This window comes from Plectropomus leopardus, chromosome 14 (genome assembly GCF_008729295.1).
Source record: "Plectropomus leopardus isolate mb chromosome 14, YSFRI_Pleo_2.0, whole genome shotgun sequence".
NCBI lineage: Eukaryota > Metazoa > Chordata > Actinopteri > Perciformes > Serranidae > Plectropomus > Plectropomus leopardus.
Window position 1 is genome coordinate 3,242,044 of NC_056476.1, and position 205,631 is coordinate 3,447,674.

Genomic DNA, 205,631 nt, shown 5'->3' on the forward strand with positions numbered 1-205,631 from the left:
AACCTGTAGAGGAGAAAAGATTGTTTTTCTTGTTTGACGTTTACAGCCGTCAGACGAATAAACATGCTGTTGTTTATTATACGAATTCTCTGCATCTTCTGTGCAAATATTCAAGAGTGAAGTACGAGGAGACATCACAATATAATACAGTAAAGCCACATTAAGGCTTCCAAAATACTGATATATTAGGATTAATTATTTCATCTGGTCATCCTCAAGCTCATAAAAGCTTTATAAAGTGCAGAATCATAGTCCAAAATTACATTTTTGGCTCATCTGAAGAGGACTTGTTAACTGTTCAATTTGTGCCAACAATATCTTTTAGAACCAAAACACTCACAAACATGTTTTTTCTCTACAGAGATACTTTATATCAGTGTTTGCACAGGCTTGAAAAAAACTACCACGTTGTCCACAGACAGCCAGAGAGGAACCAACCAATCAGGATCCAGTTTAGGCCTGAGTCATTGTTTTGTTTTGATCTGATTGGCTCTCGGTCAGAGGGTGTACAGTGGCCTGCAGGGACCAAGTCCACAGACTGTACAATAGATAAAAGCAGTTATGTTGCTGTCCCAAGTACCCAGTGTACGGCATGTAAGATTGCATCATTTAATGTAAAAAATAAAGGGATGTTTTAAAAAATATGTTTGTAGTTTCAATTACTTCTTTAAATTAGCACATTATTTTTTACTAAAATGTTTATGTTTTTGATGTTTTTTTTCCTCCAAATATCCAATAAATAAAAAAATAAATACAACTTTGAATAAAAACATGACTAGAGCTGCAATGACTAGTGACTAAAAGGAAACTACAAAATGCATTTCCTAAAGAAAATGTGTGTGGACGCTGACGGCTGAAATGAATCTAAAAGCATTTCTGAAACAAGTTTTGGAGGTTTTGGCCACTTCTTGGAGAAAAGAAGAATTTTGAAGACGTCCCTTTGGGTTCTGGTAAATTGTGATGAGCATTTTAAAAATATATATATTTTTAAGAGTTTTTACATTCATTAACTAAACAGATAATCCATTAATCATGAAAATAACAAGCAGATTCATTGTTAATGAAAATAATTGTTAGTTGAAGTCCTTAACATGACAGCAGAGTAGAGGAACGACAACAAATGATGAACTAGTTTAGACGCACGTACCTCTGAGGGTTTCTGCCCAGTCCCTCTCCTCGGCTGTGATGAATGTTGGGACCAGCAGGTAGAATTACCTGGAGGAGAAACACAACAGGATGTTAAACGTCTCATTTTTTTCTCTGTCTGTTTCTGCTGCTTTAATGAACAACTTCATATGCCCAAAAACGCATGGATTTCCCCCCCAAGGGGAAATTTCAAACAATGTACGTGTGGCTCATTTGTACAGTCAAAATGGAGAAACTGCCATTTTCTGTTTTCAGTTTCATTTCTACACTATTTACTAAATTGTCTTTGGGCTTATTATAAAATGACTGAAAACAGGGGCGCTGGGTGGCATCCCCATTTTCCTGTTTTCTCTCAAAGTGGTCTTAAAGGCCGTAAAATCTTCCAAAATAAAAACAAATAAAATATAATATATATGTATTTAATATAATATAATAAACAAAATAAAAAAATATTGAAAGCAGCAGCAATAATTTTGCATGTAGAAATTACCTGTATGAGATGTGGGACCGCAAAGTCCAGAAGGATCATTTCAATAATTAACTGTTCACCTCACAAAACGCTGATTCAGACCTTAGCTAAATTTTCCAGTAAGAGCTCAGGTTTGTTTTTACACCAGATGGCACATTAGACAGATTGGATGTTAGCATTCACAGGGAAACATCAACGTATTTTTGGCTTTCTGTGATTAACAACTTACCTCATCATTTTATATGATGTGGTAAAACCACAGACCTCTGACAATTTGTAGAGAATAAAACACAATGAAGTGTTTCTGAAGTTGTTCACTGATGTCAGATTTGAGCCTGTCTGCCTGACCTGCAAGGATGTCTTTAAAGGTCCAAGTGTCCCTACTCTGTCTCCTGTCTCTCAGACTGTAGGCGTTCTTTTTCTTTTCCTTAATTTTTGTCCATCTGCTGCTCCCTTTTCTCTTTCTCAGTTTCCTTCCTGAACAGAGTATACGTTCACTGACAGCAAAACAAGGACAACTACTCTGACAAAGAATCTGTAAAGCCAAAAATAAATGGCTACGAAAATGCACTTGACTGTAAAAAAGGCAGACATTTACAGATAAAAAAAAAATGTGATGATTTAATTTGAGCCAAAATGTGTGATATTTAAGAATAAAACTTGGCATTTCTTCTGCAGTTTTACACTTTCACTTCTGAAAATTGAGGATAGTGGCAGAGTTTTGCTTGGCCTCATTCAGGTCTATATTTGGACTCGGTATGAGTGAGTCAGCAGAGACAATACTTTGCTTACTTCCATTGTCGGAGTCATCACTGCTGCTGAGGTGCCTGCTTCTCTTCATCATCGTCGTCGTTGTCTGTCTGCAGGGCTCCGACGTAGGGACACTTCACACAAACGAGACAGGAGGTTAGGTTACAGTATACAGCTGTGGTAAAGAAAACAGGTTGGGAATAAGACTGAAAAAAGTCTGGCTCAAAAAGTTACATTATTGTGCAAAACAGTGTTAGATTTTCAGTCTAAATCATCCCTGGCATAAGTGATATGTGATTCATCAACTTTATCCCTTTGTTTAAGAGGGTTTAAGTTTTTTATTTGATTGTTTTTTTGCTCATTTTGAGTAGGGGTTGACCAACATTGGCTTTTGGAGGCTGATACCATACTGATTTTTAGTAGTTAATGAGACCAATAATCGATATTTGGAACCGATATGCATTTACAATAAAAATTAAATCTTTCTGTCAAATTTTAGAATCTGAAATATAACAACTCCAACAAAAAAACTTTGTTTAAGAGCTTTTATAAAATGTTCAATCAAAACTGAAACTTTCAACATAGAAAGCAAGTTCCCAGCGACTTCTTTTTAATAAAGTTATGTGAAAATTTAAGTGAAAAATTAATAAATAAAAATGGCTCCCTGAGGTTTTACAAAGTAAAAATTACTTGTGTGCTGACACTTTCTTTGCACTTTTTAATTGATTAATTTTATCAGCGATCATTTAAATAAAACACCAATACAGATAATTTGCAAAATTCCAAATATTGACCCCAGACCATTAATCGGTCGCCCCTTGGATTTCAGGTAATTTCCTTTTTTTTTAATAAATCAAGATAATTTAGCCTATTTTTCAAAGGGTTGAAAGACACAAGGATGGTGCACAATAACATTATTAGACATCAAGTTAGTTACACAATGAGTAATTGCATGCCCATGACAGCCACTGCTGAAAACACCTCATGTTCCAGTTTAATTTCTGCACAAACATTCAGGAAACTCTCCCTGCAGCCCCTTGCCCATCCTTTGAAATATCTGCAACACCTCTTCTGTACTAACATGTAATTTCTTGCACATAAACAGGTAGATATCACAGCAAAACAGTAGTAAAAACTTGCCACCTGCAGATCTGACAGCACACCAACCCGGCAGCTAAACGATGTGTACATTCACTGTTCAGCGATGTCAACAAGAACAACACATGCAGCACAGACAGGAAACAACGCCTTACAAGTGCTATGAGTCAGCTCGCGGCGTGAACAAACATCAGCATGATCTCTAGAAACACCAGACAGGTGGAAATATCTCCGCTGCTGCCAGCGTGCAGAAGAGGAAAGGTGCTAACCCAAACTTGGCTGGCTAGGCTAACAGCAGGCTAGCCACGGTTTGTGTGACGCCCCTTTTCTAAGCGGCTAACTAACTAGCGGCTAACGTTAGCTAGCAAGCTAAACCAGCTGGTTTTTCACGGTTACCCCGGCAACATGGCAAAACACAGGCAATGCACGTTTGTGTTTTTACGATTTGATCACGGCTGATTTTAAGTCAAACTGCACGGCGTTGCATTTTTTTTTTTAATCAGACTACAAATGCTAGCTGGCTAACGTTAGCCGGCTAGCTAATCTCCCCCCTTCAGCCGTTATGCAACATGCGGGCCCACCCACACCCGGCGCCCCGGGTGGAAATGTGATAAGAAATTTCAAAATATTCCGCAACGCCCTTTAGCTTAATCATTTTTGCAAAACGAGAAACAGACACTGGATGTTTAAACGCCTCAATGTGCACGTTTTTCTACAGGCACGGCGCTGAATTTAGCTAACGCTGGTGGTTAGCAGGCTAGCTCGTTAGCTTGTTGCTACCCGTATGTAATATGGTTTAGCATTAGCATGTTGCTAAGATAACGTTCTATGGCGCCCCCTTATCAAACAACCCCCGACTAGCTAACTGTCAAAGGTTAAGGGTCATAATCGATTCAAACAAACTACCTGACACCAGCGTGAACACGTTAATAAACGCTGCGAAGTTATTAATAAAACATGGTTGTTGTGCTACCTGTGATGCTAACCAGCAGGGCACAGAGTGGCACAGTTACCACAGACCCACTGGCTGGGGTTAATCTTTGGCGCCATTTTAAATGACGATGTCGCGTTTTCCTAGCGGACTGCTGGTGCGACCATACTGGAAATATTAACTCAAATAGCCCGTTAAGAACATTCTGGACGATATGCACATGAATTTACACTAACGCAGAGTTGAGAGTAAGCTGGACGGTACGTACAGAGCACGTCAGGCCGATGAAAGCCGGTGTTTTGGGTCTGAAGTGAAGCGCAGTTTTGGCTGTGAGTTCCGCTTGACCCGCATTCCACATACACAAACACAGCGCGAGCGGCCGGGGAGGAGGGGACCCTGCCCGGCTGCAGCTGCGCCTCTGCGCCGCTGGAGGGCAGCAGACACCCCGGGAACAATAATGCAACGGCTCCTACAGGAATAATGCTGGAAAAAAGAAATATTTCCAGTGGCAACACATGCACATTTATTATTATTATTATTATTATTATTATTATTATTATTATTATTATTATTTCTTGCTATTTTTTGGGTCATGTCTTAAATTGTTCAGTGCCTTCTTACAATGTTTTTGAAAAAAAAAAGTTGATTAGGACTGAAAATATATGTTAAATAATAATGGTGATTATAATACTACTAATAATAACAATGATAACAATAATTATTATTTTATTTATTTATTTCGAACATGTAGAAAGGAAATAGAGAAATTATTATACAAAAACAGAAAAAAGTACTAATTACAGACAATGAAAAGATAAAGGAAATGGTCAAATACATAATGACAGTGAGAAGAAGAAAAAAATATATATATATATATATATATTATTTATTTATTTAGTTCTTCTTAGTCCTTATCAACTGATCAACTAATTTGCTATTTTTAAATTGTCTTTCAAAAACATCGGATGAAGTCATTGTGCAATTTAGGAAGACCCAAAATTAGCATGGAATTAGTCAAAGGTACAAGAAAATTACCTGAAAATTAGTAACAACAAAAACAAACCAAAAACAAAACGTAACTTAAAAAAGACTGAAGATGTTTTTGCCAAGCTTTTAGATATTCATTTTTATAAAAATAAACTACTAAGACGGAAAACAAATAAGATGTATGTGTTTGATTTAATCTGTAGGATGCATGCTGCCAACATGTGGAAAAAGAGCCGTGTGCTGATTCAAAAAAGACGGTTTTCTTGTGTTTCTATCAAACATGTTTATGTTTTGCATTCACACCGCGTCTATGACTTACATGCAAAACACAAAAAATGTTTCCTGCTCCTCTTATGCTGTCATGTAGAATATTTTCAGTATGTGAGTTTTTCAGTAAATATTTAGAAGTGAGATGATGTGAAGTTCTTTCTGAAAGGCAACAAATATACATAATTAAGTACAGGTTCTTTTAAACAGCACTACAGTGATTTTTCCTTCAACTCACACAACTAACAGACCAAAAATAAGAAAATGAGAACTTTTTAACACCAGTTAATGGAGGTAATCTGAAGGTTTGTCCTGCAGAGTCGGATCTACATGCAGGGAACCTGAACACACAGTCACACAACGTCACAACACACAGCTGTTTCTCCAGCTCGAGAAATCAGCGTTTTTTAAAAGTTTTTGGAATTATTTGCATCTCTGAGTGTTAAATTCTCAAAAACAGATAAACAAAAAGCATTAATATCCACTTACAGCACATACTTAACTTTAAATCATAAACGTGATCCATGAGATGAAAATACTGACTTTTCTACTAAGACTGAGGAATGATTTATGCTTTGCAAAATGGACAAATTTGATTATATATTGTTTCAAATAATAAACATGGCAGGTGTTTCTCTTTTTATGGATATTTACATGGTTCTTGACAACAGTGTTGTTGTTACTTTTGATATTATTGTCTTAAAAAAGATTTTAAAAAAATTAAAATAGGTAGGTATTCAAAAACTGAAAAAATGGAACTAATTATTTAATTTTCACAGTGCTCGCTTCCTGATGATTTTAAGTGGAGTTATATCACTCCATAAACTAAATGGAAATGTCGCACTTTAACTGCATGTTTTATTGGGCTCTTTTTCTGTATTTTTTTTAAATAAAATATTGAGGGATTTGTTGGTATTCTAAATATATATTTTTAAAAACTTTTCTTAAAAAGTAAAAATCATGAAAAAAACTCTACAATACCCAAGCCAGGATTATAAATATAAGATTACTCATAAAAAATATTTTGCAAATTTTTAGGACTACTCAGGGTTCCCGTGATCATGACATGAACACTGATGTCGTCGAAATAAGTTTTAAAGGAAGATTTTTTGAAGTATTGATCACAAATTCTGTCCAGCAGCATCTTCAGTCCAGAGAAAGTTTGATCCTTGAAAAAAGTTTTATCACAATATCTTAAAACATCACAAAGTTGACCACAACAAACACTAGAGATCCATGTGCACTCAGACTGTTAACCCTTTTTTTCCGAGCTTAAACATTTGTGTCCACCTATGAACCTTTTAAGTCCTTGAAGAGTCCAGCTGTCTCTGCTTCCCCAGACTTGGCCTGTCCCGCCTGTCCCGCCTGTCCGCCTGTCCCGCCTGTCCCGGGCTCATCTGATGGCCAGGATGGCGTCGTAGGACTTTCCGGTCCGGCACAGCTGGACGTTGTGGAAGCCGGTCTTGCTGAGGATGCGGGTGTACTCGGACGGCGGGCGCTCCCGGCCCTCCGCCTGCACCAGCATGTTGAGGGAGAAGATCTGAGCCATGACGGGCCCTCGTCTGTTCTCAAACAGCATGGCCTCCACCAGCAGGACGCCGCCGCCTGCCAGGACGAAAAAAAACATACTGAGTGCTCAAAGTGTGAAAGTAAACAGATGAAGAGTTGAAGAGCCTTAAAAAGTGCCACTGCAGGATGGTGAAGGACGCAAAACTGTGGCATTAAAACCGAGCCCGACATAATCTTCAAATTCTCTTCTTTCCTGCAGACAATAAATGTCTGTTTTCAAAATATTTTTTTCATTTTCTTTGTCAGATTTTCTAACCTCTTGCAAGATCTTGTGGGAAATCTCTGTTGTCCATTACTTTTTAAGCCATGTTTTAGCAAGGAATTAATCAAAAGATTCAAGAAAATTACCTGAAAATTAGCACACAAAAAAAGAAAATTGTAAAAAAAATAAATAAATAAAAAAAATTAAAACAAAGCAAAACAAAAAAATGCACATATATGATCAAATAATTACTTTCACACACACACACAAGTTGCCCATTACTTTTTGCCAAAGCCAAAACAAAAAAAACAAATCAAACCAATTTGCTCAAAGGTTTAAATGCTTGTGAAAGGCATCCGAATGTAACACAAGAAACTGATATCGATCCATGTTTTAAAGGGTTAACTGCAGCTTTTTTTTTTTTTGGTAGAGTTGTTACTTGGTTCCAGAAGTGAGGATGTAAACACAACGCAAAATTCAACCTTCCAAAACTGTTTTTACTCTTAATTTATTTCAGTCTAATAATTCTAATGAAACTGGCATAAAGTTATTTTCACACCAAATGCAAACAATTTGTGCAAATAAACCACACCTCAGTTTAAACATTTGAGTCCATCTTTCTCTAAGAGTCTGCAAACACTGAATCTGAAAGTTTTGTATATGCGGTGCATTTTTTTGTGCTCCTGCAGCTTTTTCGATTTCTGCAGTTTCATCGATAAAAACAAGTCAACCAACATCATTTTGCTCACACTATAAATCGATTTTCTTGAAAACCGTCATAACTCTTTTCCTACATTCACACAACAATATAGATATTAATCTCCAAAACAGTGTCCTCTTGTTACTTACGTACATATAAACAGCAAAGCAAGAGAAGAGTGTAATGAGTAAATACAGAGTGGATGAAGATTACGTCAGATTATAATCCCGTGCAGCTCAGGAGGAAAAAGAGGCCACAGATTTAGCAACTGTGCACAAACCAAAAGAACACACACTGTTTCACTCACCTGGCTGGCAGGTGTCATAGATCTTCTTCAGCAGCGTGAGGCACTTCTCTTCAGGCCAGTCGTGAATGATTCTGGCCAGAACGTACAGGTCGGCGTGAGGGATTTCATCGCCGAAGAAATCTCCTGAAAGATTTGATCACGACTTTTTAAATCCACACTCAGCTGCCGTTTTTTAGGAAAACTTAAAAAATGAAAACAGTGGTGCCACAAATCCTCCATGAAAGTTAAATGTTAATTTTTTTGTTTTTTCCTTTTTTTTTTGATCATTTTGGCTGTTCGGCATTTGGTATGCAGATTGGCAAGATTGTGTTTTATTGTTTAATTTTTGATTTCCAGCTAAGCTCCTACAGTAAGTCCAAAATACACCGTGGAAACTGTTCAGTGCAAAAAAAAAAAAAATTCAAACTGCAATTTTTGATCCCACAGCCATCAAAGCATAAAAAAAAAATTCACAACATCTAAAAAACGGTACAAGTGTGAGTATTGCACAAAAAATAATGTATGGATAAAAAATTAATGTTGCTGGAAATCATAATTATTTTTTTTAATCTAAAAACAAGGTGGCATCCTGACAAAAACCTGGCATTTTATGGGTTAAAATTCTGAAAATTAACAAATATTTGATATTTTTGATTGGCACTGATGTTGGTTAAAAATATAAACTCAATGAAAGTAAAAAATAATATTAATGTATAATATTTTTTAAAGCTTGATTTTGAAAAGTGCATTTTGTGCGCAGAGCGATACTAGTGTGTTGATATTAAAGCGGGCCCTAAAGGGTTAAGATCATTTTGGAGGCTGTAGCTTGTGCTGGTGTTGAATTGTATGTTATTATTCCAGAGTATGAGAAACACTTATCATCAACATTATCAAAAACATAATGTTGAATCCACATTAAAACAGAAAGTTCTTGTTGTGAAAAGAATCTCAGCAGAAGGACGATCCGCTGATTTGCTGGATTTTCTGGAGATTTGGTTGATTTTGAGAGATTTCACACAATAAATAAACAAATAATTGATTTCCTACCAAAAATATCACGAGACTCACCAGCTCGAAACACCACCATGTCGCTCTCCTGAGAGAAATGTTTCTGAGCCGTTTCTACGACCTGCGGGAGGTCGAACACCGTGACGGAGGAGGACGGGTACGCCTTCGCCATCTCTCGGGCCAGAGCACCGGTGCATCCTGGGAGATATTCAGAAGAATGATGTCAAGAGAAATTGCCTTTTTTCTTGGTGTGAAAAAACAGAGAAGGGAAACATTTTTGAAAAGTCTGTTTGGAGACTGAGTTTAAAGTGAGTTTTAACTGATTTGAAGTGTTTTTTAACTCATTTGAGACCCTTTTGCCTTAAATCTACTGAATTCATTTTATCTTAATTAATTCTTAAAAAAAAATTGTTAAAATTATTTAATATTATTAAATACATTTAAACTCTTTTACCATTTCAATCTGCTCAAAAACACAAAGTGTTAAATGAATAATGCAAACAAAAATGTCTGTCCATAAATAAATAATGTATAAAAAATAAATAAAAATTCATAAAGGGAGTTTACGAGATTTTCGAGTACCTTATCAATACCCATCGATCAAAAAGCCTCTGGACACCAGAATATGATGTTAATTTCACTACAGAAGAGATGATCACTAAAATTAGGTGGGAAAGACGTGGATGTATCAATATTGGTTTTGGCCAAGTAAGTTGTTATTAGGGTTGCAAATCGTAATTACTGTCATTATTGGTTATTGGTAAATTTAACTGTCAATTTATCGTTATTTGAAAAAAAATCATTAAAACATATTCTTATTTTACTTATTTCTTAGAATACCAAATGCGTTTTTTCCTCAATCAAAGCAAACAGCAAATATATTTCATATAATTCGACAGCATTGCATAGCATTATTGATCAAACTTCACAAATTCGATTAAATTCTTCATAACTGATTGATCGTCGATAAATTATCATCCTTAGTTATTATATATCTGCATCTTGGATTTCTGCAAAAATCATATATCAATCAATCACATCCTGCATCCCTAACTATGTTTTCTTTATTGTTTTATCACCTGAAAATAAGAATTGTTTTTGTTACCTTGGAATGAGACGTTTTTATCTACATACGGAGCGGGTCCTCTTCCACAGACTCCGCCATGTTGTTTCTACAGTAGCCCAGACAGGACAAACCGCTTAATGACTCCAGATAGAGACGTTCATATTTCTGTCATCCACAGTAGCTCTCCTACACACTTCACACACAGGAGAAGTTTCAGCTGGCTGTAATCTGCAACCTCGGCACTAGATGCCACTAAATCCTGCACACTCGACTTTTAAGTGCAAAAGCTCTGCGAGCTGTCAGCCAGTGTCTGAAACTGGCCCCACATCAGATAAACCGGTCGTCTGAAAAACTGTCTGAACGGGAGCGGGACCAGATGCATCTGCCAGAGCAAATAAAATACAGATTTATTTGGCTCCCGGGCTGTGAGTTTAACCTTTTACCTCCAAGATCAACGATGTTCTGAAAGCAGGAGAGGTTGAACGCCGTCACAATATCGTGTCCGTCTAGAACCCAGGAGGAGTTCATCAGACCCATGAACTTCAGCATCTCCTCTTCTGACCTGAGAGCAACAATTTACACATGAAGAAGCTCAAAATATTTCAGCGCTTCACAGTGAAGTTTCACATTTAAGCATCCGAAACTGCAAATCAGCACCAACCTGTAAATAGCCTGGAAAACGTCCTCCGGTGGAAGGCCGAAGGTCTTCTCGTTCTGGTTCCTCCCCTCCCTGCGTGATGGAAAATTTGAATTTTGTACATTTTGTACTTACACAAAAATTATGATAATTGAAATGTTTGCTCTTCATTTGCACAATTTGTTCTGCAAACATTTCTCAAAAGGCGCAGCAGCTCTGGAGGCTATTAGCAAACCTACTTCACTCTGCATGTTTGCACTGCGGTCTCTTCTTCTCACTGCTTTAAAAAAACGCTTTTCTCCTGCCAACACTTTTCACTGAGGAACTGACCGGTTTATTTCACTGTCAGTCAACATATGAGCAGCCCTGCTGCTGAGGAACAAAATGAACTTTCACCCTCGGTCGTAACCTCTCTGTGCGTGCCGTCATCACAATACAAGCCACATTTAGTTTAGTTTAGTTTTCTGCACTCAGTTAAAAACTGCATAAAATCCAGATCAGTTAAAAAAATGTATCAGGAAAGATCAAGAAGCCAGCAGCTTATGCAAACGCATCCATCCACCACTTGAAAAAAATACAAAAAAGAACCTAAATTAACATTTTACAGAAAAATTAAAAAGATAAATGACAACAAAGAGCAGAAAAAGTAACAATAATCCATAAAATCCATAAAAAAAAAACCAACCAAAATAAAGAAATGATAATTTTCTTTTCATTTTTTTAAATGAAAAAACAGAAGGTGAAAGCGATCGACCCGTCTGGTGTTATATCAATCTGTGAATTAAAAATAAAGAACTTGCCAAAGGATGACGGTACAGAAGATTATAAAAACACGTATTTACTTTATGGTCAACTCCTCACATTGTGTTGACCCTTGACCTCTATGAAGTCAGAGAGGTCGTAACCACCGACCTGACGGCGTCCACCATGTTGTTCCACAGCGGGTAGATGGTCTGGGATTGGTAGATGATCATGTCGTGGAGAGACTTGGCGCTGCCTTTGGCCAGGTAAAGATTCGCCACGTCTGTGCTGCTGTACAGAGCTGTGTGAACACACACACACACACACACACACACACACACACACACACACACACACACACACACACTTTCACACTTTAAATCAGGACGTTTAGTCCCAACGGGGACACTCACAGTGTCCACAGCAGCCATCCATGCAGACGAAGCGTCCAAGTGTTTTAGTGTCAGTTCACTGCAACTGAAACCGTCGACTCATTCAGCCTTTATTTTAACACAGATGCATTAAGACCTCATTTAAATTTATTATTTAATTTTTTATTATTTGTCATATCTAACAGAGTTCCCCTTCAACAATCTGCAATTATGTAAATTTAAGTGACATAACTGCAAAATGTTATCAGTAGAATTATCTGTAATTGGTTTGTTGTGCTTTTTTCCATTTTTTTCCTAATTTTTCTGTATTACATTAATATTACATTTTTTTAAAACTTTTTTTTTATATACCTTATAATACCTTGTCAAGCTCTGTACGTCAGCTCAATTCTTTTTTGTCCTTGTGTGTTGTTCTCATTTGTTTTGTACTTGTAAAGTCACAACTGTTTTAATTTTGCATAAATAAAATAAAAAAATAATGATACAATATATATAATATAATAATAATAATAATAATAATGATAAAATAAAAAATAAACAAAATGAAATAACAATAATAATAATAATAATAATAATAATAATAATAATAATCATAATGATTTAACAATTAGGGTCTATGACACATAAATAGCCTCAGGCTTGTTACATCACAATCTTCTTTAAAATCACTTTTTAAGACTTATTTTTAATCCAAAGGCATATCTTTAATTTCTCTTTTACTCCTGAAATCAAACTTCAGTCTTGCACTGATCCGTTTCTGTTTTTAAATTTAACGAATGTTTTTAAATGTTTGTTTTGTGTTTGTGTTTTAACATTTTTTCCCGTGTGTGCATTTTGTGATTGTAAGTGTGAAGCACTTTGTAACATTGGTTTGGATAACTGTTGTATAAATAAACTTTATTATTATTATTATTATTATTATTAAAGACATCAATTTATTGTTGTTTTTAGTCTTTTCTTTGGATTCACTGGCAATAAGAAAAAGCAGAAAGCCGTCAGGTTTTTACCTTTAAATCTACGCCTTGTCGATGTTATCAAGGAAGCTCCGACATCTGAGTTTTCGGCAGATGACCACAGAGAAAAATTGCATTCACAATACTCAGGTGTCCACATACTTTTGGCCACGTCATGCAAACTGACACACTGATACAGAGTTAATGCACCGTTCATCTCCTCGTCCTCCTCACCTGTCCCGTCTGCCGTCTCCACCTCGAGGATCTCGATGCCCACCAGCGCGTCCAGCAGCCTCTCCATCCCGTCCACACTGGTGTCCAGCTCCCGGGCCACATTTTGGGCGCTCAGGGGCTCCTGGGACTTCAGCAGCAGGTCAAACACTCCGAGCTCGCAGGCTGAAAAGATCACCTGCAGGGACCAAACACACATCGACACCTCTGCACCCGTGGATAGATTTTTATCATGTGAGCAGTGTAGCTCCACCAATTTAGTCCAAACTAAACTAATGTAATCTAAACTAACTAACTAGTGCAACTAATATAGAAAATTAGATTTTTATTTCTATATTAATTTATCCCTTCCCATATTTAATATGTAATCACATTTAACCCTTTGAAATCTAAGCAAATTGGCTTTTCTTTCAAAAATGTGAGGAGGAAGTCAATGATCAAGAAAAGACTAAATGACATGCAAAAATAGGAAGAAATGTACAAGATTTAAAAGGAAAAAAGTTTGAAAAAAAGATAGAAAAAAACAGAAAACAAACCAAAAAAAGTTTTTAAAAATTGTTTAAAAATTACAATAATTCTGTAAGTTCATGTTAAATAAGTAATATAATAATTAAAAATGTAGTTTTTCTCTAGCTTTTTTCTTTTAGGGATTTTGCCTTTTAAAAAAATCTAAATCTAGTAATTTCTTGCAATTAGTGAGGTTGCGCATTGACTTTTCCCCATTTTTTTGAAAGAAACTGCAACAATTTGTTCAATTAATTTTATATCAATCTTAAAATAAATTAAAGATTTTAAAATAATAATAATAATAATAATCTTTTGATTATTTATATATAATTTAAGATTTATAATTGTAAATTTCATCTAAAAAGTAAGATTTTTTTTCCTATACTAACTTGTCCCTTCCCTTCATTTTTTTCCATATTTAATTTATTTAATTCCCACATATAATTTTAAATATAAATTAGAAGGAATATTCATAAATATAATAATATTAATAATCCTTATTATTATGTATTATATTTTGCCCTTGTCTTGAAAAAATATTTTTCTAAACTTTATAATTTCTTGTAGTTTGAGGAATATTGAGTAACAGAAAAAAAGGTGTTGCAACCGTCCCCAGTCTCCCCTATATTTTTGTGTACAATCATGTTATTTTGGGCTTTTTAATGGATCAAATCGATCAGTAGCACACCCATATACGCCACTGCAGACTGACACTTTAATGTTTATGAAATTAGTGGATAAATAAAAGTTAAAATGTTACCTTAGAAACCCTGAATCCGTTGAAATACTCCAGAAGTTTGAAGGGATAGTCCAGCTCACTCTGAGAAAGATGCTCTGCCATTATTATCCTAAAAAATCACAACACAGCGACACAAAATCAGCTGCAGGAATTCATCCGACTTTTGGTTTGAATGAACCGGGACAAAACATCTCTGTCTCACCCGCGGATGTCGCCTGGAAAGCCGCCAAGATGGTCCGATCCCGGAGGGGAAGACACGGGTGATTTTTCGGGGGAGTTTTGTTTGTTTTTAGCCCAAATCAGCCAAAATGTCGGAGGAGTGCTGAGCTGCTGTCCGTCCCGAGAGACTCTGAGCTGATCGACGGATCCTCAGCGGGGGAGAGTCATCCTGCTCCGGGTCTGTCGGTGGTCCTGCTCCGGGTCTGTCGGTGGTCCTGCTCCGCTTTAACGCTGCTGTGATGATGGTGGCCGATAAGAAACAGTTTTTACCAAAACACACAAGACATCAGGGAACTGCAGTACCGGGATCATCCGGAGCAGCAGGGGGGGCAGTGTCGAGTTGTGCGGCTGAAGACAGAGCGGGTTATAACATAACATAACATAACATAACATAACATAACATAACATAACATAACATAACATAACATAACATAACATAACATAACATAACATAACATAACATAACATAACATAACATAACATAACATAACATAACATAACATAAACATAACATAACATAACAAAACACAAAAAACAAAATAACATAACATAACAAAAATAAAACAAAATAACATAACATAACATAACATAACAAACATAACATAACAAAAATAACATAACATAACATAACATAACACAAAATAACATAACATAACATAAAACAAAATAACATAACATAACATAACATAAACACAAAATAATATAACATAACATAACATAACATAACATAACACAAAAAAAACATAACATAACATAACATAACATAACACAACACAAAATAACATAACATAACACAACACAAAATAATATAACACAAAATAATATAACACAAAATAAAACAACATAACATAACATAACATAACACAAAATGACATAACATAACATAACATAACACAACACAAAAAAACATAACATAACATAACATAAACAAAAATAACATAACACAAAATAAAACAACATAATATAACATAACATAACATAACACAAAATAACATAACACAAAATAAAATAACAAAACAAAACAAAACAAAACAGAACATGAAATAAACACTTAAAAAATATAGACATTATTTAAAAAATTATAAAAAGAAGACTGAACATGTATATAACAAATATAAAATAAAATAGAACATTTCTATAAAAATATTAAATAAAACAGACTGAACATTTATAAAAGAAAATAAAACCGAACATTAATCTAAATAAATACTACTGAACATTTATTTAAATATTCAGATAGGAAATTTAAAAAAAAAAAACCAAAATAAAGAATGAACATTTATATAAAAATCTAAAATAAACCAGATTTAACATTTACAAAAGAAAATAAATAAGACTGAACATTAAAAATAAATAAATTAATTAAATAAATAAATCAATATTCTACTGAACATTCATTTTCACTGAGTCAACACGTAGACTGAACATTATTTTAAAAATTATAAAAAGATTAAACATTTATATAAAAATATAAAAGACTGAACATTTATAGAAAAAAAATTTAAATAAGACTGAACATTAATTAAAATTAATAAATAAATAATACTGAACATTTATTTAAAAAAATTAACTAGAAAATAAAAAAAGACTGGACATCTATAAAAGACAATAAATAAGTCTGAACATTAATTGAAATAAGTAATACTGAACATTTATTTTAAATATAAAATAAAAAAGACTGAGCACATGTAAAAGAAAATAAATAAGACTGAACATTAATTGAAATAATACTGAAAATGTATATTTAAAAATTAAATCAAAAAAAGAAATAATTTCTAATTTATATTTTTTCTTCTAATGTATTTATGTTTCAAATACATTATATATGACATTATTTTCTGCATTGATTTGTGTCAATAAATATAAATTACTAACACCATATATCGCTTTTATTTTCCACTATTTCTTTCTTTATAATAATGAAGGAGCATTGTCTTTTCTTTTTATTGGGCACAATCTTTAATTTAAGGAGAAAATTGCAATTATTCCAACTTATTCCTCCCTTCAGAAGCCACCTTACACGAGCTCAGTGACAGAGCATACAGACATAAGATATCATAGATTCACTTTACTATTTAAGTGAAAAATCCAGAAAGAAACTGTCCATTAATCGTCACATCTCTCTTTCAGTGCTCAGTTTTTGTTTTTTCCGCCTCTCATTTCTCTCTGCTTTTGTGGGTCTGAACATCTGGCGTTAATAATCGTTTGCGGAGGTTTGCCATGAAGCGCTCTGCATGTTGTACATTTTGTTCCTGATTTTTCGTCAAATTCACAGCACTGCTCTCTGCAGATGTGCAACATTATCTCACAGTAACTCAGCTCCGACTTTTCTGTCATCAGAATCTAATCTTTATCATTAACAAAGAGGATATTCATGTAAATACACTCACAAGTACTGTTCAGACAGAAATGAGTTTTATGTACTTATATCTCAAATATTAACTTTTCACACTTTCTATCTTTGTGTTTTCTTTAAGGTAAACAGTCCTGCGGCACAGACGCTTACGACTGAACGTCTTAATAAACTATAAAACGTCTTCCTGGTAGCGATCAAAGCACGTCGCCTCTAAGAGCAAATGAATTCCAGACATCTTCAATTATTAACCAAATCGATTTATTATGCATGAACAAATCCCTTCCTGCCTCTGTCACGCAGACACGCACACACACACACACCCAACATTTAAATACATGACGTGGTGGGAATTCGGCATAGCTCACTTTGTTGTTGCACATGCTTTAATAAAATGATAGATATATTTACAGGATAAGCAACGTCTCCGAACAAAAAAATTCGCAAGAACAGCTCCCGGTCCCGCCCTGCAGCACTTTGCAACACTCCTTTTTTTTTTTTGTATGTGTGTGTGTGTATTTTTTTTTTTTTGAAATTCACCCACGTTTAAAAAGAAGTCAGAACAAAAAAAAAAAAAAAAAAAAACACAAACCATGGGGGTTTTGGCCAATACGACATAGCATTATACATATATGGAGTTCATCAACTACATAAATATGGCAGTAACACTGAGTAATTCATACGGACTATTTACAAAGTTTGTGAAGTGGGGAAATATTACAGTCTGTGCGCGGACGACTGACAGAACGTATGCCTTCTTTTAAAGTCTGGGGGACCGAGTCTAGGGAAAAAACCGACACCTCCATCCCTCCGCTCGCCTCCTCTGTTACGGCCAGGACTGACACAACAAACAAAATAAGGCACAATTAATACTTGGACCATTTTTCAGGGGCATCTACAGACTTGCAGCTGGCTTGTGAGGCATGTAAACAATTGAGTCGATTGATTAGGACTGCCTATCACCTTCCCTTTGTATTCCCGATCAGTGATTCAGTCCGTCTGATGTGATTCAAAACAGGTTTTATATGGCAAGGACCTTAAAACCCCCCCAACCATCCCAAAAAAAAAAAAAAAAAAAATCCCGCCCGCCCTCTATGCTACTCAACAAATACAATCACATGGTGACAAACAAAGAAAACTAGTAGTGCATACACTACAAACACAACAGGAAAATGCGACGCCCCGCCTGTTCCCACAGCGCTGTTTTTTTAGGCTGCAGCACTGTCCTCTCCACAAGGGGGGGAATTATCTGGAAAAAAAAACAAACAAAAAAAAAACATTGATTGATTGATAAGCTGTCCGAAAGCTGAAGCAGTTTCAGTTGACTAAACCAAAGATTAAAAAGAAATCTGTTCCCCCAATCCCGATTCCACTGATCATCTTCGACCAATGTGTTTCTCTACCTCTGACCACCAGGCGCTCAGCGGCGACCACGATGACCACACGCCCCCCCTCAACCAGGATTAATGACTAAAATATTTTGTTTTGGATACATCTAATGGCGCTCCCCCCCAGACGTGTTTTCCGTCTTTTAAAAAATAAAAGCCCTCGTCGAATCCATCGCTCTCTGTTGGTGGTCGTCAAGAGGGAGGGAGGTCTGGGCGTTGAGACTTGAGTCCTGCCCTTCCAGAACAGCCACGGCGCCGGACCGATTCAGGAGGTGAGGAGATTCAGGGCGGGACAGAGGAGTGGAAGGTGGATGGATGGGGCAGGAGGAGGAGGAGGAGGAGGAGGAGGAGGAGGAGGAGGAGGTCTGGGGGGCTGGGGGCGGTCTGTCGCAGCTGTTTGGGGCTCCTGGCTTTGGTCGGTGTGATGGAACCGCTCAGTCGTGCTTCAGGTGGTCCTTGATGTCCTCCTCGTCCGTGTACTCCGACGGCTCGTCTCCCGGCTTCAGCAACCTCCCGACGTAATCGTATTTTTCTGGAAGATAACCAGAAAATCTCCGGTTAAAAAGGAAGATTACAAAGGACGTTACGGTCGACAGATTATCCGCCCGGATGATTATCGGGGTCGATATTTTGCAGATTATCTGTATCAGCATTCTATTTTAATAATCGCAGACAAAATTAATTAATTAAAAAGCTCCAAAAAAAGTGTCAGCATTGGAGGAAATTTTACTTTGTAAAAAACCTCAGGGGGCTATTTATTTATTTATTTATTTACTTATTTTACAGCAACTTTTAAATTTTCACTAAACTTTATGAAGAAAAGTTGCTGTATATGAAAGTCTCTGTTTTGATTAAATATTTTGCTAAAAGCATTCAAACAAAGTTTTATGTTGTTTTTTGTTTTTATTGTAAATGCATATCTGTTCCAAATATCGCAAATCAGTCGCATAAACTACGAATAATCGGTCTCGGTACTGAAAAAAACAATATCGGTCAACAGATTATCGGCCTGGCTGATTATAGAGGCCAATATTTGGCATTTTGCTGATTATCTGTATCAGTATTTATCTGTATTTTCATTTTTTCATTTAAATTTTCAGGTGACTTTACATAAAACGTTGGTGGGAACTTGCTGTATTTGATGTTGAAAGTTTCAGTTTTGATTAAACATTTGTCAAAAGCATTTAAACAGAGTTTTATGTTGGAGTTTGTTATTTCCCAAATTCTAAATATTGACAGAGATTTTCATTTTTATTGTAAATGCAAATCATTTTCAAATTTCTGTTATCAGTCTCATTAACTATTCATAATCTGCATCGGCCCTGAAAAACATATCGACCGACCCCTAATAGTGAATTATTATTTATATTATCAAAAAACAACTGAAAGATGAACAGAGAAAATACTTAAATATGGAAATAATTATTTAGTTCCCGACCAGAAAGTGACACTGAAATTATTTTTGTCGTACGAACAGCCCAAAGATAATTCACTTTTTAATAATGAAAAACTGGAAGAGTAAAAATGGACATTTTAGAAGCTGGAACCTGCAAATGTTTGACATTGGAGCAACAGTTAATCCATTCTCACAACAGTTTGTTGTTAATTTTCTGCTGACTGACAAATCGAGTTTCTTTCCTGAATATCTGGGAGAAGTCAGAGAGACTCAACAACGTGCTGCGAGGAATTTACCGACATCTTCTTACGTGATTTAATCAGACACCGTTTGGTGCGGCCAACTTCCAAAGCTGCCCGGTCCAGCTTTAAATGTGTTATCTGCATCAGGCCAACGCTGCGAGCGTTACAGACGTGTTATTTCAGTAAGCAGAGGCCGACGTGTTTCAGGCCAAAATTAGACACCCGGGAGTCGAAGAAAAAACAGCTTGTGTTTTATTTCCAAGTTAAAAAGGACATTTGACGTGGAAATAAAACACAGGTTTGGAGGAAAAGTACGTTTGAGGAAATTTAAAATGACAGACTATGATAAACAATGTTATATTTACACTTTAAGTAGAGAATAAACCACAGATTTGACGTGCTGACATATAAAAGTATCCAAAAAGAACTTCTTTTGTTTCCTTCCAGTTTCCGTGTTTCCTGTTTTAACTGTTTTTCAGCAGATGTGGCTGCAGAGGATATTTTTAGTTTGCTGCACGTTTCTCTCAACTTCTCTTCGGCTCAACTGTACATCTGAAGATTTTGTTTTAGCTGAAGAGATCGGTCGATTAAACAACTAGTTTGGATATTTTAACACAAAAAAATGCACAAAATTAACTGGTTTCAGGTTTTTAAATTAAAATATTTTCTGGTTTTCATAGCTTTATATGACAGTAAACAGAATTAAGGCTGCACATTATTTTCAGAATTAATTTTGATCAAAAATTGAAAAACCCAGAGTGACTTTTTAAATTGCTTGTTTTAGACGAAGTCTTAATATACTTAATATACTCAATAATAGTCTTATTAAGTCTTAATAGTCTTAATATCCTCAGTTAACTGACACATTAAGAGAAAAGCAGTAAATCCTCACAATGGAGAAGCTGCAACTAGAAACAGTTTGGCATTTTCTACATAAAGAATGACTAAAACAATTATTACCAAAATTGCTGGTTATTCAGTTTCTGTCGAGTGAACCAACCATCACATGATTAATAATTTCAGCTCAATATTTTTGAATTTTGTAATGTAAGATTGAATAAAATAAGCCCTCTGAATAATGTCAGCTTTGGCTTTAGAAAATCATGATGTATATTTTAAACTATTATCTGATATTTTACATGTTTATATTTTCACTGTTGATGAAAAAGACAAATTTCTGCTAATAATCATCAGAAAATAGTGAAAAATGACCACCATATATTCTCAGAGTTGTCAGTTAAGTCATACTCACAAACATAGAAGAAAATCAAACCACTGCCAGCATATTTGTTTTAAAAAATTACTTAATGATTTATTGATAAGGCTGCATGATACGCCACAAAATCATATCGTGAATATTTTAATAGATATTGCAATACGCGTCGGGATTTTTAATGGGAATTTTTTGCATTTCGTTTTCACTTTATAAAAAATAGAAAAATAATGATGTGTTTTTTCTGCATACTGTACCAAAGAAATATGTTCGCTAACGTTCATTAATAAAATTTGATAAAATGTTCTTTCAACAACATGAAAAAAAACAAACTGTATTTAAGGGTCATGGTTACTGAGAATACTCATAATAAGTCTGCGTGATACCATAAAACCGCAATATTTTCTGAGACAGTTATTCTACCGTGAAAATCTCATACTGTTGCAACCCAAATTTTTATTTTCAGATAGTTTTTCTGTTAAATGCAAAGTGAATCTGTGTCTTTATTCTCTGCAAGCTGAAGATTTCTTTGTGAATATATGAAGATTTTGTTTAAACTGAACTAAAAAACACGGAAAAGCAGTGAAAGCTGCTGCAGAAGTTGCCAAAAAAAAAAAAAAAAAAACCCTGAGTACAAACTCGTTTTTGCTCCTCAGTTTGACCCGTCTGAATGTCCAGAGGCCCTGAGGGACCGCCGCTGAACACGGTGGATCCATCTGTGACATCTGAGACAAATCGATATCCGAGGAGCGTTTTCTGTGGTGGGAACACGAGGAAACAAGCCTACCCATGAACTGCATCTCCCACTCCCTCACGCTCTCCATCTGTACAGCGTTGAGGTCTGACAAGTCGTCGTATTCGTCCCTCAGGGCGTCTTTCTCCAGGCAGAAGGTGGCCAGGCCTCTCGAAGCGTCCCGGCCTGCGAAAATGCCGTAAGGACCATCTGAGGGAGAAAAATAAAAGCCATGAGATTAAACATCATTGACTCACAGAGGCGAACCATCAGTCTTTACTGATCTTTTCTCTGACTGGACTGTGAAAGCTGCTGTGTTTCACAGGTTTCCTGCAGCTTTAACAAAGTTACATTTAAGACTTTTTGTTGCCATTCAAATTAAAATTAGGATTTACTTCCTCTTACTCCTTTTCGGACATGAAATACTTTTGTTTGTTTACTGAATATGTATGTTTATTTTATTTGCCAAATAAAATCTATCTAAAATTTAGGATCATTTTTACAAGAAACAAAATTTGAAAAAAACGAACCAACATCAATTACTTATTAGGAACAATTTTACCAAAATATTTTCTTTCAACATAAACCTTTATTTTTTAAAAATTGCAGAAAACAAGTGCACATTTTTATTTGCCTTAAAAAAGCTTGTTCTCTTTCTTTGATTGGAGGTCTCATATGCACGAGTGCTGTTCTTTATCCAAATCTGCACGTCAAATATGATAAATGATTTAAATAAAAAATCAAACAAACAAAAACATTACCAAGTATTTTGAGGTTTCGGGGTGCATCGTCAGAAACAAATATCCTCTTCCTAGTATATTAGCATTTTAAGACTTTTCAAAGATTGATTTTTAGACATTTTAATACACACTAAGGCCTTATTTTTGACTGATGAATTCAATGCCTTTTAAGACTTTTTAAGGATCCAAGGGAGCCCTGGCTTCAGACTGACCACAGAGAAAGAAAAGTGTAAAAAAAACAAACAAAAACACAAACAAAACAGTTCCTCTCCAGCACCAAGTTCATCCTTGGCGATCAGCTCAGTGGTGCGTCATGTGACTGCTGCTGCTTCACATTAAAAGCCCCGAGGACTGCCAATAAGTAAAGCACTCGAATGCTGCGCAGATACAGAGTTCACGAAGAGACTTGAGCTCCACAAAAACCCGACATGCTTCTGTTTTTCCCTGAAAGTCTGTCGAGAGTGACGCAGCAGAACTTCAGTGTGCTGCTGTTATTAGAGCTGAAGATGTATTCATTCGTAATGTTGTGATGTGATATTGTGGCGATCTTAAAAAGTTCCTTTAAATGGTCTTTAAAACCGTTAGAGTTAAATTACAGCTGCAGTGATAGCTCAGTAATCTGTTAGTGGAGAGTAAAAAATGAAAAGTTTTAAACATTTACTGGTTCCAGAGGCTCATATGTGGTGATTTTTTTTTTTGGCACTTTTAAGCGTCGGGGTCGACCCATATTGGTTTTTCAGGGCCGATTCTTATTATTATTAGTTACTGAGACTAATAACCTATATCTGGAACCAATATGCATTTACAATAACATGAAAATATTTGTCAAATTTTAGAATTTCGTACATAAACTCCAACACAAAACTTTGTTTAAATACCTTTTCTAAATTTTTAATCACAACTGAAAAGTTCAACATCAAATACAGCAAGTTCCTGGCAACTTTTTTTCTAAAGTCAACTCAATTTTTAAAAAAAAAAGAATAAATAAAAATAGCTCCCTGAAGTTTTACAAAGTAAAAGGTTGTCCCATGCTGATACTTTCTTTGCACTTTTTAATTAATTCATTTTATCTGCAATTGTTAAAATAAAATACCGATGCAGATAATCAGGAAAATGACAAATAATCTGTCCCAATAATCAGGCCAATAATCTGTCGACTTTTAGTTACGAGTCAAAATTTCAGTCAAATAAAACATAATAATCATACAATACTAATTAAAGGCTAATAGTAATAATTATAATAATAATGCCAGAGTGCTGGTGCTCTTCTTCTCTGTTTCTTCTCTTTGTCACTTATGCCAATAAACTCAATATTTTTGGATTAATAGGAAAAAAAGCAATTTAAATTATTTTCATCAACTGGCGGCTGCGTGAAATGAAAGCGTATATTTTTTCCCACTGTTTTTGGAAATTTTGCTCACTAACTGACTAATCTATGAATAAAGACAGTATGCATTTATATGCTGAGTAATATTACTTCTGAACATATACTTTTTTTAAGTTTAGTAAAACATTCCCATATTCTCAATTCGGTTTCAGGCCTCATTCATACGTGGAAATAAACCAGGAATGATTCGGATATCTGCAAATCAGTTGTAGGTTTTGAAAATGTGACGATGGCACATTTTATTGACGTAATTAAATGTGCTCGGAAAGCGGAAAATACAACAAAGGAGGGTGAAGGCTAAAGCCGGTGGCCGAATGCAGAGGTTACCTGTTTTTTAAGCCTTGGGGGCGAAGAAAATGCTCAGCTGAAAATACGGGGTTCATATCTAAACACATTTATGAGGACGCTTCAGGTTTTATCTGCACATTGTTCAAGCGAAAGCAAACACAGCTAATACAGGCTCACTTCAGCTGGTATATCAACACAGGTCTTTCAGAATAAAACGTCTTAAAGCCATCATGCTTTAACTAAAAGTTTCACCACATTATAATCCGGGAGAAACTGATCCGACACACCAAATTAATCTCAGCTTCTACACAAACGTCATTATAAAATACAGCTTTATTCTTGTTGTCGGTTACATTTATTTTGTCACAGCCGACTCTGTTTTTGCAGAGTAGACCGTTTTTAAATTTGGGGAAAAAGAGCGCTGGTATGAGGTCCGAATCTGGTATGAGGAAACAATCTGAAATGACTCCGTATGGAAGGAGAGTAAATCCCTAATTATCCAGAAAAATTCAGAAAAACTGTGATATTTGTTTCTGTCTAATACTGCCCAGCCTTTATTGTTGCCCTGTTGTGCAACTTCAATAACAATTCTGACATTTTAGTTAAAATTCCTTCACAGTTTCAGTGTTAACGGATATAACAAAGGCCACTGTGTTAAAATGTGTTAGAATCAGGCATTTCCAGTTATCAGATTGTTATTTAATGCGTTAAAAAGACACTTGTGATACTCAGCCTTTATAATAAATTTCTCAAACGGCACCTCGGGCCTTTTCATGACATTTTCTGTGTTTTTAATCTTTAGTTTCCTGGATAAGATCATCATCTGACCAGCATGTGAAAACTCTGAAGGCTCTCAGATTTTCCTACTTTATTGTGCAACACAAAAAAAAAAAACTCGGTCCAAGCTGCCGACCGTGAGGCAAAGACGTCTTATCACCTCAAAGATTAGATGTGCTCTACCTTGCATAACTACAAGAACGAGCACTTCAGAGATAAACCTGCTTGCCTGAGTGACGCTACGCAAACATGCTGATGTTTTACTTCCTAATATTAGAATAAAGTTGTTTATTTAAATGCCATGACTCACAAAAAGGAGGAATCGGTCAGATTTGGGCTTGAATAATGTAAAATGTACGAGTGTAGTAGTAACGCTGCCCAGTGAGGGGAAGTGGGTAATTTATTGTGCTCACATGTGAGGTGGTGACGCAAGATATGCAATTGGCTTGCAGCACCGTGTCTCATCTAAAATATGTCCTAAAAATCGTTGTTACGACCTGATAAGACCAGCGTCAAAGCGTGGTTACTGCAGCTTAAGGCAAGTGGTTTATAAGACGTTTCAAATTCCACTCTGAATTTTTTTTTTTTAAATATTGACAAAAAAAATAAAAAATAACCCCAATCAACTACTTACAGTTAGAGACAATTTTGCCCAAATATTTAATGTAACTAAAACATGACTCTCTGGGTGACGGTTATGTGAGAGACATTCTGCATTTCTATTTTTTTTTTTGTTTTAATGTTATCAATTATTTTAAAATTTTACAATGCAATGTCAACAAAAACGATTCATGAAATCTTACGTCCAATATGTGAGCATTTTAAGACTTTTGAAAGATTAATTTAACCTTTTTTAACACAAGCCAAGTTAACATGATTTCTTTGAAAAACATGGGAAGAAGGTGACAAGCAGCTTAACAATATATGGACCAAAAATTAGCAAGAAATTAGTTAAAAATTACAAGAAAATATAATATATATATTTTTTTCTGTCACATTACTTCATTATTTTAAATATATAAATAAGAAAATTATAAATGTAATCTTCTAGACATTTCTCCCTAGTTTTTTGATAATATTCAATAACACCTCCTCTTTTTTTTTTTTTTTTTTTTTTTGCAATTTTCAGGACATTTGTTGCCAGGTTGTTTATTATGTTTTCTTCCTTGTTTTCAGAAAATATCAAAGCAATTTTTTCAGGTTTCGCAGGTTTAAATGTCCGTGAAAGGTGAGTGACCGATTACAGCGCGGGAAACTAAATGTCTATCCATGTGTTTAGGAGTTAATACAAATAAGGGCCTAATTTTTGGATTGATGGATTTTATGCATTTTAAGAATTCTTTAAGGATTTGCAGGAAGCCTGTTAAAGGTCTTTTTTTTTTAATTTTTTTTTATTTTATTTTATTTTTTTGATTCTGTTCTGTTTGATTCATTATTTTGTTTGAAATGTTTAAGTTTTTATATATTTAAATCGTATGTGTTTTTGCTTGTCTTCTGTTGCTGTGTTTTTTATGTAATACTTTTCCTTTAGCATGACTTAAAAATAAAACAAAATAAAAAAAGCAGTCAGCTGTAATGACAGCTCGGGCTGGACTCTTGTCTCACCAGAAGAGCAAAGCTTCAGCTGACAATATTTTCAATTTTTTTAAATTAATCTCTAGGGGTCAAAAATAATGACAAATGTGTATGTTCAGATACTTATCATGCCTGAGCACAAAAAAACCCCAACCAATCCCAGTTTACAACGACACTAAACAGAGGTAAAATTTCACTGACTAGAAGCTGAACCCAGAAAATGTGATATTTTGTGTTCATAACTGACTTATTATAAAAAATCAGAAATTACTTCCATCTGATCTTGACACATGGGTTGATCAGCCATCATTCCCTGCATGAAGTCCACTGTGATTAACACAAACAAACAAACGATTTAAAACGACTCCAGCGCGTCTCTACTGTAAAACTGTGCGTCATAATTTGGTGAGCCTGATAGATTCAGGCCAACTCGGCTCGACGTTCGTGGTGTCAAATAGCAGAAGTGACACATGAGCGCGTTGGGAATGTTGGCTGAATAATTATAGTTTATTACGGAGTTGACGGTGGAGTCAGACAGGTCAGAGAAAACGCTGAGCAACAGGCCAGCAGTGCTTTGTAGGTAAAAAGAAATAAATGTAATATTTGGTTTTCATATTTGTTGGTCTTCCCTGAGCTATAATTAAGTTTCGCTTTGCACAGGATGAGGCCCGGGGGAGAACACGATGCTTCTGTAATACAATAAAACTCAACATTTTGCACAGAGCTCATATATAATGCTGACTTCTCTCCTCTGTGACTCCAGTGCAAAACAGAAACTTGTGGTCTTACCCATTTCCTGTGGTCCTGCTGGAAAGTACAGGAGCTTCTGCATCGTACAGGACAGGAAATTAATGCAATTTAGCCAAAAAACTTTTAAAAAAATAAATTAAAAAAAGTTATCCCATATGCATGCTGCTTTGGATGACAAATGGCTTTATTGCTGATAAATAGAAAAGAAAGTGACAATCCACGTGTTAATATGTAATCTGTACATGTAAAACAACTTCCACTAATACAAAAATATGCAATCTAACAAAACTATTTTGCAAATATAAAACCTGCAAATACACAAATTCCACAAGTTAAAATAATATCTGTGAATACATTCAATTAATTTACAAATGAATGGCAAGAATCCTATCATTTACAACTGTCTAATATGTAATTGAGATTTCAGTTTTAATTTGTCAATTATATGCTTGCAGATTTGCATTTTCTGCACACCAAGTCTTTATTTATTTTATTTAATTTTTAAATAATGTCTTTAATTTTGTTTGTGTACTTGCAAATCAGTGTTTATGTTTGCAAAATATTTCTGTGAGTGAATTTTTTGTATTTGTAGAAGCTGTTTATATCTTCAGATTACATGTTTACACACAGATTGCCACACAAATAACATGGAGGTAAATCTATCATAAAAGAGCATATGGTCAAATTTGAATATATTTCTTAAGGTTATGTGACAAGTCTGCTGCTTTCTAAAGACAAAGTATTTCATAAAAGATGGGAGTCTTTTATGTCCTATATTGGATTCAATATCAGCAGTACTTTTTGGATTTTTGTAGCATGGAAATTTTGGTTTGTTTATTTTACATTATGCAGATTTATAATATGCATTACTGTGTGCACTTAATTATATATACATTTTTATTTTCACTCTTACTACCAGATACATTTGCCTGCAACTACTCATCTTTATCGCTTACTGCATATTTCATTTGTTATATTTAATGTTTGTTTTTCTTACTTGCACTACTTTATATCAATATATCTAGAATATCCCTTTGTTTATACTTGTGTGATTTTATTATTTTTAAACATATTTAAATGAAACTATAGATAACCAATCTCTGGGTCTGTTTCCTGTATTGATGTTTGCATCTCTGATCAGAGTTGAACTGTTTTGCTTTGTGTGGGTTTGTCAGTTAAATACATTACTTTTGATACTTAAGTGCATTCAACATAATAAAATTATTTTTGGTACTTATATAGATTCAACATAATAATTTTTTTTTTGATATGTAAGTAAATGCAACATAAAATTATTTATGATACTTCAATACATTAAATATAATAAAATTGATTTTGATATTTTAGTACTTTCAGCATACTAAAATTATTTTTATACTTACATAAATGGAACAAAACATTATTTTTTAAGCTTAAGTACATTCATAAAAAAAGTATTTTTTGATATTTAAGTACATTCAACATAATAAAATATTTTTTGCTACTTAAGTAAACTCAACATAATACATTTATTTTTGATACTTGAGTGAATTCAACACTATAAAATTACTTTGGATAACAGTGATATTTTAATAGTGGACTTTAACTACTAGCAAAGTCATTTTCTGGTGAGAAGGTATTTCATCCACCACTGTTTATCTGTTGTGATGTTTTACCCTGAAAAATCAATAAATATGTCTATGAAAAAAATTAACTTTGCACGGCAGAACAGTCAGTGCAGCTAAAACCGTGTATTCTCTGCATGAAACGAGCATCTAAAACAGTAAATATGGTAAGATTTATATGTTTTAAGGTTAAAATACTAATGCAAAGTACCCAGTTTTGATGCATGTTGAGTCCCATCAGTGTAAACAAGCGGCGGCTCCAGACGCGACAGCAGACGGTGCAGTGTGTCTGTGCACGTCAACAAGCTAACAGGCTAACGTTAGCGGGCTAGCTGGTTAAAACCTCCAGCTTTCACATAAGTTTAACAAAAAAGTTAAACATGTTAAGCGGCCACAGACATAAAGTCCGGACGCTTCCAAGCTCCAACACGACAGTCACGACCCCTAAAAGAGCCGCGCTCCTCAGCTAACAGCTAGCATCCCATTCAATAACACAGACAAAGCCAACACAGCTAAAGCTAGCTAACCACAACCGTTTGCGCCCAAATTTTTTTGTCCGGGACAACTCACCAAAAAAAAAGAAACTCCCGCGGCTGTCAGTTCAGCATCTGCCCGCTGTTTGACTCACCTTTCCCGTAAAACTTTTTGCCGCTGGTCACGTCGAAAACTTTCATGTTGACGGCCATCAGGATGCGGGGGTTCTGGAGCCCGTCGTACTCCCGCAGCTGCTCCAGAGTGAAGTCCCGTCTCCGCATCTTGGGAAGCGCCGAGGCCTCGTCGCCCTGGGCCGCGTCCGACACCAGCCGCCTGCCCCACCGCCGGTACACCGCCAGACACACCGCCACCACAACGACCAAAATGCTCAAATTCAGCAACATCGCGCCGACGCCGAGCCCGTCCGACTCGTCCGCTGCCCCCTGCCCGCCGCTGGTGTCCACTGGTCCGCTCGAACTGTCTCCATCGTCCGCCATACTGCTCGGTTAGCGCCTACCCGCCCCTGGCCGCCGCTGCGTTCACGGCCCGTCGGAAACACCGCAGACACTAGTTGAGCCAGCGGGCCCTGCTGTTACATGGTGTTCCTCTGTGTGATGAGAAAAACTGTCATTATAAATAGCTTTCACTATCGATTTTTTTATCGATTGTTTTGTTTGATTTAATCCTCTGAAACTTGGATAGATATCATTGTTCTTGTGCTGCGTCCAGACTCCTTTCATAAGCTAGTTAACCCTTTGAAACCCAAGAAGAGCGGTACGGAAAAAATGAAATTACCAACTTAAATTTTTTAAAAAAAAATTTATAAAATTGATACCTCGAGAATGAGCTCAACATTAGTTGGTTGGAGCTTAAATAAATAAATATGAATTTTTATTTTATTTTATTTTTATTTTTTTTGCTTTTTTAAAATTGCTTTTGAGCAGACTGGTTTGATTTCTTGTGTGGGGGGGGGGGGGGGGGGGGGGGCAATGACCAACTTAAAAAAATTAAATTATTTTAAAATTATATTTACTATAATTTATCTAAAGTTATGTTAAAGACAATTATTACATTTGAAGAAAAAAAAACGTTTATTTTGTTATTTTGTTTTTATTTCTATTCTTTTTTTTTCATATTTTCAGGTAATTTTCTTGTAACATTTTTTATGAATTTCTTACTTATTTTTGTGCCATGTCTTGTTCAGCTGCTCACTGCCTCCTCCCCATGTTTCTGAAAGAAATCAAATCAACTGGCCCAAGTCTCTAAGGGTTAATCAATGAATCACTGTGTCTGCAGACTGTCAGCAAATAGAAAAATGCACATCACTAGTTCCCAGGAGCCAAAGTGACTTTTTTCATGTCATCAAGAGTCCAAAATCCAAAGATCACTCACTCACCGTCTAGCCTACTGTCTTACTGTTTACCAGGGGTGGACTCTGTGTACAGTTTATTATTATTATTATTATTATTATTATTAATTCATATTAATATTCTTTGTATTCTTGTTATATCTTTATCCTTATGTATACTCAGTCACTTAATTTTTTTTTTTTTTTTTTTTTTGCATTTTTGTGTTGTTTCTGACTCTTGAGCAGCAACTACTTAATTATTGCTGGTGTAGGATTAATTACATCTTGTATTATCTTACAAAGATTAATTTTATTTCAACATTTTTGTAGTTTAGTCACTCTTATTTTTATCTTTTAACTTTTCATGGTTGTACATTGTACTTTTTCATAAATCACTATATTATATATGTTACTATAAGGTTATCATCATTGTTGTGACAAAAATCAGTTTTAATAATATAAAATGACAAAGAGGAAGAAAATGGGAAGGCATGACATTGCAAACACTGATTTAAAAAAAATAATGCAAATTTATTATTTGAGGTGATTGCAGTTCATTGTGAGACACTTTAAAAACTTGTGTGGTGCTGCTCAGAGTTGAGATTCACGAGGAGCACTTAAACGCAGCAGCACTCACGCCTACCGCGGGTTTGGTTTAAGGATAGACTGTGATGCTTTTTGTCCCTCTGTAGGACCCGTAGTGCCACATATAGCCACTAACTTGTAATAAAAATAAAATAAACCAGCAATTTAAAGGATTTATTTTCTCAAACTCCTTTGAATATTTGCTGAATGTTTTGTATCTGATTCTTATAGGTGTAAAATTATGATCACATGGGCATTTTCAGGCCAAAATATGCACTTTTTAATTCTATAAATGTATTTTTCTTTCATTTTATGACCAAAAAAGGTGTAATTTGATGTTTTATTTTGGGTTTTTATCTTCACACTTTCTCCACAGTGTTGTCCCTTTTTATTCATTTGTTATCTGAATGCTATTTGCACACTTTATGTAAACACTTTTACCTCCAAAAAGCTTGTTTGCTCTGTTGAAAGTGATAAACTGGTGAAACGCACTCAGCTGAAACTACTATTTCACAGTCGACTCAGATCACGAGTCAGTTTTTTTTTTATTTAAAGCTGATATATTTCACCCTGAACTGTTGCTGGGAACTAAAACCTGCTTGTCAGGCTCCGTCAGTCGCCCTGAGCAACACACGATGGGAGCGGTGAGAGAAGTAGACAGATCACACAAACACGAGTCGGTACAATCAACTGTTATTTTATATTTTTTTGCATTTTACAATTCAAGACTGTGGCATTAACATGCATTGCTTTATCCTAAAACACACTCAAAACCACACTACCGATAAAACAAATCACTTCTTAAAATCAGGAAGAATAACTGAATAGCAAATGATTTTTTATAGTATTTACATTTTTTTTTTCTTTTAAATTCAACTCTGAAAAAACCTCTTTTTAAGTCCACTGATGGAGTAAAGGAAAGTTAATGATTTAAGTGCTCTAGAGCACCAAGCCTCAAACATAATATGAACTTCAAGCTAAAATATACTGTAGTTTTATGATGCTAGCTTCACACCCATAATTCCAGCAGAAACATTTCTTTTATCATATTCAATAGCAAAAGCCATTAAAAACTGCAATGATTACCTAAGACTATTCCATCAAATCAAGTAAAAATAAAAATAAAACAATAAATTATACTACCTCTGGGTGTAAAACAGAACTTAAAAGTAAAGCTTCCCACATTAATTTGTCATTAATCCTGCAGGTTTTAATTAAAAACCAGCGTGATGAGTTTTGAGGCCTGTCAGTCAAAGATGAGGGCACACCTGTTAGTGAGCACCAGCCTCGGGGGGGTCAGTCCTTCACAAATTCATGACTGCAGACTTGATTGTCGTGATAAAAAATGTTTGTCGAGAAAAAAAATAAAAACCCAAAATACTGAATTGGGAAGCGTTTAAAACGTGAAATTTGGACTATTTTGTCCCTGATCGCCCTCGTCGTCGTCCTCGTGAATCAGATTAAGGCACACATCTGCTTTGTCTTGGCAAACTAGAATCACAGCTCAACGGGCCGAGAGCTCCGTGCAGACCGGAGCTCTTTTACAGATTGCGGAGCTCAACAAAACGTGTCGCAGAGTTTTGGCATCTGAGAGAATAAAAAGGCAGAAAATGCAGGGAATGCATTTTTTTTTTCGTTGTTGTTTTGTAAACGTTACGAGCTGTCAGGCGCACAGATTCAAGCTCACTGCTTACGCTTGCTTGCTTTAAAATGAAATGCACAGATAAAAACAATCAAATTAAGTCAACCACGCTCAGTCTCTCTTCATACCCAAACGGTTTGCCGCTGAAAAGAGCGAGCGCTGATCTCAGAGCTGCCGCCATCATCGTCGCCGCCGCTGCTTCGCTCTACGTCTTCTTCTATCCAAACCCACACCTGCAGGAGGGAGCTTCATTTATTTGGTGCGACGCTTTCCTTCTTCCCAGCTCCGGACTCGCCTTTCTTCCCCTGGCTGGCAGCGGCGGCTGTTTTCTGGGCGTTGTCTTTGGGTGTGTTCTGCGCTGCAGCAGCCGCGGCGGCGGAGGCGGTGGAGGATTTGGAGGCCTGCGTCTGCTTTGAGGTAGTGTTGGAAGGATGTCGCCGACGTCTCCCTTCATCCCCGGCCGAGGATGAGTGACGTCTCCTCCTGCCTCCCTCGTCTCCCATCGGGGGCTGCGGACACAGAGGTCAGAGGTCACAACATGAATCAAGCAATTATTTAAAAAAAAAACAAAAACATGTAGACGCTCGATCTGCTGCCCAGATCTCAGATTTGTTCCCTGGAGATCTAACAAAGTAAAACAAAAACTATATGATATAGTTACCGATCTCACTGCAAACCTTTAAAAAAGCTCCTGTAAAGGTGCTGAATTTTTTATTATCATCATTTCACATCCTACATTACATTATTGCTCCACACGTCCCTGATCTGTGGTTCAATAAAAGCAAGTTTTATTATCCACCTTTTTAAATTACTTTTTAATTCTATTTTTTATCATTTACATATACACACATATATCATTCTTTACTTTTTTATATTTAATAAACCTATTTATTTAATTAGTTTATTATCAGCTTTACAATTATTTTCTTTATTTAATTAGTTTATTTATTATCATTATTACTATTATATTATTGTTATTATTTTACATATATACTTATTTTATTTGATTTATTTTGTATCAGTTGTATATCTATTCTCTGAACGTATACAAACTAATTAAATAATAAGCTATATAACTTCATTAATGTTGGGAGGTTTCCGGGACATGGTTTTGTTTTGTTGGTGTGAGACGTTGACACTCACCACCACCCTGAAGTCCTCCAGGTTCTTGAACTGGGAGAGATGTTCCTGCAGCTTTGGGTCGATGGGCTGGTTCTTCATCTTTGAGTATTTTAGGAAGGCCCAGAACTTCTCCAGTCCGTACAGCTGACCTGCGGCAAGACCAGCACACACGACAAGCGATTCAGAACAAATTCACTCTTTATTAAATGTCACATCGTGTTTATAATGTAAGCACACAGACGCAGATTATTTACAGCATAACTGGACCTTTGTTTACGGTAAACTCATTTGCAGGAGGACAACAATGTTAGCGCGTGTGTGGATGTAAAATGGAAGTTAAAATTATTTCAAAAATTTTGGGGGTGAAAACTGGTAAAATGCACAAATAAAGGTTGTCTGGAAAAAAAATATTTAAAATAATTAAATAAATTTTTTAAAAAATGCAAAAGTGTTCTCATTAGGCGGTATATTGCACAGAGAAAATATTATTTATCAGATAATATAATTTCCTTATGCTTAATAAGTATGAATATGCATGTGTGTGTATGTGTGTAAACTCTGGGGATATGTATGTTTAGATGTTTTTGTATACATGTATGTACATGGATGTGTGTGTGTATGTGTATAAATGTGTGTATGTAAGTGTGTATATGTTAGAAATAAAGCTCACAAATTAACTGATTAGCTGAAAGGGGAAGGAAATAACACGTTGATACTTCCTCCTTCCTCTTTTTGAACATGTAAGTTACAATTTCTTGTTGCTATTAGACGTTTTTTGTATAAGTTATCATCCATTTTTGCCATTTTGTTTAATGTTCTACCTTTTTTTGTTTGTTTTACATGTCCGAAATAAATATATCGATCTATTTTTAAGCTGAAATAATTACTTGGCGCTTAAAAATAAGAAAACAGCATATGTGAAGTTGGATAAAGCCACGAATCATCTTCATTAATTATCATATCAGGTAGCCGTGACTCATGACTGAAGTATCCGTCAGTGTTTAGTCTGCGGATAATAACTTCAGCTCCTCTGACAGAAGACGTTTGAACAGCAAACGTGCGACTGAACACAGAAATAACTGAGCTGGAAATAAAGTGGCTGCTGAAGTCTGAACTGGGATCCTCCATTCGGCTCCGCTGAGTCACTCGCTGTGTTGAAATCGTTTGAGAAATCGACTTTAATCCCTTTAACACGTTCAGCTCAGAGGGGGCAGGTCTGCACGGTGAACTTTTAAACCAGGTCAAGATGGTTTACAGGATCAAATTTGCAATTATTGAGCATTAACTAGATGTGTAAGCAGCATTAATAAATGGTTTGTAACACTGAACAGATATTGTCTTTTGTGTTTTTCATTTTATTTATTTTTTTGGTAATGACCAGACCTCACTTGTTATTTGCCTGTTTGGAAAAAATGATAAAAATAAAAGATAAAAAACTGCAGAGTTGTCTCACCTTTAAGCACATTTTTGGAGGTTTTTAAAACATTTCTGCATCATTGCAATTTAGTGGAGCTAAAACTAAATAGCGGATCATTTGGATTTGAATCTCTCAATCTTTCACTACTTCGTGTGCTGCTTTTATTTTATTTTTATTCCCTCCATGCCTGTAGTGTCTACTTATGTGACAACTGAGCACATATTTAAAGCCATAAAGTTAGGAATTACACAAAACAAACAATCATTTAATTTGAATAATAAAGCCTCATTGCTTCATTTGTTTGTATCCTTGAAACGTTTTTGTGACCAAAATAAAAAAAGCCAAATAGACAAAATGTAAGACGCATCATGAGAAAACCCCGTCTGTGTTTCCGTACTGTGACAGTGAGCAGTGATGTGATTTTATTTTGAAAAACCCAGTGCTGACAGGTGCAGTTTGGGCTCCTCGGTTACTTTCTGATGTTATTTACCTTTCTCAAAGTCCTTGAGGGTCTCTTCTTGAAAGTCCTTGAAGAGATCTAACCTGAATCTCTTCTCCAAACCGTAACTGTAGTATCTGAAGAGACACTCCAGTCCGTACCTGCGGGGAGAAACAAATATTTAGCTGCACTCTGACCACAGAGACGAGCACGCAGGTGATCACTCGAATCTAGACGTCAGCGTGTTTGCGTGCTTTATGACGTGACTGTGAGCTCATCTGCAGCAGCGATTTCTCCACATGTGCCTCCGACATGCTGCCTTCACATGCTCCTCGGAAATATCGTATTTAGCATTTTTATGAGTAAGAAGCACAAAAACGTCCCTCCAAAGTCGGAATAACGAGTGGGAAATTTCTATGATACCCGTGTTGCAGAGTTGTGACATTTGCGTGACGTTTTATGGCAGCAGAAATAGCTAAAAGCATGAAAACAGTCTCAGCAATTGCCAGAAAAAAAATGATATATTTTGTTATTTTGTTCCCAATAGCTATTTTTAGTAGTTGCACATTTTAATATATTAAATTATAGATTTATATATATATATATATATATAATCTATTAGCTGCAGCAAGCAAGCCAAACATTTAATTATAAAGCATGTCAGGCGAGTATACTGACAGTGATAACAATATTTTATATCACGAGTTGCCGACTTGACCTCCTAAATGCATAAACATGGCGGGCAGAAGTCAATGTTTGGTCAATGGAAGAAACTTTTTTAATGATTAAGTATTAAATATCAATGCATGATCACATGTAAATAATAATAAGGTATTAATGTTAACTGCTGTCCATGTAGAGTGACCTAGATTAAAATTAAAATGTATATAATGTATATAAAAAAAAGAGAATGATACATTTTCTTGTTTTTTTTATATTTTATTATTATTAGTTTTTTCTTTTTTTTTTATATTTATTTGTTTTTCATATCTTCCTTTCCCTCTTTTTTCTTTACTATGAATGATTTTGCAATATATTTTTTATTTATTTATTTTTTTTTTTTATCTCTCTCGAATTTTGTTGTCTAAAACAAAAAAAAGTATGAAAATGTCAGTATGCTGTGCTGTATGATGTGTACCAAGTGATTTCAATAAAAACTTAAAAAAAGAACCCATAAAGCACCCATAAATAAAATGTATTATTATTATTATTATTAAAAAATATAGAAATAAAGTGTAAAGAGCGGTGAACCTCTTGTTTAAACGCTCTCTCAGCGGTAAAACGCAGCCTTCTTCTTCTTTGCAGCTTCCACTTTATTCCCGCTTTACGACCTCAGAGCACATAAACACAACAGTCAGAGGAACGACCTCCAAACTCGGAAACTCCGGATTTTTACGAGGAGGAACCTGACGGACGAGTCCATCAGTGTGATGAAGAGGACGTGAGCTGCTACATAAACAGCTGATGTGTTTTGTTACTGTCGCTGCTCACACGCCCTCAAACACCCACTTCAACAGCCCACGCCACGACACAAGAATGTGGGTTTGGCAGGTGAGTGAAGAGAGCGCTTCTGGCAGAAACACAACACTGTTTCAGCGAGAGAGCCGCCCTGAGCCTCCACCGTTAACCCTCTAGTGTCCAGTGAGGGAGTTCAGACACTCATCGGGAGGCAGCAGTCAGTCAGTTTACACAGAAGAGATCTGTCATCTTTTTAGGGAGATATGCTTATCTCAAGATTTGATGCTTGTCTTGCCACTTATCAGCAAAAATGTTTCATGGTCATGTCCACATATCGCACAATATTACCCTTACCTTGTTTAAATACACATTCTTTTCTTTTTTAATTTTTTTTTTTTAATTTAGGGTATTTAAATGAATTTTTTACATTCTCTTATTCTTTTTTTTTTTTTTTATTGTTTTAAATTTAGGGTATTTAAATGAATTTTTTTACATTCTTTTATTCTTTTTTTTTTTTTTAATTAGGGTATTTAAATGATTTTTTTTTACATTCTTTTATTATTTTCATTTTTTTTAAATTTAGGCTATTTAAATTAATTTTTTTCCATTCTTTTTTTTTTTTTTATTTCTATTTTTTTTTAATTTAGGCTATTTAAATTAATTTTTTACATTCAATGTCTGGATTTGTCTGGGTGTCCACTGTGTCTGCAGCCAGGTGCCTCTCCTGATTTTGGGGATTACTGTGATACTTCGGATCTTTTGTACTTCTCCGTTCTCATGAATCTCCACCTAAGGAGGAAACTTTAGGGCCTCGAGTTGCAGCTTTTTTGCCAATATGTGACACCTGTCTTCAGGGCTCATTTGCAACACAATTTGTGTAAATTCCTTCGTAAAATATTTAGCATTTTCCCGAGGCACAGAAATGTTTGCAGTGCAGCTTAGCATTCAAACATCGTGCTGTCGTCCTCACCTGTAGTTTTCTTTGGCGTCTTCCAGCGCGCGCTGTTTGAACTCCTCGTACATCTTCCTGTTGAAGTTGTCCCTCAGGAAGAAGGACCAGAACCTGAACAGAGTGTTCATCTCCTGAGACTGGCCGATCCCCAACCGTTTCCTCTCTGAGAAACAATAATAACAAAAATCAGTCACCAAGAGAGCACAAAACAAACTTGTTCCTTAATGTGTAGAAAGATTACAAACACCTGAAGAGTCTACATCAATCTGACTGTGAGCATGCGTGAAAACTGGGCTGTTTTTTTTTGTCTCCGTACCGTTAAGGCAGCGTCGGTCGGGTACTTGTGGTATCCCTGCTGAGTGAAGCCGTTGTCCCTCAGCAGCTCGTGCGATGGATGCCAGAATTTGGGCAGCGACTGCGGGGTGCAGCCGTAACTTCCCGACAGCGGAGCTCCTTCTGACGGAGAGGCGTTGGAGCTGCTGCAGGAGGACGGAGGAGGAGAGAAGACGTCTCAGTGACACAGTTTCTTATGTTTAATCTTACTTCTTAAACCCGTTGTTCGGTACAGATGTCCCTGATTCCAGAGGTTTATTTATCGTTTACACGAAGCCTTTATTGCACCCTGAAGTCTGCAGCATCTGTCACCTGCTGCTGAAATCATCCATTAGATTACCAGCAGAAAATAATTTGCCATAACAAACTTAATGCAAAATATTCACAGATTTAAGTCTCTTAAACACAGAGATTTGCTGCCTTTCCCTCTTTTATATAATTATATTTAAATTATGTTTTTCATTAGGGATATTTAATCAAACACTACAAGACATTTAACAATGACATCCTAAGCTGATGAGCATTTTTTGTTTCATTTTAGATAAAATGATAAATCAATCAATCAGAAAAAGAACTAAGCGATCGATAATAAGCACCAGCAACAGTAACAGTCAACTCTCAACATGAAAAATATTACAAGAAACCACCATTACGAGTTAAATGTTTCCAACAGGTTTTTGTTTTGATCACAACGTCACTGAAATTTAGACCCGAAAATGATTATTTTAATTACAGAGTACTTGTTTGGTCTATAAAATGGCAGAAATTGGTCAAAAATAATAATTAAAAAAAATTAAAAATCAATCAGTGTCTCCCAAAGTTCGGTATGACATCCTCAAATGTTTGATTTGTCCACAACAACTCAAACATATTTGTTTTACTGTCAATAAACTACCGTGAATGTTGAGTGATTTTTGTCAAATGTAATTTTTTTTTTTAGAAACTGTGCATGTAACTTGTGCAGCTGCGTCAAGCAGGAAAATGTAGATTTATGATTGTCTTTACTCAATTATTTTGTTAAAAAATTGATGGACCAAAGTGAATAAAGGTCACCAACGTCGGGCAGAACGACTGAAACAGAACGACAGTGTGAAAGAAGGAAGTGAGCGGTTTGAGTTGTTCTTCCGCTTCTCTGTTTCGAACTGGAACATCAACATTTTTACAGTCGTGACGGAAAACGAGCGGTCGGACCTGATGGATGCAGATCGCGGCCGGTGCTCACGGGAGTCCATCACCCAGCCGATGTGGGCTTCCTGAGGAGGGTTCGAACTGTGGCGGGTCTTCTTCTTCCTCGGCGTCTGAGACAGGAAATCACAACAAAAGATTCACATTACAAACAGTGTTTGCACAACTGATATTTGTTAAAATTTGCACAAAAAAATTTTTTTCAGCACAAAAAAATAAATGTCGTTGTAGGTTTTAAAGGGTTCGGACACCTTTGAGTCCTCTCGTGTGTCTAAAACGAGAAAATGAGGCCTCAGAACTTTATTTGACACTCGTAAAAAAGTTTGCAAATGTTGTTCGACTCTAACCATTAAAACAAACAAATGCAAAACACAAGAGACAGGCAGCAGCTGTCTGTGCTGAGATGCAAAGAGAGATCTGTTACACACCTAATAACTACTAAAAACGAGAAAGAAACGGTTTTAAATAATTTTGCGTATTAGAAATATATTATTAAGAGCCGTGAAGACACGAGGCTGTTGATCACGATTATAAAAGAGCGTCGACACCCTGAGCTCACCTGTCCGTCGATGGTGCCGCTCTCCTTCATGACGGGGTAGAAGCGTGGCGTCTTGTTGGGGTCCTGGCGTCCGGGGGTGCGAGGCGTTCTGGGGGTTCGGGGCTGATGAGCGCTGGGCGACTCTGGGACCGTTGTGGGCAGAGAGCGCGCCAACTCTGCTCCGCTGTCCACTGAAGACACACACAGTTAAACACAGAACACATTATAAATATTTACTGATAACTGATTTTTATTCATCATTATATATTAATATTAAATCATTACTTAATTTTAAAGTGCTTATGAGTGCACATGGAGGTCATGCTGAAGAACAAGAAAATTCTAGTTTTGACAGTTCAAAAAGCACAAAATGCACTTTTCAAAGCTTTGAAAAAAAACTGTACATTATTATTATTTTCTATTTTCATTGAATTAAGTTTGAAACCAACATCAGTGCTAATCATAAATATTAAATATTGATTAATCTTCTGAATTCTGACCCTTTAATGCCAGGTTTCTGTTATGATGCCACTTTTTTCATGATGAAAAAAAGATTTATTTCCTATATAGTGAATGCAAACTTTTTTTTTTTTTTTAATCATCACAGTCATGCACATGAAAATGATTTGCAGCCGCATTGACGGTGACAGTGCACCTGGTGGAAATAACATGCATTTTCTCCATACGCCAAATGACATCACCAGGTGGAAAATAGTAAAAATGACAAATTCCAAGGCAAAAGCCCAAAATGACACCCAGAAATAACGTAATGCATGACGATTTATACTTCGTTGGTTGTAGGATTAGAAATTTCAGTTTGAATGGGTTTCAATGGAGCATTTCTTGCACTTAACAGTCTGAATGTAACTATTTAGTTTCCACAGTGTATTTTGGACTTATTGTAGGAGCTGAGCTGGAAATTCAAAGATTAAAGAAAAATACACAATTTTGCCAAACTTTATGCCATATGCATGAACACAGCCAAAATTATTAAAAAAAAGAAGAATGAAAAGTGCGTAAAATGCACCAAACAGTCACTAAGGGTTAAAATCAAAGTAAACAACAATCTAATGCACATTTTCTTCACAAAAGTTGTTGAATTATGGTTGCAAAAATGTCAGAAACTACAAACTGACATGACATAAAGAGATGTTTCCAAGAAGGTTCAAATGCAGCAAACAGGAAGTTCAGCTGGTGTGAAGCCGACTTCAGGGCGGCTCAACAAACACACCTGGCATGAGAGGAGGTGGGACTTCCTGGTTGGTGTCGACGGGCACTTTGGGTGTGAGAGTTTCAAACTCATCTTTACTGATGACGTTTAGCTTCTTGAAGTTTTCCTGGTCCTGCTGAGAAACACAAAGAAAACATTTCTTTATTAGTCCCTAAAGAGAAGTCCATTCTTTTACTCTGTTGTTATAATTCACATCATACACACACACACACACACACACACACACACACACACACACACACACACACACACACACACACACACACACACACGGCCAACTCTGCAGTGCAACCGCAAAACATGAACTGGCACGTCTCCAGCTACCAGTCCACACTGCGTATTTGGGTCACACTTGAACTGGTGACCTTCCGGTTCCTGAGCCGTCCCCAAAGACCGAGCCACCGCAGAAACATTATGTACAGTTAAAAAAAGAGTAAACACATTTTTGTTTTTTTGTCACACACATAACACTGCACAACCACTTCAGCAGAGGGTTCAGAAGTAAAAGCTGAAGCCCTGAAAAATGGGCATATCATGAATATATACTGATACTAAGTACTGCTAAATACATTTTAAATGTCTACATAACATTTCGATCTTGTATATATTTTATTTTTTCAAACTTAATCAGTTTATTTAACAGTTAAATTTAAGTTTACATTGCCTGGTTTAATCCTTTTTTCATTCTAATCATTTAATCAAACTTAAATAAAATTTTTCTGTAAAAGTACTTATTTTTAAGCATTTTTTTTTAACCCTTTGAAAACTGAGCAAACATAAGAAGAAGGCAATGGAAGAAGAAATTACCCAATAATTAGTTGTGAGTACAAGAAAAACACCTGAAAATTTGTAATAAATAAATAAATAACTTTAAAAGTAAAATAAAGTTGAAAAACAAAACAAAACAAGAAAATGGCCTGGAAAAGTGCTTTAAAATATAATAATTTTAATAATTATATAGTTTTTTTCCCTCGTAATTTTTCTATAGCTTTATTAAAATTGATTTTCTAAATCTCCTAATTTTTGAAACATTGATTAATACGTTGCTTATAGCCTTTTTTTCTCATGTTTTTGAAAGAAATCTCACCAATTTGCTCAGGGTTCAAAGGTTTAAAATATATATATATATATCTGACAGCAAAGACAGTGATGTTTCTCTGGATTTAACCTGTTTAAACTGATAACAGCAGCTTGGTGGTAAAAATATGCGATATGCCAGCGGCCGCAGCTTTTAAAGCTTGTGTGACTCGCAGCAGATGTGCAGCGTACTTCGAACTTTACACGTCAGCCACAGAAAAGAAAAAAAAAAAGTCCTATCGTCCTTCGTGTGTGTGTGTATTCAGGCGTGACTTTTCCCACATGTGGCGACATCACCGACAACCTTTGAACCCTGACAAATGAGCTGACGACGCCGAAAACTCGCTGTCAACAACGACTGTCATTCAGCTTTCAAACTCTTTGGGTCGTCAAACGTTTACAGTGTAAAAACACTTCTGAACCTTAATATATATACTTAATTTGTAGTTTTATTAACATTTTAATGTCACGTTTTTTTGAAGGCTGGAGTTAGTGTTACAATATTACAAGTGAAATGTGCAAAAAGCTGTTAAAATATCAAATATTGTTAATGACAGACTACTGTTTAAAAAGTAGAGTTAAGCAACACAGAAAAAAGAAAGTCAAATATAACTTGCATAAACACAGATTAAGAAGCATCGTAAACAAACAAAATCTTGCTTTTAATTATTTATTATTTAATTATTATTTATTTCATTATTTTGTGTTGCACTTCTTTTATTGTGAAGCACTTTGTATGAAAAGTGCTCTATAAATAAAGTTTGTCATTATTATTTTATCTGTTTTTTATCATGCATTTGGTGTGTTGTGTGTGTGTGTGTGTGTGTGTGTGTGTGTGTGTGTGTGTGTGTGTGTGTGTGTGTGTGTGTATTTGTCGACACGTAATCTCGCAGACCGATCAGCCAAATATTTTGTGTACACAAACTGCACATACATGCCTTTATGTGCAAGAAATCATGAAAGAAATAATAAAATGAGACGCGTCTTACTGACTGTTTTGAGTCTGATGCAGTCTGACACATTTTGGCTTTTGTTATGGCTGAAAAAGTGACACCAATTTGAAAGTTTGGTCTCATTTTTTAGCGATTAATTCCAAAATGTTAAGATCCATCAAAGTTTGACACATTACGGCATGAAACAGTCAACTTTTATTATCTCCACCTGCATGCAGGCGCAGTTTTGCAGCCCAATTTTGTAGACTTGCAGATTTGGCCATTTTTCTTTTACGTCTGTGCTTCTACCATAAGTAGGGTATATAGTTAAATGGTTTATTTTTTTTTTATCCGTTTTAATTGTTTTTATTGTAATTTCCTGCTTTGTTGAGTTTTGCAGCCTACAGACAGAATTACAGATGAAAGTGCATTTATGAACAGCATGCATCACAGATTTATGGCTGTGTTTCATCTATTTAAAATAACTAATCCTGATAATTATACTGCATCCTTATTAAACACACAGTGCCTGTTAGCAGGAGAACTTAATCAGCTCTGTGCAACACGCAAAGGCTTCTGGGACGCCTCTGAAACGCACGCCGCGTCACTTCTGCTGGAAATTTAAAACTGTCTTGAGTTCTGTTGACTTCCCTTTACCGTTTCTAAAAACACACTTTTATTTATGCACTGATTTAATGCCCTTTATATCTATATTTATGTATATGTACTCATTTTAAGTGTTTTTCTGTCTCTTGTCATCTCTTATCAACAGCAGATTATTGCTATCATCTGATCTTTTCCATGAAAAATACCTTGAATTTTAAATGTTATTTTCCTTTCAACTTTCACTTCACACTTCCTGAACTAATGTTGCACTTTCATTTCACTAAAAGCTGCGTTGAGAGGAGGGAAAATAAATCAGATTTTGTTTCATTTAAATCAATCACAAGTGATCAAAGTTTTCAATCTGCTGATGTAGTTTGTGATATTTTAATGAAGGATACGTGTGTGTGACTGTACCTGAATGATAAAGAGACACTATATAATAATGTAGCTGTTATAAAACTACACTGTGTATTGATCCTGCACCATAAAATATTGCTAAATAATTCTTTGATTAAATGAAGGTTGCATAACGCAGTGTAACCTATGGACAGTGTTACTACCATCGTGTTTCTGCAGACGAGGCGTCTTTCCAAGAAACAGGTCACTCAGTTCTGGAAGCAGCTGTGTGACACACATGTAGTCGTGCATGTGTGTAGTGTGCGATAAATAGTCGTTTATTTTTGTCCCCCTGTACAGCATGAGATTTAACAGCTCTGTCATAAAGACTTTATGTCAAAGTGCTCAGTAGCTGAGCTTTAAGGAGGCGACTGAAACCGAAAACTGGAGAGAAATCAGCCGGAGTGCTTTTTTGTGTGTGTGTGTGTGTGTGTTAAAAAAAGGTTTCAGTGTTTTTACAGACTGTGTCAAAGGGCACGATGCCAAAAAACCCTCTGACCTGCTCTGATCAAATGTCAGCCTGCTGCTTCAGTTAAGACTCCTGATTTTTACCTTAATAATTGAAAAGTATTTTTTTTTAAATCCATCTCTGTCAGACTGATGGCAGAAGGCTGCCAGATTTCCATTGGCAACCTTTTAGAGAAACTGGCAGCATTTTTTTGGCCTTTGGTTGTCGACCACTTTTAAACAAGAGCCGTTTTCACAGAGCGATCACGAAACTGAGCCGCTGTAAAGTCCCGTCTTTATACCTCTTTTGCTTTTTTACACATTTTAGGAGGGGATCCTCCTGAAAGACATTTCAGTCATTTTTGAAGCTCTAGTTGCATCACGACTGCACGACAGTCATAAAGTGATGTTTTCAGGAAATGTTTTGATCTCAGTCTGTACAATAAGAAATAAGAACATCATGTACGTGGAAAATAAAAGTTCCTACAACATCAGAGTGTGTAACTGTGCCCGGCGGCTCGGCTGTTTGTTTTTAACTGTGGACACAGTGACCCGTCAACCCACAGCAGCGAAAAACTGACAAAAAAATTCAGTGGCCAACAACATGGCTGCTAATTCAATAACAGGAAATGAATCATGTTTTGCAACGACCAGAACAATTCAGTTTACTGACTGCTGGACGCCAACATTTACAAAGCACCTCTGCTTTTATGTTAATTAGTCGCCTTTTTTTTTCCACAAAAAATGTTTATTTTGCTCTTCATAAGCAGCAAATTTAAACACTTATAAGCATTTTATTGTGGCAAATTTTTTATCATTCTTTAAACTTTAATTTTAAATGTCTTAATAAGAATCTTGCTCTGATATCACTTTTATATATTATGTATTTATTGTATTTTATTATATTTCGTGTGTAAGGTTGCAGCATATTTTATATATTTTTGTCATTAAATGTTTTATAAATGTAATTGTGTTTAATGCATCTGATGTTCCAGTCTGTTTCTCCTGAATGCAGCATGAATTTCTTTTCTGGGACAATAAAAGACACTGAAATCTGCTTATTTGCCATTTTAATTAGTTACACAATCTGCTAAAATAATATCTCTAAGATAATATGTTTCTTATTAATATGTTTCTGTATTTATAAAATTATTATTTTTATTAAATTTTTTACAATCTGCTTGCGTAAATTTCTGTAAAAGCAAAAAACAAGCCATTTTTCCCAAAATATATAATATTAATATACTTTTAAGGGCTGAGACCTAAAACTGAAAAATTGTTGTAATAAACATGAAACGTGAGCACGCTGTCTCGTGCTGGCAGCTGCCTGATCGTGACACTGTGTTTGTTTCATGTGTGCACAGAACAGCACTTCTAATGTTTTCACTGTTTTTTTAGTTTTTACTTTGTTTATGTTTCACGTTTAACTTTGTATTTTTATGCTGCTCTGCTTGAAAAACAACAAAAAATATAAAAATATTTTTTTCTCTGAATGGTGCAATACTGTGACGACCTGCTTGTTCAAACGTGACTGTGAAACACGTGTTTGGTGTTAATTTCAGTTCAGGTTGTCTCTTTTTTACTGACAGTGCTGTTTTTCAACTCGCTGTGACAAACCTGCTCAGACACGTTTGGCTCCTTTTTTCTTTAATTAACTGTCAATCCAAAGAGAGACAGACTCACTGAAATATAGTCCAAATATGCAGATATTTAGGAAAAAGTATGCTAATAATACTGGATCCAAGTTGTGTTTACGGACACGGAGAAGACGAGTCTGTCACTTTCACACGATCAAAAAACTGAATAAACATAATTCACAAATTTATAGTGAAGTATGACCTGAAATCATTTAGATGCAAAATTGTGGACGATGATTAAAATTTACAAAAAAAAAAAATGGATACCATCTTCTGCAAGTATCTTTATGATTGAGATGCTTTTATTTTATTGTTGTTTTTATTGTTGATTTAGTTTGTATCTGTTGTTTCTTTTCTGTAAGGAACTTTGTAACCTTCTTAAGAAAAGTGTTAAGAAAATAAAGGCATAAAAATAAAGTTTACAATAATAATGATGATAATTATTAATATTATTATTTCATGTGCAGGTGCTTTTCTGATTAAAAAAAAGGTCAAATTCAGGGATTTAAGGATTCTAAATGAGGACAAATCTAAATATAAAAACACATCTAATAGCTGCAGTTTAAACTTTGGTACTTTTCGAGAGTATTTCTCTCTTTTTCTTACCTTGCTGCACTCCACCTGCTCCGCTCCCTTCCACAGGTCCTGCTCGTAGTAGAACAGCCCGTCGTTGATGGCTTTGGCGAGGTCGGCGGTGAGCTTGGCGCGGGACTCGTGGTTGCCCGTGCGGTCGCCACCGGGGTGCTTACGTAGATACGGAGGGGTCTGGGTGACGATGAGGATCTTGTTGACGTCCTGGTCGTCCAGCTCGTAGTCCGAGTCGTCCTCGTCCGACCAGTCGGTGAACTTGTTTTTCCTGGGCGCCATCTGCTCCATTTCTTCGTCGAACAGGAAGTCCAGCTCCTCCTGGTCGGGCTCGGCCTGCGGTGGAGGCTGGCGGCTGCGTGGAGAAGCTTCGCTCCGCCCCTGGAACGACACAGTGACATAAATTAACGGAGGAACGGACAAGAGGAGCTTTAAACTGCAGCACAGCATGATGAGAGTTTGAAAAATGTGTGATTTAATAAATATTTAGGGATCAGAATCAGAATCCGGTGACATTGCCAAGAACATTTACACATACAGGGAGTCTGACTCTGTGTTTTCATGCAAAAAAAATTAACATAGACGAAGAATAAAAATATAGTAATTAAGTAACTTTAAGTAGAATAAGACATAAGACATAGAGACAATATAAAAATAAAGAACATAAAATGTTTGTAAAAAGGTGCAATGGAGGAATTGGACAGTTGTGCAAAAGTCAGAGCTGCAAAGATTATGATGATAATAATAATGATAACTGATCATGATCATTATTATAATTGGTACTTCATGTACAGTCATGATACCATGCTCAGAACATTATCATCTTTCCTTATTAATGAAGCCAAATATCTCTTTTTAATATCCATCTTAAATTTTACATTGATTCTTCAGTTAACTGGACTTTAGCGCATTTAGGCCACGTTTAGACGAGAACAGCCGTACTAAAAACTGCATTTTGCATTTTAACATTTGTAAACTTGTACTTCTTTTAATGTCTGGGCTCCAGTTTACAAGCTTTGAATAGCTTATCATTTCACACGTCTTATTTTACTTAAAATCGTGTTTGTATTTTTAACAACTCAGTGAATAAACAATAACAAAACAAAGTTAGATGGTGAAAAACAAATAAAAAGAAGTATTAAAAAGCAGTATTAAATGTGAAAAATAACATGAGACTCTGAGTGAATGAAAAGAGGAGGCGAGGCAGAGGAGGTGAAGTTTAAAAACAGCTAGTGAGAGCAGGAAGTACTCAACTGCAGAGGGGAGGTCGGGTTGGAGCGATGAGGGAGGAGAGTCGACGACACACACATCATCACTGACATGCTGCCGACCGAGAAGGTGAGGACACAAACAGAGACAGGGACAGGAGGAAACCACAGAGGACGGAGGACATGAAGAGGTTATGAGAGACAAAAAAGGGGGATGGTGGACAGGATGAAAAATGGAAATTAAAAGCCTGAAATATCTTCGGCTTTAACCCTTTTTAGACCTGAGCAAACTGGTGTGACGTAGCTCAAAAACAAGTAATGAGCAATAAGCAACATAAGGAGAAATGACCTAAAAATGACCAAACAAATTTGTAAAAAGTACAAAAAAATAACCTGCAAATTAGAAAAAAAGAAAAAATTAAAAAAAAAACAAACTGTAAAATGGCTTAAAAAATGGCTTAAAATAATAATTATTTATTTATTAAATTTTTTTTGATTGTTTCGTTTCATCTGAAAAAAATACTATTGGCGTCTGTATGAATGATGCAACATTCACTTCTAATTTATTTTGTATTTTATTTTTTCTCTCCCACTTTGGTGTTAAAAAAGAAACAGAAAATGATGAAGGTATGCTGTGCTGTATAATGTGCACTAATTTTCTTTACAATAAAAAGTTAAATAATTATGATAATAATAATAATAACTCTATATGAAACCAATTTGCTCAGATTTCAGAGGTTTAAATGCTTGTGAAGGCGTCTGAACGCAGCACAAGAAAAGTGATGTCGATCCAGGTTCCAAAGGGTTAATTTAAACTCCAGCTGTACCTTTCCGGAGGGCTGTCGGTGGCGTTTCTCCACCTGGATCCAGGCGTCGGGGTCGGGCTGGGGGTCGTTTTTGGCGGGGAGTGACTCCTGACTGGAGGAGCTGGGTTCAGCTGAGGAGTCCTGAGGCTCCGCAGACTCAGGAGGAGTCTTCTTCACAGGCGATGAAGCTGAAACATCACACACACACACGCACACACACACACGCACACACACACACACGCACACACACACCCTTCAGCACAGCTTTTAAAATCACACATCACACTGTCAGCTCACATTTAGCTGCAGGAGGTGCTGAAGATGAAAAAGACTCTGTGTCTTAAAACTTTGTCAACAATAAATGTGATTAAAGTTTACATGAATATTTGTATACTGACTAACAGCAGCTGTACTCGCTTGTATACTGTATTTATGTAACTGTATGTTTTATCTGAGGGAATATTGCACCTAAGTACTGAGGATGAACGAGTTGTGTGAGAGTTTATAAATGGATGTTTTGACATAGGTTTTTTTAAGTGGATTCTTCGTTCACTGTGGAGGCGAAAAAACAGATGACAAAAACAGTTTTCTTCACAAATTCAACGTCACACGCGGTGAGATACTCATATGTAAATCTAAATTTGGGGGGTGAAGTACTCCTTTAATAAAGTTCAGCAGGTATCAGAGGTAAAAACTTTGTTTTTCTGACAGTTATTGGCAGAATGTGAAGCTTTATTACACTAAAAAAAGGACAAAAATGCAAAAAAAAAACAAAACAAGTTGGGGGTTTTAGACTGTTAGTTGGACAGAATGAGACATCTGAGGAGGCCAAATTGCATTAATCAAGAGAAGAATTTGCAGAGAAGAAGAAGACGAAAGATGGTCAAAGAGGAGAAGAAGATTATGAAGAAGATCAGAGGAGGAGGAGAGGAGGAGAGGAGGAGCTGAATACTGACCGGAGTTTGTGGAGTTGAGGGTCTGTCGAGGAACGAACTCGGGACAGTTGATGAGCTGCGAGAAGTCGGTGCGAGGGGAACCCACGACGGTGGGGGTGGGGATGGGCCAGCGCTCCGGGTCGGTTTTACAGCGAACCTTATCGTCCACCAGCTCCACCTCTTTGCTGCTCTTCAGAGCCTGGAAATAAAATGATTCATCAAATTTAAAACAAAAACTAAGACAAACACAGTTTCCTGTCTCTGCATCCCAGAGTGAAGCCAGGACCAAACCATTATTTACAGAGCTTTTATTTTATATTATTTCAATTCATTAACCCTGTAAAACCTGGTTAGACATCAGTTCTCTTGTGCTGCGTTCAAACGCCTCTCACAACCTATTTTACCCTTTAAAACCTGAGCAGATTTGATTGATTTCTTTAAAAAAAAACCTGGGGAAAAAGGCAAAGAACAATGTGGTAAAAACTGTCCCACAAACTGCAAGAAATTAGCAAAAGGTGACTCAGAAAATGACCTGAAAATTAAATTTTCAAAGGAATTCTGAGGAAATTATTTGTTTTTAAAAAGGAGGAAAATGTCCACAAAAATACATTTATAATTATTATTTTTATATGATTAAATTGTCACAGAAAGAAAATGATACATGATTTTTTATTTTTTTTTTTTGCATTTCATTGGTAATTTTCTTTTTAACTTTTTACTTATTTCTTGCTATTTTTGGGCCATGTGTTTTTAAGTTGCTCTGCCTTTTTCCCATGTTTTTTTTTTTTTTTTTAAATAAAACCCATTTATTTAGGTTTCAAAGGGTTAAATATGCTACAATTTCTCACAGATTATCAGTGAGTTTCTATTTTTCTTCTCACGTGATTTTTCTAATTACGGGATTAAAAGCAAACACAGAACTGAAGGCGTCAGGTGTCGTGTGATCTTTGTGGACCAAAGAAACAACCTGGAAACAAGCGTATGATATGTGACTGACGATGAGGACATGACGATGGACATGATGATGAGGACGTGACGATGAGGACGTGACGATGAGGACGTACCTCCATGATGAGGCTGAGGTCCATGGTGAGGGCCTGCACTCTGTGGAAGCTGGCGATGAGGGAAATGGGGAGGAAACCCTGCGCGTCCATCTTTCTCCTCAGGAAGAAGTCTCGCTCCAGGTTGTGGAGGCTGAAGTAGTACTCACTGCAGGAGGACAACGTGATGCATTTAGTGATCAAATAAAAGCTCGTAAATTCGTTCAATCGGGACTTTAAGGGGACGTGCAGCAACTTTGACTCTTACGCCGTCTACCATTCAACCTGCAGACATCTGTGGCCCTCACACGGTTTTCCTAACTGAAAAGTGGGTTTGTCTGTTTTCATGAGAGGAGACCAGCATTTGTTCTTAATTGGGCTGTCAGTGTTAACCCCGAGGGCCCGCTTTAATATCACACACACTCATATCGCTCTGTGCACAAAATGCAGTTTTCAAAATATTATACATGAATATAGTTTTCTACTTTCATTTAGTTAATTTCTTTTAACCAACATCAGTCCTGATCATAAATATCAAATATTCATTAATTTTCAGAATTTTAAATGCCAGGTTTTTGTCATGATGCCACTATGTTTTTGGATGAAAAAAAAACAAACATTGAATTATTTTTTAAAATACTACATGCAAAGTAGATTTAAAAAAATAGCATCACAGCCTGGGATATGTCAGTCATTTGCAGTAACACTGATTTACAAAATCACATTGATTTTTAGTTTTTTGTGTAGTGTCAAATACTCACACAAAATTAGGCTATAAAAAATACTATACATTAACATGATTTTCTACTTTCTAGTTTGTTTTTTTTTTACAAACATCAGTCCTAATCATAAATATCAAATACTCAGTAATTTTCAGAATTTTAATCCTTTAAATGCCATAATTTTGCATTTTAGATAAAAAAACACAACAAATGTATTATTTTCAATATACTACATGCAAAATACATTTTTTAAAATTAATACAGCCTGGGACATGTCAATGATTAGCAGCAACATTGATTGTAACAGTGCACCTAGTGGAAATAGCAGCAAACAAAATACACAATCTTGACAAAATGTATGCCATATGCACTAACACAGCCAAAATTATTTTAAAAAATGAAGAATTAAAAGCGCTTAAAATGCACAAAACAATAAAAAAAATAAAAAAGGTTAAATAAAGATTTATATTTGATGCTACAGACATATTTTGGTATTGTATGTTGTATTAGTATTGCGGTTCGCTGGCCAGCTGTTGTTTATGACAGAGAGCAGCAGACGGTTTATGTGCTGATGTGAAACATCATTTTATTACTCCTCTAAATGTTCTTGTAACACACAATGATGTAGAATCTCCTGACCGGAAACCCAGATCTGTAGATGGAAAAGCTCTCTGTCTCGCCAAGTCACAGCACTTAAAAGTCACCACACACACACACACACACACACACACACACACGTCAGTGCGTGGAGCTCAGCCTGCAGGCGGTGGACAGTCCTTGATTCATGTGGAGAAACGCCGGCTGAGTGAGCAGCCTGAATAACGCTGAAGGAGACGAGAGAGGAGAAGACAAGAATGTCTCCCTCCTCCCTGAAACACAGTTTTTTTTTTTTTTTTTAACATTTCCTCGTGCAGTCCTGCATATAATTCATCCCCTGTCCCCTCCGAAGCACTCAGACTATTTTTAGGCGTCCCCCTCACCCTCCACTATTCTGAGTCTGCTGCTGCAATGAGGCCAGAGCTGTCAGTCACACACAGAGGACACGCTGCCCCCTGCAGGACGCAATCAACCCAGAGGACATCACTCTCCGCACACGCAGGGTTCACTTCTTATCAGTCACTCTGACTGACTCAGACCTGCTCCGTACCAACCAACCTTCACCTGTTTGACTTCGCCGAAGGTGGACGTTAAAACATAACTTTGACCTTTTGTCGTGTTTTGTCGTTAGATCGATAAATCACTTGGGTCAAAATGTCGTTACCTTTAACCCCCTGGATTGACATCAGTTCTCTTGTGATGCATTCAGACGTTTTTCAAGAGCATTTTAACCTCTGAAACCTGAGCAAACTGTCGTTTTGTGTTTTTTTTATACATGGGAAAAATTCTAATGAGCAACTTGAGGAGAAAAGTTTTAAAAATGTATAAACAAAAACAGCAAAAGGAGAAAAGAAATTGAAGTTGCCCTAAAATTTACAGATGGTAGGCAGGATTATTACATATTTTCCCCCCAAAAAAAAGGAAAAAAATGTCCAAAAAATAGATTAAATAAAATTACGTTTAAGAAAGAAAACAGAATTTTCTTTAAGTATTGTTTTCTTTTTTTATTTATATATTTTAATGTATTTTTCCTTTTTTGATTTTCTCTTTTTTGTTGCTTAGTTTAAGGTAATTTTCTTGCAACTTCTTAATAATATTTTAAAGAAATCAAGCCAATTTGTTCAGGTTTTAAAAGATTAAAGAGCCAGTTAAAACTACATGGCTCAGGCCTCTAATGCAGACCTCCAGAGCCCCATGAAGGGTTTCAAAGGGTTAAAAAAACTGAAAAAGAAAATACTCACATTTGGCGTTTGATGTATTCTTTAAGAAGCTTTTCATCCACTGTGTACATCTGGACCTTGTTGCCGTCGTCGTAGTAGTAAACCATGTTGGTGCCGAACTCTGAGGGGACCTGAACGGAGCCGTCGGACGACTGAGCGTCCCGGAAGCTCTGAGAATATTCATAACGTCCTGAAAGAGCGAGACAAAAAGACAAGACACATGAGATAAGACACATGAGACAACATCACTCAGCAGGAGTGAAGATCATTAATACGAGTGACGACAGAAATTTAGATTCCTATACCATTTTTTTGCTTGTTTTTGCTTTGTTTGTTGCTTTTTTTTTCCTGTTTTGTTAAGGTTTTTTATTAATGATTTGTCATACTTGTATATTTTTTGTGTTGTTGTATTTAGACTGTGAACGGCAACGTGGGACATAAAGGCCGAATTACTGAATGCTTTTTGGGAAACGGTATTACCATTAAATGGATTATAAGTAATGTATGTCCTGTCTTTATAAAAATATTAATAACAATAATAACTTTATTTATATAGCTGAGTTTACAAAGTGCTTTGACAAAGCAGAGGCAAATAACAGAAAGAGAAACAATTACAGAACAAAAATAACAACAATAACCCGCACCAATACAAGTAAATGCTATTCAGAGAATATTAGCCATAAACGCAGAAATAATAATAACCCTAATAAAAGAAATAAACACGATCTGGGCAGAATAAAAGAATAAATATATTAAAATATGAAAAGATGAGATAAAATACAGACTAAAGTAGATTAATCAAAACAAATTAAAATTAAAATAGAATTAAAATAGTAGAATAAGTAAACCTGAAGTAAATAGAAATATGTTAGATAAATAAAAAGTTTTTAAAAAGAAAAGAGAGAAGCACCAATATGTTGTTTTCTGGTATATTCAAGTAAAGAAAAAATTATTACAAAGGCACTGGAGACAAAGTAGGCGGGTTTCTGTAGGCAGGTGAAGCCAAAAAGCAATAAGGTGCTCTTTGGTTAAAAAATGTGAAAATAATTTTAAAAAGGGGCAAAACTAAGCCAATCTTCTTATTATAAAAAGCTTTATTTTTAAGGCTAGTTCATGGTTCAACAGATAAAATTAAGCTTCGGGGCCAGGACTTCAAAAGCAGACAAAGACACATTAAACAAACAGGGAGCGTCCAACAAAATTAATCTTTTACATTTAAAATGTTAACATGTTAACAATAAAAGCCGTACCTCTTCCACGACCTCTCCCGCGCCCGCGACCTTTCCCTCGGCCTCGTATTCCTCCACGAACGCTCCCGCTCTCACTTCGGACGCTGCCGGTATCGTCCCCAAAGTCCCGCGGCTCTCTCCTCCAACCTGACGACAAGAAAACATGAAAGCTGAGCGTCAGATTGTAAAGATGCGTCACGAAGGATTTTCCAACCGAGAAAGTCCCGACAGTTTCGGGAACATTTTCTGAAAATATTCTAAACTCAGACAGAGGAGATGAACTACCCAGAACTTAATACAAAAAAAATACTTTAAGAGGTTTAGTCAAGTAAATAATCTAAATGAATGAAATTAGAGGAAGCTTTTTTATTTACAACCTTGAGATTATAGTTTTATAATTTTGTTTGTCATTTCTACTGTTTGTAACTAAGGTTGCAGCACTATACTGGTTTCAGTGGAAACTGTGGTGTGAAAACTGACCTTTATCACATCATGTGCATTTGCTGCTTATCTACAATACTGAAATAAAAACACGACCAGACGGAGAATCTCACCTGCACGTTCACATCTAGTTTTTATCCCGATCGCCTCTCAAACTTTTTACACATCTGTCTATTAAAAGAGCTCTAAGTTTTATTATAATAAAGCATCTGATCAACCAGAAAGAAAAAAAACCTTGTGACTAATAATAATTGTGTAATATTGTATACTGTTGTTATGAAACCATATTTCCTGCCATTGTGATTTTAATTAAAACATTCGAAAATTAAATACTGTTCCAATAATCTGCAAATATTTATTTCTTACTGTGAATCAATTCATTGTTTGGGCCATAAAAATAGGGCAGAAAATGGTAAAAAAAAAAAAAAAAAAAAAAAATGCACAAATTATAACCTAATTACGACAAAGAAAAAAGTCAGAAAATCCTAATACTTGAGATTTTTTTAAAATGGCAGATTAATTGACTTAATTTTGAATTGAATTAAATTAACCATTAATTGAGAAAAACTGTGTTTGCTGAATTACAGCAGAGTACTGTGGATCAGAGGTGAAATGATCACAAAGTGTGTGTTCAGGTTTTCCTCCCGAAACGTAAGGTGTTATATATTTTTTTAAGTATTTTTTGTGTATTTGAGATTAAAGTAGAAAAAATAAGTAAAATAAGACATTTTTAATTTTTGATATTTTAAACAAATGCTAAAATTGGGTTTTATTTGAAACGTTTGACCATCTTACCACCTTTTTTTAAATAACTGCTGAGATGTGATTGTAAAAGTGTTCATAGATCTCATACGTTAAGTTAATGTGTCGAATGTTATCAGAAGTGAAGTGATGTGTTTACATTATATGCACTGTTCCCTATTGATGGCATAATAATGGAAAATGGTGAGTAATGAAAGCTGAGACATCAAACAGGCTTCAATCTGTCTGACGCAACAAAATTAAATGATTGTTTTGTTGATTTTTGTTTGAAAGAGCATTAAATTCGAACACAGCATGCTTTCATTGTGTCATGCATTAGTATGGAGGGAAAAGCTTGCAGAAACACAGATGTTGCAGGAAAATTGGTGAGCAAACATGAAGTGGAGGTCGAACAGCGAAGCAAAGAAGCAACAGACTGAAGGTGTGAACAGAAAACTGCGTGGCCACTTACTCCTGCTGCTATCATGCGCCCTGCTATTATGGAGTGTGTGATTGGGCGACACGGGGTCGGGTGAGTCGCTGTTGGGATCTGTGTCCGAGCGCGCCGAACCCCTGCCGTGCGTCTTGTCGCCATCGTCCCGGGACGCTTCCTCCAGCGGCAGAGAAACCCACTTACGTTTGTTACCTGGCGATGATTGCAGACCGAAAACAGAGCGTGAAGAGTTTTGTTCCAAAAAAATCCCACTGGAAATCCAGTTTGGAACAAATTCAATCATCAGTTTGTGGCTCTAAAATAAAGATCCAGCGTAATTCTGTCACTGAAGCAGCTTTAAAAGACTCATTTAAAGGAATAATTCGCCCGACAAGCGAACATTTGTGTGTCAATTTCTCGTTACGCTTAATTTGTGAAGGAAACTTTGTTTTTTTTGATGCCTCCACCGTGAACCAAAAATCCCAAAACACTGGCGGTCTATCACTGCCTCCATCAGTATTTAGTTTGTGTTATTGTGTGACTTATGACTTTAACCCTTTAATACCTGGATCGACATCATTGTTCTTGTGCTGCTTTATTGTACTTTTTTTCCACCATATTACAAATTTTAATTTCATTTTTTAAACATAAACAGATAAATCTACCTTTTATTTTTATTGTGATTTTTTTCTATTTTACAATTCAGTTCTTGAGTGTTGCAGTACTTTGCTTTATTATTTAATTAATTATTAATTATTATTAAAAATTATTATTTATTGTATGTTTAATGTTTGCACCAAAAAAAGAAAATTCCTTGTAAGTGAAAATCTACTTTGCAATAAATCTTTAATCATTTAATCTTTATATTGATCACCAACGTGCATGGAAAGGTTTGAATTCTTATCCAACTTGTCAGTTTTTTCACAGGTTTTTTTTGGCACAATACCTTAAAATATGTTTAAACAATAGATATTTATGCCATTTGTCTTATGCCATTTCTTGCAGAGAGTAAAATAAGATAAGATAAAACCTAATTTATCTCAAGGTAAATTTCTGTGCAGCAGTTTCAGTGCAAAGAGGGAGGAGTGCAAATATAAAAGTCTAAAAGAACAAAAACAATAAGATGCAAATCCAATATATATACTTTGCCAAAATTAAGTGACCAGTTAAAGTATGAAGCCACAGCCAGGAGGTGGTTAGCTTTTCTTAGCATTAAGACTGGAAACAGCCATCCTAGCTTTGTGCAAAAATTACAAAATCTGCCAACAAGCACCTTTAAAGCTGAACACGTTAAACAAACAGCATAAATATATTAATTAGTGAGCTTTAGAGGTGCTGGTAGGTGGATTTTGCCACTGATCAATGGAGTTAGGCTAGCTGTTTCCATTCGTTTCCAGTCTTTATGCTAAGCTAAGCTAACCAGGTGCCGGCTGTAATGCAACACTGTACCAGATAATTATATCAGTTGATAGTTTTATCAATCTGTGCAACATTTCAGCAGCTTACAGCACACCTGAGTGACATAGTCCACCACGCACTGTCTGCGACAGCCACCTCAGCTGACTGCAGCCACTCGAGACAATGGAGGACGTAAAAAACGTGAGAATGCGAAGCAATGGCACCACGTGGAAATCTCCCACGTGTCCAGACGGCACGTGTTTCCGACGTGTTTATCACTTACAAAAAAAACAAACTCATTTTAATCGATGCAACTTTCTGCACCACTTATGTGCAAGATTGCATCTCATGACTGTGACCCCAATCTGGAGTATTTATTCACGCTAAAAGTCTTTTTTTTTTCCACCAATATGTGCATAAAAGTAAGATTGACACCCAATAAAAAAAGCATTGAATAAAAATATTTATCTACATTTTGCAACCGACTTCAGACAGAACAGAGAGCACTGGAGTCAGAGAGCAGCGCACTCTGCTCCACTTACTGATGCAACAAACTCTCACCCCACTTTTGTTTAGGAGCTGGACGTCTGAACATATTTGTTACAACTGAAAAAAAATATTTATTTTTTTTGTTATAGAAAGCCTAAAGTACCAAAAACCGTAGGGTAACAGCACCAAGGTGTCGATACCATTTTAAATTTTGGAACAAAACTCTTCACCTCCTCTCTGGTTTAGACAGTCGGGAGCGGAGGAAGTGGTGTTTCTTATAAGCCTCCTTTATATTGTGTCTGTAATTTCTTGTTTAAATGCCTATTAACCCTTTGAAACCTAAGAAACTGGTTTGATTTCTTTCAGAAACACAGGGTAAAACATAATGAGCAACTTCTCAAGATCTGCAAACTGCAAAAAAAGTAAAAGGTGAATAGGAAATTATCTGAAAAATAGCTGGGAGGATGAATACATACTGTAAAAAAAGAGAAATATGTCAACCTTTATATACTGAAAAACACAAATATAATACAATTGCCCTTTAGGAATATATTTTATTAGAGAAGATATTCTTTTTTTTTTAAGTACTTTTTTTTTACATCTTATTGTTTTGCTTATTTTATGGTAATTTTCTTGTAACTTTTGACTCCTTTCTTGCTTTTTTTTTTTGCATTTTTGGACCATATCTTGTTAAGTTACTCGTCACCCTCCTCCCTTGTTTCTGGAAGACATCAAGCCAATTTGCTCAGGTTTCAAAGTGTTAAAAAAGTTAGGAGCAAATCAGATTAAATGCAACATGAGATTATCAGAGCAGAACATGCATCACTCCGCACCAATCACGATCAGCAGAGTTATTGACGTGCTCCGTCTGCGCAGCAATCAAGGAATCAAATCACCGCCGTCCAGAGAAAACACTCATCTTCAGATAAAGTTTGAGTGGATTTTTTTTAAGTTCGTGGTGACATTTAAAATCTCTTAAATCATCACATGGAAGCTGTTATTAAAGTTGTTTATGAAAAACATGCTGGAGATGAATCTTTTCAGAGAGGAAATCTGCGTCAGTCAACGTTTGATCTGCAGCTACGATCAGCTGATCAACATGCGTCACTCAGAGCGGAAAATAAAATCTCCTCACCCTCACCTCCCCTCTTCTTCAGGCCGGCGCTCTTGGCGTCCTGTCCCGCCTTCGACTCCCCGTCTTTGGGCAGCTCTCCAAGCGGGTCCAGCTGAGCCTCGTGGTTCTCTTTGCTCTCGCCGCCGTCGTGGCTGCTCTCTGACTTCCTCTCCGTCCGTTCCCTCCTCTTGTCCTTGTCTCGGCGCGAGGAGGGAGGCTTCTTCCCGTTGTTGTTGAGCACATTTTGTTGTTGCTAGGAGACGGAGAGAAAAGCTTATAATTATACTGTTGAAACATCATGTGGCATTTTTTATTCTTACACATTTCTATTCTTGTCCTTTGATGTTTTGAACAGAATCACGTTTTGTGTTTGAGTTTTTTCATTTATATGCTTTCTGTATAGTTTATGTTTATATATAATGTTCACATATAACAACAATGTAAATTAGGGGTCCACAGATTATCAGCCTGGACGATTATTGGGGACAATATTTAGCATTTTGCCGATTATCTGTATCAGTGTTTTATTTTAATGATCAATGATAAAATTAATATAAAAGAGCAAAGAAAGTGTCAGCATGGGAGGCTTTTTTTATTTATTCATTTTTTTCACTTGACTTTATTTAAAAAAAAATGTTTTGAACTTCCTGTATATGAATGTTTCGGTTTTGATTAAACATTTGCTAAAGGCATTTAAACAAAGCTTTGTATTGGAGTTTGTTATAGTCCAAATTGTACATATTGACAGAAATATTTTCATTTTTATTGTAAAAGCATATCCAAATGTCACTTATCGGTCTCATTAATTACTAATATTGGTATCAACATTGGACCTGAAAAAAAAAAAACAATATCAGTAAAAGGTTGAAAAGTAAATACATGGTCTGTGTGTATATATATATATATATATATATATATATATATAGTATATATATATATAGTTTAAAAATATTCAAATTATTAAAAAACGGAAACAGTAGTGGGATTCATTAAGTCTGCACTCCTTTTCGGACACGTCTGTATGTTTATGTATGTTTGCATGTTCATTCTTTCCTTTTCTTTGATTAAATAAATTTTAATTCAGTTCAATCCAATTCAGGTAAGACTGCTGATGCTCCCATTATCTTATTATGAATTGTCTTTTTATTATCTTGTCCTTTTTTGTTGCATTTTTATTGCGACGCCCTTTGAGCTGCATCACTTCAGCGATGTTTTTGGACCTCAGCACAAGCGCCTCGGTCCTGAGCGCATCACTGCAGGGCTCAAATGACATTAAAGCACACCGTCTCCTGTGATACACCACTGTAACCGATCCAACACAAAATGTAAAAAAAGACATATTTTCATTGTTGTCCTTGATGTTTTACAGACCTGAATGTGTCAAATAGTTTTGTTGAAAAGAAAATATTCTTCAGGCACTCCCATACAAGCAGACACAGTGAAGGAGGCGGCAAGAAAAACTGTTTCACATCTATACAAAAAATTGCTTGAATCTTACTTTTTCCTTCACAATTTTGCACCTTAAAGTTCCCTGAATTTAATGTGTGTGAAATCTATTGGGGTCTGAGCATCTCATTTTATTTTAGAGAAAAATTGGACACAAATTGTTTGGTTTTTTTTAAAATATTTTAACCAGGACCCTCAAACATTGCACCAAACCCTAAATGTTGCTTGATGCTTTTAGTGCTCCATCTAGTGAGCAGAAATCAGAAAAGCTCTTTGATAATCAAACAAGCACAAAACACTGAACTGAAAACTGAACAGTTTGTTGATTTAACTAACGTCACACACACACACACACACACACACACACACACACGTCAGTACCTCTTTGGCCAGTTCACCAGGTGTGGGCCAGTTTGTGATATCACTGAAATCACTTGACTGCAAAGAAAAAAGAGAGAAAGAAACAACGTGAAATCATCACTTCACAACAAGTCGCACTCTGTCACCTGGACTCATTTCGGTTATTTTAACATCGCTCGTGGGTCAGGTGGAGTCCGAGTGGACTTCTGGTAGAAACCAGCGTGGAGGAAAAAGAGGTCAGTGCTCCGTCTGTGGGCAAACAACAACGATAAACAGTTCCCACCTCTGCGAACGTTGTAAATTTGGACAGCCTGATATGAGATCAAGGTTAGACAGACGAGGGTTACAGCTGCACTCGGAGAAAGTATAAAAACTGCTGTACTGATATTTTAAAACTTCGTTTTACAACAGGTAGTGCCCAGAAATTAAATACAAGCGTGATGGAACAAAATTCATCTTTTATGCCTTTTCTCAAGATTATATTTGGGCATTTTTCATGTTTAAGTTAAAGTTAGTAGAAAGACATAAAATGAAAGAGAGAATGACGTGCAGCAAACGGCCCTCTGGACACTCTGCCGCAGTACATGTGCTTAAAGGGTCAGTTTATCCAAATCACAAAAAAATACTTCTTATTTTTAAACTATAATTAAAAGATGGCACAATGAAATATTACAACAACCTATGATCACTAAAAGCAGAACAGCAGCAGCTTAGAGTCAAATCTTTTCCTCATGAGGGGTGAAATTATGTCTCTTTTTTGGTCATATTTCTACATGTGTCAATGTTGTTGACAACCTTGTTTTCTTAAATAGAAATTATTTAGGTGTTTATTTAAAAAAAAAAGAAGAGAAAGAAACATTGGAAATAAGTGAAGGGTTTTTATTTTGCTTCTTTGTTTTATTTTTGGGGCTACATTGAGATTTTCATCTGCTCTTAAAAATATATGGAAGTATATGATGGAAAAAATGCATCAAAGACATTTAAAAAATGTAATTATTATAAGAGCCGGTCTTAAAAGTTAAAAAATCTCCCTTCTTGTCACCTGATGACATCTTAAAGTATAGATCAGCTTCAATGCTGATTTAAACTTATTATTAATGTATAAAACAGTATCAGAACACATAAATACTACAGATGCAGTTTTTTTGTGTCTGAATTTTATGTTTTGAAATGGGGATTCTGTTCAAACTTGGCAGGGAATTGAATTTGCCCTGTGGAGTTTACTTGTAAACAAACAAACAAACCTTCTGTTTACACTCAGTCTTTCTAACTGTAACAGCTTCAGTGTGTCCTTTATCTCTGTGGCACCTTTCCCAACAAAAAACCCACCAACATCTGACATTCTGGCACCCAAATTAATGAATTTGGATCTAAAACTAACCTAATTAGTTTGTAAAAATATCGTGTTAATGTTGTGGTAATGACTACAAAGATATGGGCCAGTCCGAACAGTGTGTGAGTACAGTGCAGCTTCGGTGTAACCCGTCACCTCTGACACGTGACTTTGACCATGTCAAAAATGTCGACGGGTTGCATTCTGGGTCAGCGGGTTATGATTTAAGTAAAACTCTACTTTCTGTGTTCACTGACAGCTGATAACACCTGTTTCACGTTTTTAAAATAACCATTACCTGTGTGAAGTCATTGAGACATGTTCATTCAAATTCTTACTTTTCATTAAATTCACTCCCAACCATTAATTTAAACCCCCTTCAGGGCAAAAACTGGTTGGAAAAGCAAACAAAACAGCCAACTTTAAGCAGCTAACGTTTGACTGGTGGCAGATGTTAATTTCACATCCTGCATGTCGCTGTCGCAGCCTGGCAGAAGTTACAGCGCTGAAATATGAAACACCAACAAGCATGTTGGTTTATTTACAGGTGAGACGCGGGAAACACAAACCAGCACTTACAACCTGGAATTAGTTTGCACTGAAAGCAAAATTAAAAACACATCAAATTCATACATAACATGGGGCATTAACATTTTGAAACCTGTGCAAAATGGCCCAAAAATTAGCAAAAAATTAGTAAAAAGAAAAAAATTACTGAAAAGTAAAAAAAAAAAGAAACTAAGTAAAGTAAAAAACAAACAACTGTAACGTTCTGTGACATAATTTTAAATACATAATTAAGAGACTTAAAAGATTTGTTTCAAAAGAAGCCGAATTATAAACACATCTAATTCATAAATAAGCAAAGACATTAACCCTTTAAAACCTGAACAAATTGGCTTGATTTCTTTCAAAAATATGGGAGGGCAATGAGCAATAAACGGCCAACAATTACCTGGAAATTAGTATAATGTTACAAAAAAGACCTTCAGGCTGATTTCTTTTTTCTGTAACACAATTTTAAACATAATGAGGAGAATTATAAATAGAAATTTCTGGAAAATTTGCAATAATTTTCCTCATCCTTGTCACCTTTTACTTGTTTTTTGTTGCCATTTGCGTGACACATCTCGCAAAGTTGCTTATTGTTTTTTCTTTCACTGATTCTCAGAGGATGAAATGATTGTGAAAGGAGTCTGAATGAAGCTCAAGAAAACTGATGTCAATCCAGGTGTTAAAGGGTTAAAAAAGTCAACCAAAAAAAGTGGCAACGCCTGCACCTGCCAGACAGTATTTCGACACTCAATGTTTGTGTCATCTAACAGACAAACTTTGGGGAAAAAAAACAACAAATAACACAACAGTAAAGAATATTTACCTTGCTGGATTTTCTCGTTCTGGGCTTGCTGGCACGGACCACTTTCAGAGCGTTTTGTTGATCTGCAGATACAGAATCAATAAGTGACATCATCATACTTGACAGGACAAGGTCTTTTTAATCCCTTTTTGGCAACAAGAATCAAACAACCCCAGCAAGCTGGTTGCTCAACACCGGAGTAAAGAGTTAGCACTCTTGCATGCTCTGCTGTGCAGCTTTGGGGATTTCTGTCAGAGCAGAATGAATAAATACCCTCCCCTACCCCGAGGGACCGAGCCACTGAACGAGTTGAAGGTGTTTTGTGTACAGCCAGCGGCGGTATGCGGCTGCTTCTCCGCAGGCAGCTGCACGCTGGGAGTGGCCCGCTGCAGCCTGACAGCGCCTATCGCTCTGCAGAGGACGGTGGGATTGATAAGAGGCGCGGGGCCGAGGCTCCGACATGAATGGGTGTATGCTCAGGCGAGCCTGCAGACGTCCACCCTCCTCGGAGCTGGTTGTACAGTAACACTTGTAAAATGATGCCTGTGCTCTCGTCAGAGTCGAATATAGCTCCCCCTGGACTCCCTGAGCTCTGACACACATTCACGGCTCAAACTTGGTCCGGCTCTGCCAGTTTAACAAAGCTGCTGTTTTATTTGGATCACGTTTAAACACACAAAGGTCACCGCGAGAATGAAGCGGCCGTCTTATGAACACTTTCTTACATGAGATGTCAGCTGGCTTGTTCCTTTCAACATGTAAAACAGCACTGAAATGGTTAATAAGTAAGCTGATCAGTTAATCAAATTCTGATATCCAATAGTCAATTATTAAAGGGGGAATCCACAAGTTTACTATTAAACTCAAGCTCAAGGGGGTCGCAAGACAGATGTAAAACAGATGTATTAAAATGTAAGTAGGGAGAAGTCTGCAAATCCTGAAAAATCCTACATTTCCCATAATGCAACAGTGTCTTCCATTACACCCGCCCTGCCTGATAAAGGTCCTCCAAACTCCACAACCCCGAAACTGAGACGCAGACTTTTTGTTTTAAATTAAAAGTCTCTTTTTGAAACCAAAATTAACGTGATGACATCACTATGACATGGTGTTGTCGCCGCAGTATTTCGGTTCTTGTGTTGTTGGTTTTTTCTTTGATTTCCATTTGGTTTATTTATTATTATTTTCTTACAGTGTAATTTGGCCTTGGACACCTTAGAAGTCACTCTAAATCCAAATTGTTATTATTAGTATGAGTAATAGTAATAGTAGTAGTAGTTGTAGTAGTAGTAGTAGTAGTAGTGATAGTACTACTCATGGCAAATGTGTGAGATTCATTATGTGCCCCTCATACTAATATTTACATACGAGCTTTAAATATCCAAAAAGTTGTCAATTGTTAAAAATCTGTTAGTCAGAATTGTGATAATTCATTAAGTGTTTTGTTTTTTATATTCTATGTAATTTTGATCACAAAGAGTAACCTACAAAAACAAATTTAAATACCAACACAACCCACACTCAAAAAGACAAAACAAAACCAAACAACAAAAACTACACGAAACTAAACTCAACAACAAACAGCCAAACTAGAAACATATAAATCCAACAATGTTAAGCCAATCATATTGACAGAAAGTAAATGTGGCTAACAATAGCCAAACGTGGGTTCATGCTGCAGGGAAACTAAGTTTTATATAATTGCAAAGTGAATATCTGGCACTTTCTAACTGTTGGTCGGACTAAGCAAGAGATTTGTAGACGCCACCTCGGTTTCTGAGAAAACTGAGACCGTCATTTTTCTATAAATCAAAATAAAATCAATAAATTGTCATGAGGGCTGAGTGAAATGGGAAAAATCAAATATTATGGTATTTTTGACCAAATACCTTCTTATAAATATTGTGACGATATTTCAGGGTTGACTGTTGGTGCTTTCAAAATATTTACACAATTAGATTTTTGATAAATAATCATCAGTAATGTGAATATAATGACTGAGTGAGTAAAAGGAAAATAACAGAACAGCTCGACAAAATCTGAGATGATACCGAGTGTCATATTATGATAAAAACTGTCATCAAACAAGAAAAAACTTATTTTAAAAAGTTTTAAAAAATTAAAAAAAGAAAATGCATGGCGCTCAAAGGCAAGAATCAAGCCAACTTATTGTACCAATTATAATAATATCTGGAAAATAATCTGCAGATTATATAAATCCGCTAATTAAAAAATACCTAGTTGCAACTATAAGAGATAATCAATCGTTTAAGCTGTACATTAAACAAAAATGCCAGAACTTGTGATTTTTCACAATTGTCATTTCACAAATTTAATAAACAAGTAATGAAATTATGATATGTTTAAAGTAATTACTTTAACTATTTAAATTATTTGATCTTTTCTGTTCTTTGGTTTTGTAAAGCACTTTGAGCTGCATCTCATTTATCAAATGAGCCATTATTAGTGTTATTATAACTGACTGACATAAAAGTTGTTACCCCACATGTTTCCTGTATTATATATCATTCTTAACTTTTAATGTGTGGATTTATTTTCACTATTTGTCATTATGGGTTTATTTAGGGTTAAAACATTAGTCAAGTTAAAAATAGGTAAGAAAAAGTAACAACAAATTAATAGGGCACCGCATCACCAGATAAGAAGAATATACATTTTTAAAAAAGAAGACCATATAAGACTGCATAGTGCTTAAGGGCAAGAATCATATTAATTTAATGCACCAATTATAATATTCATATCTAGAGAAAATCTGCAGAATATATAAATCTACTCATTAAAAAATAGCATTAGTTGCTGCCATAATTAATCATTTTCAAATGATTTATTAGAGCCATAAGTTAGGCAAATATGTCAGAACTTGTGATGGGCATTTTTGATTGTCATTTCAGAAATTTAAGTAATCAGTCGATTACTTCTTTTTTAAGAATAATTTTAATTACTTAAATTGTTTGATCTTGTCCTTTAGGGGGCTTTTGCTCTGCACACTGAGCTTAATTTCCTGTATCAAATGAGCCATTATGAGTGTTACTATAACTGACTGAAATAAAAGTCGTTACCCTATTTGTTTCCTGTATCACATATCATCCTTAGCTTTAAATGTGTGGATTTTTTTAATGTATTTTTTCACTTTTTGTCATTAAAAATGTGGCTGTGGAGTTCTTCTAAGGGCCTTTTTTTTTCATTTTCCACAATTATTAACTGATTCATCAAAAAAACGGTTATATTCACCCAAAGTTATTACATTCATTAGTTTACAACTCTAACCTACTTAAACTCCTCCACCTGTCCAACCACCTTGTTCACATACTTTCACTAGTGACAGTGGAGAGCAGGAGGCTGGTGGGAGGACCTGCAGGCAGGCAGGCCATTGGACATGCAAAACGTGTCTTTACGGCAGCAGCAGCAGCAGTTAGCCTGGCTGTCTTAGCTTTTTACACTGACACAGCACAAACATGAGGCTGGTTTTGGGCTCTGATTGTCCTTCTTTACGCGCTGCATTTCACCGACATTAGCTGTCCCCGGTGTATGGCAGAAGGAGCAGGCAGAGGGAGAGCTAGCAGGGGGAAGCTAAGTTAAAAAGAAGTAGCAGTTGTCAGCAATCAACACGTGGTGCTCGGGAGCAACCCGAGCACACAGGAGAGGGGGGGGATGGGGCAAATATGCCACCATCAACACCTCTTGACATTCAAGTTTTAAGCACTTCATTGAACATTTTTACAACGCATAAAAAGGGTATGAGAGAGGGTAAAGTGGGTTTTTGTGCAGGGAGGCTGTCAAAATGCTGCAACAACGTGCTGCTGCTGCATTTGGCTGCAACCATATTGTCACAGTTTAGTCACGACAATGATGGAAATTTACCAAAAAAAGAAGCATCTCACCTTTCTCATGGGAGCTGGAGTTGATGTTGCTGCTCGGCACCCTGCCCGTGGTCCTCTTGGTCCACGGGTTGACTTTCGGTGGAGGAGCTTCAACAACTTTCCTCTTCACCGCCTCGACAGCCGAGTCAGCGTTGCCGCTTTGGTCATTTTCTTTATCGTTTTCTTTGCATTTCTTGTGCGTGTCCGCGGGGCTTTTGTCCGCCTCGGAGCCGTGGCCGTCCGCTAGCTGCTTCTCGGAGCCTCTCTGCGGCTTCTCTTCGTGCTCTGGAGCCCCCTCGGACTTGTTTTGGTTGTTCTCCTCCGCTCCGCCGGAGCTGGCCGCCGCTGTCAAACCCGAGCCGACCTGACTGCACTCAACCTCTGTGGACATCCTGCTAGTTTCCTAACAGCGCGCGGTGTTAAATCCAGTGTGAATATTTGGTCCTTGCTCTCTTATCCCAGAGAAAGTACGCGAAAAGCTCGGGGGGAGACCACATCCACAACTTGGGGTAAACAACTTTTGGGCTGGACCTCGCTAGCAGCTAGCCAAGTAGCTCCCGAAGCTAACTGTTAGCTAGCTAGCGACCATGCAGGAGTCCGCGAGCTAAATGTTGCTGTTTTCCGCCCGGATCGATAGTTTCATATCAACAAGTAGTTACCTCAGAGTCTGTATGCTGTCACCATGTAACCGACACACGCTGAGCTGCTTCGCCTGCGAGTTTTTTCTGTAACTTTTCTTAAAAAACAAACTCGTACAGCGACCTCCTCCTCGCTGTCTGTCTCTGGTTTCAACTCCACGCTACCAGCTAGGAGCTCGTGCAGCCAGCTGCTGCTGTGTGCCTGTAAAAACAGTGACTCTGCTGCCCCCCGCGGCCACACGCCGGTACTGCAACGACAAATAATAAAACAGTAAAAGAAGCAGTACAACAGTGTAAAAGTACTCTGATACAAGTACAAGTCACGTATTCAAAATCTCACTCGAGCAAAAGTACAGAATACTTTTAAAAATAGTAAGTACTCATAATCTAGAGTTGGCTACTATTGTAGAGTAGTAATCACAATAATAATAATAATAATAATAATAATATTATTATTATTATTATTATTATTATTATTATTATTATAGAAGTATTAGAACGTTTATAGAACTTCTATGTTCAGAAGTATTAGAAAAACATGTACTTATAAAAAAATAAGTAAGTACTCATAATCTAGGATACACTACTATTGTAGAGTAGTAGTAATAATAATAATAAATAATAATAATAATAATAATAAATAATAATAATAATAATAATATAATAATAATATTATTATTATTATTATTATTATTATAGAAGTATTGGAATGTTTATAGAACTTCTATGTTCAGAAGTATTAGAAAAACATATATACTTATAAAAAAATAAGTACTCATAATCTAGGGTATGCTATTATTGTAGAGTGGTAATAATAATAATAATTATTATTATTATTATTATCATCATTTATTATTTTTAGTAGTAGTAGTAGTATTTTATTTATGCAGCACTTTTCATACATAAAATTATTTGTCTATTTAAATACTTTTAGTAAAACAATAAAAAAAAGCAGTACAACAGTGTAAAAATACTCAGATACCAGTAAAAGTCATGTATTCAAAATCTCACTTTAGTAAAAGTACAGAAGTATCAGAAAAAAAAAGTACTCATAATCTAGGGTAGGCTACTATTGTAGTAAAACAATACTCTGATTCAAGTAAAAGTTATGTATTTGAAGTTTCACTACAAAAGTATTTTAGTAAAATAGTAACTTATAAGAACTTCTATTCTTATACTTACTTGTAAGAACAAGAAGTATTCATAATCCAGGGTACTATTGTGGAGTAATAATAATAATAATAATAATCTTTATAGCACCTTTCATACATAACATGCAGCTCAAAGTGCTTTACATGCAAGAGTACTAAAAATTAAAACCTAATAATAATACAGATAAAATAAATAAATGTATATAAAAATAATACATTCTAATAAATACATATTTGAGGTGCAGTAGCTTATCTCATAACACAAGAAACACTGATACACAAGGGTATAGAGAATATAACATAAATAAAACATAAGAATAAAAAAACACACAACAGTGTACTTACTCCAGGAATGAAGTGCATTAAAAGTATAAAGTAGCATAAAATGGAAATACTCACGTAAAGGAGGCCTACAAGTACTCAACATTGTTTGTTAGTAAAGTACTTAAGTAAATGTACTTACTGTGTTAACATGTGACATTCCACCGCTGTGTTTGTACCACAAACGTACCCAAATGCTGTTGTGCTGTTGGACTGTTTGTCAGTGATGAGTAAAGTAAATAAGACAGACGGCTGTATTCATGCCTCAACAGTCACATTTCAGTTTGGAGTTTATCCAAATCAGAGCATTTGCAAATCAGACCACCGAACATTCAAATCTCAGGTTTGTCGCATCACTGTTATATCAGAGTGTAGAAAGATACACAACCTGCTAAATAAGTACAACAACAACCTTTTAGAGACAACATGAGCCATAAACAGAGCGCCATATTCGTCTTTTTGCGCTCTGTGACATGACAGTGTTTGTTGTGAATGACTGTGTGCGCACCGACACGAAGGACAAAGAGTTTGTGTAAAAATATGTGTACAGTATGAGAGCAAACATGTGTGTAGATAAGACACTTTATTTTTCATTGTAGATGTAAAACAAAATTATGTTTGGTTACTTTCAATCTGAAGGCTGTAAACAAACTAAATAAAACATTAAATGAAAGCTAAATTTAAAACATTAAGACAAGAGATAACAGATAATGATGCAATGAAACAGTGACAAATAACTCTAAGCATAAATGTGTTTAACAGCTGGATTAATTAAATCTATTAAGGTCAAAGTCAACATAAAAATAAATGTGCCAGACAAGTAAAAAAAAAAAAAACACACCGTACAAATGTTTTCTGGTAATATTTTCCCCAAAAGTAAATGACTGAATAAATTTAAGAGCATGTTCAGACTTGGTGAAAAAAAGATTTTTTTATTTGGCTTCGCTGACATATTTAGCTTAATTTTTTTTAGTAATTTTTATTTATTTGTTTGTTTGTTTATTATTTACATATTTACTAAAAATTCAGCAAATGCCAAAAAACATTTTGAGTGTGTGTAATCACAGAAGAGGATACATGTAAATATTGTATATTAGCCAATGTATTGAAAAAAAAGCAACACTTGGAAAGCTAAGAAAATTGGTTTGATTTTTTTTTAAATATGAGGAGAGGGCAATAAGAAACAATACATGGCACAAAAATAGCAAAAAATTAGTAAAATACCTGAAAATAAGAAAGAAACAAAAACAAACAAACAAGGGAAATAGCCCCCAAAATAAATACATATATTGTATATTTCAACCTCTTTTCCCTGTATCATAATGTTAAATATAAAATTATTATAATTATAAATACAGTTTTCTGGACACTTCCCCTCTTTTCTTGATCATTTTCTAATAACCCTCCTCTCTTTTAATATAATTTTTAGGCAATTTTCATATCAATCAGTGTGATCAGTGTGAATCAAACCTTCGTTTTCGTGAGTCGTGTCGTCGTTCTGCCTGTTGAGCTACAGATAATTAAACAGGACGAACACAGAGAGCATCGGCACCACGGAGAAATGTTTCAGCGTCGGTGCAGACGACTCCACCCCGGGTCTGGTGTAGATGTACGGATGCTCCTGAAGAAAACATGAATAAAACGTGTTCATATGAATATCATCAACTAACAGGGAAATCTTCATCGTGTCGTACCTTTGTCGGGCAGATGAGGTTTATCGGCTCTGAAAGTGTCGTTATCGCCTGTTTCCCTCCATCAGGCTGGAACTGAGGAAAAAGTTACATTTTGAGGGTCAAAAAAACAACTTTTTGTACATGTTTTTCTGTCAGTCAGTGAGATGTTTAAATTCAGTGATGGAATATTTAATATACTGTTGTTTAACTCTAAACGCAAACAGAATATTTGATAAAACTCAGTGAAAGTCCCTTTAATATTACAACTATTTTATATGTATAATTACTGTAGCATATTTTGCCAAGAAATGCAAACTCCTGCCATTGGAAAAATGGTTCTTCTCAAACTTTTGAGCTCTTTTTAGACCAAAAATAACTTTTTTTTTTGCCTTTCGAGAGATTAACTCTGGAAAAACGTGATTGTAGTTATATTTTTACATTATTTGGTTTATTTTATTTTCTTGGAAAACTTCAAGAGATGATCATTAATGGACTATTTCTGGCTATGAGCCTCTGTGGATACACAGGCACACCGTTAATTAACCCTTTGAAACCTGGAGCAACATCACTTTCCATATGACTACGCTGCTTTTAGATGCCATTAACGAGTATTTAAACCTTTGAGCCTGAGCAAATTGATGCATTTTTTTTTTTTAAATTTGGGGGAAAAAAGCAATGAGCAAATTAGTGAGAAGTGTTCCACAAATTTCACGATATTAGTAAATTTAAAAAATAATTTAAAAGAAAAAATCTAGAGGAAAATATATATTTATAATTATCATGATTAAATATTTGAAATTGTGTTACAGATTTATTATAATTTTTAAGCACTTTAAAAACTTTTTTGCACTTTTTTTGAAGCTCGTTGGTCGATATCTTTAGTACACATCGAGATATAAACAAATTTTTGATAACTGTTCGTAAGTGTGGTTCAATGTTTACTTTTTTTGTTTTGTTTTACTAATTTCCAGGTCATTTTCCAGTATTTTTAACTAATTTCTTGCTATTCTTTGGTTCATTTCACCTTTCGTTGCCTTCTTTCTTATTTTTGAAAGACAACAAACCAAATTGCTCAGGTTTCAAAGGGTTAAGGACATATTACTTACAAGTTTGTTGCTGCTTTTGTACATTTTTGATTGTTTCTTTTGTTTTTTTATGTGTTTGGGGGGATACTATTATTCTCACTGTACTGTTATGTGTGTGTGTTTCACCCGCTGGTGATTGCTTTTATTGTACATTCTTCTAAAAATAAAAGATAAATAAAAAACTGTTGATACAAATATCAAAATGTTAGTCTGTATTTCAAGTGATTCAGCAAGGAATTCAATTGCCCTCATAGTCAGAGAACCTCGTCTAAACCAAACTTTTAGCGAATTTAAAGCCACCTTTAACAGTTATCTGGACAAAGTAAAAATGTAAAACTTCACCATGTTGTTCCACAGTCCCTTTGCCAGCTCCTCGTGTCCTTTAATCGTGAAGTGGAAACAATCTGCCGTGAAGAAGCTCACATCAATCGTCCCGTCCTGAAGTTACAGAAAGAAACAGAGAGAAAATCAGACCCAAAATATTAATAAGTAAATACAGTTACAAGTGGTGATTCTGAGGTCCGAGCCCGTATGGAAGCTGCGAGGGATCGAGATCTTTGACAGTTTCAAACACTTACATTAAATAAAGCAAATTTATTTGTGCAGCACTTTTCATACTCGTGCTGTACAGTAAAACACAGATAAACATTAAACAAATCAGAAAACAAAATTAAAAATCACAGGTTTTATGACACTGGGACAGACTTTGATTCAGGTAAGATCAAATCTTTGCTGGGTCATGCCGTCGACACATATTAGTCAATTGTGACAAAATTTTGGGAAGATGCTTCAAAAGCTTAATTAATACTATCCACATAGTTTGGTGATGTTTGGATAAACTGTCATTAGTTAATGGCTAAATTTTACACCATGCCAGTGCACATTTGAAACTGGTGGTGCAATTTGAGTTTTGTAATGACTGGACAAAAAAAATCTGATTTATAGTCTCTTTTTGTGTTATGTCACGTCCTTTTTTTTGCATTTGCAGAGCCCCTTAGTAGTTGATTTGAATGAAACTTGTCTCAGATACTTATTTAAACATATCTTGTAAATTTTGTGATGATTTGCCCAACGTTTGTGGACTACGTCTATTTATATAAATAAATACTAAATAATATGATTTTACACAAACAAACTTTTGTTATCGGCGTCTAAACAAAGAAGAAGCTAAGAAGATGTCAAAAATGTGTTAAAAAAATCAGATATCAGATAATAAAAATCAGAGTACTGTGGTGGCGCCCCCTATAGAGCAATTTCAATATAAATTTACAAACGAGGTTTACAACAGAAAATATATTTTGTCAGTATTAGAAGTATAGATGGATCGTAGTAGTTATGACTTTTCAAAGCTGACTTTTAATAATAACGCCCCCATCAGGTCCCCCATGTGGTCTCATCCCTTAGGTGGCGTTTGCGCACAACTTCCAGTCTTTGCCGAAAATTTCATGTGTGTACAAATAAACCATCTCACAGGAATTTGTATAAACATATATGAAATAATTTAATAATGACAAAAGAGTTTCAGCATAGTGTGTTTGGGACCCCTATTAATGATAATTAGTGAGAACAAAAGGCAAAAGGCACATCCATAATTAAATTCAAGGTCAGGGATTAGGGGTCAGGGTTAGGGTTAGGGTTAGGGTCAGGGTCAGGGTCAGGGTTAGGGGTTAGGGGTTAGGGGTCAGGGTTAGGGTTAGGGTCAGGGTCAGGGTCAGGGTTAGGGTTAGGGTTAGGGGTCAGGGTCAGGGTTAGGGGTTAGGGGTTAGGGGTTAGGGGTCAGGGTTAGGGTTAGGGTCAGGGTCAGGGTCAGGGTTAGGGGTTAGGGGTCAGGGTCAGGGTTAGGGTTAGGGTCAGGGTCAGGGTTAGGGGTTAGGGGTCAGGGTTAGGGTTAGGGTCAGGGTCAGGGTCAGGGTCAGGGTTAGGGGTTAGGGGTTAGGGTTAGGGTTAGGGTTGAATTTTAAAGTGTGTGTGTGACTCACGGGAAGTCTCGGAGGTCTTGCGGTCTCTAAATAAGGCTGCAGAACAACAGCAAAGTCCTTCTTGAAGAAACGATCGCCGTGAAGAAGCTTCTTTAATCTCCTCTATGAACAAGAGAAATCACGTCAGAGATTTTCGCTGCCTGATGGAACAACATCACCACAATGTGCTTTTTTGGGTTGAACGATGGACATAACTGAGGACTGAGCTGAGAGGGACATGATTTTCTCATTATCTTGTTCATGAAATCACTGACTCACCTGGAATTCCACGTTCATCTCGACCAGCTCTGCCAGCTCAGCGGAGTTTTCTTCAGGCCGAACGAGGCACGAGCAGAAACGCCTGCGAGCAGATTAGCAGATTATCACACTGTTGGATTATCAAATTAGCAGATTATCACATCAATTATGGACTTTAAATCCTATTATTATGATGAACAAAACAAGGTAAATAAAAAGCATGTTTAAGTCAACAATAAGTAATAATTATAGTACAAGTTATTATTTTCAGGTAAAATAACTTTACTGAAAATGAACCCCCCATTTAATCACTGCACAACATAAAAAAAAAATAAATAATAAATATAATTTAAAATAATATTAATATTATATAATAATAATAAATATATTATATTATTAAGTAAAAATGTATATATATATATAAATATGTATATATATATATATATATATATATATATATATATATATATAGGGAATTAGGATGTGTTCAACTTAACAATAAATAATAATTATAGTACTATTCATTATTTACAAGTAAAATAAAACCTACTTTAAATTTAAACCTGATCTTTAAAATTTTACCGATGAAGTTACACAAAAAAAAAGGTGTCAAATAAATGTTATGGAGCAGAATTAGAGAAAGTTTCATAAAGTGGAAATACTCAATTAAAGTACGTTGAATATGTTCTTAAACACGACACTTGAGTCATTTTATATAGTTTTGCATTTAGATCCTGCAGTGTGATTTAAGAGATTTTATATGAACAGGTTAAAAAAAAAAAGGTCAAAGGTCACTTTTGCAGCTGACAGCCCAGAGTCGGCCTCTGAACTTGTCTGAGAGGCTTCATGGAAAGAATCTGCACCACGTTCACGATCGTCCTGGGGATCTGAAACCAGAAGTTACACTGACGTTAAATAATGTCTCAACGCTGAAATCATTTTTTGTCCGCATGTCCGCATGTCCACTCTCAGAAATCATAGCTTCATTGTGGCAGCGGAGGACAAACTGTTCCCATGAAGAAACTGTTTATTCAACATTTGTACAGAAAAAGACGCAGACACAAAGACAGAGCAAACAAAAGGCTTCACAATACATTCACAACTTAAGCAACACAGTTTACAGACAGTATTTAATCTTTATGGGAGTTTTTATCATTGAAACTGGCTGCGTGAATAGATTGTGTAAGAGGAGTTGAGCCCTCGCTTTATATTTTCCTATTTTTAGCCACGTTTAACACCAGACCTTTACGGACGCTGATGTCTGTCCAGATCAGTGCTGGAAAGTCATTTTTAAACAAATACTGTGCATGCCATAAAACTTCAATTAATGGCTGGGATATTATTTGCTTATATTCGGGACAGGGACAGGCGTCTTTTATTTCCTTTCTCAAAAGACTGGAAAATACAATCAGTTTATGTATTTAACCCTTTGAGACCTGGGCTCAATGGCTTTATTTTATTCCAAAACATGGGAAGAAGGTAAAGAGCAACAAAAGAAGAAATGATCCAGTAATTTGCAGTGAATTTGTGAAAATTTTCAAGAAAATTACTCAAAAAATAAAAAATTTAAAAAAGCAAATAAACAAAGACAAGACAGAAAAAAATAACCACAAATAAGCACAAATGACCGGAAAAAAGCTTAAAATGTTTTTTAAAAATTCTGTAAAATAATTTAAAATATAACGAATTATGCTAATTATGAATATAGTTCACTGTAATTTTTTCCTTCATTTTTTTAAAAATACTCCTCTACATTTACTGATCTTTTTCTTACGTCTTTCTTTCACGATGCCAATAACACCGTCTTCTTTGATGCTCGAGGTTTCGGTAAAATTAACTGAATGATTGAATTGCAGAGACTCTTAAGGAGCTAAGATTGTGAGTAGTATGTCCATATTGACAAAAGTCCAAACATATATAAAAACTGTATGTGCGATCTCTGCAGGAACTAACGTTAACTCCGTCAAACCCAGAACAGTACTTATATTTTCTTTGAGCGTTTCCATTTTATGTCATTTATACTAACAGCCTGGTGTGACTGCTGGACTTTTAATTTAGTGTCTGATCGTGTTTTTAGTCTTTAAATCTCACCTCGTTCATCATCAAGTCCAGAGCTTCTGTCATGTGCTGAATGAAGTTGTCCGGAGAGAACAGAGTCTGTGGAGAGAAGAAGAAGAAGAAGAAGAGGGTCAGACTTAAATCCTGGCTGCACATTAAAGGGTTGTTACTGGTTGTTATCAGGAGTATAGATTCATAGATTTCAGGTAGTTTGGCCCAACTCTACCTAAAGAGGCAAATTCACTGCATGTCAGGAAGAAACTGGACGATTCACATGATGAGGATGACTGGAAAAAGCATTTTCTACTTTTCTGAGTGACAGAAATTCAACATAAAATTCTTTATAGGTTACACATAACCCCCGTTATCCGAAATAAAACAGATCCTAATCTGTGACCTCTATGAGTCACATGACAGAGAGAGAGGAAAGGAAACCACTTACACATATTTTGGCAATACATCATACAGTTTTGGAACCTTATAGCCAAAAACAGTAAGTAATATTTTTTAATAAAATTAAATAAATAAAAATAAAATAAAATAAAAAATAAATAAATAAAAAAAAAAAAAATAAAATAAAATAAAATAAAATAAAATAAAATAAAAATAAAATAAAATAAAATAAAATAAAATAAAAGTCTACCCACTAACAGTGTGTCACCTTTTTCTCTGAAACACACACTGCTTGATAAATTTAATTCTTTAAAAAGTATGATACTCTTTTTTAAACCAGAATCAGCCCTGAAATCACAATCCAAAACACACCCAACAGACTTTACTGAAATAAACAGTCCAATATCAAAAAAATCATTGTTCAAGTTAGTCACTTTGACACAGAAATATTGGAAAATAGGTCAAAAATGCAGATATTGCCCTTTAATTTTTGTAATTTTTCCAGCATGGCATTCATCATATTTTAAGAGTAATGTATCCAAACTGGAAAAAGCGGTGTTTCTCTGCCTGACCTCACCCACCGTCACTGAACTGCAGAGTTTCACCTGTAACCGCACCCAGCAGTAAGGTCACGGTGAACTGACACAGTACACACTGCAGTACACACTGAAGTACACACTGAAGTACACGATTAAATTCCAGCTGAGCACAACAAAGAGACATCTGAGAAAACAAAGATCTTACTTTGTCTTTGCAGTAATCGCAGATGTCGTTCATGCCGATCAGCATCGTCACCACCTTCCAGTCCTCGTCATAGTTCAGACCCTGAAAAAGAAGATTTGCTGGTTAACATCGTGTTGAATGCTGTTATTAGTACTACTATTTCCATGTTTACTGCTTTTATTCTTTGAAGTGTATTCACTCTTGTGAGCATGGGCGTTGTTGTTATTTTTGTTTTGTAATTGTTTCTCTCTGTCTGGCCTTAATTCGGCTTTATAAATAAAATTCTTCTTCTTATTATTATTATTATCATATGACATTACACAAAGAAGAAAAGGGTGATGATGACTGAGACTTACTGGATACGACCTGAACGTGTCGATCATGTGTCTAATCTGATCTGAGACGTTTCTGTGGGAGGAAACACAAACACACCGTTGAGTCAGCGTTTATATTCACATCAATAAAACATTATCAAATTTACAACTGTCATTATTCTGATCTTTGAACTTTATGAAGGCATTTAGTGTCTCCGTACGTTTCTTACAGTCACATGAAAATTATCTTTTAATTACTTTAATGATATACTTTATGTAATAATTTACGTAATAATATTATATGTGATTGTGCTTCTCGCTGTCTACATAAACTACACTGTAATTTTGTCTTTAACTGCTCCTGTAAAGTTTTTTTTTTTACTTCTACTCTAATCTTAGTTACTTCTTATTATTTACGTTTTTACTTCCTCTCTTTATCTGTTTTTATTTTTGTGACACATGAAATGGGGGGTTTGGGGGTCATCTGCCCCCCAAAATTTGAGCATCAAACACTTTTTCAAACAATTTCCTGCATTCTGGTGAATTTTTATGCACCAATTTGTGCTTTTTCTGCATGAATTTACAGTGTGTTGACTTGATCACCTTTGTGTAATCATGTCACGGTGCTGTGTATTTATTTTGACCTGCTGAGGGACTGCAGATGCAAATTAGCTCAAAGCTGTAATCTGGTACAGTGCATCAATGGTAACATTTATGTTTTAAACTGTACACAGTCCCTTTTATATAAAATACATAAATGAATAAATAAATAAAATGAAATAAAATAAAAGTCTTCTGCTACTTTCATGTTTTAATTGTGGGGAGAAAAATGCAAGTTTTTTTTAAATCTTGAGGGCGATGTGACAAATTTCAGCCTTCTGAGGTAAAAACTGTGGCGTCTGAAGGATGAGGAAGCGACTGTGAGCTGTAGAGCTGCTGCTAAAAGTAAAAATAAAACAAATAAAATATCCAGATATAATGCAAAGTGTGTGTGAGAGTCCACAGTCTTACAGCGTGTTGTGGCCGGTGACGGCGAAGTTGAAGCCGGTCTCGTTGACAGTCGTTGGGACACCGTTGAAGGTCCACACGGGGGACGGACCGAGCAGTTTGGGGTTGAAGAGTTTAAAAATATCTGGACAATCAAACAATGAAACAGAAAGGATGTTGTGATTTTGTCATTTAATTTCTCCGATATTTACCAAATGAAAAAACTTTATTAGGACACAGATTGTGTTGGTACAAAAGGTCATCCTGACAGAGAGAGGGCCTTTAACCCTTTGAAACCTACCGCAAACTGGCCAAAAAAACAATGAAAAATCTACAAAAAATGACCTGAAATAAGCACAAAAAAGAAAATAAAAATGAAATAGCAAAAATAGGAAAGAATTTGAAAAAAACTGATTAAATAAAACGTTTTTTTAAATGGATTATTATAATAAGTATATATATAAATATATTTTTCCCTAGTTATTTGCTTTTGTTTCTAATGGTTGTCTCTCTTTTTTAAGGTAATTTTCTGGTAATTTTTTCATCTTTCTTTTTTTTTTTTTTTAAATCAGTCTGTGGGAAATTTCATGCCAGCGTGCTGATTTCAGAAATAAACTCGATCTCAGCCAAAGTGTAACAGATTGTTGCAGGTGAGATTAACCTGAATTATCTCGCTGTCCTGCGTCAGATAATCTGAACTAACAAATCTTAATCCAAACTAACCCAGATTTTGTATCTGTGGTCATTCATAGCTACTAATTGTAATGAGATTATTTTGTACTTTAAACTAACTTACTTGCCAGCGTGATGACATTTTGATAAGTCCCATATCCTCCGATGCTGCACACAGAAGAAGGAAGTCAGACCGGTAAACAAAATCATCATAACAACAGTTATAATGTGACTGGAAAGATAAGATAAAGTTTAATGTAGTAAACTGTTGTCACAAAACAATCAGCAAAAGGTTTAAAACATTTAGTGATAACCTCAAATGGGGCATTGAACGAGGTTGTAGCAGATTTACCTCCAAGACACGTGACGAAATTCAAAAGGGATCGATAAAATCGTGGAACCGTTGGCGCCGATAGCTGTCTGCAATAAAACACAGAGAATATTCTTAAAGGGACACCATCAAATTAAAAAATACATATTTTTCTTCTTATCTTTAGTGCTAACCTGACCCTTTAAGTTATCTTGAGCCTGTAATGGTTTCTAACAGCAAATGTCAAACTGTCATGATGTCCATGCCTGTAGAAACCAGTAGAGTTCCCAACTAAACTTAAAGAGATAAATACGTTTGTAACTATTTCTATTTATGTATTTATTTATTTTGGTAGAAAAACAGCACGTGTCTCACAGTTAAGGAGTCTCCCAGTGCAGCGATGACTTTGACGTCTGCAGCTTTGACATATTCAACTGAAACAGAAGACAAACAAGGACACAGTCAGATTAAAGACGGACACATCAATCTTTAGCCCTTTTGAAAAGAAATAATAGCAATATTACAACCAAAATCAGGAGCAGAATATCTCTGTCAGGGCCGACACACAGATGCTCCACCCTCTACGTGCAAATATTCAGTCTAACATTCACAAATGAAACGTTCAGAGGATCGAAGATTCCTAAAAACATACAAACAGCAAAAGTAGTCAGCTGACTAAGCTTTAATAAACCGCTTTGATGTAGGTGTATTCATCAATAAATGTATTTAAGAACAAATATAAAGTAGAAATATCGGTGTAAAAATACTTGTAAAGGTCATGCATTTAAATTTTTAGTTTTAAGTACAAAAGCATTAGCGTCATGACTTTCTTTTACAAAAATGTGATTTTCCAGCGTTTTGCCTGAAATGTCTTTTTTTTTTAAATGAAAATGCACTTTCATACGCTCAGGTAATGAAAAACAAATAAAAAGAAATTATCGCTTATGTATCTTATCGGCCACGAGAAGCTGAAAATTATCGGTTTATCGGTATCAGTTGAAAAAACTATCATGCATCGCAGCAAAATTTCATTAATTTGCAGAATTTTAACCCTTTAAATGCCATTTTTTTTGTCCTGATGCTACTATGAAAAACAAAACCAAACACAAAGACGGAATTATTTTCAATACACTTATTTTCAATACAAAATTTGATTCAGTTTCGACTGTGACAGTATAAAGTTGTATAAAAGTACAATAACTCAAAATGTGCTGAAGTACAGAATTTGAGTAAATGTAGGTGATGCTCACCTGAAGTGGGGACGGTTGGAGACGGACTCATATCAGGACAATGGAACAGAGGATGCAGAGGACGCCGAAGAAAATCTGGTCCAAAAATATCCTGCAGGTAAAAAAACAAACAAACAAACAAAAAAAAACAACAAACAAATTCTCACTGTTAATGTGTTGAGCGTGTTTAAAGGGTAACATTTGTTTTTCAAACTGAGCCTGATTTTCAAATGTTTTTATGTTTCTGAGTCTAAGTAATTATGGAAGTTAGGATTTTTTAAGTTGGTTCAGTGCTGAATGAAACTGCCTCAGCCTGCAGCAGCTTGATTTCTTTCAAAAACATTGTGAGTCGGCACTGAGCAATCACCCAAAATTAACAAACTAATTACCTGGAAATTTGTTGGAAAAAAAGTACAAGGAAATTCCCCAAAAACTAGCGACAAAAAAACCCCCCAAAAAAACCCAAATTAAAACAAAAAAGGGAAAACAATACTTAGGAAAAGTGCTTGAAATTATAAATATATATACATATATGTAGCATAACTTTAAAAATGTAACTCTGAAAATCATGAAAATAATTTTTCCCTAGCTTTTTTGTTTTTCCCTAGACATTTTTTCCAGCTTTTTTATTTTTTAAATCTTTTATATCTACAAATTTTGTGGAAGATTTCTGACCATGATGCTCATTGCCTTTTCCTCCTCCATGTTTCTGAAAGAAATTACAATAATTTGCTGAAGGTTCAGAGGTTCAAATATGTGTGAAAGGCATCCGAAAGCAGCGCAAGAAAAGTGATGCTGCACTAGTTTCCAAAGTTTGGCCTCAGCAGCAGTTTTCATTTTTATACTCTCAGACTAATTACTGTCAGTTTTAATTTGTTTATACATTTGTGTAAATTATGAAGAAACAACAGTTTTTAAACAAATACATTTTACGTACAGAAAACTTAAACCAAACAAACATGTGATAATGTATGAAACTGGTGATAAAAAAATGCAGACCAGAACGAAACAGTCCTGTAATCTCATGCAGGTTTCACAGTTAAATGTTTTAAATGAAACAATACCTGGTTGAAAATATCTTCTTCCCGTAAAGTGTAGCCTGCAAGAGAGAGAAACGGTCGCGGTTTATTCCAGTTACTGTAAAGCTGAGACTCATTTTCTTAAACTCCTCATACACATTTTAACACTTACCGTTTAGTGGACGTGCTGCTGATAAACAAACTGCAAACAGCACACATGTTGTCAACATGCTGTCGTCTTTCGAGTACAAATACAGACTAAAAATACCGAGTCGTCCTGCTGGCGTCCTGAAGCTCTATTGTAGTTAAATGTTCTTCCTAATGACCACTGATCAACTTTATCTTTGACCTTTGCAGTCATTAGTGCAGCAGATCCTCCCAGCAGAGTCATATATTAAATTTACCTTTATATCTTATCTCTTTCCTCTTTCATTGTAAATCTGTATCATTTATCACGTTTTTATATCTTATTGCTCTGTGAAGCACTTTGAGTTGCCCTGTTGTATGAAATGTGCTCTGCAAATAAAGCTTTCTTTAACTCTTTAACAATAAGTCAGAAGAAGGTGTGAATGTCAGCACGGCTGGATGAATTCACACAGATTTAACCCTAACATCTCAGACTGTGAAACACACCAAATTAGCTTCAAAAATAAATCAAGTGTGTATTATGTTCACGCCTCGTCAGCTTTTTCTCCAGCTTTTAACTCTATCTCTCCATCAGCTGATAAAGACCTCGAGACTTTTAAACTGACAAAAAGCTAATAAGTGGACTTTGAATTCAGATTTCTTGTGTCAATTCACACATTGTTCATTCATTGTTTCTGCAGACTGCAGAGAGCAATACACTTTATTATTGTTATTATTATTATCTTCTCTTTATTATTATTGCCAAGTAGATATTGGCATAGCATAAAATAGGTTCGCTGCAAGAAATTTCCTTTAATATTGTGATGCATGAAATATGCATAACTAGTACTGTGAAAGTCAAGCTAAAATGAAAATAAAATATCGATAATAATAAATAAATAAAGATAAATATTCTTAAGTAAGCTGAGCTATGCAGCACTTCAATTGAAGATAATGGTGGTGCGCAAAATAGTAAACTTACAGATGTTCATAGTAAAGTAAAAAGAATATATGCAATATAGGTTTATAATAAATTAAAAAATTCAGTCCAATAAAATAATCTCTTTTCCGCCAAAAACATATTTTTACTCGGTCTGCAGTTCACCGACACGGCTAATATGTTTTCACGTAAAAGAGAAACTATTTTTAGTGTTTATGTTGAAGTGAAAATGAGAAACTGGACCAAAAGTGGGAGATACTCACCTAAGATAACCAAAAACAGACCCATGTGTCCCTTAATTTCTGTCAGCGTATAGTTTTCCAAAAATGTATTTATAATAGGCTATCCATTTCTTTTATATCACAAATTTATGTTTACACTTAACGTAACTTCTGAACTGTAATATAATTCAAATTATTATATTTAATGTAAAATAAAAAACAGGTACAGCGTTTCTAAAAACTTTGGATTTCTTTAATTTGATGAGTTTAAAAAAAAAATATTTCTAATGTATTTTTATTACATAAAATTAAAGTACGGGGGTCATGACGTCATTATGGGGTCACGCCGGGTTGACCTCAGGTGCGTTTTTCAGGTGAAGGTAAACAAATGGACGCGGAGGCGGTTTGCGGTAAAAACATGAAAAATGTGACCGAAGCGCGCGGATTGAAGCGAATAAAATGCCCGGACCGAAGAGAATATATAATGTACGGTTTCCTCCGGTGAGTGCAGACTTTATTTTGGTGAATTTTAGCGGTTAAAAGGTGAAAAAACAAGCTGACGGTGAGCTGCGTTCAGACAGCATGAGGCGTTCAGGAGCAGCTGATGCTTTCAGGGGCTGTCGGAAATGTGGTGCATCATAGTAAACAATACGACCGACAACCGTAAATTTCTACCAAACCCGGGTTACACTCGAGATGTTTGCAGCACGGACACGAAGTTAGCAGTTTAAGGTAAATCTGCAGCTGCACACGTCAAAACTGAGATGCACTTTACAGATTAGACATATTCGGTTTTGGTCTTATTTGGACGACACAGAGAGGCAAATTTATGCTGTAAAAACACACAAAATGAACAAACTAAATCAAAGAAAGTAAAGAAAACGAAACTAGGAAGGAAAACACACAAATCGGCAGCATAGTAAGCAGATTCTTGCATGATTTATGAGACTTTTGATCGCAAATACCTGAAATCTGTAACATAAATTGCTGCATATTGGTCTGTGCTGCAGTACTTTTTATTTTAGTTTTGCTCTTCTTTGCTATTACGACTCTTCTTTGGCATTTATGTACTTTAAGATCATGTAAACCCATAGATAAATGCACATACAGGGGAGGCACATCAGGTGTCATATACTATTAAGTAAATAAATAAATGTAACTCATGGACCATTAAAAAAGCAATTACAGCTCACTTTTAGGGCCTTTTTAATGATCATTTATATAGAAGATATTTTATTTATCCCTGAAAGGAAAATTCAGGTGTCCAGCAGCTCTTTATATGTTGCTTTACTGACCTAATTTAGGGTGCAGAGGTTTATGAGGAGCACCTGAATCCAGCAGTTTAACAAAAATGATGTAAATGTCTCTAAAAGTGTTCAAATCTTTGTTTTTGCTCCCAGAGTCGCATCAAAAAGATCATGCAGAAGGACGCAGAGGTGGGGAGGATTGCGATGGCGGTTCCTGTGATCATCTGTATCCTTATAAATCTACAAATTTGCAGGATGTACTGTATATGTGTGTGTGTGAGTGTGTGTGTGTGTGTGTGTGTGAATGTATATACAAATATGTAATGCTCTACTGTAGGTGTGTTGCTGCTTTTAACCCTGTTTGGCTGTTTGACTGTTCATTTTACGCGCTTTTTTTGAATAGTTTTGGCTCTGTTCATGTATATGGCATACATTTCTGGCAAAGATTTTGTATTTTTATTTAATTTTGGGATTTCCACCTCAGCTCCTACAGTACCTCCAAAAACAAAAATGTTACATTCATATTGTTAAGTGCAAAAAAATGCGCCATTGAAATACATTCAAACTGCCATTTTTGACCTCACAGCCATCAAAGCATAAAAGCATGCATTATATTATTTCTGGGTTTCATGAGCTTTTGCCTCTGAATTAGTAATTTTTTTCTGTTTTCCACCCAATTAAGTCATTTTTGTTGCTGCAGATTATTGACATATCCTATCCCACGCTGTGATAATTAAAATAAATAAATACATACATAAATAACTAAATCTTTCTATCTATTGAGATATCCCACGCTGTTATAATTTTGAATAAATAAATACATAAATAAATAACTAAATCTATCAATCTATTGAGATATCCCAGGCTGTGATGATTAGAAAAAAATCTCTTCTGTGTTTTTTTTAATGTAAAAACACAATGAAGCTCACTCAGTCTAACTTCACTGCATTTTGTTCATGTTTAAAACCTTAAAGAAATTGCTGTTCTGATCTTTTTACTGAATCTACTTAAAGTGTTTTTTTTTTTACAAAATAATATATAAACCATTTTGATACTGTCCAAAAACTAAAAGTGTGTGCGAATTTCTTCTAGGTTTTTGCAGTTTAACACACCGTTACTTTAAATAAGGCATTAATTAACAGAACAAGAGCTGCAACAGTGAATAATTCAAAAATGTACCCCAAAAAACCCCTGCAGGTGATGCAACCTGTTTCCTGCTGCAGTCCTGCAGCGAGCTGTCAGGGATGGACGGACGACACTGACTGTGGTTTGCTTTGTGCAGAGATTTGTGGATGTGTGTAAAATCCTGAACTGCAGAGATCAGCTCGAGCGCTGGAAATGTTCCTGAAGTCTCTGCTGACCAAAATCCACCTGATAACTCAGTCGAAGCTCAGCGCCGTCGTGTCTGTCGCTCACATGTAAGTACGCCTGACGCTGATAGGGATCAATATGAAGCTGTAATTTAACGGGATAATCCAGATTATTTTTTTAATGGAGCTATGAGTCACTTATCTATAGTGCCTGGTACAACCCCACCTCAAAAAATCTAAAATATCTTTTTTTTCTCTGTTCTGTGTTTGTTTTTGGTTTCCTTTTACATTAGAGGGGGAGGAGAGACGTGCATACATATATATAATCACATATATAATCTGTAGTAAAAACAATTCAGGACTAATGCAGCTGTGATGCATTTAGTTTGCCAAACTGATAGTATAATATTCACCACATACATACATGTTCATAGTATCGTGATTTAGAAACTGAAGAAATTATGCAGATGGACAACGATCAAACAGGGACTTCTAAAGACAAATGAATTTTTGAAGGTGTAGTCCTAATTTGGTGTTTTCTTTCATCTTTTACAGTTTAATTTGTACAACAAGTTAAAAAATTAAACAAATAAAGACTGCATATAATCACTTCTTCCAGTTGTTTTTAGTGAGAATGCACTGAAAATTCAAAACTAATTTATTATGAAGTGTGGACACAATTTATTTCTGTTTGAGAACATGGTAAAAAAAAAAAAAAAAGGATATAAACTTTAAACAATGTATTTATGGTGTTATTTGGCTGTGTAGGAGGCAGTGCATAGAGTCGGAGAAGCTGTTTGACTTCCTCAAAGACTTGGCGGAGCGAGCCTCGTCTACGGCAGCCCAGAAGGACAACAGGGGGATGAGTGTGTGGCCTCTGTACAGGTAGAGATGGACAGATTTCTTTTCCAAAAATTAACTCAATGAAAGTAGAACATTTTATAGCCTGATTTTTGAAAAGTGCATTTTGTGTGCAGAGCGGTATAAGAAACATAGTGGCATCATGACAAAAACCTGGCATTTAAAGGGTTAAAATTCTGAAAATTATTAATATAATATTTATAATTTGGACTGAATACTAACTACTATCATAAAAAATACTAAATGAAGGTAGAAAATAATATTAATGTATAATAACTTTTAAATCTTGATTTTGAAAAGTGCATTTTGTGTGCAGAGTGATATCATAAATTAATATTAAAGCGGGCCCTCGGGGTTCAGGCTGCAGTGTTTGTGTTCATTATTGATTTCTAGATTGTTTTCTCAATCAGTCAAAGAACAGAAATCTTTAAACGGTCCAACAAAAATTCAATCATTTATGAAAGAGAAAAGCACCAAATCCTCATATTTTCAACGCTAGAATGAGAATATTTTTCATTTTCGCTTGAAAAATGACTAAAATGATCATGCAGTTCTCAAAATATTTGTAAATTATATCTGCTTGACTTTCTGTTACTGAGATCTATTTAATATGGCTTTATGTTCTTAGGGCATGTCTTTTATGTATTTTATGTCTTTTATGTATTTTATGATGAAACTGAAGTCAAATGTCCACATTTGTGGACGATAAAGGTTTTTGTACTAAACACTAAGTAGTTGTTTAAATCGTTTGAGCTCTAACAGATATTTTACATGATGCTCTTTTCAGGCCTAAACGACGTGAAATTTCCCATAAAAAACCAGCTGAAGTTGTGGAAAAGGCACCACGACGAAGCCTCGACTCACTGGACAACGACTCCAGCTCCGGGGTACGTACTCCACAACTGACAACCTTTAAACTCACATTTCTACCCTTTTTTTCACACAGTAGACACAGCACAGATCACGAGGATCTCCTGGTCTTTGTTTTTATTCATGCGTCACCGCAGCAGGTGACATGTTTAAAGGCTGGAGCTCTGGCTCAGTGGCGCTTCAGTGACAACAGCGGCACCATGAGGCTGAAATGTTTATTACACTCCAGGAGACAAACTCTGTGACCCCAGCTCTCAAATTTAAATTTGTCTTGTGGCACCAGAGGAAAGGCCGCGTAGATCAAAAGAGTTCAGTTTTTTTGTGTTCAGAGAGTTTAGTTTTTTTATTTTTTGAGTTTTTTTTTCTTTTTCCTCCTTTTTATTATTATTTTCTGTGTCTTCATTTTGTCTCTTATACATGAATCTTAAATTGTTATTTTTTTAAAAAATTATTTAAATTTTTTTATTTGTTTGCTCGTGCCGCGGGTCGGAGGGAGGTGGGCTTGGGTGGGTGGGGATGCTGTAAAGTTTTTGTTAAAATGTTTTGACTCTTTTCTTTCAGGAGTCGGAGCTCTACATCTGCTTATGAGTGAACAACCAGAGGAATCGTTTCATCACGTCACTTTAGTTTAATGTTCGTCTTCATTTAGATCGTACCGGTTCAGGTCAGCATCAATATATGGATATTAACTATTAAAAAAGTTGTTTTGTTTTTGTTTTAAGGGGAAAAATTGTTATATTTTAGACCTTTGGCTGCTTACAGTATTTTTTTTGTTTTCTTTTGAAAAAGATATTATATTTTTGATTAAAAATCTGTTCCCTTTTTTGCAGCAGATACGTTAACTTGAATTCGGTGTAAGTTTACACGTATAAAGTATAATGAACTTAGATTATGTGATTTAAAATGCTTCAGACTTTTAGATTGTTTTCTGTTCATGCTATTTGCTTTAACATTTCGTTCATTACTTTAATCACAAAAATGATGTTATGCTCTGGTTAAAATTTGTTATGGTACGATAAAAAGTTTCTTTGGTTGAAATTTCAGTTTTCAAACCATTTTATGCAGCAGCCTTTAAAACTAAGTGCTTACTTTTGCTGAACAGCGACCTTAACGGTTTCTGTTCTGAGCGTTAAATTTTTAAAGCACTTGTAAATTAAAGTTTTAAAGACATTTGCATATGAAATGTGACCAAAGTGTAAATAAGTTCTGTGAAATTGATTGTCAAGAAGCTAAAAAATGTGCTCACATGAATAAAAAAACAAATAAAGAGCATACAGGGACTGGTTTATTCCAAGAAACTAATCTTTTTTTACAGGTGAGGGGATGAAATGTGGAATAAATAGACGCACTCTGTTCTTTGTTCTTACTTCTTTTTTTTTTTTTTTACTGGAAATTTACATTTTGAAGCCCAATATAGCAAAACTTGAGTTGCTACGCCAGCTAGCTGCATAACGAACCGAAACCGTTGAAGTTCCAACACGGAAACATTTGCGCTAACGTTGCTGATGAAGGTCCGAGTCGTGATTGAGCACGACGTCTGAATGAAAGAACCGAAACGTACAGACGCTCTAAGTCACGGACGTCACGAGTAAAGTTCAGATCCAGTAGTTATTCGTCCATCTGGCAGTTTGAAATGAAACATGCATCTTCACTACAGTTACACATAAAACAAGTAAAAAATGTTGTTTTCAAAGCAACATAATATATATAATTTTTCTCAAATCAAAGAAAACCAAACATTTATCTTAGCTCTTGCAGTAATTACATATTTATAGAAGTGGAGGCCAATTTGCATTCGTGGTTCGATAGATTCTTCTTCTCTTTATTCAATCCATTTTCCCATCCAGAGTCCCAAAGGCACGGTCCGCGTACGCTCCTTTGATCCACTGACCCAAATACTGACGGGGAGAAATCGAGATTTAAATATGCTGAAAAAAAAAATTAAAACATTTACACAGACAGGTGACAGATCGGCCTCGCCTCGTCGTCTCTTCTCGTTAACTCGTGCTATGAGTTTACAACGGGACATCTTGCGCCAGAGAGATCGAAGGACAAGAAGTTTAAAAATGTCGAAAACGAAGGAGAGGAAACAGTAAACTACAGTGGACCGTCTTCAGAAGAGCCGCGCTCCGTAGCCAAATGTCTGTTTAATAGCTTCAAAGTAGTATCTCTTCCAGCCCTCTTTCGTCCGCTCCTCCTCGTCCTCCGGGACGCCTCGACACTCCACCTTCAGCTCCGTCTCGCTGCTGCAGTCCAAGAAAGTCATGGTGATGGTCGCGTAATGCTCTGTGGAGCAGAAACACAACCAAACGTTACCGTCAGAGTGTGAGGCTGCACAGACGGTTACACTGTAAACTGTGTTCAGCCGAAACAAAGCGCGGGAAATGGTCACAACAAATTCTACATATCCTTACGTCTGAATTACAGACCGCTTTTTAATTAGACTGAAGACATTTAGTTAATTTCTTGAAGGGTAACTTCGGTTTTTCCAACTTTGACTCTGCATACTCTAAAATGACTCTTTATTTAAATGGACTCTAGCGGGTTTGGCGATAATATTTTGAATATTTTTACATGTAACTGGGTGAATTAAGAGTTTATTTCAACCAGACCGGAGCTGGTGATTGTTGGAACAGTGGAAAGACCAACCGAGACGGTTTACGATAATAAAGTTACTATTTACTCAAATGGAGTCCTGTGAGTTTGGTGATGGCTATTTCTGGACTGTTTCTGGTTTAACAAAAAATATCTATTTAACAAAAGGTCCATCTCTGTAGAAAAAATAATAATCGCCCCGAGTGGTTACACTGCAGGCTGTTCCTCCGCTGCAGCAATCTTAATACTGAACCAGTTTTTAAACTCTTGCTCCCGTTAGTCCACAGAAATAAGGGTGTCCAAGTAAAAGACAAAAAAACACTTGAGTCACCCTTAAATTATGTCTTATCGTGTTATCTACAGTGTTCCAGTTTGTGGTCTGATGAACTGTGGAGAAGCGTGTGACTGTTATTCTAAAAAATGTGTATTTATATGTAAAATTTCCAAATATTCTGATTTAATTTTTATCTCAACCTTCCAGAACAAAGAAGTCTTCAAACTGTGTAATTTGTCTAACCAACAATCACAAATTCCTAAAGATTCTCATATTTCTGTGGTATGAAATGAAGGAAATCAAGATTTGAGAAAATGTAACCAGCCGATGTCTGAAAGCAATAAATTATTTCAGCAAATGCAGTTTTTAAAAAAGTGACTAAATGAGACCTACTGGATAGAGAATAGAGCGTTTCAAAAAGAGTGAAAACAGGTGTTTTAGCACAGAAAATATGACAGAAATGACATTTTTTGACTCCAAAGCATGTACAAACGTTCTCGTAGAAAGCCAAAATACAAGTATATATCTGAAAATGAGCAATAATGGGTCTAAATGATTTTTTTTTACAGCAGACAAACACAAACAATTGTGTGATAATCAATATTAAATGAATCAAACGTACCACAGGGCCAGTTGTTATACCTCCACCTCATAACTATTTTCTCATCAGGCACCTGGTGGAGAGAAGACTTTATTTGAAGGTGATGTCGTAGAATAGAGCATGACAAAACACATTTACATTGCTGATATACAGATGAACATATTTCTTATTATTTTATGGTTTAAAGGGTTAACGTCGTCTCACCAGCTCTGTGAATTCACCGAAAACGTTTCCATCTAGCAGGCGAAACTTCCCGCCTCTCTCTCCGTCCACTGTGGCTGGAGCGTGTGTGAACGCCTGGACCATCTGCAGATTTTACAAACAAAAACACTGACATCAGAAATTCATCTGATGAGGACAAATCGAATCTTTGTTTAATCGTTTACGAGCAAATACAAGAAACAAACTACAAGCCGCTGAGAGGCTGAGGCTGGTATACTGTCCCACACGCGACAAAAGATTCGCTGAGATCCTAAAACACGTTCAAAAAATGTGTTAAATATTATTAACGTGCGGCGCCCCGTGGCTGAGTTGGTAGAGCAGGCGCTCTGTGTACAGAGGCTGCGTCCTCGCCACAGCGGCCGCGGGTTCGAGTCCAGCTTCGGCCCTTTGCCGCATGCCATCCCCCCTCTCTGTCCCCCTTTCACTCTATATCTGTCTTATCAAATAAAGGCTCTGAAAAAGTCTCAAAAATATATCTTTATTAAGGTGCACAAACCTAAAGTCAAAATACTGTGATTATTTTGACTTAAAGTTTGTGCACGATCAAAGGAAAAGTGCGGACGACAAAAAGTATGGTGACACTTGACCTTCTCTCCTTTAAAGCCGACACAGGTGAAAGGCCGATACTCACGTATGACCCCGCTCTCCCAAAAACCATAATCATGAAACTCATAAATAATATCCAAAAACACTAACAAAAAACTATAAACCATCTCGTCAAAGTTAATATTACAAAATTCTCTCCTTTCTAAATTAATTCACTTTTAATGTTACTTGTAGGCTTAGCTTAACTTGGTGGTTTAGTTTTTGAGTTTCGTCGTCTGAGAGAGCAAAGTGAGCAGAGACGCAGCGGACAAACGGTGAGCTCACCTCCTGGTTGAGAAAAACCCGGTAGAGATCAGCCGGGGAGGTGAGGAACTTTTCTCTCATGCTGAATTTGCAGGTGGGGATCTTGACGCCGGTGCTGACTGGAGCAGCTGTGCTGCCCGAGGAGGAAATCTGCTCCACATAACGAGAACAAAAAGTCTGGTGAGAGAGGATCACTGCCGCACCGCCGGCAGGAAAACACTGTTCATAACTGATGCTTCTGTTACAGTAAATTATTTAGGGGAAGGAGCTTCGTCTGAAGATGTAAAATGTAGCCGATGGCTCAAACTTTTGACAAACCCGAGTTTTATCCTGCTTGGCTTTGGACTGTGATGTGGACAGCTGTTTGGTCATGCCGTTGGCTGTAGGCAGGATCATTCCCTGCGTGAACTCTGAAATAGAAAAATTAATATTACTTAACTTTTTTAAAAACTTGTATATTACCAGGAAGTCCTTTAAGAGTTACTAATAAGTAACGTTTTCTTCATCACTACCGAATAAGTAAAAGCACTTCTACCTTAAACAAATACAAATGGTTTAATTCTGAAAGTTTATTGGATAAATTCTGAGGATTTCTACTCTCAATATCGCAAAACTAAATACTGCCATAAAAGAAACAACATTGTTACCAGCACTTACAGTTGAAAAACAATGCCTATGTTAATATATCTGAAGAAAGTCAAACCGAAGCTAGACTAAATTAATATCAAATTTAGGAGAGAAGACGCAAAACCATCGTAAAGAGAAGACAAATGATCACAGGAATTCTAAATAAAAAACGGCTCCACTCGCCTGTTTTTAAGAACCCGACGTAGCTCCCCAGAGCCTCGCGGATTTTCTCAGCTCCTTTCGTCCTCATCAGGTTTTTCAGTGGCGTCTCGGGTTCATCTTTATTCATCGATACAGAGATCTGGACAAAGATCACAGGACGGGGATTATCACACTGTTCCTGCATCGCTCAGTCGGTTAGAAACAACAAGTCTTTCAGTTGACTTACATCAAGATCCTCAATGTCGTTCTCGTCAGAAAGGTTTGGAACTTCAATTGATCCTTTATATTTGATTCCTCCTTTTGACTCACCTGGTGGAATAAAGAGGACGCAGATGTCAGCAGAGACTCAAAGCACCTTCGCTCTCATTCGTCCTTATAATGTGGTTAATAATAACAAAGGAAAAGTTCTTTTTGATCAGCTGTTGAGTTACTTTCCTCAAATATGTTTCTATTTTAAGACGCATATGAAAGTCAAAACGAGAGTGTGGTCGAGACTTTAAAGAAAACAAACATTGCAGCAGGCAGGTGAGGCGGCAAACACAGTCACCACCACTGTTAGCAGGCGTTTGACCAGTTTTTCCTCCGAAACAAAACCAACAGTAGACCCAGTCTCACCGGTCCAGGTTGCTTTCAGGTTCCATTCATAAAAGAAAATAAGTTTCCCTTTGCGGTTGTTAATCGAGGCCTCTCCGTCCACCTTGCTGACTTCTGTCACCTCACATTTCCCGTCGTCGCTCTCCACGCTCAGCCCGAGGAGGAGGGATTTTAATTTGTCCGAAGACCAGTTTGTCGCATCTCGTTCAGTCCTGAAAAGTAAGAAGATCCAAAACAGGTAAACATCAAATCTGCATCTTTTTCTTAAATATGTACTCAAGTGTGTTTTTGTTCTTCATTTCCATAATGTTCGTAAACTACGCTTTAACAAACCCACCACATGACGGTGAGCATGTGCTCGTGACTTTTCTGTACCAGCACTGTGAAAACAATTATTCCATTTTATTTTCCTTTTTGCTGTGGTATTGGGAAACAAAAGTATTGTATTGTTTTTATACACTAGTGTAATATCGCAGATTCACAATTTGGTACCATCACAATACTATAAATAAATATATTGCTGATCATTTTAAAGCACATTCTGCATTGTTTAATAGTGTCGTTTAACCTGCTGCTTTCTATTAATTTTCATGTTCATAAAAGCGTTATGATCCTGGCTTACAGCTGAACATATAGCTTTAACATGGAGGTTTTACTGCATTACATTGACAACATGATTTGACATAAACCTAAACTAACAGCTGTGTGAAAGCCAGGAACAACAGTCCAAAGTTTGTTGTACAATACACTGTAGAAAACTATAGTAATACTACTGCAACTGCTGCACATGTTCATTTGCTACAAACTTTGTCTATTACTTTTTTCAGAAATGCTTTACTTTGAGTCACTTAAATAACTTAAATGGTCTAAATAAAATTTAACAGTGGTTATGGCCAAATGGATCATAATTGGCATTATCTCAAGAGTGCCATTTTGGAGCCTAAGTTTTGGCAACAGTTAATTCCTTGGAAGAAAATTTAACTCATGAGTGGCAGGTCTGTACTGGCCCCACGTTTTTATTCTTCACATTAACAGCCTGCTAGTGTTTATTAGGTGCAGGAATCACTGGAGGCCCAACTGTAAGAAATGATCACATTATTGAGGTCATGATACAATATTATCGCAATTTCGAATGTTTTGCGATACACAGTGCTGTGATAACATACATTGTGAGTTATCACCTTTATTCAACTGCTAATTGAGGAATAACTTTGTCAACATCTGTTTTTATCTTGTAAGATTAAGTTTTTATGTTACTTCAATCATTTTTTTTTACAGCAGCATGTATTTAGTGGTAAGAAAAAGTAATTGATTGTATTATTCTAATAGATTACCAAATGCTTCATTTGAATTTAAAGAGTTATTCATTTATTTAAGGAAAAAAGTGGATACTTTGTGTCTGTGTATCAATACTATGTTGTATATATTTTTCCCCTACTCCTAGCATTTATGCTTAAAGTCACCAAAGCTTCATTTTGGGAAAAACAAAGAGCTTCTTTAAAATCTGAGATTCTATGATCTCATCTGATCTCTGACTTTTTTCCTTCTCAACAACAAACTTTCAAAATTTGATCCAATCCAAAATCAGATCTGATTACTTCTGTGTCTTCTAAAAACTCAGGTGAAGTTTGACATTTCTGAACTGAATTATGTTTCCATGGAGAAAACTCATACAGGTCATTATGATTTATAAAATATGCGCTACAAACCAAACACATTTAATTTTTGCTACTGCAGTTCACAACAAAAACATCAGATCAACAAAGACTTAAACGCGATGGTCACTTTGAAACCGGGGCTACCTCATGTTTTCAACTGAGATGTAAACACAGACGCTCTCTAACCACATGATATCATCACACCGCGTGTTATTACCCAAAAACACGCGTGTTGTAACGGACACATGACGCTGTTAACGACTACCATCCTACATACATGCACGAGAAGCTATTAGCTAGCTACAAGGCAAGCTAGCTTGTTAGCGGTAAGATTAGCTCGATTAAAACGCTCAAATGTGATTATTTACTTGTATAATACTTAACAATTAACACTCATAGCTGCCCGTGATTATCTAAAAGATGCTATTTTTTTCTCCATATAGGGCAGAAATCCCAAAATAACGGCGCGGCTCGAGATAAATACGAACACAGTGTGTGATGTTAGCATTAGCATTAGCAGTCGGTGCCCTTTATTAAACCTCACCAGTGCCAGTTGTTGACGTTAGTCGCGTCCGCTCTCTCCTCTACGATCCAGCGAGGGTCTCCTTCTCCCCATTTCGCCATGTTTCAGCCCGCGGTGTGGAGGTGAGTCGCTGTGCGGAGGGAGCGGTGTTTGCCGGTGACTGTCCCGGTGCACGTTGTTTCTAGAAGCCTCTGGCTGCTGCTGGAGCTTCGGCGGTGCCTCCGCGATTAAGCGCCGGGCAAAGAATTTACTAGAAACGGAACTTTGGGCAACGGGGTAAAAGTGTTCCCCCTGCCGGAAGTTGTTTTTCAGAAGAATAGTTCCGACTTTTTGGACAGAAAGAAAACTTTGAGGATAACAAAAAATATATATAGAATTATAAAGCTGTACCTATCCTATTTATTTATTTTTAGTTTCTGATTTTGCATTTACGCACTGATTAACCTCTTTAACCCTTTCACTTCCTTATCAAGAAAAAAACAATGGATTTATTTTAATTTTATTTCATTTTTTTTTCATTTTTATGTCCTTGGGCAAATAACAACAAGAATGTTTTTTTTTAAATTTTAAATCATACTCCATAATTTTTAAAAGATAGGCAGATTACCATGATTACCATGAACGGCTGAGAAAGAAAAAAAATCAAAATTACAAATCATTTATTGTTATAATGCTTGGAATATGTTTTTATACCAACATATATCAATCAGTGATCATGGAAATGGTAATATTACCAGCACTGATGTAATTTCCAAGCATATTTACCGTTACAGGACTTTGGAAATGTCAGAAATGGTGGGAAAAAAGTATATATATTCATTTCACCAAATACAGAATGTACTAACATAAAACATATGGTATTAACAACAGTTAATATTCATCCTTATTTATTTCATTTTTTTTGTCTCAGCATCAGGACTTTAACCATAAAAGGCCAACTCAATTATTTGGTGAAACATGGTTTCAGACAGTAAAAAATAAAATAAAATGAATAAATAAATCATACTTTGTTTTTTTTCACTGTATATATAATGGACAACATTAAATGTATCATTTAACAACAACAAATGATCATAAGTTAATTTATATTTTAGCAAATAAGTCAATTTTAGTTTCATTAGCTGAGCTTCACTACCTTTACAGTGAAAGACCACATCAACTTTAAGAGCTTTTTTTTTTTTTTTATCATTATTTGACCCTTATAAGATTTTAATATTTTGTTTTAAGTCACAGAAATCTGTTCATTAAGACCTCTGGGTCTGTAATATTCTGAATAAATATGCCTAAAATTGAAATCCCTCCTCATGTCTGGTGTTTTTTTTTTTTTTATTATTCTTAACTTCCTGTAGGAGTTGAGCTGAAAAGGCAGACTGTTTAAAGACACAGCGACATCTAGTGGATTTGTTTTTAGTCTAACATACTTCATCCAAATGGTAGAGGTGACTCTGGCAGGTTGAGTTGAATTCAACACATTTTTAATCAAGACATACTGACTCAAAATGTGTTCTACCAAACAGTTGTGCAGGATGTTGAAGGGTTAAAATGTTGTATTTTCCCTAGTTTTATACATTTTATACCTTTATTTTTAGCTTTATTTTTATTAAAACTAGAAGGGTCTGAATTCCAGAGAAGCCATAAGTAGTCATTTTGACCACCAGATCCTAAACTCTCTCATGATAAATACCAAATATAGTAAGAGTAACGCAAATTAAATAACACCAAAATGTACATTTTAACAAGTTTAATTTGATATCTTTTCCGAACGAATCCGAACTATCCCTTTAAAGCACAAACGTCGCACACTTACACAAACAAACTAACCACTGGAGGCACGTGGGACCTGCAGCTCTCATGTTCAGTGAGGTAAAATGACATTTTTTGTCTTTAAAGAAAGCATAGCTTATATTTCCCTTTTCGTTCAGTTGCCTGTCAGAAAGATTTCTGTTTATTTGGAAAAGTTTTAATATAGTTTTGCAGTTGTTATGTGCACTTACATATGCCTTCAATTCAACAATATTTTTCTGCATTTTTTTGGATTCTTTATTCACTGGAGACCCGTGGTGTAGTGGTAGTTGATGAGGTGGGTGTACTAGTAGGTTGGTGGGTAGGTTAACGAATGGTTAAGGGGGTATACTCTTCCAAATGTATGAGGTGAGTACACCTGCGTATACACCGATACGGTCACATGCGAGAAGAACAAAAATTTCTTCATGAATTCATCAAAACAAAGAGTGAGTGATTTACAAGCGGTCATTTGGTAGTGAAGCGTTCCTTTAAGTGTCCCAGTAAGTCACAGGCACAATACCCCGAAACCAGCTCAACTAAATGGGATGCAGAAATTTTTAATGTCATCGATCACACCTGTTCTCTCATGTGTACCGGTTAGAGTTTTGTGTGAAATGACGGTGAGATTTGCGGCAGACAACATGAACCTCGTTTGTTTATGTCCCTCCTGCTGAAGCCTCTGGCTGTGAGGCTAAATATAATCATCACCGTATTTTTTTAGATCCCAGATCAGTGAAGAAAACTCATCAGATGTTTTTGGCTCAAACCCAATAAAAAAAATCTGTTGTGAGGTTTCGGAAATAGATAATAAATAGTCAGGCAGATTAAACTAATTTCCAAGAGCGAAAACAAAAACCTCCATGGCAGACGTAATAAGCATCACCAGCACAGATAATTACTGATAATTACACCAATCTGACTCACAGGGTGTTGCGTGTGGAAGGGTTTGCATAAGAGAGAGAAATACCACTGAAAATACTCTAAAGGTGGCTGTTAAATATATCAGTGACTATCTGTGTAAAAGGGAAAATTCAGGAAGAGATAAACATTCTGTATTTTGACACTTAATGTAACTTTTTCTAACCTTTTCAAACCAACGATAAAGGAGAATACAACATCTGGCATTAAAAACATTCTGCATCAAGATACAAAAGGACATCTGATCATTTACACTTGGTGTTAATTATATTTTCTCATTTTCTGCAATTTGTAATCAGTATAATAAATTATATCGGGTACAGAGGGTCTACACATACCTAAAAAATTCTCAATTTATCTGCTGATGAATCAAAATGTTATCATTTTTTTACCAGTGCGGCACCATTATTCACCCTGTTAACAACACAAATAATTGCCCACAAATTTTCTGTTTATATGAACAAGACTGTTGGTGGAAATAAGAAAAAAATACACAAAAAATGCTGTTTAGTTTAAAGTGTTTAAGGAGAATACGATTTAAACCACACAGATAAATAAAGTAACCTGTTTAGCGGTAATTTTGGTATTTATCAACCTGTAACCTTATTTTTTCCACGTTTTGTGTCTAAGTGAGTGAGAGAAACAACATTTTCTGAAACTGGTCCAATACTGTAAGAGAGTACTGCAGCAGTAAAACAGGCTGCAAAGTAAACATTTGGGGCATATTTACATCACATTACACTTTTTCCATATCATGTCAATACTTCAGTCCTGATTTACACTAGTTTTTCATTCACTAGTGCTCTTGTCTATTTAATTGTGTTTTGTCTATTGGTGTTGCTAAATTCCTATTGTATTTTCTGTTACTTTAAACAGATTTTTTAAAATTATTTTATTCCCAAAGTCTCAAATTTTAATAAAGAATAAAATCATTATATTATAATGAAGTCCCAATTTTGAGAATAAAGTTTTAATATTATAGGAAAATTTGTAATTTTATGAGAATGACTTTTTTTCTCGTAAAATTACTACTTTATTCTCATAATATTACAACTTAATTTTCATAAAATTATGACCTTTTTCTTGTAAAATTATATTATATTAAATTATCTTGTAAACTTTATTCTCATAATGATACATATTTATTGTCAGAAAATTAAGTTTTTTCTCATAATACTACAACTTTATTTTCATAACATTATGACTTTATTCTCGTAATATTATGACTTTTTTCGTATAACATTACAACTTTATTCTCATAATTACGACTTTATTCTCATAATATTATAATTTTAGTCTCATAAAATTATGACTTTTTTCTTGTGAATTTACAACTTTATTCTCATAATATTACAGTTACATTACAAATTATGACTTTTATTTCTCATAAAACTATGATTTTATTCTGGTAACATTCTGACTTTTTTCTTATAATATTACAACTTTATTGTCATAATGTTATGAGTTTATTCTCAGAAAATTACGACCATTTTTCTCATATTGCTACAACTTTATTTTCGGAACATTACTACTTTTTTCTCATAATATCATGACTTTATTGTCAAAGTCTAAACATTTTTGAATAAAGACTAAATTTATAATATTCCTCATAAAACTATGACTTTATTCTCGTAACATTATGACTTTTTTCTTGTTATATTACAACTTTATTCTCATAATGTTATGAGTTTATTCTCAGAAAATTATGACTTTTTTTTCCTCATATTACAACTTTATTTTCAGAACATTATTACTTTTTTCTCATATCATGACTTTATTGTCAAAGTCTAAACATTTTTTTTATAAAGACTAAATTCATAATAGTCCTCATAAAACTATGATTTATATAAGTTTATTGTCAGAAAATTAAGAGTTTTTTCTCATAATACTACAACTTTATTTTCATAACATTATGACTTTATTCTCATAATATTATGACTTTTTTCTTATAATATTACAACTTTTTTCTCCTAATATTGTAATTTATTCTTAAAAAACATTTCTATCTCAAACACGGCCCTAACCCTCAAATGTCCTCTTTTCTCTGATTTTATTTAGGGATTTTATTATCTGATGTTAAAAAAGAACTTTAGGTCCCAACTTACTATGTATTAATTTAATTTTCTTTAATAAAAAGGTAAATAGATGTAAAATTGCTGGAACTGCAGAGCCATTAGCCTAAATAACTTGTGCCATTTTATTTCTAGCTTTCACTTTTTTGTCAAATTAAATCTTCGGCAGCAGAGAGGAGCAGGGAGAAATGATTAGAGAGGAATCCCAGGCATATGGCTGGCTTTTGTCGGCTCCCCTCCCCCTCCCTTGCTTCCCTCCTGCCGCCGCTCCGCAGCAGCAGCAGCAGCAGCAGGACAGAGGTACTTCAGTTTTTGAAGCCGTGGCATGAATGATCTCATCTGAACCTGATCTCCGCTTTCCCTGCCGTCGATCCTATGACCGAGACGGGAATAAAATAACACAAACACGAGGTGAGTGCGGACACCCAGCCACCCGTTGGTAGTCGTTTGAACCGAGCTGCCCGGGTTGTTGTTTTTAGGAACTTAACAGCCCAGCCGCGGGGAAAAAACTCTTGTTTTTGGCCAGAAAGGAGGAAGGACCGCGGAGGATGTGTGGGTGGGCGCTGTGAGCTAATTAGCCTGCTAGCACTCATTTTTTGTAACTATCAGCTAAAAAAAGCCAAACTGATAATAATATAATGTGTTTTCTACCTCCGCGGAGGCATCTTTTTTTTTTTTTTTTTTTTTTTTTACAGTTTCACTGTTAGCACAGTTAGCTCCAGCTCATAAAGTCAGACCGTAGCTTAGCTAGCCGGCTAGCTGTTAGCTACTAGCGCAAAATGGCCTCATTGTCGCTCGGTGGCTCTGATGCTGAAAAGACAAAGCATGCGGCAGTCACGGCCAGCAGCTCCCAGCCGCTCTCTACGGGCTCTTTAACGGCTTCAGACTGGCGGCTGGCAGCGGAAACGTGATATAAGTGACGGTGAAGTGTTTAAAAATAACGCCGCGGAGCTGTGAGCGCGTTTATCGTCGTAGTTAGCAGGTTGAGCCGTGAAAGTGGAGGTTTTCGGTGTGCGGTGGGGGATGGGTCATGCTAGGAGCCATTGACGTAAAGCGAGGCTGCATTTTGTTTGGCTTCAGGCTCCTAGCATAATACAACAGCACCGTTTACTACATATGTATTACCCAACAATGTGTAGAATAGTATTGCAACTATAGAATTGCAAAACACTAGTATCTTCAATAATATTTATGTTAATGTGGTGTTTTTTCCCCTTTACACTACTCATTTCCTGATATCCGCTTGACAAGTTTTTGAGCATCATATGTGTCAGCATTTTCTTGTTAAATCTTCCTCTAAGTATGACTAATTTTACTGTTAAAAGGCTAACATTATACTTCAGGAATGTATAGATTCAGTGATTTATTGCACTGGAAATGAATGAAGCATCAACAGCAGACAAATTATGTCATAAACACCTTTTATTGATCCCCAGCAGGGATACAAAAAGTGTAAGTTTTATAAAGTGTATATAGATTTTATATTCTTTTGTATTTGTCTTATCTAATAAGTATTTTTCCAATATTTTAATATTTTTTTTGCACACTTTTTTGCTTTCTCTTGATTCTAAATTTGTGTGTATACAGATTTTAAATTATTTTATTTTTATCTTATCTAATTTGTATTTATGTATTTTTTTTTTTATCCTTTTTTAGCACTTGGTCAGTGTTAGATTAAATAAATATGATCTCAACTAAAATAAGAATAGAACAAAAATAAAAATTACACAAGAGCATATAGAAACAAAATAACATGTTAAAGCAACAGTCGTGATTAATAGGAGCAATAGCAGTCACAATGTCTATGTTAATATTGTACACCAGACTTATATATTAATTATTATTATATTATATTATTATTATATATATTATTATACTAAAATAAATATAGATTGTAAAAGCTGTCAATAATTGTTACATAGAATAGCACAATCATGCAGAATTAAGGCTTTAATGTTCTAAGATTTTTTATTTTTAAATTTTTTTTTCATTTCAGCCTTTTTTTTAAAATTATTTTTTATTATTCTTTTATTTTATTAATTTATTTATTTCACCTTTATTTAACCAGGAATAGTCCCATTAAGATTCAAAATATATTTTTCAGTGCGAGTCCTGGCCAAGGACGCAGGATAACAAATTTCACTTAAAGGAACATTTTTTGCAAATTTTTGCTATAGTTTTTATTATTATGTTGTTGTGTTATTTTGTCCAAGAATGTGTTCAAGTGTTGACCATTAGTTTTATAAACTTGCAGGGAATTTCTCTAAATTTACTTAAAAGTATAAGTGATAGCCTAATTGATAGAGAACATAATATAAGCACTAAAATTATTGGAGATTTTGGTAATAAATATATGCTAATTTTTTGTGTTTTTACGTTCTGTAGGGTTTATGGTTGGGCATCAGATGTGTGATGTATGATTGTCTGCTGCAGGTGCAACATGATCATGCCATTTTTAGTCTATTAATTTATTTCTAACAATATATAAAACAAATATTTAAGTGCAGATTCATGATTTTTACAGTTAAATTAATTTCCAAGATGAAGCCTTTAGATTTAACCCCAAAATGCTGAACCATATGGTGTTCAAAAAAACAGATTTATTAGCAAACTTGTGAAAGAAAAAAACAGATTCTGTCATTTCCCAAACTGTTTTTTTTCCTGACTGTGCAGTGTGCTTCCTCTCAGGTTGTCGGTCTGTGTGGTTGTATTTCTTTTTAATTATTTTACACATTGTTGTTGTTTTTCTTTTAGGGAGATAGTGCTCTCTAGTGTCTCTTATTTAACAGGGGCCAGCCACAAATTCACTACACAAGAAGACAACATTTGTCCATAATTGATTTCTCACCCTTTTTGTATTTTAGATCTTCGGACATGTTCATAAATGACTTTTTTTCCTACTCTGTCCAATGTCAGGAAATGCTATTTTCTCTGCAAGAGAGGACTCAAAGAAAGCAAAGGCTCCCAATTCAGTGTACATAAGATTGACTTCTTTTTGGTGTGGTTTATATATTTAATCAGATCAATCAGGTGAAGACGATGGCTGTAAATTAATTCTTTCTCATTTTATGTCAGGTTTTCATGTGTGAAGAAGCATTGTACATCCCTGTTATTGAGGGCTGATGTCAAGGAGAGGTTAAAATCATTTAAAAATGATAAATCACTCTTTTTTTTTGGGAATATATTTGTGAATAAATGTTGAATGAAGTGGTGTTCTTGGCTGCAAAACTTTGCACGACATCCTCAGTGCTACAGTGTGTTAATTTTAAGATGGTATGTAATTTGTACAGATTATAGGGCACTAGTTTCGCCTGGCATGTAAAGATGAAAATTTAAAAGAAAAACAAATTCTGCCTTGTTTGAGATGAATTTTGCAGCAGCGTTTTGTGGATTTAGTTTAATTTTGGTTTCCACAGGAAAGGGGGAAGTGTTTCTGTAAAATTGTTAACTTTCTGCTGTTTGCTTTCCTCTCTGTAAACCCTAATGCTGTGCTTTTACAGTCCAACGTGTATCAATCTCCATTGTACCCCTGGTTTTACTCTTTGTGTTTATTTTTTAAAGAACTGTATCACAAATATAGAAATCTGGAGCAAGTGGAATCATTCACCCACACGCCCTGCCAACAGGTTTTTTTTTCACACAGAGGAGACACAGCCGGACACTATTTTTCTGTCTGGAAAATTAAATGCCACAGGCTGCTCTTCAGAGCCCAGTCTCCCGTGTACATGCATCCCGTTTATTTTGGGGAGTCAGAGGGTCTAAAATGTTGGCAGGAGTGTTGTTTTGTTCCTGTGAGACATCTCTGTGTGCCAAACGGTGTGTAATAAGGAAGTTGACTCTACTTTTCTTCCCCTCCCGCAGTGAAGAGAAAGTGAAAATCTTGTTCTTCTAGTTTTTGAAGTGTGGCGTGTGTAGACCCGGAAACCTGATATCCCTTTTAAACATTAGTGGTCTATGGTGGTATGTTGTGTTGTGATAATGCAAATGCTATAATTTGTCCTATTTTTGTCACTTTTCCCCCTTAAAGCACCTTATTGATTAGGATATTTTCTTGATAACAGGTGGCAGTGGGAAAGAATATGATTACTGATGATGTAACTTGAGTGCTGTGTTTGTTTTCTGACATAGGTCTCTCTAGTCTGTGCTTACTTTGATGCAGCGTTTGCATTTAGCTGGTAACTATGCTATTTTCGGTGGCTCAGTGGTCTGTTAAAAGTGTGGTTGTTCCGCCCAGCAGGAGTCTTGCCTCAGACTGGCCTAAAATGGGCAGAAATGGTGCTGAACAAAAGCTGCTTGTCGCTCGTACAAAAGTACTTGAAGCGTTGCAGCCGGGACCAAGCTGCATTGCTATTGCCTGTGCCTCTCAACAGGAAAGGTATAGCAAACTTTAAGAAAAAAACTACAACAAACAATTAACTGTTTACTGTAGTCCATAAAGAGTTTAACCCTGTAGAGTTTATTATTTTTAAAGTCACAGCTGCTGTTGAGCAGATTGTAGCTCCCTACACCACATAGCATCACTACTTCACACATTCACAGGGTTCCCACACGTTTTCATGGACAAAATTTAAAAATTTCATGACTTCTCAAGGAACCATTATCATTTTTGTTTTTGCCTAGTGTTTTTCAAACATGAGGCTCAAACATATTATCAGCTATCTGGCACACATGAAGGGAGAGACAGGAGAAAAGAGCCACGTTACATCGACGGCTTCAGAAAATATATTTTTCACAGGAAAGATTACTGAAACAACTTAATTATACAAAACAAAATCTCATCATTTTTTTTCCAAAACTTTCAATAATTTTTAACCCGCTTAGTAAATTGGTTTGATGTCTTTTGAAAACAGGAAAATTAGGCATTGGGCAACTTGGATAGAAATGTCCTGCAAATTGCAAGAATTTTTCAAAACTTTCATCTATTTTTACTTATTCCATGACTTTGTCAGGCCTGGAAAATGTGATTGTAAAATTCCATGACTTTTCCAGGTTTTTCATGACTGTGGGAACCCTGCATTTACATAATTAATTACATGACACGTATTATTCCACTATGATCCTAGCTAGTGAGATTCAGAACAGTAGGCATTTTGTGTTTGTCAGTGTGATAAATATGTTAATGTTCATTTAACGTGTCGAAAGTCTGACCGTGTTTCTGTCTCCTCGCCATCAGAGAAACAACATGTTCCCGAAGGGCACCAAACGCAAGTTCTCAGACTCCGGGGAGGAGCCGGTCTCCAGTGGTGACCAGGTCCCGGTGGCTCCATCAGTGGCGGCTCGGACGCTGACGTCCTCGTACAGCCTTCAGCGACAGTCGCTGCTCGACATGTCGCTGATTAAGCTGCAGCTCTGCCACATGCTGGTGGAGCCGAATCTGTGCCGCTCGGTGCTCATCGCCAACACGGTGCGGCAGATCCAGGAGGAGATGACCCAGGACGGCACCTGGCAAATAATGACCCAGGCCCTGGCAGCCGCCCAGTGTCCCGCGGACCGCCTGGTGGCCACCGAGGTGCTGTGCCGGCAGACGGACGCGGCAGCTCAGGCCGGGCAGAGCCCGAAGCCCTTCTCAGTGGTCGGCCTGGAGGAAGGCTACCACGCAGAGGAGGTGGTGATGGAGGGAGACGTGGAGACAGAGGTCACCATGTCCACTTTGTCGCCCGTCTCCCCCCAGCTGCCCTCATCTTCTTACCTAGCTGGTCCCTTTGGCATGGGACCCTGCTGGGAAGAGGAGGAGGAAGACGGTGAGTGCGAGGAGGACGAAGAGGAGGACAGCGAGGAGTGTGTGTCGGAGGGTGAGGAGGGAGATCGGGACCACCTGAGCGCAGACTCCAGGACAGGGGAGCAGGTTTTTGGGACTTTTGAGATCAAGCACCCTGCGCCGCCCCCTGACCCTGCGCTTGAGGAACTGTTTTCAGACGTGGACCCGTCCTACTATGACCTCGACACGGTGCTGACGGGCATGCAGAGCGCCCCAAAGATGGGGCCGTACGATCTGCTGGAGAGCCTTTCCTCCCACGGGCCGACGGCCCTCAGCTCCAGCTCGAGCTGCAGGTCAGACCTGAACGAACTGGACCACATCATGGAGATCATAGTGGGATCCTGAAACTCCGAACATTCCTCCGGCCTGTGCTGATCCCTCAGACTCTTTCCAGACTATGCACAGTTCACATGTGCATGTTCTGTATGTGGTGTTGTTACACACGGAGATTGTTGGAGGTTTTGGGACAAGGTGGGAAATTAACAGCAAGCCAAGTAGATTTTGGGATATGCTGTTGGAGACGTAGTTAGTCTGCTCCAACGGCCACTTAGGCAAGTCGGCAGCTGCTGTTGGGACCTTCGTCTTTTATTCAAAATATATTATTGGTGGTTAACCCTTTGAAACCTGGATCAACGTCACTTTTCTTGTCCTGCATTCAGACGCCTTTCACAAAAAAATTAAACCTCCGAACCCTTAACAAATTGTTACAATGTCCTTAAAATCACGGGAAAGGCAATGAGCAACTTGGCAAGAAATGTTCTACAGGAAATCAGTAGATTCATAAAAAATTATTTTTTTAAAAGCTTGGGAAAAATGTCCAGAAAACTGTATTGTGTTGCAGACTTATTTTTATTTTGGGGGGTTATTTTGCCTTTCCTGCCTCTCTATTTACTTTTTTGTTATTTTCACATTTTTCATGTGGTCATTTTCAGCTTTGATGTTTTTGTTTTTTGTGGTCATTTTCAACTTATGTCCTTTTTTTTTACTTTCCCTTTTTTGGTAATTCTTTTTGTACTTTTTTACTAATTTCTTACACATTTGGGAGTCATTTCTTCCTAAGGTGCCCATTGCCTTTTCCTATGTTTTTGAAAAAAAAAAAAAAAAACAAATTTGCCCAGGTTTAAAAGGGTTAAAGTAATGCTGGTGAAATGAATGAATTTTGGGATTCACAAGCCACCCTGGCTTTTGGGCAAAGCGGTTACTTTCCTACTTTGTTGATGAAATCCAAAACTTTACAATATCCGTGAGAGGGCAAAGATAATTACCTATACCATGATGCATTCTTATTTACGTACTTTTCCATGTTTACGTCTGTCATACATTCTGTCATACTAGCTCCTTCTGGTCGTATTCTCTGCCATTTTGTCCATTTCTATTTATTGCAACATGGACTGAGGAACAATTCATCACACTACATGCATCAGAACAAATTGTAAATCCAAATCTATGAATCAATGCATATTTTCCTAAAGATTTGAGCAATTATGAATGGAATATATGTATATGTACGTATGTGTATATAGAAATATATTTTTTGCATTATACAGCTGGGGGATTTTGCAAGTATCATTTGATATTATTATTTTTTTTCCCTCCCACGCAGTTTTTAAGATTTTAATGTAGCCAGACTCGAGACAGTGTCTTCCCATGGTTTGGTATAACAAGTCGACTGTAAACGGTGTCCGGACCGGCATCGTCACACTTTAAAGGCGCTGTTCTTTCATTTTTCTCAAAAGCTTTACGCAGGGCAGGGAAATTACTGCCGGCCACAAACCAAATGCTGGTTAATATTTGACTGTTTCTGATAAGTTTACAGTATCCAGTGGACAAATGTAAGTTTCCTGCCCTGCTCTACATACAGATCTAATAACAATAATAACAGCTTTTTCCTGAAGCATTTGGAGAAACCCCGGGGTGATAACTGCATCAAGAAGCCATATTTCTTTCTCTCGTTTGTTATTACGACAAATGAAGAGTTCTGTGTGTTAACCCAATCTAATTTATTGTTGTTTTATTTATTGTATTTATTATATCTAGGTACAGACATGCCATATTGACGAAATCAACCACGAGGCCCGATGAAATTATATTTATCCAAATTTTGCCCTCCGTTTTGAATGCAGTACCTATTTATTCCTCACATTTTTTTATTATTATTATTATTAGTAGTAGTAATAATAATAACCGGGTTACTATTCAAATCACTATGCAGCTCTGTCATACGTGTTTCAAAATGATTGTATACGACTCAAATGTCCTTTAATTACTTTTATGCAAACAGTTGCCTTTCTCCTAAAGATGTGGAAAAATCAAATGCATTTTTCAAAAAAAAAAATTGTTCCTTATCATCGTGATGAAGAGATTTAACTCAGGCAAACAAAATGTATTGACAAAAAATACAGTATTACGACACGCTTAATACCTTACCGCAACACTCCTGAAGGATGTCACTCTGGTCTGAATGGGAGCTAGAACTTCAAAGACTAATTACCGTTGTAAAATGTATGCATTTTTTTATATTAAGGAAAAAAACATTGTAGCATCTTTGTAAATATTTTTTATAATAAAAGGTGCAACTATTAATTGTGTGGTGTGAGTTGATCGCTTATTTTAGTATCAGGCATTAACGGTTTGCTTTTCTATAGTGGTTTATTATTTCTTCATAATTAACTGCTTTTATCACAGACTTGTTTTCACTGTTGCCTAAGGTAATATGCAGTGTATTATTCTTAACATTGCCCACGAAAAGATCCAAAACCAAAAATGTGTATTTGTCTTGACACATTCAGCCCCAAGCCCATTCATTTATACTGAAGACAAATATTAAAAATAGGTCACAAACTTTACTGAGGCTTTTTTTTTTAAAAGTTAATTCCCTGAGAACAACCGGCTACTGTATTTTTGGGCAAATGTTTAATGGGAGGAAATACTGCAGTTATTTTGGGACTGTTTTCAGCTGCAGATTTACCTCAGAGCTCATGTTTATCAAACTGAAGGAACATGACAACTTGTGCAACCGTGTGGCTCAATAATGGGATTTTAATACATTTTTGTACAGAAGAGCTTTTCTTTCTACTAAGAAAAAGTATTTTAATAAGTATTTTTGCAACCTAGAAAGAGGACCATCTAAACAAAAAATAAATAAATAAATAAATAAATAAATAAATGTTTAAGTATATGTTACATTTAGAATATTGTCAGCGCATCACCAGCAATTTCTTTTTTTGAACACTTCTACGTTTTCCCTCATGACAGTACAACAATATTGCCAATGGCCATGGACGGGTGGTGGACAGCAATGTCTGATGGGAAAATATTGCTGTTAGATTGCTCTCTTAAAAGCCAGACTCCACTGAGAAAAACAGTGAATTGACGTGGCTGAACACAGGAGCTGCTGGTCTATTGCTGCATCCATCAGTTTGTTTTTGGCTCGTTTCATGCAGCACGCCTCAGCGGCGCCGAATGCATTGAGGTTTTTTTTTTTCAGTGACCATGTTAACAAGTCAGAGCATCCACACTGCCCACCCAAGCAGCGCTCAACACGTGCTTCTCAGCTGCGTCTCAGCTGTGTCCAGCTGCGGCACATCTAGAGTAACGGTGGATCGCAGATCTTTAACGCAGCTGTACGCATGCGTCAGCAGAAATAGACAGTAAAAATGGTGCTGATGATTATACTGACTCTATGCCACCTTTTACTGCCACAGAGATGAAGAAAAACAAAGATATGTTTTACTCAAACTTCCCTGCTTCAGTTTCAAAATAAAACCCCACTGACAAGTCTCTGTGGACAGAATCCCATTAGTTGTTGATATAAGGCATTTTTATTCTGAAATATTTGCAGGATGTTGTTGTCGGCAACGCAGGAGCTCACACGACTTCATAGATGAGTGGAATTTTGCTTTTGCTTATGAGCGTGGAAATACAGAACTCACAGCAGCAGGCAGCGACGCAGCAGCGATGTTGCGACAACGCTGCACGAGTGAACACCACAAGCATGAAACACGCTGCAGATCGGCGCACTGCTAATGCGTGCTGTGCAAATCGGGCTTTAGTTTGGATTCACCAAAGTCACACAATAACACAAACAAACTGATCCCTCCCTTTTCAGTGGACCATCATGGGGCCTTTTTTGGTTAAAAAATATTTACAAAAGAGAAGAGAGACTGTATTCTGCCATAATTTATGCAAATGATGTTTGCAACTTAAAAATATTTTTTTAGGTCAAGACAGCTGCAGTTTGTTGTAAAACTGTTGGAGAATAAGGCTGGAAAAATACAAAAATTAAAAAGACTGCACAAGTCAAGTAAGTGACGTCACACCTCTCTCTCTCGCTGAGGCTGTGATGGTTGTGTGTTTTTCGTAACAGGATGTACACACATGAGTAACTGGTCTTACTTGTTCTGCAGGTTCCTCACTGAAAAAAGACCTGAAGTTTCTGGATAAAACTCATCAGGTGAGAACAAAGTGAAATGTGCCAAGATAACAGCCATGTTTATTTTCTTTATGTAAATCATGAGACAGGAGATTCTTACTGAGCGGTTTCACACAAAACTAAATAATACCACGACAAACCTACAACAAAGTATGACTTTCTTGACTTGTAAAATTGTATTTTAAATTGACAAACATTATATGTGTAACTCATGACACATTTCAAACAGGGATTTAAAAGTTATTTGTCTCACGTCACTCACTATAGCGTACATATTTTTAAAAATAAAATCCTTTTGGGGACAATAAAAGAGGAGGCATCTTGTCTCTCTATAACTACAAATAAAACTATATGGAACTGAATTACAGCAAGCAGGCAGTTGTATGCTCAGAAATTTTACAAAACTCTACTTGTACCAATGCAACACCAAAATGTCTGCACCACCAAAACACTAAACAGACAAAACATACCTACATCTGCATTCAGAGTAATTTAACAAAATCATACTTGAAATCAGAAATGATTTGATCAAATGATGACACCGAGCATTCAAAGCTGAAGCTGAGATAAAATCTTGCAAAATTTGTCCTCCGAGCTTCAAAAATCAGGTAAACCTTAAAGGCTTTAAAAGGTAACTTAAGTATTTTTCAACCTGGACCGCATTTTCTAATGTTTTTGTGTCTAAGTTACTTGTGGGTTTAGTGATGGCAGCTTTGGACTGTTTCTGCTTAAACAAAACAAATCTTACTCTTTAACGAAAAGGTCTATCTCTGTAAAGAGTTTTTCCATAAAGATGTCAGACAATCTGAGTCTGATCGTGGCAGAAACTAACACTTTAGTGGAAGTAAACAGTACGGACATGCCCCCAGTGGTTACATTTCAGCTCATTTTGCATCTGCTGGCTGCAGCCCTGTCGCTCAGTGCTGGATCAGTTTAAAAACTGTAGTTCCCATTAGTCACCAAGACACAAAAACATGCAAAGATAGGGTTAAGTTTGAAATATAATATGGTTTCCCTTTAAGGAACTTCATCTTTTTTCAAAACGTCAGAGCTGACAACGCGTTTGAGGAGCTGGAAAATCTGAAATCGCCTGCACTTTGGCAGCAACAGGGCAAACTTGACATTGTCCGACCTCTTTACCTAAGTAGGTAACGACGGCCCGCATGAACTCACATTTGGCCAAATTCAGAATGAGGGAAGTGGGACACAAACGAGCAAAACTTTCACACGGTCTGTCATGTGAACGGTCCATGTTGATGTATAGGCCATAATGTCATCAAGTTAGACCTCGCAGCTGCTTATATTATATTGCAAAAAAGTATATTACATTTCAGCCCATTTTGCATCTGCTGGCTGCAGCCCTCTCACTCAGTACGGGATCAGTTTAATAACTGTGTTGTTCCCATTAGTCACTCAGACGCAAAAACATGGGAAAATAGGGTCATGTTTGGAAAAAAAACCCAAACAAACCATTTACCCTTTAAGTGCCTTGCTGGAGTGCATTTTTGTGAGTAAATTCTTCTTTGCAGTCACGTCAAAATGAAAGTGAATTAGATGGGACTCCGTTTGGCTGCAGAGGGACCTTTGTCCTCACATGCTCTCACATGATGATGTGAGATTCTGCATCAGATAAGCAGAGAGTTTCACTGGATTCAACAGAACAGGACTTCTGTCTGTCTGCAGCTCAGGACGTGCACACTAGTAACCTGTTCACAGGATTTTCCTCTGTTGATATTGAATGCTACTTTTTAGTCTACAGAAAAGACACTTTCACATTCTTAAACATGCAAAAACTCCTGTCTGAAACTGTCAAGAGGCGTTTGTTCGTAAAAAAAAATTCTTGCTTACTCTGCATGTTGGCCTGCCGCCTAGTCTTCGTTTGCCCATAGTTTAAAGATTAATGGCCTCTTGGTGACTCAGCAAAAAGGCAGCCCGGGGAAAAAACGAGTCATCAGAGAAAGAGAGTATTGTGTCTTTAAAAAAGCAGCAACAGAGAAAAAACTGTAAATGTGATGCAGGAAATGTCATGCAGTGTTTCAGAAATGCACTTCTGGAAGTGATTACTCTAGCCTCCAGTATCATATTTAACACTGAGCTTCTTACACATGTGCTGTCAGAGGGCTGCAACACCTTTAAAAATGTGACGGGGGTTCATATTAACCCTCTGAAACCTGGATCCACATCAGCTTTCTTGTGCTGCATTCAGACGCCTTTTACGAGCTACATGACCTTTTGAAAGTGGTTTGATTTCTTTCACAAACATGAGGAAAAAGGCATTGACCAACTTGGCAAGAAATGTCCCAACAGTTCCAAGAAATTTTACTTAAAAAGTCGTTTTTAAAAAGAGGGGAGGATTATTAAAATAATAATAATAAAAAAATGGGAAAAATGTCCAGAAAATCATTTTTTTAAAATAATTATAAAAAAATTTATATTTAAAATTGCGTTACAGAAAAAAACCCTTTAAAATATCTGATTTTTTCCCCCCAGCACTTTCTCTAGGTCATTTTCTTGTTTTTTTGCTAGTTTAGTAAATTCTCGCCTTTCCATTTTTTAACGTCGAACCAAATTTGTGAGAAATAGTTGTCTTGACTTCAGATCTCAAGTTTGCAAGAAAGCTCCTGAAGACCTGTTAGCATTTATAATTTAACCCTTTGAAACCTGGATTGACATCACTTTTCTTGTGCTACGTTTAGAGGTGTTTCACATGCATTTAAACCCTTGAAACCTGAGCAAATTGGTGCTATTTCATTAAAAACATGAGAAAAATGCAATGACCAACTTGGTGAGAAATGTTCTACAAATTGCAAGACAATAGCATATTTAGATTTTTTTTTATAAAAAGCCAGTGAACAAAAAAAAATAGGTTAAAAAAAAAAAAAAAAATCATCAATATTTAGTTCGTTTAACACACATGGTGTGTTGTAGTGTACTAGACAATATAAAAATACATGAATATAATTGCACAAGCAGGAAATTAATGTTGGCCTAGGATATTGCTTTATGTAAATATTAAATGTAGTGAAATTCACTCAGAGTAGGTTACATAAAATGGGAAAAAACTACTGTCATGTTGTTGGTTGGTTAGACTTTCTCCTTTATCATTTACAAAAATCTGTGAAAAAATACCCTACAACAACAGTGTTTTTTCATGTTTACCTTTTCTTCTCTTCTTTTACTTTAAATAATTATTTCTGTCCTCATCTGTCTGTCTCTTATTTATATGTCTTGTTATTGCATAGATATACATACAAGGCACAAGGTAGCTTTATCATTTTAGACACATAGTTAAAAAATTTAATCACAATTTGTCTTTGATCCTGCTTCATCTTTGGAGTTGAAGAATGAGTTAATTAATGGAGATTCAATCCGGTTGCTCAGGCATGTGGCTGCTGATAACATTGCATATTTCCTACAGTATTACTATGTTATACTTGTTTTTGATTGATAAATGATAAGAGATTGTACAAACTGATTGCTACTTTCATAGGGAACCCCACTTGTCAAGTCCCTTGATTGTTTTCTGGGTTTCCCCTGCATATGCCCTTTCCTTAAAACGTATAACATTGTCATTTTTAAAATGTGTTAAGTAAATCAAATCAATTCAATTAAGCAGTGGGCCATGGTGACAAAGACAACCGTGTCACATTATGCTCTGCTCGTGTTAAAAAGTCTAACTGCCTTGTATTTAATACTACGGTCCGGGTTTTAATTCACAATTTAATGCAATGACCAACTTGGTGAGAAATGTTCTACAAATTGCAAGACAATAGCATATTTAGATTTTTTTTTTTTTATAAAAAGCCAGTGAACAAAAAAAAATAGGTTAAAAAAAAAAAAAAAAAATCATCAATATTTAGTTCGTTTAAAATTATGTTACAGAATTATTCAAATTCTTTAAAGTACTTTTTCTATGTGTTATTTGCCTTGGTTATTTTTTTCTTATTTTAGAAAATATACAAACAACACAGTCACAAATTATCAGTACAAAAACATCAATTTACCTTATAAATAAGTCAAAGATAAATTAACAGAATAAAATAAATTCCCATAACGACTCACATAAAAATATAACTTAATATAATCCCTTTGTGAGTAAGTTTCTTTTTCTTTTCTTTTAAACTAATTTTTGAGCAATATTCTTGTACTTTTTCACTGATTTCTTGCTAATTTTGGGTAATTTGTTCTTTCGCTGCTCATTGCTTTCTTCTCATGTTTTTTAAGAAATCGATCCAATATGCTCAGGTTTTAAAGGTTAACACTACTTTAGATTAACTACAATTCAATAATTTACAACCAAAAATGTACAGCAACTGATTCCTATGTGCATAAAGTCTATAATTTACTGGATTAATCAGTCTACAGTTTACTTGACATATTTATTGGGGCTAGATCTTGTATTCTTCATGTGTTTTTGGCACTGATGTGAATTTTAAAACCTCAAATGACACATTAACATTTTGGGTTTTAAGGTAGATTTTAACTGACATGCTAGCTGTCGCTCCAGCGCCACATAATTAGGTCAGCAGAAAACAATGTTGGATATTTGCTTTCTGCTCAGCAGAGGAAGGAGAGCAGGAAAGCAGAAGTGTAGCTGTGAGAGCTTCTGCAGGAAGAGGCTGAAAAACTGAATGAAGAGTTTCCTTATTTGGTGTTTGCCCTCCCCCGTCTTTCCGGTCACGTCCTGCCGACCCCCTCCCCCCTACTCTCTGAGTCATCTGTCTCTTTAAAATGCCGCGTTCAGGTGCTCACTGCGACTTTCTATGCCTTCACGACATTTCTCACTCGGATTTATTGATGTTTGTTAGTATTTTATTTGACACATTTTGAAATATGTTGTTCTTTCTGTATATTCTATTTGCACTCTGTTATATTCAAACAACATTTTGAAAACAGTGTGTCTGGCTTTGAGATATTTGGCATAAAAACAGAGTTATACGACTAAACAATTTAGACACACATTGTTACTGTATTATTAAAAAAGGAACAAGTGACAAAAGTTTGAGTGACACAGCAGACAGTTATTAATAACAATATGATATGATAAACGCAATGCGCTCTGCCCCCTTAAAGATATCATCCGTAAATATGTCTGTGCTTTCTCCAACATCATTGAACTAGATGGCGAAAAATACATTTAAAAAACTCAACAACAATGTCCCCCGTGACCCAGTTACTCAAGATAATCCACAGACCTTGCTGTGAGAAGCAGGGAGGTTTCCATTACAGATTTGCACAAAACTTAAGCAATATTTTTAAAGTAAAACACAACTGCAACATGACTGTGTTTCCATTGAGTGATATTATGCATTTTTTCCTCTGGCGATACATTCTGAGAAGCATGACGATGGATGTTCAAAACATTAGCAGCTTTATTTCTATTGCAGCCACCGCACTCTGTCATTATTTCCGATCGAAGGCGACGTAGGCGAGTTATGCGAGCGATAATGGAAAAGCAAGCCCCTTAAGTATGGGAGCGGCCAAGTATAAGGGATTTCTGGGAGGTGATAGTCCACAATTTCACAGAGGAATTGGGAATTCACAACTTCCAGATGATCCGCTCAACTTTCTCAGAGTTATGTGATGCAATAACAGCTCATGAGGGAGCCAGTTCCTACTGAAAAGCACATAGACATAGTATCATGCGACCTAGAAGAGCCAAAAAAAAGTGTTTTCATTTCTGTTTCGAATCGCCTGAAATACCACCTCATGCGAGTATAGAAACGTTTTCGCGATAAACAGGAGTTTTTGCGAAACTGACTATTTCCATTAGATGTATTTTATATTCTCAATATCAATTGCAAATTTTGGGGGTTAATGGAACCCCGCCTACTTTAATGCTGGAGCTATTTTCTTTCTACCAAACTACACCCGCCAACTCACTGTGCAGAAGGAAGCGTGCATCTGCTCACGGACTTGAAGCACGTGCTCCTGACAGCATGAGATGTAAACATTAATGCAGCCTCTTCGGGATGTTACGATCACAAAAGCTGTCGCAAATTTGACCAATCTCCATGAATTCTGTGTAACTTGTTACATTATAAAAATTACAACTAAAAACGTTGGAGGATGTTCTGCACGAAAGCAAGGATTAACAGTTTAGTACTGCGTGGAACAACACTTTTCCACCAAAACACACATGGAGAGTGGCTGAAAAGTGCTGACAACAAGACAAATCTGCATCACAGTTTTTGTTGCATCTACATCTATTGCTGAAAGGCTCAAGGTGAGGAAGATTAAATATGCATGGGTAGTCATAACATTAGTGTAGTATAAATCACAAACTCTTATTAATGTGATTTTACTGTCAGTAAAACAAGCTTCCTTCAATTTTTTATGAACTTTAGAAAAAAACTCAACTGTTTCTGCAATTTTCACCCACTCCAACGATTTATTAATACACACATGGTGTGTTGTAGTGTACTAGACAATATAAAAATACATGAATATAATTGCACAAGCAGGAAATTAATGTTGGCCTAGGATATTGCTTTATGTAAATATTAAATGTAGTGAAATTCACTCAGAGTAGGTTACATAAAATGGGAAAAGCTGCTGTCATGTTGTTGGTTGGTTAGACTTTCTCCTTTATCATTTACAAAAATCTGTGAAAAAATACCCTACAACAACAGTGTTTTTTCATGTTTACCTTTTCTTCTCTTCTTCTTTTACTTTAAATAATTATTTCTGTCCTCATCTGTCTGTCTCTTATTTATATGTCTTGTTATTGCACAGATATACATACAAGGCACAAGGTAGCTTTATCATTTTAGACACATAGTTAAAAAATTTAATCACAATTTGTCTTTGATCCTGCTTCATCTTTGGAGTTAAAGAATGAGTTAATTAATGGAGATTCAATCCGGTTGCTCAGGCATGTGGCTACTGATAACATTGCATATTTCCTACAGTATTACTATGTTATACTTGTTTTTGATTGATAAATGATAAGAGATTGTACAAACTGATTGCTACTTTCATAGGGAACCCCACTTGTCAAGTCCCTTGATTGTTTTCTGGGTTTCCCCTGCATATGCCCTTTCCTTAAAACGTATAACATTGTCATTTTTAAAATGTGTTAAGTAAATCAAATCAATTCAATTAAGCAGTGGGCCATGGTGACAAAGACAACCGTGTCACATTATGCTCTGCTCGTGTTAAAAAGTCTAACTGCCTTGTATTTAATACTACGGTCCGGGTTTTAATTCACAATTTATCAGTCTTTGGACAAACATACCGCTGTCAACGATTAAAATCTAAATTTCCTCGATCACGGTGACCACTGTCGCCGCTCACGTGTGCTCCGGCGCTGGTTGTGATTTTTCCGGAGCGGCTCCTGAACGCAGCAGCAGCTCACAGTCGGAACAACCGGCCGCACATTCGCTGCCCCGTGAGTGGCGGAGGCGGAGGCTTGATCAGCGGGGACACGGACCAATCAGACCGGCCCGTGAGCTCCGGCGCTCCCCCCTCTCCTCCTCCCGTGTGCTCCGCGGCTCGGCCTCCTCCCCCCGCTGCCGTGGACCGACGGAACATTCCCCGTCTTCCTGGACTCCGCGGCGGAGGATCGCGGCCACGAAACGAAACGAGCCGAAGACACGACGGATTCAAACACCTCATGACACTCTCCAAGAGCACGTAAGGTTGGTTTTAACCTCTTTTTTACTGTTAGCGTAAAATACCCGCATGTTTTCTCTTGAAACTCGGTTTAAACGCAGCTGCTGTGAAGTCTGTTAAAGGGGCTGGGGTGCTCTTTGGGGGTCTTGGGTTAAATAAGTAGAAGGGAGTGAATTTATCATCTGATTTTACTTATATAAAGAGACATGATTGTTAGGAAATAACCGTATGTTTTACTTTATTTTGTTGTTTATCTCTCTGTTGAATAAGCTGCTGTCTTCACATGTGGGGGTCAAACTCATCAGAGGGGGCTTCATGTGTTCCCGTTTGTGTTTGGGGAAACATTTGAGACAATGATCTTTAAGGTAAAAACTCAAGTCTGTAATGGTGAGTTAAGTCTCTTAGTCTGTAGGGCTGAGTGCACAGTGAGTCATGACAGTTATGATGTTGCTTATCAAATGTCATAAGTGAAAAAAAAATCAAACCTTGTAAATTTGAAGAGTTGGAGCAGCATTTGTGTTTGTGGTGTTAATTTTGGGTGAATTTGGGGGGAAGTAGCCCTGTTTGGTTGGTTGGTGCTGTTACATAAACTGGATGCAAGCTTTATTACATGGCTGTGCAGCCTGATGTGATCCTGAATGTGTCTCAGTGTTCCCAAAAATAATCACCTGGTTTAAGCTGCTGTTGTTAAAGTAGGGTTGCAGTGGTATCATACTTCAACAGTACAATAACCGTCTCGGAAAATATTGTGGTTTCACGGTATCACAGAATTTTTTGGAACATTTTCCTTGTGCTGCATTTAGACGTCTTTTCACAAGCGTTTGAACCCCTGAATCATGAGCAATTTGATTTAATTTCTTCAACATATCCTGCAAAATTGCAAGGAATTTGTAAAAGGTGAAAAAAGAGACAGTGAGAGACATAATTATTAAATTATTATTTTACAAAAACCTAGGGGAGATGTCCAGAAATCAATTAGTATAATTATATATTTAAAATTATGTCACAGAAATAATATAGATTTTATTTTATTATTCTTTTAATTTGTATCACTTTTTTCAGGTTATTTCCTTGTGTTTATTTTTTTTCTCTTTTTTTGTGTGCTACTTTTCAGGTAATTTCCTTGTAACTTTCTTCTATTTTTGGGGAGTCATTTCTAGTTAAGTTGTTCATTGCCTTCTTTTCTTGTTTTTGAAAGACATCAAGGCAATTTGTTAATAATTATCTGTTACACTGACCCTCAACAAAAATAAAAATAGAAGGGTTTTTTTAAGGTGAACAAACACTTAATTACCATCAATTAAACATGAAAACATTTTTTAATGGTATTTTGACTGAAAAGTGTCCCCTATGAAACCAAAAAAGCCCCAAAAATTCGCATTTTTTCCAATACCATATATATGCAAATGTACATGCAATAACTACATTTTTATACCACAGTATACATGCGTTACACAGCTGCAACCCTACGTTAAAGTTGGGTTTTCTATTTGCTGTCCGTTGAGCAGAAATAAGTTTTTTATCAGTTACTTATTCATGTTTTTTTGTCTGTTAAAAATAGATTTTACCATTTATTTTAAGATTTTGTAATGCAATGGCATAAAATTCTATCATGTCGTAGCAGTTGTAAGACTTTTTCGTAACTGTTTAAGACATTTAATACCAATTAAGGCCTTATTTTTTTGATTAATTAATTCAATGCCTTTTAAGACTTTTTAAGGATTTGTGGGAATACTTTTATGGAGAAGCGGTGGGATTAAATAAGTTTGTACTTCTCCCTTTCAAATATGTAAACCAAATCAATAATTTCTTTTGCTTTATGTTTTTCATTGTCTGAAAATATAATTTATTCTGTCTGTTTCTTTTGTACATGTTTGAAATAAATTAATCTAAATCTGTAAATCTGTTTATGTAGGTCGATGTTGGGTCGCGGTGTGAAGCGGAAGTGGAGCTGCCTGGAGGAGCTGGAGGTCGAGATGCTCCCTGCAGCCGCTGCAGAGAAGGAGAAGAATGGCGAGGAGGACGGGGAAGATGAGGGCGGGCTCCTCGTGGGTCCGTCCAAATCGGACATGAGCCACCTGCAGCAGCGTCAGCTGGTGCTCGGCCTCTGCCTGGAGAAGCTGCAGGGCTACCAGGCCGGCATGGAGCTCAGCCTGCGGCGCTCCGTGCTGCTCATCAACACGCTCAGGCAGATCCAGGAGGACATGCAGAGCGACGGGGTGGGAACATCGGAGGTACTCCTCAACGGCGTCCACCCTGACTCCTGCTTTCTCAGGGAAGACTTCAGGGAGGACATGCCGGTCACGTGCCCCGGCTGTGCAGAGGGTGATGGGGACAACCTGTCTCTGCCACTGTCCCCAGAGCTTTCCTCCCACGAGGAGGACAGCTCGGCCGACCAGCAGAAATCACTCCCCGCTGCGACGGTCAACGCTTTCAGTGATGCAGTAAACACCATGGGCTACCTCAGCGACCTCGCCCTGGACGACATCTTTGAGGACATTGACACATCGATGTACGAGACTTCAGATCTGCCTTCTGCCTGGGCGGCGGGCTCCCTGTGGCCCGTCAGCGTGTCGCTTTGGACGGATGAAGACGTTAAAATGCGCCCTCCCGGTCACGCCTCGGCCGGGAGTCTCCAGTCCTGTCTGATGGACCTGAACGAGCTGGACCACATCATGGAGATTCTGGTAAAATCTTGATCGCAGATGAACTCCTGAACATTTCCTGCACTTTGTTGATCAAGGACTCGAGTCTGATTGCAGCTGAGGAGGCCGACGGCGGAGGCGGGGAACAAGGACTGATTGGAGGGTCCTTGGATTTTTAAGGCTTCATCTGATATTTTGGTTCAAAAACTTCACTTAGTTTTTTGTCCATTCCTACGCATATAACCAATTTATAAGAAACCATCTGACATTTTGAGTTATGTGCATGAACCTTTGCCTCAAATTTACCGTTTGACCCTTTGAAACTTGGAGCAACGTTATTTTCCGAGTGCTGCTTTCAGATGCCTTTTCATAATATTCAAACCTATAAACCTTGAGCAGAGTGGTTTGATTTCTTTCAAAAACATGGGAAAAAAGGCAATGAGCAACTTCGTAAGAAATGTTTAAAAGAGCAGATATAGAAAATTATTTTTAAAAAGCCTGAGAAAAAAAGAAAAAAGCTTGAGAAAAAAAATCTACAATAATCAAATTTTATAAAATTATGCTTAAATATGTTTGTTAACATACATACGTATATACATAACATATGTTTGTTAAATTATTACAAGTTTTAATCACTTTTTTCCCGGTTGTTTCTTTGTTTTTTTTGTTTTTTAAGATTTCTTTTCCTATTAGATTTAGAGAAATATTTTTTGGAAAAGTTAGGGAAAATGTTTAGGAAAAAAATCTTTAAAAAAAACTAGGTTTCTAAGTGTCATAATTTAATTTAACTTTCTTTCTATTTTTTTTAAATCAATGTTCTTGTTCTTTTTGCTAATTTCTTACTTAGTTTTGGCTCATCGTTTCCTGTTGCTTATTACGTTTTTTGCGTGTTTTTGAAAGAAATCAAGACCATGTGCTTTGGTTTCAAAGGGTTAAAATAAGATTATGAAACATCCATTCTTAAACACTGTTATACTGTTTTCAGTTGTGAACACTCAGGTGGATTACTGGACAAACATTTTGGTGCATACAGATATTTTTAAAAGTCTCAGTGAATTTAGACAGTAGAAAATTTCATCTACCAAATATTATTGTTGACATTCAACAAGGAGAAATGCATTTCTGACCAGACAGAGAGCCCAATGTCTGCAGCCACAGTAGCAGAAAACAGATCTGTGCAGCTTCAGTACGGCTTGTGTTTTGGCAGTGCGTCAATAATCTGTAGTAAAAGTAGATTCTTGCTCCAAAAGTATATTTCAACACTCAGTGTGAGAGTGTCAAAGGTGGATTTTCATTAATTTGGTAAAACTATAAATGCAGATGGAGCCTTAAATATCCAACCTCATAGCATGTATGCCACTTTTCTCTCCTGTTTTATCAAGTTTTAGTAAAAGCAACACATCTGAGTGAATCCACGGCAAAGGAAGAAGGAACCCGAGCCGCCACGGTCTGAGCGTCACTCAGGCGGTTAGATCAGACCTGGGTTGATTATTAATTGAAATCTCTTCAATTACTTAAGAGGGTGTGTGTGCTGCAGCCAGCCGGGAGGGCAAAGGCCTGGGTTTCCTTTCAGAATGAATGGTTTTTTTATTGCTCCATGTAGGATCTTTAAATTAGAAAACCAGCCCAAAATCTTTGCGGTTGTATTCAGGCTGGACATATATATATATTTATTTGTGAAAAGGAGAATGTGGCCACCAAATTTGGGGATTTACCAGCCAAAGACGTCCAATCCTCACAGCTGAATGCCACAGTGTATCACAAGAACAATGGTTAACATCGTGTTTCTCCGATAGAGGAAGGGTTAAATGTTTAAAGCGTTTATGTAATATTATTCTTATTTATGAATGGAAAATCAATCGCAAACCGCAGCAGATATTATTTGTATGTAGAGTGTATCGTTTTGGGTGTGAGTGTAACTTATAATTCTGATTTCTTTGTGACCTTGGGCTGTCAGCATACTGGCTGCCATGTCTTCTGCTTTCGTACCATTTCTCCCGTTTCAAATGGGACAAATTATCAGAGCCTGTATGAGAACTAGAATCATCCTTTCACCAGGAGGTTGACGCAAACAGTTCTTCCTTCTCGGCAGCTTGTATTTACGATAAATCCAACATGTCACGAATGCCGCGTAAAAACGTGTTTTAAGGCTCTGTCTATATGTACAGATATTTCTAAAAACCGACGTTTTCTTCTTTTTTCAACACATCCTTCATTTTTCAAAATATCTCCATCCACACTAGACTGCAAAAAAACCCAGACCCTCACAACGTTGTCTTCCATGGTCTCCAATCATTGTAAAGGGAGAAATGGAGAAACATCCGTCATGGTAAACAAAATGTCAAATATTAGAGCTACGTTACGTCGACACGTACAGAAAATAAATTTGCTGTTATATTGCATTACAAAAAAAAAACGTTTTTCCCTATTTCCATATTTTTTTCCAGGCCTGGAATATGTGATTGTGAAATGTTTCAGGTTTTCAATGACCATGGGAACCTTGATTTTTCAAAGGAATGAACAGGTGTCCACCTTTAATGTTATATCCAGTTTTCTTTATACATCCATGACATAAAAGTAAAGAGTTTTGAAAAAAATCTCAGTACAAGTGACCTAAAACTCTGCATGTGAACGAGAGGCCACACGTCGAGGTAAAAATCAGTTTTCAAAAATATCTGTATACATGTAGACAGGGCCTAAATAGTAATGTAATCCCAGTCCGGTTCTGACTGAGGAGCTGATCGCCTCAAGTCAACAATCAGGACGACTTTGCCATGTCTCAAAATTGTAACAACAGAGGCATCTGTATTTTATGGCCATGATGGTATGAATTTTTACTGCAATGTTGGGAGTTTTTTTTAAAACAGTTTTATATGTGTTTCTACCTGAAGCTCCAATCACCTGTCCATTAGAAGAGATTCAGAGAGTGATTTTTGACCTTCACTGTCTGTGGTTTACTCCTGTTCTACCTCCTGATGTCTGTCTGTTGTTGGTTTACGTGGACGCTCCTGTCCGTCGCCCATAGATGTTTATTTCACTGTTTTAAATCCAATCCAATGCAGTCCAATGCTTTTCTCTCAGACCAAAGCAATCCGTCCTCATCTCCATCTCCCGTCTCATGTCGACAACGTGCCTTACTACTGAACCTAGTTTTTATTTGAGGTTTACGTGGCTGCCTGAGCTCGAGCTTCATTGATAAAAAAACTAAAAACTGAGGCGAGGTGTTATGTAAAGCACTAAAAGCCAGAACCGCCATCATTTCCTCCCTCTTCTTGGCCTTTTTTTCTGTGCTTGCTGAACACTGGCGGCATAAGACCTTAATGTATCCTGACAGGATGACAGTAAACTAGCTGAGGGAGAAGGTGGCAGCGAGGGCCAGGAGGGAAAAATAAGAGGAGGAGGACATGGAGGAGGAGGAGGAGGAGGAGGAGGAGGAAGAGGAGGGGTGGGAGGAAGCAGCTTGCGTCAGTTGTTCAGTAGGAGGGGTCTAGAGCTTGTTTTGCCCAGACTCAGACCACCGACCAATCACATGAGATGTACGAGGAGCACACTGCTGCTCCAACAACAACTTGTTTTCGCTCCTGACGGCTCGGCACAGAAACACAGTGTGAATCTGTTGGATATCAGCCTCTGAAATAAAACCACTTCTCTGTTTTGATCTGTCTGACAGGACTGAATAGAAACAGCTGAAAGCTGCAGTGTTATTTATAAATGTGTGAGCGTGTCAGTACGGTCTGCAAAAGCACAAACTGTTGTAAATGTAACTGAAGGATGCTAAATAATGAGATGATAATTAATAATGTATTGTATTTTTTTGTGGAATATTTTATAGATTTTATTCAATAATACAGTAAAAAAAAATACCCGAACTGCCTTGTGTGCGTCTTTATTTTTTACATTATGCAACAGACATGTTTGTGTGTTCCAGATAACAAAAAACTACCAAAATTATTTTCTCACAAAACGAGCCTTACTGCACACCAACCGTGCATACACAATGAAGTATTAGTCAATACATGACTGACTGTATCTGGTTAATGGTTGGGCTGTTTTTTTTGCCCTGTTTTAGGCCTTAAAGGGAAACATTTTTTCACCAAATTCTGCCTTTACTGTGAAAACACAAACGGTGTACATGTATCAAGACATAATTTAAATTTAAATTGAATGCTTTTAAGAACCTTTTAAAGAAAACTGTATAAAAATATGAAATTAAAAAAATATAAAACTAGAGTACGATTAATATTTTGTATGAAATGTTTCAGAATCTTGTTTTTGTTTCTTTTTTTAGTCCTGTTGTTTTTTTATTCTGTTTTTGTTTATTTTTCTCACAAGAAGTAATCAATGAGATACTCGTGTGAATGTGTGATTTGTGTAATTTGTGGAACATTTCATGCCAAGTTGCTCAATGCCTTTTTCTACCATTTGTTGACAAAAATCAAACCAATTTGCTCAGGGTTCAAAGATTTAAAAACTTGTGAAAGACATGTGAATGTAGCACAAGAAAAGTGATATCAATCCAGGGGTCAAAGGGTTAAAGTGAGTTAAGGTCCTCGACGTTTTGCCAACAGGTAAGTGCAAGTATAAAGACAGTATTAGGCCCAGCGTTAGGTTTAAAAATTTGCAACATAAGAAATATGGACTTGCACACAGAAGAGTTTTCATTTTGACGGTAAGAAATGAAAAGACGGATAAATTAATTTTAAAAAATGAAATCAGTTGAAATATTTGTAACAATTAAGACTTCACAAATCCAAATTTGAGACTATGTAATGAGTTTTAAAGGCCAAAAAAAAAAAAAAAAAAAAAAAAGTAAGACTTTGTAAGGACCTGCAGGCACTTGGGTGTAAACATCTCCAATATACAACATTAGAGCTTTGCACAAGCAGCAGTACACACCCTGTGAAGCATAGCTCAGGGCAAAATCTCACTTTGCAGAGTTTTCACAGAAGTCAAAAGGAAGCCAAGACCGCCCTCTGGTGCCCATGTGACTGAAAAGCAGCCGTGAACTCACAGCAAGCATGACGGTGCAAATTCAAAACGTATGTTCAGTGGTGTTTTGTCGATGCTTTTCCTGGTGTTTTGCAGCTTCATTATGATTATTGCACTAAGCGAGCTTCTGCTCTGTCCAGTTAAAATAAGCACCAGCAGTTCTTAAAGTTGGGAAAACAGGTTTCCTGGGAATGTCACTGGAAACTATCCCAGTTAGTGAGTGAAAAGCCTGATTCTCATGTTTCACTCTCACCTCTGCTGCAGACACATCTGCAGAAATACAAGGCAACGCAGCTACAGGTATTCAGATCCATTACTTCACTTTACTTCGCAGCGAGAAAATACTGCAGTACAGAAAAGGTACTCAATCAAATTATTTAGTATTTAAGTAAAAGTATTTAAGATAGTAATAATCAAATTACTGATGTGTTAACATGTAGATGGACAGACAGATAGATGAACCATCGGACAGATAGAGATACTTTATTAGTATTGTAATGTAAGGTTTTTAAATTAAAGTGTAAGGAGTGTAAAGTGTACACACACACACACACTAACACATCCATCTGTGTGCATGTTTTTGCTATATCTCAGCTGTTTTTTTTTTTTAACCACATTTCCCATACACATCAGTTAAAGCCTGTGCTGTATCCGTTTTGTTTTGTGTTGTAATTTTTCACTGTCTTTGGTTTCACAGTATGTGTTATTGTTTGTCTCTCTTGACTGTTTGTATGTTATCGTGCTTGTTTCACTTGTTTTGTTGTCACTGCAAATCACATAAAAAAATAAATCAACAAAGCGTAAGAGCGGTGCAGGAATAATAAATACTATGCCATGCGTAATATTAAATACTATAAGATAAGATGTAAATACCGATTGCGCAATAAGGATAACATGGCCGGTGACTTGCAGTCCGTCTAACATGGAGGGTTCCTCAAGACCAGTATTATATTTACCTGGTTACAAAACTAACTAACTAAAACTAACTCTTTCAAATTTCTCTTTTGAGCTGCGAGTTCTTTTTGCATCACTATTTCTTCCTTTTTTGTTTTATTTCGTTTTGTGCATTCTGTGTTTTTCTGTCTGTAACTATGTTTTTATTTGCTGCCTGTCTTGGTCTTTCTTAAAAAGGAGATTCTTAAAGGAATAATCCACCCACAAATGGACCGTTTGTGTATCAGTTAGTCATGCTGTGATACCTTGAGTACGTACAGAAAACATTTTTGGTGTATGCCTCCACAGAAAACAGTGAACATAGTCGGTACTTTCCAAACACATGCATTTTAGCAAAAATGTTTTGACATAGTTTTACTTTTGTTACATGTGTTACTGTTGAATTGAAGGTAATATGGCATGACTTACTGATACAAAAATGGTCATTTGGGTTATTTATGACTTTAATCCTACAGGGACTCTCCTGGTTAAATGAGGTTAAATAAAATAACGGCTGCCTGGGATGAAATCTAACGTAACTTCATGGAGCTTAATTCTTGTTTGCATCTGTGAAGTATTGTTAGGAAAACAAATACAGATACAGAGTGTGCAGGATATTGGTTGGGCTTTTATAAAGATAAAACAGCAAAACAAACCTCCATGCTGAGTTTTATTGTCCTTGTTCTTAGCTGTTGTGTCTATTTCTCTGTAAGTATATTAAGAGCAATGAAAAAGTCAAACTCCTTCTATGTGAATTCTTGTTCAGTAAAGCTGATTCTGGTGTGTTTTTCACTCTTGAGCAGTATTTATTTTATTATAACGGCAGTGTTAATTTTAGTGCACTTTGTCTTTCCTTCAGTTCACTCCAGAGAATTAGACAGAAGCAGAGTTACAGTAGATGTTGTTAGTTTAGAGGACTGAAATTCAGGGAGTGGTCACATGAGAGGAGGAGCAACACGTGAGCTACTGCACGAAACCACAGCTACCATTAAACACGTGAGGAGAGAGCTTATCTATCTATCTATCTATCTATCTATCTATCTATCTGTCTGTCTATCTATCTATCTATCTATCTATCCATCTATCTATCACTGTGCATTAGTCCCACAGTGAAACTGAAGGAGCTGAAGGTGTGGTATATAAGTGTATAACTGTATAAAAGTCTGCCTGCAGGCCAGCAGAGTGCTGCGGTGTGCCAGTCCGGGTTTAATGTTTCTCTGCAGGCAGACATCAGTCTGCTGCGGCGGAGTAAAGCCAGGCTTTGGCTGAGTCAGCACACCACACTCGCAGAACAAACAACCTCTGCTGCTGCTGCAAAACAATGGGACGGACCCACTGGGCTGATGGATGGATACAGCAGATCCAGCAGCACACGCTTTTGACGTGAAGAAAAACATGTTTTATCAGTGTGAATGATGTTTGCAGTGTAAAGTGGGTCTGGGTTTATAGATTTTAACACCCCTAATCAGTTCTGATGTTGGGCATGGTCATATCTCTTAAAATTCAAAATTCAAATTCAAATTCAAGTTCATCTTAGAACAGTAGTCATTTCATCCTGTTCACATTGGCTTTTAAAGGATCCCTTCCACTTCCCGAAGTTACTATTTTTGCAGTATGAAATTTGTTTTCTGAGTTTCCGTGCTGAGCTGCAGTATAATAATAGCAACAAAAACAGGGGTATTATGTACTAAGAAGCCATTAACTTTGGAAGATAACTTGATTTGTCAAATTTAGGCAGCTGAAACCTCATAATGACGTCAAATAAACTTTTGAATACATTTTTGCATGCATCGAGTGGATTTGTCTCCCATCAGTGCATATTCAAAGTGCGTGAGGAAGGGGTTTCTCAGGGTCCAGTATGAGTAGGATGGATTATAACCGCTAGCAAGAACTAATTCAGTGTTCATCTGGTCACCTGACTATTGTTTTAAGACAGAAAAAAAGCATAGAATTTAAACAAGTTGTGTCCTAAAAAGCAGCGAGTCTCTGTCCAGAGAAAACTAAACACAGCAACAATACATCATTTCAACTCTCTCATACCTTAACCCTCTGAAACCGGAGCAATTTGGCTTGACTTTTCTAAAAAACATGGGAGGAAGGCATTGAGCAAAGAAGAAATTACCCCAAAAATTAGCACGAAATTATTTTAGAAGATACACTTAAATTAACTTAAAATAAGTAAAAACAAACAAACTAAACAAAATAAACTAAAAAACAAACAGACAAGAAAATGACCAGGGGAAGTTCTTAAATATATAATAATTCTGTAACATAAATTTAAATATGTAATTATGATACAGTTAATGATTTGCAAGAAATTAGCAGATTTTTGTGGAACATTTCTTACCAAGTTGCTCATTGCTTTTTATCCCACATTTTTTTTTAAAGAAATCGCACCAATTTGCGTAGATTTTAAATAGGTTTAAATGCTTGCTGAAGGCATCCTAAAGCAGCACACAGAGGGTTAAATTATGTATAACTTATGTTATATGCCAATTAAGTTGTTAAACATGAGATAAAGAAGTAATCACTTTAAAGTTAGAGTACATATTACTTCCATTTAGGGCTGCCAATATGCAAAGGACATACTGGTTTCTTCATACATGTATTTTATATTGTTGCTCAAAACTATACTTTATTATTATTTTTTCATTAATTGAAATTTATCCTTAGATGACAAGATTTGGTTCCTTAAAGAGCTGCTAAATAAAAGTTTCATTAATCTGGGCTTAGTAAAGAGTTTTAGCGCCTCACGCTGGTCTAAAAATGACGCTTCAGGCTTTTCTCTTGGCTTCAACTCTGTTTAAAACAAATAAATACTTGTAATTTCTGGACACCAAAGTGGTCCTTATATGATCTTGGAAATACTATCAGCTATGAAAAAAACTACCAATGTAAATCCACTTATTTAGGCTGTTCATGAAAGCTGCCAGCATAGGCTGGCATGTTTATAACTTATCAGTCTGAAAGTTAAATAGTCCAGATGCAGCGATAATTTTAATTATTGAATAATCTGCAGAATATTTTCTAAATTAATCAATTAATTGTTCAGACTGTAAAAATGTCAGAAAATAGTGAATACCTCTTAAAATTTGTAAAGGCTGTGTTGATGCCTCCTCATAGCTTTTTTGTTGTTGTTTATTTTATTTTATTTTTTGCTCTTTTGGTTGAAGTTTGAACTTGGGATCATTTGGTATTTTTGCTTAAAATTACCTCGACAATTTATGGCTTACTAAAAATTAATGTTGATCAACTTATCGAATATAAACGATTTTTCCCTAAAAATCTTGCTGTATTTTCTGTGTATCAGTAAAGTCCTTTATAACTCTGCATTTCAAAGGAATAACTTTACTCATTTACTCAATCATAATGTGTTTTAAACCCCAGTACATACAGACATACAAAATAAAGTGCAACTATCAAAAATATTAATATAAAAACCTGAAATTTAATCAGGGGATCAGTTGAGATTTAAACAACACGGATAAAAAAAGACTGAAATCTTGTGACTTTAACAAAGTCATATCTTAACTTTGGCTTTTTTCCCGAAGACAGATGTGGGAATGTGTGTGACGAGGTACACGACCCAGAGGAACAAATTCCTTTTTGTCTGATTATGTGTGTACGTGATTTTTCAAGGTCCCAAGGACACGGTGGAGACTCGAGTGCAGGTCCGGGATGTGAACTTAACACATGCGTTCATGTAGAAATGGATTTGATGCGGCGTCTTCTGACCAATAGGCTCCCGTTCATTTCTCGCAGAGAGAACAAATTAGCGGCTGGTATGTTGTTTTTCCTGACTGACTGTCAGACAGACAGTCAGTCACAGGCTGCTGTGATTTGTCTGTGACCTCAGAACACGTGGACGTGCTAATTGAGAGGGGAAATAAGGGGAAGTTAGCGACCAGGTCATTTCCAGACAGCCACTGCCAAAACTTTATCAGTTACTGGATCTGACACAGTGCATTTCCAGACTCTCACACTGGAACTGATGAAATGTGGCATGTTGTGGAAGTAATCACATTAGGCTGAACAAGAATTAAAAATTAGGCTACTATTTTAGCACCCCCCTCGTATTTTTCTAAAAACTTGATGCATACATGGATTACTGAACTGGCCTACCTGGCACAGGCCCCCAAATAACCACAAAATGACTACAAAAATATTTAACACAGCCGTAAAGAGACACAGAGAGACTCACAAAGACTAAGAAAGGAAAAACAACAACCATAAGACTCAAAATGACCAAAAAGAGACACAAAATGACTACAAAGAGACACAAACAACCACAAAGAGACAAATCAAAGACACAAAATTACTAAAAAGGGACACAAAGCAACTACAAAGACACCTGAAATGTAAACAAAGATTGCAAAGCAACTTGAGAGGCACTTAAAATAACCACAAGGAGGCACAAAACAACTACAAAGATGTACAACATAGCCACAAAAAGATGCAAAGAGACTCACAAGGACTATAAAAGGGAAAACAACAACCACAAAGAGACATAAAATGACTACAACTACAACATCGCAAAGAAAAGTGCAAACACATTCAACTGACAAAGAACCACATGAACCTGGATGAAACACAAAAAAGCGAATCTGAACGTCGCGGGGAGTGAAGTATCCTGCCAGCAGGACGGAAAACTATACTGCAAAGCACGTGCAACATACACCTCGATAAGTGACACATCGAGTTCACTATCTGAAGCAGCACATCATACAGAATTACAGGCCTAAAAACAGGCACTGGAGCTTTGAGCATCATGAGCGAGCAGCTCAAACACACGAGGTGGAGGCTGTAAGAGCCATTAATGCGTCCGTGAACACCATCAGTGGTTGTCAGCCTTAAAACCACTTTTAAAAGTTAGTGTTGATCCCTGTTTGATCAATTAATCAATTATTTATTGCTGATTAATTGTTTCAGCTTGAGAATGTTTTTTTTTTCAGACCACTAAAGTCAGTTTTCCTGAACATTGTAGGATTTCTCCAACTTCTAACATGAAACAAAAAAAAGTACACCATTTTCACATGACGACGTTGGTGCTGATGATGGTGATAACGATGATCGCGATAATGATTATGATAATGGTGATGGTGAGTTTTGGCCAGAAACCAAATGAAGTCCTCTAACAAGAGCGGCAGTGTACCATATGGCTGCGCGGCCTGCACGGTTCAATCTAATTTTCTCCAAATTAATTATAAATGTGGGTAATTAAAGGCAGAGGAGAAGCCATTAGTCACATCTTCTGCGGGGCACATGCAGATCAGACACACACGTGGCAGATGTGCTCTCGCCAACATGCATGGAGGCCCATCATGTGGTGATCACATTAATGACATTGATTACAGATATTAGTGAGACCCTTCAGTCAAGCATAATAATGTTGAATGAACCTTTTATTTGTCTCTAATCAATTCTCATATATTTATGTAATCTTTGTATTAAATTAATTTGATCTTTGATGTGAGCTGTCAAACTGTGACAATGAATGTGTGTTTTTGATGAAGTGGATACAATGTCGTCTAATTTTCAAATAATTTAATTTTTATATACTGAAGATGCTATTATTGATTGCCAAGAAAATGAAGACTATGAACTGGAAGGATACAAAACCACCAACCACAACTCAGGCGAAAATGAGTTTGCATAATGGCACAAATGATGAAAGTCTGCAACTGTAAATGGACACTTTTATACAAAGGTAGACTTGTGTTACACCGTCTCTTATCGTTAAACCAAGCATGATGGGTTGTTTTGACAAAACTGTTGTATTATAATGAAGTACCACCGAAAACGTTTGTAACTGACCCTGCTCTGCTGCAAGTGCCCCTCTTTTGTAATTTTTTTTTCTTCCTCACACTTTTAATTTTTTATTTATTTATTTGTCTCTGTAAGGTCATATGTCAGGTTCTGTTAAAAATTAAAGATTAATTTTAAAAAAAAAAAAATCTTTAAAATCCCACAAAGTGGATAGTTCATATAACTTATCATAACTATCCACATTATAATTTAAATATTTACATATATTCACATACTGGTGCTAACTGTCTATTGCTGTTTTTCTTTACATTTATATTTCATTTTAATATTTACATATATTATATTTATTTTATTTTAATTGTTAACTATTACTGTATTTATATTTTATATTTCTACATAGTTATGCTAGTACTTATTTTGACTTGCTAATTCTCTATGCTGGCATCAACATGGTCGTCTTTTGTGTGGGACAGCCCAAAATCGCACAGTGTATACTGGGCTTTACATGCCTGAAGTTTCATGTTTTTTTTTTCTCCAGATTTTCTTTGATTCAGAAAAAGTATGTATTTTTATCTCAACTAAGTGCACAAAGTTACTTAAACAGATTACTGAAAACTCTTATCTTCTTAAATCACCACTACAGATAATTATCAAGTACAAAAAGTCTCATTTACTGACGGTAAATTTTGCAAGTTTCTCCAAAAGAGGAGATAATGTGTGCCGTCACCCTCCCCCTGAAAATGACCCCCCCCCCCCCCCCCGTCAGAGCTCTGGACCGCTCTTGTATTTTGAGGAGATATTAACAGTGCTCATGTTCAGAAGAAGTTCAGGGATTCTGTCTAACGTGTTTAGGAGCAGTTAAAATATTCCTCTCATCACTCATTATCAAGTTTTGAAACCGATGAAGTCTGCGGCTCTGTGCACGAAAGCATCTGATGCAACACAAGCAACATCTCTGATGCTCTAAATGCCAAACAGACAGCTATAATCTACATAATGAATTACACACAACAGTGAGGATGGTGCACAAAACTCAACTATAAAAACATTTCTAGGTATTTTATTTACCCAAACCTTGAAGGGTTTTTTTTCCCAGAGACGCCCTGTTTCACAATCACACCTATACATGCTGCTTTGCTCAACAACTCTTAAACCACAGCTGCTGAAAGAGCCAAGTAACTGATAGAAAAGTGTTTTTTTCCTACCTGTTTGTGCAGGGATTTGAACCAGCAACCTTTCAGCCTTAGCCGACGTCTTTGACATGATGAATGTTGAAAGCTGAAAAAAAATATGAGGGAAAAACAGTCAAATATAGAGGTGAGATAGAGATTTAAGTCAAATTGTTAACAATAATAAAAAATGCGTTATTGAATCAATTCTTAACTAAAATATAATTAGTATATAAAATAATAATTAAAAATAATAATAACATTGAATCACTATTATTACATTTTCATCATATTTTATGATAAACCAACCAAAAATACTGGATACAAAAATACAAGTAACTGATGGAATAACAGTGAAGCACGATAATGATTACTTCAACCGATACGATAAAAACTGACGATAAACTGACTCATTTTTCAATTTCAAAATTAATTTCATTTTTATATTTTTGTTCTTTTCCCTCTTATCTTCTTGTGTCAACTTGAATTGTACAAAAATAATGCAGAAAATAATATTGTGTTTGAGTTTTAGTGGAACTATAAAGAGGAACATTCCCCAAATTGTCAGGAAGCAGCAGCTACAGAACAGAAGTAACGGCTTTGCTGTGATCTCTGCATATTTACATGTTGTTCTATTTGTTGGAAGGAATCAAACATCAGATATCAGTTTATTCCTTCAGCATAACCGAGCTGGAAACTCACTACACCTGAACTCAAACCGCAAATATTTCGGAGACGCCGGCAGAGAATGAGAGCAGAGCAGACATTCGAGGACACCGTCGGAGAAAGATAGCGGAGCGGACACCAGTCGAGACACCGGCGGAGAAAACCCCTCCAGCGCTCTAAGTGAAGTCCTATATCTCCTCTGCCAAGGGCCGCCCCTGGACAGTATATTTCCTCCTTGTTCACTGATGATCTAAATAAGTCGCTAAATGTTTCTCCTGTTGAGGTTTTTTAAAAACAATGTCACTGAGAGGCTCAGAAAAGCCGCTAAATAGCAATAAAGTCGGCACGTTAGTAGTCCTCTCCTCCCGTCACCCTGGGACCTTAGATTGTCTTGTTCGTTTGTTTTTGGATGTGGAAATGTTGTTTTATTGCATAACATCATCAACGGTGTCCCCTACACTACAATGAAAACAAAATCTCGTCAATGGCGGGGGAGGAGTTAAAAAAAGAAAAAAGAAACACTGGGGGAAAACCCTGCTGCTGACTGATGAAATGTTGTGGACTGATCTAGCAGCAGTTTGACAGTTTGTGTGCACTGTCCACGTCAAGTTAAAAAAAGGAAACTGGGGAAACCCTGATGATGTTGTTGTGGACTGATCTAGCAGCAGTTTGACTCGCAGCATAATGCAGTGTGTGCAGTACTGGAGGAGTGAAACCATGGCATCATGGGCGAAATCAAAGCAATTTACGCTCATTATTATCAGTTCTATTTATAAGCCAAAAAATTTCAGCCTCAAGTCCACGTCTTTAACATGATGAATGTTGGAAGCTGAAGAAAGAGTGAAAACAGTCAAATATGTAAGTAAACTAGAGATTTAAGTGAAATTATTATAACAATGAAACATTTATTATTAGATGAATTATATAATAATTACATTATTGTTATTATTATTGTCATCGTTATTATTATATTTTACTTTAAACCAAACAAAAATACTTTAGTTTCTCTTAAGACACGTGATAGAGCTGTTACATAGTGAATAAAAATTCCATCCATCCATAAAGAAATGCATTTCAAATGATGTGAAGTCAAAGAATGTCACTGCAGCATTTTGAACATGCCTCTTCTGTCCACCTTCGATAAGTTTTCATGTCTGTGGAGAATGAAATCACGCTGGACGCATGAAGGCATAATTCATTTTTAACACTGCTGCTGAGTGGAAAGCATGATGTTGATCAAAATCATCAGCTGAGATATTTACTGTACAGATCTGTATCGGTCTTACACAACGACTACTGCTGCTGCCATTTTACCACAGCTGATAGGAAAACAAGAAACCTCAGAATACACCTGAGGAACTTCCATAAACACGTGAGAAAACTGGAGTTTCACAGTTAGTCAGGCTTGTGCTGCTATTTTCAAAATTAAAGTTGCAGAGAGAAACTTCTGTCAACATGTGACTTTAATAACCACATTGGAGAATCAATAATAAAAAGCACCTTAAAATCACAACATACTTGTTTCTAAGGGTGATAATAATTAGATGCTGCTGTTTTTGCACATGCAACACTGAGCTCAAAGGGAGGAGCCAGCTGGAGAATAACGAAAACGCTGCAGACAGTGACACTTTGACTAATGGTATCATGCAGTGCCCCCGTGGCCTCAGAGTTTAAGTCTGGCTGAGGACCCTCTCTCTCTCCCTCTCTCCTTTCATTTCCTGTCACACCTCCACTGTCAACTACTGGATAAAAGCTAAATTTCCCCCAGACACTTCCAGCTTTACAGATGAGGGGCCACACAAATTAAAACTGCGCTGAGTTCATCAACACATTCCTGAAAACATACATGATATTTAGGATGGCCTCCACTGAGTTTTTGCAACAACTGTTTCAAACTAAACAGCACTCTAAGACACCGCGTCCACTTCAGCAAATTAAAACTTGCTTCATCAACACAGACTAAAACACAGCATTTAATCTAAACAACAGAACAACCACAGCACTCTAAACACCGAGATAAACAACTGAGATTTGGAAATGAAACAAAGAAAATTAAAGACCCATCTTTTTAATCTGGCTTTTCATTTGGAGTGATATCATAGCCTTATTTTTTTAGGTTTTGATAATTGTTTTTTACTGTTATTTATTGACTTTTATTTGTAATTTTTTTGACATTTATTATTGTAAATTTACATCTTGCAAAATTATATGCATTGTTTGTTTTTTAAAAATTATTATTTATGTCTGTTGTTTCAGTTTTGCTATGCTCAACACTTCAGGGTGCATGTTTCTATGACAGGTTCTATATAAGTTAAAGTTTATTCATTTTTTAAAAAGTATGCTGCTCAGTTGTGTAAGTGAGCCACAGTAGTAGACTAAACTAACGGCTCTCCACTTCATATATTAGTAGTATTTGCAAATCATAGAAGTGCTTCATGGTAGCAAAATGTGACTAAATAGTCACGGCCTGGAGCTCTGCAAAAGCCCTGCTTTGTGTGTGTCTGTGGGAGGCAGAGAGCTGCAAGTGAGAAAACCAAAATGCCAGCGGCTTCTGAAAATGATGTAATAATTTGTACTCAATGTTCGTGATAATAGAGTAATTCTATACATCTCACATGGAACAAGCTGCAATAAATTGTGTATATTTGGTATACTGACCACCCCTATCCTCGTGTGTCAAAATTTAATGGCAATCCATCCAATAGTTGCTCAGATATTTCTGTGCTAAAGCAGTGGACCAACTAACCAGCACATTAACATTACCATTACATTTACATTACCTTCCCTACAGAGCCACAATGTTATCATGGCTAAAACAAAAGATTGGACGACTTTCAATCTGCAAAACAGGCAAAAAGTTGGCTGTTTGGTTGCTTTGTATTTGTTCAAAAGTGCAGATTGCCCTGAAGTTCACTTTGGTGAAGCAGTGTCACCTTGCTCTGTCAGAATGAATATAAAGAATTTGAATGTCCCAGAGCTTGAATTAAAGTCGGTGTGACTCCAGCAGAGTGTATGAATCACACACAGTCTCGCCCATGCACATTCCAGCAGAGAATTAGCATGTGCCAGAGAACATATAGTATGAAGTCTGTGGTATGTGTGTGCATGCATGTTTAGTATGGATATGTATCATAGGGCTGCAGTGCCATGTGACGCTGGCTCGTCTCTGGGACCGTCAGGTTTTCCTTGTCACAGTGTGTTGTGTGGAACTGAATCGAATCATCAGGTTGCATTTCTCTGGGAACTAAAGTGCACTCAGACTTCTCAGAAGGTCACACACCTTTGCCTGACATTTTCACAGCAGCTTAACAGCAACAAATCCATCAGCACTGCTTCAGAGCAAGCAGAGAAGGCTTTTACAGTGTTGCTGCCAAAATGGGAAACTGCTTTTTTGTTTATGAAGTCAATTTGATATAGGTGAACATCTGATGGGTCACTTTTGAATGTAAACAGTGAATATTTACTCCATTTTATCCACTTTAAAAAAGAAAAAAAAAAAACATTGCGAAAATCCTGACAGCTCCCAGCATTAGACCACTGTTCAAGACCAACAAACAACAAAAACCGGGTGTTTTTAACAGGATATTGGCTGCATTTTCATCTGTGATTGTGGCACCAAAAGCAGGTACTTTAAGCCAAAACATGATCTTTACCTAACCATAACCATGTTTTTTGTGCCAAAATATAACCACACATGAATCACAGTAGGCACATTTACATAAAGCCTACTAATCTGATTAGAAAATGTTTAAAAGCCCAAGTAGATTAAACATGATCCATATAAACACCTCAGTCACCTTAAACAGGCCCAAACTGATATAATTTTTGCGCATGCTCCGTCCTCACGTATGAGAACGTGACAACACACGCTTCTTCACTCCCAGAAAACTGCAACTTCCAAGCAGAGGTGGACTACAGCGGAGAAATGGTTTTAGTTCCAAACTCTTAGAGAACTTTACATTATTGGACACTTTGACGACAGGAAAATAAGGAATAACAATCTATTTAACTAAACCATGGAGGAAGAAGGTGGTGGGGGTGGGGGCAAATTGAAACAGTAGGCTTCATATGTTATCATTTACCATATGTCATATACATAAGCTTCTTGAATCAGTATCTTTCATCAGAGCAGAAGGTAGTTATTTCCAACTGCTTGTTTTTTGTTCAAAGGATTTCAAATGTCTGTGAGGATAAAGCACTGGTGTTTAGCTTTAAAGGTATTCACATCATAGACTGTATATATTGTGGACTCCAGTTTTTAAGCCTTGAGTTTGGCACTTTGGCACGATTGCCATCTTGGCTTTCTGGAGTCACAAGTTACACATAAGTATGCATAACTTCAAGCTGTGATAAAATTTAAACAGGTAAGTACCATAAAAATCCACTCCTCATATACTTATCATGAACAAGGAAAATTAGAAACCGTAAACAATTTTTTGTATCAGGCTGCAGATATGTTTAATTCTGCTGTAAACTTGGGCATTTTAACGCAGAGGTCTATGGAGATTGACACGCTGATGGAGCCAGCCTCAAGTGGCCATTCAAGGAACTGCAGTTTTTGGCACTTTGACATTGCCTTCATTTTTCAGCCCCAAAAGTTTCAGTTTGGTTCACAACCATACTGGTAGACTAGCATGGGAATTATAGCCCTTTTAACCCTCGGGCTGTGTGCACATAAAGGGTTACAAACTCTACATGGTTCATTAGATGTAGATGTTAACACCCACACTGGCTGAAAGTGAAAGGATGTAACTGATGAACTCAACTAAACTGAATGTCACAGAAATATTTCTGAGAGCTGTTCCTAGTGCAGCCCCAACTATTCATACAAACAATGATAATAGCTTAACATGTGTCTGCAATGGCAGTCACCATTATGGGACAATAAAGACTTGATTTCACCATGAAATTAATGTACAGTGAATTAAATGTGACTTGGATCTTCTGTCTTTGATGGTGTACAGATGAGAGGAGGTCAGAGCCATGACAGGATGCAGATAACATCAGAATTACAAAAACCCTACTGGAAAACATTGTTAACCCTTTGAAAACTGAGCAAAGTGGTTTCATTTCTCTCAAAAACATGAGGGAGAGGGCCATATTCTCAACGACATATAGTACAATGCTTCTAATAGATAGGAATTTAGTGACATTTTTTAAGGTCACAGAGACATGTTACCTGAGAAGGATAAACAGCAAACCACAGAACAGCACAATCTGCCTTTTCCAACTGTGGTATTGATGTCCATATTGTTCTGACTCGTGTTTTTTTGTCCTCTAGCATTCTCATATAACATGCTTTTTGATTAATGCTTCCAAAAACTATATTTTTAAATTTATGATCGGAAAATGATTCATAAGCTTGAAAATTATGGCACATCAGTCTAGTTAAAGAAAAAAAGCACCTGTTCAGCTTATTGTGAATATTTTCCCCTTTTTAATCTCGAGCCAGAAATTGATTTGGGGTTGGAAAATGTCTTTTGAACTTGTGCCAAAACTAAATGCTGTGTCATTTTGTGAGCTCATGGCCAAAAAAAGAAGAAAGAGAAAAAAAAGAAAAGATTTAAAGAGATTATCTCATCTGTCTGGATGTGCCCTGACTTGAATGCAGATTCAGAAGAAAAACATTCATAAAATCACGGTTGTTATAAGCAGAAAAGAAAAAATTAAAAATTAAATCAGTTTAACTGACGTGTGGTTCAATGTATAATGGGTAAAAAATAACTAATTATTTCTTCACATTTGAATAATTGCTCATTTTGTTTTATCAGATTGATTTGCTGCATTACTGGGAAGGTACTGCATGCCATGTGAGCAGCAGAGTTTGACAATGTGCCTGAAATATCTGCCCTGATATCTGATAATATTATTTTTGCCTTGCTGGTAGACACACCCATCCGGAGCGCTGAACACTGCAAGTACGATCTGGAAATGCTGCACCCCTGTTTTTGCTTTGTTGTTAATTTTTTGTTATTTAACACATGAATATAAAACATTGTCAAGAGAGAAACATATTAAATTTTCCTATATTTGGGCTGGTCCCAACAGACCGAAGACTTTCAGCCAAGCAGGCTTCATTAGTGGCCTTTTTCACACCTCATACACAGCAACTCATTCTACTCAGTTGAAAAAAGACCTCATCGCGTTCACACAAGCATTGGATGGGGGATATATTTAGGTTTTGGAAGATCTGGCAGCTATTCCTGCTGTATGTTGGGAGACCTTCTGCATCTTCACTGACAATGCAATCTTTTTGTCTATTTTATGTTTTGTTTTTATTTTCAGTTTTCGTTCATCCTCTTACTGGACTATGCTTAGCGTCTTGTATACGTAGGCCTAAAAATGTGTCTTGTGTGCATTGCACTGTTTTATATGTTGTTTTATGTATTGGTATGTTTCTCTATATTCAAAACCCAATACAAATATTTTATCTGTATAAGGAAGAGGCACATTAGAGATCAGGCCAGGATAAGCCTGGACAAGCCACCTGATACCTGTGCTGCCTGTCACAACATAAAGCTGCCTTGCATTTTTGCGGTATCGATCTGAGTGCTCGTCCCAACACAGCTAATGCACTGCTAGCTTCACTCTCAGGTCCAAACATCACTTAGCACTGACGATCAAACACAAGCGCACCCACAGACGGCTGGGAGTGCAGCGCTGGGCTGTTCAGATTTGTGGGATATCGGCCAGTGGGAAGGTAAAACTTTCTCATAGATTTTTCTATTAAAACCTGATGTGGGCAAAATTTTTGAGGGATGTCATCCTGTAAACCCCCACCTGAGTAAATATACAGCCACCATTAGTACCCTCCTCCTGAGGGAGCCTGCTGTTTTGGTCAGCAGCCAGGTCGTAATTGATCAGTTTTAAAAAGCTCTTAACCTGAGTCTTCTCCTTCATGTCCATCTGGCCTTCACAGCATCACTGATGTATTGGCTGAATCACTTGAAGTCACATGATCAGTGTGTTTCAGGGAAAGACCTGATGAAGATGTTTTTTTCTGGATTTCAGGACAAGCAGGCTTCTGTTAAAGGAATAAACCACCCTAAAATTCTGTGACACGATGATGAAAACAACTGATGTAGCCTGCATTTCCCACTTCATGCTATTGTTTTTTTATATATTAATTATACCTGAAACAATTTTTTTAGCAACAAAATTGCTGCTTATATTCCCAATGAAATCATTAACTGTTTTGTCTATAAAATGTAAATAAAATGGTAAAAAAAGAAAAATTCCTATAACCTAGAGTGATTTCTTTAAATATCTTGTTCTGTCTGACCTGACGTCTGATTTGTCTGATTTTTAGTTTACTATCACATACCTGTAAGTCAGATCCTCACAACTTTGAGTGTGGAACTCGGTATTGTTTTGTTTTTTTTTGTAATTTCTGCCTGAAAATTACTGACATGACCATCTCAAAATGCTTAATCTACATGTTTAACTTTATGTGGGTGTCAATTACAGATTTGCGCAAAACGTAACTGAAATTTTCAAAATGTCGATTAAACACAATTGCGAGATGACATTTGCGTTTCCATTGAGCGATGTTATGTGACTTCTCTCACAATAACATTTCAAGAAGCACGCCGATGGATGCTCAAAACATTAGCAGTGGTTTCAAAACTTCCGGATGATTTCAATTTGTGCAATTTGAGGGTTAATGGAAACCCGCCTTTTGTGACTGCACGTATGGCTGGGTTGAGTGTTCCTAGAGGTCGGGATGAAACATGACTTGCTGTCCTCTGATTTATGACTGAGATGAGTTTTGTAAGTGACTCCTGCTTGTCCTGACCGAAACACAATGTTTAAAGGCCTGTGGAGACTGTCTGAGGCTCATGGAACGTGCTGTTTTGGTTTGATTTCCCTCTATTTTCTCTCACGCCTTTTCAGCTAAAATCTCCATCACCTTGCCTCCCTGTCCACAGTGAGGGGTTTTAAACTAAGTGTACACAGCGTCAAATTGAGTTACGGTTCCATGTCAATAAACTGTTTTCACCCCCCCTCCCGTAAGAGCTGGGGCCAGAAGCTGACATCGTGATTGTCCTTGTCCGATTAGGCCGATCAATGAGACTGAACAGAGGAGGAAGAGGAGGAGCAGGAGGAGCAGAACTGAGGGACGTGTCTGTGTGACTTGAAGGAGGAGGGGGGCAGCTCCTCCCATAATTAAGTTATCATGCTGCACTGGAGGTCCATGTTTACGGGGCAGGCGAGGGAGTTTCCTTCACTTGGTGGACAACGCTGAGCTCGGAGTAGGCAGCAGCCAGCTCTCTCATTCTCTGGTTATTTCTGCAACTCATCCCTCGCTGCGCAGCGACTAGCGACCTGCACACACAGGCTGATTCAGGACAAGCCGGGGGGGGAGCAGCAGCAGCAGCAGCAGCAGCAGCAGCAGCAGCAGCACCTGCCTAACCCTCCATCAACACCCTCCCTCCCTTCATCCCCTCTGCCTGCCCAGCCCAGGACCTCGTCTCTGCTCCCGCCGCCTCCGCCGCCGCTGCCATCATGTGCGACTGTTTCCACCTGGCCTTCCCCAACTGGCACGCCGCCTCCTCTGGGACGGGTGGGCATCACTCTCTCTGCTCTCTTTTCCCTCTCACTGTGACTTTGTCTGTGCTGTTCCCTCCCCTGAGAGTTTCTCTGACTCAGCCGCGGTGCTCAGTGATGCAGCGGCAGGAGAGATTGTGTGTGTTTTTGTGACGGGAAGAATGAGTGTGAGGCGGCTGGTGCTGATGCTGAGTTGTGTTGCTGACCTGCAGTGAGCGCTGGGTGTGTCTGCGGAGTGCAGGGGGGTGTTTGAAGATGTCATCATCGAGGATGTCAGGCAGCGCTGCACTTCTCCCGGTTCCCTCCCGCTGCGCGTTTGAAGCAGAGGCTGAAAGGCAAACAGACTCAGTTTCTGTGGCAGTTCAGCAATGCAGAAAAAATAGCGACAGAGGATAACTTCCCGCGGGGAGAACATGAAAAAGGCTACTGAAATGTGGGAACGTTTCCCCTCCTAAAAAAAGAGCACAGATATGAGCTTTAAAGCTGCAGTCTTAATGTGAAAGAGGGAGCTGCTACCTGTACCCTTACATCACTTTTACTGTAGTAACCTAAAAACATTTCTGAAACTTTGGGATGCGGAAAGCTCTAAATATACACAACACCTATCTTAGTGCTTACATGACTCTAGATTATTCACAATTATAAACACGGACTTTAACCCTCAGAAACCTGCATCAGCATCTTTTTTTTGCATTCAGACGCCTTTCACGAGTAATTAAACCTTTGAAGACTAAGAAAATTGGTTTCACTTCTTTCAGAAACATGGGAAAAAAGGCAATGAGCATTGGCCAGAAATGGCCGTCACATTGATTATAATTATATGTTGAAAATCATGTGACAAAATGATCATTATTTTTAGGTACTTTTTTTCAAGTTATATCCTTGTCTTTTGTTTTTTTGTTTTACTTTCCTTTATTTACATCCTTTCTAAAAAAAATTATTTTCATAACTTCATAACTCATAACTAACTATTTTTTAAAATGATTTTTTACAGAATATTATGATTTTTAAGCAGTTTTACATCATTTCCTTGTTAGTGGTTTTTGGGGGATTTCTGGTTTTTGTTCTTGTGCTTTTTACTCATTTCTTGCTAATGTCTGCTCATTGCTCTCTTTTTTTGCCTTGCCATAGCCTTGTTTTTGAAAGAGATCAAGGCAATTTTCTCAGATTTCACAGGGTTAAAGGATCAGATCAAATTAGTCGGGAAAATGTACTCTATATTTTTAGTTACATCAAATGGATGCTAACGATCTGCTTCCATGATTAAACTCTTAACACGCATTTCAAATAAACCATGTCTGATCACATATGTGGACACAGATTACAGTTATACAGTTTGTGTGAAACTGATTACATTCAATTATATCAGTGACGCTTGCAAATTTGAAATTCTGCTGGAAAAGCATACGTCATTTGATTTATGATGATCAAAGTTTGAACTGCAGATCTAAAGAAATCGGGACCGGTTTTATCATTTTTTGGATTTTGTTGGCAATATTTCATGTGGATCTCATATCGCGTTTGTGTAAAATTTATGGTGTTGTTTGCTTTCCGTGGATATTTTCCTGTACACGAGCAAACAACAATTTATACTTTAAAATCACCGACGTCTTAAAATTTACCTCATAGGCTTCTACAGGATGGGCATGCTTACCGAGGAGGAATAAATCAAACAAACGATCAAAAGAAATTGCTGCATCACCAACGTGACATGTAGACGATATATAGTTCAAGGTCTTGTTGTGTCTCATTTACCCCTTTGAAACCGGGAGCAACATCACTTTCCTTTTGCTGCTTTTAGACACCTTTCACAAGTATTTAAACCTTTAACCCTGAGCATATTCTTTTCAAAAACATGGGAAAAAAGGCAATGAGTAATAATTGTAAAGCTAATATTATGCTGCATAAATTCGTAGATATAGAAAATTATTTTTAAAAAGACAGGAAAAATATATCAGGAAAACTAAAAAGCTAGGGGAAAACTATGTTCATAATTATACATTTACAATCATTATAATTTTTAAGTACTTTTTCCAGGTCATTTCCATGTTGTTGTTTTTTTTTTTTTAATCTCCTTTCGTTTAAAAAGAAATATTTAAAGTTTTTTTGTACTTTTTACAAATTTCTTGCTAATTTTTTCTTCCCATGTTCCTGAAAGAAATCAAGCCTCTTTAATCAGGTTGTCTAGTTTTAAGTACCTAGAAAATAATATTATGTTAGTTAGTGGACATCATAACATTATATATCATAAAAAAACATGTTGATGTGTGCTGTGAAAATGAGGTGAATCTCTCTGCTGTTCAATGATTCAGTTAAAAATAATACATTTCCCCCTTTCCATTTCCCACCATTCTCCTCATTTGCCTCTGCTGCTACTCTTAATTAAATCTGCCGGAAGATGTGGGGAGGTTTGTGTTGCTGAGAGGCTTCAGGCGGCGCTCAAGGTCAGAGCGAGAGAGATAAGCAGACAGAGAGAGGGAGCTTAGTTTACTGCGAGGATGTGAGCCAGACAGAGAGGCTGAGGCAGTGGAGCCTAAATCAGACGATCCTGATCCATTAGAAACCATCAGCTTCAGTCGCACAAATCCTGCTCTTAAATCAATATCCCACCAATTGAACGGTTTATATGTGTAGCTGCCGTCAGTCAGAGCACAACTGCTTCAGTGAAAAGAGTCAGTCTGAGTGTTTGTTTTAACCTGCTGAGAGCGTCAGGTGGTCAGGTGGACATTGCTTTTTTTTTTTTTTTAATGGACACTTTTGACAATAGTTTGAAATAGGGATGATAACAGCTAATTGATTAGCAATTTAATCAAATTTGTGAAATGTAAGCGATTAATTGATAAGCTTTGGAATGTTGTCAAAGTATATGCAATGTGTTGCTTTTATTTTATCATTTGACTGACAAAAAACACATTTAAAATTGTCTGAAAATAAGCAAATCTTTAAAAAAAAAAAAAGCAGAAGTTTGTGTAAAATGAGTGATGCAGATTATTTCCTGTGAATATTGCCTCAGAAATTAGGTTTCATGATATTTTATATTTTATAACTTCTTACACAGTTTTATAATGTTTTTTTAAACAATCATACATACTTAATATTTCCCTTTTTTGGCAAATAATTGGGCATTTTTCTAATAGATCTTTCACTGTTTAACTGCATACTTTTTTAATGCAGGATGAGGCTGTTTAGCAGAGAGTAAAAACACTGAATATAGTTAGTGTTCAGGACTTCACTGTGCATTTTATCATAGTTGTAAACCTAATTTTTAAATCACTTTTCAAAACAAAGTGACACAGTGCATGGTAAATCCTGGATTTAAAACAATACATTGGTAAAATTGCACTTAGGTATATAAAATCAAACAATCGGAATAACACAAAAATAAAAGAATATCCAGTGACAATATAAGATAATGACATTTACAATAATTAAACGAGAATTTTTTTTTTTAGAGCAGATACATTTTAAGTGATTAAAAAAAGTCAATATTTTAAATAACATTCAAAAACTACTGTATATATATATACATATATATATATATATATATATTTTTTTTTTTTTTTAAATTTTTTTTTTTTTTTTTTTTTTTTTTTTTTTTTTTTTTACTAAACCTCTTCAACAACAAGGCCTTGCCCCTGTGAAGCTTTAGCAACCCCTAGTGGGAGTCTTGACCCTCAGGTTGGAAACCAGTGTTATAGACTATTATGGGATGGTTCAACTCAGACTAAACACAGACTAAGGGAAATTTGACTTTTGGAATTGAATCTCAAAAACATAAAATAGATTTAATGAAAGGAACTGCGGGTCTAAACACTATTTACATGGCTGTGCGCAAAGTTAAAGTAGTAAATAACTTCAGTTTAATTGCTTATATTTAATGAGGTCTACCTAATATATCTGTGAGACTTTTCAATCAACTAACTCAACAACGATTAAATCTGAGTCACTTGGTGCTGCAGGCATGCGAGGGAAAACAAACACCAGGGAGTGTTTGCAAACACGGTTCAACCCAGGTGTAGACCGCTGCTGACCTGAAATGTGTATCAGGTCAGCAACTGTTTTTCATGTAATTACATGTTGTTGTAATACGAGAAGATTAGGACACAAATTCCGGAGCTGTGATGAAATTCGCTGTAAGACTCGCAGCAGATTAATAGATTGAAAGCATGCGCTTTTACAGTCCCGTGTTCATATAATCCATGCAGAAAATCTAATTCTGTTTTTTTCCCCTCCCTTCAGTCAAATCTTATTATAATTTGGATCCAAACAAACTTCCCTCCAGTGAAAGGAGCTTGTGTCTGTCTCCAAAAAAACCCCGAGCAGGACCCAAATCCAAGACCACAAATAATGAGCTGCTTTTCTTTATATTAGTTTAGTGAAGAGGAGAGCTTCAGGGAGCCTTCCAGGTGCTTTTCAACAGGAAACACGAACTGGAGCAGAAGGCGGTTACGTAAGAGATGAGCTGAGGACAACTAGCACAATAAAATCAGGATTTTCAGTCAAGACTAAATCTACAAACTGATTTATATTTTGCAGGATTGAAGTTTTTCTAAGATTTTTGTAATTTGAATCAATGCCAAAACAAGCAAGTATATCACAGGTCATATCATTGTGTTTGGACAGATGAGTCTGCGTCCTCATCAGTATTTGAAAGCAGTCGCAGCAGTTTAAAAACCTCAGTCTTAGTCACACTGACGCTGAGGGACGAGCCACACCCAAATCCAGCGCTGCAGTTGCACCCAAATATGAATCATGCAGGATCTGCACCACAAAAGACCAAAGCATCTACTGCTTGTACTTAAATATCTGCAGAATATCTTAAAGTCAAATTTAATATATCATAACATTTAGTGTATGATAAGTCAAACAAGTGAAAAGGCCTCCAATGTAGTTTTATTTTTGACAGTTTTAGTCAGCAGTGAGAGTTGTTATCAGGACCTCTGCAGCACCCACATGACAAATATTTGAGAAAGGAGTTTAAATGTACAGTGCCAGTAGTTCGGGCAGCAGATCTGGACATCCGGCTGAATAACATGAGAAATACTTCATCCAGTCATGCCAAGCAAGGCCTGAATCGTCCACAAAGCTTCCTGCACACACTGACGCCATGATTCACTGCAGCTGTGTACTTGAGACATGACAATGACAGATTTGAGACACGGTTAATTTAAAGAAAGTGTCTCTGTAGCTGTAAGCACATTTTCAAAACGGGTTGTGTATATGACAAAATTTCCTGCAAAACTCGTGAAAAACTCCCTATGAGATGGTTGGACAGTTGTCCAAGTGACTTGAATCCAAGACAGTTAAGTGTCGATATCTCCATTAATATGTCTACATCTTTTCTTTCCATCTTAATATGTCAATGTCAAGCTTTCCTGCTTCCAGGTGTGTCCTCTCCATCTAATCTGTTTGTCATGGCTGAAACATAAACTTCTCCTCACCTGTTTGCATTTCAAGAAGGACATTTAACACATTTGCAAATTTGTGTACAGAGGCTTAATGTCATATGTCTAGAGGGCTGTACTGGAATAAGTACTCTAATGTTTTACTTAAGTAAAAGTAGCATTACCAAAACATAGAAATAATTTGTTAAATGTAAGTCATACATTTAAAATTGTATTTAAGTATTAGAATCAAAATATACTTTCAGTACCAAAAGTAAAAACACTAAACATTTAGAAAGGCCTATTTCAGACAAATAAATATTACATAATTGCATGCTGATTACTAAAGCATTAATGTGTTTTTTGCTTTAATATTGCTGCTGGTAAAGGTGAAGCTCATTTTAATTACTTTATATACTGCTGGGCATCTTAATCCATAATAATGCATCACAGTTGATGAAAAGTTTTGTATTTATAATCTGCAAAGCAACTTCTAACTGAAGTTAGAAAAAGTACAAAAAAAAGTACTGGATCCGAAATGGTAGTGGAGCAGACGTGTAAAGTAGTATAAAATGGAAACGCATTGGTATTAATTCATGACAGATTAATGTAACTGTAAATATGTGGTGCAAAGTCTCTGACCCAAAGACTTAAAATAGTTAATTCAATTTGGGAGTGACATAAGTTAAGGAAAGGTATGACTGCAACCTAAAAGTGTCCCGCCTCCTTTGTCCATCTGAAACTGAACAAATCACTTTAGTCACTTTGGCAGTCACACTCACACCAGGAATGTTTTAAGGGCGGTTTGGACGACTTGTTATTAACACCTCGGTTTATTTCCAGGAGTTAAACAAACAGCAGCAGGTAGGTGAGTTTTTTGGCTCCACACTATGAGCTCTAACATTAAAATTCATAATTTATACCTGGTCTGACAGAGATGGATGGTGATGAGAGGGATGGTGCAGGTAGCTGTAAGGACTTGATTATAACATTTCACAACACGCCTAGACTGAGGTGTGCTTAGAGATCATGGCTCTTCTCTGTCGATAGATTTTCTCTTGTTTTACTTCTGATCCTGGTGTCAGAACCACGTATGTCTGTGATTGCAGTGCAGGTTGTGTGTCAGGTATAGCTCCAGTATCAGAGCTATCTATATGGTCATTTTATAGCTCCTTGAACTAAGATTATTAACCTTGAAGCAGCAACGAGCCCGGATACAGTAGAATGCCTTAAGTGTCTTCTAATGCACTTAGACAGCGAGTCAGAGGTCTTCACATGACATACATTAAGGCAGAGAGCGGGGTGTCTATGTGGTGATTAGTTGAAAAACAATGGACAACTGATGGACATCACTTTTCTTCTGCATTCAGATGCCTTACACAAGGATTTAAACCTTTGAAACCTCAGCAAATTATCATTGTTATTATTATTTTAAATACAGGAGAAAAGGACAATGAGCAACTTGGCAAAAAAATGTCCTGCAAAATTTGATAAATAAATAAATTCAGAAAAAAATAAAAAGCTATTGGGGAAAATGTCCAGATCATAATAATATATTTAAAATTATTCAACAAAATTATTAGATTTTTTAAGCAGTTTTTAAGGCCATTTCCTTGTTTTTTGTACTTGTCTTTTTTGTTTTGTTTGCTGATTTTATGGTCATTTTTTGTGACTTTTTTATACATTTTTGGGTCATTGCTCATTGCTTCCTCCCATGATTTCAAAGGAAAGCATGCCAATTTGTCCATGTTTAAAAGAGTTAACACTGTGCATACACATGGGTATCAAATTTCATTATTAGTATATTTATTTTGGAGTTTTTTAAATCATTCTGTAGCTTCTTAGTAGTGTTCCCTCTGCATTCAAATCCAAAAAAAATCAAGTTTTGGTTTAAGGGTGTATGTTTTAGCATCAAAATGCAATTTTCCCATAACATTTTGTGTGTGGGAGGCTGACAGAGGGGAGGGCTTCAGTGCTATAATCTATGTCCTGGCATTTTGCAGAGTGGGAGTTTCCATTTAAAAAAAACAAAAACAAACAACAGCGCAGATGGTGTTGCCTTTTATGTTGAAGGTTTAAAATATTTAACCCTCAAAAGTTTTGAATTAATTATTTGCCAAAAGAAAGTTTGCTTTTAAATTAAAGACAGCAGCAAAAGAATATAAAAAAATACATGAATACTGCTCAAATTACTTCACTCTCCATCCTCTTCTGATAAATCCCTTCTGCAAAATCTTATAACCATCACACAAAGGCTTTCCGTTATTGTCATACTGAGCAAAAACTTGAATGCCCAAAATTTTAATAATATTGCAAGAGTATTTTGAATTTTTATTCATTGCTTTGAATATTGTTTTTGTTCAAATAAGTAACTACTTATAGTTGCTTCATGGAGCTTTGTTACTGTGAAGGAATTGAACTACAAATCTTTTCATCAAGTGTTGCAGGTTGGGTGAGGTATCTGATATTGATAAAGTAGTTTAAAAAAAATAAAGAGTTTCTTTCATCTACTCTTCACACTTTTCTTGGACGCTTCTCAGGACTTTCTGCCAAAGCTTTTGCTATTCTCCTAGTTTGGGCGGTATCACGGTATGAAACCACTAACAATCCTAGCCACGACGTGTTTTTTTGTTTTGTTTTTTTTCCCCTTTTTCCTCATATTTATTAAAATACAATAATTTGTAATGCCTGCATTTTAATGTGTATAACACATGACTTCTAGTGCACCAGTGCAGAAAAGTTGCCACAGAACCCGGTCACTAAAACTCCAGTATATTTAGGAATAATGAGAGAGCTGTCCCTGGTAGCGATGGGCTTAATCAGCATTTTGTGAACTTGTTTTTGCAAGCGCTTGATTGCTATGGACATTAATTTGTATTTTAAAGTCCTGAAACTCTGGCTTAATATCTTGATTTGCATCAAGAGTTGAGTGCTTTAGTAAGACTTACAAAGGTTGCAGTGTTTATCTTTCAGCTTATCTTTTTTTCAGCTGTTTCTCAATAGAAAAAGATTAAAGACCAAAAACGTTTATCTGTAGTAGAAATAATTCAGTTCTCCATGTGGCGTTCAACCACTTTTATTCATAGCAATTTCTACTGACAACATAACATCAGCTGATTGAAAGCCTCTTTTTGATATAAATTAATTAAACAATTAAGAGTCTAAAACCATAGAAAATGTGGACGAAAGAGCAACATTATTTCTCCAAATTTACTAACCTTCGATTTGTGCAACTATAATAATTTTTGATGAATGAATGAATGATTTTTTTTCTCCATCCCAAACATCTGATCTACTCAAAGCTGGACTTCATCCCGAAGTAGCAAAGCTGACACAATAAACCTCTCATTAAAATGGCCTGAATGAAGGGGTAGTTTTAAATGGTTTCAAATCAAATAGAGGCTGGGTATCAGAGTGGGTTATAATAATAATTTGGCTAACCATATTCATTTGGAGACAGACTTTCCCTTTTTGGCAGCCTTGAGGGGCTGAGCTGGGAGTCTTATCTGTGGATCAATACGGTGGATCACTTAACAGACAAAGGAGGCAGCGGGGCCCTGTGGGGATTATTGCCAGGAAGAACTCTAAATAGTCTCATCATCGGCTCCAGTGTCTCTCTGAGCCTCAAAACAACAGGCAGGAGTCAGACTGGGTGGAAATCTCAGCTTACTGCTCAAAAAATAGGAATGCAGATAAAATGTGCATAATTCTTCTGCAGTTTCTGTGTTTGCATTTGAGCAAAGAAAACTCCACTTGAGATAACTTTACAGAGTGTACTTTTCATACTAATATAATTTACTATAATAACATTAAGTAATTACATACTTCATTTTATTGAATGAGCTCTACCATTTACTAACATACTGTTACAACGAGCAGATGTCTCATTAGATGTTATCTTGGTATTTATGTTGTCTATTTTTGTGGGGGTTTTTTTCTTGTGAACAGGTGCCGGTCGACGGCTGAGAGCACCAGAGCCTGGTGCAGAGGACGACTCAGTAAGTAACTTCACTGTGACTGATACTAAAAATAATGCTTTTATTATATGTCGGCTGGTTTCATTTCCTCATCAGACACTGAATGTTTCTGGCTTGGCTTTAGTCCAAAGAAAAACAGTATATTAAAATATGCAGTTTTACTCGTGTACACACCAGGGATGTCCAAATTAACTTTGGCGCTGATCCCAACACAGTCTGATTAAACACTTCTATTTGCCTGATTGTTGATTAATTATGTGTCTGACACACTAAGATAACAGCTGTAACCTCGCACACCTTAATTTTCTTGGCCTGCTGGAACCGAAAGTCCTAGTTAAAAACGATTAAGTTGATAAGCTTAAATTACTGATATGATATGAATAAAAGTTCAACCCTTAGAGCCCGCTTTAATATTACACACGCTCATATCGCCCTGTGCACAAAATGCACTTTTCATAATTAAGCTATAAAAAATATTATACATGAATTTTATACTTTCATTGATCCGAATCATAAATATCAAATATTTACTAGTTTTCATTACCCTTTAAATGACTTATTTTTGTCATGATGAGATTATGTTATGTCAATATACTACATGCTATGTAAACTCATACTGCTCTGTACACAAAAAAATCAAAACAGGCTAAAAAATATTGTAGATTAATATGATTTTCTACTTTTATTAAGTTTATCTTTTGAACTAACATCACTCCTCATCATAAATATCAAATATTCATTAATTTTCAGAATTTTAACCAGAATTCTGCCAGGTTTTTGTCATGATGCCACTATGTTTTAAGATGAAAATGACACAAAAAAAATTAGTTTCATGAACTGTTTGACTTGTTAATGGTGTCATGTGGTAAACCAGAAGATCACAAAAATCATAGGGATGAATCTTCTGGAGACCATTATTTTCTGTATCAAATTATATGAGAATAAATAAAATGATTTTTAAAAAAAATATTTTTCTCTGGTGTTGGACTGACAGATCGGCCAACATCCTTGGAAACACACCATTAATGTGACAACTGTTAAATGCCAAACTGCCAAACACCCAGTCAATACTGCCTTTGGCATAGCAAGGTGTTATCACACTTTTAGTGATCCAGTTTTCCCCACACCTTTGTGTTTCATGCCGCAGGCAGCTACATGAGTTTTAACATTTAAACTGCTTCAGGTGAATGAAGAGGAGTTGTTGTTTAGGCAGATGAATAAAATGTTTTGCTGAAAATGATTCAAATGTAATGATATCTCTTTTGAAATGTTCTTGAATAGACCATGTGACTGTTTTGGTGCTGACTGACCTTATGTCCACGCAGGCATGTGATGAGCCGTCTCAGTTCACAGAAAGAGAGAGACCGCGGCCTCAAGGATCGTCCCCCGTCGAGGAGTTTCCTGAAACTGAAAAATACACCGACAGTGACAAAGAGGTACACAGCACCAACACACCAAACAGAGACAACAAATTAGGTTACAGGTAGGAATCCAGGTTAAGGTAATCAATCAGAGAACTTGTTTATGTGCAATTCAATAACCTAGATATGCAGTTAAAATATAAACATTCAGCAGAAATCACTGGGTTTCTCTTAATCTGTCACCTCAACTGGGTAATTTTTTTTTTTTTCACATAGCGTTTGAAAAATGGGGTCATCGTAGAAAGCAGACTTTAACCAGGTTACATATATATTTGTGCACACACTGCATCATTCGACGCCTATTTGTGATTCCATTTAGGTTGCAAATTCAGTTAGATAATTATGTTTGTGTCCAACAGAAGCAAGCTTGTCTATTGAGTTCATTTATGCTCACACACATATCCTAAAATCAAAGTATGAGGAGCATTTTTAATGACTAAAACAAAGACAGGTGAAATTAAAACAGACTGTGTCAGTAGTTGCTCCATGTTTAGCTCCCGACTAGAAATTAATACTAATAAGAGTTACGTAAAAGCCACTGGAAACACTCAAAATTGTGTTTTATCTCTTTTAGTTGCTTTCTTAAAGGCTTTACCTAATAAGGACAATTAAATCATACATCGCATTTACTGTAAAATCATAATCCCAATGCGTGTACAGTATATGGTGATGTTGACAGATATATCATTAGAGTTTTGGCGTGTTTAGTATGACACTCTCATGAAGGTGTTTTTGCGTCATCACCCAGAAAAAACTAAATCTTCAATGGAGAAAATTGTTCTGTTGGCTTTTCTTCTTAGTAGAAAACAACACCACTTATAGACTGTTGTTGTACATAGCCTGCTAAGCAACAAGGAAGATTTTTTTTATAAATTATCCCGTTAATTTAGCAAATTGTTCCCTCACATTAAGGAGTTATTAAATTATCACTATTCATTATTTATTTTTCCCTCGACTCTCTCACTATGGGTAGCTCGTATTTAATACAAATGTATTTTGACGTTGTGCTTAGATATGTGGATATAGTTTCTTTTTTGGGGACTTTAACAGAAATACTGCAAATACTTTCAAAGCCTATTGATGACATATCTCTGTTGCCTTTTCTTAAGGTCTGTGCTGAACAGTTTGAAGCAACATTCAAATTCAACATTTTAATGTTTCTTAGCTGTTTGGGTTTTTGTGTATGTCTAATCATTCTGTTTAAAGCTCATATTTCTGCACAGTTACAGATACAGATTAGGCTACTCCAATTATATTAGTACTACTTATGTATAAAAGATAGATGTTATCATTTCCAAAAATGCACTTTTTTTTCTTACAAAATATTCTGCTTAAATCCATATTTGTTGGTGTTTAACCTTGAAAAATACAACATTTTCACTACAGTCAAAAACTGCTGCTCCCCCAGCTGCTGCACACAAAAGGAGGCACACACCTGTAAAAGGGTGGTCTAATAGCAACATAAATAACATTTACTTGTTAAAGAAAGTTGATTTAAAGAAAAAAAAAGGCTAACTCTTGTAATCTGCCAAATCACTTGATTCAAATTTAGGAATTGTTTTGAGGATTTTCTTAGGGTGATGGATCGTAAAATATGACAAGAGACTATCGAAGTGGTTTCAAATTAAAAAAAAAAAAAGGAAAGACGTTCAGTACAGCCATACTTTTCTGTTTAAATCAGGCTGAAGCTCTGACTGCAACAGTAATCTTTGTTCAGTACTATGTTCAGTTAGATATTTTCTTCGATTTTCCTTTTAGTGTGAAGAGGAGCATGACCTACATCACAAAAGTGGAAGTGGAAAGAAAGCTAAAAAGTCTGGGCTTGGGTCCATGTTTGAAAAGCGCTCGACTCCAAAAATGAGTAAACTGAAGGTGAGACTCTGCCACCTTCTCGTCTCTGAACTGTATCTGTGGATGCCTTCAGGCTGTGCTGCAACAGAGAATAACACAGCGAGGTAACATGATTTTATCCCATTTATTTTGATGTGTTGGCAGGAAGTTCCCAGCCCTGAGTCTGGGGTGATAGTGAAAACAGCCAAAGATGGATGTGCGGAGGGTCTTGTTTATGGTGGAGGGGGGAAGGAGGGAATCTTCATTAAGGAAGTGGTACCAGAGTCACCAGCCTCAAAAAGTTTGAAACTGAAAGAAGGTAAAGTAGCAGCTGGAAATGAGAAATGACAACAGTGGCAAATTCTTTAAATGAAAACTAACACTAATATGGTTGAGAAAAGTGATATTAATAAAGCTACTACTTGAGTCCACTGGAAAAGCTGCAGTAATTTTAAATCTTGTGTTGCATATTTTCCAATTTTGGAATTTCAAATCCCATTACAAATATCTACTTTTGTTCATACACATTATTACCATAACTGAAGACACTTCACAGTGACTACTGACTTCTCCTACTGTATGTTATTATTATTATTATTGTTGTTATTTTATTGAATAATTCCTCTTTTTCATTTATAGAAACAGTTTTATAGACTGAAATCCTTCTCATCTGTGTCCTTCTAAAATGTTTTGCTCTCGTAGGTGATCAGATTCTGAGCGCCACTGTGTATTTTGACAACATGTCATATGAGGACGCCATGCAGATTCTGGAGCACGCTCAGGCTTACAAAGTGAAGCTCTGCTTGAAACGCAAACCAGACATCATAGAGACCGAACCAACCCTGGAATCTGACGTCATCCCTGTAACTATTTTCATGTTGTCAGACTCTTTTTAAATGTAGGCCTGGGGCTTAAACTCACATTTCATGTTTCTGTTGCTCAACAGGAGGATGACGTCTACACTCCAGAGATGAGGGAGCAAGGAAAAACCAAAAGACGTGGCGATGCCCGCATTTCATGGCCTAAGTTTCCCTCCTTTGGAAAAGGAAAGAAGTCACGCTTTACAAGGTCTCACAGCTCCTCCGAGGCTGATGAACAGCGAAAGCTTGAGCTTAGCCCCACCACAAGTGACACAGAGTCACCTATAAAATCTCAGGATGCTCTCAAAGGCAAGAAGAAGCATAAAGTAAAGCTTTCTCTTAAAACAAAGAAAGGCCGCATAAGTTCATCTGAAGACCAGGACACAGATGCACAAACAACTGCGCAGATGGTTTCACCTGAGTGCTTTGAAAGCCCCTCAAGAGAAACACCTCAAGTCCATGTGACAGATGATCACGATGAAAAACTGACTGAACCTCAATACAAGGCTGAGCTCATCGATCTAGACAGCACTTTGAAAACAGAAGATCTAACCATGGCTCTGGCAGGTCAAGGAACCCCCCCTGTTGTCAAATCCCCCGATGGGAAGAAAAAGAAGAAAGAACGGTCAGAATTGAAAATTAAAATATTGGGCAAGGATAAATCACACAAGAAAGATGCAAAAGCGAAATCGTCACCAAAGAGGCTGAAAACGCTGGGGGCAAGCATTGAAATAGCAGACCAACCTGAAAATGAAAAATTGGGTGTCATCCTAAGTTCAGAATCACAAGCAAAACAACAAGGAGATCAACTACCACTCGATGCCAACGCCCAAATAGTGAGCTGTGAGAGTTCAGGGGTACTCCCAGCCAAATCAGACACAACACAGATAGAAATGAAGTTACCAAAGGTGGAACTTGAAATATCTGATGTTGCACTGATACAAAAATCTCCCAAAAAAGGTGATGAAAAAACAAAGAAAGGCAAAGACAAACAAAATCAAGAAACAAAGATAGGTCCAGCATTCAAACTGCCTAAAATTGGCTTCACTGACATTGACACTGAGGAAACAATACCAAAGATGACTGTGAATGGTGAAGAAAGCACGACCGAGATTGAGCTGAAAACTGAGGGTACAGAAGAAAAAGAAGATCCTTATGAGCGACTATCAAAAAGCAGCCGTTTCAAAGCAAAACTCCCCAAACGTGAAGACATTGAGATTCCAGGTATGGAGGACATGTCTAAGAGGACCACAGCCAAAGGAGTCAAAGAGCCTAAAGCTGTTTTTACAGGACATTATGAAGACATTCAAGCTGAAACTGTACAAATGTCAATTGATGTTGACAGCGTGAAAGAGGCTGTTTCAAAACTGCCTGGATTTAAGCTGCCTCGGGTTGACACAAGTGGAGTGCCTATTCCTGAAGAGATTACAGTGATAGATGCAAATGCACAAAGGATATCAGTAAAAACACCCACTAAAACAAAACATGACACACACTTTGATGTAACTTCCTCTACAGAAATCTCCAAAACTACAGTCAAACTACCGAAGGTCGCACCTGCTGATTTAACTTCAGAGGAACTTTTGATGGAGACCAGGGTAGGTTTTAAGAAACCTGAAATGAAATACAAAACTGAGCCAAAACAAAGTGATGAAGGGGTTTACAAACGAGAACATATTATAATACCTGGAAAAGAAAGTACACAGGAAGGAGCTTTTCTTCAGACACAAGAAACACAAGAATCTGCAGCTACATTGAAATCAATGAAGGCAAAGATTACAATGCCTAGCTTTGGGATTGGAAAACCAGATATAAGAATCCCTGACATGGAAATTGATTTGCCTAAACAAAAAGGTGATGACATAAAAAGAGAAAAGACCATATTTATCCAAGAAGTAAAGGAGTCAAAGACTGAAACAAGAATTGGAGGACTCATATCGGATGTCAAAATACCTGAAATTGAGGGCTTTGAATACATTGATTCAGGTTCACCAGCCAAAAAGGATGGTGGCATTAAGCCTTCAGGTTTTGGTGTTGATTTTAATGCTGCAAGCCCAAAAGCTGACATCTCCCATCCAGAGATCAGAGGTGAAGTAAATTATGTTGAAGCTGAGGAGCACACATTCAAACTCCCCAAATTTGAAGCAGCAGGCAGTGTAAATGTGCCTGATGCACATAAGGGTATAACCATTGATGGGGCAGAAATCGAAAAGGGTGGGAAGTTTAAAATGCCAAAAGTGAGAGGACCTAAAATTGATTTAAGCGTGTCAAAAAAAGATGTTGATTTCACACTACCAGAAGGTAAAGCTGACGTTGAACTCCCAGACATTCCTGAGGTTGAAGTTACTCTTGGAAAAGTAGATGTTTCTATTCCTGAGCAAAAGATGCAGGTTGAAAAACCTGAATTGGAACTCAAACCTCTGCAGGTTGAAGGTGAACTGGATGGACAGGGTGGCAAGTTCAAGATACCAAGGTTTGAAATTAAAATTCCAAAATTCAAAGGGCCTGAATTTGATTTGAGCTCATCAAAGAAAGATGTGGATGTCACACTTATAGAGGCTAAAGCTGAAGTCAAGCTCCCAGAGGACCCTGAGATTGACTTTACTCGTGGAAAAGTAGATGTTTCCATTCCAGGGCAAAAGATGGAATTCGAAAAACCTGAAGTAGAAATCAAACAAAAGTTTAAAATGCCAAAATTTGGTATAAAAATTCCAGAAATAAAAGGACCTGAATTTGATTTAAGCCAATCAAAAGACAATGCAGATGTCACACTGCCAGAGGTTGATGCTCAGGTCAAACTCCCAGAGACCCCTGAAATTGATGCCAGTCTTGGAAAAGCACAAGTTTCAATCCCAGAAGCCGAGCTGGAGGTTAAAAAACCTGAAGTGAGAATCAGACCCATCAAAATGCCCAAGTTTGGAATCACAATGCCTAAAGTTAAAGGACCTGACATTCACTTTGACTTGTCAAAGAAAGATGGAGAAGTGACACTGCCGGAGGCCAAAGCTGAAGTAAAAGTCCCTGATGCTCCTAAAGTTGATATCAGTCTTGGAGAAGAAGTTTATCTTCCAAAGGGAAAAGTGGAAATTAAAAAGCCTGAATTGGAAATGAAACTTGAGCCCAGCGAAGTTGAACTTGACAGTCAAGGCAGCAAGTTTAAAATGCCAAAGTTGGGAATGTCAATGCCAAAAGTAAAAGGCCCTGACATTCACTTTGGATTATCAAAGAAAGATGGAAATGTGACACTGCCAGAAGCCAAAGCTGACGTAAAAGTCCCTGAAGTTGAACTAAAAGAACCCTCTGCTAAAGCGGAAGTTAAAGCTCCTGAAATAACAGTTGCAGGAAAAGGTACAGAAGGATCACCAACAAAATTTAAGATGCCAACGTTCAAACTACCAAAATTTGGAATTGTTACTCCAAACGTTTCTGTAGAAACACCTGCTATAGACAAAGACGTCAAAATCGATGGAGCTGATATTAAAATCCCTGACAAGGGGTCTGAAGTTCACATTGTAACACCCAGCATTGACGTTGACGGAGCTTCAATTGAAACAAAAACTGAAGGAGGCAAATTTAAAATGCCACATCTTGGTTTCTCCATGGCAAAAGTGAAAGGACCTAAAATTGACTTAAGCCTGTCAAAGAAAGAAGTAGATGTCACATTACCCGAGGCCAAAACTGATATCCAACTTCCAGGGGTCGATATTGGAAAAGTAGATGTTTCAATTCCAGAGGCTAAAGCTGAAATGAAACTTCCAGAAGCCCCTTCAATTGATGCCAGTCTTGGAAAAGCAGAAGTTTTGATTTCAGAAGCCGAGCTGGAGGTTAAAAAACCTGAAGTAAAAATCCAACCTATCAAAATGCCAAAGTTCGGAATCAAAATGCCAAAAGTAAAAGGGCCTGAATTTGATTTTAGCTCATCGAAGAAAGATGTAGATGTCAAACTACCAGAGACAAAAACTGATGTCAAACATCCAGAGGTTGAGCTTGGAAAAGTAGATGTTTCAATTCCAGCAGCTAAGGTGGAGGTCAAACAACCTGAAATGAAAATGCAATCTGAAGTTGAAATTGATGGACAAGGAAAAAAGTACAAAATACCTAAGTTTGGAATCCAAATTCCGAAAGTAAAAGGGCCAGAATTTGACTTGAGCTTATCAAAGAAAGACATTGATGTCACACTACCAGAAGCAAATGTTGATGCCAAACTCCCAGATGGCCCTAAAATTGATGTCAGCCTTGGAAAAGCAGACGTTTTGGTCCCAGAGGCAAAGGTGGAGGTTGAAAAACCTGAGGTGGAAATCAAACCTTTGCAGACTGACATTGAGCTTGAAGGACAGAAAGGCAAGCTCAAAATGCCAAAGTTTGGAATCACAATGCCAAAAGTCAAAGGACCTGAGATTGATTTAAGTTTCTCAAAGAAAGATGTAGATGTGACACTACCAGAGGCTAAAGCTGAGGCTGACCTCCCAGAAGCTCCTAAAATTGCTGTTGATATAAAACCACCAGAGAGTGAAGCAAAAATTGAAGGGCAAGAAAGCAAGTTTAAAATGCCAAAGTTTGGAATCACACTGCCGAAAGTAAAAGGGCCTGAAATTGATTTAAACTTCTCAAAAGAAGATGTAGATGTGACGCTTCCAGACACCAAAGCTGAAGTCAAACTTCCTGATGTTGAAGTGAAAAAACCCTCTGGTAAAGTGGAGATTAAAGGTCCTGAGATTGAATCTCAGTCAGGTTATGTGGAAGGATCACCATCAAAATTTAAACTGCCAGCATTTAAATTTCCCAAATTTGGAGCTGCCTCTCCAACTATCAGCGCGGAGGTACCTGATATGAACAAAGACATAAAAGTTGAAGAAGCTGGGTTGGAAATACCTACAGGCAGGGCAACAATTGATGTTGCAGCACAGAATATTGACATTGAGGGCCCATCTCTTGATGTAAAAATGAAAGGAACTAAGGGTGAGGGAAAAGAAAGCAAGTTTAAAGTGCCGAAGTTTGGAATATCATTGCCAAAGGTACAAGGGCCTGACATTGATTTAAGCTTATCAAAGAAAGATGTAGATGTCAAATTACCCGAGACCAAAGCTGAGGTCAAACTCTCAGAAGGCCCTGAATTTGACGTCAATCTTGGAAAAGTAGATGTTTCAATGCCAGAAGCAAAAGTGGAGGTTAAAAAACCTGAACCGGAAATTGAAGGCTTGCTGTCTGAGGTTGAATTTGATGGGCAGGAACGGAAGTTCAAAATACCAAAGTTTGGAATCTCATTGCCAAAAGGACCTGAAATTGATTTAAGCTTATCAAAAAAAGATGCCAACATCACCATACCAGGAGCAAAAGCTGAAGTCAGTCTTCCTGATGTTGAACTCAAAGAACCTTCAGCTAAAGTGGAAATTAAAGCGCCTGAGATTGAAGCTCAGTTAAGCAGTGTGAAAGGATCACCATCAAAATTTAAACTGCCAACGTTTAAATTTCCCAAATTTGGAGCTGCCACTCCAACTGTCAGCACTGAAGTACCCGACTTAGAAAAAGAAATTAAAATTGATGGAGCTGACATGCATATATCAGTGCCACACACAGATGTTGATGTACCAGAGGTTAAAGCAGAGGTCCATCTACCAGAGGTTGAGGTCAAAAAGCCTTCAGTTGGTGTTGTGATAGAGCAACAGCCAGGTGTTGAAGTAGATGCAAAACTGAAAAAACCTAGGTTTTCGCTGCCAAAATTTTCTTTCTCAAAACCAAGTGTGAAGGCCCCTGAGGTTGATGCCAGGCTTCAAGATGCGAATGTTGCAATTCCAGAGGTCAATGTGGAAGTAAAAGGAGGAGAAGTGGATATGAAATTACCAAAAAGTGAAGCAGAAGTTGATGGGCAAGGAAAAATACGAAAGTTTGGAATCACAATGCCAAAGGTAACAGGGCCTGAAATTGATTTGAGCTTTTCAAAGAAAGATGTAGATGTCACACTCCCAGAAGCTAAAGCTAAAGTTCAGCTTCCAGAATTCAAAATAAAACAACCATCTGCAACAGTGGAAATCAAAGCTCCTGAGATTGAAGCTCAAACAATAAATGTTGATGGATCAGCAGCAGAACTTAAAATGCCAACAGTCGCATTACCCCAAATTGAAGCTGTGACTCCAAAAATCAGTGCAGAAGTACCTGATGTGGACAAAGACATTAAAATTGACGGAGTCACAGTGGATGTCAAAGCACCCTGCATTGAAACTGAGGGCCTATCTGCAGATGTGAAAGCCAAAGGAATTGAACTTGAAGGAATAGGACGCAAGTTTAAAATTCCAAAGTTTGGCATCTTAATGCCAGAAGTAAAAGGGCCTGACATAGATTTAAGCTTATCAAAGAAAGATGTAGATGTCAAACTCCCAGAAGCCGAAGCTAAGGTTCAACTCCCAGATGTCAAAATAAAACAACCATCTGCTACACTGGAAGTCAAAGCTCCTGAGATTGAAGCTAAAACAGGAAATGTTGATGGATCACCAGCAAAATTTAAAATGCCATCGTTCACATTTCCCAAATTTGGAGCTGCGACTCCAAAGGTCAGTGTGGAAGCATCTGAGATGGACAAAGACATTAAAATTGACGGAGCAAAAGTGGATGTCACTGCACCCAGCATTGACACTGAAGGCCAATCTGTAGATTTGAAAGCTAAAGGAAGTGAACTTGAAGGATCAGGAAGCAAGTTTAAAATGCCAAAGTTTGGCGTCTCAATGCCAAAAGTAAAGGGGCCTGAAATTGATTTGAGTTTATCAAAGAAAGATGTAGATGTCACACTCCCAGAGGCCAAAGCTGAGGTCCAACTGCCCAATGTTGAAATCAAAAAGCCTGAACTGGAAATCAAAGCTCCTGAGGTCAAGGTTGCAACAAAGGGTAAAGAGGGATCACCATCCAAATTTAAGATGCCGACATTCAAATTACCAAAATTTGGAGGCGGTACCCCAAGTGCCACTGTAGAAATGCCCGATACGGATGTTAAAATCGATGGAGCTGACATTAAAATTCCTGAAGAGGTTCTAACTGTTGACATTGCAGCACCCAGCATTGACATTGAAGGCCCATCAATAGATATAAAAACTACAGGAACTGAACATGAAGGAAAAGGAGGCAAGTTTAAACTACCAAGTCTTGGTTTTTCTGGGCCTCAAATCAAAGGGCCTGACATTGATTTCAGCTTATCAAAGAAAGATGTAGATGTGACACTACCAGAAGCTGAAGTCAAACTCCCTGACGTTGGACTGAAGGAACCCTCTGCTGAAGTGGACATTAAAGCTCCTGAGATCAAGGTTGCAACAAAGGGTAAAGAGGGATCACCATCAAAATTTAAGATGCGACATTCAAATTACCAAAATTTGGAGGGGGTACTCCAAGTGCCACTGTAGAAATGCCCAATACGGACGTTAAATCGATGGAGCTGACATTAAAATTCCTGAAGAGGTTCTTACTGTTGACATTGCAGCACCCAGTGTTGACATTGAAGGCCCATCAATAGATATACAAACTACAGGAACTGAACATGAAGGAAAAGGAGGCAAGTTTAAACTACCAAGTCTTGGTTTCTCTGGGCCTCAAATCAAAGGGCCTGACATTGATTTCAGCTTATCAAAGAAAGATGTAGATGTCACACTACCAGAAGCTGAAGTCAAACTCCCTGATGTTGGACTGAAGAAACCCTCTGCTGAAGTGGACATCACAGCTCCTGAGATCAAGGTTGCAACAAAGGGTAAAGAGGGATCACCATCAAAATTTAAGATGCCGACATTCAAATTACCAAAATTTGGAGGGGGTACTCCAAGTGCCACTGTAGAAATACCCGATACGGATGTTAAAATCGATGGAGCTGACATTAAAATTCCTGAAGAGGTTCTTGCTGTTGACATTGCAGCAGCACCCAGCGTTGACATTGAAGGCCCATCAATAGATATAAAAACTACAGGAACTGAACATGAAGGAAAAGGAGGCAAGTTTAAACTGCCAAGTCTTGGTTTTTTCTGGGCCTCAAATCAAAGGGCCTGACATTGATTTCAGCTTATCAAAGAAAGATGTAGATGTGACACTACCAGAAGCTGAAGTCAAACTCCCTGATGTTGGACTGAAGAAACCCTCTGCTGAAGTGGACATCACAGCTCCTGAGATCAAGGTTGCAACAAAGGGTAAGAGGGATCACCATCAAAATTTAAGATGCCGACATTCAAATTACCAAAATTTGGAGGCGGTACTCCAAGTGCCACTGTAGAAATACCCGATACGGATGTTAAAATCGATGGAGCTGACATTAAAATTCCTGAAGAGGTTCTTACTGTTGACATTGCAGCACCAAGCGTTGACATTGAAGGCCCATCAATAGATATAAAAACTACAGGAACTGAACATGAAGGAAAAGGAGGCAGTTTAAACTACCAAGTCTTGGTTTTTCTGGGCCTCAAATCAAAGGGCCTGACATTGATTTCAGCTTATCAAAGAAAGATGTAGATGTGACACTACCAGAAGCTGAAGTCAAACTCCCTGATGTTGGACTGAAGGAACCCTCTGCTGAAGTGGACATTAAAGCTCCTGAGGTCAAGGTTGCAACAAAGGGTAAAGGGGGATCACCATCAAAATTTAAGATGCCGACATTCAAATTACCAAAATTTGGAGGGGGTACCCAAGTGCCACTATAGAAATGCCCGATACGGATGTTAAAATCGATGGAGCTGACATTAAAATTCCTGAAGAGGTTCTTACTGTTGACATTGCAGCACCCAGTGTTGACATTGAAGGCCCATCAATAGATATAAAAACTACAGGAACTGAACATGAAGGAAAAGGAGGCAAGTTTTAAACTACCAAGTCTTGGTTTTTCTGGGCCTCAAATCAAAAGGCCTGACATTGATTTCAGCTTATCAAAGAAAGATGTAGATGTGACACTACCGGAAGCTGAAGTCAAACTCCCTGGACTGAAGGAACCCTCTGCTGAAGTGGACATCAAAGCTCCGGGAATTGATGTACAGACAAGTAATGTTGAAGGATCACCATCAAAACTGAAAATGCCAACATTCAAATTACCCAAATTTGGAATTGCTACTCCACAGGTCAGTGTGGAAATACCTGATGTGGACAAAGACACTAAAGTGGTTGGAGCAGATTTGACATTACCAGAAGCAAAAGCTGAAGTCAAACTTCCTGACTTGAAATCAAAGAGTCTAGTGGTTCAATTTCAGTATCGCAGCCAAAGACAAGCTGGACATTTCCAGGATTTTCATTTTCAAAGACAAGCGTTAAAGCCCCTGAGGCTGATGTCAACATCAATGTCCCAAAAGTTGATGTTACCCTACCAGAGGCCAAAACAGACATACAACTGCCAGATATCAATATCAAAGAATCATCAGGTATTTCAAAAGAGGAGGCACCTGCGATAGACATTGATGCCAAATCTAAAAAGTCTAGGTTTTCATTACCCAAATTTTCATTTTCAAGGCAAAGTTCAAAAGATGTCAGTCTCCCAGAAATTGATGTTTCTCTTCCAGAAGGAGATGTGAAAATTACACAACCTGAGGTGGAGCTCAAGCCACCAGAGGGTGATGTAGAACTAGAGGGGCAGGAGAGCAAGTTTAAAATGCCAAAGTTTGGCATCTCAATGCCCAAAGTAAAAGGGCCTGAAATCGATTTGAGCATATCAAAGAAAGATGTAGATGTCAAACTCCCAGAGGCCAAAGTTGAAGTTCAGCTTCCAGATGTCAAAATAAAACAACCATCTGCGACAGTGGAAGTCAAAGCTCCTGAGATTGAAGCACAAACAGGAAATGTTGGAGGGTCACCGTAAAACTTAAAATGCCAACAATCACATTACCCAAATTTGGAGCTGCTACTCCAAAGGTCAGTGCAGAAGTACCTGATATAGAAAAAGACATTCAAATTGATGGAGCTAAAGTGGAAGTTACAGCACCCAGCACTGACACTGATGGCCTATCTGTAGATTTGAAAGCTAAAGGAGGTGAACTTGAAGGATCAGGAAGCAAGTTTAAAATACCAAAGTTTGGCATCTCCAGGCCAAAAGTTCAAGGGCCTGAAACTGATTTGAGCTTATCAAAGAAAGATGTAGATGTCAAACTCCCAGAGGCCAAAGTTGAAGTTCAGCTTCCAGATGTCAAAATAAAACAACCATCTGCGACAGTGGAAGTCAAAGCTCCTGAGATTAAAGCGCAAACAGGAAATGTTGGAGGGTCACCGGCAAAACTTAAAATGCCAACAATCACATTACCCAAATTTGGAGCTGCTACTCCAAAGGTCAGTGCAGAAGTACCTGATATGGACAAAGACATTCAAATTGACTCAGCTAAAGTGAATGTCACTGCACCCAGTATCGACGCTGACGGCCTATCTGTAGATGTGAAAGCTAAAGGAGGTCAATTTGATGGATCAGGAAGCAAGTTTAAAATTCCAAAGTTTGGCATCTCAAGACCAAATGTGGAGGGGCCTGAAATTGATTTAAGTCTATCAAAGAAAGATGTAGATGTCACCTTACCTGAAGCCAAAGCCGAGGTCAAAGTCCCCGATGTTGAAGTCAAAGAACCTAAAGGTGCCATTTCAGTACCTGATGCATCAATGGTTGAGGTTGAAGCCAAATCTAAAAGATCAACCTGGTCATTTCCAAAGTTTTCATTTTCAAGGACGAGTGTTAAAGCCCCTGAAGCTGATGTCAACACTGAAACACCCAAAGGTGATGTTACATCTCCAGAGGCCAAGGCAGAGATCCAAGGACATGTTGATGTTTCTCTTCCAGAAGGTGAAGTGATAGTCAAGCAACCTGAAATGAAAATTAAAGCTGAGCTTGAAGCTGAACATGAAGCACGAGGAAGTAAGGTTAAATTGCCAAAGTTTGGCATTGCACTACCAAAAATAAAAGCACCTGAAGAAGATTTAAATGAATCACAGAAAGATTTAGGCATCACACTGCCAGAGGTTAAGGCAGAGGTCAAACTCCCTGAAACTGAAGTCAAAGAGCCTTCAACTTGTGTTGAAATTAAAGCCTCTGAAAGTGAAGCTAAGTCAAAAGATGCTGGTGGATCACCAATAAAATTTAATTTGACAACGCTGAAAATGCCGAAATTCGGAATTGCCACCGATGATGTCACTGTCGAAGCACCTGATGTTGACAAAGTAGCTGAAATTGATGGAGCTAAACTTGGGGAGGATGTTACTGTCAATATCAAAGGTCCAAGTGTTGACATTAAAACGGATGTGTCCAAAGCAGCAACGACAGAACCTGATATGCCAAAGACTGAGACAGACAGTGTTGGTCTTGCCTCTCCAAGTAAATTCAAACTACCATCATTCAAGATGCCAAAGCTGAGTTTCTCAAGACCCAACCTTGAAGCTGAACAAGTCCCTGTTGACACTGATTCCAAAGATGATCAGCTAAAAGTGGAAGTGGAGCCCACAGCAGAGGGTAAATCACCAAAACAGACATTGACATCATTTGGTGAGATCCTCAAAAATGTTGACGTTGAATTTGATGTTCCAAAAGCAGAAGAAAGTGTTGAAACCTCAAAGAAAGTTGATGAAACAGATGACCCAAATGGAAAGCAGTTAGAGGCAAAGAAACAGGAAACAAAGCAAGAAACTATCAAAAGTCCTGAGAGAACAGGTTGGTTTAAATTCCCCAAGTTTGGACTCTCCTCTCCATCAGAACCTAAGAAATACGAAAAAGATGAGCCCAAGGATGTAAAGAGCCCAGCAGGAGAAACAGCAGATGACGAAATAAGCCCCACTTACTCTGTTCAATCATCAGACGCATTTGCTGATATTAGCTCTGCAATGACGAGTGAGCACGCTGGCCTGTCCTCATCTTCTCCAACCAAGGTAACTGTCAAATACTCTGATCCTGTCGCTGTTACAGGTCTCGGAGAGATGCACAGTAACATCATTACTTCCACCACAAAGACTGGGCTGATCTCAGCTGAGCCTAACTTACCTGAGAAAATCACCATTCTGTCATCGGGAGTTTCATCTTCATCGGAGGACACACTCAGACTTGAATCTGGAAAAATACACGTCATCACATCAAATATACATGCGACCCCAGAGGCCCAGCATGCCAAGCTACTGACTGCTGTTCAGGTCCAAACAGCTGGAGGCCTTCCCCTAGAATCAGAGGCTAACAAAGGTGGATTGTGGACTGTTGAGGATTCACAAGGTGGCAAGAGGACGGTCTTCGAGAGGCATTTAGTTAGGCAGACATCAAGTGAAAGAAGTGAGCGCAAAGAAACAATTGTTATAACTAAACAAATTACACGTACTTCTGAGGCCATCTCAGGTGAGACAGCTTCATCCATTCAACGACTGAGAGACTCTGTGCACTCTGAGAAAATGAAGTTTTTCGATGGAGTCGACAAGTGAAATAACTTGATGTAAATTATGTTTAAAGATACAATCTCTCATTGTCCAGCCTCAGTGGCCGATGTGCCTCCTAATGACACAGTGACACAGAGGTGAGATACAAAACAGGAAAGCAACTGAAAGAGATTTTTATTAACTTACCAGTCACAGTAGATTATCAGTCGGTGTTCAGGTGTTATCTTCAATCTCTGGTTGCATGTTGTTAACCTATAAGGAGATGGATTGATGTAATTCACACTGACAATGTGATTAGGTTGTTAATAAGCTTTTAAACTGAGTGCCCTTACTGCAAATTACGACAAGGCTTCACCAAATATCCTTGCTTCTTATGGTACAGAACTAAAGTAAGCCATGTCTTTTGCATATCAAAACGTATATCTTTGTTGTTTCATAGTTTTTAATGTAAAACACTGATCCAACTTACTAGTGCTCTTATTTATCGAATGATAATCACCAGTGCATTTGATTTTAAAAACGTTTGATCTGAGCTGAAGACTGCTGCAAAAATCAATCAAAGTTATTGACATTCCAAAAGATGTTTACAATAATATCACTGTAATGTTGACAGTAGAGAGCACCGACAATACAATAGTGCAGTATATGATAGAAAATAAATATGTATCGCAGAGATATTCTTGTTGCTGTAGCTAAAATGTAAAGAAACAATAGCAATGCATAGCTGAAATGAAAACGCTTATGATGAAACACAGCAAGTGTACTGCTGCAACTATATTTTTTATTAAAATTTTTGCTTAGAACCTAATTTGCTACAGTAAAAAATATATATCAATTGTATGTTCTCTTTCAATATCACTGTACAAAGTGGGAATATAAAACTGGCTGTGTAAATAGCTTTTAATGATCTCTGGGGTTTTATTTGATTACTGCTCCTCTTTAAAGTCTAATACAACCTGTTTGCAAAGTTATACACAATGAATAAAATATTATTATATGTGAACTCGAGTTATGTTCTGGCCCCAACTGAACCAAAAAGTGTTTATTGTGTGTTATTAGAGTTACTGAAATATGTCAAATTTCACTTTACATTATTTTAAATAAACACATAATTTGGTGACACCATTGATGGAAGATAACTAAGATAACATTTACTTGAGTACTGCGCATGAAGTACAATTTCTATGTACTTGAGTATTTCCTTGTATGCTACTTTATACTTGTACATTTCAGCGGCACATATTGTCCTTTTCACTTCACTTCGTGTATTTGATACACTTAAGTTACCAATTACTTTCCAGATTCAATTTAATTATACAAAACAGACTTAATAATTAAATTATATTATTGTATCAATACATTTTGCTGATCCTGAGAGTAAATTCACAAGCTACCAAGCAGCACATAAACTATTACACATAAAATATGTAGATACATTTCTTATTTCAAATGTATCTACATATTTTATTTCCCTATACATATATTGACATGGTTTAGATATTAATGCATCTATTGATTTAACCCATTAATATGATATATACTGTGGTGGGATGTATCTAAGTAGATTTACTCAAGTACTATACATAAAGTATTTAGTATTTTATACATATATTTTACACTACTTTATACTTGTACTCCCCTAAATTTCAGAGGCAAATATTGTACTTTTTAATCTACTACGTGTATTTGATACACTTTAGTTATGAGTTACTTTGGCAGAACATATAATAAGTAATTTAATTGTAATTATATTAATTACTGTAATATATAAATAACACTTTACTGATCCCAAGGGTAAATTCACAAGCTACCCAGTAGTGAGTGTATGTTTGGGTGTTTGTGAACTGTTGTTAATGTAACTTAAAGTATATTTGATGCTAAAGCTAAGTGAGATCTTTGAATGCAGAATTTTTACTTGTGAGAGTATTTTCACACTATATTATTGCAACTTTTACTCACATCTGGGTACTTCTTCCACCAGTAGTTTTGGAGAACTCCTGTTCACACATAAAATGCTGAAAGGCTTATTATTATTCGCTTTATCTGAAAAATAGTAAAGATTATGATGATTAATTAAAAGCACAATAACGTTACTCAACATATTGTTATCATCTCATGACTACACCACAATGTCATGGGAAGAATAAATAAACTCGTATTTACACACTAGAGGGAGACACAGCTCACAAGTATATGTCTGAACCATCACTGTTCCCCTGGGATAAAATAAAAAGCGAATTGTCTTTACAACACAGTGAAACCTTTAGGCGCTAGCTTAAAAACAGCAGTTACGCATATTTCAGTGCCATTAGCTTTGTTGTTGTTTGATAATTAGCGTTACAGCTAATAACTTGTTTCTCTTGAATCTTGTAGGAACACGAAACATGCGTATTAAAAAGAGGCGAAGCCTTAAAGTGTGTACCTGAGTTCAAGTTTTACCGTATAAAATGTGACAAATTACCTGAAAAATTCAGCTAACCGCTAACAACGTTTAAAATCATCAACGGCTGCTCGGTTTGAACTCTGATTAGGTGCTCCCTTCAGGTGCAGCTCGTAAATTCACAACTTCGAGCGATGAACGTTTTTAAAGAAACAATAAACTAAATATATCTTTTATAGTTTTCTTGTGTTTATTTGGGAAACTAAGAATAAATTTATGGCCCAACAAGTTTTCTGTTGGTTTGTGTTTAATCAAGAGGCAACATGGATCAAGGAACTATGCTCACCACCGTGTAGGTGTAAGTTCAGAGTGTAATTCCTATTTGTCCTAATTTGACCTCAAAACACCCAAATGCACCACAGGTCGGATGAACCGGACAGACCTTCCCTTCAAATTAAAAGCACAAGTTGTTAGTGGTGGAAAGTACCTTAGTACATTTACTCAAATGCAGTTTTACAGATACTTGCTTCTACTTTCTAATCCCACTACAATTTTAAGGTAAATATTCTATAATCTGACCTGCTACACAACATTTAACTGATACTTTTGGTTACTTTGATAAATTAATAATATCAATATTATATTATGGTGCATTAGTTAAAGTAGTTATATAAATATATAAATTATATATTTATGTACCCCACAAGTAGCCTACAATACAAGTACCCTAAAAAGTGCATAGTAATGTATCCAGCAATGGTGAAAGAAGTATTCAGATTTGTGATACATACCACAGTGTAAAAATACTCTATTACAAGTAGAAGCCGAAAGTAAAGTACCAAAGAGTAAAAGAACCAAACACTTTCTAGCTACAAACTTTCCATCTCAAAAGTTTCCGACAGTGCTTGAACGCAGCGCCGGTCCTGCTCCACTGCGCAGCCTCTGAACACTTCGATACGAGCGGCAACTTCACCGGGAGCCTCGCGCGCCCCGCCGCCTGTCGCCCACAACAGCCCGCATCATCATCATCATCATCATCACCATCATCAGCACCATCATCATCCTCATCAGCATCAGCAGCATCAGTGTGATGAAGCAGCGGAGGACGGAGACCTTCCTGCTCTGAGACACTGGATCAGCCCGCAGACAGGTACGGAGCTTTTTTTTGATTATAACCACTCTGAAAATTTAAAAACACTAAACTAAAAATCTGATTTTTTAAATATCTAAAACTCACTGAATGAGTTTGATTTTTAAAAATGCACATTAGAGGTTTGGAAAATTTATAAAAGCTGCCTCACCTTGTGGGTTTTTGTGCACTGGTGGTGCTCAGTGTGTGGGATCGTGGGCAGAAAGAACAAATCAGCCTGAAGAAGTGTAGGTGTAGCAGAAGCTGTGTTTTATACACTGTTATTTAAATCTATTAATAGTGCTACCTGCTGTAAACTGGCTACCTGTTGTGTGTGTGCAGGTAAATCTCCAAACATGCATATTTAGTATTCATCATATGCAATTTTGTCATAAAAATGCACAAGTTTTTGTGTTATTTTAGTGAAAAAATAGGACAGGACAGGAAATGTGAATTAGGGCAACAAACTAAACAAAAGCAGAGCAGTGGAACATTTTAGCTGCCTGTATGATGAGTAAAGAAGAGTATCGCTATATTTGGACATGGATAGGTTTTTTTATTTCATGTCCTTGGGCTGTAAAAACTTACTGGATTTATCTGAGCGAGCTGCATTTGAGGAGGTGGTGTTGCTGCCGGCTCTGATTTAGCAGCAGAAATGGAAGAAGAGAAAAAAAAGTGCAGCTGGGGCGATAAGAGGAGACAAAGAGTGAAGCGGTCATTCTATCTATATCCTGTAAATATGAAATTAAAATGATGGACATTTTGGGAGCTCTAACTGCTCCTTTAACTGGACCGTCTCCACCGTGATGAATCTCATGATGGACAGAAGAAGAGGAGGAATTTTAATCTGTGAGGTCACACCAGATGCACATCTTCCATTCGAAAAACTGTAAAATGGAAGACTGCAAGCAGAATTATTTTCTGGAGATTTTTTTTTTTTAATAACACTAGTAGGTGCAAGTATCTGGCTTCCAACTCAAGTCTGTGATGCTGCAGTACATCAGGGTGCTCTTGTGGGTTTTTGGCTTGGACACTTGGTTTTTTCTTGGCGGCGATACAGTCTGTGGCTGCAACTAACAATTGTTTTCTTTATCAATTAATCTGCCGGTTATTTAATAGTCTGCACAATAAGATAACAGTGAAAAATGCATGGTAACATTTTCTGAACGCAACAGGATGTCTTGAAAAGCTTTGTTTCATTCATTTCAACAGTCCCAAACCAAACAAAAATTCAGATTATTATTAGTTCATGTGGATTTTTGGGGTGGGGAGGGAATATCCCCCTCAATATATGGAGCATGTGCATTTGTCTATCCCCTCCACCCCACCCCCAATAAAAACGTGAAAATAGCAAAGGCCTTTATTTTGACAGGATTTAAGACGTTTACACCATAAAATGTTGCAGAAAAAAGCACAACATAAAAAATTCACCAAAATGCAGGTGTTTGATTCTCGAAATTTTCTGGTGCAGGACCTCCAAACCGCCCATTTCATATGTCCATTAACATTAACATTATGATGTTTTGCAGACGATGGGTTTTGTTCCACAACTTACGACCAAATGTTGTTATTCTTCAACAAGATGACATTGGCATTAGACATTTGAAAGATTTTGTGTTTTTGGTTACTTAAAAACCCACATTACAACCAATAAAGTATCAACGTTGGTGTTCTACCTTGGTATTAGATGTTGCCCAAACAATGTACTTTGGCCACCAAAATATATACAACAAGAAAATGCAACTGCCAGCGAGGTCATGGCGATCTGGTTGTCAATAAGATGGTTAAGTGTGAAGAAAACAGGAATGAAATAGAAGCCACCAAAAGACACCTTTTATTATACAAACTATCCCAAAAGCCTAGCCTGTATAGGGGTCAGAATGTAGACTATATATAAAGATAGACGGCGCGTCCCCACAAACATTTATTTGTTGTGTACTTTGAGTTTTTTGTTTGGCCTGTGTCCCATTCACTGACATGGAGGGGCGGGCTTTATGACCTATACTGCAGACAGCCACTAGGGGGCGATCCAGAATGACAAGCAACACTTTGGGTAAACTTCCATGTTGCACATCTTAATAAACAGTCCAGGGTTCAGCCAAGAACGTGTGCCACCGCTCCAATGACAGTATGAGACTAAGACCCTTGTCTTTGTCTAGTTAGTTGCTTGGTGGGACAGCTTGGTTCACTTGTAACATTAATTTATAATAAACGTGCATGCAGCGAACTCTACAATATTTCAGAACCAATTGAGTTTCAGTTTCTTAAGTTAGTGGACCTAAAGGTTAGAACCCGATTAGACGAAAAACTACCACAGTTTGTTGTATTGTAAAAGTTGAGGCTGAAAAATATTAGATCAATAAGTAAAACTAAGCAACCCTGATCAAATATGAACCAAGAATCTTTTACTACGTTCCCTATTTCTCACCAAAATGTTTTCAAAAACATATTTTAACTTACCGTTTCACTGTCAAGATTGTTTGTCACCAGCTGGCAGCCATATTGTTACCTGTGTCAAAACAGACACACTCGCATTACTTCAAACACCAACGGGGACATTTATTGGTCTGGTGCAATGCAGTGCATTCTGGTAGTTGTAGGTTTTGTACCTCTTGAGCAAAAGTGAATGCCACAGTCATTTTTTCTCTGTTGTTTTCATGGTTATGTAGCATCAAATGTATTTGAATCTTTGTACTGTGTAGATGGCCCAGATTTATGAAAGGGACATCTTTTTTTACACTTTTACTTTAACACTTTTAAAAGAAAATCCAGTATGAAGCCGCTCTCCAGTGAAAGAAAATGACTTTTCATGAAGAATTTTGCACTGTGCTCAATTAAATTCAAGTTGTGTTATGTTTGTAATGCATTTCCTGGGAAGAATTGACTTGGTGGTTTGCAGGTCAGGATATTTAAGCTGTTTAACTGGGTTTATTAATTTTTTTATTTTATTTTTTAGGTTTCGATCACATACAACCATTAGAGTCTGGATGTGTTTTCCAGTTAATAAAAAAATATGTTTTTATTTGATATTGAATACAGTAAAAAAAATGGTAATAGGAAACTTTGAAAGTAAACTAAAAATATGTAATATTATATTTTTCATTACATTTTTGTCAAGTAGAGCTCTCAACTTCTGAATAATCAGTGTAATGTCAAAATTCACAAGATGGCTCTCATTCTTAGATCTGATACTCAACACTGTTTCCATATTTTGGAAATAGTATAATAATAATAATAATAATAATAATAATAATTATTATTATTATTATTATTATTATTATTATTATTATTATTATTATTATTATTAACATTATGATAAACTTTATTTGTATAGCACATTTCAAGACACAAAAAGATGTAGTGTATAAAATATTACATACTTTGACTTAAAATGCAAGACGCCATATGAATGAAACACTTGCTGCTTCATCTTCAACCATCCAAAAGTGTAAAAAGTCGTCACATCTCATGTCTCTGCTGAGGCAGAAGAGCAGCGGCTTCCTGCAGAGTAAACACATTAAACACATGGATAACCTTGTTCAGACCTAATGGCTCAAATAAAGCATTATTATTATTCAGCTGCAGGGATTAAAAAAAGCATGACGGAAGCGTCACGCCTGGCACCGATATTCAAATTCTTGTGTCTGTTACGCTCCAGTGAAGACTCCTCTCAGAGATCAGACTCATGTTGCAGAGCTCTGCAGGCCTCGTCTTCTTCTTCTCCACTTGATACCTTCATGAGACCGGCCGGAGCGACGGCACAGATTCCCTCCGCAGGAACAATATGAGCCTCTGATGAGGAATAAAGGCTGTATTGTCTCAGCGTGTCTCATCATGACGGGGACAGAAGCAATTCCAGGTTTCACAGAGAAGTCTCACAACAACAACAGGCTGCGACCCCGGTCCTGACGGCGGGATAATTGCTGCGTAACGGCACACATGAATACCCACCAAATCAGCTCTCGGCCTTGCTTGTGCGCTCAGGCAAAGTGCACTACTCAGACAATCAGAGGCATACAATCTCAATTGCTCGTCCCCATGGCAACAGCAACTGCCGGTCTGATTGTATGGAAAGTGGTGTTTCTGATAACTTGTCAGATGTAAAAGTCTAGTGAGCAGACGACTGGAGCTGCTGGCTGGTTTTTAAAGAGGCAGTAATCGTAGGGTTTTTATTAATAATGCTTCAAAGGATGACCAGGTGTCCAGATACAGAAAAATAATGGATGAGATGGAGGTGAAGGACGCCGTGATGACTTTTTGAGGCATGGCGTCTCCTCTGCTGAGACTGGGGGCTGATGCCGACACAAATATTGGGAAGTAAAAAATTCCTATATTGATATATCGTCCGATATTATGTATATATGCAATGATGATATGATTATTAACTACTTCTGACCATAGACTCTATATAAAGATGGACAACATGACAGCTCTCCCAAAGTGAGGCTATTCAATCTGGATCGCCCCCTGGTGTCTGACTGCAGTATAGGTCATAAAGCCCGCCCCTCCATGTTAGTGAATGGGTCATAGGCCAAACTAAAAACTCAGAGTACACACCAAATAAATGCTTGCCAAAGATGGTCTCTGACACTGAAGGTTGTTCTCATCACGCTGATGTTTGTTCAAGTGTTTTTTTATGATAAGTTTGGTTTTACTGAGTTATTAAATTATACAAAAGGGGGCTTTTCTGACATGAATGACAGCCCTGACAGCCAATTCGTACGCTGGTATTCGATAGAGCTGCTTATGATTGGTCGGATGGGTGTTTTGGCGGGAACTCCCCCACAACATATATATCACCACTGCGCAGATAAGGGCTCTCAGTGACATCACCCTCGCAAGATGGCAACGCCCGTATCCTGGATATTTTAACCTTTCTTCAGCTTTTATACAATATCCAATCCAATATCGCTTTGTTGACTTTGTATTTGGTTCCACGTATGCACCAAATAAAGGGTTGGAAATAATAAAATTAGATCCCTTTAACAATAAGCTTCATTGGGAATTTGATCATTTTTATTTACTCTCTGCATCATGTTCTGTTAAAAATAAGTGAGTTTCATCAGTCCGACCCACAACTTTACCCTTCTGCTTCACTCTCATTGCTCTCATTGTGCTATTTTGAGAAAAAAAACTGTAAAAATTCACTGCACTCTACCTGCTCAGCGGCAAACAGCACACAGAAACAGCTGATGAACATAGTGGAGCATCTAGAGAAAGCGATCACACACAAAAAAAGAGAACCAGAGTAACAGACGGCACTGTTGAGTTTTTGGCCACTTGCAGACACAATAGAGCATTTTTTTGTGGTCCCACAGGTGATATACAGTTGCCGGTAACAATGCATCTTCTCCTTTTATGCTCTGTTTTGGAGCACCTCATCATTAACCAGTTTAATTTTATGTTTACTTTCTGCATGTGCATGTTCTGATTTTGAACCACACCCTGAACCTGCTGACATTTCTGACTTTGAGTGCAAATTTGCACCTTACTGATGGAGTTTTTTTTGGTTATATTTTGCTTTCTAAACACTCTTTTCCCACTTTGTGCTGCAATCCACTGCACAACACTCATCGTTGAGGTAAATAAAGTTTTACCTTATCAACATGCCAGCAAAGGCAGTGAAGAAGAAGACTGCAAACAGGATGTAAACAACGCAGGTTTTGGTTCAGAGTTTCAAAAAGATCAGCTTTGTAAGCAGCTTCTATGTGGAAGGAAATAAATTCAACACAATTTTTCGACCTCAAGGATTTGCACAACGAGAAAAAGACTGAATATAAACAGAAAGTTTGTTTCTTTACATGAAATAAAACTTTATAGAGAGCTTTAAAACAATCTTTAGGGCTGTTAAAATGTGCCACAACAATAAAAAAGTAATTTTACAGAAACTAAATTAGAACTTTTAAAATGTCATCAGTATTAAATGTGTAGTGCATATTTAAAATAAAAATTTGCCATACATGTCGCATTAGAAAAAACAGATTACAGACAGTTTATTAATAGGTGATTATCGTCTTGTGTTTCCCTGCAGGATGACTGAGGTGATGAACTCTTTGGAGCCCGGGACAGAGGACTTCAGCGGGGGAGGAGCTGGAGCAGATCAGGGCGCAGTATCCTTCCAGGTGTGTGTGTGTGTGTGTGTGTTTATGATTTCAGACGAGTCCTGTTTTATTGGCGTAGAAAGCACACCATGATGAGTCACAGCAGTGATGAGCAACAGTAAAATGTGGGTTGACATGACGAAGGCCAGTATTTGGACTCGGTCCTGCTGTGAGTAAATGGTATGTGTCTCCTCCGGCTGAGTGATTTATCATCCACTACTGTACAGTTTGTTTTATAAACATAATGTATCATCATTAAGTGTAAAGAGTGACCACTCATGTTTTATTTAATGGTGTCGGTGAAATGTTGTGTTTGATTAATTCTACCAACTGCTGCTTATTTGTTTCCAACGACTCAGTGTGACTAACAATTGGAGTCTGGACATTTTTTCCAGTCAGTAGTATGTATATAAATATGTTTTTATTTCATATTGAAATGGTTGTACGAAACTTTGACAGCAATTTTGTAAAGTAAACTTCTAAATGTCTCTTGTTCTGCAAGAACAATTAGTGTAAAATTTTTGTTTTAAGTACGTCAAAATTCACAAAATGTCCTCTCATTCCTGGAACTGATACTCAACACAGTTTCTGTATTTTAGAAATAACAATAATAATGATAATTATTATTATTATAAACAAACAAAAATGTGCTTAATTTGTCCCAATACACACACACTACTAAACAACAAGAGAAGGTTTATGACACAATGGTGTCGGCACAAATACAATCAGATGTTAGTGTTATTTTCCTTCAGTTACTAGTTATCAGTATATTTTATATGTACTGAAAGTCAGCACCAAAAAAAACCCTGATTTAGATTTAGATTTTGTTTCTTTTTGCGTTTCCTTATGCAAAGCCTCTAAGTCCCAGTTTTAAACATCTTAGCTATACCTAAAATGTGTTGAGATAATTTCAGATGTAATTTAATGAGAAAATAGAAAAAAGCATCACAAGGAAGTCAGAGATCAAATTACACATTAGAGATCAAAGAAGCACATCAACAAAGTCCAGCTGATAATCTTTGATCTGATATTTTTCCTAATCCAATTTTTACCGCATTGTTGTTCTTCCACATGTGCTGAGAGTAATCCCTAAAATATGAAACCCATCAGTTAAACCTTACATAAGCTTTGAGCAGATCTTCCCAGATACCCATGAAAGGTATCCAAAGCTGTCCAAGAGGCTTCCCTCCATCGTGGTGGAGCCGCTGGAGCAAACCGAGGTGGAGAGCGGCGAGCTCCGCTGGCCGCCGGATGAGCCGAGCTCTCCGGACGCCAAAGCTGAGAGGCAGCGTCTAGAGGAACAAACTGCAGGTGAGGAGGAGGAGGTCACCGAGAGTTTGATCTCTTTGGTGTGCAGCCTTAATGGAAAGATTGATCTGCTTTCCTGTTTGTTATTTTAATCATTTAGATCTAAACTGGCCAATCACAAGTAAACCAAAGCAGAAGAAGCACTTTATCCAAGTAAAAATAGTAATATGACAATGTAAAAATACTCTGTTACATATATTAGTCCAGTGTTCAAATTGTGAACAAGTTAAGCCTCATTCCCACTGCACAAAAAAACCTGCTAACACGGGCTAACATCTGGCTTTTAAATGCAATGAGAATGAATACGATCAGCATTCACACTCTGAGAACACAACACCGGGTTGCATTAATTTCGGTTCAAGAACCAGCGAGATGCAATGAAACGCCGTCACTTATTACCACCCGTCTCCTCCTAAGCAGCGCTAAAGCACTGATTAGAACGGACACACCAGCAAAACAACACCCGCACAAACACATAAGCTGACAGAAAAGCGGACTCGTCTGCCGCAGTGGTGTGTTCAGGGGCAATAGGAATGCAGTCAATCGCCTGTATTTTCGGGTTTATCTGTGTTTGAAAAACCTGTGTGCACACGCTAATTTTGGTGGGAAAGGGGTACAGGAATTAGGGGCATCTAGCAGTGAAGTTGAAACTGACTGAAACTTCTCCGATGTGCAAAACATTCTGTCATTTACTTCTTTCAAATGTTACATTTTGACCTCAACATAATTTTGAAAACATATTCTAGGAGACAGGGTGGCCCTCTGAAATGCTATGGAGTATAAAGTACTCAGGTACCTCAAAATTATACTGAAATAAACATATTTCTTTACTTTATACCACAGTTTAGTGTTCATACAAACAGCTGTCCTGTGAGTCCCTCCAAACATGAGCAGCCATCACAAATAAACATCCATCTCCCATAAAAGGTTATTTCCTTTGCTGACTTCCTGTAGTTCTTTTTGCAAATGAAATGACGCACTCTGCCGCCGATCTCACCTGAACGAAAGGAGGAAACACTGAAGAGCAGCGATGCAGTGAAACACAGAAATCTGATGATCTGCATCACTGAGTGGAAAATGAATTGTTACATTGAGTCAGTCGCTGCTGGAGTCATATGACTCACGATAAAAACAATCCTTCATTTCAGGTGAATCATTCGAGGGAACACATTTTCACCTCCGTTCACGTCGTCCAGTGCGGAGCTGCGTCTGTCTGCTGCTGCTCGGCTCTTTGCTTTGACTCTGAGCACCACTTGATGCTGTGAAATGCAGCTGAACAGAAGTACATTTGATAGGGGAATTTTTGGGTTTGTGACCAATAAAGCTGTATCTTTTGTATCTGTCATTTTTCTTTTTATTTTGTACTCTTATCAATATGGGAGTTGACAAATATGTTTGCTTTATGCAAATGTACATATTATTGCAACAATCCTGAACAATGGCAATTACTCTCCAAAATATTCTCTAGAATAACCGTAAAGGTACTGCATGCTCAAAAAATAACCTTAAAAAAGACACTTCAGCTTAGAGAAACTGTAGAGAAATGGTAATGGCTCGTTGGAGGCTATGTGCAATAGTGGGCACATACATAAACGGGAGACAGCCATAAGATATATATTATATTTCTGTGGATATGAATTTTTTAGTCATAGTAATGGCCACCTCTTACCAGAATGTCTCAGCAACTACCAGGATTGTTTTGACATTTTATAAAGACATTCATGTTCCCCAGAGGATGAATCATAATGATTTTTTTTCCCCCTCTCTGACTGCGAGTCCTGTTCAAGTATCTGCAGTGATGGTTTGATCTATATTAGGGTTCAGACTCAGCTTTATATTCTGTTCAAATATTCAGGGAGTGATCCTGCACCTGCATGTGTTTTTTTCCAGGTGAGGACCAGTCGAATGTGGACGAGGGGGCTTCAGCAGCGGAGATGGAGGACTCCAACTGAACAAACCCTCCTCCTGCGTAACCCACTGTTACTGTGAGTGTGTCCAGACTTGGATGAATGAAAGTAGAGTCCAGTAGAAGAGCTCGTTGATAGAAAGATCCAGAGACAGATTAGAGAAGGGTAGAAAAACAGATTCCCAAACCCCAGCTCGCAGGCTTGGAGCCAGAGTCGTGCTTCAACCGTGTTTAAAAAATTTAAAGAAGGTGTTTTAGTTTTTCGCTTCTACGCTGATGAGGGGGGAGGTTTTTCTGAGGGGATCAACAAACTGCCGTGTTGAACCTAATTTGTTTCGTGTTTGCCTTTTGGCTATTTACTTTTCACGAGAAGCTGCCCAAAAATGAACAAAATGTGCTTAACTTTTGGCAGCAGACGTGTTTTTAAAGTCAGACTTTACATTATCTCCATCAGAGGATTTCCCCCCCTTTAATATGACTGTTGTTTGTGATTTTGATATTTTTAATTTCTCTCTCTGGCTCCAAGCCCTCGCCGTCCAGATGCCCATCTGATCTGGACGGATGTTTCTAAATGCTGTCTTAAGTATTTAGCTCATGTGTGCCATATTACTACTACTGATGGTAGCTACTGTATTTTGTGCACAGTTTTTACATTAACTCTAGATGTAAATGACATCACTGTACGTTAAGTGCTGACTGCTGTAGTTCTGGTGATGCTTGGTCTCACGATTCACTTTGTTATAATAGCTACGATGTTTTAAAGAGCAGTATTTGATTAAGGCAGCCTTCATCACTTTATTCGATGTTATTACGACACATTCTTTAATATATATTATATAATATGTGGTCTTCAGACAGTAGGTGTTAAAGGGAATGTAATCGTGTTTTACTTATTGAAGCAATATGTTCACAGGAATTTAAAGGCAGTCCATTTTGTAACAGAGGTTAAAAAAAATTGAATAAATGATGACCAAGATATTTTAGATGTTTGTCGCTTGTCAGACATATTTTTTAAAAATACTGGAAGCCTAAATTATTGCACAAGTAATAAACCTTTTCAAAATTCTTAAAATGCTCTTTAATTTATTGTCCCCTGTGGTTTGTGATGGTCAAAGTGAAGGTTAGGTTTCCTCTTTAAGGTGAGAAAATCTGGCTTTTACTGACATCTGCAGAAGCAAATAGACAAAACACAAGCAAATTAAGAACACAACACATGGCACAGTATTTAGGAAAAAACGAAGAAAAGCCATGCAAATACTATGGACTGTAAAGAAATAATGGACGCAGCCAATGCTACTCCTAATTTTCATGACAGAAAAACAGGTGTTAACTGTTAACACAACAGCATATGTATTAGGTAAGTTGCAGGAAAAGTGAGGACTCTGAAGAAGGTCAGGCAGGGCTCATGGTCAAGGAGGGAGCAGAGTTGGCATCAGGCAGGAAGCAGAGCAGACGAATCCAGGAGGAGCAGGCAGCGGGATCAACAAGGACAGGCAGGGGATCGGCAGTATGCTCTGAAGACAGCTGGAAAAATGGCGATCTCTCTCGACAGAGCTGTAGAGCAGTAGAGCACCGCACAGCCACTGCTGCTTAAATTCTGGCTCGATTGGAGATGATGAGCAGCTGAGAGCACCAGGTGGAGGTGGAGGTGCACTCACGCTCCGTAAATTATGCGATTACCAGCACTGTTATTACCTGACACTGTCCTTCAACATTTCATGCGCACCAGGTCTGTCAGAGCTGGTGCGGGGTTAGCTTGTTTCCATCTGATGCCGACCAGTTGTGTTTCAGTTGGATGCAGAAGGTGGTTTTTGGCATCACACTTGTACACCAAAAACAGTGACAGTGGACGTATTTGACGAGTTTGGAGCGATAACAGGGCTGTCTAAAATGGAGTGTCTTGGACAGAGGATGAATTCAGATGTCCCGGCACAGACATTATGAGGAAAATAACTTCTTTTTTTTTTTACATTAAAACACATAAACATGTTACAATAGAAACCCAAAATACAAGTATGAACCTGAAAATGAGCAGAATGGGTCCCCTTTAAGAAAACAATAAGTTTCAGGTCAAAATGCTAAATCTAAGCGTTTAACACCTTCCTGTCTCAGTGTCTCTTCCCTCCTTCGTCTTGTATAAACACACTCAGACCAACAGGCAACATACGCCGCGCTCCCACGTCCACTCTGATAGCTGGTTGAGGCTGATACACAGTTAAAGGTCAGCTCTGTGTCTCGGTCCAGACAGCGAGAGGGATGGCTGGGATCTACATCTTTTTTCTTTCATGCCTCGTTCGCTCTCTGGATCTGACCTTTCCGATGACAACGCTGTGAGGAGCACTTCGCTGGAGCAAGTGGGATCACTCCTGGGAAAATGACAGGCTGCGGGGAGCACGGTGGCGAGGAGGGGGGGGAAATGCAGTGTCAATTATCTCTCAAATGTCACAAGCTGTTTTTCAGAGGAAGGAAGGACTTGCACTCGTCTCTCCTCTTAAGGACGGCTCTTATTTAACACAGATTTCTCACAAAGGTGGAAGCTTTTAACATTTGCTGCTGCAATCAGTTAAATATCATCACAGATTTGTGCAACAAGATTCACTGATGCTGCAGCTGCATACCAACACATATTTGATGAATCATAAGTTCATACGTCTGAGATATCTCCACAACTACTGAGAGGATTCTTGATCTTCAGAGGATAAAACAGGTGATGCTCCGATTTGGCCTTTACTTCACTGATTGGCACAAATCTTGGTACAGAGATTCATGTTCCCCCGAGGATTTGATCCTGATCCTTTAACTTTTCCTCCTGTGCCACCAGTAAATAGATTTTGTTAGACACTTTTGTTTATGACTAAATACATGAAAAAATATTGTCAAAGGGTGTAGGCTTGCATATGGACAGTAGGGACATGTCCCTACCAGTATTTAATGGAACTCTTTGCATTACTTTTTATTAATTTTATTTTTATTTATTTACTTTCATAATTTATTTTTATTTGTTTGTTTTTTAGCTTTGTTTTTTTTTTTTTTTTTTTGCTTTTTGGTCTTTTTCTTTGTCTTATTTTATATTTACAAAACCAGAGGACAAATGATGCAAGACGTAAAGTCCATTTTTTAATGTTATTCTAGCTCTCCTGTAGTTTCTTCTTGCTTATGTTCAATGGGGCTATTTGACTTCCTTCCACTTCCTCCTACTTCTATTGGCACTCCCCCCTTATTTTTTCCTGTCAATTTTTTCTGCTGCACTTTCTCTGATTCCCTTATTTCCCCAGTCTTTCTTTTTTCCTTTGATTCCTCACTCTTTTCCTTTCTTTAACCGTTTTCTCCCTTGTTTTGTTCCTTTTCCTTCCTCCCTTATTTCTTTTTTTTTCTCATATTTTTGACGGAAATGAAACTTCACTCTATTCGAGTCTTTTTCTTTCTGTCTGTCTGTCTTTTTCTCTACGGCTTTGAATCCAAAACAAACTCCGATTTTTTCCCTGGACATTAACAAACCCAATCTCAAATGAACAGCCATTATTTTTGCTCGGCTGTATCTCCTGCGGTTGCTCTCCTGTTTCATTATGTTGAATTCATTCATGTTCAATTCAGACAAAGAGCACACAGACCATGCCAGCGGCCACTTGTAAATCTGTGTATTTAAAAGTACCTTTTAACACAGCCATTAGAGCCGCTGAGTGTTGTGAGGGAGTTGTGTTTTGATGATGTCAAAGTGTGCTGCGCCAGGACTTTCATCTCCCACTCCTGCTGGCTTCAAACGGGGCTTTCAAATGTGTCCGTGATAGGCCGAGGTAACGCACACCCGCCTGCAGCCCGACGCCATCCTCCTTCAGCTCACCACGACTGGATAACAATGTTTAATGTCAAACGGATCACAGACAAAACAGGATGCAAAGAAATATATGTAATATGTCTCCCTCCTTCCAAAAGTGAAAACTGCTTGTTTAAAATTAAGTTAAATTAATATTATAATAATAATAATTATAATTCTTTCTATCTCAGGACAAAGAAATTGTCAAAATGTTTTCTCTAAAAATATTAAAAATGTTAGAGAAAAGGTTTTAAAGAAAAAAAAACATTATTTTATTTTTAAAAAATCTTCAAAACTTTCAAAGAAATCGTGGTTAAAAATTTTCTTTAAAATTTGCCAAAAAAAAATGGTAAAGAAAAAAATGATTAAAGCAATTTTGGAGGGCATGTTTGATTTAAAACTCATCAGTAAAATAAACACAAGATACAGCCATTTAAAGTTGTATGCCCCTCCCTACAACCAAAATAAAAAGGAAGACCTTCACCAATGTTTAAAAAAATATTTGACATGCCTCCCCCTTTTTGCACCACCCCCTCCCCTCTCATAAATAACAAGTTATGTGGAAACATTAAGTTTTAATACTGTTCTTAAATTCCTTTGTTTTTTTTTTAAATAATATGTATTTTAAAATCCTATTGTACAGCAAAAGAGCTGATAAGGAGTATTGACCATCGTGTCAGAGAATATATGGTCTTCAAAATTTGCCCCAAAGTCACAGAAATGTATTGGTTAAAATGTGTATAAAAAAACAGGGTCAAAAGTCTCATCTAAAAGTACTGATGCTGATGTGCCGTGCAACATGAGTAGCGAGATTTCTTGAATATGATGAAACACAACATGATGAAACACTTGAACGTGCACGGTCTAAATTAAACAGCGGGGAGATGCAGCATGTTTGATTGTATGAAGAGCTCTCAGTGTGTGGACGGCAGCCAGCCAGGAGCTCCGGCTCCTCCGGAGGCCTCTCAGCCTTCACTGAGACGCCCACTCGGTGTGAAAAACACCTCCGTGTTGGACTCGTCATGGCCGCCGAGCACGGCGCTGCGACTGGAAACATTTAGCAGGAGGCCAATGTAAACATTCGTCCGCCAACTTGTCGCTGCTGCTGTTGTTTGGGCGGCTTCGAGTGGAAAAACTCAAGTGTGTTCAGCTCAGTTAGCATGACGCAGCTCACTGTGGAAGCACAATTGGACTTCTAAGTGTTTTTAACTCTAATTTATCGGGTGTCGATTGTAAAGGTGTGCACTCTGAAAGCAACAGCAACATTTATCCACAATTAGCCCTAAGCATAAGAAAAAAGAGGTGTGAAAGTCACTTTTTTAATCACAATTAGATCAATATGTCCGACCTTTGTCAGATTTATTCTGTCATGAAAAATATGTTCAAGATAATGTTGCTGTCAAATAATAATTATTAAAATTAAATTTAAATGTTGGAAATGTTATATGTTATATTTAAATGTTAAATCTGAATGTTATATGTTAAATCTTAAATCTAAATGTCATATGTTATATCCAAATGTTATACGTTAAATCTAAATGTTAAGTCTTAAATCTAAATATGTTAAATTTAAATGTTAAATCTTACATCTAAATGTTATATGTTATATCCAAATGATGTACGTTAAATCTAAATGTTAAGTCTTAAATCTAAATGTTATATGTTACATGTAAATATTAAATCTTAATTCTAAATGTTAAATGTTAAATCTAAATGTTATATATTATATCTAAATGTTATATGTTAAATTTAAAAAAAAGATGGGGTTAGTTGTGTAGTTCTTTTACTTGAGGATCAGAAAAATCTGTAAACTCAGGTTGTATTTTTTATTAAAATACTAGAATATTGATCTGACAGTCATTATTTAAACACTTTCTTTTCGGTTTATCTTTCCTTTTCGAGAGTGGGGATAAAAAATCATGATCTCAAATACCCGACAGATATGCATATTATTCATAATTACACAACCAGTTTGTCATTCAGCTGTGGTGCACAGTTCAGTGAAGAGCGCCTCTTCATTTGTTTGGGAATAATGTTCCACTCAAACATGCGGCCCAGCACAGGGTTACTCTAGTAACCTTTTCTATGAATAGTAAATGTCAGCGTAATCAATTTTAGATGGGGCGGCTCTGCAGGTGGAGCCGGGAACCGGCTGGGAGGAGGTAAAGGGGGCTGATGTGAGGAGCGAGCGTGCCTCCACCTTCATAAAGTAAAGGTTTCATAAAGGCTCCATGAGGTGAACAGTCGTGAGACTTAACGAGTACAAATATCTGCCATTAGGAGAAAAGATGTGTCAGTATTTGTATATGTATATGTGTTTGTGTTATATGTCTTCATTTTATTAGTGTTGTCTAGTCGTGGATCTTTTACTTAAGTAAAACTAGTGTTACCAAAGTGTAAAATTACAAAATTGCATTCAAAGTTTTTAATTTACTACTTTAGTAAAAGTGTCAGCACATACACATACACATGCAAAGTACCAAAAGTAAGTACTCATTATGCCGAATGGCCCATTTCAAAATGATATATATCATATTACTGGATTATTATTATTACTGATGCATTAATGTGTACACGTAACAGTGTTTAAGTAGTATATGATGTAATTCCACTAGCTATAATTGCCATGTAAAGTTTGTCTTTTTTTTTGACAGCTCAATGGCGCCCCCCACCAGAGGTAGTTGATGTATGCTTGACTGCGCCCGAGGTGGGTTGAAGAGCGCAGTACTGTGTACAAATGTTGGGTATTAATGCCTGTAGGTCCACTGTATGAACATTTTATGCACTGTGATGGAGGGAAATGTTCATGAGGAGACTTACGAGTGGGTTGCTGTGCTTTTTAAGTGCTAAAATATTCAAACAACACCACGATGCACCTGCTAAGTTAGCTCGTTAGCCTCTGTGCTAAATAAACCTGTCGTTAACTGTAGAGAGTGCTGTGTGCGAGCTGCCACATCGGGCCAACTGTATGAGTGACCAGCACAAATCCAGTTTCTGTTCAGAATAATTTGCAGCTTTAAAGAGAGAAACTGGCCTCAACACAGAGTCGCAGGGGTTATTTGGACCAGCCAGCTGCAGTGAAGTGCACCTGAGCGCGGTTACATACATGACTTTAATACTGCAGCTGGTCAACATTTAGCTCATTTTAATGACTGCATGTACTATATTTGTATATAAACGTGTATTTGCAAAGTACCTAAAGGTATGAAAGAAATGCAGTGGAGTAAAAAGTTCAAGATCTCCCTCTGAATTGTAGTGTAGTAAAGTATAAGGTAAATTGAAACTACTCAAAGCTGCACTCATTGGTTGGCTGGTCTTTTAATTGTCTTGTTTTTATGGCTCACTTATAGCTTACATTAACACACTTTTTAGAGCTTCCTTGAGGCAACTTCATTTTTTGTTCTTTTTGTGTTGTACACTTTGATTTTCCATTTTTGTTCCATGTTGTCTGTCTGTAACTTTTGTTGCTGGCTGTCTTTGCGAGGACACTCTTGAAAAAGAGATTTTTAATCTCAAGAGGTTTGTCTGGTTAACAGGTTTTTTTTAATTTAAAAAAAGGGGGTAACATAACACAGGCAAAGAAGACAATTAAATGCCAGGGAGCAAAACCAGCAGTCCTCACACTGAAAGCTTCTCGATTCTGCTGCTGGCACGGGAGGTTTTAAACGCCTCCTTCCAGGTGCACCTCGCTGAGCAATGCACCTCGTTAGGCAACGTAGCACACCTGGGCAGAGCTGCAGCAGACAGAAAAGGGACAACAGCTCAGAGGACAGATTTTGTTCTTTTTTTAAAATGCAATCTAAGCTTTAACATTCTTTTCCTAACCATATCCAAGTGCCTTTGTGCCTAAATCTAATCACATGTTAATCAGTGTTGTAGAGAATTATAAAATGTTCAACTTATTGAAGCTTATATCGATGCAATTTAGACTCTTTTTTTTTTTTTTTTTTTTGCTGGTTGGGTTGCTATTTTTTTGTGTAAGTGCACTGAGAGCAATTCAAAACTCAAAAGGAGTAAAACTCCTCGTAAGTTGTACACACTTATCCAATAAAGCAGATTCTGAAACTTTGCCCACAAGAAAAGTCCACAGTTTCTTTAAGATATAAAACAACTTATTTAGTTTCATGGAATAAATCAGTTAATGTAATGTAACCCACTACTTTTCATTTACCTGGCAACAACATAAAAGAGTGCTATGGCTTAGCACAAGTCAGGACGTGCAGCTTTTTCGTCTTTCTAAAACCTCCAGATGTTCTGTAATCAGCTGCAGATCCACAGACTCATCCATCAATAGTTGAAGGATGACCTGAAGCTTTTGTTCAGCGGTCCTGATTCTCACTCTGCAAATAAATAAATAAAAATTCAGATCTGCCTTTGGATGTTGTCCTGTTGGCTCAGTGGATGATGTTGGCACACACACGTGATAAGGAGTGAAAATTCAACTCTCAAAAATGTTTTCTCCTCTTCTTTCTGTCTGTATGTGCTGCATTATATGAACTAATAAAACAGCAATATACCCAACAGTTTCCCCTGAACAGCAAACAGAAGAACGCAGACGGCAGGTGGGGACTGTAGTCGAGGGGCAGACCGTATTATTCTCCTCTTTGGGGAGCTGCAGCGAGCCCACAATAACCAAACAAACTCCTGCAGACGAAGCTCTGCATGAGGACATCCCAGTTCTTGCTCTGAAGACATCTGTGGTCCAGTCAGATCATCAGTAAAAAGGTTTCAGATTTCCTGAAAAACTGACACTAAATGCAAGACTTTTTAACAAGAATAGTAACTATGTTGTATGCTTTTACAAAATACAGTATTCCTCCTAGGGTGTTTACGTGTCTCATGAAAATGAATATTCCAATAAAATTCCTGTTTACATGCAGCCGTGCATACTATGATTAACAAGCATACGTCATTTATCACGAATGGGTGAAAGTCCAGAGTTTGCCTGACCCATCCACCATCCCTCCTGCCCTTGATATTACTTTTTTTTCTTTCTTTTTGTTTTTGCATTATTATACCACCACAAAGAGTGCCTCTACAGGTCTGTGCCTTGCGCCAGAGCTGGCAAGTTGGTTTGTGCACAACACACAAAGCTGATCAACAACTGCCAAGAGGCCATGTGCCACTAACTGTGGTAAAAGCCCATATTAACATGCATATTCTGAATTTGCTGCATACATGTCCAAAGAATGCTCCTTAAACTTAGACAAAACTGGCATATCACACATTTATTTTGAAAATGCTGCATTTGGAATAAGACCTATTTTGGCATATCAAGCAATGTTTACATAACCTATACCAAATTCAGAAAAAAAGATGAACATTAGTGTGCATAGTCACTGTTATTTGTGTAAGTTGATGTAAAGATCTGAGTCTGCTGCTGCTACTTTCCTTCAGAAATGTAGGGAGGGAAAAGTAATACATTTCCTAAAATGGGTAACGTAATAAAAGCAAAGTATTTCACATTTGTTTTGTACTTGTGATGTCCCACTTTTGTTTATTTTACCTGATTCAGTCATAAAGAGAAGTTGAAGAGATATTTACGAAGCTACTCTCTTGATGCAGCGTGTCATTTTGCTGTGATGTGAATGCCACCTGACTGAAATTGAACTGTTCTTCATTTTGCTCGTTGACCCGCTCAAAGCCTCGGAGATCCGGCAGGTCATGGAGAGCCTCGGGGCCTCTCAGGGTGAACCGAGTCTCTACGTCTCCAGCTCGTCCACATGACACAGAGCTGATGACACTGCATGCATTATTTAAAGTCTATCCAACTCCCAGTGTCAGAGCATTTTAATCTGCAGCCTCTCATAACCCCTCTTCTCTGCAGGGCTCGTGTTACTGTTCGTTCCCCCCGGTGGTGACAGAGAGAGGACGAAGATGTTTCTACCAAAAGATAACTCAGACGCTGTTTTATCTTTTTAGTTTTATCCATGTTTAGCCCACACAATAATTCATGCTACATAGTGTTGTCTGTGCAGCAGAAACTTGCAGGATATTTCTATAAAACAATGTCATACAGAAGTATTTCCTCTTAAGTATTTGGCTATGTATTTATCTGCAGAGACTGTCTGTAATTTCTTTTTTATTCTTATTTTCCTGTGTTTAGGATGTTCCTGGGCCTCAGGACTTAATAAAAAGGTAAGCAAAATAAGCAACAGTCATTCAAGAAGACGGTACGAAAATTGCGGACTCAGCTCCTAAAAGATGCAAATATGGTGATGCAAAACACCAAGTGGAGTGAAGCTGGAGTGACAGACAGAAACCAACAGTTCCTGCAAGTAAATCTGGATCGCACAGACCTGGTGTTTGTGGGGGAGGATATAGTTGTTAGTGAGAACAGCCGCTCCTAAGGGAGTATGCTGATAATACAGTGGAGCCGTGTGGCCCGGTGCTTCAAATGTTTCAACATCTATCTTTTGTTCTCCCGAGGAAACAGTTTTTTTCTGCTCCATAAAGGATGCATTTCTCTCGGTGTGGATGCTAAATGTTTGTCCTCTGCACTGAAAACAAAATCTGACATTAATGACACCAACATATTTTATTTGCTACAAGGGGCTTTTACCAGCAGAGTCCATGTAGGATGAGACATGCAAACACACATAATATCTCAAATTATAGGCTGCAGGTGAAAGAAAATTTGTTTCTTTCACTTGCCTTTCTGTGGCTGAAAGGGATTTTATTAGCAGAGAAAAAGTGTTGGATGACAGATACAACTCATCTCAACATTCACATAACGATCTGAACTCCAGAAATGTGACTTCATTGTTTAATTATATCCTACAAGGTCTCTCTTAAGGACAATCTTGCAAGTTATTTTATGAACATAAGAGCTGAACTCAGACCATATTTCCATTGACTGAAATACTCTTAAATTACATCAGGTAAGAAATAAAACTGTAAAGTTTAATCCGCGATGTAAAGAAAAGAATCATAAATAGCTGTAGTCTAATACTTTATGGTTTCCTTCTGTGGAAGTTGGTTGGTCTACCATTTTTGTTCAGACTGAAATATCTCTGTAACAATCAGTTGGATTTAGATCACATTTTCTACGTATTTCCATGGGGCCCAGACGATAAATCCAGCTAACTTTGGTGATGACTCTGATTTTCCTCTTCCTCTCGCGCCACCATAAGGTTCACTTTTGAAGGTTTTGAGAATAATGTCTTGACAACTATTGGATGGACTGACCAGCTTGCCCCCACTCCAAACTCTTTAAATATGTCTGCTTTTTCAGTGCTTTCGGTGTACGAGCATGATGCCAAAAGCCACCTTCCACATCCACCTGCAACACGACTGGCAGGGTATGACATGACAACGCACTCGGACTGAACCGGCGGCATTGTTAATATGTGCCAGTAGATGACTGAACGGCACAGGCACGTCCACATGCAAAACACATGCGTAGCATCGCTTGAGAACGCGGCTGGAGGGAACAGATTGCGTGCACATTAAATGCTGAAGAACGGCGCTGCCATTAAAAATGTAATGTATTCGTGGTTTACAGAAACGTGCAATGTCAACATTTTCTTCTGGCAACTGGGCTGCCTGAGGAGGCAACAGTCCACCTCCTGCAGCTATTTAAACCAAAGAAAGAAGTGGAAGGAGCCTCTATAGTATCATTGTTATGTTGTAATGCAGCTTCTATCAATACATGTATCGATTAATGAGTGGTAAGGTTTGGGCATGAAAACTACCTCTACCTACGGTTAGAAAAAGATTTTATTTTTGCAACCTTTCTGTAAAAAAACCCCTGCTTTTTTGTTGTCCCTGCCAACGAGTTACTGGAAAACACCCATATTTGGAGCCTTAAAGCTGCTGTAAAAACACTGACATGTCGCTACAAAGAAAAAAAAAATCCTGAAATAAACTGTCTAAAATCTATTTAAATTCCAATATGCAATAGATGAAAGATCTGAAGTTGAAAATAGGCTGTAACCAGATAGTTCTACAATAATTTAATGTGGCTGGGACATTACGCAGGCTCTGCTCCGCAAACAGAAGATACTCTTACATCTCAACAGTGTTATTTAAATGAGGCTCATTAGCACGATGTCTTAAGTCCATGTAAACACAGAGCGAGAGAACAGCTAGATCATGTGTAGCCTATAATAACCCCCCTGTGGAGGCTTACATTTCCTCCCCTGGTGGCGACCATATGCTGGCAGAGCCAGCCAGGTGTGTTATTGAGCTCGCAGCATCACCTGAAGCAGCAGCGCACACAGCAGGTGGAGCGTGACTTTGTCCCCGCAGTCATTCATAGAGCTCTGGGTCACGAGATGTCATTTTTTATTTATGATCGACACCCATTAGTTGAAACTTGTATTTTGAATTTCAGAACATAAAGCATTTTCCTTTCACACTGCTTTGTTTAAATTGAATTGCATACCTGGAAAGTGATTCACACTGGGAATTGTTTTTTGTAATTTTAGTTTACATAAAACTGAAATCCCAGAAACATAAAAAAAATCATAGAAATATCCTTAAATCCGAGAAACGTCCTAAAACGACCAGAAATGTCCTCAAATCCAAAAACGCATGCTGCTGCGACTGGCCCTTGGCCCCTGGCCCCTTCACAAATAAAGTTGAGTATCGTAGCGAAATCATTTTTCTTTGTTGCAGATTTACTTATATTTTCTCCCAACACTTCAGTCTGTTGTTTCTTTCACCCTGCGGCGGACTCTGCCGTCAGATTTACCCGTTTGAACTCTTGCTCTCTGCATTTTTATATTCAATATTCCACATCTTGTGCGGCTAATTCCTCTAAATATCCATGACTGGCTCCGCTCTCACCAGCCGCTGTGTCCTCCATCATCAAAGCCAGGTTTTAACATGATTGCATCAGATCCTGTGCAGCCAAAAAAAAAAAAAAGAAAAAAGTACATGGTTATACTTTTGTGCTGAAACTCGGATTTGACTGCAGTGTCACAAAAATCAAGCTTTGTCTGCAAACTTGAAAGTCTCACCCAGACATAAAAATTGAGGTGATTTAAATCTTTCATTTTCTGTCTCGTATCTCTTCACTCGGTTGTGAAGACGGTTTGTTGTGACTGAACAAAGAGGCAGTAAAGCTCTCACAGGAACTCAGCAGCTCATTCTGTATGCTGCATGCAACCATGGTGCCATTTTCATCTCAACGACGCGAGGCAGGAGGAGCGCCGCGTGTTTAAGACAGACAGATGATTTTGGCTGCACAATTTTAAATATAGATGCTCTTGATGTCTTGGGCATCTTTTTTATTTCCCTCTAAATTCAGCCTGACATATTGAAATTTAGCCAGAAGAATAAAAACATGAAACTCTATGGGTTTGAAATGTGTTTCTCTGCACAGCAGAGTTTGTAATGATTGCTTATTATTTATATTTTGAGGTGCATGCATTAAAAAAAATTGACTTGGAAGAGGGAAAATACAGAGTTTAAGTGCCACTGAATGTCTGTTTGATGTTTGCATCACAGGGAAGAGAAACAGAGGATCTGACACCAAACTCCATTTTGATTAAACACATTTAATAGTCGTTGAACGTGGGGAGGTTTGACTAATAGAGTTCCTTACGTTTCAATAAAAACTTAATTAAAATGTACCAATGGCAGGTCCTAATCATAAGCATCTGTTATGCACAAGGTTTACTCATCTCTTTTATCTCAGAAATCTTTTGTAATGTTAGAAATCAAATCTTTTCTTAAAAATCTCTGCAATTATACAGCATTGTTTGAAAAACCAAGACAATCACTTTGTTCTGAAGAGAACTCCTCGAACCACACGGATGAAAAGAATTTTCCATCTGCTGCACAATAAAAAAGTTTTTTTTTTAGCATGCATCCTGTGTAATTAATGCTACATTAAAATCATTCTTGGCACTTTGTGACAACAGTTTGAGACACACTGTTCGTGTTTCAACATGACAATGAGGTAAACTTTATTTATGCAGAGGCTACGAAAAAAAAGTTATATACGTTTTTTTTCAGTGGCTTTACAACATCTCGTTTCTGACTCACATGTGTCTGAACTAAACAGAAAAAGAAACTAAAATCTAAAACCTTCGATGGAAGAAAATGTTGCCATTGTATATTTCTCCAAACTACAAATAAGTTATATTTGTACATTTTATTCAATTCAATTCAGCTTTGTCGTCATTTCGCTATACTTACATGCAGAGCAGAATTAAAGAGCACTTATCAGAGATCTCAGGTGCAAAATATTAAAATAAATACCAACAATAAATGCTAAAAACATCCTCACAAACTTTTTTTTTTTTTTTTTTTTTTTTTTTAGCAAGACATTGCTGTGCTTTTAACCGCAGGGCACTGAACTGGTTATTTGTAGTGACCTGTTGCTGTTTCTCCTGCTGGGATAGCTGCACAAAAAGCAATTATTTTTCATCACTGCTTCTCCAGCAGGGATTGTGCCCCCAAAAGTGGGTATTTTAAGACAAATTATGATCTTTTGCTAATCATAATCTAATGAGTTTTGTGCCTAAACCTAAACACATTAACTATGTTGTTGAAACATAAAGTTTCAATGTATCCCCAACATAATATCGTACAAATGTAACTATAGTTTGGAGAAAAGTACCTTTTTTTCTGGTGATTTTGGTGAACATATAAAAATCAGAAATGGACAAAGCCAGCTCTGTGAGGAAATGGTTTTCCCAGTTTGGTGTAAAAGAACTTGCCTGGATCTGCACAGCACCCAGCTGACCACCTTTGAGATTAACTGGAACCCCGTCACCCAACATCTGTGCCCAAATGTGTGGTGGTAAGCCTGAGACCAGAAGACTATAGGCTGTCAGAGCAGCAGATCAATTCCTTATCAGGTATGGTTGTAATATTTGGAAGTCTGCATACTTTTGGCCATCATATGAACTGTAGATGTATAGGCAGATATGGCCTGTAATAAATAAATTAATAAAACAAAAATGGAAGTAATAAATAGGTTTGACATTGCTTTTACAGAAGGAGGGACTGTGAGTATATTTGTCTGTCTTTGTGGGGACCATATCACTGAGTTAGACCATGAGACTAAGGACATCTTGGGAAAGTGAGGACATTTTGGCCAGTACTCACTATGGTTGAGCTCCTCAAAGTCCTGTTTGATGATTCAGACCTGATTTTAAGCTTCTGGTTAGAATTAGGTTTAGGTTAGGATAAGGAGCCTGTTAGTGCATTATGTACATAGGGTCCCCACAAGTATAGAAGTACAGGATTGCATGTGTGTGTCAGAGAGACAGGGAGAGAGCGACTCTGACAGCCCGTCTCACAGCTGGGATACCCGGTCCTCAAGAGTGGGGTGATCAAGCCACGGGGGCGCGGGTTATTTTGGGAACCACTGAGGAGGAAGTGCTCATTTTCGCTGCCATCCAACCACCGACCCCCCACCCCCACAACCCCCTCCTCCCCCCAGCCTCCCGCCGTCTGACAGCTCCCTCTGTTAATTTGCACAACCTCAATTAGCCTTCAGCGGGGGAGAATAAAAGAAGTGGTCAGACAAAATCCTTTAAAAGGGTCTATTCACCATGGACAAGGGGAGTGTGTGTTTGTGTGTGTGTGTGTGTGTGTGTGTCTGAGGGGATAAAAATACATCTGAGACTGAAGCTGCGTTTGATGTTTGCTCCACACAGCGGCGAGGCGGTTCAACCTCTAAACTGGGAATCTTTGAAAGCAGGCCTGTGATGTCAAACGTCACTTACGGTGAATGAATGAAACACAGGAGACGACATATAGGCAGAGTATTTATACATGACAGGGTACTTAAATGTGTCTGCCACTGTCTGCGTTTTTTCAATGAAATAAATTTAACAGGTGGAAACATCCCCTGCAGATTTCGCCTATTATTGAGGGGAAGGCAGGCCAGGTTAAAAGTTGAATTTTCATTATCACCATGGTGACATATAGATGTGCAAATTGGGTTGAGACAACATGACCACAGTGTCATATTTCTTAAGTACATAGGCTACCTTAAGCAAACGCACTGAAACTGGCAGATATCAGGAGTTTAATTGCTGATAAAACAATAAAAAAAAGGTGTCTGAATATGATACCACTTGGTGGTATTTTTGGTCTTTAATATGTAAAAGATGTTACAGATTCCTAAAGATTAACACTGTTTTATATATATTTTTCTCTTTTTGTGAACAAATTCCAAGAGAATACCAACAACAACAACAACAATGTATTAGTGCGTCTCTCAATACCATGGATATATAGTCCCGTTTCTACACAATTATAAGTGTGCGAGTGCATTTTTATGTATGGCAGAGAGCAACAGCTTGTCAAGCTATGCAAGGGGATTAACCACCAAAGATCACGAACCTCAGCCGGTTCACTTTGACAAATGGTGACCGACTCCCAGATCCTTGTTCTATTAGTGAGAAGTTAGCACGTAGCAAGATATATCTATATAAGTATTTGGTGGAGAAACTGAACATTTGCAGCAGAGACAAATTAAAAGCCTACTCATCTGTGGTCACGTACAGAATGTGAAATTACATGACATAGACGTAGAGTTTTGTGTCTTGAAATTAGAAATCGTACACAGCCAAAGGACACAAGACAACAATGTATGAGACAAGAACATGGAGGGATTATGTGGTTATGTTTAGACAACAAAAGCACATGGCAACCAACGCAAAGATGTCAACAAACGTACATGTTGGCACAGATAATAGGATAAGACAAAATACAAATCCCATCACATTTTGACAGAAAGCAACCACCAGACTTCCACCTGAAAGTCCGGGGTTTGTTGGATCCATATTACATCGTTACTGCATTTCTGCCCGATGCTGTCCAGCAGCTTTTCATGCCGACACCACAGGTTCTGTCCAGTTGCGTTTTCGAGTAATTTTGCTCAACTGCATATCAGGCTGCCACGGCAGGTGCCATCTGGCCGTTCATCAGCTCATAATAACAGAGCGTCTGGGTCTGTCTGGCCGCATTCTCAGCTGATGCTGTCCAGCCCCGTATTGTGCAGATGCAAAAGGTGGGTTTTGGCGTCAAAATGTACGCCATAGACACTGCAAAACATCTGTTTTTATAGAGTTTGTTACACAAGTACTTATTTAAGAAGAAACCATAATGTTTTTCCTAAACCTAACCTTACAGTTTTGTTGCTAAAACCTAACAAAGTAATTTTGGAGCAAAACTCTGGCTCGTCCGTGACATTATGGACATGTTTACAAGTGTGACCGTTTAAACTGTCATAAAAGTCACATGTGAAAACATGTGAAATATGAAATGTAAACTCTACACTCCAGAGGAAAAGTATTCAGATCTTCACTGTTCATGTCACTGCAGAGGCCTAACATAGAAAGACTAGACAGTGGTGTAGAATGTAAATACTTCAGTAAAGTTACTCAAATTTGTACTCTAGTATAGTAGTTGAGTAAGTGTTCTTTGTTACATTCCAGCACTGCACATACATGTACGTACTGCCTGTATTTTATGATTAAACTTAACTTTGACTGTATGTCTCTCTCTCTCTCTCTCTCACACACACACACACACACACACACACACAAACACACATCAAACACGATTAAACACATGACTGACTGACATCTTTCTAATGTATTACATAATGCATATTTCTTTGCCTCGTGGATCAAAATAACTCTGTTTTCACTGACAACTCTTTATGCCGCAACACAGGAGCAACACATGACAGAAAGCTCCAGTTAAAGTTCATTTATTCTCTGAAAAAGGCAGCTGATGGTGTTTTATGTGTTGGGGAAAATGTAATGGGGGAGATGAAGATGGAGGTTGATGTTTTTGTGATTGGGGCATTAGTAGCCATCTGTGACCTTCCTCGGTGAAGAGAGCCCACGGCTCGGGATTCTGTGGTGGTTATTGTTTGTGTGTGTGTGTGTGTGTGTGTGTGTGTGTGTGTGTGTGTGTGCGTGTGTGTGTTTGCCTTCGACACGTTCCACCAAAACTCTTCTGACAACATGGTGAGCAGCACAGGAACTGTTTATCACCACAAACTCTCCCCCCGGTCTTCTTTGCTCTGCCTTTCCTTATCAGAATTTAAGTTAAAGGAACAAACACGTAGCTTTCGTAAACAGCCAAAGGCTTCGAGAACTAGATTCAAAAACATAAGTCTTCACGGGACCACTCTGTTTAGCGTAAATAAGATCTGACCCAGAAGCCAAAGTGGCCAAATATGGACTATGTTCAGTCTTTCTAGGTCAAAGAGGATCTTGTTCATATGCCAAATATATCCCAGTGGATCTAAGTGGACACTTTCCATCAGCTGTAATCACGAAACAAAAACATCACACAAGAAAAATGTCAAATGTAAAGTCTGAATTGGAGAACTGTAAAAATGACATGCTGCTGCTCTTTAAGCCTGCTCTTGAAAACTGTAATGTTGCGACAAAAGGGGATTTCCATTAACCCTCAAATTGCATAAATTAAAATTGGGAATATAAAATATTTCTAATGGTATTTCAAACGATTCAAAAAAGCCATATCTGCAAAACCGCAATTAGAACACTTTTTGCTTTTATAAGTCACATGATGCTACTGTCCTCATCATCTTATGCGCAGCTATCGCAGCTAAAAACACGTGTACGTCTGCTCTGAGGAATGCGTGAGGTGACACACTCTCACTGCACGTTCCTCCTTTTTAAATGCCACTTTATGTTTGGTAAAAGACGTACGCGTGGTCTTTATGGGTACACATTGTTTATGCATCTGGCCCCTGCAGTCACAGCAGAGGCTTCTCTCCTCTGCTGCTGGCACAGGAGCACCTTCTGCACAGGCCAGGTGCACCACGTTAGACAACACGGCACACCTGGGCAGAGTTACAGGGGACGGAGAAGGGACACAGCAACATGTACAATATATACAACATATACACTGGATCCACAGTAAATATACAGTATAATATGGAGTGAAGTAAAAACTTATCATTGCTTTTAGGAATGAGGCAAATGAGTTAAATCAGAAGACAGACGCAAAAGAGTTAAAAAAAGAAAGAAGAAGGAAATAAAACCCTCTTCCAAGTCAAGAGTTCTTGGTAAGTATTTAAACATTTTCTGAAAGTAAAAGGCCGAACTTTTCCTGCTTTTTCCAGGATATTAAAAGTTAATGTGTCAGCATTTATGTAAACAAGGTGTCTTCATACTTTAGTTTATAAGGAACATTTTTATATTTTACACACTTTACACACTCAGTACATTATCCATATCATAGTTTAAAAATTCGCATGAGTGTTTGTTGTCTGTTACCGTATTTATTCACATTTATATTTTTACACACTTTACATACTCAGCATATTATACATACTTATATACTTTTGAATATTTACATACAAGGGCTAATGCTTTTACTTTTACTGTATTTCTATTTTTTATTTTTTTTTACATTCGTTGTGCTTTTCTGCTTGTTGTAATTTCTACTTGCTATAATTGTCCATGCTGACATCAGAACGACTGTAATGAACCACAGTTTCCCTCAGGGATCAATTCAATATTTCTGATTCTGATTTCTGATTAAATATGACTCCATATTTTATAATCACTGTGTGCAGGATTTGCAGTCTCATCAGGACAGTAACACAACTGTGTCGGATTCAGGTGTGAACAACACACTCGTCAGATAAAAAGTAAGTTTGCTCTCTCTTCCTATAAGCCAATTTTTACAAATATCCATATTACCACAAGCTTTTCTCTCTCGATCTGTTTGTATCATTCCTTCACTTCCCTCCTCTTTCATCAGAGTCTGTCTCTGGATCTCATCTTATCTGCATATCCGTCTCATCTTGTGTCTTTCTTTTCCTCTCTCTCCTCAAAATCCATTTTCATAAATCGTCTCTGACAGAGTATAAAAACTCTCCTCACCTGTTATTTTTTTCTTTTTTTCTCTGCTCTCCCCTGAGCAGAAGAAACTGAAAACACAATGAGTCACAAAGAAGAAATCCAACCAAAGATAAAGACAAAAAAATCACTCAGCTTCCACTTTGCTTGTGTAGCTGACAGTTTCCTGCCATCTGCCTGTTGACTTTTTCTTTTCTTTCTGTTCTTGAATATTTTATTGTTTGACACTGTGGTTCCACAACGCTTTTAATGTCAAAAATTCCTTGAAAATTCACACTTAACATTTTGTATTTGAGGCATAATGCCAGACAGTTATATATGAGCTTCATAGTAAAATAACGTACGAGCACCAGTATTAGGACACTGAGCATAACTGAAATGGTAAAATAGACTGGTTTCTGATTGACGTAAGATATGCAACAAGAACATGAAACAAACCAGTTCTGTTAACTCATTCCCGAATCTGCCGCCCACCGTCATTCCTAATCCTTCTGAAGTATACAGACTTCAGAAATTTAAAAAACAGAAATAAATTATTAGAGATACATGTATAATCAATCCATATAAAACCAGATTGGCAGCTGTTTGGCATTTTATTCACACGGAAATGGCATTTAGGGGGCCTGAAAACGCAAACTTTTGAAACTTTTCTGTCACCGTGTAAACTTGCAATGCGTGGATCCTGAGGGGACGGTGACGTCACGGCTGCACTTTGCACATGCGCATTACATTTCAGACAAACAGCCGTGCACGAGTAGGAGGGACACAATAGTAACAATGGCAAACTATCGAGCTGTGTGTGTGCTGCTGCCTGAGTTTATGAACGCTGTCTGTTCTCGTGTGTGTTTGCCATCGTCTTCTTGTTTGTTTACACTCACCGCTCAGTAGAAGAACGCCAACTACTGGCCTGGCATGTATACTGCAGCATTTTTGGTTGTGTTTTTCAATCTGTGTACACAAGTTATGATTTTAATGCAGATTTTTAAAAAATGCAGTTTTTCTTCTGTTTTTATCAGGGCCGTACTCGTCTACACATGTAGCCTTAAACAGCTCATATGCATTATGACTGACACACATGTAAGTATATGACTGAAAATCAAAGTGATTTTTGAAGTCAGTTTTAGTCCTTGATTTCAGACAAGTAGACAAAAGCAGTCTTTGAATTTTTAGGTGGTGAATGCCTTTTTTGTTAGAGTTGATCAGCTAAAGCTATCACTATTAAGCTGTCATTATTTCTGCGAGTTGGTCACAAATGTCAGAAAAATAGGTGAAGAGGAGGAGAGAAAGGTTTAATTTATTGTCAATCGGCAAAGTACAACAAAGCAGTACAGGCTACAGACAACACTTCCTCCTCCTCCCCCAGAACTGAATAGACAAAATAACAAGCATGAATTAATATTTATTTTGAGCACAAAGAATATACTTTACAGCAACCCCCAAAACTAAAAAGAAAAACAAACAAACAAAGAAAACCTTTATTTTGATGTTCTTCCACAGGGCTGGCCCTGAATATTCAGATATTCAGATATTTTCAGTAGATTTAATATAATCTAATTACTTTTGATACTTAAGAATAGAAACTTAAATATCAGATACTTTGAGACGTTTATTCAAGTAATATTCTAACTCTACCAGAGTCATTTTTCTGGTAAGAAATCTGTACTTTTACTGAAGTATGGCTTTAAAGTTCTTTATCCACCATTGACTCTGGACCACATATTAGCCATCATGACTGACGTGCGTGAAAATCTGGCTGTGACAGATGATGACAGGACAGACAGGCGCTGCAGCTGAAACGCCGACAGACAGACTGACAGCTCGGCACAGACTGGAAATTCACCCGAGGCAAGTTGGTTTTCCTTGTGACGGCATTCTGGTAAAAAATAATATTTCCGTCTGAACAATGGTGATAGACAGCCAGATAATATCCAACACAATCTATGAAGGCCCAACGTGCATCTGTGGGGATTCAAATGAGGTAAAAATAAAGGAAAGTGACACTTGTACTGCAAAATGGTGAGCAATAGACTGATATATACACTGTTTCCGGAGTTATTTTAAAGGATGGACACAATGCACAGCTTGTTCGGCTGATTATCAAAGTTCAGAGTTCAGACTCGATGCGTCGTGTCTACATAAGCCAGATCTCTATGTGCTGCTGATTTCCTGCCTGGTGCTGGTGTTTGATTGATGGGGGGAAAAAACCTCCGGGTCATCTGAAAACCGGACAACTGACAGCTATGAATGGATGTAATTTCCATATGTAATTTTTTCACGGTCGAATGTAATATTTTGTCGGAATAACAAGGCTGTGTTATTTCAGTGTGTGTCAGCACAGAGCTATCAGAGCTTTTGCATTTAAATGAGAAAAACCAGCATCAAGATTTCTACCCAGGGCTGCCCATGGGTACAAGGTGACACTGGAGTGACGTGGGTGGTTTATATATGTTTCTCTCTCTGTGTGTGTGTGTGTGTGTGTGTGTGTGTGTGTGTGTGTGTATGTGTGTGGGCATAATACAGCAGAGCACATCATAACCTATTTACAGTAAACTAAGCCTATAACCTAATATTACATAATCAAAATGTAACATACAATTGTTAAGCCTATTTATCCACTATATCTAATGTCTATCTATCTATATATATATATATATATATATATATATATATATATATATATATATATATATATATATGGTCATATTTTTTAAAACATATTTGGCATGTAAGGATTAGAGTTGTACACGTTTTCATTTCACCATCTTTAATAAATTGCAGTTTAACACAAAAAAAAAATCTCTCTCTGAAACGAGTCGGTGAAAAAAAGAGAGTGGTAGAGAAACTCTAAGAAAATTACCAACAAGCCGTATAATTTTCCAAAATATATAGTATATAGTTCTAATTATTATAATTATCTAAAAATCTAACCTAATCTCACAGTTTTGTTTTGTTTTGGGTTTTTTTTGCTATTTTATTTAAAATATTTGTACTTTATTTTCAGGTTCCTTGTTTGCTTTTATACTTTCTTTCTATTGTTTTTTTTTTTTTTTTTAAATTTTCTATTTATTTATTTTACTCTCCATGTCATTTTCTTGTAACATTTTAG

At 36.9% G+C, this 205,631-nt stretch overlaps 9 protein-coding genes across 14 annotated transcripts in view; 3 read left to right on the forward strand and 6 right to left on the reverse strand.

The window, feature by feature from the left end:
* Positions 1-4,762, reverse strand: part of jade1 (jade family PHD finger 1) — a 16,709-nt gene extending 11,947 nt beyond the window's left edge. Inside the window, exons 1-3 of one of the 5 annotated variants that reach the window (XM_042501095.1) lie at positions 4,663-4,762; positions 2,408-2,499; positions 1,148-1,215 (exon numbers count right to left, since the gene is read on the reverse strand). In XM_042501095.1, the coding sequence (XP_042357029.1) occupies positions 1,148-1,215; positions 2,408-2,459 (120 nt within the window). In that variant the 5' untranslated portion in view covers positions 2,460-2,499; positions 4,663-4,762. Of the gene's footprint in view, positions 1-1,147; positions 1,216-2,407; positions 2,541-3,508; positions 3,560-3,618; positions 3,719-4,436; positions 4,493-4,662 lie in introns of those variants that run through there. The other 4 variants (XM_042501097.1, XM_042501098.1, XM_042501096.1 and 1 more) reach the window with 4 other exon arrangements.
* A 2,278-nt stretch (positions 4,763-7,040) lies between these two features.
* Positions 7,041-15,150, reverse strand: asmt2 (acetylserotonin O-methyltransferase 2). The gene is made up of 9 exons (XM_042501021.1): positions 14,882-15,150; positions 14,701-14,788; positions 13,437-13,611; positions 12,029-12,158; positions 11,141-11,209; positions 10,923-11,041; positions 9,474-9,611; positions 8,427-8,549; positions 7,041-7,253 (listed from the first exon to the last, which is right to left on the reverse strand). Exons 2-9 carry the CDS (start codon positions 14,779-14,781, stop codon positions 7,042-7,044), a joined length of 1,047 nt encoding a protein of 348 aa, XP_042356955.1. The 5' UTR covers positions 14,782-14,788; positions 14,882-15,150; the 3' UTR covers position 7,041.
* A 2,340-nt stretch (positions 15,151-17,490) lies between these two features.
* Positions 17,491-30,332, reverse strand: pgrmc2 (progesterone receptor membrane component 2). Its single transcript, XM_042501321.1, has 3 exons — positions 29,973-30,332; positions 22,278-22,433; positions 17,491-19,171 (listed from the first exon to the last, which is right to left on the reverse strand). Exons 1-3 carry the CDS (start codon positions 30,313-30,315, stop codon positions 19,074-19,076), a joined length of 597 nt encoding a protein of 198 aa, XP_042357255.1. The 5' UTR covers positions 30,316-30,332; the 3' UTR covers positions 17,491-19,073.
* Positions 30,333-32,975: 2,643 nt separating this feature from the next.
* Positions 32,976-69,217, reverse strand: larp1b (La ribonucleoprotein 1B). The gene is given in 21 exon segments (XM_042500398.1): positions 32,976-33,902; positions 34,537-34,664; positions 36,423-36,532; positions 38,800-38,944; positions 39,098-39,116; positions 39,119-39,260; positions 40,306-40,412; positions 40,859-41,028; positions 42,069-42,183; positions 47,770-48,129; positions 49,003-49,071; positions 49,784-49,950; positions 50,719-50,896; positions 51,762-51,906; positions 54,298-54,466; positions 55,527-55,652; positions 57,160-57,333; positions 60,143-60,374; positions 61,949-62,005; positions 64,639-64,700; positions 68,520-69,217. Coding segments are annotated over 21 exon segments (3,306 nt in total). The 5' UTR covers positions 68,890-69,217; the 3' UTR covers positions 32,976-33,641.
* A 2,901-nt stretch (positions 69,218-72,118) lies between these two features.
* On the reverse strand, positions 72,119-172,593 carry LOC121953560 (phospholipase B1, membrane-associated-like). Its single transcript, XM_042500727.1, has 21 exons — positions 172,534-172,593; positions 172,032-172,115; positions 170,259-170,324; positions 154,933-155,029; positions 144,468-144,589; positions 135,085-135,157; positions 83,333-83,367; positions 82,290-82,380; positions 81,415-81,473; positions 81,082-81,149; positions 80,854-80,897; positions 80,082-80,202; positions 79,113-79,164; positions 78,778-78,858; positions 77,674-77,739; positions 76,378-76,469; positions 75,604-75,685; positions 75,346-75,447; positions 73,709-73,804; positions 72,303-72,374; positions 72,119-72,229 (listed from the first exon to the last, which is right to left on the reverse strand). The coding sequence occupies exons 6-21, from the start codon at positions 135,140-135,142 to the stop codon at positions 72,119-72,121; spliced, it is 1,230 nt and encodes a 409-aa protein (XP_042356661.1). The 5' UTR covers positions 135,143-135,157; positions 144,468-144,589; positions 154,933-155,029; positions 170,259-170,324; positions 172,032-172,115; positions 172,534-172,593.
* LOC121953686 (activator of 90 kDa heat shock protein ATPase homolog 1-like) lies at positions 90,130-97,213 on the reverse strand. The gene is made up of 9 exons (XM_042500884.1): positions 96,989-97,213; positions 94,808-94,998; positions 94,419-94,501; positions 94,214-94,331; positions 93,722-93,813; positions 93,425-93,553; positions 92,537-92,638; positions 92,354-92,405; positions 90,130-91,148 (listed from the first exon to the last, which is right to left on the reverse strand). Exons 1-9 carry the CDS (start codon positions 97,066-97,068, stop codon positions 90,976-90,978), a joined length of 1,020 nt encoding a protein of 339 aa, XP_042356818.1. The 5' UTR covers positions 97,069-97,213; the 3' UTR covers positions 90,130-90,975.
* On the forward strand, positions 102,011-108,283 carry LOC121953687 (cell division cycle-associated protein 4-like). The gene is made up of 2 exons (XM_042500885.1): positions 102,011-102,153; positions 106,916-108,283. The coding sequence occupies exon 2, from the start codon at positions 106,925-106,927 to the stop codon at positions 107,843-107,845; it is 921 nt and encodes a 306-aa protein (XP_042356819.1). The 5' UTR covers positions 102,011-102,153; positions 106,916-106,924; the 3' UTR covers positions 107,846-108,283.
* On the forward strand, positions 119,404-122,570 carry si:dkey-177p2.6 (uncharacterized protein LOC568712 homolog). Of its 2 annotated transcripts, none has more exons than XM_042500887.1 (2): positions 119,404-119,572; positions 121,462-122,570. In XM_042500887.1, the coding sequence occupies exon 2, from the start codon at positions 121,466-121,468 to the stop codon at positions 122,243-122,245; it is 780 nt and encodes a 259-aa protein (XP_042356821.1). In that variant the 5' UTR covers positions 119,404-119,572; positions 121,462-121,465; the 3' UTR covers positions 122,246-122,570. The 2 variants fall into 2 exon arrangements, with proteins under 2 accessions (XP_042356821.1, XP_042356820.1); XM_042500886.1 differs by having other exon boundaries at positions 119,404-119,567.
* A 381-nt stretch (positions 172,594-172,974) lies between the features above and the next one.
* si:dkeyp-72h1.1 (uncharacterized protein LOC799956 homolog) lies at positions 172,975-183,928 on the forward strand. The gene is made up of 5 exons (XM_042501237.1): positions 172,975-173,010; positions 173,345-173,602; positions 179,613-179,691; positions 180,822-180,996; positions 182,884-183,928. The coding sequence occupies exons 3-5, from the start codon at positions 179,614-179,616 to the stop codon at positions 182,943-182,945; spliced, it is 315 nt and encodes a 104-aa protein (XP_042357171.1). The 5' UTR covers positions 172,975-173,010; positions 173,345-173,602; position 179,613; the 3' UTR covers positions 182,946-183,928.
* Positions 183,929-205,631: the final 21,703 nt, after the last annotated feature.

Bases quoted from the DNA above. Each gene is read 5' to 3' on its own strand.
- LOC121953686 (XM_042500884.1), bottom strand. From the start codon at position 97,068: ATGGCGAAATGGGGAGAAGGAGACCCTCGCTGGATCGTAGAGGAGAGA. The intron at 94,502-94,807 runs GTGAGACTGGGT...TTATTCCACCAG, and splicing joins CCTGAAAGCAACCTGGACCG to GTGAGTCAAAAGGAGGAATC. The intron at 93,554-93,721 runs GTTTGTCAAAAG...TATGTGGAGCAG, and splicing joins CCAAGCAGGATAAAACTCGG to ATTTCCTCCTCGGGCAGCAC.
- si:dkeyp-72h1.1 (XM_042501237.1), top strand. From the start codon at position 179,614: ATGACTGAGGTGATGAACTCTTTGGAGCCCGGGACAGAGGACTTCAGC. The intron at 179,692-180,821 runs GTATCCTTCCAG...AGCTTTGAGCAG, and splicing joins CTGGAGCAGATCAGGGCGCA to ATCTTCCCAGATACCCATGA. The intron at 180,997-182,883 runs GTGAGGAGGAGG...GTTTTTTTCCAG, and splicing joins TCTAGAGGAACAAACTGCAG to GTGAGGACCAGTCGAATGTG.
- pgrmc2 (XM_042501321.1), bottom strand. From the start codon at position 30,315: ATGGCGGACGATGGAGACAGTTCGAGCGGACCAGTGGACACCAGCGGC. The intron at 22,434-29,972 runs GTGAGTCAAACA...TTTCTCCCTCAG, and splicing joins CAAAAAGTTTTACGGGAAAG to ATGGTCCTTACGGCATTTTC. The intron at 19,172-22,277 runs GTAGGCTTGTTT...GTTATCTTCCAG, and splicing joins GTGGGAGATGCAGTTCATGG to AAAAATACGATTACGTCGGG.
- si:dkey-177p2.6 (XM_042500886.1), top strand. From the start codon at position 119,548: ATGACACTCTCCAAGAGCAC. The intron at 119,568-121,461 runs GTAAGGTTGGTT...CTGTTTATGTAG, and splicing joins ATGACACTCTCCAAGAGCAC to GTCGATGTTGGGTCGCGGTG.
- LOC121953687 (XM_042500885.1), top strand. From the start codon at position 106,925: ATGTTCCCGAAGGGCACCAAACGCAAGTTCTCAGACTCCGGGGAGGAG.
- LOC121953560 (XM_042500727.1), bottom strand. From the start codon at position 135,142: ATGTCAAAGACGTCGGCTAAGGCTGAAAGGTTGCTGGTTCAAATCCCT. The intron at 82,381-83,332 runs GTATTGTTTCAT...TTTTACCTGCAG, and splicing joins AAGAAGATATTTTCAACCAG to GATATTTTTGGACCAGATTT. The intron at 75,448-75,603 runs GTGAGTCAGTGA...TCTTGTTCATAG, and splicing joins AGATGAACGTGGAATTCCAG to AGGAGATTAAAGAAGCTTCT.
- asmt2 (XM_042501021.1), bottom strand. From the start codon at position 14,781: ATGGCAGAGCATCTTTCTCAGAGTGAGCTGGACTATCCCTTCAAACTT. The intron at 11,210-12,028 runs GTCGGTGGTTAC...TCCATCACGCAG, and splicing joins AACATGGTGGACGCCGTCAG to GGAGGGGAGGAACCAGAACG. The intron at 7,254-8,426 runs GTGAGTGAAACA...TCGTCCTGGCAG, and splicing joins CTATGACACCTGCCAGCCAG to GCGGCGGCGTCCTGCTGGTG.